Here is a 231037-nt window from a genome sequence, read left to right as displayed (position 1 = left end):
TTTGTAAACCAATTTTCATTTAGGAAAACATTACAACATACGATTTTCAATTTGATCTCCTAGTATTCTTTTTGTCCTGCTATTACAGGGGTCAAAACACAACTGGAGATTGGCAAATACTGCGAAAAAGTGAGCTTGCTTTAACAGTACTCAAGACTTTTGTATTTGTTTCCAGACAGTTTTGTCTTGCCGCTTTCCTTTTTTTTTTCTCTCTATACAAAGCTGTGCATGTCAAACTGCAATACTAATACACTCGAGTGGGTGCATGCTTGTGCCAAGATCATCATGGGGAAGATCTGACCACTTCCCCCTTCCCATTTCTGCGTTATCTCCTCAGCCGCTCCTGGAGTAAACCCAATACCCAGCTGACCGGGAGACAGGAGCAATATAATGAGTGATGAATAGCAAAGTCATTTTAATGTTAAAACCAATGCCTTTCTGCAAGAGTGCAGAGCATAGCTGAAATACGTAATATCCCTAGTTTTCAAAAAAGCCTTGGTGACTTTTAGCCTCCATTAGCCTCCTCCACTGTCTCCGTTTTGCACCGGCTGGAGGGGAAGGGCGCCCGCGCCGCTCCTCGCCTCCGCCGTGAGTCAGCAGCGGCCCCATCTCCCGCCGCTGCATTAAATTAACATTTGTCACGAGCCAGGCCAGGCAAGAAGGGAGGGGAAAAACCCCGCGCTCCCCGCAGCTCCCGCACGATTTACGTGCCGGAGCCCTGCACGCCGCGCGCTGGGCAGCCGCCGGGCCCGGGAAAGGCGCCCTGGGTCCTCTCGGGCGTCTCCCTCCCGGCGGGTCTTGGAAACGCAGGGCGGCCGAGCAGACGCGCGTCTGCCGCAGCGCGGGAAGGACGCTGCTCCAGAGAGCGTCCTGCTCCCAATACTGTTACCGCGAGCCCTGCTCTCCCAGTAAATGGGGAGAAGTACGGCGCCGCCGTGCTGTTAGCGCCCTCTGCTCGGTCCTTTTTAGCTGTGCGGTGGTGGCTGGCGGCTCCCTGCGAGGAGGCGAAGGCAGCGCTGGCTCGTTGGCTTCGCTTCGCTCCCGTGGCGGGAAGCCAAGAGTGGGAAAAACAAGGCTGCATTCCCACCACTGGGACGTGGGGTTTTTTGCCTTTCTTTTTTTTGTCCCTCGGCACTGATAATTAATCTGGATGGAGTCAGCTGGACGCTCTTCAGTTCCAGCGAAAGCTGCCTCCACATGCAGGGTGCGGAGCGCGGAGCATTTTGGGCGGGCGGGCGTCCCCGCGGTGTGCCGGGAGAGCAAACCTCCGCCGAGCCGGCGCGCGAACCGCCGAGAGCGCGAGGCGCGGGGGCGCCCGCCTGTCGTTCCCGCGGCTCGCGCCCGATTTAACGCCGAGCCGCCCCGAAACACGGCCACAGCTCGGACCTCTCCTTGCAGAGCTGGCAGGCGGCCCAAGCGAGAGAGGAGGAAACGCCTCCTTGCCTCCGCTGGCCCAACATCCAGCGCCAAGACCCCGCCAGGACGGTCTCCGTCCCGCCAGCCGCCGGCGCGAGCCGGGGCGAAAGGCAAGGCGTGCGCACGGGAGAGGGAATAAATTTGGGCATTTCAGCTGCTCCATTACAATCAGCCGTCAAATATTCATGGCAATAGATAAAGGCAGAAAGGAGGAGCGGTCGCATTGCGCCCGGGCTGGAAGGGAAATAACTTTTTACGACCAGCCGATTAAGTCATAAATCCGCATACGCTCAGGATTTATTTAATTTGCTCGCCGGATGGAGGCAACCCCCGGCTGGAGGGGGGCCGCAGCGGCGAGCGAGGGGGCAGCTGCGGCGCAGGTAGAGGGGGGCCGGGCGGGAGCCGGGCGCTGCACGCGGGCCGTGGCGGGAGCGCAGACCCGGAGAGGAGGGGCAGACCTGCGCCTAGCCTTCGCGGGGCTTTTCCGCGCAAGGACTTTCCCTCAGCCGGGCCAATATTTGCATCACCCCCCTGAAACGTCCCGCGTTTTAAAGGTCAGGGCATATCTCTCCCGCACAGCGTATCCGGAGGGACTCGCCGGAGCCCGAAGCCCTTCAGCAGCTGCCAGCGCAGGCTCCCGGCCGCGCTGCACCGGCGAGGCCCAGGCTTCCTGCGCCGCAGCGAGAAGCGCCGGCGGGGATGGTCGGAGGCAGGCCACGGCGATTTCAGCTGCTGATCGAGTTTCCAGTCATAGGCTATTTCAATATTGAGATCCTCCATTTGTTCAGTTTTTAAAGGTGACCCGCAAAGGAAAATAAAAATTTGGGCAAACGCCCAGGTTTCGCTTCCCTGCGCTGAATAGAAGAAGACCTGAAAATATATTTTTTTATAAGGCTGCTTTTTTTATCGCCTTAGAAACGTGGACGCTTGCTTTGCTTGGGGCTGCTAGGAAGGCACCGCTTCGGGCGCAGCGGCGACTTCGGCAGGCTGTGCAGCGCCCCGCGCTCCTGTTTGCTTGGCTGTTAACACCCGTTTAGCTCCAGCGACCACCTGGCGCTGCGGATGAGAGAAGCCTTCGTTAAAGTGGCCGCTGGAACGAAGTGTGGGCAGCAGCAGCGTTTGCCCGGGTCTGTGTGCCTGTCGCTCCGGCGAGCGCCCCGCTGTCCCTCTCCTCCGCCTGTGTCTTGGGCAAAGAGCCCCCGGTCAGACCTCCGTCACCGCTGACCCTGCGCATGGGACGGTAAAAACCTTCAGGGAATTAATCAGTGCTAGAAATCCTTATGTTCGTGCCAAGCTGCCCCCACAGCCCTTGGCTCACCACAGCTTACAGCCATGGTCCTTCCCCCTGTTCGGACACAGAAACGCAGTTTATCTACATTTTTTACCTACATTTTATCCACAGCATCGCCCATGGGCTTGGCCCAGCCTGGGATCTGCCTTTTCTAGCCATCCACCAGCTGCACCAGCCCCCATCCCGGCTCGGGGCCTTTGGATGATGCCGAAATAAATAACAGCGGCTCTGGTAATAATAAATGATGTTAAGCTCCTATAAAAGGCACAGAGGAGTCGAGGCTGGTTTCACTGCCACAGGCTCCTTTCCCCGCCGGCTCCTGCATCTCAGCCCTGCAGGAGCCCCTGCAAAGTGCCAGTCACGTAGGGTCGCCGGAGCCCTCTCTAACCCCACCGTGTCTGTGACCCTGGAGCCTAGAGGACTCCAGCGCTCCGCTGGGTACCCTGGTTTCCCATAAATTGCTCCCTTTCCACCCTCGCCGGGGGATTCACGGTGCTGTTTTCCCGCAAGCGCAAACGTGCTGCGACCGGCCAGCAACGCCCTCCGCCTCCGGCGAGAGGAGAGCATCCCTGCTGCGCTCCCGGCAAAGCGGGCAGTCGCTCCCCACGGTCACTCTCCATGGTCACTCCCCACGGACACGTGGCTGCATCCGTGCGGGCACAGCACGGAGAGGCCGCGGGAGACACCCAGACCCAGACCCAGGCGGGGGCCTCCAGACACCGGGGAGGCCGACGTCCGCGGGAAAGGGCTGCCCTGCGTCTGGGGAGACTCAGCTCCCGTGTTTCCCCCTTCCCTGGAGGCCAGGCACGTCGTCCGTCTGTCTCCTCCGTGCCCCCGTCTCCCCGGCTGCGGTCCGGACCGCGGCACCCCCTCCTCCAGCACGTCGGTGTCTCAACAGCTGGTGAGATGCTTGGATACTATGGCAGCGGGGCCATACAAATGCTTAGGTCGAAACCACCCTTGGTTCTGGGTGTCTACAGCTCTGGTGCGACTGATAGGTTCTCACCAGACCAAAACCAGCTCGAGGCAGGCTCAGCCAGGTCCAGGCTCCCGCTGACCTCGGCTGGATTTGGACCGGGCCCTGGCTTTCGGAGGAGGAGAAGCCAAGGCTGTTTTTCAAGGGAGCTGCTTCTGCGCGCGGCTGTGAGGACAGGACAGGGCGCAGACCGGGGCCGCCCTGGCTGGGACCCTCCGGACACGGACGAGGGCTGGGAGCTCGCCCTGAGGCCCGCTCGCTTCAGCCTGCCCCGCCCGGCCAGCACGGCAGCCCCCTGCCACCGCCACTCCTGCGGCTCCCCACGCAGGATACGGACCCGGGACGCTCCCGGGCCTGAGAGCCATGACCGTTGCTTCCTCTGCCCGTCTTCTCAAGCAGCACCCTTCGTTCCCCCACACTTTGCTTTTCAGCAACGTTCCCTAAGAAAACAAAGTTACCGCCGCCAGGCTGGTGTCAGACCCAGAGACCTGAGGAAGAAGAGACGCCCTGGGAACAGCCCCGGCCGGCGTTCACACCGTACGAGACACCAGAGAATCCAACTGCAAGCCCCTGGGATCTTGCGCGGGTCCCTGGGGAAGCACCAAGTCGTCAGCCGCTAAGGCTGATCTGAAGGATCTCCCCGCACTGCTGGGCGTGAAGTGTCCCTCTTCTGCTGGGGATTTTTACTGCAGTGTCAGAGATAAGGTAAAGGACCGTGGAAAAAAAGCAGTTTCCTTCATTTTCCATCTTGTCTCAGGCGGCTCCCCGGGGGTGTGGAGTGACGCTGCCACCCTGAACGGCACGTGCTCAGCACCTGCGGGCAACGGCTCCCCGGTCCCTGCTGGGGCTCGCTCCCTTGTTTCTACAAAAGGGGCTGCTCCTTCCGGAGCTGGCTCCCTTCGGATGGCTTTTCCTGCTCCTCTGCACACACTGACTTTGTGATGCTCTTTTGAACCGCTTCGGTAGCATGAAGTTCATCGTGTATCGATATCATCAGGGCTTTGCTGCCTCGCAGCCCTGCTCTCTGTTTTCGTCCGTACTTGGCTTTCGTTTTGTTCTTGCTGGTCTCCTGCCCGCTCTGCTGTTTCCCTGTTGCCTGAAAGCACGCGCGCGGCCTCGGTGCTTTTGACCCGTGCTTCGCTTCGCTTCGCTTCGCTCGCTGTCGAGACGCCGCTGCCCCTGCGTTTTGCTGCGGCCCCGCTTTGCTATGGTGTCCCCTGAGCTTGTCCCCCTTTTCTTCAGCGGCTGCTATGCTCCTCCTGCCTCCGGCTGCCTCTTCTTGCTTTCAGCTTACGCGACCCTTGGCCTGGCTGGCATCTCCCAGGGGCTTGCGGAGCCGCTGCGCCGCGCTTTTCCTGTGCCGGGGCAAAGCAAGGAGTCTGGCTGCAGCCGCGGGTAGCAGCCCCGAGCCTTGCCCGCGGACAGGGCAGCGCTGGGGCGGTGATGAAAGCCAGCGGGGGACACCGCTGCACGTGTCCATGTGCCAACAGCACCGCTGGGGGACAGGCCACCAAGCCCAGGCAGAAGCAGCCTGCCGGAGCCGGCGGCGAAGACAGTCCTGATGAGGGAGGCCCTTCCCCTGAGCCAGAAACGCAGCACTACGCACCAGCTCCAGGGAGAAAGCAGCCACTTCTCCAAAAAGCGATCAACATTGCAATTTTGCTGCTACCTCACCACATCCTCTGGCAGCTTCTGCCGGGAGTGAAGCTGTTGGTGCGTCAACACCGCTCACGCTAGTCTCTCCTCAGCATCCCGCTGGCTCACCAGTAAATAAACGCGGCATCGGCACCACCAGCCCCCGTCTTTGTCCTCGTCCTTACTAGGAACATATGTCCCGCGCAGCTATCAGCTGCTGCGGCTCTTCCTCCGCCTCGCCGCCCTCGCCCTGCTGCGTTCCCGCAGGGCCTGGCCGCGCCGCCCGCTCCCCGCAGCGGTGTGCCTCGCTGCCTTTGCAAGCGCCCCGGCTCCGGCTCCGGGGCGGCAGGTTGCTGGGCACTACGGCAGTGTAATTAGCTGCTAATCATCCGCCTTTCTGGATTTGTTCAGCTCCACTAGGTCTCCCTGCTGCTCCCTTCCAGACGCTTTATTGTTACCCAGTTCCTTCCCATTCACCCTCTTGGGTCCCAGGGCTGCTCTTCGAAACCACCAAAGCTGCTGCTTCGGTCTTACAACGGTTTTCACAAAGGCTCTTCCTTACCCGGGGGATTTTGCTAGTGCCTCTGTCAAAACCGCCTTTGAAAGCCCTGCTACTCCTGCTCACTAATAATTTATTGCTTGGCTTCTGCTTGGCTTCCTACTGTTCTCCTGGCTCCACCACTCTCGCTCCTGGTTCACTCATCTTCTTCCTCGCGCAGGTTTTGGAGCAGGAACTGGTTAATATTTGATTTCTTCCCCTGAATACAGTGTCTGGGAGGCATCAGGGGATCAGCGGCGGCTGCCCGAGGAAGCAGCGCAAGTCCCCCTCGGAGCTATGCTCAGCCCTCGCAGATGTCCCGCTCTGCCCGGTCTCCTCTCTCCTCCCCACACCCATCCCCCGAAGATCTGCTTTCCCTGTTGATAATCCATTATCTACATTTAACGCCTCACTAACGTCCTTCCCTTTGTCTGGTGGTGAAACCCTGACCAGATGCGAAGCTTCTTCTGTTACTAATGGCAAATCCTTTTGCAATAGCTGGTTGGAAAATGGGGAGACTGTTTTCATGAAATAAAAATTGAAATATTGGGCTCATTTTCATTCCACAGGCCTCACAAAAGAACAGTTTTTATTTGGTGCTATTTCTATATTTTTTTTTCAGAAAAAATCTTTAAAACCTTGGTTCAGAAAATGTGTTTGTGTTTTCACATGTAGTTACTATTTCTCTCATTCTCTGTTTTGCCTCTGGGAAAAAAAAAAGGAAAAAGAGAGACAGCGGGAGAGGGAAGCAAAAACGCAAATGTTTTGTTAAGCGTTCAGATTTCAGAAGAAGACTACTTTAGACCCTTACATGTGTTTGAGCTATTGCCCTTCTCCAACACCTGGCCCGCTGACTTGCACATGCATGTCTATGCTGCACCTTGGCATTTTGATGTGGAGTTGACTGAAGAGGATTGCAACAGAGGTCCCGCAAAGTGGAGGTGGGAAGGAGAGGCTGAACAAGTCCTGGTGCTGACTGTGTCTCACAACCAGCAGGCACCCAACAAAACTATGTTGTGGGAGCTCTTGGGTTAATGGCAGGCAGCACTTCTTCATGCCACGCAGGTGTAGGTGGAGGAACCCGTTGCTGCAGGATGTGGGCAAGAGCAAAAACATGCATAGGTTCGAAAGAACGACGGATTTGCAGACGATAGACCCAGTAAAGGGTCCCTCCCTGGTCAGGACATGTCTCCCAGCTCAGGAATGCCCTAAGCGTCGACTGCTGGCGGCTGGAAGCATCACCCAGAAGAAGGCTCCCTCTCATCTCGCACTGTTTCATCAGCTTTCACCCTCAGCACTTGCCACTGGCTACTGTCACAGATGGGACACTGCACCGGAGCAACAGGGTTGTTTTAGTGCAGAAAGTCGATGTTAAAGTCTTATTATATTTATTGAGGTCACTAACAACATTTCCAGAAACAAGACTTCACTGTGTGCGTGCTGCGTGTTTCTGGGTGGATACGTAGGTGGGCTCCAGGAAGTGGGTGAACTGCAGCTCAGAAGCGGCTCTCAAATTAATCTTCAAACCACGTTTTCGTTACTTGGCATCATTTCCAGGGTTCTTCTGCAACCTTTGCAGCTGCTAAAACAAGGTATTATGTTGGCCCATGATGCCCTCCCCACAAAGGGACACCTCGGCCGTCTCGTTGTTAGAACCTAGCAGCCCCGACACCTTTACAACAGCAGCAGAGCTGCAGCACTGGGTGCAGACAAGCAACCGTGCCCCAAAAAGCCCTTGAAAGCTTACGGATGGCGTCATGTCATACTGGGCCAGTATCTGAACCGACAGCCTGACGAAACCCCAAGCTGCAGGGAATGCCAGCGACGCCTCAGCGTGCCGCCTCGTGCTGGCGAGCCACCACGGCTCTGTGGTCTTGCATCTGGGCCTCGTGGGCTGCGATGTGCGCACTCCCATCGCTGCCGGTTAGCCTATCTGCATTTTTCCTCCAGATGCAAACAGAGATATTTATGCAGCTAGTCAGAAATTCACTGGAAAATGCCAGCCCGGAATGTTTCAACTCCTGTTCAATGAACTGTTCCTGAACCCAGAAGGGGATCTGCTAGGACACGTCTGGGTTCCTGGTGGCTCTGCCCAGAGCCAGGACTCAAGGAGCCTCCCGGGCTTGCTCATGACATTCTTCCAGCTCAGGGGGAATTGCGCTAGCTTTTAAGTTATGGTCTAATTCAGAAGCCCTTGTGTTGTTAATTTCTGGATACAAGGACGTACCCTGTGACCCGGAAAGCCTGTACCCCGGCGGAGGTTTGCATTAAACCTTGTAGAAGTTCTTGCGCCCTGTCACTTGGGACGAAGGAGTGGATACGTTCATTCGGCACCCCAAACAGAAAACAATACATGGAATATTCGAGACACGGATATGCAAAGCAGCATGAACAGAAGCCAGAGCGTGCTGCCCGGGAGATTTCGCAGGAAGCGGTACACCGAAAGCACTGGAATTATGGCTGCTACGCTGTCCGGGGGGAAAGAGTGGGCGGGCGGAAAGGCTGCGAGAAGGCTGCGAGGGGAGCGCAAGAGGTGAGCGAGGTGCTGAGGAGAAGAAAAGGACAGAGAGGCTTGGAGCCACGTGCTAGCCAAAAGTCGGGAGCAAAGAAATTTTCCCCGCGTGGTTTTGCCGAGGCGCGAGGGGACGGTTCTTTGTAGATGAGCAGGCAGGCACCGAAGGCGCTCGCCTTCATCGTCTTTTTGTCTTTGCAGCGAAAGGAGCCCGCGGCCTCCAAACTCTTCTGCTCTGTGCTGCCACCAAGGGGAGGCGGCGACGCAAGGAGTGACCGACCCCATCGAGCCACGGTGCAGGCTACCGCACGCGATACCCTTCTCAGCTTGTGCGTGGTGCCCTGCTAAGCAGGCGCAGCGTAACTTCTGTGACCGGCGGAGGCCAGGCCGGGAGGGGCTGCAAACCGGGGGCTGTGAAAGGCAGGACATGCGTAAAATACCTAGCAGCGGGACACGGCTGACAGATAAATAAATAGGTCTTTTACAACGGCATATTCCTAGAGGAGCAGCAGGTCTTCCGTGATGCCAGGAGAGAGCTTATCCAGCCCGCCGCCTCTTTTGAGAAGATGTAGTTGCGAGTTCAAGAGATTTTGCCAGTCATTTTCTCTCGCTGCCTTTCAGCGTGGTGATGTCGCCACGCAGCCATCGGACAGCTCAGGGCCCGCAGGAGGAGTCTGCTTTGCTTCTGCTCCTGCCGCTGCTCCTCTTCTAAGTCCTGCTTCTTCCCCCTCGGCTTCTGGGTTTGCCAGCACGACGACTCGAAACGCACACTCCGTCCCCGAGGAAATCAGTGCACTTTCACGCGCTTCCCCTCTCAGCTTCATCGCAAACCCACACTTAGACACGAACTTTCCCGGGAGGACTCGCCGACCAACGACCCCGTCCCTATCTGGGTGACTGCCGTTTGCCTGTCAGCTTCGAAAGACGAGCTCATAATCTTGTTTCTGCCTTTTATCAACACAGCTATTGCTATAACTCCTACGAACCGAAAACCAGGGCAAAGCACAGCCTAAGGGAGCCCGCGGGAGCGCAAACGGCGCACGGAGATTTTTACCTGTAGGAATCCCGGCCCAGCTGAAGTTAACGGGATATTGGTGGCCGCCTTCAGCAGCAGCCGAGCGTCGCGCTGGGCCGTCAGGGCACGCGTCGGGGGCCGCGGGAAGGCACGCAGAGCGCTCCGCGTGCAGCAAACCCACCGCGCTCCAGCAGCTGCGCCGCTCCTGCGCCCTCCCGCCAAACCGCAGCGCGCGATGCAAAGAAACGGTTGCAGACGCACCCCAAAACGCCCTCCGCGGTCTGCGGAGAGCCCGAGGCTGCGCAGCGCCGGAGCTGGGGCTCTCCGTCCCGGCAGCGCCGCAGGACCGGGATGTCAGTGGGCGAGAAGGACGCGCGACGCTGTCCTTACGCCCTGAGGCTCCCTGCTCCTTGGTCCCGCAGTACCCCAAGCGCAAACTCTCCCGGCGGCGGCCAAACACCGCTTTGCATTACCACTCCTTGCCGGCGCAACCCTGAGCGGGGGGTGAGAGGCAGAGGAGAGGTAGCTGGGGGTCCTGCGAGGGTTTTGGGACCTACCCTGGGGCAGGGGGCGCGGAGGAGGCGGTGCGGGGCGTGAGCAGGGGACGTGCTCCGCTCCCCCTTTCTTCTCTCCTTCCCTTTTCTGCCGGCGGCGGCGTTTCCGTGCCGGCGGCGAGGCGGGCCGGGGGCTGGGGGCCGGGGGGGCGGCGCGCGCAGCCCGCTTCTCCTCAGCTGCACACCTACAATTTTCCCTTCCCGTCTCATTCCAATCTGGCTACTCCCACGTGAGTTACTAATATAGGACACGCAACGGGGCTTCTCCCCGCCTGGCCCAGCCTCATCTATTCGGCTAATTAGCTCGTTTTCGCTGGGGGGGGCACGGGAGGAGAAGGGCTGAAAGGGGAGGGGGCGGTGGGGGGGGCTGCCCGAAGTGCACCCTCCTGCTCCATCCCCCCCCCCCCCCCCCGGCCGCTGCACGTCGGTTCAAACCGCAGCACCCCGGGGTGTGTTTTTCCTGTCTCCAACGCACCAAATTTAGGGCCTCGTCACCCCGGGCGAGGGGGTGACTGAGCCACCGGCGTGGGAACCGGCTCTCCGACGGCAGCCGGAAAATCTGCAGCTGGACCCGCGCCGCGCGAGAACCTTTTACGAGTCCTTCGGCAGCGAATGAGTGGTTAATTACCATGTGCCACCGCTGTTAACCCCAGCAAATAAGTCCAATTATCGCAGATTAATGAAGAGAGCGCGGGCAGATCCGAAGCGCCTTCGCCGAGGGTCTTGCGGGGCCACGTTTCATTATCATGCTGCGCGCCGCCGTCCTGCCTCCCTCCGAACCTGCGTTGGGGCGATACTGCAGCGGGTCCCCGCGAAATTCGGCACCTGGGTGGCTGTGCTGGCAAAGGCGCAAAGTAAAGGCTCCTGCCGCCCCCAGACCTCGGCTCTCCCAGTGCATCCCATCGGCTTCAGCACGGCTCCACGCGCGGTACAGGGGCTGCTGCCGGCAAACGCTGCTTTTTCCTGTCGTTGGCTTAAAAATTAGAGGAATTCAGCAAAATGTAGTTTTCAAATAATATTTTCTATCTTTACTGTCTTTCAGCGTGGGTCTCTGTTCTCATTTTCTGATTTAGGGGAAGGTGAAACACCACTCACGCCTGCAATTTGTCCGGCCGTGCCGAGCCACCTGACTGCATGTATTTGATTGCAAATATCTGGCCGAACAGCCTGATTTGCAGATGCAAAGGTGCTGCAGGTGCCCACGGCAGCCTCGGGAAGGTGAGCACGCGTGAGCGCGCGACAGCAGCGCGTCCGTGGCCTCGCCACGGCAAGAGCGGGGGCTCATTTCTGGATTTTGAACCCGCAAACGGGTGCAGGGACGGCCCTAAAAGGCCTGCTTGCGCGCCAGGGCCAGCGCCTCGCGCGGTTTTATCAGGAGCCTGGTGATGCTTGGTTTGTGCCTCCCTCCGAGGCCCAGGTTCCTGGAGGCCAACAATCATATGAGATTCTCATGTCTACTCTGGGGAAAAACATAAGAAAAGCATGTAGCTAGCTCTCGCGGTCGCAGGGAAGAGCTCAAGTGAATCTCACTGCCTCAGAAAGTAGACAAAGGAAAAGAGACGACAGTTATTGATTTAAAAAACCCAACAACCCCCCATGCCATTTTAAGACAATCCCATGACTGCGAGGACGAGTCCTAACATCGGACTAAAAGGCAGAGGCCTGAGGTTGATCTGGGATGCATTCTCCAAGCGAGGAGCATTAATAAATTATAAGATTTTATGATCATGTCAGGAAAGCTTACCCTTCCAGCATTAAAATAAATAATGAAACATTCGTGAGCTCTTCTGGCTTATTTTCAGCACTTGCTGAGCGGCTGGTGCTTTGTTATGGTTGCTTATACAGCAATCGAAAGTATCCTTTCAGATTTGAACCAAGTATCCTAATAGGAAATATACAGTCCGTGCTTACCTTGAAGAGCATCGCTCCAACACACACAAGCTTTCTGGGCAAAGACACCTGCGCTACCAAATCGAAATGGCCTTTTTTCGTTACCCTGTCCGCATTTAGACAGTTTGTTAGCCCTGTCTTTCCAGACTGCCTCGCTCTGCAGACGGTAAGGATTTGCCAGCCTCCGCGGAAACGTCGGGGTGGCCTCAGCTGCGTCGGGTTCAAACGCTTCCCGTTGTCTCCCTGGTGGGGACTTTGCTGCCGGAGAGCACAAAGATCTCCCCTGCCTGGCTTTTCGCGGAGAGCGCTTCGATATTCTGCGGCGTGCAGGAAATCAACAGATGCAGAGGAAGCTGAATGGGCAAATGAATGTTAAAATAATTGGCGCCACCATTTCAGCCTTGATGAATATGTTGCTCAAATTACAGCTCTGCCTTGCAAACAAAACAAAACAAAAACCCCAATGAATGTGACATTAATTTAATAATAGTGAAACTTGTAAATAATGTAACACTCATTTAAATGGTTGCTCATGCAAGATCTCTGGAGAGGATTGCAAGGGACTGCATCATTTTGGGGACGGGATGACACATGTTCTGTAAAATGCAATGTTTTATTAATCGGGTCCCCGAAGACTTTGCTGGGCTGGTTTTACCAGGGGCAGAGAAGCACAGCCCTTCCAGGAGCTGACGCGTCCGGGAGTGACTGCACGCCGTTTCTGCATGGATCCGGGAGCAATCTCTGCAGGGAACATCGCTAGTCCAGGGGTTGTGGCAGGGGCGCTGTAGCTATTCTGTGAATAAATAGGGCATTTTTTCCCCCTGCTGCTATCAATGCAACCGTTCTCACAAGCCTTATTATACACACAGCTCTTAATATCCCATTTCTCGCCTCCTCCGCAGTGCACACAATTAAGGTAAAACCCTGCTATTTCATGTTTCCCAATATACCAACCGTGCTTTACTTGCTTAATATAAAACACATTTAACCTACCAAATACCCTCTCCCATTCACAACGATTATGGAATAACAGCAAAATTGCCTCCCTCTGTTGACTTAAGGAAATTATCTGTTGGCTTAAAGCGCTCTTCTAACTTCATGCATTGGCAAGCCGGTATGCAAAACGATGTCTTGCAAGGAAGTGTCCTTCCAGGCGCAAATACCATGGGCCTGTGCCGAAAGGCCAGCACTTAGATTATCTCCTCGAATCAATACCTGACAGCTGCTGGGGGCATCGGCAAGGCGCACGGCACCGGTGCCCTTAAACGTCCCGTCCTCCCCGGGCTAGCAGCTCGCCGGGGCCACGACCTTCCCCTCCTTTTTTCTTTTTCTTCCCTCTTTTTTTGTGTGTGTGTGTGTGTGTGCGTGTGTGTGTGTGTGTTGCACATTAAAAATAATTAATCAGAAGGGTGAGCAAGAGCAACTGAGGAAACCCAGCGGCCCGCCTCAAGCTCGCTCCGAGCCCCGCGCGCGGGCGCAAGCGGGCTTCTGCCGTTCCCCGGCCTCGGCGGTGCCCGCGGGGGAGCGGGAGGCGCGCGAGGCTGCCGGCCTCCCTCCCGCGCCTCCTCTGAAGCACGCCGTTATCCTTCACCCTCCGCCATGAGGCGCAGGGGAGCTCGCAGGAAAATCGGAAATGCCAGCTAGCAATTACCATCGAACCCGGAGAAAAGCAGCCCAGGGACGTTCGGTTCAACTCTTTGTCCCTTTCGTTGTTTTAAGTTGCTTTTTTTTTTCCTTGCTGCTGTAACAGCCTATTATCAGCATCTACAACTTCCTTTCACCAAGGACCTCTGGGTTTTTCCCTGTCTGCTTCCTCTGCTTTGTTTATTGACATATTCAATAATTCAGAGAAATCTTATTTTAAATGCGCAGGGCAGCACTCGCCCCCAGGTTCAAAAAACAAATCCTGTCACGTTCGCAAGCGACTGAACATGCAAGGCAGACATCAAACACATATATCCAAATATGCAGATTCACAGAATCAATAGATGCGGCGCATCCTTTATTCTCATTTTTCATCTGGAAATAAAAGCTCGCGGGTAACATCGTCACAATATCGCTGCATTGATTTCCTCGGGGTGAGGTGCATCCTCCAAAACCTGCCCCGCCAATAACCTTTACTCCCGCGGCGAAGGTCAGCTTGCCGGATTTGGACTACGACCCAAAAGCACCTCGCAGGAGAACCGCCGTGACGTGCAGGATCGGGCCCTTGGCCTCCGGGAACTGCTCCTTCCTCCCTCCTGCCCCGGAGTCACGCGAGTGCCGCCGCAGGGAGGCACCAGGGCGTGCGGCTTTCGCACACACTCGAGTCCCATCGCCTGCAAGCGCCTCCTCGGCCAAGGCCTCCGGGGGCCGCCCCGGCGGCACGCGCTGCCGAAGCCGGCGGGCTTACGCCCGGCATTCGTTTGCCCCACGGTCTGCGTTGATCCCGCGCAGCAACTCATTCCCCTCCAGTATGCCATCCGTAAGGGCACCCCTCCTTCCTAATAGCCCCGTGTATTTGTTTTTCACTGCGCCTGTCCCCTCCTGTCAGGTCACACAGCATCACAGCTGACCAGCTCTCTCTAGCCATCACCTGCCGCCTAATTGTCACGGTTTGCTTATAGCTAATCGAGAGAGAAACGTAAACGCGCCGGGACGACTAAGATATACACAGCTGGAGCCACCAGCAAGGGGAAAAGCGAGCGAGGACGGGGCGCGCGCGAGAGCAGCCTGGGCCGGCTCACAGCGCCCCGCCGACGGCCGTCTGCCTCCCGACGGTGCCGAAGGCAAAGCTGCAAGCCCCGGTCTGTGCCTCTGGGACTTTTCCCTGCATTATCATTTCCATCTCGTCGCTGTCAGTTATAAAATGAATGCGCACATCAATAGCGCGGTGGCAAGCAGCAGTCGGTTTTGAGGAGACGTTGGCATTGTCTTATAAATGTCAGCAGCGGCGCAGGGCTCAGTCACCTGCTACTGCTGCGGCTGCTTCCCTTTTATTAAAAATACATATTGACAATAAAAGCTCTGGCTGAAAGAGATGCGCCCTTCCCCCCGGAAGAGAGACCTTGCTCTGCTCTTCTCGGCAAATCTTTAAACGTGCGCCCTGCGAAGCGAACTTACGCATCGTCTCGCCTCCTGCAAATGTCACGGAGGTAGGCTTTTAAAGTCCAGGCAGCCAAGAGCGGGGCTCCGTGACGCACCGCAACGGCAGAGTCTGCGGGTGCCGCCGCCGCCGCCGCCGCCGCCGCCGCGGCAGCAGGTCTCGCGGCGCTCTGCGCGGCGGGTCGGCGGCGCCCGGGAGCGCGAGAGCGGGGCTGGCGGGAGCGGGAGGGCGCCCCGCCGCCGGTGCTCCCCGCCGCCGGTGCTCCCCGCCGCCGGTGCGCCCCGCCGCCCGCGCGCCCCCGGCCGTGCCCCCGGCCGCGCGCCCTGCCCTCCGCCTGCCCGGCACGCGCCTAGTCGCGCGGCGCTTTGTTCCCAGCACCTTTCTTGCAATTTAAAACGTTTTCCTAACTGTAAAGGAAAACGTTAACGGGAGGGCTGGATTTCGGCCACCAGCTTCCCGTTCCTTGTCGAAAAATAAAGGCTCTTTTCCCCTGGGTTTTGCTGTAGTGTCAGTTTAAATGATTTTTCCCCTTTTGGGAAGGGAGGTTACTTTTTAATTGAAAATGATTTTTAAATGTGGGAAACCGCTTCTTTTCTAAGTAATGATGTGGGAGAGAGAATAGCGTTTGGAAAGATGTCCCCCGAAAGCCGATGGGCTTTATTTCACCAGTCTCTACGTACAACCTCGGCATTTTAGCTTCTGTCTCTTCTTTACGTCTTTTGCTTTGCAAGGAGTCTTGGGGAAAGAACGCTAGCAGCGCTGTAGGAGAGACGCTTGCCGTGCCGAGCTCACCGTACAGGTCGGACTCTCACTGACATCACGGCCACGCGCTGGAGATGCTGTTAAACAGAATATGGTCTTGTCCTCAGTTTACGCCTCGGGCTCGGTCAAACAGAAAGCCGTGAGTCCAGACTCTTTCACAGAAACTCCCAAGAAAATACCCTGCTCAGAAACACAAAAATGCAACCGCCACAGCACACATGTCAATCACAGCGAATCGCAGACGTCGGCCATGTGCAAATTATCCCGCTGCAAGTCAAACTGTTTTACGGTTACGGGAGCATTTAATACACTACGAACAGTTTAAAGTTAGCATTTCGTATTCAGAGTGATTAATGGCACCATATTGTATTTCAATTACTACGAGATACTTCCCCGTAATAAACGATGGCAATAATATTCACATTAAGTCAATAAAAAGCATCTTCAAAGTGTGATATATAAGCGCCATTATCACAGCATAATTCGAAAGCATCAGACAACAAGTTAGCGACACTGGTAACAGCCTACTCCAGCCCGCAGAGGTAGATTTTTGTCCTGACATTCGGCGAGCCGGTTCCTCTCTTGCAGACTGCGTGCCCTCGTGCACACACGCCTTAAAACCTCAGCGACGAGGAAGCGAGGCGGGGTGTTGCCCTTCGGCTCGGGAAGCAGCAGGAAGCTCCCGCTGCTGCCAGGTGCGGCTTCACGAGCGCCACATCGGGGCCGATGAGACGGGGCGGCGAACGCCGACGTCCTGCAGCCATTTCCTACGCGCTACGGCTGGTAAGCGCGACACAACAGGTCACGCAGAAGCTTTCCGTCCTGCCTCTCTTCTTCCACGTGAAACCTCATTAACTGGAAAGGGAAATGATTTTTGCTCAGATTGTTTTAACCTTCTTGCCTGCTTTTTAATTGCTAGCGCTGGTTTAACTCAAGTGCCCGAGAGCATACCAAACCGGAAACACGACCGCTATCCCAGAGCCTCGCATCCCACAATATATTTGCTTTCCCCACAAGGAAGTGAAAAACTGAAAAAATTAATTAAAATTTTTGATTCAGAAACAAGAAAATATTTAATTTCAATAAACAGTGAACTGTTCTGTCTTGACATCTTAATTTCATTTTGTTTCATTTCACTATGATGAAAGACAGTTGGCTTAGGTGTCAAAACACAATAGCATATATGAAAAATGAAATATAATATTAAATACCATCTGGATAAGGACAATGATAAACTAACTATTATGACAGCGTATTTATAATTAGTAGAAAATGGAATAAAATGAGAAGTTGAAATAATAAACTATTTTTACATCATAGAAATGACAATTCTCTATCAAAACAACACATTTCAACATTATGGAAATAAAACAGAAAAGCCCAAATGATTCGCTCTGACTTTGCTGTTGAAAATACTGTTCAACTTGACACATTCCTGTGAAATGCCTGAATTTCAAAAAGCAGCATGTTCTGATGAAAATGCTGCTCAGCTGAAAACCTCTGCGAACGCTTCTGCTGAAGAACGTGGCCGAGAAGGGCTCTGGTCACATTTGGGCATCTCTGTGGATCTGGCCGAGGATTCAGGCTCCTTGCCCAAGACTCACATGGCGCCTCCAGTCAGTGGAGACGGGACTGGATAGTTCAGCTATTTCCAAGGTAAAAAATAAGTGGTTCATCTCCTCGCTCCACAAAAAGCATGGCTCAGCCTTCAGTGCCACCACCAAGAAGCAACAGGAAATACACCACTAATAGTGGCATCCTACAGAATGCTACAAGACCATTTAAAAACAATTTTTTTTTTCATTGCAGGTCAGCACGTGGACTGCAGGAGAGCGTGACAGTCTCCGAGCGAGCCATTATCTGTAGATCACCGACACAACGGACCATAAAGGCCTCTTCCGAGCTCTTGGAGTCAGTCGTTTCAACAAGCGTTCATCCTGCAATCAATGGCAAGACAAGTGGGAACGCGCTTTCCAGCCTCGCTGGGAGGACGCGGCCCCGGGGCGACCGCCCGCCGCGCCGGTCCGGAGGAAGGGGAGCCTCCTGTGCCGCCGCGATGGGCCTCGGCCGGAGGCGCATGAGGCGGCGGGGCACCGCAGAGCCGGTGCCTGGGCCGGCCAGCTCAAAACGCCGCTTTGGGAACGGCGAAGGGGCGAGGGAGTCTGGGCAAACCCCCCACCCGCATGGTGGAAAAGGAATGGGACTCGTTCGCACAGCTGGTCTCCCTTCGCCTGCCCTTCGCCAACAGCCCGTCCCACTGACGTTCCCACTGAACTTCTCCCAAGCCAGGAGGTTACCCAAGCGGAAAGGGAACGCAGCCTCGGGCTTGCTCGCACGAGGAAACAGCTTTGGCATAGTTAATCCGCAGCAGCTGGGAGCTGGGAAGCTGGTGAGGAGCCGTCCCTGGCGCCTGCAGCACAGGCCTTAGCTTATTTTGCAATAGCTTCCCTGCGTGGTCCGGCTCCAACTAGGTGAGCCCCGTCTCAGGCCACCGAGGCTGAAACCATGCCGCTCGGTGACTTTGGGTGGATTTCTTGCTTTCCCAGTTTCCAGAGTCCTAAGCAGAGGAACTTACATTAATGCTCTTTGTAAGGCACTGCTGAATAACATGCTTCCTTACAGTACACCAGCACAGTGACCACGCAACTAAAACTCTATATTAAAAACTGTCTCTATGCTTGACAGCAGCCATTTTTAAAATCCTAGACATTATGACCAGTGGCTTTTATTAAAACAAATGCTTAGACAACTTAGACCGAGCTAGAGACCCCAGAACTGCCTCCTGGCAAATCAAGATAACCTATATTACACCCACAGGTGATGTACTTTATACCTTGAGACATAAAAGCAAAGACTACGTATACATTTGGGAGTCTTTTCCAGCCTGCTGTTTAAGCATCTCTGAATTCAGACACTCTCCAGTGCACGAGTAACTGAGATCTATGTTAATCCTTTACAAACACATGGGGTGACTCCATGGGCTAAACAGAGGACCGTATTTTATGGAAAACCCTTCTATACCGGCTGCTCATCTTGGGCTTTTGAGAGATATTTACTCAGTCGGCTGCGCTCGGTGAATGCCACGCTCCCACCCAACCTGCGTCTCGGCCCCTCTGGCTAGGGGATTTCCAGCATGTCATTCACTGAGAATCAATCCACTGCAATAACATCAGTGTAATTTTATTAACTGTCTACTCTGCTCTGAAAGAGAAATACCAACAAGCCTGTATTTAACATTTCCTTTCCAAAGACTGCTTTATATTGTATTCCTAGATTTTTTTACCATGACCTAATATCGGGAAACCCCTGTTTGGAGACATTCTTTCCTCTCTGATATAAACAGCAACATCAGTGGATGGAAAATGTTTCACTAATGGATGTATAAATTAAAGGTGGTACTAGTATTTCTATGAATCACGGTAACTTTATCTTTGTCTGGAGTCCGGCAGAGTAATCCATGGGTGTGAGGAGATGATTAGATGCACAGTGTTAACAGGGATGCTCATTAGGCTTGGTTTGATTTTTGGAAATACTGTGCTGTATTCACAGCTCTCTTGCTTGACACAGGGTGTTTGTCCTTGGCTCCCTATGGATGGATGGATGATCAAGGCAGCAAAATCACCTTGCCCGATGCCAACTGTGACTGACAATCTTGACTTGCAAGCAGCGAGTTAAAAGAAAACAGCTCTGAGAATGAGTACCATTCCCTCCCTCGATGGTGGCCATCCTACAGGGGTTATGGAAACACTGACTTCGCATATCGCTTGTCCAAAGCAGAAACAAAACATGCATAAAAAATAAAGAGATCTGATGTACACTCTGTCCAAAGCCACTTTAAAGTGGAAATGATTGGTAGGAAACAAAGCAACCTCCAGAATTTATTAGTCATAATCCAATTAATTCTAATAATGCAAATTACTAATAATAGTATGTTGCACTCTTCCTCACAAATCAAACTTTACAAATGCAGCAAGCTTTGTAATGCTTACTGTACAGCTGAGAGATGGAGCTTGAAGCAGCAATAAAACACAAGCTGCCTGAGAGTCCCGGTCAAACCAGGCCATGCCCTGACCATACTGCTCCTTACTTTTTAATTTTCATATTATTCATTTTTTGAAACACATGTTCCTGTTTAAGTCAATGGGAAATTTGCCATTGACTTCAAAGTGAACTCGAGTGAGCTCCTGCAGTAGCTGATCTCCTTCAGGAGAATGAAAGCGCATCCCCGGTTTTGGTGTGGCACTGGTAATCTCGCCTGTTTATAAAGTCACAGTCACACTTAACACCACAAGTGCTGGGCAAAAGTTTCTGCAGGAATCACTGCAAAAACTCAGCATGGCAGCTGACCAAAAAATACCCGAATTCATGCAGAATTCAGTCAACAGAATCATAAAAACAATTAAAAATATATGCACGCATACGGTGGTTCAGCCCAGAAAGAGATGAGTCACCGTCTCTGACAGCTCTCACTGCGGCAGGACTACACGCTTGAAAAACGCGCGCGGGCAGAGACCCAGGCTGGGCACTCGGCCTCCCCGGCCACCTCTTGGCTAACCCGGCTTTGCGCAGGCCGGAGGAGCCGCAGGGTGGGAAGGTCACAGCTGGGGCCTGTTTCCGTCTACGCTAAACGCAGCGGGACTTTTCCTTCTGATCCTAACGGGGGCGGCTTATTGCCGCAGCAGAGCTGCTGTGGGAGCAGAGGTAAGGTGCCCTCGTGCGTCCCCGTCCCCCCCAGGGGAACGCCACACGAGCCCTCGCGACTTCCCCGTCGAAAACCCAGTGATGTCTGTCTGTGTCGCCATGGAGAAAAAGTGATGTCAGCGACTAAAGCAGCCGCGTGCTTGCCTGTTTCCCAGAACCTGCAAGAGTTTATGATGTGACACGTCTCCCTCTTCCTTTGTTCCTTCCAAGACGATGCCTCTCAGCGCTTTAACTCTTGATTTCAAAAACCAGGGTGAATCCACCACACAACGGGTATCTCCCTTTTGCTTGACAAAGCTCTGGCAGGAATGGTTACCCAGGCCATCTTTAACCCTTACCACCCATAAACTTGCTCGCAAGTCAGGGAATTGTAGAACAAGGCTCAGACCTTCTTGGCTACCACTTGTCACTTCTATTACCTCTGTGTTTCTTTCCATCAAAAGGAGCATCAGCCATGCTTGCCTTCTGGAGGTACTTACCTCCTCCTAAAGAGGCGGAAGGAGGCTGTGTTCGTGACCTCCATTTTATAAAATGATTTCCCCCACCCCTTGTAAAACAGTCTCATAACGTTCCCCGTGGCTTTAATAGTAATAAGCAATTACTCACTGGTGGCAGCAATTGCTACGGGTGGAAAGGGCAGGGATGACAAACTGCTGGCTGCCCTGCCGAGCATTGCCCCAGAGGAAATGACAGCTCAGCAGAGCTCTGTCAACTCACAAATCAGCTCGGGGAGCCAGCAGTTTTCTTCAGTCAAAAGCGTGCTTTAAGGGAGCAGGTACAATAGGTACAGTCTATACCTAGGCATTAGCTTGCGATTTGAGAGGATCCAGGATTTATTTTGGGCCCTGACTTGCTTTGCGACTTTGGGTGAAGCTTGGTCTCGCCTGCATTTAGCCAAAGGCTCTTGTGGCTGTCTGGTGCCCAGCTCTGCTGCCATCAGCGGGAGCCGAGACAGGCTGCTAACCACCAAGCCATGACTGCACAGGTACCTATGTGAGCACGTGATTCAGGCCCACCTCTCTGAGGTGAGGACAGCCTTTTCCTTATGCACCTAACGCAGTGGGACCCTCATTCCCAGGCGAGTCTCCTAAGCAGTACTGCTGCACTGCCCACAACAGCAGCACAGAAGGGTCTATAAAGTGGATGTACCAGGTGGAAGTCATGAGAGTCCGGCCTGAGCCAACATCCAAAGCTCAGAGATCTTCCTTGCAGTTCATTATTATTATTTGTACTGCAGAAGTACCTGAGAGCCTGCTAATATAATCAGAGACTGTTTATGTGAGGTGCCCAACACTGACAGAATAGCAATGACAACTGTCCTTGCAAAGAGCTTCAGAAACATGCAGATCCCTCTGGGTAGAAAGGAGGGTCTCTGCTTTGGGTTTGTGTGCACTGACCTTTCTTGTCCCCAGCATGGCTGGAAGCATGGTGGTACAGCCAGCAATTGAGAACAACTTCTGGTGCCAGGCTGCTCTTACATGATTTATAGATTTGTTGCAGGATCTGGAAAGCTAGGGGAGTGAGGGGAAGGGTCACACGAGCATGTGACCTTTTTGAGAGGAGGGACAGACTGGTGGTTAAAGGTTCAGGACCTGAAAGACAGAAGAGAGACAGGTTAGATCCAGATCTTTCACAAGCTCTCTGTGTGACCCAAAGGAAGTCACGCGAGTTCCTGGAGTCCCACGTTTCCTACTCTAACGAAGGGATCGCATCTGTCTGCTGCTGAAAGGTTTCACCCATCACCATACAGCGCTCTGTGTGTAACTACACTGCATGCTTTTATAGCACTGTTTTTACTAACACGGTTTACATCTTGCCCAGTGGCTCACTACCAACTTTCCCCCGGCCAGGGCCTCAGGCAGGGCAACCTTCTCCATAGCTCTATTTCTATTAGATGGAGTGTGGAGCTAGATCCCAGCCGATGTCAGTGCAATGCAACCAAAAGAGCATCCTATCAATGCAAAACAGGGAGACTTGGACCACAGGGCGAAGCACACCTGAAGCAGTATTCAGTGTGGGCTGAATGAGTGCATAAAACCAAAACCAGGTGAAATGCATAAGGGGACTGCTGGGCAGCGGGAATACCATTTTTGCGTTGTGGCAAAGGCAGCGGGAGAACAAGAGCGGGTCTCAGGCGTACTGAACAGTTAAGATTAGTAATTTTTCCACTGCTCCTCTGCAGGCAGAAAAACACAGCAAAGACGGGACCTGGGGACTGTTGCTATTGTATCATTTAATTCCAATCAGAGTAGGTTTAGGGAATAAAATGCAAAAGGAACCAAAAACATAGCTACCTCAGAGCTCCCTCTGGGACAGACCTGCAAGTCCCAATATTCTTGTTTTGAAAACTGGTAGACAGAGACAGATCCTAATGTGAACAGCCACAGTTGCATCATAACTGTGATTATAAAAAATAAGAAAACCCTAGAGCACATAAACAAACCACAACAGATGAAGACTCCTTCCCGAAAGCGAAAACTCAATCCTGTTAAGTGCTAAGCGTGCTGAATGCCTTTTCAGGACAGGGGGAGTCAAAAGACTTAGGCCAGAACCAGATTAGGGCTGTTCCGCTATTATTTCTAACCTTCCCTTGAAGCACTGGGCTTTGTTTTTTGTCTCAGCCCAGAGAACTGAGCTAGTCGGATGGTGTTTCCGCTTTGGGATGGCATGTCCTGCTTTCCCACCAAACATCATCTGTGTCTGGCCAGGGATCAGCTTGCAAAGTCCGCTGAGACTTTTGGATGCCCTAAGCTATGATTATGGGTTAAGCCCATTCATCCCTAATCCTGGAGGGTGCTCATTAGCTGCCCTGCAAATAAAGCCGTCGCGTTGTCCACAGGGCACTGATTTGAAAGGGGAGCCAAATGATGCCTGTTTTTAGGAAGGAGGGAAAGCATGGAAACCCGCTGTGCTACATTCTGGTCCCCTCTTCGGTTGCTGCAAATTCAGAGAGCTGCTAATGGCTTGCTAGAGGCCAGGAGACACTCATGTCCATGCTCGCCCCATGCAGAGATGCCCACTAGCCTGCATCGAAGCGTGCCCGAGGCAGAGCCAAGGGCAGGAGAGGTGGGAGCTCAGGGCGGTGCGGCAGTGCTTGGTGAGGGCTGTGAGTTACAGCAGTTCCTCCCACCTCCAGTCGATGTGAACAGCTGTGCTGCCTCCCCGGAGCCCCAGGGATGGGGAGGTGAGTGAAAACCACCTCTGCCCTGCATGCTCTTGGGATGCCGTTTCTGGGCTGCACCTGCTGGAAGATGAAGATGGGATCTCAGCCTTAGCTCTCTCTTAAATATTCCTGCTGAAATCTGCTTTCCTGGCAAAGCAGAACAGGGTCACAGCACCAAGTTTTCCACCTCGCTCTGATTTCCCTCTCTGCCTTCGCTGAGCAGCTGAGCAGGCTCTTTTCCTCTTCAGAGCACTACGGCAGAACAGCTGCGTATGCAGCGGGTCACAACATGTGCATGCGGATAGGGAAATCAGGGCCTGGCAAAGCCGTGCTTATGCAAAAGTGCAACTTGTTTGTTTTTCATCTCAGGCTGCTTCCCTGAGGGGCAACACCAAATCCTTTTAAGGAGGTCTTATTCCTGCCATTGAGCAAAGGGGCAGAATGAATCCTTCTGGAAAGCACCTTCCTTCACCTCCCCCATCAGGAAGCATGGATAGGGAAGGCTCCCTGCGCACCAAGAACATCTGCCTGGAAAGGAGCCATTTGAAAAGCGGGGGCAGCAAGGAAGAGCCAAAATGCACGGCAGAAACACACACATGCACTTGTGGGTATCCATGCAGCGTAAAGCCTGCTCCTGCTTCCCACTCAGCCCCTGTGGAGACAAGGCAGAGCGGAAGAAACACGCCGGAGAAGGGAAGGCGAAGCGGCAGTCTGTCGTGCCCTCAAAGCCCGGTCCACTCACGACGTGGGACACAACCCGTGCGTGTTGCTTCAGCGAAGTTGACTGTGCCATGGAGGAAGAGGAGCGTTTACTTAGCTGCTGGAGAAAAACAACTCTGCTTGTGGCTCGGAGAGCCCCGGAGCAAGCAGATTGCCAGTAGCCATAGCAACCAGCTCCGACTTGGAGGGGATCTCTCATGCGCAGAGAGGTGGCGGCTGATGGCACCGGCAGAGGCTGCGAGGCAGCGCAGCTGTGGCAAGCCGGGAGCCACTCTGCATGCGGGCCCGAACCCCAAGGGGGACAGCGCTACAGAGGGAAAAACATCCTGCCTCACCAAATAATAAAAACGAGGCTTCGCCCCGAAGAAAAAATGCCGCCAAAATGGAATAAAGCAACAGGTCGGAATTTGGATAGGCCACGGCCTGCTCCAACCGAAGAGCTCCGGACTCTGTTAGGGAAGGACGGCTATAACGGCTGGATGTTTCCCAGGGGAAGGCTGGGGAACTGCCAAGCCTGAGCTGGGGATGCAGAGACCTTCCTGCAGCAACGGAGCTGGGCCCTCGCCTGCCTCATCCCCAGGGGAACGGCGGGGAAACTGCCCCAACACAACCCATTACTCCAGGACTTGCCGCACTGGGGCATGGTACAAATACACTACAAAATCTGCTTTGAACTGTCTGCAACTCGTGCAGACAAGCCACAGAACTGGGAGAGACGTCAGGTGCAAGTGGTCATACAGGAGGCTGGTGGCAAAAACAGACCCAGCAGGATGTGTCCCCACGCTCTCTCCTGGAGTACTACCCAGGCTGTAAGTCACAGTGCTACTCAGCGCGTCCACACCAGCCCAAACCACTTGTGATCTGCTCAGAGCGAGGATGGCAGGATTGGCTGGTGGAGTCTCAAATGCTGGGAGAGCCGGGTGCCCAGGGAAAGCCGTGGGTGTGCTGGTCAGAGCGCAGCGGAAGAGCTCGGGGCAGCTCCCCTCTCGGTAAGCCCTGCCTCCTACCGCACGAGGAGGGCCCAGTCTTGTTAAAATAGCTACCCTGCAGAAAAGCCTTCAATTAAAAAGCAGAAGGTTAAAAATATGGGCCACCCAGGATTTCCCTGCCCTCAAAAACAAGGTTCCTCCTCGTGCCCTCACTGCCCTTCCCCAAGACAAGCTGCAGAAGGGAAGAGCTGGACTTCTGTTTCAGCCTCCCTCCTCCAGACCTGCTCCTGCCCTGCAGCATGGTCGCTCAGATCAGCCAGCGGTTTAGAGACTGCTTTAGGAAACTTGACACACTGAACTATCCTCCAGTTCACGGAAATGTTGCTCTGCGGGGGCGGGAGGAGGATGTGAAGCCCAGCAGCAGAGGCCTTTCTCTAGGAAACTGAGGACTGACAAGGAGGTGAGAGGTTGAGAGGGTGGGAGGTATCCGACTGGAGAGGAAACGGGGGACTTCCACAGCCCGGAGCGAGACGCTTGGTTCTGGGAAAGGAAGTTCTCTCCTTTATGGCTGCTTGATGTTTGTTGGGATTTTGGTAACATATGCAGCTGTTCTCATCAGATTTAGATGCGGACGTTGACATAGACACACGCACTCTTGTATCAGAAAGTGGTAACTCTGAACAGCTGGGTGGCTTTCAAACTTTCCCACTGCTCCTTTTGCAGTCTCTTCCAACCGTGCCACCTGGCTGTTAGCCACCACCAAAACGAGTTCTCCACTCCCCCAGTGACAGCTTTTGCACCCACTGCTGGAGAGGAGGCGGCTGCAAACCCAAGCACACTCCAGAAAGTTTCTCAGTGCTTTTCCTCCACTCCGCTCTTTGCAAGGCTTCATAATCAATGATAACTCCAACCCTACAAATGTACAAGCATCGCCTCTTCCTCTCCATGAGGGACTCCCTGACTGAAGAACCAATACCATTGAACATCCCTGTCACAGGTTACAAGTACAGGAAAATGGTAGTAACTCTCGATCTGAGATGGGGGAAAGGAAGGTATGCAGATGGCACAACAGCCCAAAGTCCCCTGCAAATCAGCATTCCCCACTGGGTCCCATTACACACCTCTCGCCATTGCTCCTGGTGGCAGTGGGGCTGGAGATATCACAAGGGAAGGCAACCAGAGCAATCAAAACTGTGATTCTGCCCACAGCAGTGGCTTGTTGAGATCCAGCCAAGTGCAGGGGGCCACTCTGAACTCTCAGCCTGGAGAGGATGGAAGAGGTTGTTGGCAGAGGTCTCATTGGCAGGCAATGAGAAATTCAAGCTCTTCTCAAGAAACCAGTGACCCAAAAAAAGTGACATCATCTCTCCTCTTTCTCTACAACAGCAAAAGGAACAAGGAAAATTTTTTTTTCACTAGGACTAACCACTCCCATTGCTCCTCAATGCCAAAAATACACCCCCTTCCCTTTTCCCAGCTGCCAAGACCCATCATCACTATTGCTAACCAGCTATCTCAACTCCCTGCATCCTCCTGACATTTCAGCAAGTCAGAGGAATGCTGGCTGGTTCAAGACTGGCTAAAAAATCCTTTTTCTGTCCAGACTATTCTCTTTACCCAGTACAAGACCAACGGGTGCTATAGCTGAAATGGCCATCTTTACTTCCTGCGGGACCAGCTCTCACCGTTTGCCTGGACTTTTGTGTACTCCTTTGTGCCCCTGAGCCTGGCTGTGTAGTGGAGGGTACTGCTGCTCCTTCACCATGTGCGATTGCATTGCTCTCTGTGATGGGTGGTACTGTTGGGCCAGAGCAAGCAAGTTGCTATCTGCTAAGAATAAGCCTGGAAAACTAAGAGCACATGGTAGAAATTGCCTGATCCCTTTATTATCTCTGAGTTAGCATAGGTATATGCTACATCAGATCCTGGGCCAACTGCATTATACTCAGTGTATGACTATGTTCATTTTTTGTCCAGACCTTTCCACTTCTGCCAAGCAATAACCCCATTCTGCTGTCTCAACTGACCTCCAAAGCAGAATATCCAAGACAATAAAAATGCAATGTCTGCCTGGAAACCACCTAGGCAAGCGGCCAGATCTGTAGCCCAGCTCTTCACCTCAAGGCTCAGAGCCAAAATCTTTCTCTCAGACCCAGCTCCTCCTGAAGCCAGCGATAGGAGCAGACCGGTATCTGCTCATCGCTATTTGGCCACCAGTTACTATGCAATCTGGGCACAGGCTGGGATCTTTGCTGGTGTAAAGCAGCTGAGCTCCACAGCTGAGAGTAACCTTTACCCTAAGGGTGGAAAAGGGGCTGTTCCTACAGCAAAAGCATTCAGCAGAAAACTCAAGACAAATAGATTTTTGATGATGCTAACCAGAAGTATGAAGTAGCAAGTAGTACCCTTTACCATGGCAGAGGGGACTCCTGGGCTTTAAATAGTAACTCATGATAGGCACAGAGCTTTGCTTTAAACCAAAGAATGAGCAACCTACATCTCATACAGGCCAGTTCTGCTCTTACAGTGTTAGAGGGGAGGCTTGGAGATCAGAGCACTTAACAACTTATTTATTAAGAAGGTAGTTGTGCTTAACAAGGCCAGAAGTGTAGTACCAATATATTTTTCAGCCATCAGGATTAGAAAATTTGGAGATAGAAATGGATGTTTGAATAGCTTGCACCATGAACCTCTACTGCTCTTGTCCTCGGTTTCCTTGCCTAGGTCTGAAGCAGCCTCTGCATATGCATATGGCCTTGTTCTGGTGAGCTCTTAAGGAGATGTGCTTATTGAAAGCTTTTTCTGAAACAGATACACAACCATCTTGGTATAGGTGCTGCGTTATGATTCCCAAATTCTGCTTCCTACCAGATCTGACCATCTTAGGTCTGATTCTCTCCTCTCCTGCCTTTAAGCTTTTACTTCCAAAGGTGCCCAGGAAATGTGTCATTTTGCCAACTTGAGGCATGCTTGGAATTGATAATGACCATCTGTAGGACCTCTCCAACAGTACTCACTGTGCTAAGCTTCCCTCTCATCTCCCTACTAATATATACATTTATGTGTGCATTTATATGAGAAAGAACAGCTTATTATTCACATCTGATTTTACACCTAACTTTTCTGCTAAGCCTGCTGTTAAAGGTGCCAGAGATGGTCTTGTCTGAGACAGCCTCCTGCTCTCAAGGTGAATGGTGAGAAACAGGCATCCTTTTCACATCCTTTTCAGAAGCAACTAACAGGAAAGAACCATCTTCAAGTGAGCTGCCCCAGACTGTGCTGATCTGTATCCTGAGAGTAGGAGGCTGAGCAACACTCCTGTAATGCAAGCACCGAAACAAAGAATGCCTCTGCAGAGGGGGGACCATTTATGAGAAAACTGCCTATATCCAATCTCTCCCAATCACTGCATTTCCTTCAGTTAACAACCTAATCTCCGCCCCCCCCTAGATTTTGACTCCCCAAACTAGGGTGCAGTGCCTATTCTGTTATATTCTAAAATTACAGCTGCCTTGCTTGCCAGCACTCAGCAGCTTGGGGCTCAGCGCAGCCGTTATCTGGGCAAACAGAGGTTTACTCTCAGAAGCTTTCTTTGAACATGGCTTTAAAATTGTTAACATGGATCTAGTTTTGGAAAAGGCAATTTGTCTTCATCACCAAGAAAGAAAGCATACCATGAACTAATTAACACTGATGAGTTGTGCTGCCTCATACTTTCACATCAATCTGAGTGGGACACCAGGGATGAGATGTGTGTGCGTGTGTGTGTGTTAGTGGCATTACACAGCTTTATGCCAGCTGAGACCTGGCCCAGGCATGCTCATCTGGTTGCAGAAGGAAGATAGTAGGTAAGTATAGATGTCTTAGCAACGCAAGGCAAGAGAAGCATAATGCAACTGCAGCAAAACCAGATGGCTTAACAACCCACGGCTGCATCTGTAGCAGGATCTGTTTACACAGACACCCGTTCCAACTCACAGCCGACAACCCACCATACAAGGGCACCGGGGGGACGTTCGTCCGGCAGCCTGGTGGCTGGGTATGGCCCTGGCAATGCAGCCGATGGGACTACGGAGCCCTCTGCATTTGAGAGCAACAAAGAGAACATATTTCTGCTATTACTGGAAAAACCCCCATCATCTTTAAATGAGCACACGCAGTTCTGCAATCTTTCCAAAAGCAGAAATGCAACCGTGCCCAGCGCCAGAGCAATTTTGGGGAAGCTTTGCACCACACTAACCATTTAAGGTCAAACAGCCCATTAGCCAACCCAAACTAGCACTCAAGAGGGCTCGGATCACAGCTAAGCCTGGTTAAACACCCTGATAGATGCCTATTGACTTAATAAGCATTTCTGGAGATAAGTTTGGTTTTATTAACACTTGGCACTGCTTGCTTCTCCACGGCTGTGTCACTCTGGTCTCCACACACAGCCAGCGCACACGTGGTCCTCACGCTGCCCGCTCCTGCTCAGGGTGTGCTCCTGCTCTGCCTCCCCACCACTGCCTCCTTCCACAAAATCACACCAGCTGCTCATCTTTTTTACTAGTCATCTACGAGATGTGAGTGCTCAGGGCCACGGGCAGACCGCAGTGCCCGTCCTCGCTTCCTCAGGGCCCCCGCTCAGCCCCAGGGCTCCCCCCGCCCCCTAAGGCGACCCAGCCTTCAAAGGGCAGCGTTTTTCCGCTGAAAACGGCAACCGCCGCGCCGGGCCGGCCCCGGGACACCTCGCTGCGCCACACGGAAGGCCGCGACGCCCCGCCCCGCGCTCTACCGCCGCCGCGCGCGCCGCCGCCCCCTTATATAGCGCCCTAAAAATAGCTCGCCGCGCGCCGCCTTGTAGGGCGGCGGGGAGGGGGGGCGGGAGCCGCGGCGCCGGCCAATCGGCGCCGCCGCCGCCGCCCGGCCCCGCCCCCCGCGGCCTGGGCGGCGCCGCCATTGGGCGGCAGTGACTTCAGGCGCGGCGCCCCCCCTCGCTTCCCCCCCGCCCCCCCCGCGCCGGCGTTTACCCTACATGGTCACGCGCTGCCTGAGTGGGCCGCGCGGCTGCGCGCGGGGGGAGGGGCGGCCGTGAGGCGGCGGCGGCGGCGGCCGTTGGGGGGGGGCGCGGGCTGGGTTTGCCGAGGTGGGGGGGAAAAAGAGGGGGGGAAAAACGTGGTCTCCCGAAAATAAAGCGTGGAGGGGGCGGGCGGGAGCGAGCGCGCATGGCTGCTGCGCGGGGCTGCGCGGCGGCGGCGGAGTCCGAGCCCGAGCCCCGGTGTGGCGGCCGCGGGGTGCACGGTGCGCGCTGGGCGCCTCTCGCCGTCCTCCTCGCCCCCGGCCGCCCCGGCCCCTCGCCTCCTTCCCTCCGCATCGATCCCCCCCCCCCCATCTCTCCTCCCTTTTTTTTTTTTTAAAGTGTGACTGAAACAAAACAAAGCAAAAGGGACGTTGGATCTATCATTGGTTGCTTTTCCTTTTTTTTTTTTTTTGATCAAAAACAACCCCCCCCACCAGAGCAAACAAACACACACAAAAGCAGAAAGAAAGGGTTTTGCTCAACAGCAGCATGGATGTCTTGGCTAGTTATAGTATATTCCAGGAACTCCAGCTTGTCCACGACACCGGCTACTTCTCAGCTTTGCCATCCTTGGAGGAAAACTGGCAGCAGGTGAATCATTTAAATTACTCCTGTAAATCTCTTAAGTGCAGACAGTCGATGCATTGGGGCTGCATTTCTGACTTTATTTTATTTTTGTTCTTTAATTCAGGGTTGGCTTTTTTTTTTCCGCGTGGGTAGACCTTTAAATCTCTATTTTTTTGCAATGACAAACCGAGCAGTCCATTCAAATCTGTCTGCCTTCAGTCCTTTCTAAGCACGCCCGGCAGCACCTGAGATCCGGTGAAATTCTTTAGGGTTTTGTTTTTATGATGACTACTATTTTTATTTTATTTTTCAGCTTAGATTTTTTTGTTGTTGTTGTTCTTTTAAACAAGGCTGATCACTTCCAGCCAGTGCTGACAACTGGCAGCTGGTGGAAACGGAATAGATCATTCTTATTTTCAGGTAATTAGTATATGTCAATAAAAATCCTAGCTTAATTCAGAGATGTGGGGTGGGCAGGTATGTGGAAGGAGTAGTGAAAGATCTCAGGATAAATTCTGTAACTAGGGAGGTGACTTTTTTTCTTTTCTTTTTTAGAAGGTGGGAGAAACACACACTTCTTGCTGTATCTTAAAACAATGACGCCTTAGGCTGGTTTCAGTGAACCAGTGCGTTTTGAGGCACCACAGGGTTAATATGCAGAAAGAATTAGGATATTTTTAAAGGGGGAAATCAAGTATTATGAATACATTAAAATAATGATTGGTGGCCTGAATAAATAATATCAAGGAGAAGAGTAGGTTATAGAGAAAGCAGTTGTATAAAATTAACTATGAACCCAAATGCATAGGACTGTAAATAGTTATCAGCTAGGATACTGGGGGAAAAGAAAAGGTAGGATACCTTATTATGGCAGAATATCATGAGATAGTCCCATTTCTTGATGTGTTTTTTTGGCAGAGGCAATACACCAGTCAAAATTCTGTAAACTAGTGTCTCTTTAAAAAAAAAAAAAAAATCTGCTCGTCTGTAAGAATAGTGGAGTGTGGCTGGAGTGACATGTGGTGCTAATGCAAGGCACGGACCCATGACAGTATCAGTTTAAGAATAATGAGCCACTGGATTTCATCTTGCAAGAATTCACATTTGTCTTGGCTAGCATAAGGGTAGAGTGCATTAGTTCCCCACTGAGTGACTGTTTGGGACATTCATTTAATTTTCCTTAGGAGTGGTGAGGGGTGAGAAATGTGGATGGCAGGACTTGAGAGTACTCGGGCTGTAGCAGTGACAGCCAGCTGGACTGTGGCTGACTCTTTAAAGGTTTACCCTAGTAAAATTGTTTTGTCTTCAGCTTTGTGTCTCTGTGTGTGTGTATGCACGCTTATGAGAGGTTTATTAACAGCCACATTCAGGATTTCATTTGCAAAATGACTGATCCAACTTTGCTTTATCCTCCAAGCGGGTGGGGATGCTTTTTGTTATTAATATTCAGCTTGCACATCCATGATGGTCACATCTGCTTTCCTTTTATATTTTTAACATGCTAATTAAACTGAAGAGGTTAATATAATTTCATTAAAAAAAAAAAACTACACATTTAATCCCATAGCATCGTTGTTGCTGAATCAGTTACAAATTAATAACAGTGCAGACAGTCCAAAGCGAGATAATCTGTTGACATAGCTAGCATGCTTTAGGCAGTACTGTATGTGATACTCTGTCTCCTGCTGCCTTCTTTTATGTGAGGAAGAGCAGCAGTTTGTTTTATACAGTACAGTGTATCTACCCAAGCCCACTGTTATTATTGGGAAATTTAAACTAACACTCTTCTGGTTACATCCCAGTAACTCTCCACATACATTTGAAAAGTTGAAAATAATTTATTACATTTCCCTTCAAATCCTCCAACCAGTGCATGATGTTTCATAATATATCCTGTATTTACATTTATTTTTTTTTCCCCTGTTGCTGCCTGGACTCTCCTTGCAAGCAGAGTGGGGGGGAGGGGGAAACTGCTGGAGCAGTAGTAGGAGCAGTTAGTGTTGACTGTACAGTATGTGCTGTCATACAGACTTGGCAGACCCACTGACACAGAGACCCCAATTTCATTCCTCTGAATCACTTTCAAATGTAGCCAGGTCTTAGGGATTCATTTACATTAGGCAAACAGTAGCAACTTTGAGACAAAGTGCGTGTGTGTGTTCCTAAAGGTGTCCCTTAAAACTGGCAGGCTGCAGCCAAGACTCCAGGGAAGACAGCTGACTGGGCACTGACTGATCCCTGCGGGAAGCCTCAGGATTGGGAAGCAGCAGCTTTAATTTTGAGTGAAAACACTTGAACCGTTCATCCCTCCGCTCTCATGAAGAGCTCTGGTGCAATATCTGTGCTCCATGGAGGCTCCAGAGTGGAGCTTCTCCCAGCAGCAAGGCGCAGCGCCTCTGGGAAATTACTTCAGAGTCTCTTGAAAGGGGAGAAGTCACTGTTTGGGTCAAGAACAGGCTTCCTTATCACTTTGCGAGCTCAAGTTGTTTTGTGATTAGCAGGCTACTACTAGTGCTTGATGTGGAGAGGTTAGTCTGTGCCAGTTCTTACTCCTGGAAATGGTGTCTACTGCTATACCATAAAGGTGCACTTGCCCCACTGAAAGCTTGACAGAGCCTTCGGGTGAAAGTGTCAACAGAGTCTGGTCTTCCTTTTTTCCTGAGTCTGGCCCGCTCTTTTGTGGGTGCTTGCTGAGGAATATAGAGCTGGGGCAGTTGCTCATGTTTCCGATTGTGAAACATTAGTCACTCACGGAGGGCACTGGCAGCAGAAGCAGGTTGCTAAATACTTACATGCAGTCAGCTGGTCTCTCCCCTTTTTTCCTTCCCACTGCAAGAGAAATGTGAGGAAGGTTGGTAGCTACTCTTTTGACACTTAGTGCTGGAGCTAAATGAGGGCAACCTGGCGATATGTATAACACAAACAGATTTTGGGTGGGAAGAGATTGTCATCTGCTTATGCAGTTTTCTTTTTCAGGAGGAAAAATACAAACAAAAAGCCCCTTACTCCACACCAAACATAGTTGAAATTGCAAAAGTGGAAATACCTGAAGTGGAAGCTGGAACTGAAACCATGCTGTGTTTGACACTATTTTAAAACACATGTTGATGGCAAAGGAGGGCTTGGATTTTAGGCAACAAAAGCTTAACTTTACTGTGTCAGCTTTGGGCATCCTGTTCTCCTTCAGGCAGAACACTTTTGAGGTCAGAAGGGTTTTTTCAGAGTGAGGAGGACAGGATCTCATGAGTAATTTGTAGCACAGCTTCATCAGGAGAGAGAGAACTTCCTTTATTCTTTTTCAGCGGCGCTGATCAACTGTGACACTAAGGGATATTAAAGAAGGTGGTGGGCTCTGTGCATTCAGAAATCAGGCCTTCGCTGTATGTCAGCAGGCTGGTAGCCTGGAATCCGTGTGTTTCTGTCTGGTGTTGGTTTCAGCCTTGCTCTGATTTGAACCATCCTTGTTGCTATCTGTTCCAGCGAGCTGACTCCACATTTCAGAACCGGTCGGGGGGGATTTCAGCACCTGCATCTTTGCTCTTGTGCAATGTGAGGATCTCTGGTCACATACGCTGTTGTTCAGGGATTGTCGTCTGATGTGGCATTTTTGAGATTGGAACCAGACTTCTGGGAGAGACAACAGGAGACCAAAGAGTGCCTTGTTACTCTGCAGAGGAAGGAAGTGGGTAGCAGGCTGTTTGCTGGGATGTAGTTGTAAGGAGTGTAGTTCATACGGTTGCACGTGGTCCCACTGTCGGGGTGCCAAGCTGCAAAGAGGGGGGAGACAGGGGGCGGGATTTGGGACGGGATTGACACTGAGCTCCAGTGTGTTCCTTGCACTGACCCTCGCTATATCATTTGAGCAGTCATTAAAAGATCAGTGTGCAGAAGGCATCTTCTGTAGTCAGATATGTCTCTTCACAGGCATAAGATTTCAAGCCATCCCTACTATCCTTCTCCTTAGGCCCCATGGAGAGCTTGGGACTCACCATCCCTGTGTGGAGAAGAAGGTCTGATCAGGAGACATCTTTGGGCTCTCTTCATTTCTGTGGGGGCCATCGGGCAGCCTTCAGCATGGTGATTCCTATAATGTCAGAGTACAGGAGTGCAAAGAGCAGGTAGACGCACAGGGTCACTGTGCATGTGGCTGATTCAGGAGATTTCTGAAATCAGCAGGGTTTAGGTGTCAAACCCGGGCTTAAAGACAGATCCTCTGAAAGACAGCCAGCCTTTCACATGTGTATCATTGGGCAGAACAGGACTTATTGGCTGGCAGAAATGGGAATAGCATTGTATTTTTTGTAAACCATTGCCTGGTAAGGTTTTCTCTTGCCTTGATTGACCCAGTTGCTGTTAGCTACAGCAAACTGTGGTCTTTCCAAGCAGGAGGGAGGCTGAAATTGCCTGTAAAGCACAGGATCAAGGAAACCTTTGTTTTGCTCTTGGCTCTGTGGCAGAGCCTTCTTTGCATATCTTTGAGCACACCTTCAAGCCTTAGGTTCCCCCTCTCTGAAATGTCTGACAGCAATAATGCTAAGGCATGGTCTTTGTGGGCCTGGGAGGCTGAACTGACCCATTCTGGCAAAGTGCTTTGAGATCTCTCTGCTGTGTGAGAGCAGAGTATCCCGAGGTGACTAATCTAGCAGAACTCTGTTTCATCTTAATTCTGACTTCTGTTTGGCAGACAGGGTCATTTTCAGGCCTATAGGAAAAATTTCCACGGCTACTGAAAAGGAATAAATCACACTGGAGAACATTCCTGCCTCCCCATCGTCTCCATTGTTCTAGTTTAATGGCATAGTTGGCCACTACATAAACTAAACCATCTCTTTTAATATTGCTATTTCATCTTGGTTCCAGTCACAGTGTAACACATTTCTTAAGTGCTTATAGTACATCATGCCTCTTGAGAATAACTTGCAGAAATGGTTGACTTCCAAGAACAGCCACATGTGTAATACAATGTATTTCAGACTCTGAGCTCAGGTCCATTTGTAGCTGCAGGTTCACTGCTTTCTTCAAGTGCTGAAAGCAAGCTCCTGTCACCTTATAGAAAGAAATGGAGAGAGAGGAAAGACAAACAAACCAAAACTGCTGTCTGTATTGTTTTCTGATTCCTTAATTACAGAATCTGCTGTTAGAAATGATTATTTCTTGGCGCTGTGAAAGTGTAGAGCCCTACAAAACACATTATAAATGTTAAATAGCTGATTTTATGTATGACTTAGAGCATGTGATTTTTTGAAAGGGGGTAGATGTCTTTAACTAATGCACAAACACAATGTGGGTACTAAATTAGAAAATATTTTCTCTTATTTTCTCTTATTTGGTGTGCTTTAACTGCCCTGCCCCCCCCCAAACCACCCATGTCTTTTTGTCCTATTAAATAGGCAACACATATATAAAAGCATACTGCATAAAAATCATGATATGTAGCTAGTTTGCAATGTGATACTTCCATGTGGAAATGCCAGGAGGTCTTCAGTTTCATACAGTAATTTCACACTTAGGCTTTTGAAGGTGGAGGCAAATGGTCTCTTCTGGATATTTTCAAATTCTTCGAAGCTTTGTCAAATGATTCTTCATGTCTCCATTCTGTATTAGGAACCATGTTACTGGGAAGTGAGAGGGAAGCTGCTTCTGTTTGAATCTGTAGCTGCATATGAACAACCTTGCTTGCAAGTGTCCATATAAAACAAAGAAATTTTGCTCGCTGGCTGAGCATCCTTGGTGCTCAGTATGCTAAGCAGTGGGGTAGTAGTACATCTCATCTCGTATCAAGTCTGTCACGTCCTGCAGAGGGAAGAAAAACTGTAAGCTTTTGATCACCACACTCAAAACCTTAGCAAAAGTTATTCACAGCTATTGTAATCGATGGGAGTTTTCCTCTTTGATGATGAAGCTGAATTCCAGAGAGTTAATAAAGATGTTTTTAAGTGTGGTGCTGAATCCCTCTTACTTTCCTTTCTGTTTCTCTGGACTCTCAACTGCCTCCTGCCCATTCTCTTATGTATGAATCTACAACACCCTCCCCATGTTCAAACTCCCAGCAATGCTCAAGAGCTGAGAGTGCCATTTCTGCGGCTCTTTGCAGGCTTAAGTCCCTGCCATAGTCCATCTCTGAATTTCCTCTCCCCACAGGTCCTCTTTGTACTATTGATAACAGCTTCTGTCTTCATCCAAATCAGTTTGGATTTGAATTTGCATGGGTCAATTGATTCTGTAACAAACAAGCAAAAAGACCTGCCAGGGAAAGAACCTCCCCTCCTCCCCAATTTTTCTGGGTGGAGAACAGGTTTGCAGTGTAGATGTTACAAAGGAGCATTCCCCAGCCTGATGCTGTTGCATTCAAGACCATCCCAGTTTTCTTCCCTTGGTTTCAGTCTTGTTAGGCGCTACACATGTTCTGCGTGTCTGAGTCTGGTGCTCTCTTGACTGGGTCTGCTTCCCAGCATTGCCACTTCGAGTTCAAAAATCACATGACTGGTTCCCAAAACACTGTAAGGTTGTCTTTAAAATCAAAGACTTTTTAAATTTAATGTTCTTTTCATTTTCGTTGCTTCTCAGCCATTGAAGATTTATTTTATTGTCTTTTTTGCTTAAAAAAAAAAAAAAGCTGGGTTTTCAGGCAGTTAGATGGTTGCAGGAGTATTAAGAAGATGCCAGCTATTGTGAGGGTTACGGCGTAAGCTTGCGAGCTGGCAGCACTGAGATAAAAGCACATGTCAGAGGGAGGCTGCATGTGGTCGTGTTAGCTGGGCTGCATTAGCTGTCGCTGGTCCAGCAGCAGCTGGGGAAGAAGGCTGCCTGGCTGTTCAGGTTGCTAGGCGGGTTGTGAGAGCACGGCTCAAATCTCATTTCCCTTCGTAGAACAAATTGCTTCAGTCTTTGTGCTCAAAGATAGTTAGGCATCTTGAATTTCACCAAAAAGCCAGACCTTTGCTTCTCAGTTCTTCAGTTATGAAATTATGATAGCAGCAACTTCTCCTTTTCTCATAGAGGTGCTGTGAGGAGAAGTATTAAAGATTTGAGGTGCTCAGGTACAGTGGTTGGAGGCAAGAGGAGACTGTTTAAGTATATGGGGAAACAGCCAGCACCCTCAAAAGCATGCTGTCACAAATCCCTGCCATTTTAGTCCGTTTATTTGCAGTGATATGTGCTGAAACTGCAGGACAGCTCCCCTCTCTGAGAACCCTCAGCTAGGTTTAGGATTGCCTGTGTTAAAAATAAAATAAAATAAAATAAAATGTCTGAAAGGTAAACTGAAATCCCCCTTCTCTGAAGTCTGTGTCACCTTTGAGACAACTTGCACATAGAACTGCTTTGACCCCACCTCTAGGTTTTTAAAAGAGGTGTCAAAGAGGAGTTGGGTGTAGGAAACTCAAGCATGAAGGCAGAAAATTTTTTGTTTAAAGGGTTTAATATATTAGCAAGCTGCTCTGTTGGTCTTAATGCTTTTAAAGCAGGTAGTCCTTCTCTCTCTGTTCATACACATGAAGGATCCTTTCTGATCCAGGGCATTTCCACTCAGTGTGTGCTCTGTGTATGCATTACATGTGCTATTGTTTAGAGAACTATTAAGATGCTTGTGGTAGAGTTTACAATGTGCACTAAAGAATCTGAGTCACTTACACACAGACTGCATATTAATGCTTGCTGAAGATCCAGCACTTAAGTGTCATAATGGTTTTGAACACGGTGCTTATAGACCATGTCTCACATTGCCTGCTCCTGTTAGTTATTTCCCAGCATTATGGATCTGACTACAAAGCCAGGCTTTAAATCATACATGGAGGTCAACAGCTCCTACTTTGCAAGGACTAGGAAAGTAGCCACTGACACAGGCAAGCTTGGGAGACGCTGTGATTGATGGGGAGGCATGCGAAGGAGAAGGACACTGGCTTGTGAGAAGCTCTTCTGAGACATTCCAATTAGTGTCCTGATTTACAAATCCTGCCCTTAAATCTGCAGCTTCTCAAAGTCAGTTTTAAAAGGACATTGGCATAAGGTTGACTTCTGACCATGATGGAGCTTTGTAAACAAACATGTTCTGACAGAAACTGCAATCAATGGAAGGATCTCCATCTATATAATTTAAAAAAACCCTGGAAGCGGGGTTTGTGTCTTTTGGACAGGATTGTCTTGCCCACCTGCTGTCTTTGCAGCTCTGACAAAGCAGTATTCTTCCATCCGAAGTAAAAGTGACTGGAAATCAAAGTGAAAATGACTGTTTGTTTGGATTGTGTGGTGAGGAGAAATGCATGCAGCATGACAAGTAAATTAGATTTAAAAATGCTTTCACTACTAATAGGCTAATATGCTGTTAGGCATTTGGTTTTAATCCTGATTCTTCAGTGGGCAAAGTTCATTTTCAAACATGAGGAAAGTTCTCGGGTTTGTAAACATTTGCAAGTTTGACCCCTTGCTGGCTTGTCTTGACTCCCAGCCCAGAAGGAGGGGCCAGCATCCCACTGAATTCCTTTGTGCTGGTGAGGGAAGTAGGGAATGGCCTTCAGCTGCCGGCCTTTATTTCCCACCAGGGCTGGAGGGAAAACAAAGGTTCCAGTGAGCAAAGGCCACAGTGAAAATTTTCAGCGAGTGGAAGAGTAGAAGGGGTGAGAGCTGCTCCCATCTGCTTGCTTTTTACACCCCAAATGGACATTGGCCACAGCACAGCACTCAGTTGGGAAGTTAGAGACCCCGGGTTCGAATCCTTTCTCTACTGATTTAAGTTTGCCCTTCCAGATTCCATCTTGCATATGTGAAACTTTTGTTGATGACATGGTGGATCTAAAACCAATCTATTCCACTGAAAAACTTTAGATTTAACAAAAATGTCTATTTTTTTTACTGGAGAATGTCTGGTAGAAATGTTTCAATCAGTTCTATTTTCTGGAGTTTTTACTGAGGGCCTGGCCCTGTTTTCAGTGCGAGATGCTTGGCTTGGCTAACACCTTCAGCCTTGTTGTACATTGTAGCCTTCTGTTTCAGGTCCTGAACATCTAAAACTTGGTTCATTTTTCCCAGCTAGTATCAATTTGGCTAGTAAAAGATATCTAAGATATCTTCACTCTGTGCAGCCTTTGACTCTCTCACATCTTTTGAGCACTGCAGCCACAACACTGCCATGATACTGCAGGCAATGTCTAATCGCTTCTGCTCCCTGACCTGGGAGCCTGCTCTCCCTCCCTGCACAAGTGGGTTGGTGTGTGAATGCGCGAGTGTGGTGCAGTCCCGCTTTTCCCTAGGCTCCCCCTCCGCGGGCACCGCTGTGTTAGCCTGGGGTCTGAGGTGCCTCACGTCCCAGGGCGCAGGGTGAGATGAGCGGCTCAGTGCTTTGTTCTTTTCTTGTGGTTGCACAGTGGTTTTAAAGAGTGCCAGCCCTGCAGAGCTTGCTGCCTCCAACAAACGGGTGAAAAGTACTTTGTAATCCTGGTTTGGGGTTTGTTGTTTTTTTTCTTTTCTTTCTTTTGGCCTTCCATGTCAGCCTGGAATATTTACACTGCTCTGAAGAAAACATTCCACTCATCTGCAAGCTACTAAAAGCTGCCGTGTGAGTAATAAAATATGGAAAAGGAAGGGAGAGGGGAGAAGAAAGATAGGAGCTGGTGGTTCATATGGAAAGCATCAGGCCAGAAGTGGCTTTGTTTCCGACACGTGGACAGTGGAGAGGCTGCATTTGCTGCTCAGTGGAAAATCTGTGCCAGTGAAAAGAAACCTCCTTCATTAGTGGCTAGCTCAGATGGGGAGGAACTTTGGTGTCCATTGCTTTTATTTTTAATTTTGTCTACATTTTAAAATAATACGGGAGAAGCAAAGGGCATTGGACTGGCTGACTGAGATTATGACCAGTTTCAACAAAATAGCTCTTTTCTCTCTGTCTCCATCTGATGCTTCTCTCCCAGTTCAATCCGGTTCTGTCACAGCTCTCCCCCAGCTATTCATAAACTATGTACCAGAACCTCAAAATAGCTGCGAAAATTTTTAAGTTGCTAAATACCAGGTTTTTTAACAAGGTGCATGTTCTTTTTGTTTGTTTTTGCATTTTGATCATTTGGGATAATGTAAAGTTGTGTTTGTAGGCTTTTCTATACAACTAGGGAAACCAGAAGCTTATTTTTGGTGTTGAGAAGAGTAGTTCTGATGCAACCAGGAGCCTCTGAGAATTGAGGCTTTAAGGAACCTGTGAAAGAGCAGGGGACTTGCAGTAAATAATGAGAATAAGGGGTGTTTCCTGTCTGATCGGACCGGGGGAAGGGAGCAGTAACAACAGTCAGAGGTCTCTGGTGTCTTGGAAGGAGAGCAAGGCTGCTCTAGGTGTTGAAATGAAGCAGTGAAATAGCTTGTAAGGTGCTTCTGTTTTAAGTTTGAGAATTTTAGGATAAGTGGATGTCACATGGTGTTGTACAAGCACAGTCTAGGGTAGTTTCCAACTGTACATCACAGGAAAACAGCACAGCATAATGTTCCTTTTCGGAACATCCCTTAGCTTTCCTGTGTTTTTAAAGCAAAAAGAGATTTTTCTATGCAGTGTTTGAAAAATAGAAGCGCCTGCTTTAATCTGGGAGGTTTTCTAGAGGGAATGTGCCTCTTAACCTTTGGTTGTCCAGTTAAGGTCAGGAGAAGCTTTGCTGTTACTTTCATTGAAGATAGCATGAAACCTTTTAGGCACAGGCTGAAGTCTCTTTGACTCCAGTGCTTTCTTGAATGAAGATGTTTTCTTGAATTAGTGCCTCAGTAATTATGGTATTTTGGGGTTAAACAAACCAGTTCGTATAGCGCAGCTCCCTTGCACAGCTCTGTTCGCATGCCTCCAGGACTGCTAGGGTCATTACACAGCAGTGTGTGCTAGTTCTGAGTCATCAGGATAACTCATGCTCTCTGTTCAGTCAGCCTTGATTTTCTACTTATTTAAGAGAATTTTGTGGTTTCCAAGAGTGATTCCTTTATTAATCTTTCTTCAATACTGGCAGGTGAGTTTTGGGGCACCCAGTTTAAATATTCTTTATTAAGTGTGCCTAACTTGTCTTGGGCTTTCTGAGTTTGGCTTGTTTTTTTAATACACGAAACAAGTCACAGTGTTCGAGGGAGAACAGAAGAATCCAAGTGCCAAGTTGCTTTCTAGTATGAAGGACTTAGTAAGTAGCTGGCGTCCCAACATAGTTTCTCAGTGCTGAGGAGAAGACCAGTAGGTGCATGTAGCCCTGCAAAGGCTGCGCTGGGATTTCGTTTTCTGGCATTAGAAATTCACAATGCAGTTCCTTTAAAAAAATGCTTTTGAGGGAGAACAAGGGAAGCAAGGTGTGGGAGGTGTTTTACTCTGAAATACCTTGTGCTTCCATGACTTTTAGAAAAGGCTGAATGCTCATCTTCCAAGACTTGAATGCCTGTTAAGTTGGACACGGAGTGGTTACCCTAAATTGAAGATTCCTCCTCACTGGGACTGTCTCACATAGATTACCTTCAAGCAGTGAAAGCTATACCAGCTGTAAGACCTTTAATTTAGTCTTTGGCTGTAAGGCCTTTTAACTCAGCAATTCAGAGTGTTTCATTTGAGCAAGCTACGTATCTCGTTGGACACTGCACTGTGATAAAAGATGGGAATTTCTGTCTCCTATTTCTGTATGTTTGATTGGAACAGATCAGGGAAATCTTTGACATTCAGTTCTCAACCACTTCTCCTCTTTGTAAATGGGAAGAATAGTACCCACTTCACGTTGGGGATTTCAGATCAGTTAGTCAGATCCTGGGCTGATGCAAACTGATGCAGATCTGCCGAAGTTACATTGGGTTACACTGATGTACACTGGCCCAGTGTCTACAAAGTCACTTGACACCTTTGAGGAGAATAGTCTATACAAATCCCAAATATTGTCAGGATGTGGAATAAATGTCGGGATGTGGGCAAAAAACAGCACATCCATTTTAATGATTTGATTAAAACAATATTGCTGTTCTATGGCTCTCATAATTGTACTTCCAGTGGTATCTGGGGGTGGAGATATTCTCAAGTGCCATAGTGAGAGAGTACATTTTTTAAATATTGTGCAGTAGGCCCCTAGGTTGTGCTCTAGCTATATTGGCTTATTTCTGTTTTATAGTGAGTGTGGCCTTTGGTGTCCTATAAATACCATTTCTCCCCCCACCTTCAGCTAATAAATAATGGAAACTATGCCAGAAAAAATTTTTCTTTCCGTGAATGGGTGAGAGGTCTTGAGCTGCCCTCTTTAACACAAAGAATGTATCATGGTTTCTTTGCTTTGTTTTTTCAAATGAAGAAAATATGGGGGTGGGAGGGGAAGAGAAGATTTTTCTAAACTCTAAATATGCTCTCCCCGACACTGCAAGGTAGGATGATATCTGGTGTGGGCACTGCTTCCCCCGTGACAGTATTATCCATCTGTAAAATGAAGACAGATGTTTCTGAACAGTCTCAGTGCATGGAAAGACTGAAGGATCCCATTCTGATTTACCCTCAGGCCTTTCATATCCAGCACTGGAAATCAACCTGAAAGTGGGTGTAAATGAGTGTTTAAAGGAACCTTTTATGTGATTCCATGGACTGTGTCATTCAGGGGTGAGACTGGGTGAGATTGTAATGGTCCTTTCTGGCCTTAAAATCTGCTTCCTTAAGTAAGTCCACTTCAAAGTCTTTTTGCTCTATTTTAATGATGCCAAAAAGCTGTAATGTAATTGTGTGTCGCATGTGATTGAAGGGCGTGTGCGCATGCACCTATGGACAGCCAGACATACACATTTCATTCCTAGAATCCATCATACATATATTGTGTTGGAAATGTGCCTCAAAGGAAAGGCCATGTTTCTGCATAGTGGAGGTGACGGAGGTTCAAGAGTAGTGTGCACATGATGAAAAGGCATTTTTGGTCACTGCTGGCAACAGTAAACTGTGCCTATAAGCAGATCTGGTCCGGAAACACACAGGTGCACAGAAATTAGTACTGAAAAAAATAGATCATCAAATTCTTCTTCCTCAGATTTCTTACTGTATGCTTTGCTGGTGCTTTCCAGTCTCATTTGAAATCCACCTAGTGTGTGGCCATGCTGCTTTCCTTGGAAGCATGCGCTATAATTCCCCTCCTCTAATTTAGAGAAGGAATATCTAAAGGACTATTCTCTCTTTCCCAATTGAATCAAATTCCTCACCCACCTCTCTCTCTTCTGCGTGAGTAAGTCCATAGATTTGTTGGGTTTACCCCACTCAGAGCTGTGTGGTCTGTGACTTTTTCCCACTCATTATCTATATTAACTCTTTCAAGGATTTTTAGCTAAATATGAAATGAGACCCCTGCTCATTGACTGGAGATTCTAATACTGGTTGTGGAACAGACATGATGAATAGTAATAAATACGCCTGTCCTTTGCAGTTTTGCTATGCTTTCCGTCTCTGCATTCCCTCCAATTTGCCTGTATATCAGGTACTAAGAATGTATCCCCTAAACCATATTGGTCTTCTCTGTTTTATCTTTTCTGACTTTTTCAGTCTTACTGGATCCCTGCTTTGTATTTAGTGTGCATGTTGTGTTGCTGTTTGTTCCATAAATGCATTAATTTGTCTTTTTCCAAATTCAGTCTCATGGACTTATTTCCTGCCCATGTGGGTTTCTTTATATACTGCCTCTCTTCGCTAGCATCACAAAAAACATTACCACTTCCTCCTTGAGCCCTTTTCCCTGCTTTTCTTCACAATGAAAGCTTTTTATCTGTTTCCTCAGTTTTCTGATTTGTTTTTATTAAGCATGTTTTTGTAGTTGGGGGCTGCAATTCACCCAAGTAACTGGAAACAAAAAAAATAATGCCAAGTTTTTGTTTGTTTGTTTAACAAAACAGATCAGACTTTAAATGAGTTGGAGTCAAAAGGTGCTGATGGTTGAACTTGATAGGAGCTGATTCTCAATGCTTGCTATTGACAGTGGGTAGTGGAATATCTCAGCACTTTAAAGAGCCTAAAAATACAAATTGCTGGTGATTGAAAATCATGTGTTTATAGTAGTAACTAGAAGAGTAGGGTCACTGCTATTGCAGTTTCTATGCCTTGTTTAGAAAACAGTATCCATATGCTGACAATTAGTTAAAGACCGTTGGTTTTCTTGTTCTTGTGGTTGATAGGTGTGAGGCGGGTATTTAACCTAGATCTTTTGGAAAGGCCCCTTGAATTTCTGTGCCAAGCCAGCACACCTCTACCCTTCAGCAAAGGGGGCTACTTTGATGTGAGCAGGCAGCAGGGTGGGCAGCCAGGTCCCACTGCCGTCCCTCCGGAAGGGGGCCCCTCCGCCACTCACAGCTCCAAACACCATCTCACGGTGTGGAAAGTCTGTGGTGGGTGGCCATGGTGACCTCAAGTAGGATGGCCCCAGAGCCCTGCTGCTCCAAGGGGCAGCGCGAGGGAGCACTCTGGCTGCTGTGACACCCCTGTGCTGACCCTGCAGTGAAGGAAGGACGCCGGTGCCAGCACTCAGGTGCCCTAGGAGCTGGGGGAGTTGGGAAGGCTGTCAGGAACATTAATCCTCCTGGCCATCAGTGTGGACTAGCCTTGCAAAGCCTGGAGGGAGGGATTCCTGGGCGCTGTTTGTGAGCCAAAACTGTCCCTGGCATTTTCATGCGCCGCGCTGCAAAGCCCCATATCCTGTAACATGCAGAGTCTGGAAAGGAGCCGTTTCCACCTCTCCCTGTGGCTGTCATTGCTGAGTCAGTGCTGGGCAGACAGTTCAGGCCTCATCCCAAGGCCACTGGAATCGATGGAAATAATTCCTCTGAATTTGAGTGGGTTCTGGACCGAGCCCAAGAAAGGCAGGACCAGTATGTCCAGGCCCCGTTGCCTTAAAGGAGGATCTGACACAGCTGCTAGTGTAAGGCAAAGGAGCCTGCATGAGTTCAGGGGCATGTACTGGCTGCTCTGAGGTGCAAGATACTTTTTGGTTTGCTTGGCTGCTAACCCCAGGCTGTGGGCCTTCTTGGTGTGTTTGCCCACTTGCTGCATTTAACTGTCTCCACTCCTTCGAGGCAGCTTGGGCTGCTTGCATGGGAGGTTTGCAAAGAAATATTTTCCTGGTGCTTCAGATGTGTACTGCTCTTTCCTTCCTGCACAGGAGAGAACGTGCTTACCCCATACAGTGTCTGTTGCACTTATAGCAAAACAGTGGGACCTCGCTCAGTAGTAATGAGCTGCACTTGAGGTTGAGGGCAGTGGAGCTATGCTCGTTTATGCTAGGCTCTGCTCTTATAGGAGCTGCTCAGAAAAACTGCACTCTTCTCCGCTCCATTCAGCAAGCTTTTAAGAGAGGTTGTCCTCCTTGAAGAGCGTCAACAAAATAGTATCACAGTCAAAGTTACTGCTCCACTGGCAAAAGAAATAAAATTATCCTATGGGATAGAAACCATGTTTTTAGAAGTGCATGTGCTCACTTAGTAACATGCAGGGATCAGGTGTTTAAAATGGAGTTCCTGGTCATGCATCTGCATTAGCAGTTTTATCAAACACAGATGCTTTCACGGAGTAGGGATGAACAGTGGAGAGTTCCTGCTGTGAGTATCTTTAAGGGGTGTCTGTGTGGAACGTGAGGATTGTAGAGAGCCCGGTCCTAAATAATGTATTGTTGCTAATGATCCTGCAGAATAGCATGTAAAAAGCCAAATGCTTTAATAGGAATTAAGGAATAAAAATGAAGAAAAGACCTGCTATAATGAGGCATCACATGACACTGTCCTTAGGACTTAATGGTGTGATTGCAGTGGTCCACGTCCTGGGTGTTTTCCTCCATTTAGTGACTTCCTGGAAGAGTTGAAAATGCAGGGAGATGCAGAAGATCCACATCCAGATGTTAATCAGTATGAAAATCCAAATTCAGAGGTGTAAAATATGAATAAGAAAATTACAGGAAAGCATTACAGTATGTGCATACCTGTATTTCAGTACCAGGGACCAACAGTGAGGAAGGACTTTCTCTTTTTTGCATTGTGCCAGTGAATTTGTGTCATCTGGTCCAGCAGTACCCTAATAAGCCAAAGACCTGTTACCTACAGTCTTGCAAGCAAACCCTCAGTTGCCTTTTTGGGGCTCAAATTTTCCAAGAGCAATGACAGAGTTGTCTCAGCAGAGGAAAAAACATACAGTTTCCTCCATGACCCAGAGTTTTAGAGCATTCAGTTGTCTGTCTGATTTGATAGTTGAGCTTTGAACAGATAGGATGCTTTTCAGTCGTTGCCCTCAGAGAGCAGGGGAGCTGTATCATATCCATTTTACAGGCTGGGAAATTGGGGCAACCGGGGGCTCTATTGTCATCGAGAGGAAGTTGAGAGTGGAGCTGGAGAAGGATACCAGTTCCCTGATCTCCATTTTAATTAAATTCTTTTTGCAATTGTCTTCCCTGGCAGTTTAGCTGGGGGAACGTGGTCTAGCAAAAGGATTTTGGCTGCAAACTTGACAGGAATATTTTTCTGGGCCAGATCCTTGCTTAGTGTAAATTAAGATAACTCTGCTAGCTACAATTACAGTAGTAGTGATTTACTCCTCCCTCTGAGAATCTGGACCTGCTTTAGAGACAGTGGGCAGTGTCGTATAATTTGTTCTTTTTAATTTTAGTCTGTCTAGACACTTTTACAGCACCCCTTTCTGGGAGAGTTTTGTGCCAGCAGCTCAGTAGTAGCACCACGCTTCTCTGGTGAGAGAAGCTTGCTAAACACAGCAGGGAGATGGCCTGGTGTGTGTTCAAACTCAGCATTTCCCCTTCCCTCTGCAGGATTTGGCTTTGGTAGTCTTCATGTTTTTGTGTTGGAGAGAGGGTGGAGGGGGTTCACAGCAGGATTTATTCTCTGTGGAGGGGACCCGAGTCTGTCATTTTTCTGGTTTTGACTATGTGTTGTCCAAGTTCAGTGCTGAAGAAAGATGGCTGGTGCGGATGCAGCATTTCTATGGTGGTTTCTTCCTAGCAATGGATGAAACACCTCTCTCTGTGGGTAGGAAGGTCTTTCTCCTGGTTTTAACGGCCATTTGCTGGTCTTGCTGTTTATTATTACTGCCAACCCTTCCTCCTGTGCTGTCAGTATTTACCATTAGCCCTTTAGCCTCTCTGTTTTGCTTTTTCCCACCCTGAGTCACCTGGGGTAGGTGTGGGGAGCTGCATGGCAGCTCTCTAGCCTTCTTCACACTCACTGTGCAGCACACATAGGACCTAGTTCTTGCAAAATCCCTAGACTTTGCTGGCCATGGTGAAGCAGATGCTTAGCTGGGATTGTTTTCCTTCCCCTTCCATTCTCTTGCCAATTCCTCAGTTGCTCACCAGGATTGTCTCTAAACTGTGTTTGCCAAAGCCAAACACAGAAACACCATGATTCTGACTGGGGCTTGGGAGCATTGGCAATATATACCCTTTTACTACCGTTACTGATGTTTAAGTCCAAATGCACTTGACTCATAACCCTTAGTCTTCATGGTTCATTTTACGATATTTGCTGTTCACAAAGTCCCACCTTTTGGAGTCATGTTGTTAACTACCTATATATGTGTCTGCACCCAGCCCACAAAAGGAAGGCTTTTTATGGCTTCAGAAAAAAGCTTGAAGATAGGGATCCTAAAGTCATTAGAAAACAAAATTTCTTCTTGAAACAAAAGCACACGCTATTTATGGGATCTCACCTGATTTCTGAGCTTTATCAATACTAATGAAGCAAGGCTTTGCCAAAAAAGCAGCTTGCATCGAAATGAGTAGCAGGTTCTTCATGCAAACTAACAGTTTTGAGGAAGACATTTTCCCCTGTGAACTGCTGTAGGAATTTGCTCCCCTTCCCCCATGCTCAGCAGAGGCAAGAACATATGGCTATGCTCTTGTAAGGTATTGTGGTGTTAATAATGCTGCTGTATTGATCTCCTTGGTCTTCTTGGTCACCAGGGACATCTGGGGGATTTGTTTTGATTCTTAACACCATACCTCCTTAAGTGCATTTTCCAATCCTTTCACTAGGTATAGGGTGTTCTGTGCTTTATATCGTAGCCTGCAGAAAGGATGCTTCCAAAAGATTTCTTGGTGTCCTACCATCCGCTGTGTCTCTCATTTCTGCTTTCACGGGTTCCACCTTACTCCCACTCAGAACTGGCCATGTGTCCGGTTTAAAAATGCTTTGCAACAAGCTAATTCTGTGCCCTTGGAGAACTCCTCAAGGAGCCTGTAAGCACTGTTGGCTGCTGGAATGTGGATAAACACGTAGTTACGGGAACAGGAGAGGTTTCCTCTTTGCTTAGAAAGCGAGCAAAACATTGGTAAGAACGGAGCATAGAAGGAAAACATGTGCAGGATGGTTTTGTTTCCACCCTCCCCCTCCAGGCTGATATTCATGACCTTGTTAAAAAGATCGGTGTGCTTCAGAGACTGCATGTGGTCATTTTTAAATGTAGGGAGAAACCAAATGTGGCTTTTATTTTTCCATCTGATAAATTGCCAATTGCAGGTTTTACTTACAGAACACTGAGTAGTCTGAGGAGAACACGATCACCTTGATATTATATTTATGAGTAAAAATGGCACGAGGCAAAGAAAGCTCTTAGCTCTCATGCAAAGAAGATTTTTAATGCAGTTTTTGCTTCCAGGAATGCACTGTTACTTGTGGTGGGAAAGGGACATGTTAGCACTTTTTGCAGAAGGCCTAAAGTGCCTGGAGGCACTCAGGGGCTTGCAGGGTCAGTTTGACTTCATGCTTCTTTGACAGATGTGGTGAGCTCAGTGCTGTGCAGTGATGGGACATCTGCAGAGCAGGGGATACCTGTAGTCTTGGCAGGGAAGGGTTAGAATCGTTTAAAATAAGGAAATCCCATGTGCAACTCCCATTGCGCCTTCCTCTGGCAATGGCGGGAGTATCTCCTCTGGGATGCTCATGCTGCGCTCCTGAGGGGAATCTACGCATTTACAAGTGCTGTGTTGGCCTCTGCTGGGTCTTAGGGTGGCATCAGAGTCACAAGTCATGCCCGAAAAGTTGTATCCTGAGCATGCAGGCTGCCAAGAGTGCCAGCACTAGCTAAAGCAGCAGGGCTCCTCCAGCTGTGTTCCCATCACTTCATGTTTTAAGTGTGTTTCTCTCCCATGCTGAATCTCGGTTCCTGGACTGCTGGGACTGATGCAGATCCCTCAGTCAGCCCCAGGCACGGCTAGGAATTTTGGCTCTCGCTTCAGCTCTGATATCATCATAACTGCTTGGGAAGCGGAGTCTGCTGGAGGCGAAGCAGCAGAGCGCTCCCAGGAATGTGCCCTGCGAAGCAGAGACTCTCAGCCTGTGGTCTCTTGTGCTGCTCCTCCTCTCCGAGCATAAAGGTTATCTTTGTATGTTTATAACCAAAATAAAATTGCAGCTCCTGAAAGCTATAATTTGCACTTGGGGGAACATAATGTTTGTGTTTAGCTATTGCAGGGATTGTACCAAAGCATAGTGACAGAGGTCTGAAAGTGTTTGGGATGACGATAGCTGGCAACAGACTCCGCCTTTGGGGGCTACTAAAAACATCTTTAGTTGAACAATATTGATGATAAACAAAATGACAGGAAAATGGAGGATTGATTGCACCATGAGGAAGAGAACCCCCGTTCTCCAGCATGAGAAGCTGTTCTTGCTCCAAGACAGCCCAGGTTCCTGCTCTTCCCCTTCCCACAAACCAAGCCAAGAGAGCCTCGCTGCAGTCTCCCAAGTTGTGACATTGGAGACTTCCATCCTGTCTCAGAAAGACAATAGAGGGAAGGAGTGGTATACAGCAAACCCACAAAAGCAGGCTTATCTCGGGAGATACTATATAGGCTTAAATAGATATGACAAAGGAAAATCAGGGAGAATAGGACACTCATGGTAAACTAACTAATTTTTTTTAACATCTGAGTTGGAAATATGCCAGATAACATGTCCGCTGTTCGGATTACAATGACTATAATATATATTTCCTCTTGCAACATATTTCCTCTTCCTCCTTGTTGGTAAATGGCTTTTGTTTGTTTCCTTTCTGGAGAGTAGTGAGGGATCCCAGCTCTCTGCAGTGCATGTTCAGTAGTGAGTTGGAGCTGTGTATGGTAGTTTAATTGGTAGGATTGTAGTACCTTGAGCATGACATCTTCCAAAGCCCAGCATCATCATTTGGGCCTTTTAATTCCTGAGAAAGATGTGTGCTGAGTTTCATTCAGTTTAGTCAGTGAGGATGCTTAAGGATGGGGCTGGAAAGCCAAAGGCTTCACTCAGGGCCTCTCAGCAATGTAGGTGCAGGCAGAATGGATGCTAAAAGCCTCGTGGTGTTGTCAGCAGAGACCTGCCTTTGGCTGGTGTTGTCTCCGCAAGGTGATTCTGGGTGTTGTGTTCAGTGGTGTACCTGGAAGTAATTTGGGAACCCTGCAAGGGAAGGGTACCAACAAAAACTTGAGGCAGAGTCTGGCTGTCTTGCACAGTGTTATCCAATATGTTTCTACAGATATTTTGCTAGGAGAAAGAGCAGATTTAAGAGAGAGGGCCATAAAAAGGGGCAGTGACTTGCCTTGGCAGCAAGGCTCCTGACAAAAACAAATGTTGCTGAGGAGATGCAGAGTGAAGAAACAAGGGAAGGAAAGGGTGCTAATAGGGGAAGAAAGGCTGAGAGGAAGAGCCTCTCTGAAGTCCTTGAGTCAGACAGGTTTCTGAGTGGGGCTCAAATAGGTTCCCTTCTGTCCTCCACCTCCTTTAGGAAGGGTAGAGTTTCTGCTGACTTCTGTTTCTTCTGATGCTTCGTCACAGTGCCCAGCTTCTGCTTCTCACTATCCTGTTCCCAGTAACAAAAGAGGCCCCTTTGGGCCTCTCTGCATTGTTGTCTCTGCAGACTTGGAGTCCACAGGTATCCATATGGGGCATCTCTGTGAAGGCCTATCGTGATATCGTGTAGTTAGCTCCTCTAACAAAAGGCAGAGTGTCTTGTGCACAGAAACATCTTGAATTGACCGTGGTGGCTGCTTGGATACTGGGAAGTCATTATATCTTCCAGGAATACCAAAACATTGCATTCCTCCTAGGCTCTTTTCTGGCTGTTCCTACTATTAATAACTTTGCCCTGAAATAGCCCTTTCATATTGCAGCATATTAAAATCCATAACAACTGGGTGGGTGTCCACAGTCAACAGACTCTGAGCGAGAGCCTCGGCTGTGTAAATTGGCTCACAGAGGTGTGCTGACTCTGAGCAGCTGGTGATCTGACCTGCTGAGCTTTTGCAAGTCAATAAATGGCAGGGCTCTTAATGGGATCTCCTGACTTCCCATCCCGCGCTGTCGCCATTAGCCGTACAGCCTGCTGGAAACCGCACTGGCACAGGAATGATCTCCTTCCTTTAATGAGGAATAAGCAGTGCCCAGTCCAGCTCTGACAGTGCACCTTGAGTTGCTAACGATATTCACAAAAGGCCCTGCAGATCTCCCTTTTGTTTGATCTAATGCATTTTGGAGATGCAGGTCTCTTCAGATCCCTGTGGGCAGCTGCCTCTGTTGCTGCTGAGTGGTTGGGCCAATGCTGGCAGGCACTTTACCAATGTGCTCCATAAATTACTTTAGAAGAAGGTCGTGCTGCTTTTATCAGGGTGCGTAGCAGCCCAAGTGCACCGCCTGTCGGATTTGAGGCTGGAAGAAAATCCCCTGATGGCTAGAATTTCGGAACAAATACCTTCTAGTGCAATGTTGAAAATAAAAGCAATGGAAAAACACCCTTCTTGGCTGTAAGGGAACCTCCTTTAGAAGGCACCTGCTTTTGAGTGAGAGGCCAGTTTAGCTGCAGTGGGATGCTTAAACAGAATCTTGTTGTTTTTGGTGGGCACAGATGATGAAAACCCTGGCCTAGAAGTGACACCAACCAGTTTCTGAAAACCTGCAAATAGACTGCTGGGTCCAAATTCAAAAAAAAAAAAAAAAAAAAGACAAATACAAGTACAAGGATGTCTGAAGGAGGAGTTGTTTTTAAGTTCTTTCTATTTTTCCATTTGGGTCACATCGTGCCTAATAAAGTAGACAAGATTTGTAGTATAAGATAACTGTCTCCAGCCATCAAAGAACATGTCAAATTCTGTTTCACGTAAGCCGCAGAGTTAAGTGGCACTAATCAAGAGCAGAATTTCGTGGAGTTTGAGTGCTGGCAAGGTCCTCAGCTGATGTAAACAGGAACAATGAAATCAGTGCTGCTCTGTGCTGACCTACCCCAGCTGAGAATCCGGTTGTGTTTCCGATCGCCTTGCTGCTAGTCTGAGTTTTTTTCTCGGTGTGAGTGATGGTGAAACTTGAGGCTGCTGGCTTCTCTTTTCTTTGCCCAGACTGGTGTATTTAGCACAGTATCACATGCATCTTCCTGCTCTTGTAAGATAGCAAATTACCCAAATGATTAAAAGAAAAGACAAAAAGGAGAGCATCAAATGGCTTTTTGTAAATGTGACTGGACAGTTCTTGTGCTCATATTAAAGTGTGAACTTCAGCCAAACAGTCCATTGCTCCCTGCGTGGCTTGAGGGAGACTTTGGCCCCTATATGTTTATTATGGTTTAGAAATGGTATAAATGCTCTTCTATTCTTTTTTTGTTCTGACCTTATTCTACAACTCTTTCCCCTCCTTCCTCCTGCTTCCTGTTTCCCAGACAGGTCCCCACCTCTTCTTCCGCGCAGCCAAAAATAATGCAAAAGGGAACATACAAAAGGTTTTCTGAGCCACCAGATGTGATAATGAATGGGCATCATGTACAGAGTAGATACAGTAGTCTCAGCACAAAAATGTTGCTCATGCGATGTTAAGATGAGGAATTGCATGTTTTTGGATTAGGAATGCAATGTAATGCATCCCCTTGTTTAATATGTTTTTAGGTCAGAGCAGAAGAGATGACTTACAGCCAAGAACTCTCATGAAATGTACCATATATTCTGGGTTTACTGATACGTCTCTTCTTTAGATTTGACTTAATAGGCTAATTGTGAAGAATTGCGCTTATGAATATGTCTTTGCATGAGGTTGTAAGAACAAAACTGGTGTATACATTTGTGTCAGCTGCTGAGGAGGAAATTTTAAGCTATCTCTGGATGTTAATGAAACATCTCTAAATAATACACTTCTTCATTTGTGATCCAGTCTGGAGTAGTTACAAGGAATCCAGTTCTGCTGCATAACCCCACTGCAGTACTTTGTAAGGATGAATCTTAATTGAGAATCGAGACCTAAAATATTGCTCTGCTTTGTGCATTTCACAGCCATCAGCATTTGCTTTTGCATATCCATTTCCTGTGAGAAGTTTACCACACTCTGGGGCATGCTTTGAACCTGGTCCTTTGATTTCAGTGGGAGCTAGAACTGGCAGTTGAAGAAGCTAATTGTCCCTTTTTGCTATTAATAATGCTAAATTAAAGCTGCTTCCAAACAGGACAGGAACAGGTTAAATACACACTTCATGAAGTCTGGAGAAAAGTTTGCAGTGAGGGCCAGTAGCCAGCTCACTCAGAGCCATCCAGGGTTGTTATACAAATAGATGATCTCTTCAAAAAGATTTTGAAACACGCTTATGTTATATTTATCATTTCTCAGGTGGTCATTGTATGGCTACTTGCAGTCTGTATTACGCGGCAGCAGAGCATACAGTATGTGTGCACTTATGGGTTTTATCATACGCTAGCACAATGGGCTGCCTTCACTTCTGAATTCATGGTTTGGCTATCCGTAATCCTCTGCTGACACTGATGGTATTTTTAGCTGTTGTGACTGGTTGCAAATATTTTTTCTGTCTTTATTAAACAGTCAAAACCAGCAAAAGCCGTCCGAAGCTCTGATTCAGAGTTTGCAGATTTCTTTCGTCCATTTTTTTAGCTAGATGCCTATTGAATTCAGCCATGCTTAGCTGCAGTCCTTTGTTCAATATCTCACAACCAGTGCACTGAAATTCTCTATGTACCAGCTCAAGTACAAGAGATTCTTAATGAACAAATTTGACCTGTCCATTTAAAAGAATATTCGTTAGGTAAGATGTATTTCATAATCATTAAGTTTGGGAACAAATCTTGATTTTGATTCCTTGGTTAGAGTTACGAATTCAGGCTGTTTGAGGCTCTTGCAATATTTCTTGGTTTACTAACCATTTCTCCTGGTGAAAATTGCCAGTTTGTGGCAAAACTGTTTTTTATCCTTTGAGCTTAATAGGCTGATAAAAGTCATTGCTAACCTTGGTTACATCATTCCCCATAGCAACAGGAAAATGTCTTGTGCATGTATGAAGGTAGTGATTCTGTTCTTTAAGTAAATCTACAGAACTTTTTAAATTAAAATGTGTCTTCACTGAATGTAATCTCAAGCAGATCTACAAAACCAGCAAGGTTTGAAGTTTCTGACTTCAGCATTTTTTATGTACTGAAGAAAAACTCTGTGAAGACCATCCAGGGAGTATGTCATCTTGGTTGTGATAAGAGAACGTTCTTCAGTAGTGCTTTTGTGTATGAATAATAGAGAATGGGCTGGTTTGGCTAAATACATTTCCTTAAAAGTTCATTCTCTGGGCTGAAACCAAGAAGGAAAAAATCAGCACAAGTTATTATATTGAAGAAATTTGCAAACAGAGACTTGGTCCTATGTAGCATATTCAACAGAAATCATCGAGTTAATAGACTTGCCCTTTCCACACTGTGCTGGTGGTGAGGCTCAGTCAGCCAGTGGTTTAGAGGACTAGCCTGATGGCTCAAGCATATGGCAAAGTTACCACAGGAAAACAAATCTCTGTATATCGGCTGATCTTTGCTGACCAAGTGTGCGCCTGCTTTCTGCGCATGGCAAAAGCCTGTTTGTTGAGCATACAGTTAGCTTGATTTGCTTAATATATACAGTGGACTAAGAACATGCGTGCAGATATTTGCCATGAGTTAGTTATCATTAAGTAGCTTATTGTTGTACCTGAAAAGTACTTTAACTCCCTTTTTTAAAGAACTGTGTACTTTGTAGGCAGGATGTATTGGCACACTACTAGGAGTTTTGTCTTAAATCCTTTGCAATAGAAATTTGCTATCACTTGAAACTTGTGCTTAATATTCATTCATTTCAGACTGCGGTTTGCCTGTGTTCCCAAGTGTGTTCTGCATAACTACTTATTTAATACTAAAATTCTGTTTATTTTATGCTGGCCCAAATGTTACACTTGTGATGTGCTGCAGATTTTTGACAACTAGCAACTGCCCAGTAAAGGTTGCCAAAAGGAAAAGCTGGAGGTTTTGGCAGCTGGGTGGGAACAGATGACAATCTTGGAATAGATGGGCAAGAGTATTGGGTTTTGTTGTTCAGGAAGTAATGAAGGCTTTTGGCAGTGGGAAAAAGATGCATCTTTCAAACCCTGTTTTGGGGTTAAGGACAAAAGTAGCATGACATTTCAAGGAAGGTGGGTGAGTTTTGAATTTCTTGTTCCTCATAATTTCTGAGTTGCCTTGTGATGGTTGGTTCAATATCTGCCTCTCGGATCAGAAATGCAAATGCCACCGTAGCTCAAAGCTTTTGCTGTTCTGCTAAACAACGAAATAGTGACAACCAGGCACTGAACCTGGAAACAACCTGTCATTGCTTGCTCTGAACTTGAGTGAACTGTGGCGATATTCACCTTAGATTTATTGTTTTGGGCTGCTTTCAGATTCAGGATGTTCTCTCCTTCTTGGTAATCTTGAGACTTACACAGTTATTTCATTTTAGAGATGAGGCCCCTTTTTACATGCAAATGGAAAACAGCAGGGTTATGATGGAGATTGGAATTTGACCTTAACTATTGCATGGGTAGTTCAGTTTTGCTCATATAAATTATGCTGCAAAGAAAATCCTTTCAAGTGTTGTAAATGAAGCTGGTAGATCAGACCTGCTTGTCAACCACATTCGACATTTTCATTCTCTGTCACAGCCTGATCTAAGTATCTAACTTCTTAATTAGGTTTTGGATAGCTTCCAAGATCAGTGCTTGATGTGCCATTATATCTGCAATAAAATGGCACTTAAAAGTAACTAGCACTTCCAGATAAGAACTTCCCATGGTCTGCTAGCAAAATTCAAAATCAAAATGTTATAAAATACTTCAGCATCAGTAAAACAGAGGAGTCCACTGAACATGTTGATTATGTGCCTTCCCTGACTTTCTGGCCTCAAATCATTATTAAGTGTTTGGGCTTTGATTTACCCTTGACAGAACTTTACTGTTGCCATGTTGTCCTCAGCTGTGCAAAACACTCAGGAGTTTCTGAATGCTGTAAAGACTCCACAGTATAGGCAGGTGCTTCTGAAGTGACCTCTAATTTTTCAAGAGCCTATATATATATGGGTCAAATTCTGATACACTACATGGCTATAAATCAAGACCAGTTCTTTTCAATTCGTTGGAGCAACTTCAGATTTATATCCTTGGAAGTGAGAGTTCATTTGGGATCATGAGTTGGAATTAGGTTTTCCAGAGCTGTCCAGACCTGAACCCAGACACTGAGCACATGCCCTCTTCAGAGACTGCTGGCCTATGGGCAGGGTCTTTCCCTGGTCATTCCCTCAAGTGCAGACAGAAAGCTCAGGTACCTCCACTGCCTTGAGACTTGGCACATAGATGACCACGGTGGTCCCATCTGGAGCTTTCCTGCTGGTTGTTCTCTGGAGGAGAGTGATGAAGGCAAACATCAACATCAGGAGCGCTGACTCCAGCTCCTTCATAGCTTGATTTTGAATGTTCTGGGTTGCACTTTAACCTGGACAGTTGACAAGCACCCAGAAACATTGGCTGTTCTGAGTCGAAGCCAAGTATCTGCAAGTCTAGGAGGGATTGTTTGGACTTTGTCTTATCGCTGTTGAAGCTAGTGATAAAACTGTCTTATTTCAGTGGCTCCAGAGTTAGGTGAGTGCTAAGCTCTGCCGGAAATGGTCCACGTGTCACATCTAATATCAGAGGCACACACTGTGTTTCTCTTGCATTGTATTTCATAGGGGTGAGCATATTCAAGGTGTTCGATAAATAATCTTTACTTTCGGTAAATGAGCTCCGGTGGTAAGAATACACGTAGATTAGAGGTCATATGTTTCTGAACTGGCAGACATACTGAACACTGAATTTCCCTGGATCAATGCTACTGCAACCTTTGAAAGTACTAACGGTAAGTGAGAAGTAGGTCCTTAGCAGGCGTGAAACAGCACTACAATGGCTGTCTTGTGCTGTCTGAAAGATCTGCTTTTGCCTGTTGAACTGTCATGGTGTGCAACTTCTGTGTATTCTGCTGCTATCCAGGCCCCAGAGGACTGAGGGGAATGAAGAGATATTATGAGTTACCTATATAGGGCAAGGTAACAAACAGACTTTCTTTCAGGTGATGAAAATGTACCTCTGTTGGGAAAGTGACCCTTCTTTTGCAATTGTATCCAAAAGTGAAAAATCAAGCTGAGGCCTTGCTGGGGATGTCCACCTGCCAGACTGCGGTCCTCTGCTAGCTGGCTTTCTGCAAGCACATGGAGTCTAGCAAGGTCACATCCTATTATTTGTCAGCCATGAATCATCATTTCTTTTAGCTGGCTAAATTGAAGAGCAAGGTGCAAAGAGAATGACCCTTGTTAATCAGGGCAGGCAGGTTAAAGCAGTGGGTCACTTTTTATCCCTAGTCTGAGAAAACAGCTTGACAGCAGTCAGCAGTCTTATGGATCTTCTCATTGTGTCCCTGAAGGGAGCCATCTTCCTCTTCCCATTACAATTTTTGAAGTCTTTATTGCTATAAATCATTCAGATGCTGTGTAAGAAAGTTTAATGCTTGTCAAGTTGCCTGCAATGTAGCAGCCTACAGAATAGTAAGGCATATGTCGCATATGACGTTTATTACATCCATTACCCAAATCTCCCCCTCTCTTGCGCGAATGTTTGAGGGGAAACTGGGCATCCAACAGGACTGGAGATCAGGACAAGAACAGTGCACTCCTGTCTTAGGTAACCTTGGACCATTTTCCTTCCAGTTTGGTAGTGAAGACAGAAGATCTGTGGAAGGTTCTCCAGAGTCTGAATCTACCAGTTTAGGTTCAAATCTCTGTGGATGGTTGTCACTATCCTACTGTTCCCACCCAAAATTGGTAGTTCTTGATGCACTTGCTGGCGAATGACTTGGTGGGAATGGAGACCAAAAAACTCTCCTGCCCCTCCTGATGGTCCACATGGCTGAAGTGGTGGTCTCGGCCTTGGTGGTCTCAGCCCAGCTGGTTTCTTCGGGTCAGGGCTCAAGACAAGGGGATGTGCTTAGCTGACTTAAAAATTAAAAGTCCTGCCAGGGCAGGGATGAAGGAAATGGGTGGATTTCAAAATCCTGCCTCGCCACTCCACGGATGACTTAGGCCAGAAAGAGGGGAAGGTTGTGTGAGGTATTTGGCATAAGCAGGGAAGTGCATATGGGGAGAGAAGCTTTGTTTCTGCATGCAATTGCCTGCTCTCGGCAAATGCAGCAGCAGGTAGGGCCCTGGCGGGGGGTAAAGGAAGGAGGGCTGTGGCCTTAACCCTTGTCAGGCTTCGTCTGCGATGCAGATTAGATGAGGCCTTTCCTGGCTCAGTGTTGCTAGGATTTTTTTGCCTATTGACTTGAGAGATTGAAGGGGGTGAAAGGGAGGGACTTCATTATATTGTTTCTTTTTCTTTGAGCTCTTTTTTTTCCCCTCTATGGGGAGATGGGCTTGATCTACTGGTTTTGGATTTCAGAGGCAGAAGGCAAGACATGACCAGCTGGTGTCTTGAAATGGCACAGGTGCAATGGCTGCGGGAGGGGGGAGCCAAGAATAATTACAGGTTTCTGAAGCATCAGGCTTTGCCTGAAAAGGGCTCATCGAGAAGCTGCTCTTTATGGAAAATTAATGGTGAAGCTGGAAAAACTGTCAGGCCTACTATTGTTGTCATAGGGGTAGTTATGCCTTAAAGGGGCAGCACGTCCTGCTTCCCTCTGTGGGCAATGAGGAGCTGTAACGCAACCTTTCTGATCTTAGAGCAATTGAAATTTCATGTGACTGTCATCAGTTTTAATGGCCTTGAGTCTCTGCCTTTCTCTCTCCTTTTTTTTTCCTTTTCTTTCCCCCTAATTTATGATTATGCTTGCTCTTTCGTTTGGAAGCCTTTATTTATTAGGCCCCTAAATCTGTTTCTCTCCCACTGGACGAAAGCTAAGTGAATTCAAAAGCCCAAATTAAATGATGTGGGGAATTCAAAAGCATCAGCCATTTTGGTGTGTGTGTTCCTGAAAGGCTGTGGGGTACCTTTGGAAAGCTGCCCCCAAAACCCGTTAGGATGCATTTGGGGAGAGACCAGATCCCCAGCTAAAGCCATTCTTCACAGTCCCAGAATTACACTTTAAACAGAGAATGGACTTTTTCTGTCTGTAAGAGCAGCCTTCCCTTGTTCCTATGTGCAGCCCCGGCTCAGTGGCCTTCCAGGGTGCTGGTACCAAGCTTTTCTGCAAGAGGAGTGTGAGCATGGTCCATAGGCACTGGTGCCCCTAGGGACAGCCCTGGTAGTGTCTGCTGCTTGGTCAGGAACCAGTTTGAACGGACCTTCATGGGAGAGGGGACTCTCAAATGGGGGCCGAAAGCCTTGTCCCCTGTCTCTCCCCCTTGAAGGAAGTCCTTGGCATTTGATTAAGTGCTGAGGCAGGGCAGCAATGCTGCCTCATGGACCCAGCAAGGTTAGGCAGCGTGAGATGCTGTGACAAGTTGCTTGAAAGCTTAAGGCTGATTCCCATTGTTTCGAGCTCTATCCAGAGAGCAGGAAGCAGGGAAACCTTGGGGCTGAACAGGGCGGATGTGCCAGGGGCCGAGCCGCATTGTTGCAGCAGGAAGTAGGAACCGTTCCAGAAAAACCCAGCTAAAGGAGAGCTGTGGGGGAAGGGGAGGACACAAATAAACAGCTTCTCAGGGCTCCTGAAACAGGGCTGTCGGTGAGAGAAATGCGCCAACAGCATCTGACAGGAATCTCAAAGTCTTTAGTGTTGCCTTGTACTGCATTAGTGTTCGCGGCATTACTCATGGATTTCACAATGGTAACGAGGTGGAGCAGGGGAATCCTCGTAATCTGACTTCAGCTTTTCTCAGCCACTCGCTACTGGAAATACTCCCTGGAAGAAAAAGGGATTAGCGGCTGGCTGCAGCCTCTTGGTTTCCTGGAGCAGTGCAGTGATGTAGGGTTAACCCACTGCCCTAGCAGTAAATACAACTCATCACCGACGTAGGTAAGGGAAAGGGAATCCCCTTGGTAGAGGCAGTAATCTGGGGCAGGGGACCAGTCTCTGCCCTGCCACAGACTGTCTCGCTGACCTTGGGGAAATCATTCAGCTTCCTTGGTGGTCAGCATGGACGATCGCACTCCCCTGCCTCACAGCAGCTTGGGAGGTTTTGGGTGGCACCAGGCATAACAATATGTTGTGGACCATCACGCTGGTTGAACATCAAGGGCAGCCCAGATGAGCACCACTGCTCATCTGTACAAAGATATAAGAGTCCAGGGGTTTTGTCAGTGTAGGTGTTGCTTGGGATGACAGTAATTCTTCAGGAGGTGACATCGGGCAATTTTAGAAGCAATGATGCTTTATACGCTTAGCCCTTCTCACTCTGCTTGGCAGGAACCAAACTCAGGAGCGCTACCACAACACGGTGGTGTCTGCAGGTGTGGCATGTCTTCCTTGGGTCCTTTCAGGACCAGAAGCTTACCTGGGTTAAAAAGCAGATAGGGGAAGGGGACAACATGGAGTTTTTAAACAATTCCCAGGCACTGCTGAGAGGGCACCTTGGCCCCCCTGTTTTCGGGAGTTGGACCATCCCTTGTTGAACGTCAGGAGCACAAAAACTTGACGACTTTGCCTCCCAAGTATTTGACAAAATCAGTCCTTCAGAAATCTCTTTTGTGATAAATAAAGCTCTGTTATTATATTTGGGGAAACTGAGCAGGGAGTGTGGTAATTTGCTTAAGGCAAGAATGCTAACTAGCAAGTGTCCTACCTCCAAGCCTGTGTGCAGACACATTATATATACGATATCATGCCTCTGAAAGTTATCCACACGCTAAACTATAGCACTGTTCTCTTGCGTATATTGCTGGTTTATTGCTTTCTGTCCAAGTCTATCTCTACAGCTCAGATCTGTAATCAGCGATTATTAAAAAAACAGATAACTGTCTGACAAATTCTTTTCTTAACTCTGAAAGTCATTCCACTATATTACATGTGAAAACAACAGTGTTCCTTCCTTGGTACGTTAAAAGTAATAATCTTGAGTTACTTTGTAGCTCCTAGACAGCTATGAATGGGACCTCTTTATCCTCCTATTGATGAGACCTTTGTACTCAGATGTCAGGAATCTGTCTCTCCTCCTGTCTTTGGTGATAACAAGTTTTTGTTTCTCGATCAGGTGCTTGACTTCCAGGTTGAGATGTAGTAGGGTGACCATAGGCTGCTTTGAAAATTTTGGTCTAAAATTCCCTTCCTTATCATCTCTAGAAGTGTTCTCTCAGGAGTAGTTTTTAGAGGTTTCTAAAAAATATTAGAACGTCTGTCTCTCCAAGTCCTGTAAAATCACAATGGTGGTACTAAACCAGCTAGCCTTTCAAGCAGCAAGAAATGAAAAATAGCACTAATAAACTCTGTTAAAAGCTCCTGAAACTACAGCTGTTTTCTATAAATAATAAAAGTTTATAATGTGGGTTTTGGAGAACATTGAGCAGTTTGATGGTGCCTGGAGGTTTTATTGGGGCTAGCTCAGGACACCTCATATAAGGTCCATTTAAGTAGGGGAGGCTCACCCCATCCTCCTGCTGATGATCATTGCTTCGGAGATGCAGGAACTCATTTTTAAGTGGCAGCCACCTTAACTGTGTCTTTACTTTTTAAAAAGCTGTGTGTGTGTGTTTGTGTGCAAGTCTAGTGTCCTGTATATAGGAAGACCCACTTGACCAGATGTGCCAAAACCCCTCTAAAAATGACAACAGAAACCTTTTTTCTGTCACATCTTCCCTTGTCTTAAGCCCTTTAAATAATCTGCGGTATCACTGGAGTTTTTCTCTCTCTCTTCTTTCTATCTTAAAATGATATAGTTCAGAATTGTGCCATTTTAAGAACAGATTGAGCCCCAGCCAACTACACTGAGTTAAATTTGGAGTGAAATTTAATGTTTGCGGAGAAAGAGGAAACAATTCTTTGGAGAGGCAACTTTTTATTTGTAGATGTCCAGGAGAGAGAGCAGTAAGAATCGTTTCATATGGAGGTGACTGTTGGCCAGATTACACTTACATTTGGAAGGGACCTGGTATCCATGGGACAACATGCAGACTTTCATGAAAAATTTAGTAGATGCTTTCCAGTTGTCATGTCTTCACTTTGACCACATATCCACTGCTGTATGCAGATACTCCCACACACTGCCTCTGAGCAGCTTCAAAGAAGTGCCAAATCCTCATATCTCCCAAAGAGAGACCATTTTATGAGAAGGTGCTGGTGTGCGTGAGTGCCATCTCTGGATGGCTCTGGACCACATTTGTTCTCCTGCTCTAGGTGAGAGCTACACTGCAATCTCTCTCTAACAGCGATTTCTTTCCCTCCTCTCTCCCTTCCCCCTCCTTCTGCAGACATGCCTCGAGTTGGAACGATACCTTCAGACAGAACCACGGAAGATCTCTGAGAGCTTTGGTGAGGATTTGGACTGCTTCCTTCATGCTTCCTCAGCTCCAGATGCAGAGGACAGTATCCGACGGCTGGACCCCATCCTCTTGCCACTGGAAACAAGTATGTGTGACAAAAACGCCAACATGGACATTATCCTCTCACGGGACAAACTGCTGTCTGAGACATGCCTCAGCTTGCAGTCCACCAGCTCTTCCACAGAAGGCTACACAGCCGTCAACCAGGCCCAACTCAATGCAGTAACCTCATTAACACCCCCTTCGTCTCCGGAGCTCAGCCGCCACCTCGTAAAAACCTCACAAACTCTCTCAGCGGTGGACGGCACGGTGACGTTGAAATTGGTGGCCAAGAAGGCTTCACTCAGCTCCATGAAAGTGGGTGTGGCAGCAGCGACTGCGGGGACGATAAAGAGTGGGCAAAGTGACAGTGAACAAGGAGGGACAGGGGCGGAGGCGTCCCCAGAAAACAAGAAGAGGGTTCATCGCTGTCAATTTAATGGGTGCCGGAAGGTTTATACAAAGAGCTCCCACTTAAAGGCTCACCAGAGGACTCATACAGGTACTTGTGTAGGATGCTTCTCTCTTCTTGTCCTCCTGCCAGCTATAACAGTAACCATCTCCTTTTATTCTCATTTAGAACAGAAAAAAATCTCTTCTGAAAGTCCAAGCTTGTATCTGTGAAACAGGGCAATGGAAAAATATGGCAGGCCACCGATTGTACCCGTTTCAAGAGAACAGGGGAATTAACTATCTACAATTAACCTGTTGTGGTTTCATATCTTATGGGGCTTGATGCAGAGTAATTTCAGGATACCTAAGGGATTTAGGTATACCATTCACATTAAAACTGTGGTCATGCCAGTTTGGGTTTTGGGTACTCAGTTCCCTAAGACAACCTTAAAAATGTTAATTTTCGTCATATTAATAGTTTGAAACAGAAAATACCGTGAGTAGGTTTTTTGTTGCCTTTCGTATGGGGGAAGAGAAAACATGTATTTCAGATCTGAGATCTGTGGTATAGGAAGAACGTGTGGGTGAGAGCACGTGTGTAGATGCAGACATATGTATGTATACAGACACATGTACCCTTGAGATCTTGCTATTTTGGGCTACTCTGGTGATAAAATACAGTGAGAACAAACTCAGGAATGACACGGAATCTGTCTAGTATAGGTAGAGAGGGAATAGAAGGCATGGAAAAATATTGGGCTTTTTGGGGGGGTAATGTTTGCTAATGTTGCATATAAGCTTCACTGTGTGAGCTTCTTGAAGCATACCAAATTGGCTTAGATTTGGCTGTTCAAAATCTCCAATCTCCTGTCATTTGTTCATCGTCCCCAGTAGCTTTTCGGTTGGTATTCATTGGCAGTAATAGCTGTGCAGTTGACTAGCGTCGCTGCTTTGTTCTAAGCTTCACATGTGAGGAGAGATGATAAATTCCCATTAGCACTATCTTATCATGTGATTATTTTTGTTTCCAGAGGGATTGCTGTAATCAGTTTTCTCAATTTTACTGTAAAATGTGTGGTCTCTTATGATAACTGCACATTTAATTCATGATCTTATCATGCAGGCAGATTCCTAGAAGCGAGGTTGTTCTTGCAAGGTAGAAAATAACATGTTGGACCAGTGCAGTAAATCAAATGAATGTGTGGGTTGTTAAGAGAGCTGCATCCATCATATGCTAGGCAACACTGTAAAAGTTACATGGTCTGAAGCATAAATCGTATTAAGATGTAAAAGGCATTGGTTTTGATCTTTCAATATGGGCTTCCTAGAGTTTTTACTGGGGATAGTCAGCTTGCCAGTAGTGACCTCACTTGTGATCCGGTGATTTGGAAGCCAATGGAAGTAGTGCAGTCATTTTAAAATCTGCAACAATGTGGTCAGGAGGAGATGCCTTGTACTGCCACTGCCATTTTGAGGCTTGTCTGCAGCAGAGCAGGCCTCCCTCGCTGTGGCTCTCCGGGGAGACATCCCAGACGAGGCCTTCCAGAGGGCGAAAGGGCTGCTGTGGAGGCACAAATGGAGCAGTGTTGTTGTTGACACGATGGCCTTGTCTGTTCAGACCTGACCCCTGTGCTCCTTCTCAAGCTGGAAATGGTGAGTCTCACGAGCCTGTTCCTGAATTTAGCCAAGAATGTGATATGTTTGCCTAGAAAAGGGGAACTTGTGGAATTTTTATATTTTTGTCACCCAGTAGGTGGGTATGGGAACAAGGAGTCCTGGGAGAGCACTTGCAGAAATAACTGCTCTTTCAAAACCTCCAACCTTTTGAGTTAAAATCTTGCAAGATTTTGCATGCTTTTGAATCCCAGCCTTAGGTCTGGTTGAACTTTGTATCTGAACTCAAAACCTTTCCGGTAGGTAACATCAACATATCAAAACCTGTGCATTTCTTACATTTTACCATTAATACATGATGAGAAGTGTTTCTCACTGTGGTCCTGTGATGCCTTTATTGAATGGCCTTAGACTGTACATGCTGCCGTTGATGTGCATGTGTCTGCCCACCCGCAGCAATGCTCCACATGGTGAGAAAGGCAGGTCCACCTTTACCGGCAGGTAGGGGAGCCCTCTGTCAGGTGATGAGGCTGCAGCTGCCCACGTGCAGTGCCCACACCGCTGACTCCCACCCCCTCACGTAGTGGCTTCAGCTACCGCTCTGAGCTTGCCAGTTAAAGCTTCCGTCGTTTAACCGTCCCGCAAACTAGCTGCATAGAAAGCATGGCTTCATTTTGCGACACAGATTGGACAGAGCCTTGCTGCTAGAACAAAGCTGAGCCTTCTTTAATGCAGAGCCAGGGAGTAGGTAGGCACCTAGCTCCCATTTTTTTCAGTGGGAAGCAGATTGCCTAAATGTCTTCGAACATCTACATCTTGGGAGCAATCTGAGTCATTGGTGGGCAGGGGTATGATAGGATCATCTGACTAACTTATCTGGGTCCACAGCACAAAGTGATTTAGACCCCTTCATCCTGTGTAAGTGCTCTGTTCCCTTCCCTTAAAAATCACTGGCCGTTGGATGCCTTATAAATCACAGCTGGTACAATCAAAACATTAAATCCATTCACTCTGACCCATACAGTGGAGTTTCCCTGCAGGGAACCCCGGGCTTCCTGTAGAAGAGAAGGACAGAGAGGAGTAACTCTGGAAATTTGGGACTGAATTGTAAATGGCAGGGCTGCCTCCTTCCCTGCGCACACCTTCAGGGCTAGGGACAGGAAGCCCTTTTCTCTGTCAGTGCTTTGTTTTTTCATGCAGCTGGCTCAGAGCTGCCGTTCGCTGAAAGTGCTGTGGGTTGTGAATGCACCTAGCAGTGCCAATGGCTAGTAGCCACTTGGCTTAGGCAGTGGCTGAACCAGAGGGTCTGAAACGATTGCGAGATATTTTCCTTTGGCTGGTAGCTTGTTAGTATGTCATGCAAGAGCAGTCTGCCAGTGCGGGCTCTGTGTAAGGGGGTGTGATTGCCCTGACAGACAAAGAGCTCTCAGTGTGGGGTTCGCAGGCAGGGAGGCAGATGCAGGCTGGTCACCCAACTTGCATGTGCAAAGTCTGCTTGCGGGATCAAAGGGATTAACTGCCTTGCATGAAAACAAGAAAGCCATGGAGTGGGGAGCTGGAGGGTAGCAGGCGGCGGAGGGAGGTTGCATTCCTTTTATTGGTATGTAACGCTGACCAGACACTGGCTGGCGTGCCTCCCTGCATGATGAGCCGGGCCGGGCTGCAGGCAACACGGAGTGAGAGCAGCTCGCTACATTGGTGCTCGTCTTCTCTCAGGGCTTCGCTTTGCTGGGGAGCCCAGAGGCAGTCAGACCCCATGTCGCACTTGGTGCTGCACGAGGTTCCCTTGTTATTTGCCCGCGTCTCATCCATGAGGGAATGAGGACACTACTGTAAGGCCCATCAGAACGGTTGAATTGGTTATGAAACCATGTTCTGGATGACCTTTGGAGAGGGAAAAACAATTATCTGTGTGGGAGAGAATTTAATCTGTAAGGGAAAGGGAAAAACATGGGCCGGATGGAAAGGGAAATGAAAATATTTTACTGAATTCAGAGTAAGCGGGGGCATCTAAAGTGAAGGGTGTGTAAATGAGCTAAGAGCAATGTTGGGACTGACTGTCAGTCAGAAAAGCAAAGAAGCCATGCGGGGGAGAAATAGAGGCTGTGCCTGTAAACAGGAAGAAAAGGTGAGCTGTAGGTTTGGAAAGACCATGCTGCTAATGTGGGAGTGAGGTGAAAAAAATTTAAAGAAGGAGCCACGAGGACTGGCACTGTAATCCAGCCCTAACACATTCTCTTGCACTTATTCACAGAGCAGACATCAGTGCAAACAACGACAATTTGTCTCTTTTGAGAGACAGAAATTTTAGTCCAGTCTTCACACATGCCTGGAGATGAATTGCCAATGTAATGGAGAGTGGAGAGGGAAGGAATTAGAATGAGCCAAAAAAAATGTATAGTCATCAGTACTTCCTAAATTAGAAAACAGGATATTGCTGCCAAGTGTCTGTCTACAAATAAGTCTTCAGAGTGAGCTGGCCTATGACCCGTGGAAAGGTTGGTCCTGGAGAAGTTGCTGTGTCCCCAAGATCAAAGACCTCTGGGAGAGATTTCTATCTCCCAACAAAGCCGGTCATATCGGCCTTCTTTGCACTAATGTAGAGGGCAAGGTATAAGACGGCGTGGGTGCTTTCTGGCCAGAAATAAAGCATCACATATAAACTTCCCAGGAAATACTTAAGATGGGGATAATGATAAAAAAGTGACCTTCAGAGGGTTCTGCTGAGGTTTGCATTTTGTGAGGATCTGAAGGCTTTGATTTTTTTTTTCTATTTCCTTCCAAAAAGAGGATCCAATACAAGCTTAGCTCAAGTCCAAGAAATAGCAATTGGTCATTGCACATTTATATTTATCTGCATAAAGCATAGAACAACTGGGAGGTACCCATGCAAATAGATGTTAGGAGTCTCCATGCTATCTTAAGAATATGCAGGTTTAAGTGGAGTCTGTTTGCCATTGTCAGGACATCTTATTTTAAATTACATAGTTCTTTGATCCGAAGTGCTGGGTGAGAATAACAAAACCAAATAAATCCTCCCCGCAGGAAAACAAATTGCTACGTTTGCAAGGAAAAGGCTAGGGAGACACAAGAGTCTCAGAAACTGCGTTAAGGAATATGAAGGTTTTTGAGGCAGGATTTAAAATGGCAGAGAAGAAAAGTTTTCCTGAAGCGTTGGGGCTAGAAGAGGAAAAGTCCAGAATTTGGAAATGGTAGGAAAAGAACGAATTGAGGCAAGAAGGCTGGGTGATAAATAAAGGTGAATAATATGAAATAAAGAATAATAGAGAAAAGAAAGACTACTTGAGTCAGTAATAATACAGGAATGGGAAGCTGCATTTCTGTATTGTGTTAACGCGTTAGCACCAGGGAACAGAAAGCCAAGGAAGAGAAAGAAAATGCAAATAGCCAAGTAAAGCACCAGTTCAACAGGATGCAAGATTTTGCATAATGGGTTAGGGAAAAGCATTGGGAAGAGCAGTGCAGGTAGCACAGGAGAAATGAAAGCCCAAGGCCCAGGATTTTTACTGCACAAGAAGAGAGACCCACAGCTTCCTACAGAACGCCCAGCCTTCTGTGCAGAGCTGGAGCCCTGTAAGGGGGCACTGGCTCAGGGGACACGGAGGGTGCTAAAGCTCCCGTGGCAGCAGCTGAAGCAAGGCTGAATTTGCTGCTGGAAACAAGAGCAAGGGAACTGAAGAAAAAGGGGTATGTGAGGAAGGCCTTTATTCATGGTTGTGTTTATTTTGGGGTACAGTTGCATTGCCAAATTGGAAAGATGTGTTTTGCTGTTTTTTCTTTTTTTTTTTAAGTTATTTGAATAAGAGCATAAATAGAATTTATCGAAGCTGATTAAAATGAGCCTAGCCTGATCATGAGCTCTTTAAAGCTTTATCTTTTTGAAGGCATTGAACCATTTGGCAGGTTTGGAGGGGAGTGTTGTGATTTCAGTGCGGAGGGCCAGAGCCTCACTTCGTTATTACAGCGAGAGCCCAGGCTGAGGAAACGAGCCCTGTGAATGTCCCAGATGGAAGGAGGATGGACCCTGCCAAAAGCAGCCCTCGCCATCCAAAACACCAGTGTTGTTCAGCCATTGCTTAGTTGCCAATACCTGAATTCTCAGTCCTGTGTTTCTGCTCCATCATTTGCCAAATCAACAGCACAGGGAGGGAGACAATCTTACTGTTTTGGTTTGAAAATGTAAATAGGTATTGTTTGTTTGTTTGTTTGTTTGCTGCGCGAGATGGTTTTTGGCAAAAGGTTCTGGGTTGGGAGAGCTAGCAAGTGATGTTTGCTGTCTGTTCAGCAGCTGCAGGAGGGAGAGCGCGGGCGCCTCCAAGTGTTATGGCAGACTGCCTTGGTGAGCCACAGAGAGGCCATCACTGGTTTGTCATCCATCATTTTCTTTATATCCCTCCATCCCTGAGCCTCTGTGAGGCACCTGGCAAAAGGGGAAATAATATGGATCACAGAGTATGGCCTCAAAGAGAAAATGCTCAAGCTGTCTCCTGTCGGCTCCCCTCTGTGTTGCTGCTGTCCTGGCTGGATTAGAAGGGGTGGGTTAGCAACGAGAAGCGGGGTATTTATTTTCCATTTGTTCAAGGCACTAACACCTCTGAAATACCTGAAGTCACACACAAGCCTGAATCATTGTGTCTTACAGATGTGGGGGAGACAGGGAGCTTCTTGTACACTGTTGGGCAGTTCACTGCCCAACTAAAATCTGGCCCAGGAAGATCATTCACCATGAGCTTCGGGGCGGTGAGCCAGGGAGAGCCTGGCTTCTGCAGTCCCTGCCCCAGTGATGTGTAACACTCCTGTGGCCCTTTCTGCGGGTGCAGACACTGACCTAAATTTCCCTGCCATTTTCCAGTCGCACTGTGCTTACTTAAACCCTTCCTGAGGTTTCAGTGCGTTCCTGATCATGAGACGGTGTTGCATATTGTCGGGAAGCATCATAAATGCAGCTGCATGTTGGCTTGGGTGAATCACCTGCTTTGGGTCCACAGGGCTGCTCCTCAGGAGGGAGAGGAGGGGACTAGGCCTGCTAGGCGAGAGGCTCCACGGAAAGATCTCGCAGAGATGCAGGGTCTTTCTCCCTGTCACCCTGAGGAGCTGTTGTCCTCTCCCGTCCGTGAGAGCTCACTGCGCAGGACTCACTTCCCTCAGTTCTTGCGGTACGTGTCTGTGGCTCGCAGCCATGTGAAAATGTTGGCTTGTTGGACCATGAAGATAGGTTAGCCCCACGACAGAGAGAGGAGGGAGCAGTTATGGGCTCAGCCAGATAGTTTTGGGTTTGGCAAAGGAAGAACTGGTATGAATAGTGAAGCTGAAGTCAGGGTTGGAAACAGCATTGCAGATGGAGTATGCAGGGCCTGAGCACGTGTGTTCTCGGGTCCAGAGGCGCTGTCTGGAGAGGTCATTTAAAAGCAAGCGTGCCCTGAGGCGCAGGCTTAGGCTGAGGTCTGAAGCTTGCTGGAAGAGAAGATCCAGAGCAGATTTGGAGAGCTGAGGCTGTCTGAGCAGGAAAAGCCAAGTGCGCTGCAGCTCATCTTATCAGCAGGTATCACATTAGGCTCTTCTTAAGCACAACGGGGGTGTTGTGGGTGTTCGAGTCTGGGCTACATCTGGGCAAGCAGCCAGGTACCTGGATGGAAAGTGTGGGGGTCAAGTTTACTCCCCATGCAGAGCCTGCTTTTCACAGCCCATGTGGGACATGGTCCTGCGTACCTACATACTGACAGCAGCAATTGCAAGCAGGGCAGATGAACTGTAAGGCTTCATTTAAACCGATCTAAATATTGCTGAGGCGTCCAAGCTTATACCAAAAGTAGTGGAGTCCCAAATAAAACCACTTTCTTTGCTTGGCTGGTAGATGGTGTCCATGGTATAGCTGAGACCAGCTACAAGGAGGAGGTCAGTCAGACATGCCCTTGCAGTAGGAAAAATGGCTGGAAAAGTTATTTAAAGATAGGTAAAGGACAAGCATATGACGCAGAGAATGTAGGGTGGATTCGTTTCTCTCTGACTGGCTAGAGTTTAGGAGAAAGTGTATTTGTCTTCAGAAAACTTTTGTCTGACACCACTCTCAAAAGCCAGTTGGTTAACAAATGTCAAGCAGTAAGTGGTAATGTACTGTTGGAGATTGTAGATTGAATATGAGACAAGGACTCTCAAGTGAGGAGAGCTTTAAAGACTAGCTCAGCCATTTGGAAAGAGGAGAACAAAATACTGCATGGGACCTGCCTTGTCCCCAGGTCTCTAAGAGTGTCCAAAACCTTTGTGTCACAGGGAAATCAAAACCACTGTTCGTGGGTCAGCTTTATACGTTATAAGAAGCCCACAGCAATAAATGGCTTAATGAGAATTAAAAGCCTTTAAAAAATTGCAGGCTGGTTCTCAGTCTTAGCAGTCCCCATTTGCAGGTGGGTGCACAAGTGTCCCCGTGGGCAGGTTCGCTCCCAGCTGGGCGCCCGGCCTCTGCAACCCGCCACTGAAAGCTGGGGCCGAAAAAACTGAAAGCTGAAAAAACATTTGCGGGCTAAGCTAACAGTGAAGAGCTTGTGTTTCAAGATAAAAGCTGATCCCCAGCTGAGCTGTGAAAGAAAGGTGTCCTCATTGTGTAACCGTGCACATTCAGAGCTTTAACGGGGATTTGTTCCTTGTTCCTGCGCATCTGCACTCTTACCACTGGCAGAGGCAACCGAATAGATTAGCTGGACAATTCTGCACTGTCATTCTCGTTTTCTGATGACGGTAAATGATCATTAGTGCGCTAGAAGCTTGTATTAGTTCTTTGAAATTAATGATTTTATGGAATTTATAAAAATACAGGCATGCGTATCTGCCTATGCTTTTGTTCAATATGTAAATATTTGGAACCACGGTATGTTTAATTTTGCATAAACATTCCTTTGGCCCTCTGCTTGTTTGTCACCTGTGACTTTGCAAAACTTTTCCTTCTTCAGGTTGAAGTTTTCCACATTTGGTCTTTTTCCAGTGTGGTTGCTGTTTGTTACTTTAGAAGTTTGAGGGGAAATATTTGTGTTTTAGGAGAAGAATATGGCATGTGTGTTGGGGAGGGGCAGGCAGGAAAAGAACTTTCCTCAGTGTAAGAAGTTGAGCCGGAAACTTGGCATATTTAGTGGAAAATAGCCTTTGAGTAGAAGATTTTTATCTGTGAATACCTGAGTGAAAATTAACTTGAACGGACTGGTATGCTCTATTGTACACTGACATACCACATGTGAGTGTGGTATAGCTGATATCATTTTATCATTAATTCTCTGCAAAATCCAAGGAATCCCAAATGTGATTCTTTTCCTGGACTTCATTTATCTTTAGATGTGTATTCAGAAATGTGTTTCACAGAGAAAACGTATTTAAAAAAATTCTTCTTTTTCATGAAGATGCAATGTCGCCTAACAAGGGAAGTTCAGGTACATTTGTATCTCGCTTTAGCTGGATTCGTCTGGTAGAATGAATGACGGCAGTGATACCTGACCAGCTGTTTGCATCTCCATTAGAGTTAAGGAAAGGTGTCGTCTGCATCTTCTCCATAATCCAGATGAAGAAACTTCCTAGCCAGTAGAATTAATCATCTTTACTCTCTGCCTAGGAGAGGGCTCCTCAGTTTGCCAGGGTTTGTCCCCACTCAGTATTTTTCAAGCCCAGCCACATTGCTTCCTCCTCCCGCTTCCAGTCAAATTCGGTATCTGAAGGAACGAAAGCATCCTGGGTCTTTTTCTTCTTTCCTGTCGTCGTTGTTGACCAGACTGGGAAACGGAAAAGATTTTTTTTTTTAATTTTTTTCTTATGCTTTATTGCTGTGTTATCCCTGCCAATCTACATTCCTTGTTCTCTGTCATCTTTCTCCTGTTTTTCAGTGGCAAAAGGGAGAAAATGAAGTGATAGGTATATAGTGAAGAACATCCACCCTGCAACAGTTTAAATAAGTGGAAACATTCACTAGCAAAGATATGGAAGAAAAAGAATTAAAAACGTTAACATTTGGGAAAGGGTCTGTTCCTCTTCATCTTTTCACATCAGTTGTAGTCACTGCTAAAACAGCCTTTATATTTTGCCCGTGATTTTTCAGGGACCCTAGGCCTAAATCGTAGGTGCCCAGAGAAGGGGTCTTTGAGGCGCTGCTCTGGAGTATGTACGCGTGCGCCGTGTCCCCTGAAAGGCTGTCTGCGTTGCTCACCGTCCAGGATAATTTACAAAAAAGCGAAGGGGAAAAATCGATTGGGGGTGCTGGAAAAATCCGACCCTGGGAACTGCTGGATTTTTCTCTCGTTCGCTCTCTGTCTGAGCCGCCGCTGCCTTGCCTCGCGTCTCCGAGCTCGGCTCAGCTGAACGCCCAGCTAAAAGCCCTGATTAGACGAGGGTTTTTTGAAGGTTCTTGCTGCTCCTCTGGGGCCCGAAGCAACGGCAGCTCGCGGCAGCGGAGGGCTGGTAATTAGGGCGAGCGGCGGAGCCTGGCCTGGCGGGGGAGCCGTCTGCGGCGAGCGGGGGAAGAGCGCAGCAGCCAGGCCGGCGCGGCCGTTGCTAGGAGACCCGCGGCCGAAACGCAGCGCGCTACAGCCGGGCACCAGCCCGGCCCGCTGCGCAGCTGCTTCCCGCGCCGTCGTCGCCAAGCAACTCCGCCGCTTTCTTCTTTCTCCCCCCCCCCCCCTTCCTGGAGGCTTAATTGGGTAGTTTTGGTGCTGGTGGCGCTGGCGGGCGCCCGCCGGGGCCGCGGCTCTGCCGCTCTCCCCGGGGCGCGGGGCCGCGCTGCGATTAACGGGGCGGAGGCGAGGCGCGGGCGGCGCGGGGCGGCCGGCCGGCACCTGGGCCCCCGCAGCCCGCGGCGCCCTCGCCTCAGCCGCGCCGCGCCGCTCCGCGCCGGCGGCGGGTCCGGGAGGGGGGCGGCGCTCAGCGGCCTGTGCCGCTCGCGAGGGGAGTCTCGCGCAGAAGTGGGGCGCGGTGCCGCCCGGGGTGCTCGGCGCTGGGCGCGCCAGGCGGCGGCGGCGGCGGGCGTTGGACGCGCCTCTCAAGCGGGGCGGAAAATGGAATATTTCTCTCTCTTCGAACGCCGCTGCGTGCTTTGCCTTCCTCTGCTTCTCAGCCAGGCAAGGGGGCCTTATCGATGTGTGTCGTGTGCTTGCGCGTGTGGAAGAAATAAGGCTGAAAAAATGCATTTCATGCCCTGAACGACTACATGCCGAAGACTGCCGCTGGCTTGGAAGACAGGCTTTGGCGAGGCCCTGAGGGACTAACCCGCAGCTTGAAGTTTGTAGAAAGACTGATTGGACGTTGGATCAGGTTCTTCACCTCTTTTCCTCCACCGCTAATACAGACATGATTAGAGCCATCTCTCTGTAAGGGCACTTCTGACCTTTTTGGATGAGAGGAGCTATACATCGTCCGTGGCAATGTACTGCTTTTACACTTGATCATCCCTGCGGGTCTAAAAATAGGCACAACCTTCTCACACTGTGTATTTCACAAGCCTGCCACATTCCTCTCCTGCCCCGCACTGTCTCCTGCAAGTTTTTCTCTTGTGCTTTGTCACCCTTTCAAAGGCTTTTTCGTCTTTCCAGCAGGTGGCAAGACTGTGAATAAAATGCCTTTTTTTCTTTTTTTTTTGCTTTTTTGGGTGAAAAGCATTGGTGATGCATTTAAGCACTGTCTGCTCCCTCCCCCCCCCGCGTTCCTTTGTAATAATAAAAGATAATAATTATGCTTTCTATTTCTCCAACAAAAATCAATTAGGAGTATATTGAGGAATGAAAGGCTCATAAAAGTATCTGAAATTGATTTTTATAATTAGTTTTACTGGTTGATGGGTTGCACACATATATGCTTAGATGGCAGCATTGACCTCTAGAGGTTGTACGTATTAAACAGCCTGTTCTTCCTTTTTGCTAAAGGAATGAAGTTATTATTAATCTTAAAAAGAGGATGATGATGTTGTTCACTGAACTGCAGCTGCTCGCTAGCCTTCCTGTAGCCTTACCAGGGAGGCAGCCATGCGAGCCGTGCGATGGCGACCTGCTGAGTTTCGCGTGCAAGTGAGGATGCTTAACAAGCAGCAGATCTTGGGCCGCTCCTCATCTGTGTCTCGTATTTGATGGAGCGTGCACAGATAATGAGAGAGGGTAGGCAGGGGTGGTAAGGACACCCGTTCGGTTAGGAAATTTTATTTTTTCGGGAGTTCTTAAAACTGAATTTTCTTCTGCAACGTGCTTCTATTAAATATCAAATAGCAGTTTTCATAGAGAAAGCAGAGTGACCAGTAACATTTTCTGTTGTGCCGTGTGATGTGTGCTGATATTCAGCTAATTAGAAGAATTATGGCTCGGCTTCATTGGTATGCCATGTATGTAGCTCGTAAAGCTCTGGGGGACCCTTGGAGATGAAGAGTGCTACATAAATATAAAATATTGTTAATGTGATGTTCCACATTAGGCTTCCCATTGTGCTGCGGCAGCCTTTTGTAATAAATGGCAAAGCGAATGCACGCGCCTGCCTGGCTTTTCTCTGCAAGGCCATCTGGGGGCCGCTTCCTGCCGAAGCCCGGCAGCCTCCGGCATTTCCCAGCGACGTCCTGTTGCACTAAGAGCGTCCCGGGGGGCCCCGGCCTCCGGGGGACGGACGCCTCGGGTTGTCCCCGCAGCCACGCTGCTGCTCTGCACGGCGGCGCCTTCCCACCCAGCAGCCCGGGAGCAGCAGCTCCCCAAAGGATTTCTCAGACAGGGTGTCGAGGAGAGTTATTAAAACACGCTCTTAAAAAGCCAGCGGGACTATTTGGTTCTTCATACATTTCATTGCACGACTCAGGCCCCCAGAGCTTTCTTATGGGAGAAATCCAGGAGAGAAATTTGGCATTTAATTCCTTTTTCAGTTGGAAGTTACAGTCCGTGTTTGTCAGGTTCTCCAAGAACACCAGTACTGGAGCGAGCATATCTAAAGCTGTCTTTCAGTATGTATTTTTAGACATTGAGGCTTTTAGAACTAGTTTTGTTTTGAATAATGTTTTAATCACAGATTTTAAAAATGGAAGGAAATGTTTTGTGGGTTTTTTTCATAAAACATTTTTTTGGGCCCTGAAACTATATGTAAATAACTCACCGCAGATTAGAACACATCATGATTTTTAAGAGGATGTTTATGTAGTTTTTCAAAGACAAACTTTTGCATGCTGTTTTTGTGTAGTTGCATACGTGATATGCAAGCTATTAAAGCTATTAAAGTGTAATATAACTAATTTTTATTTTAATGGCCTTCAAAATGTGCATACAGGCAGGATTTGTTTTTGTTCCTCACTTTCTTAAGCTTTTTTGGCCAAATCAGTCATGCTGACAAAGAGGTTCTTGACTATACCACATTTTAGCTCTGAGGGATACTGGCAAGGTTTTTGACTGGGATTCTCCACTGAACTTTATAGGGATGCTCTGTCTTTTTGAAGTTCATTGCAGGACTGGAGTCTTAAACTCTGTGCTTGTTTTCCTAAGCACACTGTAATCAACATGTGTTTGTGCTGTGGTGCTTAAGGTGGGATGCAGGGGAGGGCAAGGGAAATAGATACGCATGTTTATTTACTTTAATTCTGTAAAGATAAAGGGTGAAGCTCAAGCCTTAATGGGCATTTTGCCAGTGACTTCAATGCAGCCAGGATTTCACCCAGCAGCATTGCCAATTTGTTTGATCTTATCATGCAGATCCCCAAATCTGAAGGGTTTTCTTCTTAAAGTCCCCACTCTTGAAATCCAAGGAACAGAGAACAAACTCCCTTCTGTTTTCTTTTTTAATAGATGTTTTTAATTTGCAGGACTGCAAAGAGAAGTTTAAAATCATGACCTTAGGTTATCTCCAAAACAAAAGCCAAGTGATCTCTAAATATTATTGTTTTTTACTTTAAAATCTCATTATTTTTATGGGAGACTGAACTCATGACTTTTTAACCCTTGGGCTTGGCAATAAATACTGCAATTACAAGATGTATAAAATCCTTGCCTTCCTCCATTGTGTGCTCTAGTCTTGTGATGATGTCCGTGTCCTTAGCTGATCTCTGTTCTGTAGCTCTGTGTCCTGTAAGCATATTTCTACTAATCAGTCTCTATTGAAACTGCTGGAAGAACCGTGACATGTCGGTAGCAAATGCCATCTTACTCCTGTAAACAACTCCAAAACTCCGCAAAACAAATACCCCTTGGACCTAGATGGTGCTGGGGGCGTGAAGGTGGGGAGGACAGGGGTCTCTGGATGTTGAGGAGAAGCGAGGACATCCCCACTGAGGTGCTTTGTGAGGGAATACCTATTGTGAAGGCCTATATAGGGTTTACAGCCTGAGTGGGTGGGAGAGGAAACACAATGGTCTCCTCTTCGTGCCCAGAGCACCAAGATGCAGATGCCTGCGGCTGAGCTGCTTGCCTAGACGCCCCGTACGATCAATGGAGAGAAATTCACCTCGGATTTCGGTCTAACTGGGGTCCGATACTTCACACTCTAAACGTGCCTTTGTCCTTTCATTAGCTTTAAAAGGAGTCATAGGTGACCATATCAGATGAAGGTTTTCAGTATCTAGAGCTGCATGAGGTGAACCTCACCAGGCCTGTCTGAGGCTGAAAAATGAACTCAGAAGTCCCAAGGACCAGTGCAGAGTCTTCATCACAAAACCAGCCTGGCTCTATACATCATGTTTTATGGGGACCCTGGTATGTGTTTACCACAGTAGTGTTGCTGGGATTGTGTGCTTGGCTCTTTCATGTTTTCAAATGATACATTTTTGGCTTCATTTATTTATTTTTATAACTAAGTGCCTAATATTTAGAGTTTTGCATTTGTCTTAGTCACCAAAGGAACAGTGACCTGATTTCAGGGATACCAAGGTCTCATAGATTTTTGCTGTGACTCTCATAAATTTTGGCTTCAGTATTGCATATTTCCCATCAGTTTGCAAAGTTCTTTGTCCTCCAGTTACCAGACCAGACCAGGCTGGATTAAATGAAGAGGGACGGAGGGCCAGACTGTACCAAAGTGAGCAGCGGGGGCACTTTTTAGAAGGAGAGCTAGACTGTATGAGTTGCCATACATAGAAGTGGAAGAGAGAGCCTCTTCCCCAAACAGCCCAGTCTCAGGGTATGTAAATACGCTCTAGGAAGATGAAAAAATAAAAATGGGTGGCAGGACAGAGAAACAATAAAGAGAGGCTGCTTTACAGAAGTAGGCAGTCACGCGGGACTGAAAACCCTGAAGCTTATTGGAAGGGCTGATAGCTTTTCCGTACCACTAACTTTTCTGACGATAAGGTCCTTCTAGATCAGTAGTTTTCAGCATGGTGCTCTGTTGATTTGCAGGCATGCAAAGCTACTTCCAAGGGGTCCTCAAAAGACATCTAAGGATGTGTTCACATGAGTGTTTCCCGTGGATGCTCTCCACGTGCACACCTAGCACGCTCCAACTATAAACAAGCATTCAGGCCACAGCACCAGGCGGCAGCTAGTCTGAAGTTGGGTCCCGAGCACCCACTGTTTCAACCTACCCCTCACCTCTCCTGCTCTGCACTGCTCGCTACATGAGCACCTGCAGCCTAAGGAAAGCAAACCCTGGTCGGCAGGTTTGAAATCACTAGAGAAGGGTCTCCACCTCCCAGGGAAAAAATCAGAAAAACCTGAAAGCCACTATTCTGGGTCAATTCTAGAAGATTTTCCATAACCAAATGGTATGCTAACATTAGTGCTCATCTCAGAAAATTGCGTAACTTGATGCTTAAATGTGTGCCCGCACTGCTGGCTGCCTGCCCTTCCCGGGTGCATTAGTAGATGTGTGAAAACTAAACAGGTCCATGTTGTGGGGCATGTTCTGAACTGAAGCAACTGAGCATTTAACATCTGCCTATCTGGATAGCAGCTTCTTTCTAGCTGTGCATTTGGATCCTCTGTTGAGTGCCTTGTAAAATGCGGGTCATAGATTTGTTCAAGCACTACAGAGATTTTTGTGGTGTTGAATAAAGGTGACTTAAGGAGTAGAGCCCCCTTCCTGGGAGTGACTCACAGGCACAAGTTTTAAGTGCAGTTATTAATTTTGCAGAATTAGAGCCTGAAAAAAAGTCGGTGTGGCACAGCTCTGTGATGTTCCTATTTTTAATTGAATTTTGAAGCTTATAATTAATTTGTTAAAAAGGGGGAAATCCTGGCCCTGTAGAAGTGAATGGGAGTTCTGCCATTGCCTTCAGCAGAGGAGGATTTCACCATCCATCCTTTTATTCTCGCTAATCCTCTACAACAACAGAAGAGCAGCCTGGCACACGGAAATGATCCTTCCCGTTTCTCCTGCCTGCCATTGCCAGTAGAGGACCCTCCCCGCTTTTCCGTTCCCACTCTTCCTACATGCATACACCTTAGCAAAATATGCTTTCATTTTATCCACGCTAAGATGAAAGCAGCCATTAAAGGAGCAGTTTGTTCTTAGGCTTTATGTGCAGAGATACAGAAGTGTCTCTCTTTACACCCTCTCTTGTTTCTGAGCGGCTGCAGGAGAGCAGGAAACTTGACCTCTTGGAGGTCTCTGGGCCAAGAACCTGTCTGACATGGCTTTAAGGGTCACGGTGCTGCTTGGCCCCGCTGCTCGGGCATGCAGAGCACTCTATGCCGGCGTGCTGTCTGGGAGCACGAAGAGGCCCTGCCTGACGTTTGGTGGAGCGTGGCTTCGCTCACGGAGGAGAAGCATCAGAAAACAAAACTTGGCTCAGGGCTGTTCAGAGCCAAACGGAGATCACTCGCAAGAGGAGCCCTGGGAGCAAATAACAGAGATGCGTGGCATCCCGTGGCTTTACCAGTAATCACGCTTGGCATTTCTGTCTCTCATAACCTATATATAGCACTGTACATTTGCAAAGCTTTTGACAAATGTTAACAAGCCAAACCATGCTTCAGTCCTAAAAGCCCTTGGTTCCTCAGAAAGACTGTGATGTTTGTCTTCACCCTTCGGCTCCGCAGGCAACTGCATCCTTCAGACTGGCGGTACCTGCCAGTTCTGGCTGAGCACTGGTCTCTCGCGTTTGCTTTACAATGCGTGTAGCCCACAGAAGCTACACGGCAGTTCATCTGCCTTGCTGTCTCTGCTCTAAGGTAGGCACTAGAGAGCGTCGGAGAACCGAGGAAGCTGAATTATCCTCGAGGTTTCTTTGTTGACAGCTTTTAAAAATATTTGATGAACTATTCACACAGAACCGCTGCATCATCACAGACAAGACCAGGGCTGGGAAAATCCTTTTTCCCTGACAAGAGGAGAGCAAATGTAATATGCCAGGTAGTATGTCAAGGCTTGTGTGGGGGTGAGCACTGAAACAACTGCAAGCCTGGTTTTTGGGGCCAGCGCTGATGGCGGTGTTTGAGCCACAGTTGAGGAACGAGCACAGAAAGAGAACACCAGCGCTTGGCTCACTAACAAAAAGCTTCTTGCTTTTTTTCTGAAAAATCTTTTTTTTTTTTTTTTTTTTTTAAAAGCAGTCCGCAGAGATGACCAGGCAGGCACAATCTAATTGGGGTGGTGTTTTTATTGGCTCAGTCCCTGGTCTTGCTGGGCATGTCCCCAGGGTGGATTGCAGCACACGATAGAGACATCCAGGCTGGCCTTCTGCATTCAGGGACTGAGGGACAAATCAATATTTTGGCACAGACTTGCCTGCTGCTGTCTTCTCTTCATTGCTTCACCCCAATGAATCCTGTAATTTAGTTATTGAGCCAAACAAACTTCACAGAGGCTGAAAGGCTAAAATGGCTTAACTCCAGTTAATATTGCAGCCCGCTTTGCATGGTGCAACAGAGCTGTGTGGGCAGTCAGGCATCTGCAGAAATGAACTTGCCAGGGAATAGCTTTTCTCGTGTATTTTGATGCAGTTCTTGAGCCCTCTTCGTTTCTCTTGCTCTTTTGGCCTCTCCAATTTGTCACCCTGAAATACATAGGTCTCCCATAATCAAATCTCTCTCCTTTGCCTGCTGAATAGACACGTTAAATATAGAAATCTGCCTCTCTGCACTGAGGGATTTCAGTCTACTTTAGCCAAGTGATTGTTTCACGTGACTTTGGCATAGAGAGGTCATATGGATTGCAACTTCAGTATGGTCAGTGATGGTTTTTATAAGATCACCTTCTTAGCAATGTTAAGAACAAGTAAATAAGTAATAATCCCATCTTTGTTTATAATTCCCGGCTTAGAAGCTTGGTAGTGAAAGTGTCTTTTTGTCAGCATTTTCCCTCAACCCTCTCCTCATCTAGTGCATCCATACTGTGCTCACTGCATGGGGAATACTGACATCGATTTTATATAGGAGAAGCAGCCCTGGAGCATTTCTTATGGGGGGAGATGATGTTCCACCATGGCAGACTTTGATCCGCAGGGACCGGTTTGTGTTAGAAAGTAGGTAACTGTGAACACAGCAGACCAGAATCTCTCCTGACTCCTGACTGCACCATTTCACTGCCTTCAGCAGTATGGTTAATAGTTTGGGGAAGAATAACAACTGATAACGGTGGAGTGCAAAAAGCCTGAAGGACCAGCTGATTTCAAGAAAAAACATTTCTCCCCTTACACTCACTATCTTGGCATATCATTTCTTGAACCAAAGAGCAGTTTTTATTCTGGGAAGCAACTAAAGGAGGTGCAGTTCTAGAGGGCAGTGGACATGAAGCCTTGGTGGGAACCGATGTGAGCGTGACCACGCTGCGGTAAAAGGCAGCGTGGGAAAAGCACACAGTGCGGTGGTGTTGCTTGCTCTGGGGTAGTGCAGGGGCAGCTGTGTGCCCGGCTCGCCCCTGCAGTGTGTCCGTGCATCGAGCAGCCGCTCCCGAGCACCCCAGTAACTTAGCTGGCGAGGGCAGTGCTGGCCCAACGGCTGACGGACAGTCAGCTTTCAGCAGCGCAAGAGGAGAAGCACTTGGGAACTTTTTACAGGTTTCTTTGAAGAGTATTCGACTGGCTTCATTAGAAATGGGAAACATTCCTTTTGCCAAGATGGTGCATGAATTTAAACAACTATGAAGTTGGGACTGGATCTGTCCCAGTGCAATGCGTCACAAGCCCTGAAGGGAGTCACTGGCCATGGATTGTGTGACTGAGGGTGGGCTAACCTGCGCAAGCAGGATGGAGAGGAGGGGGGAGGACGCAGAGCTTGAACATGTAGTGCTCTGTAACCCTGCTGCCACGCTGACTGTTCTCTCCTCCCCTCCGCAGGTGAGAAGCCTTACAAGTGTTCGTGGGAAGGGTGCGAGTGGCGTTTTGCACGGAGCGACGAGCTCACGAGGCATTACAGAAAGCACACGGGTGCAAAGCCCTTTAAATGCAACCATTGTGACAGGTAATGCAGCCTCCTAACATGGTGTTCAAGCAGAATGCAGTTGTTGGGCACGGCATGGAGCTGCCGGCTCCCTGAGACAAGAGGCCTGTCCCCTTGCCGAAGGGGCTCCTTCTGTCCCCACATGAAACTGGAGAGGGTCAACAAAAGACAGCAAACAGCTTCATTTGCAAAAGCCCAGGCATGATTTAGGCACATCTGACAATTCAACTTTGTGGGGTTGTTTTATGTAGGATCAGGGATCTCTGCGCATTCCTACTAATGAATGAGTCTTCTCCAGCTTTAAATCTCACCCTCAACATTTCTTTGATGTGGGAAATACTCTGCACCTTTATTTTGTGTGGGCTCAGATTTTAAAGCATGATAGATGCCCAGAGCAGGGCTTCCTGAAGAGCCTGTCATGCAACAGTCCTCCTTTGGGCACTCAGAAATGAGGGACTTGGAGAAGCTGGGCACCCAGCAGCTCTCAGTGAGAGCAATGGGAGCTGCTGCTCGCTGCCAATACCTTTTTGCAGCCCTCACCACTTTATCTAGCTGCTGAATTAATGATGAGCTTGTCTGAAAAAATCTGGTCATCCTTGCTGGGTGCTGAGCATTTTTGAAAGCTGGGCTCTTTGAATTTAGAAACAAAAACAAAAGAAAACCCTCCTCCCATCCCCAATCCCAAATGATAATAGGTTAGGGTGGAGCAAAAGCAATTACCCCTGTAATGACTCTTGACAGCGCTGACAGGCTCGAACAATGAGCACTTTTCCCCCTCACACCCCCCCAACTGGAGACTGGCAGTGCCCTGGGTGAAACCTGGATCCAGGATTGAGTAATCAAATAATGTGCTTGCATCTGAACATGTTATCCAGCTAATCCTATTTATATATATTTTTAAAAGAGGCTTAAGAAAATTACCCATTTTTTAATGCAGCACTAAGGTTCTCTGCTCTGATAAGAAAACGTTTTGTAACACAATAAAGGCTCTAGGAAGCCGCTGGGTACACCAGAACGGCAGAGGACCTGCGTGGAAAGAGGATGTATGGGACATAAACAAGGGACCCCATCCTTTTATGGGAAGGAAATTCGATCATTTTCGCATCCTGTCTTTCCCAGAGCTTCATCTCCTTGAGCTCTCTTCTCCCCTTGTCTCCCCTCTTCCTGTCCCCCTTCCCCCGCTGAAGGCTTCCTCTTGAATTATCTTTTGTTTTATCCCTGGATTATCTTTTGTTTGCTCAGAATGAGGGACAGGATAAACCAAGTAGAGACCTCTGGAGTTCTGCTTTTATATAGGCACCTCTTTGAAGGAGAACATTTGCATTCTCGTTTTAAATGTAAGGCGTTGCCTTTCTCCCTTCTGTCCTCCAAAGAATGAACTAACCACCCCTAGGCGCCTCCCCCCCCCCCCCCCGACACACACGAGCAATGCAAAGCCCCCGGGTTTCTGTGTCAGGACAGACAGCATTTTTAGCAGAGATTTAAATAAATACAGTCAATGTTTTTAACTCCTCAGTCTCTTTCAGTCCTTTGTTAAGTATTCATTCTCCCGCTACATGTTATGCCTTCCTAGCTAGGCTTTTTCGGTGTCAGCCAGCTCCTCAGTCACTGCAGTAGAGGGAGATTCCTTCAACCATCTAACACATTTTCTGCTCTTCAGCAGAAATATGTGGGTGAATGAAAAAATATTTATTGATAAGTCAGGAGTGCTGGGGTTGTGCACTGTTAAATTCCATGCACAGTCCATCTGTGTGTGGTGGTAGGAGTCAGATTTGTTTCTACTCACCCGGTCAGTTGTTGCAAGCTAGTAGAGTGACTGTGCCTGTTTTTTGGGGGTTTTTTTGGCCCACACTGCCATACCGCTATTTTTCCTTCTTTTCTCATTCACAGTTATTTCTACTACCTCCTGTTGCAGATGTCACTTCAGGCAAGCACTGAAACATGTGCCTAAGTGCGTCCCTACCCAGGAAAGCATTTAAGCAGACATTTAATGTTAAAGACACTCCTTCCTGAGTCAGGGTCCCAGCTGGAAAACAGTTTCTTCATATCTGCTACCCTTTTCTGCGCCTGCCATTAGTGACAGGAGTTGTGGTTGCTCTCTCAGACATCCTGGCTTGCTGAACATTAAGGAGCCTTTAGGAGCTGCTTTTAGCAATGCTGACATAGCACTGAATGGATGCATATTTTTGTTCAGCAGAGAAGGCCATACCTCGGCAATCAGAATGTGAAAGTGGTGATAAAAATAGTAGAAAAGGGATTGCTGTGCACACGGCGTGGGTGCGGTTCCCTTCCGGTCAGTTTTCAGGTGGGGTTGTGTCTTTAACCTTCTGGCCAGCATCAGAAGGATATTCATGTCCTCTGCATGCAGGACAATTTTAAAATGAAATAAGAAGACTTGATTATATTCTTCTCCTGCTCTCCCAGCCCTATCGCAGCCCAACACCATGCAGCCCACAGATCGCATTGTTAGTTATTGTTGGCAAACTACCACTGGTTTGAGTAGCACCGTATGTACTGCAAATGGTGTGTGGTTTGGAGGCAGCAGGAGAGAAAGGAGAATGAGCTAAAGTGGTGCAGAAAGCAGTGTACAGTCCCTAGTGCCTTGCGGACACCAGGAATATGCTGGTTATTAGCATTCGCCAGGAGTTGTGCTCTTCAGAAACCCAGGGTAAGGTTATGTTCCTCACACGCTGCCAGCCCTCAGCACACCGAGGGGAAGAGGATGACAGGGCAGCAGCACTCACTTGTCCTGTGTAAGTGTGTATTTAGCAGATAGCAGCTTAGTGCCAGACTATTGGAGTATATATTCCAATATAAGTGCACATGCTTGGGGTCCTTTGACAGCAAGCTAAGAGCATGCTTAGCTGGAATGCACAAACCCCACTGTGGAGAATGCAGAGCTGGTAAGAAAGATGGCTGAGTGCTGTATTCTCCTCCCATCAGAGCTACCTTCCTTCTTTCTCCTGCAGAGGCTTCGGTGCTGAGCAGTACTGTGTTGCTAAGGAAATAGAGCAAAAGGAGAGAGGAAGGAGTCCTGTTTGGGAGCAGGGAATGTATGCATTGCTGCATGACTTTCAGAATTAGGGTACCTTAATCTAGCATAAACTGTCCTTCCTGGGAAGAGCTGGATTGGGGGAGGGATGATGGGGAAGACTGTGATGGGCCCCCATACAACATACAGAGCTGGCCGGGAACTGGAAGAGGTGTAGAGCCGGAGGTGTGGAGCATGGTCTTGTTTCACAGGCAAAACTAAGGACCAGCAAGCTGCTTAATTTGTGGAGAAGGGAGTTTCTCTTGTCATCTTTGCCTTCAGAGCCTTCTCCACTGCTGACTTGAGTTCCAGAAGGGAAGAATGTGTCCACTGATCAACAGCTTTTTTTATCAGCATGATTTAGCTGCAACATTTGGTAGGGACTTTCTGGCTGTTGAAAATAAATGTCCACGTCCAGCAGCCTTACCAATAGATGGAACTAACCAAATTAGTCCACAGGAAAACTTGAAGAATTAGTAATGTACCATTTCGTTAGCAATCAAAATATACTGGAGCTGAAAACTATACTAGATACTAATAGTCCCTATTTTTAACAGATCTTGCTGTGCTGTGACTCAGCATACTTTTTCCTGGGTTGCATTTGTAACAGAGATGATCAGAGAGGAAAAGCCTTGCTTGGGTGGTGGTCTTAAGACTAGTCCTAGACTAAAATGCCAGCTGGTGCATGTCTTTTTGGCAGCCACTCAAGCTGTTGTTTTGTTTTGGCAGCCCTCACAGCCAGAGCATGCTGCTTTCTCAGTTTAGACTGACGAGAGAGATGTTGGTCCAAGGATGCATTTTGGCACCCTAGGGCTAGAAAATTCTAGCTGTGCTGAGCCTGCTGCACTGAAAGCCAAGCGCTCATTGTCAGCTTCTCATTTGTCTCGTGACGCTTCGGCTGGGAGCTTGGAGGAATGCAGCCTCCATCCCATTCGCAAGAGTTTCTTTTTTATTTTTGCCACTCTGCCTTATACAAAGGTATTGACCACCTCCTAAGCTGCTACAAATCAATAGAGAACTGCTGACTTGGATAGAGCTGTCCGCATCCACAGCAGCTGAGTATTTTGCTTTTCTTGTCAAAGTTGCCTTCTTAGGAGGTTTCTTTGTCTTAAAAATATATATTTTGATCACTCATCTCTGCATATAGATGCAGATAGTGTGCCTGTGCCAGAGGGACAGACAAGGTCCCTTAACAATTTAAAATCTTTTCATTTTTATAGTTCTTCTCTTTCTCAGCCTTTCTCTGCTTATGGTGGTTATCCTCTGGATGTTTGCCATTAGATTGAGTGTACTTCCTTCTTTTTTTTACTTAGTAGTTGAATTAATTTTTTTTACCTACTTTCTGAAAAATACAAAATACTCAACTACTGCTTTTTTGGAAGTATATTCAGTGCATGTATGAGGTATCCAGATTCTCACAAGAAGCTGTTAGTTTTTTTTTCTAACGTGCATTGGTGGCTCTTTTGTACTCTAAATATGTGGGGCAGCGAAATGACATTCCAAGCAAGACAGTTCTGGAAGTAGCTTGTCATGATGCCCTCAGAGCCTAAAAAAACAGTTTACTCAAAAGCCACAGATATGTGTCTTTTTGTGTGATATTTATAATAGATGTTTTTTGCTATTACTAAAAGTAAGTGAGCCAATGTCTTATGGGTTAGGGAGGAAAGAATGCAAGCCAAGGTTTGCAGGGAACTTGGAAGCCTCCTTTTTTGAGGGCTCAGCTTGAACTATCTAATAGAGGCTTGGCTTTTCAGAGTGTCTGAGTACTGCCTCGGTGACGGTCGGGCCCCATTTTAGGGCTCTGAGGTAGGCAGCCAGAACCGCTGCCCGCTTGCCCTGCAGTTTGCTCTAGGGCGCTGTGTGTCTCTGATGACATTATGATAGTGGCTGTGAAATGAGTTGTTGCTTCCAATCCCATTTCTAATGGGCATGAAGTTGAAAGAATATTCTTGCTTCCTGACAGTTTTGGTAAAATGGAGTATATATTGAAAAGCACTTGAAAAAGGAAAAGAAAAGCACTTGTCCTGCTTAGAACTTACTCCTCTCATCACACTGACACTGCCTTGGTGGTGTAAAGTGCTGAAGCTTGGGCTGCTGTGCCTAATGTTGTGAGTGCCTACAGCATGTCTACTACGTTGGAGTTGTTCTTGAACAGTAATTCCTAATTAAATCTTTGTGGGGTTGTTGTTCTCCTGGAATAAGTATGTTTTATTCTGGGTATTTTAACCCACTTCCCAAGTGGGTTAAATTATTCCAGAAGACAGCCATAAGCCTTTAGAGAGGGAGTTAATCAAGAATAGATGTTGCATTTGAAATTCATACCCTACTTTATCCTGAATTAACTGCATATTTAGACCAGCCCTAAAATTCAACAGATGTTTTCATTCTCCAGGGTTGCCATTCTAAGTCCATCTCATCAGCATCTATCTACATTTTTAGAATGTCAAAATATTATGTTTTGTAATGAGATGGAGAAGAAATGGCTTTGTAGATAAAAACCAGAAGCTGAAAATCAAAATCCTGGGGTATATTTATGGTTTTACCAGACTTCTTGTGTGATCTGCAGCAATTTCCTTGCCTTTTCCATGTCTCAGTTTTCACACTTAGAAAATAGGGACAATACCTTATCTCCTCTCAACATTATTCAGGGAGATAACGTTCATCAACATCCACATATTACCACTGAGATTCTCAGCAGAGATATGTAACCTGATAGATTTTCAGCCCCCAGACTCTGAACCAGCTTTCCTTCCAATCTGGATTTAGAAATGGGAATTCAGCTTTCAAATCTGACTTCTTTCTTTGGTGCCTCTTTCAGGTCCTGGGTACTTTAAAAAGCTGGTGTTTTTTTAAGCTGTCACTGCTGAGCACTTAAGTAAAAATGACTTATTATGTTTTACTTTGTTTTATTTATATATATATATATATATATATTTATTTATTTATTTATATATGTATATATTTGTATTTATAGACATACACACACAAACACACACTTACACTAAATATTTGATTTTATTACTGTGGGTGCATGAGTGAGCGCCCTTCCCTGATGTTTGACTCAGTGAAAGAAGAGGGAGGGAGAGGAACAGCGAAAGAAGAATAGTTTATTTACTGATACAGCTGCTGAAGAGCCATAGTAGTTGGCCATCTAGGGTCACAGAGGTGAACCATGCATGGTTTGGTAGCCAGGTACATGGATAATCTAAAGAACAGCTCTAAACTTGGATAAATATTTCCTCCTGTATGTAAGGGGGGAGGAGCAGGAACCCTGTTTTTGCCAAATCCCGTATTTATTTCATTTCCCACTTGGTTTATTTTGCAGATGTTTTTCCAGGTCTGATCACCTCGCCCTCCACATGAAGAGACACATCTAAACATCAGTCAGCTTGGCATGGATGTCATCTGAGCTAAGTGTTACGAGATGAGAGTGGAACTCAAGTTATAACCCGCTGCCTTGCAGGAGAAGAGAACTAGTTCACATGTAATCCTCTGTACAGAGACCACACGCTCACACTGTCATGCACCCAATTATACTTCAATACATACATCTGTTCTTTATGCCTTGCCCCAGCTGGATGGGAGAAGATGCAGGCGAGGAAATGGGATAGAGGTGAAGTCAGTAAGAAGGAACAATTGCTTACAGTACTTCATCTCTCATGGATTTGTTTCCTGGTTTTTGCCAATGGAAATCAAAGAAAATGGAGGAGGCTTCCCTGCAGGTGGACGGCAGTAGGAGGGGCTTATTTAACTTGCTTCTCAGTGCAACTCAATAGGAGAATATGTCGTCTTGAAGTTGCATATTTGTAGCACTAACTTTTCTTTTTAAATAGATGGGGGGAAAACAATGACCTAGAAAACCAAATCCCAGTTTGGTAGCCAAAATTAACCTCTTGGTTCATTTGTTCTTTGTCTGAGAATTCCTAATGTTCAATGCGTCAGACTTTTCACAGACGCTTTCACCTGTCTTGGTTTTGGTTCTTCTTCCGAGAACTGAGCTATTAAGATCCTTTTAAGTCAATACCAGTGGCCTTAATGGCAGTAGACTGTGGAGTGACACTTGTGACACAAACATCCTCTTTTTGGCCTGAGTTTATGTAGACTTCACGGAGGACTATATTTTTCTTGGTTGTTTTATTTTAATTTTTGTTTTGGCTATTGCACAACATATGCACTAGAGACTCTGGAAGCTGCTGGCGTGATGGCTAAGTGGCCAAGGGATAAACCCCTGAGAAACAGCACCTAATATCTCTATAGGCATCACCTTATTGCCGTAGCTAGGACTTCTTGTTTATTTGTTGAACAAAAACTTTAAAAGCTTATTTGGAAGCTTAAACATTTTTTTTCTCTTTTCTCCACGAACAAGTGATCTTCAGAACTCCTTGTCTTCACCTGGATATCGGTCTGGGACTGGCCACACAGGCATGACTACAGGATTCCTTCCACATCATGTGAGCATGTTAGCCGCAACCCACAGTGACTTATTGATGAATTATGTTGCTTGTTCTTGCTGTTCTTCTATTAACCAGTTTAAAACATTAGACTTTTGTTTGTGTAAAAAGTACCTGCAGACATTTTAATTTAAACCTAATGTTTGTTGAGCATCTTACTCACATAAAAGCCAAAAACTCCAGTCCCTGAGTGGGAAAGGGAGAACCTCTTCCAAGTACAATGGCTTCATTCAGCATTAGTCTTTTAAAGAAATTATTAAAGTCCTCCTTTTCCATTCATCAAGTTGATGCTGTAGCCCACTCCTGTATGAAAAAATGTAACAAAGTGTGAATAGTGAATGAAGGGTTGGATTTTACACACAGCAGTGAGGCTTTTCCAATTGATTGGTCTAAAGTATTACTAACCTAGAGGTCCATTTTGGCCTACTGTGTGAACCATCAAGGAGAAGTGGAGGTCTCATGCTCACCTTTCAGCCCTATTGATAATTGGATATTTTTGGCTCAAAGTGTATTAAAGTCTTCATTTCAAAAGAAAAACAAAAAAATGTATCTTGCCATAACTTGCATTTGAAACTGTTTGGCACTGGCCCTGACTCCAAAGACTGCATTTAAGACCATAAAAATGGTCTATGCAAGCAGGCAGGGTGATCATTAGGTTGTATATTTTGTATATTCTGGGACCATCCCTACAAAATGTGTCTAGAAATGAAACAAAATGGCGCGTGGTCCACAAATGGTTGCTGCTCTTTTATACTGTACTAGCCAACTGCCCTTCTTTGACTGTTTTGACTCATTGACTGTTATATATTTCCCTTAATTTATGTTTTGGGAGGTAAAACTGTACTCTTGGGGAAAAAAAAACCAACAAGAAACTCGATAGATGTTTAAGAGCTGTCACCAGGATCCTTGGCACTTGAATTCTCAGCTTTTTTGCAACCTTTGGTTCCAGTGAGAGATTGCATTTACTTGAAAGATGCTGTTTTTCCTCACAGTTTTCACAAAACACTGTGACTGTCAACTGAACATTTTGGGGACAGGGGGGAATATAATGTCTGGCCCATATGGCATGAAATATGGACCAAAATCTAACCATCTCTTAGGGGCAATGATGTACCATTCATGATAAAAGTAAGAGAGAGAGAGAAAAGAAGGAAGGGAGGAAGGAAGGGAGGAAAGAAGGAAGGAAAGAAATTGAATTTATTCCAAAGATTTAAAACTGACCCTACTCTATATATATATATATATATATATATATATATATAAATATTACGGAGCACTGCTTGCTGACAATCTTGTAGTTCTCTACTTCTGTATTTGCATACTTTTTATGGCCATTCCATCCAGCTGTTTCACTGGGACTGAGGACCCTAGAATCCAACTTGTGTTGGAATATATAGAGCATCCTGCCAGATGTCTAATGGGAACTGAAACCTCAGCCGTGTGAAACCGTAGAGCATCCAGTCAGTGCATTAGTTTAAAAAAAAGGATAAAGAATCTTAGAATGTCATTACTGTAGCATATTAAAGTATGTGCTCTCAAGCCCACCACTGCAATATTCATTAGCTGTGAACCTGCATACATATCCTCTGTTGACCTCTGAACACACCTGCCTTTAGGTATCAATAGCCTACAAAATGTAATTATTAAGTGACAGTTTAAGTACCAGCCTCTGTATAAGAAGGCAAAAAAATCAAGCAAGACTGTTTATTTACTTCCTGTTGTCATTTGTCGTCTTGTAACATCTCATTTAAATATGGCAGAACAAGGGCCCCATGGAAAAAAACACACTGAAATATCTCATTATTTTTTTTGTTTCTAGAGATAGGCCTGCATCTAAATCCTGATCCAAATAGCCAAAAAACATAGAGAAAATGGGGATTAGAGTCTTAACCAGAATCCAGAGTTCTCAGGCCCTATCTCTAGCAGGTCTTGAACTTTGAAGCCAAATTTGGCGCTTTGGGACCATCTCTTCTGTTTTTAAAGGGAGATATTTTTCACTTGCATATGCTGTGCACTCAGTCAGTCTCTGGACTTCAGGTTTTGTGTGCTCGTATGCAAGTGTCTCAGAACCATAGCTAGTATTTTGTAGAAGGAGTTTCCATTTTGGAAGGGCGTAATTAGTGACACATTACAGGAGTCTGTTTTTACAATGAGAAAATTTGTTTCTTTGCAGATGTTTCAAATTGTGCACTTAAAACTTGAGTAATCTGTAGTAGCTAGATCCTTCTTGGGCTTGTGTCTCCTTGCTAAATTTGTACAGAGATCTTCCATTTCTTAGCCATGAGTAGAAACAGACTAAGGAGGAAAGGCTAATCCTGCTTGTCAGGTTGCTTTGGAATCAAAAACATGAATAGTTGACTTGTTAAAAGTTGAGGGAAGCAAGTTATCCAGCAGTTTTCAGAGAGCTCTAGAAAGGAAAAGCTTTGCCTTATTTCCTTCATACTGGATTTATATCTATTTGCAGAACAGAAGCCATTATAAAAATGCCAGATTCTGTTTTCCAATGCCATGGAACTATAGGATGAGAAAAAAATGAACAAAATACAATACCTAAATGAAAACAACAAAGGCAAATGTGGATTTTTGTGAATAGTTAAAATGTATTTTGGAACAGAGCAGTCAATCATAGAATCATGCAGGCAGAAGACCTCCAGAGGCCATATGAGCCAACCTCCTGCTCTGAGCAGGTCCAACTAGAGCTAGTTGCTCAGGGCCGTGTCCAGTCAAGTTCTGAATATCCCCAAGGGTGGAAATTCTACAACCTCTTTGTGCAACCTGGTCCAATATTTGACCACTCTTGTGGTAAAATTCTTTTTTTCCATATGTCAAGTCAGGATTTCCCATGTTCCAACTTGTGTTCATTGCCTCTCATCCTTCCGCTGTGCACGGAGAAGTGTTTGGCTCTGTCTTTTCTACTTCTCCCATTAGGCAATTGTAGACAGCAGTAAGATCTCCCCTTACGCTTCTCCAAGGCTGAACAAACCCGTATTTCTCAGCCTGTCCTTGTCCATCATGTGCTCCAGCCCCCTGACCCTCTTGGTGGCCCGCCTCTGGACTCGCTACAGTATCTCAATAACTTTCCTGTAATGGGGAGTCCAGAACTGGACAGAGTATTCCAGATCAAGATATACTTTATGTATTATGATGTTGATATAACTTATTTATTCTGGATTTTTCCCCTAATTCTATAATGAGATTCTACTTTGAAAACTGACATGAAAAATCTTCTAGGAAGCTACAATATCAAGCATTTTAAAATTGGATTTGCTGAATTTATGTATAAAAATATGCCTATAGAACTATGATTTCTATACATCCAGCCTGGGGTCTGGCAGGCAAGTTTCTATTTTTTCCAACATAATCATTACTGTTTTACCTTAAACTAAAAAATGTATTGTTTCACTCATATCAAATATGGAAAAACATGATGCTGTATTTTAGTCACCTTTCAGAACAGAACGACACTTCAGTGCATCTTTGCTCTGCTTTTTTCCGTTATGAGAAAAAGAGCAACCAAAAGCATTACACATATTTTATAAAGACTATTCTAACAGAAAAAGAGATTCCAGAGTCCAGAGTATTTTTCATTATCCCAGAGTCGCTCTCCTTCAGTAGTCAGTACTCAATCTAGAAAATTATATCACCCAGACAGACTCAGCAAATGAACAAAGATAATTCCCTGTCAAATTCCAGGACTGAAATCCCAGATTCATTGAACATCTTGGACAGGGCTCTGAGCTCTGATCTAACTGAACTGCTTAAAGCAGAGGGTGGAGTAGGTGACCTCCAGAGGTACTTTCCAACATAAATTTTTCCATGATTCCGTGATTCTTATCAGAGCTCTCACTGATTGAATGTGTGCTGGTTCTGGTCTTCCCAGTCTTGTTCTGGCAGAGTAGAGTGTTGGATCAGTCTGTAGGGTTTCTCTCAAATGCTGATAGTTTCATCCTTGTTAAACTTTGTAAGGCTTCCTCATGAGGGAAAGGTAGAGAGGAGGAAATCTTGAAAAGAAAAAACTTCCAGCGAATCAGTGTGAAGTGGTATCATACCATGAGTTATGTCACTGCTTCAGGGACCAACCAAATATTTTGAAAACAAATTTGCTAGCCTGGAAGATCAAAGTGATATCTGACAAATGGTTTCCAGTACCTGAAATCTGAGCCAACATAGCTCTCTATGGAGGTGAACATTAAAATCTTATTTTTCATTCTCATTTGTCTCAGACTTTTTAGAATTGGATTTACTCTTTTTTTAGACTAGGACATTTTTACTTAAATACCTGGAAAGCACTGACAAAACACGGTTGGGGAAAAAGAATTTGAATGTAAGAGGACACTCTAGACCCTTGTTTTTGGAACTGTTAACTTCAGGAATAAAAAAGAAAAAATCACTGAGTGTATGACTAAAATGGAATTGGTGAAAATGATGGCTACAGTAACTTGAGTATATCTTATCTATGACCCTTTTGATATTTACCAAATCAGGCTTTCTCCCTCATTTGTACCTGGCCCCAGACAATTTGGGCTTTTTAGCCATCTCTACCACAAAGGTTGCTCCTCCTATTTAATGTACTTTGTTTATTTACATACAGAAGAGTTCATAATTGGTGCTTCTGACAAAACCAATGAAAATCAAACTTATTTAAGTGTTTCCTTTCTCTCCCTGCTCCCTTTATGTGTGTCAAAGTATTCAAATTTAAAAAATAAAAAAGAGTAAAATTTTATAAATAATTTAATGTCTCCAGGCCACCACCCAGTGGCTCAAGGGCTTTTATTCTTGATTTCAGTCAGGACTTAGCACATCCTGCCATTCCATCCGGTAAGACTGTTTCTAAGCTTTCATATTCCTGGGTGACCCCAACACTCTCTTAAAGTACCTTTTGCTGATTTCTGGTAGAAATGCAGTTACGAAAATGCCCACATACCAAGAACAAAAGCAAACGACATTTGACAATGATTCTCTTTAGCTTTGGCTTGAAAAATGTAAATGATTTCCTCCCAAGGTTTTACAGCTACTCATTGACAAGTCTTGCCTGTCTCTCAATAGCATTAAATCTACCCCTTCTTGAATGATCGTTTCCAGATCAAGCTTCAGTAGTCTTCTTCCTTGTGCCACATTTGTGTCTCTTTTTATTAATATTTAGGGACAATTGCTGTAGTCTTGCCTCCTCCACAACTCTACATTGGCTTCAGTGGCAAGATTTAGCATTGTAAGAAGTGTAGGATCTGGCCCACCAGGTACTAAGATCTCTCTTGTAAAGCTGAGATTTTCCTCCTTCCTTAGAGGAAGTCCAAGACATACTTGTACTATATAAGTTATATATATAATGATATAGTTGTATATATAAATTATATACATAAAACTTAAAATTGTGGAGATGGGGGGTAGGCTGCCTTTATCACCTTAAGAATGGTTTTCCCTACCTGAAAGCTTTCAAATGCAGGTGTCATTTTTCAAACAGGGTTTTATAGTTTTCCTTAATGCTTGTTAATAGCGTTTTTGGTGTAATAGTTAAAGTTGGAACTCTTCACAATTTTCAAAATGAAAGCTCTGATTATTTTTTTTAAGTGCTTTGGTCCTAACTTCTATATACTGCCAGAAAACAGGTTCTACACCCTGTCTCTGTGTGGGTGTGGATGTACAACAAAATACCATATATACCTACACAGAAGAGGGAACTGAGCTACTGTCTCTCAGTGTGTAGTAGCCAACCGTGCCTATTGCTTTGATTTAGGGAGGGCAGTTACAGTTGCCACTGCATTTTAGGAATCATGTCAGCTTCTGTAGGAAAGTTTTCAACACTGCTGGGAAATATATGTTGTTGTGTACCGTGCATGAGTAGGCTGCAAATTTGGGGGTTGGGAGGGGAGATGAGAAGGGAGGGGGAAGAGGGCTTACCATGTACACGCTAAAAGTGAACTAGGATGGACAGAAAGGTGACAACTTCAGCCTTCATCTTTGGGCTCTCGGGGAAACTAAAAGCTAACACACAGTCCCTAAGCGGCCTGATGGCTGAAGGGCTGATCTTCAGTTTATATTTTACAATATACATTCTGCCATCTCTCTGCATTTTAGCACCCAGGCCTGTCAGATTCTGAAGTAGATCAAAACACTGGTTTAAACACTACTTTGTTCCCAAGGCCCTGTCTCTACCTGGGAAGTTGCCCTGTGTTCCAGTATCTGTCTAGTTAAAATCCCCTTGTGGATGCTGCAAGTATTTGCTTGCCTGGACTGTGTTTGCATTGGTATGCTATGCGGTTAAGATAAAGTGTAAGAAATGGTTAAACCAATTAAGATATCTCTACAGGAAGGTTCTTGCTCCAATTTAACTACATGGTTTTGAAATCATTGCATATGAATCATGACAGCTTTTCTCTTAGAAACAAGGCCTTAGTTTATCATGTCTACTATTCAATTGAAATAATAATAATTTAGGCTAAGATTTTTTTCTTGCTTCGCAAAGTGGCCTGTTTTCTTTCATGTCATTTAAAATCTTTCTTGCTCTCTACTAACATCAAGTTTTTGGTTTGGGGATTTTTTTAGCAACAACAAAAAAGTATGAATGCTCCCTATTTAAAAAAACAAACAACATTGCTTGAAGGACTTTCATTTTGCACTATAATTTTTCTTTTGCCAGATGTGTCTGACAAGTGCATTTTGGAGATGCCCTCGGTCACATTCTCTCAGGCCTACTCTGGTATTTCTAATATATCACAGAAGTACCCAATCTTGTAGCCCTCAGTTCTGCCTTTTTTTGACATTTTATTTTTTTTAAGCTTTTTATATATATATATAAATATATATATATAAATATATTACTTTGTCAGTTTTTTTGCTGTACAAAAAGTCTTAAGATTTAAAAATATTATTTGTATTATATGATGGTGGTATGTTAATGTTACAAAATTATTAATGAAGAAAAAATTTATTTTTGTTACTGGTCTGTTTCATAATTCTTTTTTAAATTGGTATATTGTAAGATATCTATGCAAAAATGTTATGTGACGCATTTTTATTTAAGAATGTAATATGTGTAATAAACAGTAGAATGTGTTTGGCCCGACAGTGTTTAGTGTGCCTTGTATATTATTTCTCTGTGAAAACTTCTATGAGCAGTGACATTGCTTTTGAATATCAGTTAAGGCTATGGTTCTGTAAACACTTATTCACCTAAAATCTATAACTTCTAATTAATCTTTAGCTTATCGGAATCATATTTGGGGATTTAAATAATTTCTTTTTTTAAATGTATTTTATAACAGCTCAGGTGTTGTTTATACTTATGCTATAACACATGTCGCTTTTGGAAAAGGTGCTCAAGAAAGAAGTTCTTGAAACTAGTCAGATTTTCATCTGGTTTGTAACATTGCTTCTGTTGAAGTCAATGACTTTTGTTATTTGTCAGTCTACACTGGTTGAAGATTTCACCCGGTATCATTTTCATAAAAAATACAGAGAGCACTTGCATTGCATTTTCTATGCCTAGCTATCAAAACATTTGTCAGTCAGTGGTCAAAACAGGACTAGACTTTGAGGCTCCTGAGCACTAGTGCTGCACTCCAGTCTGTGCATCACGCTGTCTCTCAGGAGTTGAGCGCAGCATTGTTCACTTGCCCCCACCTCAGTCATTTAGTCTCCCTCCTTAATGTCTGCAAAGCTGCAAGCACAATTTAATCCACCTGGATGCTCAAGTACTAAAAATATATTTAGACAGTAAAAACAGTCATCCTGAGCACAATTACTTTGCAGTGTCATGGCATAAAATGAAGGGACTGACTTTTTCAAGTCTGGCCTGTATTGCTTTAGGTTTTTGCTGTCTTGTGCTCACACACTGCAGCGACTTAAATGGGCACTGCATATGAACATCTCCTGGGGCTCCTCTGGTGCAAACTTGCTAGCTTTTATTTCTGGGGCAATATGCATCCCTGGTGGAAGACCTACTGGGACTACTAATGTCAGACAGATAGAGCATAGAAATCCCGACCTAACGTCTGCATCTAAAAGTCAGGTGACTATTCTAACCTAGTCATTTATACCCCCTCTGTAGTTAATGAAGAGAGAGAGACATGTCCAGAAGTGATTCACTCCAGGGGATGAGGTGAATGCAAAGGGAGCTGAGGTGACGTCAAGCAATTCTGGAAAGCCACATGGTAAGTTGGAAGATAAAAGTTCCAGTGATGCACATGGCCACTCTGATTACTCAGGTTGTACCAGATGTTTGACGATGGATGTAATATGTACCATTGGTGTGTATGTTATTAATAACCCTTGAGCACTGGAAAAGAGCTCAGCACAGGCAGAAGTTTGGGGCTTGTGATCCAAATGGTCAAAATTTCACAGTGCTCTGGCTGGTTCAATGTAGCAGTGATATCTTGGTGTCACTCATGGAGCGCGAGTGAGGCAAGCAGGCAGTCATAAGTTTTTGGCATCCTACCATAAAAATACATTGCAGAAAAAAATGGTCTCTGTTTTTGTACATGAAAATACCCATACAATAATATAATAATTAGAGCTATATATAACTAGAACTATGTAAGAATTCTTTCTAGAAATAGAATTTTATTTTTATAGCTTTTTTCTTACAAAGACAAGGTCAAAATTCCTTTATTTTCTCTCTTCCTTGAAAAACTCTGGAAGCTTTTAGCATCTCACCTACCTTTAGCCTTCTGATAGATATATGTCTAGTCTAAGATATTTCTAGCCTAAATTAGTCATCTGCACACTATTTATGAGAGAGACTTCCAGAGAGCTCTGGAACAGCCTTTATGAAGGAAAATTTGGGGCAGCACAGCTGGTTGTTTGGCCTTGCCTGTATTCAACCTGCATGAATTGGAGAGAGGAGTATCCATTACAGGCAAACCTATGAATAGTTTGTTCTCTGGGAACGTTCAGAAAAATCCAATTCTTTACTATCACACACATGCTCCTAGAAGCAGCTAGGTTATTAGCCTGCAGGAATAGCTGTCAGACACTTCCCTGGGCTGGAGGCCAGGGAAAGGAGATACTGTGAAAAAACACCTTCCTTCTGAAATTGTTCAAGTAGCACAGTTACAAACCTTGGACAACTCCCACCGTCAGAGGGCTGAGTTCTCTAAGGAAAGAAAAGAAGAATCCATCACGTCTGTGGTTAGGGCTGTTACCCATGACTTTTCAGACGTAGTTCCTCCCCTTCAGATGCACTGACGCTGGAGCAGAGAGCAGTGGCAAGCCCAGGGCTGAGGCGCTTGCCCCTTTGTCAGGCTGAGGGAGGCTAGGGAGGCTGAACGAGCTCAGCCGCTTTCTAGATACGGCTGCAATGCAGGGCTATTGGGTGGGCAGCATAATGTAACAGAGCAGGTTGCTGGCTGCACTGGTTTACTCAAGTATCTTCTCTTCCAAGCTACTTCAGGAAAAGCAAGGGGAGGCAGCTGAAAAAAAAAGACTTGCTTGCTATGAAACTGTTACAAGTGTAGATTTTTCTCCCCCTCCCCCACCCTTTTTGGCTTTATCTCATCTTTTCCTAGCGGGAATAAATGAGAAAAAAAAAAAGTGAATGAAAGTGAGGGTTTTCCACCAGAATTAGTCAATTTTAATATTTTTTACAAATATTTATAATACTTCTGGGTTTAATTTTTTTAAAGATACCAATCAGTTTTGATATGAAACAAAGAGTTGTCCTTGAGCAGTTTTTGACCACCTTGCCTGAAGTCTTTCCAGAGGCCCAGTCACAAGCCATGTCTGATGACTGAAAGCTTGTATGCAGCATTGCTTACTTTTGCAGTCTTGAGAGCTGACTCGGATTATTGGAACTATCACTGCTCGGGGCCTTCTGTGCCAAAGGCTTGCCCGTTGCCTTCAGTTTTCTGGCTATCTCTTGTCTGAAACCATAAAGGAGACATCCTTTTTTCAGAGAGCCTTTCCCATATATTCCTCCACAGGGTTTCAGATTCATCATATGCTTCTGTTCCAGCTGGTTAATGTTCAGTGGTGGACAGGCAGTAAAACTAAGCAAGATGAAGCTGTGGTGTAACTAATTAGTCTTGTCTGAGTTTAAAATTCTTCAGGGCTGTGGAAGCTTTTCCAAACTCAGTCAAATTTACCTACATCTGCTGGATTTCCCCAGGATTTTTTTAGGGGAGGGTTGGGGGGGGGCACAAACTAACAAAAAGCATCCCGAACCTGTGGAGCGGGATGGATGTGCCTCAAATGCAGCCTGAGTTCCCCAAAGAGTATGGAGTGGGGACTGTGAGTCCGAGTCTCAATCCAGGCAAATGCCTTTGCTCCAAGGCCCATATCGAAAATGTCTGATTTACTGAAGTAATCGGCAGGCACTCTTCCCCTCAGGACCCGGTCTAACTGACGTTAGCAAAGAGAGAATCAGTTTGACCCTAGATCCAGTACTAATCCCATGTGCGGAGAGATGTGCGAGTAAGCGACACCATTTAAAAAGTATTTCTGGATATTCAGGAAGGATCTTTGAGAATGGGAACTTTCCTACCCTTCAACAAAAACCTCTTATCCTTTTGGCAGAAAGCCGCAAAATAAATACAAGTACCAGTACATGTTCCTGAAATTCAGTGAAGACAACCTTGGCCTTCTGAGGTGAGTGTTTTGGTTCCTAATATATAAATTTCTTTCCACCTCTTTCCTGTGACCCTGAAACACCGTGGTTCTGCTGGTAGTGCAGCAGGAGATATGCTAGAACTAAGCTGGTTTGGAAAAGGAAGGATAAAACAGCACCTGTAATCAGAATGATACCTAATGCTGTGGGAAATGATAAGAGCTGCTAAAATATCACTTAAATACAGTTCACAAGCTGTGGCAGAGAGTGGAAGATTTCAGTTTCAGGCCTTTTACTTTTCCCATGTGAAGTCACATGAGTAGCTCCAGGACATCACCACAAACTCCCTGACATCCCAGGTAAACATCATTATTAATAAACCTTAACTGTTTCCGTTTGGCTTTTCGTTTCTGAAGCTTATCTCCCAAATGTTTCCCTCAGTCCTCGCAGCCCACCCTGAACCTGCTCAATTCTCTCTTCTTTCAGGTTTTTATTCTGCCAGATGACAGGCTTCCCCCTTAGCCCCAAACCATCGTCTGCACTTTATATGTGACTGATTAAATCTTCTGTTTTCTTCATTGTGAAGGCTTTTACAGGAATGAGATATAGAAAGTTAAAATGATCAGTGCTCAGAGACCTAAAAAGTAAAATTGTGGCTGGGTCGCTCTACACCTCAGAGAAAATAACAGCGTCCTGGTGAGTCAACAGTAAGACACCCAAGTAACAGATGTATTTATCGACTATAGGAAGACAGTTTTAGTTGCTTTGATCCAAAAATGAAATGGAGGCGTATCTTCAGTGTGCACGCGTGCTCTACCTGGGAGCCATAATTAATGTGAGCTCTTCTGTACATCTAATTAGACATAATTAAAAGACGTTTCCCCCATCTTTACAAACCATTTATTCATGTGGTCGTCACCAGCACTGTGACAGACAGACTGTATCCTCACAGCTGCCCTGGGACGCAAGCATCACTCCTGTTTTATATGTGGGGAGAAGCAGTCACAGTAAGCATCTCAGCATCTGCCTGTCCCAGGGGACAGACGGACGCACAGGCAGAGCCGGGGAGGAGCGTCACAGCCTGAGCTGCAAGCCTGCACCATTCGCCCTGCTTTACACGGTGTTTCTGCCCACAAAACAGCTCGGGAGAGCTCCGCGTAACGAGGGAATCCTCCTGTTGCTCGGAGAGCACCACAGCCCTAAAAAAAAGCTAACTGATGACTTTCTCCTCAAGCCAAATCTTCCTCTCCGCCAAGCGAATACATTCACAGTTTTTGTTGTGAACCGTGGGGATCTTTTCTGCACCCTGCCCCCCACCACAGCCGAGTTTCCTGCAATTCGTGGAGAGCTCAGGCTGGAAGCGGGGCTAGGAAGCCAAGCAGTGATTACGGGAGGGCCAATTTCCTCTCTCCTTCCCTGCTGCTGGCAGGGCGCTTGCCTGTTCCTGTGCCATGCTGGCGCTGAGCCCCCCAGCCCGCGTGCGGCGCCATGTGGCGGCCCCTGGTGCCACGCGGCTCGTGTGGGGACAAAACCCGCTTTCCCCCGGTGCAGGCGGCCGCTCAACATGACTCCGGCGAAAGGCGAGGGCTGCCCTCAAGGCACCGCGCCGTGAGCCGTGCCCGAAGGTGCGGTGCTTCAAATGGCCGCCGAGGCGCGGACGCTACAAAATGGCGGTAGCCGCCACGCTGGGCTGGGCCAGGCCGGCTGCCGCTGGTGCCGGGCGGTGCTGGCAGCGGAGGTAAGCGCAGCGGGCAGCCCAGCGAGGTGGCCGCAGGCCAAGCAATTTTATTGTCCACAGACTAAAGCAACCCCTTGGTAGCTGCTGCCCGGCAGGTTTAAGGAGGGTGGTTTTCCCTTTGGCGTTAGTGGGAGCTACACCATGCACATACCCCTGATTAATCAGAAATCGCTGGCGGCAAGTCCTCGTGTCAGAGGGTTTTGACACTCGGCGTCCAGCCTTCAGAAGGGCTCCATTTCCACACGGAAAGGGAAGTGTGTGGAAGCTGCTTGAACAGGTGGAAAGAAGGCAACACCCCTGAGAAAATTCCCTATATGTTTGTGTCAAAACAGTTCTGTTATTTCAATAGAGCAATATACACTCAGGTTTAAATGACCTCTTGGTTTATTTTTTTGCAGAAGAGAACAGGATGAAGAGAGCATTAGAGACAAAGCACACCAAGAAAACCTCGGCTCAAGTTTAGGTTTAAATGTGGCAAGATGTTAGTGGAGCTGTGTGGTGAGGAACTGCGCCAGGACTCCCAGGTGCCAGATTGCACCTGTACCGCTGCAGACCTTTTAGGTAAATTTAACCAAATGTCATCACCTTGTAGTGGCTCTCCGTGCTCCTGTGCAGTGGACGTACATCATGCCCGTGAAATTCGCTACCTCCATGGCTCTGGTAACCACACAACAAGCTGTTCATGTCTGCATGAGGCATTTTACCTCAGTGATTCTCCTGTGAAAGGTTGATTTCCTCTTTCCATGAGGAAAATAGAGATGGCCCGCTTAATCGAAGCTCAAAGATTGGGGTAAGCAGTGGGGAGTGAGTTTTTCCTGGCAATAGCCAGGCCCAAGGAGGACAGTCTGAACTGTCATTTGTTATTACTGGATTCTGGGCTAAATACCAATTCTAGGAATTACAGCCTAGTCTGCAGAGGGCTTGGGCTGACTTTGATGCCAAGTTGGGAAAGGCATCTCCTTCATCAAATCCAAATACACATAAGTGTAGCCGTTGGTTACTGTACCCTTTGTTATAAATATAGCAACCAATTTTCTTTAAGGCAGGGGGTGACTTCATTATTGTGTGTTGGTTTTTTTGAAAAGAATGTGTAAACAGTTTCAGAAAATCCATAGTTCCATTGGAGGGATATGACCCACAAACAGCTCCATAATTTTTATTTGATTACAGTGCCAATTATCTTACAATGAGATGGCACTGAAAACAAGAATACAATGCCAAAATCGCTTTCAGCTCATGTTGCTTTTGGTTTTGCTTTGTTTGGGGAAAAATTTGTAGCTGGTGAAAATGCTAGATAAATCAAGAAAGTTTATGATTCTGCACAAGCCACGTACCTCATGTCTGACTCAGAAGGCCTATTTAGATTGAAGGACTAACACAGTCATTGCACCACATAAATTCAAGGCTTACTGGCGGTAATTGCTTTTACCTGTGCCAAACATCACCAGCTGTGGAGGTGGATACACATCCATTAAAAAAGAGGCTAGCATCCATTTTACATGCTGGGCAACTGTCGTAATGAACAGGTAGTCACTAGCAACATGATCGTGCTTTGCATGTTGCCCCACATACGTGAATGTGTATGTATATACATGTGTATAAATGCATGTATTTAGGGACATCCAAGTTCTTATTTCCCTCCTGGCCTTACTGGCAGCATCATAGCACAATCTTTGGGAGCCTTCTCCTACCCCACCCCATATTGAGGTGATGTGAGAGGAAAAGAGGAATAAAGGTATTCTTTTGGGTACAATACTAGTGTGGTGTTGAGAAGCTCTGCCTGCCAAGCTAGATACTCCTGTGCAACTATAAACCTGTCACCAAGGTCCAAATCCACAGGTGGAATTCAATGCCTAAATACCTTTGAGGTTCCCCTAAAATAGCAATGAAAGCACTTCTGTACCTGACAGGGGTACAGTGAGGATACACGTGTTAATAGGGATGAGATATTGTCAGATTCGGAAGGGATAAAGGTCCCAGAATGACTTCCCCAGTCTCACCTCTCTCTTACCCTGCTTATAACACTGTGTCATTCCTGGTCGATACCAACTTTGATTAAGTCGCATGCTGATAAGCACCAGCTTTTCCTCAGCTGACTGCCAAACCATGAAATGATAGCTTCAGTGGCAACATCGTGATATTCAAACACAGTAGGTGAAATACTGCTTTCCCATGGTACTTCTCCTTCCATGCCTCACATTCTCTCTTGTTTAATAGTTGTCACTGTGCATCACACAGTGGTTTTGTGTGTACTCTGGAAAAGGCCAGACATGCTCTTGTGAACTGGGTGAATTCTCCGTCTCAGCAGGACTTGTTTCTTTTCACATAAAGATGTGTAAATATAAGGGACCATGTGCATTTGAACTGCAGCTAAGGCTGTGCTGATGTGTGCTGTGTGATATTGATAATACATTTTGTGATACCAGTGCACCTTTGCTTTCTCATCTAGAAACTGGAAGCAATACTAGGAACTACTTATTAGGGTGTCTGTGAAGATCAAATGTTTTGAAGAGGCTATGTAATTGCTAAGAATAATTAATATTTGCTTGGTAGTAAACAGATTTTTTGTTGTCTTCCTGCCTGAATCTTTATTGACATAAGAGACAAAAAAATTGTAACATGATTCTGTAAGAACCTGAGACCAGAACTAATACACCACGACCCTTTCAGGTGAAATAGAAGATACATATGGAAAAGGCTGTATGTTATACATCCTTGGGAGTGTTTGAGAGCATCAGTGCATACTCCTGTCTTTCCTTTTCTTGGAGCAATGTAGGTTACAAGTGTTAAAGTTCATGGTCCATAGATATATAGGAGAAGAGAAAGGAAATTAGGGTATTTAGGCAGCAATTCTTTGATCTAGTGATTTTGGGAAGAGAGAGGAAAAAGCTCAATTAAAATACCTCTGAGCAGATAGATTTTTATGGCTTGCTCTTCAGGGGTCAATACAGAAAAAAAAGTCCTTCTTCTGTAGAGTTTTCTGTAGCCTGGTATCTGATCTGAAACCCTTTAAAGCTACTAGGCAGATTTGCAACTTTAACAGAGTTTAGACTGAGCCCTCAATTCTCAGATCTGAATACGGAAATTTTCTTGATTCATGCCAACCTTTTTTATTTTGTCATAAAATGAAATAGATTTAAAAAAACACCAATGAAAAGTGTTAAAGGACAGCCAATCTGATTGTGATATTTCTGTCGGCAGCCATTCTTTTGGTCCTGAAAGGAGCAGACTGCTGCCATGGTTCTGCTCTTCCACGTGGTTCTGATTTTAATAAGAACAGGAGGAGGCAAATGGAGAGAGCAACATTTTCTGCAGGGGACCATTCCATGCCTCAGCATTAATAATGTAGCAAATTAACAATCTCCTTTAAGTACTGCTCCTTTGTATGATGACAGCCCAGTGTGTCATATTTCCTACAAAACCATAGTTTATGACTAATACTCTCATCAGATGCTACACATACATTCATGTCACAGGTTTCCAAATGTCAGTAACAATTAAGATATTTTCCAAGCTTTACACAGCCTTTTTTTTTTTCTTTTTGTCTCTTGTTTTTAAAAAATTTCATTATCGCTCTACCTCAAGCACTTCTTTTCTCATCTTGTGGGTCACTAACCCCCCCACCAGTCAAGCTGTGTGAAATCTTTCTGGCAAGACCTAAAACCATGTGATATCCTCCTGGATTCGTGTTTCTTGTGGAATCTCAAGCTGAGAGAGGCCTCGGGATAGAGCGCTAACTGACAGGGGAACTGCAAGGCAGTTGGGATTGTGTAGGCGTTCAGAACTGAGCGACCAGGTCTGCTCAATATGTTTTTAATGAAACTAATAAATACAGCCATTGAATGAATAGAGCTGATTGACATGGGGAGTTCCCAGTTCCTCCCTCCATCTGCAGCCTTTTCAGTAGCAGAACAGAATAAAGAAATTTAAAAGGAAGCTGGCATGTACATTTTCAATGAAATATTATGCAAAATTTCAAGCAGAATGCTGGGTAGAAGAAAAATTGTTCTTTTTCTACACAAAGCCTAACCTGGTTTTCCATATTTTTTCCACAGAATAGAATCAAACCCTCTCTCACAGTTTCCAGTAAGCCAATAGGAACATCAGTAATGGAATAGTTGAAAAAAATTCAAAGTATAAATTGTTTTTCATTATCATTGTCATAACAGGGGAAAAATGCTGGGAAAAATCAGCTGTCTCACTGCTTAAAAAAAAAAAAGAAAAAAATAGAAGTGAGCTCTGAAATGTCTTGATGATAAAGAGGGAGCATTTCCAAGGGAAATCTAATTATGGAAAGGGGTTTGCAGCCACACAGCTGTGACCTCGTGATACCACGTAGTATCGGGCAGCACATTGTCTCATGCTGGGCAGAAGGTGGGCAGTCAAGTCTTCTGGTAAAACAGTGCCTGCATTTCCACATCTTTTTCCGCCTTAAGTGCTAGCCAGTACAATGTTGACTGTGTATCCAGTACTAAAAGATGGAAACAAGAACGACAGATGACCTTGAGGATAACTGCTCTGAATCACAGCGGTATATTCTGAAGTAGGGAGCCAGGCAGAGGAATTGTTTAAAAATAGGTGCATAGCCAAAAATAAATGCTATAAATGTCTGTATACCACAAGCTTAAAAATAATAACAGGTGAAAGCAGAGTGTATGGCAGTGGAAGAAGAACTTGATGTAATGGGTGTTTCTGAAGAATGAGGGAATGACAAAAATCAATAGGATATTGCAATATTTGCTATAAGCTCTAAAGCAAGGAGAGGTTAGGTCACAGAGGGGAGGAAGGGAACTCTACAGCTGTAAAACCCCACTGGACCTACATAGATAAGATTTTAGTAGGTGAAGAAAATCAGATAGTAAAATACTTATCTGTTACTAGTTAGGGAGTAAATAAAAGTGACGGCAGCACAACTCTGAGCAACCTCCTCTGAGGAAGAAGCATTCCAAAGGGTAGCTTGCCAATACTAAAATTTGTAAAGGAGGCATTTTCTTATAAAAATACAAAATCAAACAAAGAAGCTAGTCAGTGAGCCACAGAACTGCAAATGAGGCTATTCATAGCTTTAGGCTGAGCAAAAAGGTTTTTTCTAAGGAACACATGATGATCACAGACCACATAAAGTAGATTTTAAACACTAGATTATCTAATGCCTGCATTTATACCTTCCCAACTTACACTCCAACATTACACCAAAAAGTTGTCAAAGGTATTCTTCCTCTTCCTATTCCTCTTTATAAGTCTCTCGCTCAAAACTGTTGTTATTGGAACATATCCAGCTGTTTTCTTGCTGCTGTGGATATGTGCAAAAGATTCCCACACCACTGTACAGGCGATAGCCCAGAATCCTTCAAAGCCTCCCTGAGCTGCTTGACCTTGTACCCTGCACAGAGTTATGCTGAAATCAAGGAATATAATTAAAGTCATGGGGGCTACTCCACAGAGGTTTAGGTCAAACATATGCACAAGTCATTGTAGGGGCAGAGCTTCCAAATCCCATGCAAAAGTAAAAAAGAAAAAAGAAAAAAGTGTATTTATAATTGCAACAGAAAGATTATTTGTATTACGAAAATAATTGAGCCAAAGCCCGACTCGCACTGGCAAGAGAGGTGTGATTGAGTGATACCATTTTAGAAGTATTTTTAGATATTCAAGAAGGATCTTTGAGAACAGGAACTTTCCTACCCTTCAACAAAAGCCTCTTATCCTTCTCTGTATTCCATAACTAGATAAGTCTTGCCAGCTCTATACTGGAACGCACAAATAACCAAATTAAACTGAAGTAGTTCAGAACACACATTTTCTGTAGCTCTCACTTCCCATCCTTGGTCCTAAGTAAATAGGTGCATTGTGTGTGACGGACCAAGCGGGCAGCAAAGCTGAGCTCTGACAGGCCAGATAGAAAAGCAGGTTCCAGGGTCAAATTCATTGGTACCAATGGAAGTTTTGCCTTAATAGTGAAAGTGGGTCAAAGTCCCCTCTTGGTTAATCTGTTGTGAATGTTTGTGCTATTTATAGAATATTCTAGGTGGATGATTTTTTAAAAAGTGCGGAATAAGGTAGTCAGGAAACAGAAACAGTAGCAACACCCCTGCCCCCCAAACTCTTATTTCTTTTCTTTGTTCTAGGGAACCATCTCTTTAATCAGGCAGTTTTAATCAGATAAGAAGTGTTTTTTGCAGATACAGGCAATTAGTACATTGGATGTCTCAAGACTGGCTATCGAGTGATATTGTTCAGGTTTCACGCCTGCTATGGGTTATCAAGCTAGAAACCTTATGATAGAATGAATCTTCATGAGTAACCCTTGTTTATAGGTGTGTGAGATTATTTTAAAGAAAGTGATTAGGCTCCTTTGAGGTATTTCAAGTGAAATACATCCAAACCTGAGATTCTCCAGTTCATGAATCACATTTCCAGAATTGTGGTCCCTGGAATTCAGATCTAAAATCACCAGTTCTTCCACCAACCCTAGGGCTTGGTCATGTTTCTGTGAAAATCAAAATGAAATTTTGCGTTGGCTTTACAGACAACACATGCAGGTTCTAAATGTCTAATTGAAACATGAAACTTCTTTATTAAGTATTTTAAAACTATTGGCAGTATTTTTTCTGTATTTGCCACATGTGGGAACATTTTGTAGCATGGTCATAAACACACATACACACGCACACAAAATTAAGCTGGTGTTCAAAAAATGCTCAGAAGACTTAGGAAGGATAAAGTTTTCCATGGCAGTTTTCTTTCTTCTTCGTTTTGTTTTGTTTTACTTGCTATTTATGAGGCTCCTTGATGCTAATTTATAGCTTTCAAAAACATAACTAGTTTATTTACAGAAGACAAACATTAATAAAAAGCCAGGTTCAGTCTTATGTATACTTAGCCCTCAGGCTTCCAGTGAAATTGAAATGATTCAGAAATACAAATTCCTCTTAAAAAGTTGGGAATGTGGTGCTATTTTTAAAACCTATTCCCCCATATTATTATTGAAATAAATTGCCTCCTACAGTCCCTCACCCACCTACCGTATTTAGGAAAGAGAAAAACTTTGCAAAGATGCATTGCATGTGACAGGGGAAAAAAAAAAAGAAAGAAAGAAAGAGAGAGAGAAAGACTTCCCCCAACCCCCAGAACTGCAGGAGAGAAGAGAGCTCACAGTTCAGGAAAGACTTCCTATTTTCAAAGAGATCTTTAATCGTGTGCTTAAAGGTAAGCACACACTTATGTGCTTTGCAAAATTAGGATATAGGAGGAAATTATATGCTGAATAGAACATCCTGATTTTATTTCATAAAATGTCTTCTTTTATTTAAGATCTTGTCTGTTCTCTCTGACAGGAGAATTGATAATCACAGGACAAAAACAGCCTAGGCTTTGGAGGAGCTGATTGCCAGCAGGTCAGTTGAACCATATCCTGAACAGGGGACTAGTTGTTGGAGTTCTGCAGTTGTTAAGCGATCTGTTGGGGAAGACCATGAGAGCTAGCATTTATATTTCTGATTTTACAAGCACAGTGGCATAAATTAGGAAGAAATCCTCGTTCTTTACATTCATCCTCACTTGCAAGTATCTGGGTGCTAAGAAAAAATGATTAATGAACAAGTTCTTTATATTCTGGCATCTTTGTATTGCCTTGAGTAAAAGGGCCTTCATGTTGGAATCAAGAACAAAGTGCATTAAATTATCAAGAGGTATAAATAGCTTTCCTATAAATGAGAATCTGACCCCAAATATTAGGAACTCCAGAGTTCAAGAATAGCGTGTTTAAAAAATAAAGGGTAAGAGGACCTTAATTTCAGGCATGTAATTGCTTCACAGACATTCATCATTCAAAAACAAAAGGCAAAAAGCTTATTAGGGATAGTGTGATACATTAAGACATTTACCCCCAGGAAAATCAGGAGTAGTTCTCCTGAAATCAACAGATTGATGTAAAGTGAGCCTTAGGGCAAGACAGGACTCAAAGATAACATTTGCTCAAGTTACCTCCCTTGCTATTGGAAGCATTGTCAGCTGCAGCACAGGAGGATAAAGGCTGAAAGAAAGAATGCTTGAGAACTAATTAACAAGTTACCAGCTGAGTGGCTTTCATTATTGTGAAATGTAAATGCTTTTGTTGATTAAATCTGGACCATTAGCTCTGCTCTGTGATAGAGGAAGTTTCATCAGAAGTGAAAAAAGATGAATCAAGGAGCTTTGTGTTGTAGTGATGGCCACTAAAATAGCTGATCCATTGGGGAATGTCCCAAGAATGTCCAGAGAGCTAAAAACATGAGCTGTTATATTTGAACCTATACTCTGCAATTGGAGCTGTGAGAGATTCTCACCCTTTTAGGATTATGCAGAAAGGAAAAGGATTATACAGTTTAACGACAAGACATATTCCTGTTCAACGGGGTCTTGGTAGTGTTTCATATAAATATAAATTCTAGTGCAGGACAGGCAAAAATCTCTTCTCAGATACTGATGTCGATTTTTTGGTCCACTGTTACATGTAGAGTTCCTGTTCATGAAACCAAATTTCTGCACATGTAAAAAGAAATGCATTTTAGATTTAGATGCTTTCCCAGTTGGCTTGCACAAGAATAATCACCTAACTTAAACACCTCTTGAAAGGTGTATTTTTGTATATACAAGGCCAAATTCTATCCTGATTATAGGACGGGATGAAGCAAAAACACTGAAAGTTACAGAAAAACAACTATTGTAATAGAGCTCTCCTTTCAAAATTTCTGGTCCTATGGTATGGATCTCTAGATGTGAAATAGATGGTCAACCTCCAACCAATGTCTTGACCAATGCCGGGGACCAAGACCATAGCATTTGTTTTTTGCAAAACACTTTATTTCTGTCTTTCTTCCAAGTACAGTAGGAGACCCCCCCCCCAGGCATTTCACTACCAGAAACCGTAGTGATCTTCTGTCTACCTGGGGACAGTTTTATATAAAATGCAATTACATATATGTTGACTGACCAAGTGATCAACAGGATCATCTGAAATATTATTCTGTAGCCATGCATCCCAGTTAGCCTGTCAAAAATAATTGTGTGTACTATAAATTTCACATAAATCCTGAGCAGTACTTTTCATTAAGTTTGGGGTCAGGGCTTTGGGTAAGTTGATCAAACTTGCAGTCATGGGGATATTTTCAGCTCCACTGTGCTGATTATTGCTCAAGCTCTTGGACTACAGAGAAAATCTATGTGGTATTTGAAAAGACAAGCCCCTGGAAGAATTGGACAGCTTCATTATATATTGGCTAGAGCTGAAAATAATTTCTCCTTCTTGGTTAACAAGAAACCTCCATCTACTGTTCTTCTCATTCAGTCCAGGCATGCAGTCAGGCTTCATTTTACCCATTCAAGAAATATGACCTTCACTTCTTGCATAAAAACATAGTATATGTTTATGATTTACTGATTTGTTTGTGTTACAGTAGCACCAAGAAGAACTAATTAGGGGCAGAGTGCCAATTATGCCAAGTGTTGCATGAACATATAAAGGAAAATCTCTGTAATAAAGGTGTTGCCTTCTTGTTGAAGACAAAGCATCAGAAGTGAGGATAGAAGGAGCTGGGGAGATAGGGGAACACATGGTTATATAGACAAGCAGTGGAAATGCAAAATTGGTGAAAATTCAGACTTCTCACTTTTTTCTGAACCTAAGGCCCTGGTAAGGTGATAGCAATCAGGTAAGTAGAAATCGTGTTCCTTTGAAATACCTTAATACCTTGGCTTTTGGCTTTATCAACTAACTTGCAGTTGTTTTCATTGGGGGGGGGGAGTGAAAAAAATGCAGACTGAGCATACCAGATGCTTTCCATGTGTGTTTAATACAACACTACTAGAGCATTATCCCAAATGACTTATACCCTCTCAAACAATGATAGCTCTAGGAAAAAGCAAATATTGACACTCCAATAATGTTTGCCCAGCAATCAGTGAGCAGTATACAGCACTCAGGGCATCTTTGTTACAGGAATCAATTAGGAAAATGGAGAATTGAGGTCCTCCAATTAGAAATATATAATAAATGCTGACTTTACTGAAAAAGTCCACTCTGCATATCTTTCTGAAGCCATACATTTATCTGCTTCTCAGTCAGTACCACTTAAACCTGTCACTCCAGCTGACCCCCCAGTATCTGTACCTTCCATTTTGATGTTATTTCCCTCATCTGAAAATAGCATTGTCACACTGTATGCATGCAGCATCCACCTAGTCTGCTGTCCTGCCTCCAGAAATGATCGGCACCAGCTTTGCCAGAGGAAGTAACCCTGAAGCTGAGAAGATATTGAAAATCCACCCCAAGGGAATGTTTCCTCCTATTCCCATTAACTGCATTGTGTCCTTGAAATAGACTTCATATACTTTGATTAGATGACAGCTATTTTCCTCCTGCAAACTCTTATTTCCTTCTCTTGGCTTGACTAATGCTAAGATTAGCCTTTCCGTGGACCAAAACACTGACATTTGAAAATAAAGGGCTAGGGTCTTGGCTTAATTCTCCTCAGCCATTTCACACCACCAGCAAGGCAAAGAAGTCGCTTGCTCCCCTTCACATAGTGAAGACTGGAACTCCCAGCTCTTCTGTGTTGCCAGAGCACTCAAAGTAATTAGAGGAGATCAGTTACTCTAACCCCAAATGTTTGGTGAATAAAAGCCAGTTCCAGTTTTCATTTATGTGATGCGTGGGATAGAACTTCTTACAGATGGGATTCACAGTCTGCTCTCAGCAACTCCATCAGGAAGAGATTTTTAGTCCGTTTTCTTGTACACTGTTTTCTGATTCTCTTAGTATTCACAAATGTCTCAACATCTAGCATTTTTTCCATTATAGCCTCTATAATTTGTCACTGCTTCTCCCAGGACAAATATTTGCTGTGGAAAGATGAATCTGGTTGGCTTGTTTTTAAGACCATAGCTTTTTCTTTTCTTTCTTTTCTGATAACATCATTGTTGGTTTTGGCAGCTGAGTCACAAGAACATGTTACACAAAGGGTATTTACAGTATAATGAGGTTCAATGGAGTTGAAAGATAAAGTTCATTAGCCTCACATTTAAGACTATTAGAGCAGAGAGGCTGTAGTGAAGCATTGTGTTTGTCATTTGCACAGTGCTTCTAAAAAGCAAATAGCATAGATTCTCTGCACACTTACTGGCTTCCTTTCTAACCTCCCAGCTGATTTTCATTTGCAACAGAGTTCAGTTTTGCAGAATGGAGATTGATGGAATCATTCAGCACAGTGTCAGCAAGTGTATGTAACCTCTGCTCTGACCATCACCAAAGTTACCAGGAGAATGAATCAGAAAAGATTTGCGCAAAAGACAGTGTTGGTACTGTAGTGACCATGCAGTTGCTAAGGATGTGATTAGCACTCCGATTTCAGGAAGGGGAGAGTTAATTGCTATGTCCTCATTCCATTTCTCTGGGGGAATACCTGTTTGCTGATTATACAAGACCAAAAAAACCCGCCTCTTGATTTTTACATCTGAAGCCAGCACCTGTTTGATCCTGAACATCTCTATTATGAAACTAGAATATGTAACTTTTATTCACTGAGTGCAACACATGCAATTGTAACAGTCTCCTATTTTAATTTTTTTTTGCTACATTTCCCTCTCTCATACACAGTGTACACTTACTTGGTCACTTACCTCTGGAAGTTTGAGAGCTATTTTTTTTCTGTAAGTCCAAAATCCAGCTATTAGGCTGAAGAAGGCTCAGGGAAATGAACTGAAATGTCTAGTGAGAAGAAAAATGGCACTGTAAAGATGAGATTAAAAAAAAAAAAAAAAAGCCCAGGGTAATAGAGATTGATCACTCAATCTGTCCATGGCCTCAAATAAAACTGATTGAATTTAACATGTTAGGTTACAGTTAAGGAGCTGAGTTGTTTCAGTGGGTATAATATAGTTTCAGATTATCATGGGGAGCCATTTATTTATTTTTGCATTTGTGAGTCACTTAGTCCCTTTATGTGAGTGAAAATACATTTATTTTCCCACTCCCTGCTGTTGTGTGTTCTATTAATATCACACTAGTTGAAATAGATGGGCACACTAGAAACTATTTGGTGTTGAATTTGTTTTTCAGATTTCTCTTTTTCTTCTTTTTCTTCTTGAGGCAGCTATTTTTATAAACCAATTCAAAAGCCCACAGGCACTTCTAATACAAGCTTAGTTCTCCTCCATTTTTAAAAAGACTGGACTTAACCCTACAGTAAGAAGCCACAGGGATACAAGAGCCTATGTAAGGTCTGTGATGTCTTTTATGCCATTCAGGCAATGTGGAGATGACACTGTATTTCCCCAGCTTTCCCAGATAAAGCATTGGGCACTCAGAAATAGCCCCCATTCAGGCTCTTTCTTTTTGATTAAAAAACAAAGAGAAAAACTAGAAACCATCAAACAAGAAGCTAAAGTGAATAGAAAGGGAATGCTGCTGTGAGATATACTGATCCTTGCAGCTTACCAACAACCACAATTACCAGCTCCTTCCCTCACCACAGACACTCCTGCTAGCTACTACCACAGGTTTTGCTGCCCCTTTCCTCATAGCAGCAGCTGCAGCTAATAGTACACAGGTAAATTTGGCCCTTTTTATTCTCCCCATAACCTTGTGGAGTTGTTTCTCTTTGCCCTGTGGTTCCTATGGCTCCATTTGGATTTTAGTAAAGCATAGGGTCTCCAAGCAGGGATCTGGTGAATTCCATGCTTTGCACTGTATATACAGACCATGACACTGGGTAGTTTATTATCAAAAGAGATGAGACACAAGAGGTTTACAAAGCAAAGCAGTGGGGAGAAAAGGGATGTGAAGTGTTCTCAGCTGGGCTAGCAGGGGGAGTGGCAGAAGAGGGCTTAAGTTCAGGAGCCTGAGCCCAGAGACCTGAGTTACAAATCTGGCTGTGCTGTTCTTGTTTGTGTTGAAATCAAGGAGGATTAGAGTGCCTGTACTTGATGGAGGTAAGTGGATTGTACTGGGGACTCCAGGCAGCTGTCTGTGGGCTCCTGAACTCCTACTGGGTGAATTGTATGATTGCTGCTGTCTGTAGCAGAGGCAGGAGAGCACCCAAAGTGAAGTTCTTTTCACACCCTCAGCCAGCATGACCCAATGGCTCTGCCTGTGGCTCAAGTGTCCTGGCTCAGCTCTTGCTTTCCTCCATCTGTCTCCCCATTATGCATCATTTTATCCTCATGCTGGGTACTGTCTAGGTGGTAAGGTATCTGTACTGCAAAAGAGGCACTGTCTTTGTGTTAAATGTCGCTATTGTGCCTTGTCCAACACGGCCCTGACCTCTTGGTAGTGCTCTTAAGAGTTACAGCAATATAAATTAATACATAAATCCTCCCACCATAGCAATAAAGGAAGGGTGGGATGGTCATGACCCCAAGATACATATTCCCATCCTCCCTGGGAGTCTTCAACCCCAGGTTGTCACTCCATGATGGAACACATATTACCATCTTTAAAATGTAACCTTACAAGCTTTCTTCTTGTGGGAAAGTGCCTCTGCCTCTTTGTTCTTTCTTTCTTGATCATATATTTTGGTTGACATACAGCTCACCTTGTGTCCTCCTCTCTGTCGGTGGAAGGGGAATAATTTTGAAAGGGCGTTAATAATCTGTCATTTAGTACACACTTCAACTAGATCAATAAAAGTGTCAGCTGTTCTAAAGATACCATTGGACAGTAAGCAGATGTTATATAAAGGTATCCAGCAATAAAGGGCTACCTAGATGGATCTCCTGGCCTAAGCCAACAGATAAGCAGCCACAAACAGGCTTCCTGGAGAGGGGAACTAAAAAGACCAACAGCAGGTAGCAATAGAGATAGGAATAATAGATTGGAGGAGAGAGCAGGAAATTAAATATTTGTGTCATTCTTACTTTCCTTAAAGTCCAAGGGAGATTAGTCAATGTCTAGAAATGAGAGCAAGATCAAGACATGAGAACCTACCCCTCACTGCCTACAACTTCCATTGAATACGCTGGTATTATCTACTTTCTCAGGTGCTTTATTCAGACTAGGAAACAAGGCTGGTAAAACATTTCGTACATCTTCCCCAGGAATGTGGCTTCCACATCTGAGTGTTTTTGATCTAAGACAGGATTTTTTTTTTCTTTGCTGTTACTAGCAAAACCAGTGTTATCATCTTATGAGTCATCTTGTATAGTAGCCATTTTTGAATGTACTCTGCTTTTGCATGCTGTATGTCTTTTAATAAGTCTTTTAAAAAGTTCTCCGGCCCCTCAGACTCCAATTCATGACACATCTCTTTTTAAATACATGGGCCAGAAATTGGCACATTCATCATGTGAACCACAGGGGTTTAATGTTGAGTTCTTAAACCATTGGCTGAAATCCTAGAAATAAGCATGGGAATTCTCAAGAGGGATGAAGACTAAAGAGCTTCAACACCACATTGAGAGATGATGTATTTGGTTCTTTTGAGAAACCAGCATATAACAAGAGACAGGGCTCGTAATGCAGGACTCATTTTCTAGTCTGCATAAAGAGTGTTTCTTTACTAGTCTCAGGATTTTACACTGGTTTCTCTTTAGAGTGGTATCCATGCATTAGAACACTGGACCAGGGTCCAGGAATTTTCAGTACCTCTTATTATTGCCCATTTTCTTGGCTGTAGTTTCACCATCTGTAAGACAGAGGATGGGGAGTAAAGACAAAAATGTAAAGGGAAAAGAGGAAATAATGGTGACTGTGTTTATGAAGCAGATTGAGACCTCCTGAGGAAAATGGGACAGAAGAGCTAGGGTTTACTCTGAGGCACTATATTCATGCTGAACTAGACTGTGTGCAAATACACTTGGCAGGACCTCCCTGGGAAAAAGAATTCCTGAATTTGTTCCTATTTTTACACAGGGTTGTAAGTATAATTATTCTCGGACTGTGTACAGTCCTAACGTAAATGGCAGGGAGTGGGGAAATTGCTGCTGTGTGCCATGACTCTTTCATGGAACCAACCCTCTGTCCCATAAATCATTGCCCAGTTACATTGTTCTGCTGCAGAAATTTCTGCCCTGAAAATGTAAAATATAAATCCACGCTACCTGGCTTTTGGAGAGCAAACAGTGGCTGTGCCTGGAAAATTACTTTCCTGGCATCTCTGTACTAACAAAGCCTGTTCCTTCTGTGAGGGCAGATCCCAGGAGGCAAGAGCATTCAGCATTTTGTGACTTGGCATCACACTGGCAGGACTGGGCCTTGGGTTTTTCTATGACAAACAATTTCCTAAGCAACAAAACGTGTAGGAAGAAAAATAGCAACTAGGCTAATAACAAAATTAGGGGAAATCCCAGCCTGAGTCATTGTAGGAAAGGGAATTTTTAGTCCCCTTGAGTCTTGTGACACTTACTCAACAGAAAATTTGTTCAAGACTATCATCCTGTCACCTGCTGGAGATGTGAGGTATGTTTTTACATAGGTCTTCCTAATTGCAGAGCAAAACTCCCTCCTTGCCTCACCTTCTGCTTGCTTTTAACAAAGTGGTATTTTAACAATTGAAGAGTGAGACAGTCCTCTTTTTAGCAGCAGCTAAATTTATAGAGAAACTAGATTTAACTCCCAGATTGGCTTTAAGCTGGAAGAACTCCTGCTATTTCTACAGGCTTGCTCCTGCTTTTCAAGCCAGAAATGAGAACAGAATCTGACTCTTTAGTCACTTCCATGAGGACAACACCTGTTTGACTTATACTCCCTCGTTTCTGTTCCTTGGCCTCATCTGAGATCTCTTCTCCTACACGAAGGACATGGCTCTTTAGGGCTGATGCTTGCTTTATGCCTAAGCCTTTGTACTGGTGTTTTAAGCATACTCCTACAAAACAAAAAGTTGTTCAAGTGTGTTTCTAGAGAGTGACTAATTCTGAGCTAGCTCTTCCATAGGAAGCTATACTGAAATAAGAAGGTGTTGAGGTTTTTCCAATGTAGCAAAGGATCAGTCAAGGAATTCTCGGAACAACCTTTGACTGAGCTCAGGTACATCGAAAAATATACACCAATTTATGTAGATGCAGTTCTTGCTCTGACTAACCAACCTGCAGATTCCTCCTCAATTTGCTAGGGCTTTCAGCATTTATATTACTTTAATTAACATGCTGTTTAAATTAAATGTTGATATTGGCTCTTATTGTGGATGACTACGTATTACATGGCTTCTCAGCATCTGAGCTTTTTTTCTCATCATCCAAACTGAGTCAACTATGTCTAATAATTCTAATAATTTTCACAGAAAACAATAATACAACCAAGCAGCATAATTAGTGAAATCTAGCTTCCTCTGGAATTGTGTTGCTGCCCACACACAGTCTAAAACCCTCTTCTCAATTTTCATCATAAATACACCAACAAAACACCCTCAGTTTCCTCTGCCCTCCTATTAGAGAGTCCCGCTGCCCTGTTTCAAAGAAGACATAATTAGTGACCTCATGGCTCATCCCTTTCCCTCTTGAAGACAATAATGTGGGGCTTCTGTACTCCACACAGCCACTTTTTTTGCAAAGTGTGTAGGAACTTCTTACTTCTGAGACCACTTTAACATGGGCAATTTGGCTGAAGCTGGCCAGTAGGTTTGAGAGTTAATAAGGACAGGCTGAGAGGCAGACTCTTAGTCCTTATTTCCATAGGAAAAGAGGATAAAAATACAACATGGTTAGAGCCAAAGTCTTTATGTCTATGGATCTGAATTTTTTGGAGGCCCTTTATCCCCCATGCCTGCTGATTTTTGTTGAGAAGTTGCATTATAACTATACACTCCAGCATATAGTGTATTCCCCAATCATTACAGTGTGCCATCATTCATAGAACACAATAGAAATGTTTTAGGATAATAGTTTATTTATCAAGTTGGTTATGAAAGGCCAGGAACTGCATTTAACCTAGAGAGCAATTCCCTTCTTTAAACTGCTTGGAAACTTTCAGGGGCACTGTCTGAGTCCTGCTTCCCCTCCCTCGCTGTTTCCTCTCTTCTAAATTGGCACATGTTGCCAACGGTGCCTGCTGTCCAAGGAGTAGATGGCTTGGCTTCCTGTGGGTTGTCAGCATAGCTCTTCTGAGCAGCTAGGGATTTGTTGCTGAATGAAAGAGGTCTCTCTCGGGCATCTTTCAAGTGAATGGTCTCCACAGAATTCCCAACCCGAGTTGCTGTGAGAAACTGGGTAAAAAGGTTCTAGAAATCAAGGTCCAGTCTCAAGCATGTTACAATTTACAGGGTCAGATCCAGCATTGCTAAGGGCAAAAGAAGTTTTATTGTGGACTTCAGTGAGTGCAGGATTAAGCCCATTGCCACCTAACTACCACAGTGACAGAAACCTTAGAAATTTCAGAGGCATTGCTGACATGCTGGACTAATTTCAAGCTTCAATGTGGTCTGTATGGCAAGTTTAACATTGCCTTTTAAATACAGTCAGCAGTCTTTTCTACTAAAAATACATTAGACATAATATATATGTATTTATCGATATTGATATATCTTTACATCTTGGAGGTACATTGTGATTTTGCAAATTGTCTTCCTTTCCATATCACTTAAAAGTGACTCCTCAACAAAGAGGATGATTTCCCTTTAAGCAGCTTTTGTTTCCACTCTTGTGTTTGGAAAATGCTGCTATTTAGTGAAGAGCCCTCTGAGACACTCAGGCTTTCTGTGAGGTCAGAACTCCTCACTGGCTTGCTGCAGTCTATTTCTGGCACATCATCATATTAATGTTCCTGGTGGGTTTCTCTGAAGTTTCTGTGTGTCTTGAAGCTGAGGAGGAAATGGAGTCGGTAATTTTATGAAGCACTGGAGCACCATGTCAACAATTGTTTTCAGTCCTTTAAGTAAAACCTGCTGCACCTTATGGAGAATTCTAAGGTCTCTGCCAAAAAAAGTGCCCTTTAAGCAGCGTGTATTTCACTAGAGTGCCTGTTAAAGATGCTTGCAAGTGCTTGTCATGGTTTTTCTCTGTAATAGCAAAATGAGAAATCCACGCTACGTTACTAAAAATACTATGTAAGAGAAATATGACAGACAAAACATATAGCATTCTAGAGCTAATCAATGTTTTTAAAGCAGACCTGTGCTTAGAAACAGTTTCTATTCCTTTGAAGCCATTTTTCATTGTAAAGCTCTGTGGCTCAGCTTGTATGGTATAGTCTAGTGAGTAAGTCACCAGACTGAGACCCAACAGATCTGGGTCCATTCTGTGCTCTACTCCTCATCTTGATAGGTGCCCTCGTGGAAGTTGTTTTTCTTTCCCTTCAGTTCCCATGTGTTTGCTGACTAGTTTCTCTTGCTATTAAAAGTGAGACTTTCAATAGCCATGTGTTGACCTCACTCAAAGTGGCACCAGCTGAGGTGCATAAAAGATAATACTTTTGCTGTTCAAGAACATTAAACTCTAGAAAAGTTCTGCTGCAGATGTCATTGTATTTGATTGTACAGGTAGGTGAAATAGTCTCTGTCCCAGAAAGTTTACAGTCTAGGAAAGTGCCATTTTAGCCTATTTGGAGAGTAAATGGCTTATTCTTTCAGACATCTGGCCATTTTTGCATCAACATAGTGCATCTGAGAGGACCTTCACCTGGCAGAGCACTGAAGAATAGCATAGCTGGAACAGTGGGACTGACCAGCCTAATCTGGGTGTTCCTGAGCATGGAGTAGAGGCAGAGTGAGAGCAAGCTTTGTCTCAGGACCTAACTTAAGCAACAGAACTCAGCTGGAGTTTCTGATTTTCCCTGGAAGACAGTCAAAAGAGTTCAATCTTCTGCCGATATAAAGAAGACATACAATAGATATGGCATCAGGTTCCTGTGACCTGAACAAAACCAGGTATATATTGCATGCTCATCTTACAGCTGGAAAAATGCTTCAGGACCATCTTATCCATACAGTTTAAAGAAAGAGACAGCTTCTGAAACTTGCTCTTTTCCAGGCCCTGTGGCATGAGGGGCCCAAGATAGATAATTAATGGATAAAGCCAGTGGCTGTCAAGCCATTAACTCTGGATCCTTGAGAATCCATGGGATCCAAAGAAGTAACTAAGAAAAGTAAGCCTATTGCTAAAGACATGTTTTTGTTAAACAAAAAAGTATAAATTTATGTGTGTGTGTGTACACACACACACACATATATGTATATGTGTATTTCCTGTGCTGCACATAGTCACACACATTGGAAAAGGATAAAAACTGAAGCTACAAGTACAGCTCCAGTTTGAGGAGGGACATGGAAGAGGAGAGTTTGAGACTTTAATGACTCAACTAGACAATCACCCAGAAATGTACCCCAGAGAGCAATCCTAGGAGACAGATAGTCTTTCTTTGGCCTTTTTTGTCATTTCTGACTACTTTGATTCTGCACATTTCCATGTCCTTTAAATAGAGCAGGGTTCCTATCAATCTCTTGATCTGTTCTCCTGGCACACACAATGACAGTCCTCTGTGCAGATGGAGCCAGGGGAATTTTACTGCCTTTTTTTTTTCTCAAACATGTTCAAACTGTGTTTGGATTCACTTTTTTTCCACCCCCATCATTCTGCTATCTCTTCCCATTTCTTTGCTGCTTGTATTTCATGGCTTTTCTCCCCCTTCTAAGATATATGCTTTATTTTATAACATTTCTCATGCACTAAAACAAGTGCTAAGTCAAGCAGTTACCAGAGCTGGAGGATCTAACCTTCCTCCAATCAGCACAACCATCATGTAATAGCCATCGTGTTAACTTTAAGTATAGATTATTATTACTGAGCTTGTATTTTCTTGGCTGTTTGCCCAGCATGTCCTTGATAACTCAGGGTCACAAAAATGAGTAATACTCTGTTCCTACTCAATAAGACACAGGATCAGCATGATTAAAATGGCCTTAGCATTCAAGAATCCTTTACATTTGGCACTCCAAATTAAATTAAAAAATGGTTTAGATTGCTTTCCATGAATAATTGCTATTAACCCTTATTCCCCTTCTTGCCCCTTCCCAAGACTATTATTGATTGCTGGTTGCTCAGATGCTAAGAATATCCTTGGGTAATGTTTTAGGGATTTAAGGCACTAACAAGAGTTTATCAAATTAATGGGATTCTGTAGGTAGCAGGCAAAAGACAATTGGATAGATTTCTCCATGCACAAGTCGCTTGATACCTGCCTCTGAGATGGGAGCAATGCCAAGTAATGCATTTTGTCTGCTGCACTCTTGTGCAATCATTTTTCCCATAGAATTATATTCTTCTGGTGTGGGAGGGTTTGGTACCTCTGAGAATGACCCTTTTATAATCATTCCTAGTGAACTGACACAGAATTGGCTTTCCCAGATTTCTACCTCTAGGTAATGATCCCTTTAAGCCTGTTCAAAATCATACCCTAATTGGTTCAGGTCAATGTCACAGGTAATTGGTGAAGCAAACAACAGGAAATTTGGAGACAATTCCAATATCACACGTGTTTGGCCACAAGGGATACTGCTTATGCCAAGCAAGATCTATTTTTCAAGCAGAAGCTGAAGTATAAAACCCCTCAAAACTGAACAAAAGAAATCCTTTTCTTTTGTTTCTCACTGAGATAGATGTGGAAAAACAATGCAAAACTGCAAACATATGCAGAAATAGTGACTGAAATAAAAAGGGACAATTTGGAGCAAAGCTACATGGCCTTTCTCATAGATCCAAGTGCCCCTGTTTTGTGTTTAGAGGGTAGGAACACAGACATTAAATACAGAATTACCTTTTTGTGTTTGAGGATGGCATTGGATAGGGGGTCCCTGTTAAACTCAGCTGGGCCAATACTGACCTACCCTGGCACTAGTAGTAAAGCACCATAAAAGCCTGTACTGCTGTCTAAGGATGGAAACTTCTGTTATGTGAGTCTGGCAAATAGACATTTACACTTAATTATCACAGAGTGTGCTGCCTAAGGTGTGTTCCTTGCTGCCTGGATATGCTTGTGCTCAGTATCTCCCTCATTAGTTCTAGTCCTTCTTCCACCCTTTGCCTCACTAGTCAGAGCTAAATAACATCCATTTTTAATCCTTTTTCCCCTCAACCCTCTCCCAAGTAAAGCTGTATGGGTGTTTGAGAACAGGAAGAGCTTGCATTTGCAAAACAAGCTCTGTCTTTTTTAGACACTCATGCAGAAGAAACTGAAGCTAGGAAAGAGACTTTAAGAATCATCTGTGACCTACCTGTTTCCTCTTTCCCACTGGTAAAGCTGGCATTATTTACATCTTCCTCAGCCCAATAAATTTCCATCATCTTCCCAAATGTTCTGCCTCATCTAGGGACTTTTCCATTACAGTCAGTATTATGCAACCCTAATAGCTCTCCCAAGATCACATTGCCTTCATTTGAGTTATTGTCCCACAGCAGAGGGCAGCTGTGATGGGATGCATCTTGCAGTCAATATACTAAGGAGAATTAAAAGGTGCGAGCATGACACTGCATTTGCTCTTTCTGCTTGCTAGTGGATGCCTTGTGAATAGCACAATCATATTGTTTGCCAACTTTCAGAAGAGAAGCTGGTTTTATGGATGCCTACCATGCACATAAACAGACACCATGAGATTTGGCAGACAGAAGCGAGTGATGACAGGTTGTCATCAAATTATTCTTTTATATTTTATACCAACAAGGAAGGAGGATACAGGAAATTTGTTGGAAGGAGGATACAGGAAATATTAAATGCATCTTAGATAAGATTTTCATTAAAAGTGCCTGAATTTGATAATTCTAATGCACAATCACATCCTCCGTTTCTTTGTCTTTATCATTGGTCCCCTCTCACCTTAATGGCAGTGAAAATAAAGCAGCCTTGGCTAGCTGTTTATGTAGAAGGAAATCATGAGCACAGCATGTCCTGTCAAAGCAATAGGCTCTGTTGTCTTTTTTGTGTATGGTATAATTGGACATCCCACCTAGTCAAGAAAACTCATCCCTGGATGAAGCCAAATGAAAATGCAGGGAATGAGACAAAAGCTTTCTAGGACCATGAATACCTTCAGGATCTAAGCTGAGGGAACCCAAAACTGGCTCAGGACACTTTGGTTTCCATTCAGAGCTTGGCATTTTTGTCTGAAGTAGATCACAGTCTACTTTGGAAAAGGGGAGTTTTGTCTAGAGGGATTTGAGACACAAATGGCTTTATCTTCTGCTGCCGTAAATCAATACATTTCCATCTATGATAATGTCTGGAACACACTGGGACTGTCTTTCTGTGTTTCTGTGTAGGTTTGTACCAGCTGAGATTGGTTCCAGTTTTTATATGCAGTCCAAGGTGCTCAAATTTGACTTTCATTCAGGCTCAGTCTCGGTTTTTCACTTGCAATAGAACCTGCACAAAGGAATAATGTCTGGGTGGCGTTTTGGAGCATAAGTAATTTATCAGGAAATAGCAACTTGCATCCCAAATGCTTTCCCAGAAAGGTCAACTGACAGAGATGTTTTCCACACTCCCCTCAAAACTGTAGTTTTTGGATCTTCTCTCATGTGATGCTCCAAGAAATGAGGCTACACATTGTGTTATTCATTTAATACTATAGTTCCCTGGTGACATCTTCACATTCCTTAATGAGGGCAGCGTTGCTAACTTGTTAGGAGCCTGAGGACTCTCTCAAATTAACATAGCATGGAGGAGAAATTAACAGAGAGGAGCTCCTTGCATAAAATGGAATGAGATCACTTGATGGCCCTTTCTACAGTCTTTATTTCTGCATTAAAGAAGAAATGGTATCAAGGATAATATAGCACACTGTTACTCAAAACTGGGATGCCCTTGTTTTTACTCAATAACCTGAATGACCAAAAGTAATTAATCCTTTGCAATACTAATTATATAACTTGAACAAGCATGACTTGGGTGTTTAACTGTGAGGAAGAAAGGGCAGGGACATGTGTCTCGGTAAAATTATTGGGGAGAAACATCAATGAATAAAAAATCTTTTAGTGGGGTGTGTTTACCCATGAGTAAATCAAAAGTCACACTGTTGTTTGAGTAGGATAATGCTGTGCTTCTATTAACATGAAAGAAGTCAGAACATGGCTTTTTCCCTACTTCATCATAAAGCCAAACCTGGCAGGAGTCAAAGAGAAAGCAACAAAGGAATACAGGAGAGACAAAGCCAGACAATGGAATCATAAAGTAAAGGGAGTTTCAGTAGAGACATTCGTAGCGTGTTTTTCTTTAAAATTTTCCTCTGCAAAATATGATTGACAAAGTAGACCCTCTGTGCAGTCATTTGTGAAACATATGCAACTGTTCTACAAGCCCAGAAGATACAGAGAAGTAAAAAAATTGTGTGTGTGAACTGTAGACCTCTTGGAACATTCATGAAGACCAATTCCCTGCAGCCTTGGCTTTTTGGGGGGTTGTGGCTTGCTCATGCAATAACAGTTCCTAAAATGGGCTGTAAACAGTCATTGCAGGAAGTCTGTTCTGGGGGGTAAGAGATTGCTTCCACACAACCTTCATTTGTGGCTTTACTGTGCAAAGCAGGTGAGTCATTGCTGACAGATACCAGGAGCTATAAACCCAAGGACGATCACTGTGCTGACAGCAGCAGACATTCTCCTAAATAATGATTATTGCCAAATATTTCCTTTTTTTCTGGCAAAGCTTTCCTCTTCCCTTTTACAATTCTTAAATGCTGGAAATGCTGGAGGCAAAAACTTCCCTCATCCACTTGCCTAGGTGCAATGTGCAGGGGCCTTATCCCCTGCCTGCTGGTGGTTATTACAACAAATGGAGATAATGAGCAACTAAGCCAGTCCACAGAAACCTGCTAATTAAACTTGGGACACACCTGGTTGCATCTTGTAGCTGCAAATGATTTCATCAAAATATACCCAGGGTCAGCAAAACCAAACTCCCCTCCTCTTTCTAGCTCTAGACGTCCAAGCTGCTCACCATCTCTGAATCTGGTAAGAGGCCCTGCCCAGCAGAGTTTCTGTAGGGTTGCAGTCATGGGCAAGTTTTGGGAAATGCTTGGGTGGCAGCCCCTGCGGTTGGCTTTGGCAAGGTGAGTGTGTGGGCATCACACCTTAGCAGGCACTGCCATCTGCTGCTGGTGGCCCCCCTGGCTGCTCCGGGACCTTTGCCGCTGCCTCTTGCCAGCAAAAAGCTATGACTTGCTCATGGTCAGACCCTGTTTGCTTAAAGCCAGATCACAAAGATGGGCCAGATGGGCCTCTCCTGTCTCTTACGCTTCCAAAGGCACACCGTACAAATGAAATTTAAAGGCTTACAAGTCACATCCTAAACCAAACATAAGTTTGGGGAGCGATGCTCCTGTGGGAAGAAGTGCTAATTAGTGGCGCCTTCTGCTACCGAGCCCAGCGACAGACGGGCTTACTGTAAATGAGTGGTTGGTCTGCAAGGACTATGCTCTGGGGAACCTGCAGGAGTTAGACAGATTTAGCTACACCAATTGGTAATAATCTGTGGACAACAAACACAGAGCTAAGATTTGGCAATTGACAGTACAGGCAAAATGACAGTAAGACGTGCTTTAGAAAAATGGTTGTAAAGGTGTGTTTGTTTTTTTTTAAATTGTCATGGTAAAATGATGTGTAGCCTTCTCTCAGCAGTACAGGAAGGCAATTGGACAAAAGAACTTTTCCAGGTTCTGCCACAGACTCTCTAAGATCTTAGTCTAGTTTCTGAGTCTCTCTCTGAATCTTAACTTGAAGATAATAATATTTTGGTCTTCTCCATGTCCTTTATCTTTGTGTTTTCTGACAAAAGCTTTTGATCTGCATTTGTTCATCACTAGCCTTCAAACAGTCAGGAAAAAAAAGTGCATTCTCTTCCCCAAAGCCAGAAATACTTTGTCGAAAATCTCCAGTCGGAACACTTTCAGTTTTCAAGTGGAAACTTGAAATTTACTAAGGGAAAACAGATAGTTTATATGCAATCTTTTTCTTTGTTTTTTTTTTTTTTCCCTGGAAACTTCAAATGGGATCCCGGGCAGATTGCTGCAGGCTGCAGACCCTCCCCAGTGATGGAGAGCTGCTGAACCAGGCCCCAGGCCTTCTTCAGATTTACCCCCAAGGCATTAAGGTGGAGACTCCACTGTGTGGTTTGTAAGAAAGGAACTCCTCTGTAAATAGACTTTCTGTAATTACCATCTTTAATGAAATTACTTAGGACTCGACTTCAGGAAAATATTTGTAGCCACCAGTCACATAGTTGTGGAGGGAAATTACTGCTGCAGATTGAGAATGCAATGAAATCACTCTCTGGTCTGCATTGTGAGACAGGAATAGCACTTCATCTGCGCCTTCCTCTTCTCTTTCCCTCTTGTATCTATGAAGCATCTGGGCAGTTTCTATCTTCACTTATTTGAGTGTATTTAAATGACAGGGTCACACCTTTTGTCTGTCCCTGTATGCTCCCACTGGGTCAGTTCTTCAGCTTGTTTCTGGCCACTCTTGGTGGTTACCTTCCACCAAGTTTGAGGCTTTGTATTTTCTGGTAAATTCCCATGTCCCAGTTTTGGGCAGGAAGATGAATATCAAGGAAGCTGTCCAATTTTCTAGAGTGGGATTTGGGGATATTTAAGTCTAATGCAAGCAAGACCCAGGTGTCAGTGTGGTCAGGCAGTGGGGAGAATTGTGCTGGGGCAGGACTGCTGCTGGCAGAAGTGTTGTATAGGCCCAGGTGAGCACCTGAAAACATGCTGAAGACTAGGGAGTCATACTGCTTTCTCTGCATGCATATTCAAGCTGACTTCTCACAGAGCCAGCAAGTAAAGCTTGGGAAACTGCCACAATGCTTCATCTTGTCCTCCTTCCCTAAAACACAATTTTCAAAAATGCAAGTGGATGCCTTGTATTTTCTGCATTTTTTTTCAGCCTTTATTGAAATAATTGACATTTAGTTCATCTGCTAGTGTAATTTTGTCTTTCCGAAGGGACCCTCATATGGGAGTCTCCTGCTGGATTCTCTAAGACACGTTTAAAAAACAGTCCATGTAAATACAACACTCAGGCAAAGGCTCAGGCCCAGGCTACCAGAGGTCAGTATCACACCTCCACTTGGGAAGTACTTCTGATCAACATAGTCTATGATAGCTGTCACAGCCAACATTGTCTCTTCACATGTGGGCTGGATCTGATCTGGGGGTAGAACAAATCCATGAGTTCCCTTGTCTCGCAGCTCAAATGTGTAGGAGAAAGGGATGCCTATCATGTGAGTCCAGTCCCGTGAGGAGCCTGAGTTGCTGTCTGCAAATTTAAAAATAGAGGGGAGATAAACTTATTAGGCAGTGCTCTTTGAAAATACTTCTTGCTATAGTTAATAGAAGATTTCCCAGAATCCCTGAACTAAGCAGCAATCATATATCACTGTTGGAGAGAGCAGAATTTCTAGGTGCTGTGATTCTTAATTATACTAAAAGTCTTGCATAGAATTTCCTAAGTGAAACGATTGTCCATAAGATGCTATTGTACAATAGCAGGAGATGAGTTCCAGGGATTCTGTGCTTTTAGCATTTTGCCGTGATTACTGTTGGATACAAGATGGATTGGCCATTTGTTTGCTCTCATACATCGCTTCCTACATTGACACTGTTTGGAATTTCTTTGTGTATTTGCTTTTTAGCAAAATTTTGTTCTGTAACCTGAAAAAATTCTGGTTACTCCCTGTATCACTGCTCTTCTGCCTCATGAATCTTTTTCTTACCCATTGAATATAATTACAAACTGTGGCAAAATACACACAGTCATAGGCATGGACATGTTACCTTATACTTGCACTGTGCTTGCTGTTAATGCAGTGACTCGTGAGACTCTGGGACTGGCACAGACAGACATTGTGAGTATGTGAAACCGCATGGGTGCTGGAACCAACTACTTAGTATTATGAGTGACTAGCACAACTTACTGCTTCCTGGGAAAAGGTTGTTTTTACCAGGCAGTCTCGAGGGCCCTCTAGTCCTCTACCTTCAGACTGTCAACAAATATCAGCTGTGATGGTGCTTTCCTGATGTAGCTATCCAGTTTGCTAGGAATGAGGCTGAAACCAACATATTTCACACAGAATTGCAAGCAGCTGCTATGTGATAATGTCTGATGGAGTAACTATAGACCTGATTGGGATTTTAATTTTTGCTCGACTCCAGTGAAGACAAATAGGAGTTTTGCTGCTGACTTCAGCAGGGTCAGGATGATCTATCACCAATCTTGTTCTGTCCCCTGTGATGTATCTGTGAGGAATTCATGTAAGAACTGGCTTCTGATCAATGCTTCCTTCCTTCCTGCAGTCAGCTTTATAACATACAGTGTTATCTTGTATTCCAATGACTGCTACTTAGATGTTGCACTGAACCAGCCCATTAAATGTTACTCAAAGAGGAAAATCAGCAAAACAGTACTTATTGATACCTATGACACAAGAATGACTGTCTCCTTTGAAAAACAGTGATCAAAGGGGAAAAAAAAAACTTACATAAAATTAAAGAGGTTGCTCCTACTTGATAACTGGTCCCATACTTTCCCATCAGGGCAGTAGCTGCTTTCCCTGCAACTTGCATCTGTAAGTTCGAAATAGGAACAGCATTTTCATTAGTACCAGTAAATTTGGCAATTATTTCGAGTGGGCCAAAATTTTCATCTCTTTCAGCTTTGAGTTTACATATGGTTGGCTTCAAGTTTCAATATTATTAATTCAGGCTTTTCCTTGTTTTTTTTTTTTAATGCAAATTATGTTAAAATTCAAAAATGACTCTGCTATTAGGTAGAGAAGGTATTTGTTTTGTTGTAGAGGGCTATATTTTGGAGAATTATGGTCTATGTTCTATAGCATACTGGTCTCCAGGGAGTTCAGAGAGATATAGCAGCGTGATTGATCTCTTATACTTTTTCTATTACCATAGGTTCTGTGTGGCACCATCTTTAGAAACTGAGCCATAGACAGATTAAATGACTTCCCCAGCGTTTTATATGACCCCAAGTCTGTCATGCTCTTGACTAGTGCTCCAGGCACTGCAAGGTTCACAAATACTCATTTTAATGAACTCAATTTAAAACATTCACAAGCTGAGAGGGAGAAGTAACCAAAAAGTAGGTGCCTACTTTGTTCCCATTCTCCTTGTGGACATGTTTGGAATACCCCTTCTGGACACTGTGACAACTCTGTGTATATAATATACCTGCATCCAAAAGTGCAAACGCATTGTCGCATACAGCAATTGATTGCAAGCACAACTTGGTGCTTTTCTCTACTCATCTTGCACTGCAGTAATCCTATCTGTAATAATCCATTTTTCCTAATTTAAGATGAAGAATTAGGATTAACTTCTGAGGTAAATAGACTTTGCAGATACTGCACATAAAACAGGCAACCCAGAAAGATGAGGTGACTACAGCCCTACATTAGTTAAATGAGCATGCTAAAGCTCAGGAAACCTGCCTCAAAGGAAGCTTCCTTTGAAGAAAAGTTACTTGCTACTTCTTTTCCTTGGTACTTCACCTTTCCTCCATACAAACACTAAGTCAGTGTCCCAAGAGATTCTATTTAAAGAAAATGAAAGTAGCATTAAATAGAAGCCAAGAGCTCTGATATATTATTGTATAGCCATGAGAGGAGTTGTAAACCCAGAGAAGATATTTAAGATATATGGAGCAAATGCAGACATTAAACTCTGCACAGGATGGTTCCAACTTTCCTGACTGAAGAGAGGAGAGGAGCCAATGTCAGTTCGTAACCTGTCCTCCCTGTGAGGGAAACATGAGGACTGGCTGTGACTCTGCGTGCTAAGTCCCTGGATAAGCCCAGCTCCTCTGAGGGAAAGGCAACAGGGCAAACAGAGGTGCCACAGGCTGCCAGCTGTGCAGGCCTGTTCTCTACCAGTGTGGAAGGGGAGTATTTTGCCCTACCAGTTCTTCGTTGTTACTTGGAGGTTTGGTTGTGGACCCATATGGAGTGAGGATGTACTGTCCATAGGAATGAATTGTTAAATAGCACAAAATGTCCTCCTTCTTCCTTTCGATAAACTGAGCCACAGCTCTTGTCTCAGGCTCTGATTCTGGTCCAGATCCACAGAAGATATCACTGCTGCAATTATAAGAAACACCAATACCTGGAGAGGAATATAAAAAGTGAATGAAAGGAGAGAAATATATAAACCCCAGTTCAGGGGGAAAAGGGAAGTTTACCTTAGAGCGTTAAGGTATGTGTGTATGTGGGCAGGGAGGCTTGTCAGCTCAGAGGGACTTTAACACTTTTCACTGTTGGTAGCAACTAAAATTTGCTACAAGACTGAAATATTTAACAGATTTGCAAGCTGGCTGGAACAAAAGCGCTCTGACACCACCACAGTGCACCACCTGCCAGGGAACTTCTGGAAGCTCCTTGAAATTCATGGCAAACACAAATACTGGCTGTTAAGTGACCAACTCTTAACATTGCTGCCTACAGCTGATGCTTGCTTCTGCGGTGGATTAGAGGTATGGTTATACAAGCAGCAGTCTTCTGTTTGCAAAAATAAATGCTGGCTGAAAGCCAGTGACTTAAAATTTCTACAAACCAGGTTTTTATTTTTACATGTGTCTTGATGACACCAAAATGAGTATTCCTTTCTTAAAGGAGATCATCTTATTCCAAAGACTAGTTATTATTCTTGCTTTATATTTTTGTAGGAGGTCTGAAGTACTCAGAACTTACTGCCCCAGGACGAATTGAAGTTCCGGTTCAGATCTGTCCCGTAGCAGGTGCCATTCATATGTGGAGAACGGTTTTTCCTCCACAAACGTTCCTAAACAGAAATAACTTCAGTTACAATCAATGTGTAAAGGCTCCTGTATTTCAGACCTCTGCATTCTGGGTAGCTCTTGCATTATAGTGGACTCTGAGTGCAAGGGGGATAAAGCTTAATGACAGAACATCTCATTATCTACTACAGCCAGGCTGATGTCTTCCACAAGCCTGCATGCACCTTGAAATGAGCTTCCTGAGCTTTAGAAAAAACATCTCATTTCCTTAGTACTCATCTGTTTCTATGCAGTGTTGCACTCCTAAGAAAGTCTTGGCACTGTGAGAGATACCCTCCGTGTCCAGGAGAGGTTATAGTCAAGCACATGTTCATTTCAGATTTGAGAACATGAATGCTTTTTTGTCAGCCAGTCTTGCCACTGCTTCTTGCTTCCCTGCTGTACCAGAAGTCACAGCATTGCCTGTGTGAGTGTCTTGGCTGAATTGCCTGTGCACCCCAGTGCAATGCATGGCACACTCCACACCTGCTGGGGAGCGAGCTGGGATCCACATGGTGGGAGGCTTAGTCTGTTGGGCCATGCTAAGGTCCTGCATTGAAAGATGTTTCTTCTGGGCTCAGGAGCTCAGAAACCTAATGGCATTATCCTCCATATCAGAAAAGGATGATTATCTGGAAGGGCACAACAATTTCAAAGCCAGATAGTCCAGTAGTCAACTAACTCTCCTCCTGCCTCTTCTCCTAAAGGTGGGTCCCATCAGCCAACTCAGCTCTTATGAAGCATAACTGACTCCTCAAGGCATGCCTAACTGTCATCCAGTACCAAAACCAACAGATCCTGTGACTTTTCCCTTATTTCTTCCTAAGGCTCATGACGTTTGCTAGTTTTTAGCTCCGTGGTCTCAAGTGACTGCTGATTTACCAGAAGAAACAAAACCCCTCTGCCATGAGAGAATTTGTGCAAGTAATGATTCTGCCACTGTTTTCTGTTTAACTGTAATTGCTATGACTATATCAAAAGTTAACAGAAACATGCTGTGCACATTTACCTTCCAGTCCAGTTCCTGGATTTTCACTACTTACTTTTTCCCAGGAATAGATGTAACCATCAACACTGAGGACTGGCAAGATGTACAGGTCCAAATTCTGAAGAAATCTGATTATCTTTGGGTCAGATTTGTAATTTTGTAGAATCTGAAAAGGAAAAAAATACAAAGGACTGAAGAGAGAATCTAGTGGTAATCACTGGCAAGAACCAGTTTAGAACTGTCAAAGCTCATTCACTCCTCACTACGATATCCAAGATCTACTTGATCTCCATGTATATTGAGATATCTACCTTTGCTGTTTATGGACTGACAATATATCCAGTTGTAGTGCACTTCATATTGCTACAGTCTTGCAGGGATGAAAGCTTCATGGATACCATAGGCACTGTAGGCCAGAAACTTCCAGTGCATGAGGAACCTTGCTATACCGTATCTTAGAGTCCTTTCATCCCAAGGGAACTGTGACTTTGTGATGCAGAGAGGCCTGGTCCAAAAGCCACTGTGGCAAATGGAGAGGCTGCCATCGAGTTCAGTGGCTTTGGAACCTGTTCAGATGGAGGACACAATGTGCTAACAAATATCATCGTATATCTCATCTCAAACTGTGGTTTGATCTTGTGTCTCTGCAAATATCTGTGCTATGTATTAATTTTGAAAGTCACCTTTTTACAGAAAAAGCATAATACTTGCTACCAAGGTACAGAAGAGAACTGAACTATCGAAAGTAATCTGTGGTTTTTATTACTTAACTGGAAAAGTGAGGACTCACTTCTTTCACAAACCACTGGCAGAAGGCTGGAGAGATCCATTCTCTGGCATGAATCCCACAGTCCATCCAAATGATCTTTTTGGTTTTATTTGACGGTTGACTGATCTGAGAGAGTGCAAAAATGATGATTTGGAAAACTGTTATGTTACAATAAAATAGCTCAGCTTATTACAGGAAGAAAAAGATGTTCCTTGATATACTGCTGAGCCATCTGAGATAATTATTATTACAGAGTTCATTAGGACAGGCTTTCCTTCATAATAACCCAATCTCTGTAGTATCTCAGGGCAAGAATCTTAAAGTCTCTGTTGAACAAGAGTGACAATAAAACAGTTTCTTCTTCATTTATAGTAGTCATTCAGAGGACTGATTGTTCATATTTTGAGATTCTTTTTTTAGAAGGGGAAGCACAAAAGGCAGGAAATCTAATATTACTCAGTGATAGGAACATATTAGACAATAACCAACTTAATCATTAAGACTATTGTTTTTACTGGGGCTTCCAATAAAAAATGTAATGGAATAGTCATAGTAGAAAGGTTGTATGATCTGAAGAATAAAACAACAAAACAAAACCTAACCCTTTATCCTCGCGCACAGCTGTCACCAAGCTAGTTTTAGCTTGGTTTGTATTTTGAAACTGCATTTCAGTCAAATTTGTTGTTTTCACCACATAAGAGCAATAGCATGAGTACGGTGATAGTGTATGTGAAAGGTGACAAATCTAACAGCACTGTAGAGGAGTAGACCCATCTCCTGTTATTTCAGTGACTGTGGACTTGGCACTGTCATAGGAAAGATCTGAATCCTGTCTTCTCCCATGTACTGTTTTATAAAGATACCCTTTATTTATTTTTAAAAAGTTCCTCTCTTACCTGCAGATAATACATAGTTCGATTCTCACTTGTCTTTCCCAGGTAGTGCTGAGTCACCAGCTCACTGTTGCTCTCCTTTACGTGAGTCATCCATTGATAAATCTGAAATAGTCACAGAAAATTCTTGGTGCTAAGGGGCAGTTTCCATCTCTCTCCCACCTACTTTTCCAGATTAAAGTGTTTTCTGTTGCTTAGACAAGCAATGTTTTTTCTCAGAGCATATTTCAGTCTGTGGTATCACTTAACATTGATGGAAGGCCTTTCAGTTGCCTTTGAGCAAACAAACAATCATCCCTCACAGCACTGGATGCTAAAAGATAACGTCCCTGCAATACAGCACTGAGTCTCTATTTTGAATCTCATTCAACGTGCTCATCCCATTGGGAATTTTTCTGTTGATTTCACCAGCCATGGGACTGCACCGTCAAATCTACAAAACAGTGTTACAGTCTCTTCCACATCACTATTGATTTTCCATGTCGGAGTTCAGCAGCAGTCATACACGATGGGCAGCTCAAACACAAAATTTATTAGGGTTGACTCCTCTCTCCCTCTTGTCATGTGGCTAGAAGAATCCATAGCGCTGAGCCTTTGTCCAGGCTCACCCACTGGTCTGTGAAACACAGCACCAAGAAGTCCTCACTCCCCACCCTTATGACATTATTCTATTTGAAAGTATCAACAATTGTCCTTGAATTACTCCTTCCTCCTGGTCTCCCAGTGTTCATCTCTGCTTCCTCTCTGGGATGCCAGAGACAGCAATGGTCATTGCACTTCACAATTCACGGTCAAGTCAACTGGGCCAAGATTCTAGTAAAGTAAGGACCAGTCCTTCAGAAAACACCCTTGAAGGCAGAAAGAGCTCCACTGACTTCGGTAGAGCTTTCTGCAAAAACAGTTGCTTCCTGTGGTGCTTATAAAATAGCAGCAACAAAGAAAGTGAACAGACTTGGGTTCCTCTTTACCTCTTCCATTGGGTGATATTGGGTGTAAATGTAGCCTTCTGGCACCTGCCTGTGGCTGCTGCCCACCCTTGGAATGCTCTGATCCACAAGTGCCTGCACATCATGTATTAGGACTCTTGAGGAGAGGGGAAGGGGGGAGATAGGAAAGAAAACACTCAACTATTATGGTGGATACACTGCTTCCAACAATAAATCAAAGGCTTTAGCCCCTTCTGTTGTGAACTGCCTCACCTGTCTTGCTTTTCCATCCACTAGACACAGCAAATTCATCACCATCAACATACTTTCTAATTACTGAGATTTTCATTGGGTTTTAGTAATAATTATAGTAATGATTTTATCACAATTTTTTTTAACAGTAAAAATTTTCAACAAAAACAAGATATCTTTTCCTTCACCAATTCTGCTGCTCGTCAAAACTCTAAAATTCCACCTTTTGGGGGAAAGGAGGGAAAAGTGAAAATTTTAAGATTAGTTTTCATTTTATTTCATGGAGAAATTTTCAATTTGTGAAGACTTCGCAAAGGTATTTATTGCAATTTGGCAAAAAGTCAGAACAAAAAGCTCTTTTCTTAAAAAAACTCTTCTTGTTTTTTAACTACAAATTAACTCAGAAACTAGCATAGTATTGGCCTGATTCCATCATCAAGGGAGTCAGTAAAACATTTTCCTTGGCTCCAGAGGACTTTGGATCATGCGCTGTGCTTTCTCACTGAAAACAGCCCCTTGTAATACTGTTATAAATCTGTGCTCATTGTAATACTTGTGATAAGACAACTGCAAAGGTAGCTTAAACATTGTTGATTTCGAACCCTCTAAGTGCTAATAGGCTATTCTGCTGACACTGGCACTGATCGGCATTTCTGGAAGCTGCACATATAACTTTTAAGGGTGGTTACAGCTGAGTTTCACTTTGAACTTTCATGTTTATTCAAATCTGAGCTTCAGACTAAAATTTAGGCAGTGCAAATGCCCATGATCTGAAACCACAGACACAAAAAGCCTTATCAGAGCTCTGGAGAACTGAAATCGCAGAGTTTGACACAGCCAGAATATTGATGTCCTGATTATAATTTGTCATTTGTGTCTCTATCAGTACACACCTAACTGTCACATTACCTTCCTTGCATGTCAACTGCCTTCTAAAAGGTGACTCCTGCTTTGAATCTGTTATAAGAAATTTAACTATAACATTGTTTTCCTCCTCTTCTCCACCCTCCTGCAATACAAAGCCAAAATTTCAGCTTCACTTTGAAATAAGCCACCTTTCTTTTCTGGACCGTACACAATGTGGACACAGTTCTGGCACCAATCCAAGAGAAAAAACTAAGCTTCTAATTTCAATTTAGACTTAAAATTTCCACTAGAATCAATTGAAACCATTAGAACATGAAAAGCCTTGATATAAATAAGAGATTAAATATCTTGTGGAATGTGGTCTGAGTCCTGAATATCTAAACCCGACACTAGATCATTTGTATTGGCTTCTACCTCATCTCTCTGCATCGCTAGTTGTCAGGGCATCACACTCACTAAAAATAATTTGTCAGGCAGGATGTCAAGATCAACTTTAACTCTAAACAGCTTCAAAGTGGCCCGATCCTGCTTTAGCTTATCTTTGATTACTAAATGTCACTGTATGTCCATAGACCATTTCTCCTCAGCACTGGATGACTACAGAATTGTTTACAAGTCAGTTCTGCATGGGAGTCTGACTTGTGAGAAATAGATCTTTGCCCAGTTATTTAATCCCATTTGGCTTTATGAACACTCTTTGTATCTGAAGCTTCCACAGTGAATTAGGTCTGGTTGGAAGCAGAAACATGGTGGGTGTCAAAGATGTGACCTGGATAGGCGTGCTAAAGCATCGTGGGGCTTTCTGCAGCAAGTGGCTCTCACTGGCGTTTACGAGGGGGCTGCTACTAGGTCCTCTGCCTCAGACTGGGCTGTCTCTCTTTGGCTCGATGGCGGTAGGCAATTCTCACCAGCCTGACCACAGGGGCAGGGGTGAGGACATTAGGGAAACTGCAGTTTTGAAGAAACCGTCTGGAAATTCACTTTGAAAGGGCTCTTCTCCATACCAGAGGAGCAACAAAAGACAGGGAGGGAAATGGAGAGCAACAGAGGCTCTGCTTCTTTTCAGTGACATTGACCAAACCTTCAAATTAGGGAGGACCCTTTGTCCTGGTATTCTTACTTTACAGGAGCAAAGCATGCTCCTTTAAGGGGCAGATGTACCAAGCTTGGCTTCCTGGCTTGACTAGAGAATTGAGTCATATATCTCAGAGCCATCCTCTGCCACTGAGGAGGCAGCTGTAGGAAAAAAGACAGATTGGGCATCCCAGCTCCAAATTCACAGCCCAGGCTAGCTGGAAGGTGAATAAACAGGGCATAGGGGATGTGCCTTTAAAACTCAGAGGTAGACATAGCATCTGTGCACTGGGCCAAGTGGAGCTGGGGACAAAGGTTGGGTCCTATTGCCAGTATTTGCTGACTGTTCATTAGAAAGGGCTTAGTCCTTCTGTGATAGGAGGGAAGATTGTTAGAGCCAGACTTTCCTATCAGGAAATTAGAGGTCATACTCATAGGAGATCAGATGCTGATCTAAGCTGTCTTTCACTTCCTGCACCAGAGGTGCTGTGACCCTCATGTGCAGGTCTTCTCCAGTCCAGATGTCTTCAGGCAGCAAGGGCTTCCACAGATCCAGCTGGGCAGAGGAGAAGAAAGAAATGCAAAAATCAAGCTCTGTTTTCAGAATGAAAAAATACATTTAAGATAGAGTAGCTGCAGATCAATACATGGAAGAAGTGTTTCTTCAAATTCTCCCCTAACTAGTCCCCAGCCATCTGTTCATAGAGCACGCAGCACAGGCTTAGTGTTTCCGTTGACTCAGGCACCACTGACAGGGAGCAGTGCCTTCTCAGAGCCACGCAAGGAAACTAACTTCTCTCTGTAAATTCCTTCAGCTAGCGAAAGGACAATTCAACCCTAAATTAAGAGAGAGAGAAAAAAAGAAACTTTCTCAAGCTAACTTTTACTTTCATTTCTGTCCAAAGTTACACGCAAATCTATTTTACAGACCAAGACCCCTCTCTGATTTTTGTGCACACATGGTTATTCTTACTTACCAGCAAAGTGTTGCAAAGATGCTGAAGATGTTGGACTTGCTGAAGTGTTTTTGGCACAATATGCAAAACCTGATCCCTGGAAATTCAGTGGAGAAACAAGATCAGTTTTAATATCTGCTAAAGTCTCCATGATTTCCATAAGTCAAGAGGAGATATTTTGTTATGCAGAAGGAAGAAAGAGCACATAACTGAGTGCTGTTCGAACAAAAGCATGTCCGAGGGATGAATTCCTGGATTGCTTTAGCTACATGTAGGGCTAAGTGATGTGAGTTTTCTGTTGCTAGGGCATTAGATTAGCTCTGCTTGCTTGCCAGTGGCTGTCCTTTATTCATCATACCAGCTTCACTGAATCCAACTGCTTGCATGAGCCCTGGTGTATGTGCTTCTGTGTTTGCAGGATTTGGGGCAAAACAAGATCATTAATAATACATAATGAACTATTTACTTGATCAGATACCACTTTTTTCTTCCTTCTGTTCAGGAATTATTTCAGATAGGATTCATGTTTTATTGATCTACTTCATAATGCAAAAAAGTTAGATAGCCATGATATACAAACATTGCTAAGAGAGTGAGATGCTCAAACTGCTTGCCATGAGACTAACCAATTTATTCAACAAATAGTGAATAGAGTGGGCTTCAAAATCACGTATTCTTACTCTCTTAGCAGGAAAGAACAAGTTCTGATACAGGACGTATGATAATTTTATATTTTTTAAAAAAGACACATGGATTCAGTGTCTGAGTATATATTTTCATTAGTCACCATGAAACTATCATTTTTTGCAGGCTTAATCTGAAAAAAACTATTGCAAGTTTACAGAGATTAAAATGGTTGGAAATGCAGAAAAAGCAAATCTGTAAATTCTATTTTGAAAAAAACCTTCAAAATTCTTTTTCTATTTTTTTTTTCTCCAGTGTTCATTGAGATCACCTTTCCAGGCCTGGTAGAAAGTGTGACATTTCTAATGAGTTTCATAATAAGGAGCAGATTTTGATGACTACATTACATCACTCAAGGTGAGATGGCAGTTATCCACTACTGATGTGATGAAATGAGGAACCTGAGAAATGTTTTTATTCGTTAGTAACCAATTACCACTGCTTCATAGTCTCCTTCAATGGGCTTTGGAACCGTTACAGGGCGTGTACAAAAACAGAGAACATTTTACATTTATAGATTCTGTAACAGAAACTCTTATTGCAAAAACCTTGCGTGGTGAATCACTATGGTCATCAATATAATATGCTCTCATCATCTGAACTGCAACTGCTACCATTTGTGATTCCGTACACAAATGTACAATTATCAGCTTAATATACATGCAAATAGAATTCACTATTCATTCACATTATCAACTGAAATATAGGGGGATCTTTTTTTTTTAAACATCTCTCTCTTGAATATATCACCTTTGCTGATAGACTAGCATAGAACTTAATAGTTAAAATGGGCTGTATGCTATTGGTTCAGGAGATGCTGTTAGTATATAGCACCCTTAACTATGGGGCAAAATGATTGCATTTGCATTGCTAACAATTTGGTACAACAGCCATGATATCTTTGCAATAGAACCTCGTAGATGCAGGATAAACATCTCTGCTAGGAGAATAAACATCTCAGCTGCAGTTCAGAGTTTATTTTCTCTAAATGCCTGGGCTTGCTTTGCTCTTTGTCTATCAGGAAGGGAAACAATATCCTGTAATATCTTTCTATCCTCATTGACATTATGTCTTAATTACACCAAATGAAAGAAATGCCAGACAGTCAGATTGCTGCCAGATGGCCAGCTCTTATTTACTGATAAACCTTTTACAATAGCCAGTGTGGAGACAGATCATTTTTAATAGTACACTAAGATTAGAAAGCACACACTCGTTTATGATTATGGACTAGGATTCTCAGTGCAGAAGTGCAAAGTCAGCCCATGTGACCATGTAAGAACAACAATTTTATAATACTACAGTTAAGCTTTTTAACCAAATTAAAGGACTTTTCTCAGCACAAGCTGCATTTCTTTGGATGCTCATAGCCTCTGATCTTTAATTTAGGCTGTTGCACAGAGCAAATGACAAAAAAATGTTAGCCCCGATGGCCTTTACCGGTTGCTTCATCTTTGTGCAAGTGCTGCCAACTCAAAATCACACTTATCATGCTATTAAGGGTGCTCTTAAATTATAGGCGGGTGGCAGGTTCAGTTCTGGACAGCAATTAGAAACCAAGATGAACACTGCATTACTAAAGGTTCCTTGAATTCTACCCAGTGAAATCAACAGGCTTTGAGTGAGTCAATAATACAAATATAAATATTATCCAAGGGAAATAATATATTGTAAAGGAAGAAGTGGTGACTGTATATGCTCTGCCAGGAGAGGTGTAGGACAGGTAGACTAGGAAGGAACTTATTGCAGTAAGTGTTGCTTCATTTTCCTCCCCTTTCTAAAACTATATCCATGGGATATAGTTACTCTAGAAACATTTAGCACTGGGTTACCTTTTCTGTTTATTTTAGAAAATTCCATTTATAATGTTATATGTGGACAGTCAGGTTGCTCACCACATTTGTGCCCCTCCTGCAAATCCCAACTGCTGTAAATGCACAGAATGACATCTCATTTCTTGTAAAGTTTAGGGTGAGTGAAACAAAATAGTGCAGATAGGCAAACAGCACAATTTTATAACACTCAGTTTCTTAAGAAACAGAACTGAGAATGAAGAATACAGCAAAACTAGCCAACTCATACTTTTTCAAAACCACTTGTCAGAAATAAAAACATGATAATCTCATTCCCTAAAAACCTTTGCTTGAAGATTGTCTGGATCAATTTCATTATCATATTTTTAGGTTTTGCCAAGTTTTTTTTCCCCAGATTTTGTCAGTTATTTTTATTACATGATTTTTTTTTAGTTGAGGTTTTTTTTGCTTCCTGCCCATATTTCTTCTCTATCTCTTTTTGTTGTTGTCACAGATTTCCAACAGGAGTTCAGCATTTGTGCTGCTTTTGACACTATTATTTTCACACAACCTCTTTTATTAATGGATCTGCCTTTGTTCAAACATTTTTCCCCTCAATATATTCAGAAAAGGCATTTTATTCCCAGAGCATCTGATTTCAAAAGTTCATTATGAAAGAGGCTAAGCTAAATGATTTTCAGCTAATGGAAGTAGAGCACCCGGAGGTACATTTGAGGGGCATTCTGTGTCTCCTGAGGCTGCACCCATATCTTTGTTGGCTGGTATTGATTCACTCTTCTTCATTTCCTATCATTATATTTTCTTTCCAAATCTTATAAAGCTTACAGCTTAGTAACCCTCTCTCTAGGTTTTCATTTCAGAATTGTTATTATTCTTTTACACAGTTCCTGGGAATGTCACTGCATGCACAATTCTTCAATACTTGGTTCACACTCACCCGTCATATCGCAATTTCAAGCTGAGTATTCCAGAAACATGAATCCCTAGAGAAAAGATAATCCCAAGAAAAAGCTGCATCTTTGTGCAAAGAACCCTGTCCCAACAGTGCAGGACTAAAGGGGATGAGGATAGAATCAAATATCCGTCAGATCTGTACTGAACACTTGATTTGTGCAAATATAATATATAACCAGACTTATTATGGAAGGAAACCTGCCCTTGTTGAATCATTAATTTCTCTTTACACTTTGAAATACAGTTCCACTCTGAAATATAGTTCCACTTTTTCTTAATTCTCTAAGCTCTCTATTCCATACCTCCAAATGCACACACATACATACAGCATCCTTTTCACTGAAGCACTCCTTTTAAGAAGGAAGAAGATTTTTCTGTATGCCACTTTCAAATCCTTGGAAATGTTACATGACAAAATCCATAAACATTGGAGAAAATGTTACCTGAAAACTCCATGGCAACTAGTGAGGATTAGTTTATAAAAATTGCAGGGATAGGAAGACCAAGAGAACTCTGGTAACACAAGCTCCATCCTTGCTCTCTTCTCTCCTGTACACATGTCATGGTGGAGTGCTTTTTTGACCTCCTAAACAGCAATTCTGTCACTCAGCTAGCTAGAGAAAAATAAGATATGAAAGAAACAACCAAGGTTTCTTTAAAAGGGAATGATGGAGACATCATAGCCTCGTCTAAACCACATTTAGTTGGACCAGATCAATCTCTGGCCACAGACTATCAGCTTTACACTGCCATAAAAAGAAGTGTTTTTGTTATACTCAAAATGATGGGCTGGTTAGTGTCTGAAATCTTTCATTTCTCATTTAGTTCATATATCAAGAGTAAACAGTTGAATTCCTGTCTTAATAGACTACAGTTAGATGTATAGCACCATTCTTCAGAAAGAAATTGTTTCACTCAGCTTCTCTCTTGGATTAAAGCCATTCCATTGTCATTTAATGCAGCAAACTGCAGGGATTTGGGGTGAAGAGAGTGAAGGAAGTCAGTTTGTTTGTTTACACATGCAATGAATGTTAACTGTAATCATGGTATCTCTGTAAATCCTTCTCAGCAAAGTATGGAGTTGTCTTACATTACTACCAATCTGTCCTGGTATAAAAGACAACCAGTGTAGCTCAAGTGTCTGTTATCACAGAACCAGGCTGCGTGCAGGAGAAGAGTATGTTCTTCTTCATAAATAAGACCGGACCCTTCCCATCTTTATTGCCACGCACTATAACCTGCTCAACAGCCTGATCCTGAGTGTGATGAGTATTTCCCTCCATGCAAATATCCAACCCACAGTGACTTCAAGAAGAGCTGGAGGAAGTCCACCTTACAGGATCAGAGGCAACTCTATTTGTAGAGGAAATAAAAAAAACAAACTCATGTTAGAAGACCATATTCCATATTAATGAGATAACCTTACCTTTTACTTCCCTTTTCTTCAACACTGCTATGAGGTGAACTAATGTTTTCAGGTGTCTTTTCTGTAGTGTTGTTTATGCCCTTTTATCACAGTTGACTTTGAACTGGGGTTCAAGCCCCTGGCAGGGACTCAGAATCTAAAGACAAAAAAAATAGAGGCACAGAGGAAGAAACCAAAAGGCTACATCTTTTTCTTTTCTCTTGTTAAAAAAATACACACAAATGAAGCAAATCATGATATGAGCTAGAATTCAACGCCAGCCCAAAGCTTACGCCTCCACCCTGAAAGTGAAAGCTATTTATTCTGTGGTGAAAGCAGTACTCCTATGATGCCAAATAGTTATCAAGATAGATAGGGTCATTTTGCTTAATGGACTTAGGATTCAGAAGAAATGACAGTTGCTTGCTTGGTCTTTGATTCAAATTCCTTTGAAGTCTCACTGATTTTAATGGGCTTTAGATGAAAGTCCTGTACAAATAATCACAAGCATTTCTAACTGATTTAGAAAATGGACTAATCTGGGGACTTTGGCACAAGATTTGTTCATAAAAGAGGATACTTAAGTATGTACTTAACGTTCAGCTTGCAAGCAGCACTGCTGAATTCAGAATAAAAGCCTTTAGAGACGTTATCCTACAACCAATGCAAAAGTATCTTAGGACAGACAGCTAACTTTAACAAGCGTGTTGCCCTCTTGGGCATAAATAATGCCTCTCTTAGTAATAAAATCTGTTCTTTAGTCAGGTTCTCACTAGCAGCTGCTTATCTTTCTAGCAAATGTGGAAGGCAGATTTATTCATTTATTACCTCCTTGAAAACTGTGTGCAAAAAAGCATGGGATATTCTTGGGAGAGAAAAGGTCGTAAACATATGGCACAAATATGTCATATGAAACCATGTGGTGTCCTTTCTTCCAGAGCAGTTTACTTTGCAGTTCTTCTATATGTTCTTCTTAAAGCTTCAAAGTGTTTTTTCAGCATCAGTTTAACCTCTCAACTGCTCTGTGAGACAAGCAAATATTATTTCCGGTACTTTAAGGAAAATGGGGAAAAAAGTGACTCCCCCAAGGTGACACAGGAATATTGCTGCAGAGCCAGGAATAGAACTCAGATATCCTGACTCCCTGTCTGGTGCTTCCTTAAATATATGACCATCTGCTCTCCTGCTGGAAGTATAGATACTATATGCTGACTTCAACAAGCTGGCTGCTAAGCCTGTTAGTTTATCCTCTTTTTATCCCATACTGATATCATCTCAAGCTAAGCTTTTGGCCTGGAGTCAAAGTGATTTCCAGTATTTGAATGATTCGACCTGCTTGTTATTGTTTTAACCTTGCACCACACATATGCTCAGCTATTTGTGACTTATCTGCAAACAGGATGTGTAGCAACAGCCTCAGACTAGAAGTATTTTGTTTTAAGATTCCATACTGAAACATACCACACGTTTTAAACAGCTAACATATAGCAGCGAGTTTGATCCTGGGAGCTGCCTGCACCCAGACTTCCTATAGAGCTGCATGCAACTTTCAAGGGCAAAGAGATTATTAAAAAGACAAAAAAGTTATACACATCTTTCTCTCCACAAACATCAGTTCACCATGTCAAGCTTCCCCAGTTCCACGGCTAAATCCCTGTACTGAATCCATCTGAACGAAAAATCACACTAGAGCGCAGCTAACAGAGGCAGCGAACAGACGCAGCAGTTTGCGCAGCAGTGGTTGGGCTCTGACTAGAACTTGAGGATCTTGTGGAAGTTGTGGGCTTTCTGAGGACCCCCGAGGACCTAGAAGGTGATCGCTGTGAACAGGAAAGGGGAAGCTAGGCAAGGACAACTGCAGGAGGCCTTGACTTCTCCTGGGAAAAGCTCGTGGGAAAAGCTCCAGCTAGGAGTGGCTGCTGCTAACGAGCTCTCTGGGTTGCCCCTGACCAGAGGGGGTTGGGGCCTTTGATCCCAGTGGCCCTTGATTGGGCGGTCAAGCACCCTGTGAGTCAGTGCTAGGGAGAGGCCTATATAAGAGCCAGGCCTAGAGCGCAGCTCCCAGAGCGCAGCTAACAGAGGCAGCGAACAGACGCAGCAGTTTGCGCAACAGAGGCAGCGAACAGACGCAGCAGTTTGCGCAACAGAGGCAGCGAACAGACGCAGCAGTTTGCGCAGCAGTTCGCGCAGAAGGGCGCGCGAAGGGACGTGCGAAGGGACCTTCATTTCTGTTCCCTGTGGTGTACACTTCCTCAAGTATGGTCGTGACACGCCGCACAGCGCGTTCCCCAGCGGCTGCTGGAGTTGCTGCGTCAGAGGCTTGGACCCAGACTGACCCTCTGACAGTAGATGCAGCTCTACAGGTCTCAGGCTGCAGGGAGTGCTTGGGGCCTCTCCAGGAGGCCTGGGCTGGCAGCCAGCTCTCCTGCAGGAGGTGTGCTGCTGTTGATGAGTTGTGTCGTCAGGTAAGGGAGTTACGGGAGGAGGTCAGTAGGCTGCGCAGCATCCGAGAAGCAGAGCAAGAGATAGACAGGGTATTCTCGGAGACTGTACAGCTCCAGGAGTCCCAACCCCCTGCAGCAGTGGAGTTGCCAGAGGGCTCTGTGCCGTGTGAAACGGTACATCATAACATCACAGAAGAAGGCTGGAAACTGGTCACTGCTCGTGGGAGGAGAAAGGCTCCTACTCCTCCTGAAGACCTGAAGCTGAAGAACAGGTTTAGTGCCCTCCAGGATGAGGAGGAGATGGGCATGGCTGCCAGGGAAGTAACCGGGACAACAGACCCTGTGCCCTGCCGGAACACCCGGAAAAAGCGGCGGGTGATTGTTGTGGGGGACTCCCTGCTACAGGGGACGGAGGCATCTATCTGCAGACCTGACCTCTTGTCTAGAGAGGTTTGTGGCCTGCCGGGGGCTCGTGTGAGAGATGTCATGCAAAGACTGCCAAGGCTTGTCCACGCTTCGGACTATTACCCACTGCTGCTCTTCCATGTGGGCGCCAATGACACCAAGGGCAAACTGGAGACCATCAAGCAGGATTTCAGAGCTCTGGGGATGGTGGTCAAGGGTCTGGGAGCCCAGGTCATCTTCTCCTCAATCCTGCCAGTGAGGGGGATGGATGAGAGGAGGAGGAGACGGACTTTCCAGGTTAACGACTGGCTGCGCCGCTGGTGTTGGCAACAGGGTTTTGGTTTCTACGACCATGGGACCCTGTTTGAAGATCGACAACTGATGGCGAGAGATGGGATCCACCTCACGAGGCGGGGCACGCAGGTCTTTGCCAACAGGTTGGCCAACCTGGTAAGGAGGGCTTTAAACTAGGAAAGATGGGGGAAGGGGAGAGTTATAGTGCCAGGGTAGTTGGCAAAAGACTGCTCAAGTCAGGATGCCTCCAACAGGTGAATGCAGCCAGGGAAGTGCGCATGGGATGTGGCTATGGAGGACCCTCTTTTATCCCTCCTGGGAAACCTGCATGCTCGATCACCTCCCTGAAATGCCTGTACACCAATGCACGCAGCTTGGGGAACAAACAGGAAGAACTAGAGATATCTGTGCGGTCGCAGGGCCATGATCTCATTGCCATTACGGAGACATGGTGGGATAGCTCGCATGACTGGAGTGCTGTCATGGATGGCTACGTGCTTTTTAGGAAAGACAGGCCAGGAAAGCGAGGTGGTGGAGTTGCTCTTTATGTGAGAGAGCAACTGGAATGTATTGAGCTGTGCCTAGGGGTGGATGAAGAGCGAGTCGAGAGCTTATGGGTAAGGATCAAAGGGCAGGCTAATAGAGGTGACACTGTTGTGGGTGTTTACTACAGGCCACCTGATCAGGATGAGGAAGTTGATGAGGCCTTCTACAGACAGCTGGAAGTAGCCTCACGATCCCAGGCCCTGGTTCTCATGGGGGACTTCAACCACCCCGATATCTGCTGGAAAGACAACACAGCTAGGTACAAACAGTCCTGGAGATTCCTGCAGAGCATTGGTGACAACTTCTTGACACAGGTGGTGGAGGAGCCAACAAGGAGAGGTGTGCTGCTGGACCTCGTACTAACAAACAAAGAAGGACTGGTGGAAGATGTGAAGGTTGGGGGCTGCCTTGGCTGCAGTGACCATGAGATGGTGGAGTTCAGGATCCTGCGAGGAGGCAGCAGGGCACCAAGTAGGATCGCAACCCTGGACTTCAGGAGAGCAAACTTTGTGCTCTTCAGGGACCTACTTGGAGGAATCCCATGGGTGAGGGCCCTGGAAGGAAGGAGTGTTCAAGAGAGTTGGTTAATATTCAAACATCACTTCCTCCAGGCTCAAGAGCGGTGCATCCCTATGAGTAGGAAGTCAAGCAAAGGAGGTAGGAGACCTGCATGGATGAGCAAGGAGCTCCTGGCAAAACTCAACCAGAAGAAGGAAGTCTACAGAAAGTGGAAAGGGGGACAGGCCACTTGGGATGAATATAGGAATGTTGTCAGAATATGCAGGGATGCGACGAGGAAGGCTAAGGCCCGTTTGGAATTAAATCTGGCTAGAGATGTCAAGGACAACAAGAAGGGCTTCTTCAAATACATCAGCAGCAAGAGGAAGACTAGGGAAAATGTGGGCCCTTTGCTGAATGGGGTGGGTGCCCTGGTGACGAAGGATGCGGAGAAGGCAGAATTACTGAATGCCTTCTTTGCTTCAGTCTTTACTGGTCAGGCCAGCCCTCAGGAACCCCAGACCCTGGAGGCAAGAGAGAAAGTCTGGAGAGAGGAAGACTTTCCCTTGGTGGAGGAGGAGTGGGTTAGAGATCATTTAAGCAAACTTGACACCCACAAATCCATGGGCCCTGATGGGATGCACCCACGAGTGCTGAGGGAGCTGGCGGACATTATTGCTAAGCCACTCTCCATCATCTTTGAAAGGTCATGGAGAACAGGAGAGGTGCCCGAGGACTGGAAGAAAGCCAATGTCACCCCAGTCTTTAAAAAGGGCAAGAAGGAGGACCCAGGGAACTACAGGCCAGTCAGCCTCACCTCCATCCCTGGAAAGGTGATGGAGCAGCTCATCCTGGAAGCCATCTCCACGCATGTGGAGGAAAAGAAGGTGATCAGGAGTAGTCAGCATGGCTTCACCAAGGGGAAATCATGCCTAACCAATCTGATAGCCTTCTATGATGGAATGACTGGCTGGGTAGATGAGGGGAGAGCAGTGGATGTTGTCTACCTAGACTTCAGCAAGGCTTTTGACACTGTCTCCCATAGCATCCTCATAGACAAGCTCAGGAAGTGTGGGTTAGATGAGTGGACAGTGAGGTGGATTGAGACCTGGCTGAATGGCAGAGCTCAGAGAGTTGTGCTCAGTGGCACAGAGTCTAGTTGGAGGCCTGTAGCTAGCGGTGTCCCCCAGGGGTCAGTCCTGGGTCCAGTCTTGTTCAACTTCTTCATCAATGACCTGGATGAAGGCACAGAGTGCACCCTCAGCAAGTTTGCTGACGATACAAAACTGGGAGGAGTGGCCGATACGCCAGAGGGCTGTGCTGCCATTCAAAGAGACTTGGACAGGCTGGAGAGGTGGGCAGAGAGGAACCTCATGAAATTCAACAAAGGGAAGTGCAGGGTCCTGCACCTGGGGAGGAATAACCCCATGCAGCAGTACAGGTTGGGGGTTGACCTGCTGGAAAGCAGCTCTGCTGAGAAGGACCTGGGAGTGCTGGTGGACACCAAGTTAAGTATGAGGCAGCAATGTGCCCTTGTGGCCAAGAAGGCCAATGGTATCCTGGGCTGCATCAGAAAGAGTGTTGCCAGCAGGTCGAGGGAGGTGATTCTCCCCCTCTACTCAGCCCTGGTGAGGCCACATCTAGAGTACTGCGTCCAGTTCTGGGCTCCCCAGTACAAGAGGGATGTGGCACTACTGGAGCAAGTCCAGCGAAGGGCCACAAAGATGATTAGGGGACTGGAGCATCTCTCTTATGAGGAAAGGCTGCGAGAGCTGGGCCTGTTTAGCTTGGAGAAGAGAAGGCTGAGAGGAGATCTTATCAATGTGTACAAGTATCTGAAGGGAGGGTGTCGAGAGGATGGGGCCAGACTCTTTTCAGTGGTGCCGAGCGACAGGACGCGAGGCAATGGGCACAAACTGAAACACAGACACTTCCATCTTAACATGAGGAAAAACTTTTTCACTGTGAGGGTGACAGAGCACTGGAACAGGTTGCCCCGAGAGGTGGTGGAGTCTCCTTCTCTGGAGATATTCAAAATGCGCCTGGATGCAATCCTGTGCAATATGCTCTAGGTGACCCTGCTTGAGCAGGGGGGTTGGACTAGATGATCTCCAGAGGTCCCTTCCAACCTCAGTGATTCTGTGATTCTGTGATTCTGTGAACTACATGGAAGTCAACATAACCAACATTTTTTTTAAATCATCACCTTAACTCTGACAAAGTCATCCTCCAGTGAATCTCCTTCTCTCATTGCTGCAGAAAGCTCATGCTATGTATCCAAGCCAGATTCATCACTCAGTAAGGTCAGTACAGTAGTATGCTGACTAATGTGCCTGAAATCCTAGTCTTTTGCTCCTCTGAAGAAGGGTGCTGGGTAATTCGGCTGTTCTGATAAAATATCCTCTGGGTATCACTTCAGCTTTGCTTGGAGGAAGCACACAATGAATTGACAGTTCTGTTTCCCATTGGCTTGTCATAGGAGATAGCTAACTCTACAGGTATTGTCTTTTTCTATGAGCATTATAGGAGGTTTCTCAGTCTTTTTTTGTGCAATATTCCAAATATTCCAATTCATTATACAACATTAAGTGTATAGTCTTAATTCTGTACCACACATCTTCAGCAATATGTTGTGTTGTCTGAAATTTGAATTATAGTTCCTCTCACTATGCCAAGTCTTCAGCTTTTACAGTTTTGTTAGAGAAAGGTCTTTCTGAAATTCTCTGGATTCCACTGTGACTTGACAGTGCTAACAGTTCTCAGGCTTCATTTGCTGCAGCCACAGTCCTGAATGGGAATATACTGGAAGCTGCGCTAAGTTAAGACAGCTCTCTTCCAGAGACAATTTGCTGAGTTTTCCTCTCTCTGTCTTTCTCAGGAATTATACCGAAAACACCCCATTAACCTTGCATGTGGTTACATTTGGGGTTTAAAAAATAATCTTAAAACAGAGAGAATTCCAGCCAACATACACTAGATTAGAATAATATTACTGCAGATCTTAAAAATCAGTGCCACTAAGCCAACCTTAAGTGTCTTGTGGATCAACAAGTGACATAGGACACTTAAGCTTCAGCTTAGTGGAACTAATTTGAAGACTGGTGAATGATCTAATAATTTCAAAAGATACACATTTACAGACACTTTCAAAGATTTCTCCATAGTTTTTACATCACTTATGCACACGCATATGCACACATTTTGAGCCAAAACTGGAAATCTCAATGTGCTGTGTCAGTGTAGGAAATAACACCTGCCTTTTCTCCATGTCCTGTGATGCAATTTTTGGACAGCTTTGTTTTCTCAGAGCAGCTTCAGGTACCCACTCAGTAAGCAGTTGCTTAGGGAAGTGGGCTGAAGCAGGTTGGCAAAATCCGTATTGATTTAATAAGACTGGCAGAGCAGCTCACTCAAACACCATTTTCCTTAACCAGGACAAGAGGATGTTACTAGTGAATTGCTGTTCCTTAATTTTTCCTAATTGTTTCCTTAACAGGTGGCCTGGATGGTTATTTTGCCTTCATCTTTCAGACAGCAAAATGCCACTGCTAAGGAAGCTTGAGCTGGCCCTCTGACATACAATCTGAATTCAAGATATTCACAGCCTGTTACTCAGAGGTAACAAACACCGTTGGTCCAGTTCTAGGAGTTGAGGGTGACTGTCTTTTGCAAGAGTTGTGCACAAAATCCTACAGTCCTTAAGTAAGCACAGTTCCTATGGGAGATTTGTCTGCATAAGGATTGTGCAATTTAAATTAAAAAAAAAACCTAGCAGTATATCTCAGGTGCAGATGTACATGATTGAACCTGAAGTCCATGCATGCAAGCTGGCTACAAAATATTGCCCTTGTAGTTTGATCAAAAGGAAGATTCAATTTGATGACAGTTTTTAATGTGCCTGAAATTGATGCCAGAAAGAGCACTCACATTCTTCTCCAGACCTGAGAACTTTCACTCATAAGAATAGCTTCTGGTGTCATGATTAGAATTTACAGTTTCAAAGGTGTTTCTCTGGGGGGGAAAAATTTTCAGAAGTATTTGATCCTATATTGAGGTTCTGAGTAGGCAAGAAATAGGCAGGAATCCCTGATTTTATAAAGAAACAAAACTTCTTGTAAATCTTTTGCTGTCAAAACTTCAATGTATTTTGTTTTAATTAGGCTTTTTTAAAGCAACTTTTTTAAGAAGGTGTCACATAACATTAAAAGCCTATTTTACTAATATTTTTAAATAAAATAATTACCTGTGTAAGTAAATAAACCAGTATTATTTTATTGCTACTAGCAGAACTGTAGAAGACAGCACATAACCCTCTATTATTGCTTAATGATTAAAAAACAAGCTTACGGCACTGCATTCTAGAATAACCAAATTATTTTTAATGAGTTCTATTACAAGCAGTAAAATACTTTATGAACTATTTAAACATGGCATAAATGATTAGATGCTAATATGCTTGCATACAATTTTTAGACCCAAACTATATATATTATAGTCACTTTAAGTTAGGTAATTACCTTTTGCAGCTATGAAACATTTTCATACTAACCTTTGGCCTCAGTTCTATCAACAATGTTATGCATACCTAGCTTTCTGTCTCATACCAACACCACTGAGCATAACAATATTGCTTGCATGCATGCAGTTAAGTATGTATGTAAGTCTATGCAAGGTGAGTAGCACTGCAGACCCCTCAACCTGCATGAGGATCTGATAAATCTGATTGTGACGGCCCTGAGGAATCATGTTGATAATTAATGGAAGCAATAATACCTGAGAGAAGATCCCAAAACAGATCTAAGATCTTGTCTGAGTCAGACAAGTTCATTCTACATAACTTTTATTTATTGGAATTTCCAATGTATTTTTGCAAATGAGCCTTAAAAATGTATAAACCAGGTTTGAAGTATGTGACGTGAGTCTGGGTGTAAAATGTGGTAGAAGCAGCTTGTATTTTGGTGTCTGATTTTGTAAAAAATTGTTGTTGTTGCTAATAATATCTGAGGAAAGGCACTGGGGAGTGATCTGGGTAGTAAAGCTTCAAAATGCTTATTGTGACAGATCTAGGTAGGCTTGTGGTAAGGCTGCTGACAGGGTCTGCACTGAAGAGTTCTGGCTGCAAGGTTTGGGGTTCATCAGGGAGAGTGAACTTTCTCTTTTGTAATTAGCCAAGATTTTCTCCAAACTCATGACTGAAGTATGTTACTACTGTTTGCACAAGGAGTGGATGTGAAAACGTCAGCCAGGTCTGCCTGGAAGAGCTTACAAATCTAAGCAACTCGGCATGGGAACATCCCCCCTGGACAGACAGGGGAGGCAGGCTCTGGGCTGCACTGAGGCTGCCTCTCTGCTACAAAGCAAGGCGTTCCTTTGAGTAAGGACACAGCCAAGATGTATGCAAGCACCAGGACTCGGGGTGCACCGTGAGACCTCCTAAGTGACTTGCCCATGGGCAGACAGATAAGTGGTGGCAAGCAGGTAGGTGAACTCAGATTCCCCATGAGGGAATCTGATCAGCTTTAGTGCCAGATCATCTTATCCTCTGTTCAGCAGGAAGAGGAACAATGTTCCTGATACTGTAATGGTTGTTCTTCTCTTTTCTTTTGCTGGCAAATACTGAGTTGTTTGATTTAGCAAATAAATGTCTTTTTTTTCTTTTTTTTTAATATTTGAATATCAAACCTACCCTCAGCAATGGCAAGTTCTCTTTTCATTCTGCATCTGCAGGAATCAAGCCAACCTTCGTCCACGTCAATACCACCTTTTTGGGGGAGTGTAGTTTCAGAGGAAAAAGAGGTACTGTACTGAGAATGACTTCTCTGTGCTGACATCAGTGAAGTATTCATCATTTTGTACTGTTTGTTGAGCATAGGCTGGTACAGGGCAAATCTCCAAACACGCATGCACATACATACTTTTTTGTGTGCTTAACCTTCCAGATCTCCATTCTTTTCCAGACATTTATATAGAATTGACCCAGGCTGAAGTTTCATTTAGAAGATAGTGCATCCCTGTGACAAATCTTTCATCAGCAAAATGGAGCATGTTCTAAGTCAACAGAAGCAAATGCATTGGTATTCTTCACCCTCTTATTGCCTCATATGCCACAGTGTACATGTGGATTAGGTTGCCCTTGTACTTCCCAGAGAGTTCCCCATATCAAGGCACTGTCTGTTGTTCCACTAAAGCTGATTTCTAGCTGCTGAGCCAGCACAAAAGGCAAGCCACAACCCATTATTAGTCTTTAATATGTATATTAAAAAAGACTAAATAATCTTCTATTACCTGAATGAAATTACTTCAAATGTGGGCTCCATTCTTGGTCTCCCCTCCTTCCCCAACTGTTGTGTGCAAAAATGTCTGAACATACAAATATATAATCTCCTCCATGTCAAGCCATTGTATAGTTCCCAAATCTCATCTTACCTGTATCAGTACAAATCAGATTTCAGTGACAATTCTCCCTATTTACACCAGGCTCTGTACAGTCAGAGCCAGGTCCACCAGCTGTTCTCTACGGCAGAAAGAGAAAACTAGGCTTGCATAACAATTCAAAGTTTCGCCTTTGAAGATCTAGAGCCAGAACCTCATCTGGTGTATATTGATGTAGTGCTCTGACTTTAATTTAAACCAGCTGATGAGCTACTCCCCCTTTCCCTGCACTTGCCATATACTCCCCACTGTTCTAAAGGGTGGTCAAGTGCAGATGACATCTTGTGGGTAGAGGAAACTGTACCATGAAAATCAAACCAGCAAATACAGAAAATTTAGCAAGTGTCCTTTGTGGATTGAACTGTTGAGAGTAAATCTTGGTACATACTCATAAATGACAAAGAGTGTTTGGTAAATTGCCTCTGTCCGGAGGCACAGATAGATAGAATCCTATAAGTATAGTAGCGAAAAGTGAAAAGAAATTCTCCTGTTTATCAAAATTTGCATCTTGCTACATAAAGCAAGAACATATCTGGCTTTTGATGGGTGCCATGGCAACAATATTACTAGAGTATTGCATGGGAGCATTTTCAGAGCCAGGAAACAGGATGAAATGAGAAGCTCACTGGTTATCTGTGGACAGAAGGGCTTTTGCTGCAGACCCAAAGACAGATTCTCCTTCTTGTTCCCAGTCAGTTATTTACAGTTGCCACCACGTTCATACTTTCACCTTATACTGCTGTTGTCCAGAGCTGGTGAAAAAAAGGTGAGAACTGCTACTATTAAAAGGATAGAACTTAAACCTGGCTCAGACATTCATAATATTTGCATCATTTAAAAGAGATGAACAATACAGAAACACTAAAACAACTATGGTTATTAATGAAGAACAGAAAAACAGGATTACGTGCTCAGCAAAACCTATGCTTAAAAATCATATTTGCTTGAAAGGTATGCATGTGGAGATCAACAGATAACAATCATATTCCACTGCTAGTTTTTACTGGCTCTGCTTTTGTTCTGAGATAACTAATTTCAGCACACTTGGCCTGGGAGTGAATACTCCACCTTTGTTGTGATCAGCAGAACACCTGCAATTCTCCTTGATTTATTGAATTATTGAATACTGTAGTGCCAGCAAAGTGGAAGTGAAACTGATACCTCATTCAAGCAAGCTTATTTGCTCTGAGATTTGTGTGGAGAAGGGACAGCTTAGCATTAATAAATGGTAATATAAAGTATTATCTATTGCAACGGCCAAGAACAAAACTAGCATTAGAGGGAAGTTTTAGTAATAGTTCTGGATATTACAATTTTCTTCTCTTTAGCTATTGCCCAGTGCCACTTTAGGCCTCTGCATATAGAGCATTATTAAACCCCTTGTCTATGCAGAAATACAGTCACATTACCTGAAAAGCAGACTTTCCTTCCCCAATTCCAAGGACTGGTTTATTTAGAGGTTGATTTATTAACAATAATCAAACTTTTGTAATGTACTCCTAGTCCCCCTTTCCTAGTCACTTTTGAACCTGTTGGCCAATCTGAGAGCAAGGCAGAAGTTTAAAGACAGTTCCTGGGTGTTTCTTGAGAATGAGTGGCTGGGTGGATGAGATATATATGATACTCTTGAGGAAAAGATTGGAGTTAAGGCTCAAACATGTTTTTAGACATAAGCAAATCCAAGCAGGAGAGAACTGCAGGTCATCAGGGTTCACAAAGCCTGCTGCTTGTGGAAATGATTTGTTTTTCCAAGCCCTCAATGTTCCCATTATGCATTACTTCACAGACCTTGTTTCATTTTTGCTCAGATGGCACTAGTTTATTTTCTGTTCACACAAGAGCCTTCTTGACCCTTGCAGCACCCATCTTCTGCCTTCCTGTTTCTCAATCTCATTTTAGATTTGTTCATACATCCTGCAATGTTTAACATCATCCTTGGGCCAGTTAAGTTTGTTATATAATTACATTTGTAAAGCCTTCTCACAATGTTTTCTTATTGATTTTGTGATGCATAACAATGACCTGAGCTTGTCACCCCTTTTGTGTGTGGATATCCTTCAGATGAGCAGGAGAATTCAAAAGGTGAATAGTATATGGATTATTCTCACGGGAAAAAATACCAAATAAGCCAGTTCCATCATTGCATTTTATTGTTTTTTAACAAGAAAACATTTATGAATCAAAAAATGTCCAACTGTAGCATGTAAAAAAACGAGTCATAAAAGACAGTATGTGTTTCTTTGCGATTAGCAGGACAGATGGTTAAGTTTAATGATTTGTATGAATGATCTGTATGTGTCTTTTTTTCAGAATTCCTTGTGGCCCAGGAATAAAATATGCTGCCCTCATACAAGGATCTGGCCAAATATATAGTTGCTCTATGCAGCTGAGTCTGCTGTCTTTAAGTCATAGCTACATAATTACATCTAAGCCCTATATTTGCTTTCTCTTCTTTAACCAGCCTTCAATTCATTGAAGATCCTCTCATCCCTCAGCAATTTAGTTTACTTAATAAATGATCTATTTTCACTTTATGTCCTGGTGAGAACCTTGGCCTTGCTACAGATTGGATACACTCGTGAAATTCCTTTAGTGAGTCAAACACCACAGCAAATGTCTGGGTGCCAGCCGCTAACAAGATACAGCCACAGATTGTATGAGTCATATCCAGCCTCCAGATTCCCCCTCCCTTGTTCAGGAAAAGTTTCTAGCCACTGCGCTGACAAAGCGTTCCAAGCGTGAACAGAGGGCAGAAACTTAACACACGGCCCTGAGTCTGCAGGCAGACTGCAAACAGGTATAGAAAGGTGCAGCTCGCATCCCCTGTTAGCCTCCCTGGCAGGTAGGCTAAAAACATCTGTTTAGTGTCTGTTTCACTCAAAGATTGGAGATTTTGCAGAAGTAAAGATTCAAGAAACTCACAGCTCTGAAGTCTCACTGGCAGCAGCAACATACTGCTTGGAACTATTAATCAGTGTAGGTAAGACAAAGTAACACCTTAAGTTACTGAGATAGCATAAAGCAAGATATTTTAATAAGCAAGGTGATAATTATGGCAGACTACTTCATTTCCATACTGCTTGTACAAGTTTTCATCTACTAGTAAGGTGTTTTTAAAAGGAAAGAAAAAATTTACTTAATATAGTGACCACAGAAGTGCTATACCATTGTGGGACCACTGGTGGCTAATTCTGTCCAGAGTGCTGGCACACAAGAGAACTGTGTGCTTCCTTACCTGGTCTTTTGTCCCTGAAGAGAGGGAGCTACATACCTGGTTCAGACAACCTGACTGAAAAAGTTGAGGCAGAGGAAGCTGCTCCTCAGCCCAGGTGAGAGCTGCAGCTGAACTGCAGAAGCTTGGTCTGCAGGGCTTCAGCTTTAAAAACAGCACCAAATCCTATCTCAAAGACAGCTCTGCGTACCTCCCAACTCTCCAGCACAGATGAACTGAGTATTTCATATCTCCTCCAGGGTGGGCTGCAAACACAAGTCAGCCAGCCAGCTCAGAACATCAGAATTGTTCTCATCAGCCTGCTTTTCAGGTGAATTTGTAGACAATACTTTTCTTGCAGTAGTAGACCCACAAAGAGGACACGACCTCCACGTTAAGTCAGGCACCACTCTGGTCTGGTTGTTAAGTTTTACAATTGCATCAAATCTATTTTTCTGTGCTTGCTGAATTTCAGACAGACTGAAATGCTGAACAGCTCTCTTTGTGCTTGTTGATGCCAGACCTGCTATGATAATGCTTTAGTAGCACAATTTCCTTCATAAATATGCACTGTATTCAATCTGCATGTTCTACAAGGGGTTGGGCAGTGAATTTTTTTAAACACATTGTTTCTTTCCACCTTAATCTTTTTATCTCATCATTGCAATACCTTATCCATGTGTCCATGCTACTTCGGAAAGACAAAGAACATAGTTCTTGTAGCTTGTCAAGTGAAGCAAGGGCACCACCATTAGGTAACACACAGTCACTGTAAAAAGTTGCTTTTTCCCTTCACGCCGACTTTGCTGTGGTTATGGTACAGCAAAATTGTGATTGAAGCTCTGATTATAACACAGAAACAAGCAGGCTCTTGTTTGCAAATGTGTGCAAGGCTGAGCATTCCAATGCTCTAAGTACTCCAGTAAATCCAGTACAACAAACGGATTATCAAGAACAGAAAAGATATACCCGCTCTCTCTTCTCCTTCAGCTTAAAGGCTCAACACTGGTCTGAACTTTTAGGCCTCAGCCAACATTATCGGTTCCACAATGCCATTACTTCACCTTCCACTACACGACAGACTAGTGCAGGTGCATCACAACACATAGTGAACAAACTCGGGTACTGCAACATCTCTAATATTCGTTGTGGAGACTAATATCAGAAACAGAGACCGAGAGTCAGTTTATAAAGATACGCTAGGCCTGTATTCTTGTAGCTACGAGTCTCAAAATCTATTATAGGAGGAATGGAAAAGATTCAAAAGAAAAAGCTTACAACTAAAGGAACCGTTCTTGTCCCAGATTTGATTTCTTCAGAAACTTTTCACATAACTTTGGAATTTTTAATATATGTTAGGATATGCAAATTATTTACTGCTTTTCTGTCTAGAATTCTTCACAGAGACCAATGCAGGGGGAGACAGGGGCAGGATGTGTGGGGAATCCTAGTGCATTTGTAGGCCAGGTTACAGCAGCACTTGAAACGGTCACTTCCGTTCCCTGACCCCGCTCAAGAAAAGAGAAGTTTCACTTGGGGCATGGGGGAAGAGAAGATACTATAAAACTAAGCAATTTCAACAGTGATAGATGTGAGGAAGCAAGTAATTACTTCCATCACTAAAGAAAACCCCCACTATCAGCAGACATTGTTGACTTTACAAACTTTCCTCAATCTGTGATACTTTGAGGTATGCAGTTGTGCATAAAGCTGCTTAAATTTTCCATTAAAAACTTATGTGAAATAAACAGGAAAAAAAAAAAATCAAAAGACTCAAAATTGTCAGTTTATTTTAATTATGATTCTGAGCATTCACTTCAGAAAAAGGGAAAGCATTTCTTGAATAAATTTTTCCCTTCAAAAACTCAACTGCATCTTCATTTGTCATTTCCTGAAACTTCTTGTTCATGACCTGGAGGAAAGGAAAAGGAGAGGGTACATTAGTTCTGCTGCCTTTAGCAAACCGCCCTGTCCCATATACCAAGCATTCAGTGATGGGAAGGCCATGGCAAATTGCTGCATCTTGAAAACAAGCTGATTCAGATCATTTATTCTGTACAAAAGAGGGAAATAAGCCAGTCTCATAGGTCTTAGGTACAAAGCAATTCAGTGACCTGTGATTTTGTTTTGCTGAACTATGTGTTTCTTTTTTTTAAATATCACTGATAATGATAAGTTGTAGCTTGTCTTCTGGAGTTCCTCTGTTCTTTATGACAGAATACTCCATTGTGACACCACCACCACCACCTTGTATGACGAGATGATCTACAAGTAATCAACCACTCTGGAGTAAGCTCACCATTCCCTACAGGGCCTATTCTTCTACTGCACAAGCATACTCGTCACCACACTGATTAGCAGGATCTAAACAGAGAGAATAACAGGACTCTTCTTACCACAATCACATGATAGCCCAGTTTATTTAGATGCCGCTTCTTCATTGCCAGCTTCCCTTGGGGGTGTGTCGTACCCAGGCAGAAAGCAGAGAGAGGAACAAAGAGAAAAGCCAACCTACAACCAAGAGGAGTAGGGAAAACTTCATTGTACAAATGCAGAATAAGCATTTTCAAGATTTAATGGTTCAGAGACGTTTTTTAATACTGCAGAACATATCTGTCTTACTAGTGGGCAAAAATACAATGCAAAAATTACTTTATTCTTTTCCTTCTCCAAATAATTTAGCATCTCTCTTCTTCTATGAGCTTCACGTAAGTACAAGCATCTACCCAAACAACTCTTGTGGCAGAATTAAATCCTTAGACCTCCAGTTCTCCCATAATGAGAATGAAATAGATCTTTCAAAATTGTACATAATTTTGACAGCTTGCACATTTACTTTAAGCCTTTGCTAACATTCAGAATCTGATATTTCCTGCCATAAAAACCTACTTGGAAGGGTGAGGAAAGCTTAATGCCTTGGTAGCCTGACAGTGAGTCTCTGTTACACAAGTCACTAGCTCTCCGATTTCCAGGAAACAAACTATACAAAATACATTGCTGCTTGTGTGATCCAGCACACAAACATAAGCATTATACAGTCCTAGTTAAGTCTTACTTGGATGACACATGTCCCACTTCAGTTACTGAGAGGCCATTTTTCTGCACAAGATTAATTTAATCACCAAAAATGTGGACATGATGAGGCTTTTCATTCAAATCATATTTCAGCAGCAGAATTCACTGCCACAACCTACCACTGAGATGCAAATTTTGAAGACTTAAGAGAACAACTGAATGTTGACTGGACACACAAAAATGCTTGGAATTTTAAAATTATAATATAACAATGTTTTGGAAGAGATCTTAATTATACTTCAAAATCTGTATCCATTACAAGAGGTTGAGATTATCCCTACGATGAGGTTTCCTGTCTCCTTGTCTGAAGCGTAAGTTCTAGACTCTGTTAGAAGAAGGTAGTGAGCTAGATGAGTTATTGCTCTGAACTGGCATGGGAAATTTTTTATGTTTCTGTGACCACAAACAACAAGTCAGTTATCTACTGTGTTTCTGTAAATCAATGAACCAAAGAAACAACTAGATGGAATACATATAAATAAAACTAGCCTGCTAGAGAAAATATGCAATCAAAAAAAGACACCTTTCAACACTTGTGTCAGTATGATCATCTGTTGCAGTTACTGGGAGCACTTTCTTTCTCTCTGAATCCATTCTGATTTCAAAATCTGAAAACAAAACAATAAAATATTAAACAGTGCGAGAGGTTACAACTAATATTCTATTCAGCTAATTTGAAAAAGTCAGTAGACATTGTCACCGCTGTGTTTCTAATTCTTATTTTCTAAAAATTTACCTATTACTGATGGCTTTTCCTTTCCCGCAACCAATATAAATAGCTATAGCTTGCGCATCTCTAGAAAAAGAATTTTTTTTAAACTGTAGATATAAAAAGTTTATAAGAATGAAATCATAGTTTAAAGAAACAAGTCTTGACCTTAGTCTATCATACCTATTCAGGTTTTCCTGTAAACTGATCCCTAATTTTAAAACTATTAAGAAGAAAGTTACTGTAAGTATCCTAAAAAATACTGGTAAGCTGGGTGGCTGGCAAAAGAATATTAAAAAAAGCAAATGTTGTGAAATTATCACCTATCAAAAAAGATCATATCCCATTTTATAAATTAAATGGGAATTCAAACCTTATCCAGAGTTTTAGAGGAAAAACAAGTCAGAGACAAAAAGAAGGTGGCTGTTGGTTTTTGCTTTTGATGTGATTTAGTACTAAGAGGGCAACTCTCTAAAATGGTTGGCCATACTGAATTCATGTACAATTACACAATCTATTCTCTGATGCTTTCCTCAAAAGTTCAAAGCAGTTCTGTGAAGAAGCACATCATAATGTTTTAGTAAATTGCTTAAATACTTTAACAGAAGCATCCTAGAAAACAGATTCACCAATCAAGCACTTCATTTGCTGCAGATAGTGTCTTCAGAGTTTTACATTTTTAATCACCCGTACCCTATGCACATTTGTTGCCATCTTATTATTTTAGGAATTATAGATCTACATTCAAAGGAGTATGACAGTAATTTGGCTTCATACCAATATGGTATTTATGTGGCAGCTGAACATTTTGCCGAAACATGTTCTCATCTCCCAGAAGTTCTAGAAGGGCCTTGTGAGCCTTTCTGAGATTAAGAGATACTAATGAGGAGAAATCCTCAGCCAGCCCAAATGCAGGCTTTGTGAAGGAAGGGCTATCAAGTTCCACACATGCTTTCACACACTGAAGCATCCTTTCCTTCTGTTCTTTGTAAGGATCACCTGAAAAAGAATACAAAAAAAAATTAAATCCAATGTACTATCTCACAGAATTCTTCATTTTATTATCATTTGCAGTCTGTTCCTGCACAGCAAATTAATTTCAATATAAGAATCAAAACACTTTTTTAAAACAGAATAACTTCAATATATTTTTAAATACATCCCATTGATTCACTAATTAAAATTTCAAAGTTTATAGCTGAAACCTGTCCATTTATCCAGTCTTTCCCCTCTACTGTACACAGCTCTGTACATGCTATCAGTTATTACAGAAAACTTCAGGAGAACATTGAATGAGAAAGCAAATGTAATGTTCTTTATAAAATCCAGACAAATAAAAGGCTATTTTTGAAACAAAGAAGATATATCACAGTTTGGCCAGAATTTTGAAATTGTGCTTTAAGAGTGCTAAACTGCCCAAACTCTAAGCCGGCAGAGCTTTCAGGTTCAGTCAAAGCAGGCTCAACAGTAAGACACAGGGTCTTACTCTACACTGAATTTCTCCTCTGCTAAACTATGCTGTTGACTGTAGGTAATTATAATGCAGAAACCAAATTCCTCTACAAACTATTCCGAGTTCCTCATTGTAACTCAAAGTAGTCAAAGAAACTTCTATCCATGACTTACAAGTATTAAAGTTCATTTACAAAGTTTAGACTTCCTGCGTTTTTTAAAAATGCCCGAACATGTCAGAACACTTAAAAAATGCCTGCACGTTGAAGACGAAACCCCTGGCTCTCACCCATTTCAAATATTACTTCAAATCTCACATTTACTCATCTCCATGTGCAAACCTACTATTTAAAATGTGGCCACCTCGTGGCCCAAGACAACAAGCTTGATGACCAGCACAGAATCAGAGAATATACTGTATCACTTAGATCGCCAAAGTTAGCTTTTTCTTGAGGACTTCACATTTAATATTAATCATGTTTGCCTTCTTTAATTTGTAAACTTTAACACAGTAACAACAAATTTTGAATGGAGGTAGACTATCCCTTTTAAAAAAAGAACATGACACAGTAAGGCCTGACCTGATTGTAGAAGTTCATCAAGGTTGTCCTTTTGTAGCAGCTGATCAAGTGCAAGATGAGGAAGATATCCTAAAATGCAAAGTGAATACACTGCTTTCAGCAGTTCCGTGTTGGAAATATGGGGGAGGTACTTATTCAAGCAGCTATGAAGAGTCTCAAAAAACCTTTCCAAAAGAAGAAGAAAAATAACAAATACACAAATAAGAACTATAGAAAATATGGATTTCAAACCAAAATACAAGCTAGAAATCCTCTTCATCTTGATTAATCACATGCTGTGTAATCCAACATTAACAGACTTAGTAGTCTGGTCAGTCTAGGACCAAGGTGGTCTGCATTTGCAATTATACTGAGAAAAATTCCTATGTAGAAAAGATTACTAACAGACACAGCAAGTTTACTTTACAGATTAATAAAATAGGACTGTGACTTCTTTCAAAAGTGAAATCAAATATCAGTTGCCATTCCAAATATGACCCTATAAAGATTATTTAACAGATTAGCAGGCTTTCTAAACCAAAACCTACAGATGCTTTTGGCCTCTGGAAATATAGTTGAGTCGTGAATAAACTCGGAGAATAATCAAAAGATATTTCAAGTTCAGGAATTCAGGGTCTTCTGTCACCTTCTCAGCAAAAATATCCATCAGTTCACTAGGCTGAAAGCCAAGCATCTCGAAGGCCGAGAGAAAAAGGATAATCTAAAACAAAAGAAACTTTTTTAAAGTCAAGAAATAAAGTCAATAAAATGGATCATAATGGACATTTTTAAAGGAAACAAACTTTCAAATTGTAACATCCCTTTTATTTCCTATTTCTATAAGTCAATAAATAGAAGAGCATTTTGAAATGTAACTCTGTCAACTTCAGAGTGTTATTTCTAAAAATCTGCTCGAAGATGAAAGATAGCATGAAGAAAGATAAAATGGAAACCACCAGAAATTACCTATTCTACTGGTACAGGTATAAATCATTCGGTCTCCACCTCACCTGTCTTTTGTCCCAAAGGCAGACAGTGGAAGTCACATAGTTTGCTACTGCTGAAAACAATTTTACATTACGGTACTGGAGATTGTGACAAGCTTCCAGAATAAGAATTAACTGCCGAAATGGAGCATCATGGATATTCTCTGTAACAGAGGAGCAAAAAAGGACAGATGATACAAAGCAATGGGAGCTGTATATTGGAGACACAGTGGGGATAGTGAGGCAAAGGGAAGGAGGAGGAAAAAAAATTAAGCAGGTAAGGAACAGCAGAATAAGACTAGCTAAACTGACCTAAAATTGAACCAAACAGGAGGAAGGAAAGTCTTAACCTGGTTAGAGTGAAGGAGCTGAGCGGTGAAGAAACCAAACTGAGCCAGGACCAGGGCTAGAGGGGACAAATCAACAGAAGAAGCAAGCAGAAGAGTGTGTTACCTAGAACATCTCCTGTTCCAGCATTCCTGATTCTCACCACTCCCCTGCTCTCAGCACAGAAGCCCCCAGGCTAGCCCTAGTAGCAGTGGTGGAGCCTCTGGGCTGCCCATCAGAGCACTTTTGCCATGTCAGCTGAGGGAGTAACCAAGAAGTGGATCTAAAGCTGCTGATTAATCAGATGTTGGCACATCAGGAAATTTATATATTTCAGGTTTTATTTACAAAACTGCAAGAAACCATGAGTCTATATGCACGAATCTATGTTTAAAAAACCACAAAGGCTGTCAAGCACAGAAACATTAGTGTATGCCAAACTGGAAAATGTGGAACCCTAACTTAACCTGCTGGCACATTAGCGTTATGACACAGCCTGAGTACAAGATCACAACAGATTTCTGCACAGGAGTGCTGCTTCATTCAGCACAGAAGACGGACCTACTCCTGAGAAGAAAAAGATTAAGTACCTAAGAACAATGCTCTCTCTTGAACATCCTGCTTTGTTTGCTGCCATGAGTGGCACACATGTCATAAGAGACAGTGACTGCAAAAAGAGACAAGAGTATCATTAAAGTAGTAGGAACAGCACCCATCAAAACAAGATTTTATCTTTTCCTCTGTCAGATGACTCAAAGGGATAGCAGGAAAATAACTGAGTTTAACTCCTCTGAGTTGTGCTCACTAATTTTCCAGGCTCAGCATGAAACACTGTTACCTAATTTGTTGAAGTGCTGGGTGCTGAAGCTGCAATTGAAGCAAATGGGAGGTGTGCATCAAATAAAGGTATTTTTAATGCTAGGTATCGTTAAAGAAAACGGGCCAAAGGAATCCAAAATTAATGGACACTTGAACCTGAATCTCTCTCTTCTGCATAACTAGTATATGAATGTCGCCACTGGGTCATTTCCTGGCTGCTGCAAAAACAAACTCAGTAAGTACTTATGAAGTAGTCATTTATTACAATTAAGGTCAGGCCCCCAAATATGGGAGAGGGGGCTAACCAAAGCACTTTTCTGAGGGCCTGAACAACAGCACGGGACCTGAAAAACTTGCTGGAGAACTCCTTTGCCCCATGGGCCCCAAATCATGCCCCTCTCTTCTCTCCCTATTCTATCTCCGGCCTCTGATGAAATAAATCTTTCTGCCCTCAGAGCTCAGTTTGCACTATGTGCCGTACATAAATCCTGAGAACACACACTACAAAATGCAGAGAAAAAGTATTGAGTAGCTGCTCACTCAATGCATGCCATCTAACCTGTGTGCTGAGTGAGGCACAAATTCTATGCGAGAAGCCAGTATATGTAATTAAACACTGTGTCCTAACACATATGAACAACCAGGACAAATTAAGATGTACAAGCAGTCCAAACATTCATGTTCCTAATTTTTAAGAACATTGTTTTGCTATCTTACTGATTTTTACACAAACATTCAGATGTATTCAAAGCGTGAATCAATACATACTGACCAAATATGCTTTGGAGATGTATTATAAACGTATGGAAAAAGGTGAAAGCATTAGCCTTCATTTATTTTTTTTCTGGGCTGCAGTGTGAAATCAATTATTAAGCAGCATTCAATAATGAAATTCAGTTAATCAGGGAAACATTATGTTCCCTTTTGTTTATCACCTAAACACACTAGACCATCAATCCGTCTTACAAGGTGTCCATTTCCAATTCAGATTTGTTTTAAAAGCTTATCCGAAATCTACTTTCTGTTGCTCGCATTCAGTTCTTTTTGCTAAATTTTGCATACAGAGAAAATGCAAAGAGAAATATATAATTGAGGAAGATGTTAAGAAGGACAGAGACCACAAGAACTATTTGCTTTCATTATACATCAGTAATTTTCTTTGTTCCCCCTTGTCAAATGGCTCCACATTACTAAAATATCCTGTAAAACAAAGATGTTTCCTGAGTTTTAAAGGAAATCAGAAAAGGGAGATGGGACAATAATTAGGAAGATTTTGGTATAAGGAGGGGGAAATTTAATAAACCTATTTTTTCTTACCCAGAATCTTTTCACTGCAGGCATTCAGGATTGGAACGGAACAATAATTCATTGCAACAAGAGCCAAAAACACACGGTGAGCATTCGGGAAAGTCAGATGGTCTATCTCTTTCAAAACAGCCATCTAAAGTGAATTAGAGTTTATTAAATCCTTCATTCTTCAGCTGTATTATCATTGCTTTATGGTAAAGGAATTTACACCAAAACTTTCCCAAATTCCTTAGGCTGCTGAGATTCATATGAAAGAAAAAGTAGTAACAAGCAGCAAAAGCATAAAGTAACTTTTTTCAATTACTTAATACACAATTAGAGCTGATAGTTTTCTAGAGCTGTCAAGCAATTTGCCTTTATATGGATTTTTTAAAAGAAAAAAGTCTTTATAAAAGCTTATTTCCAAATACTGTGAATACGTATCTTCTACCAACTACGGTATTAAAAGGGTAGCAGAAATACAGTTGGCACAGCAGACATTTAATACTACTGCAATTACTGTTTTGGATGTGTGTGAAAGCTGTAAGCCTTCAGAGTGATCCAATAGCACATTCAGTGGCATATCTTTAATACATAGACACAGCTACAAATGGGGACTGAGGAACAAGAGAACAGGAGGTCAGCTCTGATGCTGCACAATAGACTTCACTTATAGAAGCAGCAGTTGGATAGATATAAATGACAACAAAAATGAGACTATGAGATTTAGCTTTACTGGCTTTTAAAATAAAATATTCTTATAGCATGCATACTAAACAACAAATATAAAATGTCTACAATAGCAAATGCACTAGACAGTATTAAAAAAAATAGCGTTCTGTAGTCTCACAAGGTATTATAAAAGCTCCCTTCAGTTAACAAGTGGAAAGGTTGCTTTCCACACTCCACTACATCTTGTGCCAGATTCTCACCATCTTGTTCTAAAAAGTGGTACCTTGTCCAAGATTTTTTGATTTACTTAAATCGGAAGTAAATCAAACCCTTCACCCTCCATTGCTCTATTCTTGCATGAGAAGCCCAGTTTCCTATCAGTGCTATGTTCCTTCACTTCCTTGTGAATGCTATTAACCCTGACCTTAGAGCCCTTCAGCTGTGTGATGAAAACACTGGCAGGCAGAGTTTGAAAGAAGCTTGCAAAAAGTGTCTTTAATCAGGGGACAAAACCTGACATGGCCTGCCATATAACCACAGCCTGCTCCCAACCACTGTGTTTCCTGGAGGAACCCCTGTGTCTCTTAGATAAAGACAAGGATAAAGCCACGAGCTAGGTGAGTTCTTCTGGCATCTCACTCCCAGCTCTCTCTAACCTCATAGCGTCATGGGACATGGCCCCATGACAGAACAGTGTTCTGGTCTTCCAACCACAGGTCAGACAAGGGAAGCAGGGAACACAGCCTGAAAGTGCTTCCACAGAATATAACGTGGCCAACCCAAACAAGAGGTGAGAGCATTACTATTTTGTTGTTTCAATTCCTTTTGTACACAATTCCATTGCTTTCTGCCCCTTCACGGTTTGATGTTCCCAGCCTCCAAATTTAATTCTCTCTTGCAGATATAGCTGGAGTATGATTCATACAGCAAATCCAGTTAACCTTTATATTATATTTTCTCTTTGTCTGGAAAGAACCATGCACAGTTTATAAATAATGCAAGAGCACAGGTTTTTTGGAAGTAATAGTGATGAAACGAAATTTACCAACAAAAATTATGAAATTTACCTCTAGTTTCTTTTTCAAGAAGACTGGAGCATCTTTTCCCAGGCATCTCATCAGGTTTTGCAGTATAAAGATGTCTCTGATATCTGGGATTCGCTGCTCTACTAGTAATCTGTTAAAGAAAAACACAAGGCCTTCAGTTAGAGTGAATACCTGTTTAATAGAGGTTCTCTTATTTCAGCAGACACAGATATGTACCCCGATTCTCCCTCACCGATACACCCCAAAATAAAGCTGTAATTTATCCTGCTCCTTTCCACCCCCTCTTTTTTGCAAGGCTGGCACAGTTCATGATGTAGCTGCAGCACAGATGTTTACTCAGAAGGGAATAATTATAATGATATAAATATATGACTTCTTAATGCCATCCTGATACAGGAGTGTTGTCCCTCTTACATTCTGAATAGCAGAGGCACCTGCCCAGACTGCACCATGTGATGCGCAGACATTAAATGCTGCAAGCCTCATGGAATTAACATATTTCTGCAGAAAAAATTGCAGATTTTTATCACCAAATCATCTACATGGAGACAAGTTCTGAAACAGCCAGAAAACTCAGGGATGGACCTCGATAACAACCTGAAGCAGATGAGGAAAAAAACCCAACAAGTAGTGCTGTGGGCTGCAGGAGCAGAAGGGGGTATCACAACACAGAGGCACCATAAGCACCAGATCAAGGAGTCCTTCTTTCCCAGCAGCTCCTTTTCTGGCTCAGCAGGAAAGACTGTAATTGTTATCCCTGAATCACCCTTAAAAATACCTCCACAGCAACAAAAACATGAAGTGTTACTTTTGTCACTTTCTAAGACAGTGAACTGCTCTGAAATTCATCACTGCAGGTGCTGCTTCCTGCAAATGGGCAGGAGCTCTGGACATCAATACAGAGAAAGAGCTGTAGGTGGATCACCTGCTTTGCCCCAACCTACAAGAACTGTGTACCTGAGCTTCTAGGAGAACCTGCTTTTTGTGGCTAACATAGCCACCTTCTCAAAGCTGAGCCTGGCACAGGACCAAAAGTACAAAGCCATGGCATGTTTTGCGAGAGCTTCAGTAAAAACAATCTCATGGGGGTGGGCAGATTGGCTACCCACATAACTCTCATCTGCCTAAAAAAACCCAAAACATTACAGCCAAAGAAGTTATTCTGCTAAAGCAGTAGATAGAAGGCCTTGCTGGGTGCACAGATATAGTTAAAATTTGTTTTCCTCTTAATTTTTCCTTACTCAGTTCAACAGAAATAGTCCCTGGCTGTTAAACAACATTCTTCATCAGGAGAACTCAGAATGCTTCACAAAGTTAGCCTCACTACCTCCTTTTACACATGAAAAAAACAGAGGTGTAGATAGGTAAAGTGACTTGACCAACATCACAAAAAATACACAGTGGTGGAGCTGCAGTCAGAATACGTGTCTCCTGCAGAGCAGTCTAGCATCTTATGCCATCAGAAGCCTTTCTGCTTGAGACTGCAAAAACAATGCCAAAAATCAGTCTTGTACAGCTGTTATCTCATGGTAATCATCTGAGTCCTAAAACTGCAGTATCTTTTATGCATAGACTCTCCCTCCACGATTTCTAAGAGACATAAAATCAAACAACATTTAAATATAAAGAACAAGTGAAAGATGTATTTTTCTCACCGTAATCCAGCTTGAAGAGCGCTCACATTCTTGTCTTTATCCAATCCTGCTAAAGTACTTGCCAAAACTGAGACACATCGGTTATCGAGTTGATTGAGCTTCTCCTATTGGAGAGTTTTCACAATGTTAGATTACTTCAGGCCAGTAAAAACTTCAAAAAAGAAAAACTGACCACTTTTAATCTCTACCTGCAACACTATCTTTCCTCCCAAAAGTCAATTGATCAACTTTAGTTCTTTTTTGACCTACAAGACCTCACACCAGTCAAATTTAATTGATTTGAAAAGGGTAATGTTCTTTGAGACTTCTACCTTCTGTTAAGTCTTTCTGAAATCAGTCAGTGGTTTCAAAAATGAAGGAAACTAGACGCACTCATCAAGTGAGTAAGCCCTGTTTTCCTGGAATGCCAGACTAAACCAGGGACATAAGCAAACTCTCACTAATGTTGTATAGCGTGCCAGAATTAGCCATGAGGTTCCAGGCCAGTCTTTAGGAAAAGAAGGATTTTGATACTTACTTGGCATACCCTCAGCAAGGTCTGGACTAGGAGAGTGTTCTGAGGAATGCCTACGTTCACCACAGCATGCAGGCTGAACACCAAGTCCCCCCGCGTCATCCGCCTGGAGTCCTGCAGCAGCCGCCGGCAAAGCTGAACAAACGCTGGGTGCTCAAAGATCAGCCGCTTCTCGTAACGCTGCTGGTCTTCAGACAGGTTTTTGAGGAGTCGCCATACTGTAGTTAAACAATTGGTGAAATGCTTGGTGGAAATGGCAGACTCTGAAGCCAAGTCCAGCACATCGCATGGACAGGTGCACTTCTGGAGGCTGTGAAAGAACTGTTCGGTGTGATCTGCTCCTTGCTTCGCCTCCACGTTCCCAGAATCATCCTCCAACTTTTGAAGTTTCAAGGAGCTCTGGGAAGCCTGCTCACTCACCCAAGCCTCTGTGCTCTTCTCCATTTGTATTTTAGCACCTGTGCTAAAAACATCTGTCTTTTGAGATAGAGATCGAAGAAAGGGTTCATGTAGACAACGAAAAATATTTAAAAAATTTTTCCTGAAGTTCGCATTTTCCACGGGATCCTTGTATCTGCCAGTCCCTAAAGTGTGTGCTCTCACTGTAGTTGAAGAGCTGGGTGCCAGCAGAGAATTGCACCTATGCATGCATCTCACTGTCTTTAATAAATAACTTATTTTATTATTCATTTTTGCTAATATCTCATTAACGGGTTTCAAATACCAGCTTGGAACAACATATCCGATGAAATTCTACCAGTGGAAACAGCCCTGGAGAAACAGCGTAAGCTCATTTATCTGTAAAGCCAATTGAGAAGCAGAGATTAGTTAGCAGACTTTCTATGCCTAAAGTGAAGTGCCAAATCTACACATTTCTTTTACAGAAAAAAAAAGAAGAGATGTGGAAAACACATGAAGTGGCCGCTCCCGCTGGACTACGGGCCCTCTCAGAACGACGCGGTGGAGGGGACTTACAGGGGATACAGCCCTCCCAATGGGTGCGCACCAGCTCCTGACGGCCGGAGCCGCCGCCGCTGCCCCCCGCTCCGCGGCCGTTACCTCGCACGCGGCGGCGCCGCACCGCCGCCATGACACCGCCGCCCTGGCCACGCGCTCTCGGCGGGCCTCGCGAGAGGGACGGCGCGGGCCGAGGGACAAACCGCCGTGGCGCGCGGCGCGTTGCCGGGCAACGCCGCGACCGTTGGAGGGTGCCGCGGGCATGGCCAGGGTGGTGCTGGCAGGTGAGGGACCGCCGGGGCCCCCGCGGCCGTTGGGACCGGAGCGGCTACGCGGCTGCCGGCGGCGGCAGCGGCAGCTCGCCTGCGCTCGTTGCAGCCTCTCGTCTTTGCAGGCTTTGTAGCTTTGGCGTTATTAGTATTTTTACTCTCTTTAGAGGTGTGTCTGTGTGCCGCGCTGCCTCAGCCGTTTCTGAGTCAGCATTGTCCCCCTTTCTCACTCTCCCTGCCATTTTCTCTCCGGGGTGGCTTCCTCAGCCCCTTAAGCGTCGGCTGAAGTACTTTTTCTGAATGGGCTGCATCGCCTACGAAGTTATCTTTTTCGGCTGGCTAATATGCTTGTCCTGCCACTTTCTGGGAACTCAGGGGATACTGGTTACATAAGACTCTCTTTGAATTGGAACAGTTCAAAAATTTGGATTTTGGATTGGAACAATTTTTTTTTTTTTTTAATTGGAACAATTCAAAAACTCTTGGTCTATTAAGCCATTATCAGTCAATGTCACAAAATCTTCCGTTTGCCCATGTTCTTGATGTGTTCACAGGTAGGGCAAATTGCCCGTACTATGCCAAAGCAGAACTCCTGGCTGACTATCTCCAGGCTAATTTGCCGGACTTCAGGGTTCACAAGATCACTAAGCACCCTGACAAATGGGAGGTAAGGGATTGTTAGTCAAGTCATTAGCAGATATCCCAGTGCTTCACAAAGTAAGGAATGTGCTTCTTATGTCTCTTCTTTTCCTGTATTTGCATTTTGCTGTGTGGGTAGAAGTGCTGGAGCTTTGGCTATGAGAGACAGCTTGAAGAAAGGTTGAATGTTGTGAGAGACTGGCATTCTCATGAGTCTTACTGCAGAACACGGACACAAAATGAGGGCCAGGCTGAAGCTGTGTTTTGTTGGTTAAAAAGTTGAAGAAGTTTATTTTTTTCTTATTATGTATAAGTGGCTGCTTGATCTTCTGCTTGCTGAAATTTTGGAAAATTGTGAATGTGTATGCCTTCATAGTCATTAATTGTCAAGAGAATTTCTGGCTTTGAATTACAATGGAAGTATAAAATTAAATCTCACATTTTCACTTACTGTGTGGATGGGTCTTTGAGCACTTTGCTGTATACCAAATTGCTCGTTCTACTTGAAGGCCATTTTACATATTGCCATATCTACACGGTAGTCCCTGTAAAGAACTGGGAAAAAAATCCAGTATTACTTCATGAGATAGATAGTACTGTCGTGCTTTTTACACCTAACACCTTGCTTGACACCTCAGCCAAGTAACTTGAAGAGCTCTAATGCTAAGTGAATAGCAATTACTTCTGCAGCCTACTTACCTTCTGCAGCTAAATAGAAATCATCATGTTACTCATTGCTTCAAAGTATTCCTTTCTTCAGTACCACTAAGACAACTGAGAAAAATTAGGGAAGTAAAACCAAGAAGAAGATAGTAAAACCTTTTGCTCTTCTGTTGAGGTATCACCATGACTTGGTTTGTGTCATTCTTCCATTTTGAAAACACTGGTATGTTGGTAAGCTGTGAAACATCTTGTAATTATGTACTGAGAGGAAATAATATAATAAAAATGTTCATAGCTGTAGTATTTAAGTGTTATCAAATGTGGAAAAAGTGTTAAAACCTTTTTCGGGTGTTTACAATAGGAATGGCTTCATGACATCTGTGAAAGGAATGGATGGGAACACAAATGCTCTCCAATCATTTGGAGAGAACTGTTGGATCGTGGAGGGAAGGGCCTGCTTCTGGGAGGCATTAATGATTTTCTGGAATATGCTCAGGTAAAGAGCTGCTTTTAATACTGTAAACCCATATTTTACTTTTTTTTTTTTAATAACATTCTTGTTCTTTATTCCTCCTTCAAGTGTAAGATGAAAGTGACCTTTCTAGTGTTATGTTTTTGTGTTTGAGCTGTCATTTGATTAGAGATCACCCTTTTTGCTCTTAGCACTATTATGGCATCACCTCAACAATGCTGAGTGAGGAGATGTTAGACATTGCTGAGGAGAACCTACAAGCTCACATTGAAATTGAAAAAGAAGAGGAAGAGATTAAAAGTCTTATCAACCCTTTGCAGATATGGATCACCAGGTGAGAGTAAAGAGAATGTCTATACAAAATTTCACTCAGCTTCAAAAAAATGCATTTCTTCTCATCACGTCTAACAGAGCTAATAACTGACAGGTTATACATGAACCCCTGTAATTTGCTGAATTGAATAATGTTCTGTACCCCTCCATATAAGCACTCAGGATATAATCCAGAAAGTATTTCTACTTTCATTGTGTTTTGCATCAAATTAAGTGAAGGATGCAAAGAGGCAAATTTGGGGGTAGCAAGTATTTATGAAATAATCTAAGAATTTTGTAATACAGAATGTTTTTGGAAATACTTAAATAAGTAAACACTACTTTGCAGTTCTGTCTTCAGAAGTTTCTGCATTTCTGTTAGTATTTGCCATTAATACTTAAACACCTAAAAAAAATTTATGGTTCTTTAAAGATACTAAGTTTTAACTGACAGTATCCCCTGAAATGTATAGGATGGAAAAAACATTAAATGAAAGAAGACCCCACTTTTAATTTTTAAACTTAAAATTGGAAGAAAGAGCAAGAAATGAACCAAACTAGTGTACTGTTTAAACATTAATCAACTACAAAAACAAGTTCTTCTTTAATTTGTGTAATGCTTCTGATCAGGCAGTGTTTGTTGATTAACTGTATTTTTTCTGTATCTTTCTCTCATCAGTGCATCAGCTCCAACCTGCTATCATCTGATCCCTCTATTGGCAAATGGAGAAGTGTTTGGGATGACCACAGAAATCAGTATCCATTTACTTGACACCGACCAGTTTACAGAAGTTCTTTGCGGTATTGTGATGGAAGCTGAAGACATGGCATTCCCGCTCCTCCGTAGTATTTCAAAGCACACTGAAATAGAAGAGGCTTTTCTTCAAGCTGATGTTATCATTGTTCTTGATGATATCCTCTTCAAACCTGAAGTCCCACTCCTTGAGGACTGCATCAGAGAAGTGAGCGAGGTCTGTCGAGTGTATGCTCACCTCATTGAGAAGAATGCCAAGAGTGGGGTCAGAGTCATTTCAGCAGGAAAAACCTTCGTAAACCTTAAGGCAATGATGATTATGACATATGGCCCATCCATTAAACCTGAAAATATCATTGCCCTTGCAACATTCTGGGAAAGTGCAGCTAAAGCCACGCTGGCCAGGAAACTGAATATAAATGCAGCAGGTGAATATTTGTGGCGTCTAGTAGCATTTGGGGACTTCAGTGGATAGAGGTCTTCTAGAGCGTGTTTTTCATAGCAGAACATAGTTGGTGTACGTGCAAAAATGCAAACACAGCAGCACACTCCCTGAATTTCATGGCTGTGTGGAACACCAGGGGTGCCACTAGCAGGTGCTGCCATTCTCTGTGCCTACAGCTGTGTGGATCTGTGCATGATCCCATGAATGTCAGTTATCTCGCTGACTGTTGCACGCGGCCCTACAATTCTGGCATGCATATCATGCTGGAAGTGCACTAAGCAGGACTAAGCTGCATTGTGAATCAGGAACTAGGACTTCAAGGTTGCATTTGCCCTGTGCAAATATTGTTACGTCGGAGACACCCAAGCTAGCTGTGAATAAACCAGTATAGAGACATGACAGCATACTGCTGTGCAAATAATAAATTGAGAGTATAGTAGAACTGTGTTGCAGTGTTATTCCTGAGTTAATTAGCTTGCTTTCTCAGGAAGGCCAAGGGTTGTAGCTTCGTTATATTCACACAGTTCTCCAACACCCTGTTTTGTGTCACCATTCTCTCTGTGTTGCAGGGATAGGAACTGATCATCAATAACAAGTCTAGATATTTTGGGGCCTAATAAAATAGAAAAATAACTTTTTAGTTAATAGGCTGAATAGCACGTCAGCAGATTATTTGAGAAATTCATTTTGCACCAAAGCAGTTAGTTTTTTGTGTTTTTTCTTTTTTTAATAGTTTTCTGCAGATCACTATTAGGCAGTCTATATTTGCATGAGCAGGGCTTTAAAAAGAACGTTGCCATATGTTTGCAGTATGATTTGTTTTGTTTTCAAACAGCTAAATATTTACTAGGTTTTCTCTAATATATACAATAACATCTTATAAGTTAAAGTTTCTTTTTCAGCTTATAATGAGGTTTCATGTAGTGTTATGGAAACAGAGGTTAGCTGCAGTTTTCGGATGAAATGATCTCTGTGATCAAAGCAGGACATTGAATCAGAGAATAATTCATGTTCAAAGGGTCTTCTGGAGATCATCTACTCCAACCTGTAGTGTGAAAGCATTTGTCTTTCCCTTCATTAATCTGTGTATTTTCCTCTCTTACAGGAGTTAAAGATGTGATTATTTGGGGCAATGTTACTGGCTGGAGCTACATTGATTTCTCACATGCAAAAGTTTGTGGATATGACAGTGCTATTTGGGGTCCACCTGGTTTTTCACGTCCTTTGTGCAATGTGATTTATGATGGGTACGGTACAGAATTGTTTTTCAAAGTAAAACTAACCAACTTATATTAATCTCTCTATCTCTGAACCCTTTAACAAACAGAGAGAAAGATTTTGTTTTCAAGATCTGTCTTTACTGACAGATCTTTTACTGTATGTAAAAGAAATACTCAAGCTGAAGTACTCAGTCCCCAAAAGAAGTTGAGTAGTTGCTAGTGCTATACATAGTTCTAACTCCCCTGCCAACTTTGGTTATAGTTGTGTTTTCCTACATGTTAGGTGTGTTTCTTTTCTATCGTATCAAGAGCAGCCCATAAAAAGTGGTGAAAGGCCAGCTAGTGACTTAGTTTCCTCATACACATAAGACATCTTTGAAATAACACTAAACGTATATCTGCTTCTTAAAAGTACCTGAACCACATTGAAAATATGGCCTGAAGGGGCTAATGCTGTCAATTTCCCAAAACAAAGGAGCTGCTAACACCTGTAAAAAAGGACGCTTGGCAGCTAGATAGTTTCTTGCCAAAAGGGAAATAGCAGAGAAAGGATAGTTGTAGTGAGGAGGCAATAGATGTGACATGCACTCAGGTCTGGCTGTATGTGGAGCTCCTGCTCTGGGCTGAACCTTCCAGCTTTTACTGAGCTACTGAAAGAGGACATTTTGATAGGCAGGTTTTCGGGCCACAAACACTTAATTTGTTCTATATTTCTACTGTGGCTAGCACAATGAGATTCTGGTCTGTGGCTGAGTCCTTACATTAGACAATAATACTTATAAATAACAATAATAAAAGCTATGACTTGACTAAGCAACCTGACTTTCATAGGTAAGGATGCTTGTCATTACCTCTTGAGTGACTTTTAGCTGGACCATATGTTTTTTTTCCCTTTAAGTACCTTGCCTTAAGCACCCAAGTTCTAATAAGTTTTAACTATTATCTTCCCTTGGTTTTAGTTCTTACTTCCTCTAGAAAACTACTCTTCCTGCAGTTATCTTTATGTTTTTTTTTCTTTTTCCTTTTTTGATGGTAACAGCCAGATATGTTCAGAATTTCTATCTGTGCAGAGTTCATTGAGTTCCCGGGAGTATCACTGTGTAGGAATGTCACCTGCTCATGCAGTAGCTACTGTACTCAGATACTGGTATCATGGCTCTCCTCCTGGGGAGATTGTTTCTGTGGGAATACTTACTGAAGGTAAATCTATTTTTACTTGACATGTTCTCTGAAGACATCTCTTTACCATATAGCCTTCCTCAGTAGCTGTAATGCTTTTTATTTTTTATCAAGCTTTTTAATTTAATCATAAATTGAAAATCAAGTGATACAATGAGAGACTGAGAGTTTGTTTCAGCATAAGAGCTTCCAACTCTAAGCAACTGCGCTATCGAGAGCTTATGATTTGGTATTCACTTCTTACAGGCATCTTTTAGATTAATGTTGTCTTTTTGCAAATTGTCTTTTAGTTTAAATGCTTTTCTTGGAGTATGTGTTTTGCACAAGGACTGTTTATAATTCTTAGTACCTAAGCTATAAAAGCATGTTGTTCTTGTGTAGTTATGTGAACTGATAAATGGAACGTTTCACAACAGCCATTTAGCCCTTGCATGAAATAAGAGTTTTAAGATTTCCCCTTTTTAAGATATAAAATTGTTACATGTGCATCAAACTAAAATCCAAAGTCACAGTAAAAGGGAGGCCCTTTAGTCTTTGAATTGTACATTGAGAAAGGCAGTCTCTGTTTATGCTAAGGTTTTACACAGTTGGAGATTTCTGTAAGACTTAATCTTGACACTGGTAAGGATGTGGGTTTTAATCAGAAATCATGTGTTTGGGGTAATTTTTCTCTCTTCTTCAGGTCAGTTTTGCATTCCTGAAGGGATTATCTTTTCTATGCCAGTAAGGTTCCAGAATGGTAGTTGGGAAGTCATGACAGACTTAGAAGTTAATGAAACAACTCAAGAAATTCTGGGACTCTTAACTCATGATCTAATACAGGTGATGCTCTCTTGTATCTAATAATATGCCTACCCTGCCACCTATGGGTACAGTATATCATAATATAACTTTGGATACTGAGACCCTTACTTCAAATATTAGTCATCTACAAATTGCACACACATGTTTACTTATGTAAAACCTCGTATTTATCAGTGTGAGGTAGTATTTATATGTGGAAATGATCAGGCAACTGTTCCATTACTCGAAAAGGAGATGATAAAATAAGTTTACTTATGTAAATGTAGGATTTGCCAGCCCCATGTTCCATGGGCTTTGTGCAGAACAGAGATATTAGCTTTAATTTAATGTTACTACATTCTGTGCTGTTGATCTTGACTTTGCTAGTGTTATATTCAGAGTAGTTCCACGTCATGAGCCAGATCTGTTGAGATCCTTGTGGCTGTGACTATGCACAAATAAAGAAGGCCAGATTTCTATATAATTTGGTTTTTATTTTGTTTTGTTTTGTTCTTAGAAAATACAAGATCAGCAAGCAGTAATTTCATCATTAAATTCTTTTTACCTCACTGAATATCAAGAAGTTAATTTGGCTAAATATTAGTATCCAAAAAAGACTGATCCCAAACTGCATTCCAGCATCAATCAGATATTTGTGATCTTCAGTCATAATAATAGTATAGTTTTTACTTGAACATATTTTAAGTTTGTGATAGAAATTGAAGGGGGTGAAAATAATGGGTGATAATAAAACTATCTTTTTCATTCAGGAAAAGCTCGTTGCACTAAAGAAAATAAAAGAAATGCGTCCGTATAGAGATGGTAAGATCACTAGTAAAAATATTTGCTTCAAGGTGGTGTTGTCTCTTTCTAACAAGTAACTATTACTGGAAAAGTGCTTTCACCGTACATCCTACTATATGTTTTTGGAGCTATTCTTTACTATTATAAATCTAGAAATAATGGGTTGAATTTCTAAGAGGAAAAAAATACTGTAAATTGGAGATTAAACTTCTCATTTTTCTGTTTATTACAGTATCCACCCATTCATTCAATATCTTTAGTCTGTAAACCAGACAAAAGAAGAAAAGGCTGAGACACCCAGAGAGCTTAGGCTAAAAAAAATGATGTCGCTGCTTACTGCAGAGAAGGCTGTCTCAATAAGTGGCAGCCATGTCTGCCACTTCTTCCAATTACAGTAAATGAAAGATCTTTCAGAGATCCCTACTTTCTAAATTATTGACCCATTTTCCTTTGCTTGTTAATGACACACACAGAGTTTCTCATGACTTAATTTTGGGAAAAAAAAAATGACAAATTTCAATTAAAAATCTATAGAATAACTCCAGTATCCCTTTCTAATATGAGGAGCTTGTGAGAAGGCTGCAGGCTGCTATCGGCTAACTACTTAGTTGTGGCCTACTCTTGCAACATTAGTATTGAGTGCCACATTATGCAGGTATTACCTGAATACCCTGCTTATCTTCTTGCATGTTTGAATATTTTAGGAGGTAGACAAAAATATGGACTGTTTTTGCTTTTTATTTTTAACAGACCTGGAAACCTTGCCTACTGGTCTACAAGTTGGCTGCAGGAGAAAATACTGAAAATTCTCATATGGTAGACTAAAAAATCCTATTATTTTTAAATATAAATAGAACCTTTTAAAACAATGTTTCTGTTGTTCAAAAGAGCAAACTATAAACATTGGCTAAACATTGTCATTGCATTTAAAGTATCTTCCTTTTCCAAAACCTAGATCTCTTGAGGCAGAAGAATATTTCAAAACCAGTGTAAATATAGCATCCTTAGCCTGGAAACCAAGGCAAAACTCCCACTGACTTCAGCGAGTCTAGGATTTTGTTTGTGGCCAATGACATTTCTTCAGACCAACAGACTGTTTCAAAATCACCTCTCAATGTCCAGAACATTAAGACAATATTGAGCAAGTTTGTCACAGATAAAGAATAGTAATTTCATAACTCCACATTCCTGCCTCATATGGTAGTCATAGATGTAATGAAACAGTTTTTGTATAAGAATGTACATTCTTAGGCAAAATTTATTTTTAAAACAAAAATTAAATTGCATGCATCTCCTTAGTGACAAGACCATTTTTGTCTCATGACTTTATTTCATGGATTTCATAGAGACTACTCATATTTTAAGTTGAACATACGATTAATCAAGTCCTTGCTTAAATGAGGTTGTTAAGAAACTACAGACCTTTTTATACACTTGGAACTACAACTATTTATGAAATGTCATATTAGGATCTACTTGCCTATATTTAGTGTCTTAAAAGATGGAGACTGTGTTAAATTAAATATCATTCTGCTTGCTTGTTTTTATCAGATGTGAAAGTTTAAAGCAAAATAAATAGTCTTCTGTTCTTTGACTCGGATAAATTCTGTTGGAATACATTCATTATTTCTGTTCAAGTGGAGGTTCAGACTCTTAACAGGGGTAGAATTCATCTTATGTGAGGAAACCAAGAGGGATTTTTGTTCCTTGCCAGCCAATATGAATAGAAGGAGAAGGGGAGGTTGGTTGGTCTTTGAAAAAGGCGCTCAGAAGGCTTGGGTATCACCAGGGAGTTAGAGGAAAGGGTGCAATTTCTTGTATGAAATGTGCATGGGAGGAGAAGCGTGTACAGGAACTGAGATTTCACTGGTACAGGTATCCTCATGGAAGAGTTCAGATGGGAGTTGTAGAGGCAGGTGTTGTAAAAGGTCTTGAAGAAAATGGTAAGGAATCATTTATTTTATGAGGACATGTTGTTAAGGGAATTAGTTTCTGGCAGTGTATGCACAGAAAATTGGCTGAGTCTTTAAAGAGCATCTGGAGGCAGGTGTCTCAGGAGAGCATAGAAAAGAAGGATGCTACCAGTAGTCTTTGCAAGCGTTAGCTGGTTTGTCCCATGACTCATTCTTCTCCAAGATGTGAGGGGAAATGATAACTTCTTCAGTGTGTATTTACATTTTTTTTTCCTACATGGAATATGATTTGGCAGTCTTTTACTATTTGTATTCTTTTATTCTACATGTAGAGATTGTAGTTCAAACTCACTGTGCAGATCAAGCACCAGCATTACACAACTGTTAATGAGAAAGAAATGAACTGTTTCTGCAACATATAAGCAGGCCTACAGGGCTTCTGAGTCACTACCTGAGAATAGCGGTCAAAGAACTTCTTCTCAGATGTTTGGAGGAGAAAGACAAAACAAATATCCGTGGCGTGGATGTCTCTTATATCCTAAATTACTCTAATTAGGTTAGGCTAGTGGCCTGCAGGGAAATCCAGATCTTTCCTCATGGAGACATAACAGCATGGAAACTAAAATTTGTTTCCCTAGCTTTTGCTTAGGAGAAAAAAAAGAATATGTTATCGTATTTTAGCTTTCCTATTATTTTTTATTCTAAGTTGGTTATAACTGCCTCTTTGTAACACAATGATAGACTTAGTCATGTATTGACAATTTTTTTTTTTTTTTTAAGTAGTAAGTAGTTTCCAGTATGCATTTTCTCACAAGTTATTGAGTAATGCTGTGTATGCAGGATATTCAGAGCATTGGTGAATTCTACTACCTGGGTGCTAGAGTAACTGGAAAAAAAATTATTAAAAATGTCCTTACAATAAATGGATTGATCTTGTAAATGTTGCATGTATTCTACATAAACTCTGGTGTTTGGATCCACCACAGAGCATGTAAGTTTTCTGGTTGGTCTGAACAGTTCTTATTCTAGGACATTACCACTAGGGCTTCCTGTTATCCCTCTGTGTGTTGTTGCACTAACTGTTACAACGCACTGTGTTCTTGCAGTAGTGTGCCTGTCTTCCACCTCCTTTTCAGTCTCTATAGCAACACTGTTTCTCAGCAACTGGGAGATGCTTAGTAATGCCCCTCAATTTAGAAATATTGCACTCAAACCATAAGAAAAAAATGGCTTTGAAACAAAGATCAAAGAAGTTTTATCTTTAATAATTCAGAATATTTATTACTAATTAATTAGTGTTCTCTGTTTTGACTGCTGAGACAATTACCTGATACTTTGATCTGGGCCTTTGCCAGGCATTTGTTGTGAGCAGCATTCAGTTAAAAGCAAAAGCTTTAGAACTGTGTGTTGAAGTCAACTTTTAAGTGCTATAAAACTACTGGACTTCTCTGACAGTATCTTCTAACTTCTGGGCCTTTAGTAGGTAGCTGAGAGAAAGGTAAGCACTGTTACTGTACTTGAGAAAAATTATAACTTCATTCTTTGAACACAACATAGAATGTTTTCAGCCTTCTTAGAAAACAAAAATAATTGCAGATTATTCTATTTTATGCATATTTAACGTGCTGGTCATATGTTCTCTGACGGATTTCAAAAGAAGAAAGGACTCTGATCAAATCAGTTGATTTGTTGAGGGATTTCTGCCTTATGTGATCATGATTTATCTTTCTCTAACTTAATTATGTATCATGTTTTAAGATGTATTTTATTTGCTAAAGTACATTTTCTGAAATCCTGTATATGCAAACAAGCTGTGTATAAGTAATCAAATCCTATCACTTTTCTTGCTAATTCCAGTAGGATTCAAGGATAAGGCTACTCTTGTTCTGCACATATTGTTACTTGTGTTAATGGGATATGGGTTTATAATTGTAAAATGGCTTTCCTGTACATTTGTAATTAATTTTATAATTCTTTTTTGCTTTGTGGAAGCCTTTTTAATAGTAATAAAGGGCATATGACACTCTGCAACTCAAGTAGTGTATCACTGAGCAATATAGTTCAAATGTGATACTTTGTTAGACAGATGCTGCTTCTACATTCATATTCTGTTTGTTATAGAGGAGATGTACTAACACTGGAGTAGATCCTGCTCATTTCACCCAAGGGCTCCTGCTGCAGTCAAGATCCAGATTCTCAATAGGATTTTATATGTAAATATGTAGACTGCACATAATGTTAATAATGCCTTTCATAACTTTTTGAAGACAGGTTTCATGGATATAACACACCTGATGTGATGACCTTGCACAGTGACAACCAGTTCAGTAAAACATGTAAGCCCATACTTAACTTTGAAACCATGAACACCCTAGTACAAGAGTATAGTGTATTTATCCATATGGATGACTTAAAGGATATTGGTTAAACATTGCACTGTGATGACTAGAGAGCTTGTCATCTTACAGGATCAAGTGCTAATAGATTATGAATGCTGTATAACTCAGTGAAGTCAGTGGATCTGTTCTTATTTGAGTGAGCAAATTTGAGTTCTAATTTTAAGTGAGTTTGAATTGTGTATTTTTATATTCATCCTCTTGAATTGTGTATTTTTATATTTATTCTCTTGCTTTATGTTATGTACATTTGGTGGAGAAAAAAGAAGGAAAAGATTCACATAATAAGCTATGTATTTGTAAATCTATCTTTTAGCAAATATATAGGCTTTGGGTTGCTACATGTGGCTTTCACTAAACACTTAGGTTTAATTCACTGCTTAGAATCTTCTGATTTCATTGATTTACCTACATTGATTTTTCACTCAAGTTGTGCAGAGTCATATACTGCTGCATTCGTTTTAGGAATAATTGTATAAGCATGTGTATGTAAATGTTAGGCAGAACTGCAGTCTTGCAGAACCCAAAGTTGGATGTGAGCTCTAAACTTTAGTAAGAAAGAAAATAGAATAGTGAGGAAGCAGCATAGTGGTATTTCTTTCAAAGAAAGACTTCAATAAGAATTGTGGCATTGTAGTCTATAATGAAGAAGTAATAAAAGCAAATCTGTATCCCATTATTTTAAATATTTATAGATTATTAAGAGACTGAAACGCAAAATTGCAGCTTTCACCACTTAAAATGGTGAGCAACACATCTGATAGACTCAATAATTATAGATCATTCAATATTTATGCATCATAATTGGCCAGTGTCCTGTCATGTTCATGACAAATGATCAATCACTCTGACTGGAAAATGTAACAAAATTAAAGTTTGGATAAGTTCAGCTTTAATGTCAAATTTATTATTTATATTTTAGACAGTTTCCAACTATTTAACATTTATTTATTCTACCAAACTTCCATTTTTTTTCCACTATAAGCCATATATATGGCCTTTGGAGCATCATGTAACTTAGCAGATCAATTATACCTAGGGTTTTTCAACTTTAAATGAAATATAGCTACTATACTGAATTTATATTTATGTTTTTATATTTAAAAAGATCATGTAATTTAGCGGATTAATGACATATAAGTCTTGAGGCAAGGCTTTAAGTTTCCATTATTATCAGTGATACAATGACCTCTGCTTTCAGGCATGTGTGAAGAGTTAAATTCATGGTTTTGCTTCCTTTTCCCCTTCATTCTTAGCTCAAAAAAAAGTAATCTTAGCTCAGCTGAAAACCTTACTTCAATTTCAAAATTTGAGAAAATAGGGTTGCAAGCAATTGCAGTCAGTGATTCTTGGGAAGGGGCTGGTAGAAAGGTGTGCTCTCTCTCTCCTGGAATTATACACTATGGAATGTGTGGTAATCCTGTATGTGCACAATGGATTATTGAATAGTGAACGATCCCATTTCCTGTGCTTCAAGTTGTCTTGGGTCTGATTTCCCCCTTAAACAATTTTGCAGCTTCTAGAGTTACTTCTATGTTATCCTGAGTAGAAAGGACTACCAGATCCTTTGCAAGCAGTTTTCTCAAGTTTCTCTGTACATGGTAGCAAAACTACTATGTTATTTTATGTAATTTCTGTTTAATTTCATCTTTGAAATGCATCCAGTAAATTGTTCAGATTAAAAGGTTTAATTTGAATGGTTCTGCATGTCTCTGTCTAGAAACTGTGGTTTTACACTTTGGTTTGTTTCATTATAGAATGCCTAATACCATCTGTCCATTTCAAATGGATCCAGACCTGCAGGGTAAGGATTTTTTTGTCAATTTTCTCAAGAGGCATTTCTGTGTCTATTTGGACACAAACTAATGAGTTGTAATGAAGTCATGCCACTTTTAGAATCTGTGTTGTAACACACAAATGCCAAATTACATAGCTGTGCTGTTTTAGCCTTACAGTACTACCTGTATTTCTGTGTCTGTCCTGGCATCTTTCTTGCCATTCTCACCTTAGCTCATGGAATGGCCATGCATGCAGGGGCTGTGTCCACTGACTTACAATATATGATAAGGGTTTTTTTCATTTATTTTAACATAGATATACAGGATGACCATATGCTCCCTTTTTGAGTGTTAAATCTGAGGGTAAATGTCATCTGTTACATAACAAATAGCTCAAAATGCAGAACTAGTAGGCAGCCAGCTGGAAGATTTCAGGAAACGGTGCTCTTTTCTACACCTGAAAGAATTCCTTTGTCCGTTTCTGAACAAAGGACATTTACGAGTCTTGAGGTGAAATTTGTCTGCTGCAGAATGGTTATATGCTGGTGTTCTGTCCAAGGGGCAATCTTCATCTCTGTCAGAAATGAAAGGTTTTAGTTGTGGTGTGGCCTCAAATATCCTCTCATAAATAATAATCCTAAAATATTTTTGTATTTAATTTGGGCTTTTTTTCTGTGTGCGCTATTTACCTGTGTGTTTTTGCAGGTTAATTCTGGAATTATTGCTCAACAGACACAGAATGTCCTACTTTGAGGCCACAGATTGTCTATAAGGACAGATTCAAATAAAAAATGTAGTAAAAACAAATGACTAGCAGATGGGTATTAAAACAGATTCCCTCTGCTTAGAAAGGATCTTGCCCATGAAAGGTGTTTGAGTTGGATCATCTGTATGTTTCTAACATTTGCATTCCTTCTTAGAGAAAGAAAATAAACATTTGGGACTTAATCCATAGCCTGTTGAAAACAATGAGAATCCTTCCATTACCTTCAAAATAGCTTTTGATCAGGTCACTGAAGAAAGAGGACTGATGATACTACATGGAAGTCAAAATTCATTTTTCACATTTCATGACATACTGTACTACATCTCCAAATAATATCACAAAACATAATCTGACAAGAGCAACGCTAGACAGATGGTATAGCGGATACAGGCATACTTCTATATCCTAGGCAGCATCTGGGAACCAGCAGAGCTCATAATTTGCGAACTATTAACGTTAGTTTGGTACATTTGTGGGGAACCATTGCACATAGATTGGCCTGATTCCAGAGTAAACAAGTGGAGAGTTTTGTGCGTTATTGCTATTCAATTATGCATATTTGCTGTTTATCTTTGTCCTTCATCAACTGTGAGTAACTCTTCCTCTTTGAACTACAGGGATAGAGAGTCCCTGAGGACAGGAGGATAAGTAATAAATTCCATGCTAGTTTCTAAAGCTGTTGTGATCAAGCCTCTTTTATCATGAAGTTCTAGGTATGTGTGTAAAGCATCAGGTATAGGTCAAGTTCTGAAGCCCGTACTCACATCCCACTCGGAAAAACATCATTTAGTGATGTGAAAGGGATGAGCTGAAGTCATGTAATGACATGGGATTCAGTCAAGCAGTTTGAGTAGGATTACTAAGCAGAGATGTCAAAAGCCAGTTCCTCTGTTAAATTACTTATCTTCTGAGAGAGCCCCAGATGTTGATCCTGACGAAAAATTTGTTTAATGTTTGAAACAATATGCTTCCAAAACAATAACCCTGCTGTGTGGACTGACAAACTGTCCGTTGTATAAGAGCATCTCTATTCTGATCAAGAGCATTTTGCTTCAAGAAATACTATTTCACTGTGACTTTAGCTAAAAGTATGCATAGTGGATATCCTTTTTTCTGCTCTGTGGATACAGTTGATTCCCTAAGAAGCAGATGTGCTGTGTATACTAAATACTATTTTTATGATTCACAGTGTGGCCAGTCATAGGAGGACCATTTTCCCGCCAGAACTTTTGTGGGGGAGGGAAAGAAAGTATTTTCATTTTAATCAAAAATTTTCTACAAAGTATTGTGGGTTTTGGTTAAGACTAATTTTGGGTATTTCAGGTTTTGATTAAACAATGTGATTTTCAGTTTTTTATTGGAAGGAACCATTCTGTTGTAATGTGTGTTTGTTTTCTTTTACAGAGGCTTTCAATGATGTTCGGAGCTCTGTCTACAGAACAGCCCTAAAACTATGCTCAGTGCAGAGTCTGTGCCAGTGTTAGTAGATAGAGTCCTGTGCTTTGTCAGGGAAAAGAATTTGTAAAAATGCTATGCTGCTGTCACCATGGGTTTTGATGAATTCTGCTCTCTCATTTTATACCTGCGAATCTTAGAGAATATTACAAACATTTAAGAGCCAGATAGTACTTCCTATACAAAAATTTTTTTCCCCCTTTTGAATGTCAGTAGAAATACATTAGTAAAATTCTAAAGGCATGGGGGATTTGAATTACTATTACAATCTGCAACATTGCTATGTAGACATCACCAGCAATTATGAAACTATATATTGTTCTTCTCATTTAATGTCAAAATTTCATGGGTTTCTTAGTGATTGATTTATCGGATATAGACATGGACATCAAAAATGCATAGGATAGACATTATTAATGCTATAAATATTAATGAGAACAAAATAAAATACAAGAGACCGGAAAACCCCTGGCTAGTGCTTATTCCCCTTGGTTTTGAAGTGAACGAGATTTCTGTGCAAGTAGAGTTATGGAACAAAGTCCTGGACACTTAGCTTGCTTTGCAATTACTGTATGTAAATTCCATCTTGAGCTAAATTGCATGGAAATCGCCTTGAATTTTCCGCTTGAAGCAGTCTGTTGCTGAAAATGCACCATCGTTGCAAGTGAGCTCTTCAGGGTAGCATAGAAAAGATGACTAGATTGTTGGCCATGGCCATGTTTATTAGTTTGGGCACACTGTTGTGTGACTATATTTAATCTGATTTCGCACTCTATCTAGTAAATCTGCCTGGTGCTATGTGTCACAGCATGGAAGTGTCAAGTCATGCAGGCACTGTTTTTTCATTAGCTCTGTTGCAGAGTCCTTCATGCCCCTTCTTAGCTTTTGTAGCATCTACCCAGTTACTCTCTTCCTCCTTGAACACTGGTGCCCAGAGTTGCGTGCAGGATTCCAGATGGAGTATCAACCATGTCTCGCACTGATACTTTCCCATCTCTACTGGAAAGACCTTACATAGTATTCTAGGTTCTCCTCTGCTTCTTTAGCAGCTGTATTGTATTGACGGTGGTGAGAATGAATACATGCATATATGCCAGTGTTTCTCTTCTGATGTTACTTCTAATTGATCATGTCTCTGTTGTACTGGATGGGTCCTTTAAAAAGTCCTGGCTTCCCTCAGGATATTAGGATATAGTGGATATCAGTCATCCCTTCCCTCAGGATATTAGCTATACCTTGGCACATTTTATAATACAGCCTGCTTGCCCCTTTCTTGGCCAAAGCACCTCCCTTCTCTTTGTGCATGAAAAGAAAGCCTACATCTAAGCACAAATTGACTCCTGCATCCCAGGTGAGCTTTATTTTGAAGTACCAATGATGCATCATAGTTTTGTATTATATCTCTATACAAAGAGATTTGACTAGAAAAGTCCTCTTAAAAAAATCCTCACTCCTCCTTACTAGAAAACTATAATTTGGATGCAGTTATTCTATTTTCCTTCCCTTCCTAACTGCCCCTAAATCACATCCAGGGAATCTTAGTTGAGGTTTTCCATCTTTCCAGCTTCACAAGTTCAGCTAAATCCATAAACCCACCAAGACCTTTCCCAGTTTATTTCCTTTTTATGTTGCATACTGTTTTAGACTTCATTTTGCAGTCTTGTTTTAACTAGGCACTTTTAATTTAAAAAGTTCAGCTTCCATTCATGAGAAGACAGGAATCCTCATTCATTTCTCCCTTTATTTTCCTACAGTGGATCTAATTGATACTTCCTTGATTCAGCACATCCTATCAAGTGAACAGAGCTATGGGGAAAAGCAGATTTCTCTGAAAGTGTGGCAGCTCTCCGAGATGCTGAAGGAGCTGTTCCAAAGGGTGAGATTAGAAAAACCAGGCCAGGTAGATCCAAGAGCTGCCGAGTTCACACTGAGCCTGCTAGCTGCCATGTATGACAGGTGAGAGGAGGCACATGAGTAAATCCAGCACCTAGTACTGCTAGAGCAATTCCATTTCTATTATTCTAAAGCTGTTTCTGTAACAAACTGTCCCAAGTTGCAGATATTTTGCTAAAAATTACTCATGGTGGGAGTAGTTCAGCCATAGGAAGATGAGGCACAGAGCTTTACTAACAGTGTAATGTTTCCAAAATTATCTGAAAGTCCAGACCTGTACTAACCAGCCTATATTAACTTTTTCTGCGAACAACTTTGTACAGAGAGTGGTTCTTCTTTTGATTGCCAAGATATTTTGTTATACTCATGAAAATCCATATTTGCCTTTGAATGAGAGTATCCATGCATAGGTCAAGAAATTGCCAGTCACTTTTTACTATTTGTTATTCTTCAGCTTAAAAAGTTTATCAACCAATTATGAAACAAAAATATTGTCTCATAACTAAGCTGGTCAGCTAGCCCCTGTGAATAGCTAATAGCTTTTGGGAATAATAAGGAAGCAGCTTGCAAACTGTATTTTTCTCACATACTGTTTGTGACTAATGAATTAATTCACCAAAGGCAGGATTGTTTCATGAATATATCAGATTTGAAAGGAAAAGTCTAAGTTCACTGTTGAATTTATTCACCACAAATGAAATTCATTCCCTTCTGCATCACAGCAAAGCTTTTTAATAAGAATGTGAGTGAGATGTAAGTGGTCCATAGGACTTTTTCTTGAATTATTGTTAATTAGTAGTATGATCACTACTGTTAAGATCCCATATTATGAATTTTTTGTACTTACAAAAATCAATTAAGACTAGGTATAAAGCAGTGTATTTTGAAACAGCTAGAAATATGAAGAGCATTTAATAATTTGTGTGCTCTGAATACCACCATAAGGAAACTATTTAGGAGAATCTTCTTAACAGGATTATCTTGGTCTTTTTTTTCTTTTCCTAAAACAGCCTATCATTTTCTTCTTGCTGTAATTTCTTTTTTAATTTTTTTCCCCACAAATTTCTTGCTATATATACAGGATAGAAAAAGCTTCTTCTAATTTTCTTCTGATCATTTTTTTTCCCTGGAGTGCTGTTCTCCACTGTCAATAACGGAAAATTTTTCATGGCAAAAACACATAAGGACTTTTTAATATTCATATAGTAGTTTACTTATATGCCTACAGAAACCATATAAGAGTTTTTGATTGTACACTATATGAGATTTGAGAGTAACTGTCACAGGTTTGATTTTTGTATGTTCCCTTAAACAGTCTGGTGAATATGCTGTGTATATTTTCTTTCTTTTCAGCAAGTTTTTAGTCTTATTTAGCTTTATTTTTAGTAGTACAATGCTGAAGTATACAAAATAAGGCAAAATTTTTCTATGAAAGTTCTGGAAAGAACATGGGCTAAATGTATATTTTCAAAATGTATAAACTTTTGACCAACAAATCCCCATAGCCTATACCTTAGAGCGTATACTTACAGCTTTCTGCAGTGTGCTCTGTATCAATGAAGTATATCTAGAGACTCTTGAAGACAATTTTATGTAATGATATTTTAAAGTACAATACTGCCTTGCAAAAGCAATATCTTAAAAATAACATTCCAAGATTTCATGGGTTATGGCTTCCAATTCACATCTGTTTTGTCTTCAGACAAAGCCTGTGTTGCAAACACGGGTTCTAAATTAAGCTAGATTCTTTATGATTTGTGTTTCTTAACAGTTAAAACTAAAGTCCTGCTCCTGTATGTGTCCTTATGGCTAAACTGAGTTGCAGTGAAATTAAAGGGACTTGGCCCAAGAGGAGTTCAGTGCAGGCCTGGCACCCCAGTGAAGCTTTCTGATCATATAGTATATAAACCAGCTTGTAATTCTGCTTTCTCTTCTATATTTGGAAAGGCTTTCCACAAATAAAAAGCAGGACATATTTTAGGATATGTATTATAAATGTAAAGCTAAATTTTACTTGGAATGTGAGGTCTTTTGAGGAGATGCTGTCTTTTTGTTTTATGATTGCATGATATCTTGACCAGTTAATACTGAAATTGTGTTCAGTGACAAAGGGTCCCAGACATAAAAGTCAACATCACTAAAATGCTGCACCAGTTACATACATATAAAAGGACATGAATTTTGAAGCTGTCTTTCAACATAATATTTTTTTTCTTTTGAAGCTTCAGTTTTCACATTCTTGGTGAATGTAATTTAACTTACTTTATTTTCCTAGATCTGGAACAGGTTACATCAAAACTAGATCTGCTGCAGCTGCCCTAATTGCCCTTTCAGGAGACAGTCTACTTGCGAAATACAGAGGTGGGAAAGATACAATTTTATACACTGCCTAAAATGCTGAATGTTGAAAAAAAAATCTCCATTGTAATTTTTCAACATTAAAAGAGAATACCATTCTGGCATACAAAAAGTAAATTAAATTGACTACTGTAGGGAAAGGTGATGCAGAAGCATACTGTTTTATCAATGTCCATAGCAATCTTTGCATAAACAAAGTCTCAGAACAAGTCATAGTAAAGTTTAAGCTAAGTAGAGCTTAAAAATGAAGACCAAGTTCTGCTTGCCTAGCAGAAAAGGACAGAAAATCCCAAATTTTAAATTCTACTAGAGCAGGAAACAACTTTATATGTTTGATCCAAGAAGCTTTTAGAGCCCTTTTACTTCAGACAAAAATGCTTAAAGAGCTAAGTATGAAGGTCACTCAATGGAATGGGCAGCACAAAGATTTCTGCATGATTTAAACTCTTAGAATGGAGAACAAATGGATCACAAATGGCATATTGGCTTCATATTGTCCCATTGCACACTGTGTATTTCCTTCCAAATCACCTGGAATTAACGACTCACAATTTAAATATGGTAGCAGAACCACTGTTTCTTACAGCCATGAAAATGAGCTTGGTGTCTCCTTCATCCTTACCTGTCTTAACTGCCAGGGATAAGGAACTGCTATCACTTCCTTGCTTTCCTCCTTTTTCCCTTGCCTATGGGAAGAAAGAATTGTCACAGCAGTCACTGAGTGCCTGTTAAATACACAACTATAGGAGAACTTTCTTGAGAGAGGCTTATTTGGTAGGCAGCAATTGTCATGCAGATAGTTTGAGAATAAGTAGGAAGAAGATTCTTCAGGCTCTGCTGGGATTCCAGTTTCTTTCCTCTGGTTGTTTTCAGCTTTCTTTCAGTTTTATGCTGTCCATGATGGGAAGAAGGCCTTGATTACCCGTAGTGCCCTGAGAAGCCTACTAACAGACTTGAATCAGGTAATGCTACTGCAGTGCTGTTAGACAACAGGTCTCATAGGGAGAATCCTAATCTAGGAGGAAAATGTACAGGTTGCTATATTTTGTGTTTGACTGCATTATGGGACTGAAGTCAGTAGGGCTCTGTGTGGACACAGGGACCTACCATGCAGAGCTAGGCGTGTGCTCTAGGTAAAAGGATCAATTTCTATAGCTTTTCTCAGTCAAAATAACCACTGGCATCCGTGCCTCTGTGCCTTCATTTTGCCTGAGCTTACAGATCCTGGTAACAGTTGCATGCAACTGTCACTAAAGCAACTCCAAACTTCAGATGTCTGTACTTACTAGAATAGTAGACTTGCTTGCACTTGCAGGATAATGCCTTAGCATACTGGTATTTCCAGCTGACCTGGTGCTGAAAACAGGGTCTGAAAAATCACCCCTGGCACTCAATCCCACTGTCTTTTGGTATTCTGGTATGACAGCATACTATGTTGATTTATTACAATAAATGAGCTGGAAGCAAATCATTCTGACACATACTGAAATTGAAATATGAAATTGCACACTGATGGTATGAATTTGCACACATTTTCTTCAGTACCTTATGTAAAATGGCTTTTCTATAGATGCTTCGCCATCTATGTGCTGTCACCTTCTCAACAGAGCATGGTGGGAACATCTGTTTTTTATTGAGATGTTTCTGAGACTTTCTTCTCACTGCAGATCCCAGCCATTGTGGGAGAAAGCTGTGCTCTGTCTTGTGTGGAAATTGCTACTCAAAGTTGTTTCCGTGGGGTGAGTAAAATTCAGATGTCCTGAAAGTGACTTTGAATGTTTCTGGTTGATTAAAAATGCAAGTATATCAGAATATTAACATCCACCATTATCTACTTTTAAGGGAGAGGACTGTTTGTCAGTTCCACAGTATAGGAGAATTGATACCTATAGAAATGATGCTCAGTAAGATACTACTGGAGACATTTATTCCAAAACTTTTGGAAGCCAGTAACATTTTACATGAATGTAAAAACCTCTGATACTAGATTGGGGTCTGCTAGCATAGTTTTTGTTAGGAGTTCTAGATGAGGCACCAGCTCTTTTCAAGTAAATGCCTGAAATTGAGATGGATGTTCTTTCCAGGTTCTGAATTCTGCAATTGTTGAAGAAAAATTCCTGTCTTGGCTGAGATCAGAGCCTGCGCTTCTCCTGTGGCTCCCTGCATGTTACAGATTATCTGCCACAAAAATGGTTTCTCACCAGGTTAGATGTAGAGTCTGCAAGAATTTCCCCATTACAGGACTCAGGTGCGTCAGTAATTACTGTAATCTATAAAATACACATAAATAGTTCTTACCGTCATTTGCATATGCTATAGGCCCTAACTGATGTGTTAAGCAACAAACATGGGAATAATCTAATTCAACCAATCAAACGGGGAAAGAGAGGATCATCACAGGCTGGTGCTCAAGCCTGCATCCTGTTTCTATTTAGTTCACTATCACAGACATGATTATGGAGACTCACTGAAAGTCAGCTGGCAGTTCAGCGGTAGAACCAGAAATTGAACCTCTGCTTTGTCCCATCATCAGGCATAATAACTGGTTAGTTCACTTATCCACCTTACCACCTTATCCACTTAAGTAAAAACGCCTCGTGGTATAAAAGAGTGCTATCCATTACCCAGGGACCAGAATGCACAGGACATAATATTTTACTGTTATCTTCTTCTCACCAATAGCAAACTTGGATTTTTATTTTTTTGCAAAGTTGCAAATCCCACATCAATAATGTAATGATATTACAGTTCCATGTGAGTAGCAATTAGAGATAAGCTGGTATATAAGAAAGCTACGAAGATGTAACTGCATTCTCAAAAATGCTACTAGAACACCTGTTTCTTCATTGGACCAAATTTCAGTGCAGCAAATAAATAATTTAAAAGTCATGAGTGGGTTCTGGGGATTAGTCCATTGTCACTAGGACAAAATAACTCTTACATTTAGGGAATGCTGGGAAAGTCATTATTCTAACAAAGGTACATCTCTGCATTCCAGAACCCACGGATCTGGAATTCCAGTAATAGAGCTCGCTTGCACCAACTTCTCAGTAGTGGAAAAGTAACTTAATCCTTTTATTTTCCTGCACAGGTGTCGCTGTCTGAAGTGCTTGAATTTTGACCTTTGCCAGGGCTGCTTTTTCACTGGCCGTCTCAACAAACCACATAAGAGGTCACATCCTGTTGTGGAACACTGTGTGCAGGTACAGTCCCATTGTGCCGATTCATTTCCCTGTTCAGATTCTTCATGTGGGCAGTTAGGCAATAGGCTCATGAACTATATTGATTATGAAATTATGTTTATATCAGGCATCATGTCCATGAGACATTGGAATTATTCATCTGGGAACAGTTAATCAGGATAAGGAAAAAAAGGGGCATCTAAATTTAGAATGGATGTTTTGTTCTGAAATAACTGAATAGAGCCATGAAATGTCATAGAGAAAATCCCATCTTCTCCCCAGGGAGCTGTGTAGCAGATTCGCAATTTGTAGATTATCCTTAAACCTGTGAAAAGATCCCTTGGGGTGTCCCAGTGCTCCTCCTTCCCAGTCCCAACATGTCCTCATTCAGAAGTTAATTCAGCCTGAAGTTGCACTATTTCCTGCATGAAACTTCCTTTTTTCCAGACCTTTTCAACCTTACTGTAAACCTTATGTACCCATTTGACTCTATCAGTTAGGGACACGGCATGAAGAGCCAGCGTGGGCCCCTACTAAGCTCACCTACTTGGGCTCCATTACAGGGGCAGCTTGTGCTTTTTTCACACTAGTGGTGAAGATCAACACTGGAAATCTGTGTTTGGAAGATCAGCTCCTCCTCTGAGCAGGAGATTTCAGATCCTGTACCAGCAGCAGACAGCTTTTTTGTGGACCTATATAATATCATCTTCTTCAGTTTCACTGAATGAGCTGAAAAGCATCCATAAAGGTTTTCCTAGTAAGCTGTGCTTTATGGCCTCCTTCCTGGAACTATATGCTAGAACAGAACGATAATCGTATAGCCAGTGTCTGCACTGAAACTGAAGAATGTTAGACTGCTTCTGCAATCATCCTTTTTCTGGGGGAACATAAAACTATAGCCACTTACTTCATCGCTCTCTTTCTGAAAAGCAAACCTATTGTTAATACTATGGGAAATTATATCTGGATGGTCAATATTTGCATTAAAAATAACAGACACATTCATTCCTCCAAAGATCCTTTCGCATCCTCCATCTCTGAGAAAGCAGAAGAATCAAATGGCAATTGTTGTCCTCATGTAGAGATTTGTAATAGAAACATTAAAGTCAGTGTGAATGGAGAATGAATGGGAATGCATGGATGTGGAAGCACCAGAAGGAATGGCAGGAGGGTTAGTAAAAATGCAGTTGGTGATACAACCTAGATCAGCTGGTCAGTAATATCACTGTACTTCCACACACAGCTTCTCAGGACACCCAGATCAGAAAAACAAAAGGCAGCTTGAAACAAAGGACAAACTGCCATCTGAAGCTAATAAGAGATGATGAAGGGAAGGTAAAGAGCAAGACCTGTAGCCGTAAGACACCCAGATAAGGAGACAGAAGACAGTGAGTAAATCCTAATGATTTACAGAACAGGGCCTGGATGGAGAGACAAAAGATCATAGTCACTGTCAGCTCCTAAAGGAGCTAAAGGCACATCCAAAAACCAGCATGTGGTGACCAAATTAAGAAGAACACAGGAGGATTAAGGAGGACTAGATACTTGGCATCTCTTGTCTTCCATGTCACGGTCAGTGATCCTGGCCAGACCACGTGTGTCAAAGCTTAGTGCATGAGTGCTGGAGAAACCACCCAGACACGTCTATGTTAGTGCTTGTGAATGAGTTAGTGTGAGTAAATGAAATCAGTCTTCTTTTAAAATAAAATCCCCTCCCCCATCTGTACTGTCTGACATTGAGCTTTGCTACATTGTTGCTGCAATACTGCAGCTAGACTCAGGCTTCCTTTATGAAGTCCTACTGTAACACTAATCATGTAAACTGTACTTGCATGGCCAAAATCTATACCAAAGCTAAAAAGAGAAGCTGCTCTCTGCTGTAGATATCATTTCTACATCCTTTGTGTGAGACACAAAAGAATTGGTAGTTAACCAGTTTTCTCATACCTTCCATTCTAAGTAGGTGCTTGTCTAGGTAAGTCTTCACATTTTCTTTACCAAGGAGTGGGCAGCTGAGTGGGGATGGTATTTGAAATGTCAGCACTGTTTTTCTTTACTGTGCTGACACCTTGTGGTAATGTTATTACCATGCTGAGAAATTACAAGGATGCGTGCTGCATGTTTGCTTTGTGTTTTCCTGTTCAATCTGTCAGGGCTCCCCCATGTTCTGCACCTGGCAGAATATGTCTCACTGCCTGCATTTCCTGGCACGGAAGGGGTCTGTGTATCATTGTCCAACTTAGCTCCCAGCAGCCATGAGCCTCTTCAGCTGTCAAACGGTGGATCTTTGCTTTCTCCTGTTTTCGTCTTTGCCTTGGACTGTATCCACTTGTTTCTTACTGCTTCTGGGCAGCACTTGTTTGAAAATTCAGTCCTTTCTTGGTTGTCCATCATTCCAATAGATGTCAGCAAAGGCGAATGCAAAGCTCTTTCTCCGCACTATCAGGAACAACCTATTTCAAGAGCGCTGCAGAAGAAAGGAGGCTCAGAGAAGGAGGGCTCTCGAGATAATGGAGAAAAGGCACTTCCCTACTCAAAAAAACCCTCTGTGAGTTTGTTTCCAGTGAATTTTTACTCTCTGAATAGGATGTGTAGGCTGTAAGATATTGCTTGATGGTGTCTTTTGAGAAAGTGACTTTGTTATGACAGACACCATGTTGTGATTTTTCTATAAAATATGAAAGTATAAATGGTAAGTTGCTGCACAGTGTTCTGTAACTTAACTATGATTACCATGCTGGCAACCTAATGACCAATTGTCTTGTAAAATATAACATGCGTATGTCTTCCTTCCCTCTTTCCTAGTGTCATCTCTCTTTCTCCATGCCATTTCTTATCATGTTCAGTCTAGGGTCAAGCACTGCAAATATGTAGTACCTGACCCTGAACAACTGCATGGTTTTTTAACACTTCCTCTCTGTCAAAATCATTGGAAATTAACTCTCTGAATACTTCTTGCATGTTGGCCCATAGTGCATTCTTTGAGACTCATTCTCCTAAGTCCCCCTGAATGTCAGTCCTGTGGGATTGCTCACAACAGCGAGTAGCTGATCTCTTACATCACCATTCCAGTTCCTTCAGATCAGTTCTGATTTGCTTGCTTTTAGTTAATGTGTAAATGCATTACTGTATTTCCACTGACCATACTGGTTAATAAAGAACTGTATGGAAGTCTTGCTATGATTTTCTCTATAGTTGCTCCTTTCTTGCTTTGAGCTTTTGGTTGATATTTATGTGTAAAAACTGAAGAGAGTGATTATATGAGATAAGCACCACATATTTATGAAGGGTGAAATTCCATAGTAATTGTATAAAGGTCTAGCAGATCTCTTTCATCCTACATGTGTTCTCCATTTGAGACTTCAATGAAATTGAAATGGGGAAAAATAGTCACTCTTCTCCAAAGGAATGAATTTCATCCTTTTTGTCCTCATGAGAAAGGGGAGAAAAATCTGTTTGTAAAACTTGATCGTGCTACACTGATAGGTAAAGTTTTTGCTATTAGAAACCAGATTTTATATACAGTAAGGCCAATAGATGATAGTTACAGTGATTCTCACAGAGAATATTATTTCAGTTTTTGTTCTTTAGAACGCAGTAAAATGCTAAACATTTTTCATTGTTCATTTTTCCTCAGTCATATTCAGTAACAAAAATCCTTTCTTAATTCTCAGTATCATTTAATCCTGTCAATAATCAAGGTTTTTCTGTAACTCTGTGGGTTTTTCCTTACCAGTTATTTGTTCAGCAGTCAGTGAGATAAAGCAGAATTTGGGGTTGCCATTCTAGGTGTCACTGTGTGACTTGTAGGTGTCTCAGCCTTTCCTAGCATAAAATGGCCTGAACAGCAGGATTTCTGGTCCTTCTCTATCTTTTTGTAGTTGGTGTTCCCAGTATATTTAGTCCTTACCTAGTACTGGCTAAAGGAATTGAAAAGAAGCAGCAAATTGCACTGATGCTTAATGGGAGGAAAGAAGAATTTGCTGCTGAAGTGCTGTTGAAAGAGTAGAATTCATTCCAAGGAATTTCATTCTTGCAACCAAAACAGCCAGTGGGCATGGATAAATCATGGTTCTTGCTTAGTCAATGGCATAGTTGTCTGTCTGTGCATTAATTTTATCTTGATCATTCTGGGTACCAAAACTGTGTAAGGCCTAATCCATTCTCTACTCATTAATTTTTTGTTGGTATTACAGTGCCCCTGCAGAGCTCAGTGCATTACCACAGTCTGGCCCTGAAAACCTGCCTTTCCCAGTGGACAGACCTGTCCTGGAGTCACTCAGGGTCATATCTGAAAACAGAACAGTAACGCAGCAGAATGAGAATAATGGCAAAACACCTGAGCAAGGCAAGACAGCAGTTCAGGTGAGCCAAACATGAAGCTGTAATAAATAGTGCTAAAGCTTGAGGAAGACCTACCAACTTAACTGTTTGATTGCCTTCTGAATACCAATGAAGAAGAAATTTAATGCACAGCTTCAACTTTCTGTTATTTTCTCACTTATGAAAAAAAACCTGTTAATCTGAAAACTTGGTGAAGCAAAAGTGTGATACCTTTCCAAGGTTAGTGACTAACTGCTTGACTTCTGTGAATTTCTGAAGCGTACGTAAGAATATTTGCTCTGTTACTTTTTTTTTTTAATTTGCCTTCAAGTAGCATATTGAAGACCAGCTAATACTGGAGCCCTCTCTCCATTCCAACAGTAACAAAATGCCACCTCATCCTCCTTTTGCAAGCAAATGTCAAGGGAGGACATTTGATTCTCATTAAACTTAGGCCATTTCTATCACCATGGCAATATCAAGAGAACAGAATGGACCCTTTTTAAGGATGAACCCAGAGTAGTGTCCACTCCAACTAAAATAGATCATGTGTAAATCTCTCTTGTCAATCCAGTTCCAGGTTCTCTGTACAGAAACAGTGGACTGGGAAGGACAGTGTAAATAAAAATAAGTACATAACAGTTTTGTTTCTGTATTTACTTGAGAGGTTGGTAGTTCTCCGCACGTACTCAGAATATAGGAAACACTGGGTTGTCTTAAAACCAGTTTGTGTCATACACTCATCCTGTTCTTTCCAGAAGCCATGGGTGAAGTAAGTGAGAGTTAGCCTGTGTGTGACAGCCTTTGGCTGTCACTCCTGTGCTGCTCTTTGGAAGATCTGTCTTTTAGAACTTGCTGCCTGACACGATCTATAGTGCCAGCCAGCATATATATCTGCAGGAGCAGCTGTGCACAGGCATTATTTAAGTCAGAAGAATGTAATTTTGATGTCTTGGACTTGTCATTTCAGAAGATGGTGAGACAGGACTTTGCATCCCTGCTGTGGGATTCTGTCACACTCATTGTTGCCTTGTTCAGTTTCTCTCTGGACTGGGAATTCTTTATGAGCTGTTTTACACTTCTTTCCAACATGTTATAATGCAGATTTCAATCTGGCTTAAAAAGATGTAGACCGGAATTGCAACTCTAGGTAGCTTTTCAGAGAATCCATGAGCTTGAAGGCCCTGGGAACCCGGCTCTTAGTCTCACAATTTCCTGGCAGCCCTGATTCCAGCCCAGCTTACACCATGCCTCTATAGCAGCTTACCTGGAAGGTATTTGTCTCCCTGACTTCTGGGACTACTGTCCCCTGCATGACCCAGAGACTCCTCCTTCCATCCAAAGACCAGGAGTTTCTCTTCTCCCTTCTTCATCCAGTCTGTCTCCATCCATCTCCCTGTCCCAGAGCAGTTGTGTGACTTGGAAGAGACTGTTCCCAAATTGGAATCTTCCCTTTTGCAGAAATTCCAGGAAATGAGTTTTTGTTCTGATTGAAAACAAAACAAAACCTCAAACACTTAGAATTTGCCATAGGTCAAAGAATTTGTCCCATGGAAGAAATTTTCCAGTTAGAAATATTTTTTGTATCAGTTGATTGCAATCAGTTAGCTGGAAGAAGTTAACTAGTAAAAAATTGTAAAACAGACCGTGTGTCAAAATTTCCATGCTTACTTATAGCAAAATTTGCATAAAAAATGAAATGTGGTTGCTGATAAAATTATAAACAGGTGTTTTTCTCTCTTTCCTTATAGACAATAGCCTCTTCTGAGGCAGATGTGTTAAAAATGCATGAATCCATCAAAAGTATCCACAATGACACCAGGTAGGTAAATGCAGTAATACAGTGACTGAAGGCTGATGGGCAATGCTGTGCCAGTTAAGGGTTAGAAGAAAAATCATTTCTCCTTACTTTAGAGATTTTGAGATTAAAAAAAAAAATCCTATCAATTCAGGGTGAATGATAAAACTTAACAACAAAAATTGCAAATTAAGATAATTGGAAAAAACAATTTCAAGCCAAGCAAAACATTTCATTTTGCTTTCATCAGCTCTTCACTATTATAAATTAGTTCACATTTCTAAAAGTCATTTTTAATGGAAAGAATGATCTTTCTCATAGAAATATCAAAACAGGATATTTTCCCACATTTTTCTCTGAATAAAAAGTTAATCAAAGCCAACTTCTTAATTTACTTGTAGTGTTTAAATCAAGGCAGGATATCTTTCTAAAAAATATGCTGTAATTCAAATAGAGTTCCATGTAGTAACTATTGGGAAAAATTTCATGACTCAGATTATCATGGAAGTCCCTTTTGGTGTTCTAAGCTTTGACATGATTGAATATTCATTCCTAAACTATAATTTTTTTATGTGTGTGATATGGGTTTTGCTGTGACCTTGCTCACCTTTTCCTTTCACCTTTGCTCTTTCCCCTCCCTCATTTCTGTAGTTGTATATGAATGTGCTGTAGATATAATCATGTTTGTGACCACTGAAACCAATGGAATTAAAACAGCGCATAGAATTTGATCCTGAATTTACTCTCTTTATTTCCTTCAGTGTGTTGAGTTCCCTCTGTTCTTGTTTTGTTTCATTCTAATAAATCAATGTACAACTGCTATTGTACTGCTGTGCTGAAGGGCACTCCAAGACAAGCAAAGCATTTGCAGTTTCACTGTAAGTCTGTGTCCTTACCTCACTCTCTGTTCTCACATGGGAAAATTTTGAGATGGCAAACGTCCTCAGCTTTCACTGAAATTAGGAATAGTTGAGAGGATAGCTGGGTGTATGAATCACATTACTCAAGGGAAGCTCTTTGTTGTTATTTGTGGACCAGCTTACAGAAGTTATGTACCTGTTCACAGGACTGGGCTCTGAGATGATTGAAGGTAGTCAACACTTCACAGTAAAGGCCTATTAAATGCTGTTAAAAGGGACTACTGTAATACTAGTTTTAATTTCAAATGTTCTGAGGGACTGTCTGTTCAGCCAAGTCTTGCATAATTCCACTGAAGATAATGGGACTTTTCGCCTGTGTGAGCCAATGCATACCCAAAAGAAAGAGAATCAGCTGAACTTCTGGATGTAACTAAACAAGGCAGATAACTATTCTGGCTGTGTGATATGCAACAGTTGATTTATTGCTGCAGCATTAACCAGCTTTTATATGTCTCCACCTCAGTAGTGGGGAGAACAAAACTGTACTTCTACCCTGACTTCTTAGTCAGATCCTGCCTCTAGACCAGAGCTATGGGCGGTATTTTGGCATGCTCTGCTCTGAGCAGGTAATTTCTGAATCTCCTTTGGTGTGTGTGGGAGGGTGGCACTTCTCCTTGTAAAAAATCTCATTATCTTTTCAAGGACAGTGGCCTATGCAGGAACTATCTGTATTGTCAAACAAGCTGCACAAAAGGTCTGGAGCAAGAAGGAAATCAGTCAGAGAGGGAGAGAGGCTGTCATTATTCCTTTGCTGCCCAGGGAAAGACGGTGGGAATCTCCTGCAGGTCAGGGTTTGCCATAAGTAGTTTGCTTCTAGATGGAGAGGCTGCCCTAATGTCTGTCCCTGTTGCAGCTGCCTTTGTGGAAAGTGGCAAAAACCCAAGATGAAAGGGTCAGTCTTGACCCCACTTCTGCTCAGCAATCATCTTTCCTCATCTGGAACGTGTACAAGTATCTGAAGGGAGGGTGTCGAGAGGATGGGACCAGACTCTTTTCAGTGGTGCCGAGCGACAGGACGCGAGGCAATGGGCACAAACTGAAACACAGACACTTCCATCTGAACATGAGGAACACTCCTGTTCTTGATAATTCTGGTCTAAGACCAGCTCCTGAAATACTGGCCTCTAACCCTAGAGCTATCTCCTGAACTGACAGATAGGAGAAAGTTTGTACTACAGTATTTGCACTTTTCCGGGTTTGGGTGTGTGCGTGTGTGTGGGTAGGTGTGTAATGGGTTATTTGATCTAGTAAAATCCCCACCCTCCTGTGTTCCTGGCAGGTACATGAAGAAGCAATTCAACAAATTGAAAGACAAAGTACAGTTCCTTCACAACTGCCAGGAAGATAAAAGCTGCAAAATAGAAGCAAAGCTCCAAAGCCTGATAGCAAGCCATGAAAACCTGAAAATGAAGCTGCAGCAAGTGAAGCAAGAAGTAAAGGTATAGTGATAAATGTACCAAGAATCTTCACGGTTATGGGAAGTTACCAAGCATTAACTGTTCCTTTTCTTGTTGACCAGTATTCTTAATTTTATTTTGTGCACTCTCTGCTTGTCTGCTCAATCCACCTATTGTTTTTTTTCTTCAAAGACAGTATAGGCTCTCCATGGCAGGGATTTTCTTTTCATTCTGTATATATTCAGCACCTAGCACAGATATCAATGTCTGGGATGTTTAGATACTACTGCAATGAAAATAAGAATGAGAGGGGATTCCAATAGGAGTGAGAAAACGTTTTCCAACAGAATCGTTAGATACTTCATTGCAGTCTTTAGAGAAGAATCCTGTGTTGTCATGGGATAAACAAAATACTCTTTTGTCATTCCTAATTGCTGTCTTGCACAGGAATGTGATTTAGACCTCTTGTGAAAAATATTTTATTTGTATTCAATTATATTAACTCTTTAAAGTGTCTCTGAGATTCTGAAAGGTCCTGTTTTACAGGGAAGGCATGCACCTTCCTGTATGCCTTCTGGCACCTGCAGTGTTTTTGTGTATCCTCTTCTGCCATGCTGCTTTTTAGAGTGGTTTTCAAGGACTGTCAAACATATGGAAATGCCAGACAAGTCACTAGTGCACACTTGGTCAGCTGTATATCACATGCACAGAGGAGTCCAATATGACCTGGCATGTCATACCCTTCTGTGTGTGTGCTGTGACACTGGCCTGTCCACAACATGTGAGATTGGCTGCACACATACAGATAAGTGTCCAGTGCATGCACGGTCAGTTCAGTGCATCCCAGTTATGCCACACTCGGCATTCATGCAGTTTATGGTGTTTACCATCATAGCTCTGTCTGGAAAATCCCAAGCACAAATGTGGTACCAACAACAAACCTGTTTTTGGAATTTCGAATGTTAACATATATGAGGTGTTTGATATGGGCCACACTGTACAATATACATATATTTTTTTCCTTAGTTAAATTTTCTGAAAATTTTTTCTAAAATAATTTAATATTGGAACATTATTATTCCCACGTTTCAGTGACATTAAAGAGTATAATGTCTTCAGATTGGAAATGTGGAAAAAGTGGCCACATAGATTTCTCCAAACTCAGACACAGGGTTTTATGTTATTGCAGGGAATTATCTTATTTGTGAAAAGAATGGTTTGGTACACTAGAAATTAAAAAAAAAAAAAATCTGACCCAAAATTATTTTCCCATCTTTTTTAATACTACCAGCAAACCAAAATATAAATTATTTTCACAACCTAGTTTCTGTTTTTGTCTATTGTAGGCGATATTACAGTCATCAGACCATTCATCATTTGTACTGTGTCAAAATACGATGCCAAGAAATGAGCATGCCTTGCTGGAAAGAAGAATGCAGGATGAATTAAATCCTGCCCTAATAAAGCCTATTTCCAGAAAATGTACAGACTGGAAATCTTTGAATCCCCCCAACTCCGCAAATAAAATGCAGGTTTTACAGGCTCCAGAGGCTATTGCTGCAGCGAACTTTATGTTCTCAGAAGATCCACTGGAGTTAGTGTCCTTGCAAAGTGACAGACCTTTTATGGGACAGTATAAAAAAGCAAAAGAGAATCAAACACATCTGCCCCAAATGACAGAAAACTCCCTCAGTGGAATCATGAGGAATACAGCTCTTGTTCCCACGGCAGTACAGATACCACCTCATGAGAAAGAAGTCAGCGAGGAAGCAGAACTGCAGCAGCTAGTGATGAAACTGAGGGATGCGTTGTCTCTCCAAGCCCGACCAGGTAAAAGTTCTCCAAATTAACTAGACACTGTCTTCTCACCTTCATCCAGTTTACTCCATAATAGCGTACTCGGCTTGTAATCAGTTAGCCCTCAGAGGAAAGTCAGAATCTTGCCTTTGCCATTGTAGAATTACTTCAGCACCACATTGCTGTAAGGTGGAGTTTAGTCCCTAATGCTTGAGTAATTTGAAGCAGGATAAGACAAAGCTCTTAACAGAAAGTCAGTCTCCGCAGTCAATTAAGGAACAAACTCATGCTGGTAAAGGCACCAGAGATCTTTTCTGTTGCCACCTCTATGACATTGTAGCTATGGCTCTAGTCCCAGACAGACTCCCAGCAGTACAAAATAGCTTTGTAATCAATGGTCTTACTACAGCAGAGCTTTATTCAGTGCTCAGGATGCCTCACTTTTGATAATGAGGATGTAATGAAGAGAGGTGACAGACAAAGCTGCTGTTTCTATATAGCTATCTTAAATTGGAGTTTTATAAAGAGTTTTTCAGAGCTCCCACGGAATCCAAATGCTCTGAGAGACCTAAAATCTGTTCTCTGTTTCAGCTCAAGAGTCTGCTTTGAAGCAGCAGTTCTTCTCTACAGCTGAAGATGTTTGCAGATCCTTCTCTGACCTCATCAACCAAATAACTTTGCCAGTTTGGAAGTGATGGAAACTAGCATTCACCTTACAGCTTCACAGAAATATTGAAGGTAATTGAAGCCATGTCACTCTAAAGTGTCTCAGATATTTCACTGTAATAACATAGCATAACAGAGTTCTGCCTTTACTGACTTCACCAGGGCCTCTAAACTGATGTTAGAGAAGGATGTCCCTTTCTACTGGTGGTTTCCAGCTCATTTGCAGAAGATGGAGGGCCATCTGATAAAATTCAGCATGTCCTCACTAATGCTACACTGGTTTACACAACTTCCTGTCCTGTACTTTCTTCTCACTGCTTTATAACTGATAATGCTTTGTGTTTCAGGAACATCTGTTTTTTACATAAGAGATAGCTTGAGTCAACTAGTGTCAGTGATATATCATCTGTCATATCATTGTTTCGCAGACTGAATGGAAGGAATAAATTCTGAACTGTCAGCCTTCTCAATACTTAAGTATTCACATTTTTGCAAACAGTTGAATTCATATTTAAAGGAAAAGATGTTCTGAACAGATAAAGGAATTTGATTGCTTTAGAAGGGCCCTTCATTATTGCTTAATATATATGTAAGTACAGAATTTATAATACAAATGTAATGTTACTTGCAGCATCTAAAATATTGGAAAAGTATTTCTTTTTCTTTGATTGCTAGCACTGTGTTTTCTAAAACTCTTAGAGTATTAAAAATACTTATCAAGCCTATATACTCACACACAGGCATATATATGCATGTAAGTAAGCACAAACTGTGTGGAAGTTTGTAAATCGATGATTGGCTTTAGCTAACAGATGCACTTGTTGAAGTCAATTGCAAAGCTTCTATTAGGCATCACCAGAGAAGCAGTCTGGGATTTGAAGAGAAAGGAAAATACCAGACAAAAGCACCATCATATATGGCTTTGATCCATCCCTATTACAGCCTAGCTTCATTTCTTATGATAATGGGTACGTGAAGGCCTTAGAGGGAATTTTGCTCATTCTTAGAAGAAAAATAATAGGTGCTCATTGCTTTCCTTGTATTACTTCCTGTTGGCTGCATGTTTCTTACAACGGTGCCACTTCAGTGATTTCAGTGAGATGCATTGGTATAACATGTGATGATAGAGAGGATCATTGAATGTGCGTTGTTTTAATGATAGCAGTTCTGAAGATTGAGGTAATGGGTGAAGACAGGGTATGTTAATGATAATTAATGATGTTATTACAAGAGGTTGTACTATTTTGGGTTGTTAATTATTTGTTAAATAACAACATGAACTAATAGCAAACTTACTGATTCCTTAGCAGTGCAGATGATTGCCCAGTTCTCTCTCTTTAGCTGTTGATACACCATGGTTTGAGTTCTTTCCTAGGAATTGTGCTGTATCTCTTGTTGATGACAGCAGCAAGACAGACATTTATTCTGATAGTGCACAAAAGTGTTTTAAAGATCTGAGAAATATAAATGATTCAGTACCACTTCAGAGAGTAAAATTATAGGTCCAGCTACTTGTTGTCACTGTTCTGGAGGAGGTATACAAAAAACAGTGAATGAATATGTGGATGTGGGCTCAAAAGCAGTCATGGTTCAAGAGCAATTTACATACTCTTAAGTGTTTTAGTTGAAGTCACTGGAACATAGCAGCTTACTAAGAAAGAAAAGACTCCTAATGGTTACAGGAATTTGTTTGTGACTACTAAGAAAAAAAATCAATTTGGGTGAAAGCAAATTATTTTGGAAGCTCTGAGAGAAAAGTCAGGTAAATTACATATGCTAAAACTTAGCTTCATATATAATCAAACAGGGTTAGGCTGATGTGATTGAAAAGGCCAATGAAAATATAGTGTTTAAGAAAAGCTACTCAGCAAAACACTCAATTTTCCACCTAGAGTTTCCTGGTTTTGTATTTTTTAGAATGAATTATAATCACTGAGATAAATGGACTGTCTGACTTGTATTAAAATGACTAGAAAATCTGTTTTCTTCTGGTAGCACCTCAGCCACCTCCTTGAAAGACCTTACACTGTGGTGGTGATGATAATGAACATTCCTGGTTCTTTCTGCTACTTTTGGTTACAGGAAGCCTTAATTATGCATAATGCAAATATTCAAGAATTACAAACCACAGATAATGGTATGGAACTGGAAGTTAACAAACAATTTGCAAAGGCAAGGTGTAAAGGGTGAAAAATAAAGAAAGTAACTGAAGGAGGAGGACCCCAGAAAACACTTAGCGATGAGGTCACTAGAACATGGATGCATCTGTATTCTGACTTAAACAGGATATAGTGTGAGACAGAAACTTAGTAGCTTTTGTGATATAACAGTGCCAAGAGATACAAAGAACAGGCCAAGGAACATAACTACTGATATTGAGAAGATACCCATCAGCTTCTGATGAGGCTTTAAATACCCTTCAGAGTCAGTGCAACTGAATTAAAATTGGTCATAAACAGCAACAGCTGAAAAATACTGGTTTGGTCAGGTGCAATAGGGGGACAGGTCTGGAATGCAAATCATTACAAATGGGTATCACTGAACCTCTTAGCATTTAGCTCTTACTTCATGGCAGGAGATAAAGACTCAAGGAAGTGTTTTCCATGCTGTTAGGCAGCTGTTTAGCTGCCAATTCCCTATAAGATGAAAGGAACAAAATCCCAAGCCCTTTATTTTGTTGTTACTCAGTCCAGCTCACAGTGAAGCAATCTCAGTCAGGCATGAGGTAGTTTGACAGAGAAAAAGGTACCTAGGGCTTGCATTGCCAGCTTTCCTCTGGGTGACTCCTCATGTGTCATGTTTATATTTACCCCACTGAAGTATCATGAACAGTTCTGTAGGAGGTGAGAGGAAAAAGTTATGATTTTTTTTTCCTCCTCTATGTTACTCTAACAAAAATATAGTCCAAGATACCTCCAAGTGTTACAGTTCTGAGGGATGCTCTGAATTTAAATAATCTGAAGTAATTGGAGTCATTTTCAAGGGGGGTGTGGTAGAAATGCTAGTAAATTGTGCAGAGTAATTTGTTGTTTGATCAGATATATTCATTATTGTGACATTAATGCTTTCTGCTTCTGGGCTGCAATGATTTGTGATCATAAGCCTAGTTAATTACTAAGAAAACCCAAGCATTTTTTTACTTAGAGTCCCCTGCTCATTAAACTTAGGATTTAATAAGATGGTAAGCATTACTACAGCCTCTTTTAAAAATGGAAATGTTGACCACATGGATTTGCGCAACCTCAGACAGGAAGTTTTATTTTATCACAAGGATTAAGGAAACAAGGACTCAACAAGGCCAAGGATGTAAAGCGTTTCCTGAACAGCCACCTTCATCACAGGTTTCTGACTTGCAATGCTGGAAGAAAATGGAAGATCACATAGCAAATTAGTGGGAGAGTCAGAGCCTCCTCTCTGTCAAATGTCCCCATGCCTTTGGGCTTGTGCCTCTTTGATCATTTAAGATGTCCCCACCTGGAGCACATGCTCATTCTGTCCTTTTCCTGTCACACTCAGACTGAGGAACAGTAAGCCACAGTAGCTGCAAACACACCCCTGGTTCTTACCTCAAGATCTGCAATGAAGATCACAGGGGAGAGGGATAGGAGGCAATGCCTTGTCTATAATCACGGGCCCATTTTGAATTATTCCTTTGAGAATGTACAGCAAACCTACTCACATTCCATATTCACAGCACTTTCTTTTTCTTAACACAGCCAACCTCAAAGGCCCAAATTTATAGTGAGTGAATGAATAGCAAACATCAGCATCATCCAGTTCTGTTTTCCTGTCAAACTGTCAAGACCTGGAAAAAAGCAAGCAAGACCTAAGCTATAAAATAGAATTGAGCTCTGAGCCCATCAGAGGGAAGAAAATACGTGAGGTAGGAGTTCCTTTAGGAATTTTATTAATTGCAAGTTTATATTTAATTGCATCTCCTTTTTATTTCAGCACAATTAATAACACATTGTCATCTTTACAGCAGCAGTTTCCAACTGTTCTCCATAGTGTGACCTCATATTAGAGACTAAGTTGTTTTCTCAAACCTTCCTCCACATACTAATCCTTCCCTCCCCATTTCCTCAAAGGCCAAATGATGCTACAGCCTGTTAATTAAGAAACTTGCTGAGGCAGGGCACTATTGTGAATTTGTCTAAGATAAACATCAGCTTGGTCAGCAGTGGTATTTCACTGTCTCTGTTGTTATATGTGAGGAGGAAGAAGGATGCCAGCAGTCCTTTCCTAGAGAATCCTGTTGTTACGGTAGGAACGTGTCTAGATTGAAAGCACTAGCCTATTCCCAAAAGGCCCTATGAAAGAGCAGCTAAAACAAAAAGTACCTGTTCAGATCGTTTCTCTGGTTTTACATTCTCTTGAGTTTGAGAAAGATGAGGACAGGTAACATCTGCTCTACAGCAGTACCAATCCCACATGGCTGAGGCATGCAGCCCCTACCATACTCTGTTGCTGGTGTTAATAGCGGTAGGGACTGTGGGTGAAGATTGTGTCTCTTGTGTTAATACAAAGCTGGGCATAATGGGGCTTTTAGATATATTAACTTAGGTAATGAACAACAGTAGTACAAGAGAGAGCAGATCTGTTGTAACAATGCCCTTGCCTGTCTCCCACGCGGTAACAGAGCACTCTGGTAAGCTGTGGCAGAGGCAGCTGGGGAGACAGGGTGCTGAGTACGCTAAACTACGTGCTCCCTGAGCTCGTGCTGCTTTAGCGTTTCCCCCCTCTCTTGAGCGTTTGAATGAGTGCTTAACTTTAAGCACAAATTCAGCGCCACTGAAGTTGATAGGCCTCTGAATTTTGCTGTCTGCTTCCATAAGATCAGCATTTCACACCGTGGGACTATGTTTAAACTTTGTTTCATTCAGGCCCACTAACTACTTCAAGATTTTATTTACACATTTTGCTACTTAAGCCTATTTCCGCAAGTTGCTGAACACCCAAAGTGTGCAAATGAGCAAATGAGTTTTTCTTCAGGCATTTTGCAAAAAACAAATATTGCCATATGCTCAGGGAAAGACACTGTGAATGAGCAACTAAATGTATTTACCCCGAACAGCTGAGTTTTGTAGTTGCTTTCATCCAGTCAGGCAGTGGTAATATTTCATTTCATCAAAGCATCAAGTATCAATTGCCCAAAGTTACGTTGCTGAATTAATACCAAATTGCCTGTTAGAGTTATCAGTAAAAGTCAGAGGGAACTGATTTGGCTACAGAGAGTTTGCAAACCATAAAAGAAGCAAATTCAAGTTATGCCAAGAGGATTCTTTTAATTAACAACTCTAAGTGACAATATGTAACAGTTTAACATTTTTCAGAACTAAAAATTTTGGGGAAATATTAACTTTGCTGCAAGTTGGCATAAAAATGTCATGTGAAAGCAAACAGGAGAGGGTCTGGTAACACCTGTTAATTTTTTTTTTTCTGGAAAACTGAAAACATTTTTTGAAGATATTTTTAATATAAAAATATGTACTACTTTTCTTTGGTAGAATGATGTCTTCCAGCAATAGTTGCTTTGTACAAACATACACCTGTACATAAAATAAAACATCACCATCTCAACTCTAATCCTGTCCTGGAGTCAGTGAAGGTTTTTGGCAACTTCCTGATTGGCTTGTCTGTATCTTATTGAACGATCAGTTGTTTCTATTTCAGCACCCAAAATACAATGAGTTTTAGTAGCTCACATGCAGTATAAAAAGCTCACATACATACACATTAAAGTGGCCAACTGCTTATAAATCATGCAGTTTATTAAAGAGACTGAATTCATAGGCAATTAAAAAAAATTCACAGATCCAAGAAGCCAAAGTTAATCAGAGACACAGTGCTCATAGTTACAGGCTTTCTTCCACCATGTAAAGTAACATCCATGAGGATTAAAATGCAAAAACTGAACAAATAGTTTTAAAAAAAAGTACAGATAAAGATCTTAGTCTAAATGTGTTATTTCCTCTTTTTGCCTAGCTCCTCAGTGACTCTTCCAAGTAACGTAGATCTACTCTTTTGCACGTAGACACTTATTAAATCTTCAAACACATCTTTCTTCTTCAGAACTGGCATCCTCTGAATATGAGAAAATATCCCTGAAAAGTGACATGAAAATATATAAAGTTATCAATTTCCAAACAACAAAGAGCAGCTGAGTGCTCAGCTTGCCACATCTGTATTTCCTCCATTTTTAGCTGCTACTGTCCCAATTTTATCAGCAGCAACTAATTGTCATTGCCCCAAAATCTCTTGTTTTGGTGATAGCCATATCCCTCTGTTTGCAAGTTGCCCTTCATTGACAAGTTACTTTGAACTTTTCCCCCCAGCATGGACCTTTTCCATCAGTGTTCATATAAAAGTTTCCTATTTGTAGTGAGCAAAGTCAGAGCACCCAACTATCAGAGTCATGTCCTGGTCTTACCAACTCACTAACTTGCCATCAACCTCCTTGCACAGTAGATGAGATTTATCATAAAAGTTAGTGGCACATTTGAAGAATGATAGGATATTTTCTATGCAATGATCTCCAAAAGCCTGTTGATTGGCTTTATTTCTTTCAATCACATTTGTTTTCTGAAAAAGTAACTGTTTAACACAATACCTGCTCACATGCATAATACAGCAGCCTTTGTCCCACTGCCCTGGCTGGCACCCTGCAGCCCCAGCAGAGTCAGGACAGCAAGTTGGGCCATGTGTGAGGGTTGATCTGAGCCCAACTGCCTGCACCTGTGAGGGGAGGTGTGCACAGCTGTGGCCACTCTGAGGGACCTGGCAGTAGAGGAGCCTGTGGGACCAGGAGAAAAAAGGTAGAGAAAAAGTAGGGCGGGGGGAGGGGGGTTGGTGTTTGTATTCTCCAAATGTTTATAGTGAAGTGCTACATGACTGCTGAGGAGGGTTTATTCTGTACAGCTGATCTTCAGGAAGATTTGTGGTGAGTACAAAAGCTTTATTTGCTTTTGTTTGCTTCATTTTTCCTTGTGATTTTCAAGTCCTTGTTTTGACTTTATGAGAGTTGTAATTGCTCTAGCACATCTAACTCCAGTGTTGTATTGTGAAAAATGCTTTTGTGAAAACTGCTTTTTCATAGCATTTGGATTTTGTTAAGGGAAGGGAATGTGTAGCTAAAGATACCTTGGCCAGATAATTCTAAAGGCTCTCCTCATCTGCCCTTTTGCACTCAGTCTGGAGCTGACTAGCACTTCTCTGCAGGATGTCTGGAGATATCAAGTTGTAATGCTGTCGGATTAAATGGGACTCCAGTGGATGGAGCCTGGGTGTTTTTCAGATAATTCATAATTAGCAGTGATTTTTCAGTTTTGATTTTTGTTAAGGTTTTTATGGATTGTGATAGAGCCTGAAGAGTATCTTCAGACCTTTTGGTAACCTCAAGGAGGAGTCTAGCAGGACTAGAGTGATTCAGAAAACAGCGTTTGGTGCTGTAAGTCTGGACTGGACTATTTCTACCACTGTCTTGGTAAACTTGGTCTCTTGGTCCTGTTTCCCAGATGAACAGAGTCTGAGAAACTGTGAAGGTGCCTGTTAGGTGTGATAGTGTGGTTCTGTTCAGCAACATCTGAAAGGTTTACCAAGGACTTCACTAGGTTTTTTGACTTAGAATTTTTTGTTTGTTTTTCCTAGAAAAGCGCAGTTCCTGATACTCTATTTTTACGATGGCCTCATGTGGTTAACCCTTTCATTCTGAAATCTGATGCTATAATAATAACACCTTAGCAGCAGTATTTCTGCGCTAAGTTCAGATCTCTGTCTTGCTTTTTCATTTCAATGATATGTTTAAGGTACTACTGTGAATACAGCTTACAAGTTGCTCTTGATTTACAATACTGTTTACCATTTAAAAAAAAAAAAAAGGTAAGATTAAATTGGTGCAAGTATTTGGGAGGAATAAAAACCAATAAGTTCAGTGTAGATCAACAAAGATGTTCTCAACAGATACAAAAGTAAGAGTATAAGACAAAAAAAATCTAGCATTAATGTTTGACTTTTAAAACAGCCTGCTGAAAGCTATTCATATCTGCCCATGTAGATACGGAATGAAGTACACAAGGTCATTCAAATGCTAGCAGTGCTGCTCTTTGGGCTGAGAAAACAGGCTTGTACATCTTCTTATGCATAAGCGGTAATTCAGTTCCTCATCGTTTGCTAGTGTGAGATTTCTATCTGCAATTATTAACAATTGATTTTTCGGTTTTCAGTGACTAAACAAGGCAGTAGGGTCAGGAGTTACGAAGATTAGAACAACCAGCTTTGTTAAGAAACTGGAAGGCTTGGATGAGAGGTTAGATAGCTTGTTCAAAAAATGAAATTTAGGCTGTCACTGCTGTAAGCTGCCTGCTACTAACTGGTGTTAATCAATTGTACAGAGAAACCAGATGAACTGATTACAATTCACAAAACAGAGAGGCAAAAGAATAAGGAAGGGTGGGGAAAATCCTTGTTTCTCTTAAAGTGTGCATACTAAGTAGTGTCTTAAAATCTCTCTGTATGGGAGTAAACAGTTATTCACAAAACATGTAATTTGTTTCTTCAAAATACATCAGGCTTACCCTTAATCAGTGTCTTGGACAAAAGCTGTTTATTTAAGAAAAACAGAGTGTGACATAGATATGAAAAGCCAAATGTAAACAAAAGGCTTAGGGGGAATTTAGGCAATGACATTCAAAGCTGCAGTCTTGAAAACAGTAATTAATCTGGTGCTTTAGCCTTGTGGGCATGTCAGGTTTTGATACTACTACTGCCCCAGGTGTCTAAAGCTGCACTCTGCTTATGCTCAAAAGTGCAGCAGTCTTGCCAGGACTGAGTAATTTGGTGCCTTTGTGATGCCCAAGGCCACTTGGGAACCAGAAGGGGGTTCTGGGCTGTCTTCTGTCAGCATGGCTCAACATAGCAGAGATCTTCTCGGAGCTGTGTGGTTAGCTCAGACTTTTTGAAGGGCAGGATATGGTCTACTGTTTGCTTTTAAAATGCAGGTAGTGGTGACTTGGTTCACAGTTTAGAAACTGGACTTGCGTTTGGGAGTTGCTCTTCCTCCTGACTTTGAGAGGGTTGACTCAAACGCATAACTCTCACCTCCCAGCTTGCCAGCTAGGACACTCTATAAGGCTCTATAATGGGGGTAAGGACCTCTCTATCCTTCCTATTGAACCCTATCTTTCAGCGCACAATTCAAGGTTTGTGAGACCGGGACTGTGAAGGCATATAGCTGTCCCCAGAGTGGAAGAATCGTGAGTACAAGTCCCTTCTTCAGAGACACCCTAATGGGTAGCCACCCATGGAGGTTCTTCATTATTCCATGCACAGTGCTCCCTAACAGCCTAATGACTAAGACACTGACCTAGGAAGTAGAGATAGAAGTCTGAATCCTTTTGGGTGGAAAAGCAGTTCTGCATCCTCCCTGTGGGTCTTACATGTTAAACTGCTTGTGGAAGCAGCAGCACTTCTTCCCCTCCATCAAAAAATAGCACCTTCCCCTTTCTGGAGGAGGATATTCCCAGTGGAAGGATGTTTCTGCTGGTAGCGGGACCAGAACTGAAGCCTTGGAGGGGAGTGAGACTTAGGAAAAGCTATGCGGGATCTTCCTTCTGAGAGTGGGAAGGCTGAGTGTCATGCTACCGTTTGCAGATCCTGTTGTGAGGTGTCAGTTCTCACCCTACTGTGAGGCACTTACTTTAAGCCTGTGGATTCTGCTCTGGGGATGGGAACCTGGAGACTAGGAATTGCTGCATTTAGTGTCATAGCTCCTATTCTTCCTCCCAGAGCTGAAGCTGTGTCTGAAATCCTGCACACTCCTGAGTCCTAGATTTGTTTCCATTGTCTGTTGGACCTAGTTACCAGTATGGAAATAGGAAGAAATATCTAGCAGTTGACTACTAGATGGAAGTAAATGTATCCTTATCATCCTGCTGCAAGATTGCTGTTCTTCTCAGCAGCACCAGTATGACTGTTCGTGGGGTAACGCACCCATCAGAATGAGAAATGCTGACCTAGCCTAGCTAGAAATGCTAGCACAATAGTGGTAAAATGTTGGTATATCAGAACATCTTTTTATGTTCAGTTACTGTGCTGCCTTTTTTTTGTTTGAATCCTCCTGTCTTTCACTGTCTATCCCTGCCCTCCACCCTCCCCCACCCCTGCCAAATTTGAAACTTAAAAGCTATCACTGGAGTTCAGGTAATTTGGAGGTCAAATTCTTGCTGAGATCATTTTGAACATAAACATAGTTCTCTACCAGATGGGTTTTTTTTGTGCAGCCCTGTCAATTGCTTCTGTGCTATTAACACATGGCAAAATAAGCTTGTATCCCTTTTTTTCCCTACTAGCCTCTAGTTACTGCCTAAGAGATCTGTATTAAAGGAGTGGTAACCTTGGTTTCTCCATGTGAATTGAGAATGTAGAGTAGTGATTTTCTGTTCAGCTTCTGCTAGCTGCCTTCTCCCTAGGCCATGGGTTCTGGAGAGCACGCAGTCCACATAGATATCCCAGAAGAGCTGAGCCAGGTCCCAGAACAGAGCCCCGTGTTTCAAGTTCTCTGATGATTTCAGGAAAATCATAAAGTCCCAAAAGCCACTGACAGAGTCAGAAATGCGAGGCTTCCTCATTTCCAGCAAGACAGATGAGGAGGATTCCCAACACTGGGGGTCTGCTCGCCCAAGAGCCAGTGGATCAATTTGGCTATGGCAGAGGAAAGGTGTCATGCAGAACGCTCCCATGATCAGCAGAGAGCAAGTGAGTCTCATGTTGCAGTGGATTCTTCCTCTGCTCCCAAGATCCATTGTGTCACTGAAATGTCACAGAAACAAAGGAAACTGGAGAAACTTCTGGCTATTGTATGAAGGAATTAAAATCTTGCTATTTCACATCACATAGAAGGTACTTTATGTAGTCATAATTCTTCCTCAGGTCTTTAAAATGTGTGTGCAGTCTTTTGCATGTATGAGTATAAATACAGTAGAGTTGCATTACTCTGTGCAGTGGAAGCATATGTTAAAATTGTTAATTATCCTTAAATCTGTATGATGAACTCTTATCTGGAACTTCTTCATATTGAAAGCCTTTGTCTTTATTGAAAAAGGTTAGAGATCTGCAAATAAAAATCCACTCTTTTACAGAGAATTTAAACTTTCTGACCATCTTGCTTTCCTCAGTAAAATTTTGTGAACCCTTTAAAATAATCTGCAGACTCCCAGTGATCTGTGGGCAGCAGGTGGGAAACTATTTCTTGTAACTGTTTTAATGAATTAATGGTAAGTTGCAAAACCATCCTTTGAACAGGACTATGATACCTGTTAAAATGCAGAACAGTTCTGAAATGATGATACAGCAAAGCCACAGCACGATAGCTTGTATTGCACAGCATGCATGCACGCATGTATATAAACTTGAATTGTTCTGGTAATGTAATGTACAGATGCTTGTCGCAGATCACTGTAAGGATTGTCTGTTAGAATTGTGAAACTTGGTAACTAGCAGCTACAGGGGGGAAAACCTAAGAGTGATAACCTTTTAGGAACAGCAAGGTCCAGTCATCTCCATCAAACTTCATTTAATTTCTAATACGCATTTCTAATGTGTATGAGAGGTAACAGGTTTGGGTTCTGTGGCAATTGGTAACATCTGAGATCATTTTGGGGGCAAATAAGTGTTAACAAGTGTGCTGAATCTTTGAGTGTTTTGGCTTTCTTTTTTCTTTTTTTTTTAACTAGATCTCTCAATCAGCTTAACTTAATCAGCAGCTGGGTTTTTGTGTAGACAGCCTCTTCTGTGAGTGCTCAGCAGAAGCAATGCCCCTCTGCTGTGCAAAGGAAAACATAGGAGGCAGGATAACTCTGTACGGACAGATTGCATGTGAAAGGCAGCCCAGTCCTGGGCTATTCTCCCCGCACCAGTGTGCGAGGGGGGAGAGGGTTGGGCCCTTTGTGAACTGTATTTCCCCTGCGGAGCTAAAGGAGACTCTTCAGAAATTTCAGTCCTGGCAGTGATATTACTGCCTCCCCCCTGTCTGGCTACTTGATGGGGTTCTGGGAAAACTTTGGAGGTATTTAGACTTCAGAGAACTAACTCTCCAACTGTTTACAGTCATTTTTAAACTGAGTTAGGATCCTGTGAGCAGACTTGGCTTGACAGGTCTTGGATCTGACCCCTGCATTTAATCAATAGAAGAGGGATAGCACAGTCTTCCTGTACTGCTATGCCTAGGGCTGTCACCTATGACAGCAGTGGTAGGAGCCCTGTTACACTGCTGCTTACTTTAACAAAATGGGGCTGTCCTTATGCCTGTGGCCAAGATCTCTAGAAGCACCTTGCTGTGTGCCCTGCTGCTCGAGGCAGGTTTTGATGGCTCTCAAAGGCGAAACTGTAGAAGTCTTGTGAGTCGCTACTCCATTCTTACTGGTTTGTGCACAAAAGCCCTTCCACGGGATAGCAGACACCCATGCATGGTATGCTGTGCAACATGCACGTAGATATACGCTTACTGTAACATTTCAAGGGACATTGTTAACTTCGTATTTAGCAAGCTCAAAAGTTACTTTGAAATCTCTTCTTGTGGTATAGTTGCCTTGTTCCTCTGACAAGATTTGGATTTAGTTACACTCCTTATTTTCAAAAGTCTTTTTTTCTTTTACTGGTTTTGAAAACAATTTAGCAATCGTAGATATGACCATGGGGAAAAAAAAAAAAAAAAAGGATAGTTCAAACTGAGGCGTGATACTAAAATTGTCTTTTAAAGATGATGCTGTCACTTGGGCAGGGGGCAATCTGGTTTGCATTGGTTAACGATTGGGTTGGTTACTTTGCTTTTCCCCCCCACCCCGGGGAAACTTTCTAAGTTACAAAATTGGATAAAACAAGGGTGAGGGGTTCTGGATTTGTCAGAGGTGTGAACAAAGGGACGGTCGGGCAGGGCGGGCGTCTGCGGGTCTGCGGCATTTAGTGTGGTGTGGGTCCGGACCAGTAGCCGGGAGCACTAGCCCGTATGATCTGGTTGAAGTGAGGGAGCATTCTGCTGTTAGTCTGCTGCAAACCTCGGGATTTTTTAGATGGCTGAGGAGAGTTGAGGGGATGCTCAGGGCTCTGACTTCCCCCTACCACCACCACTATTTAAACACACACACACACGGAATGTACAGTGCTTTGCAACAAAAAAAAGTTCATTAGCTGACTTGTCACCGTTTGCATGGCTGGAGCTAAGAATTACGGCTGTTCTCAATCCTAGAGCTTAGGTGCTGACCGCGGTGGCGAGCGGCGTTTGCGAGCCGCCCGGAGCTGCGCGCGGCTCTGCCCGGGGCTCCCGTCCCGTCCCGGGCTCCCGTCCCGTCCCGTCCCGTCCCCCCGGCGCCGCCCGTCCTTACCTCGGCGCTCCGGCGGCAGGGCGGGCAGGGCGCTCTCCGCGCCCGGCGCCGCCGCGCTCCTTAAGAAGCCGGAGCGAGCAGCCCCGCTTAGTTTTTACGTCAGGGCGCGGGGAGAAGCCCCCACCCGCTCCCGGGCACCGGGCGCTCCCTCCCCTCCGGCGAGAAGCGCGGCTCCTGCCCCGCGTTGGTCCCTCTGCTCTGCACCCCGACTCGGGGAGCCCCTGACTGCCCCCCGCCCGCCTCCCCCCGAGGGGCCCTGCTGCAAGGGGGCTCTGCTTGTCTGCCCGGCCTGTCCTCCTTTCTGTACAGCCCGTGGCACCGGCTCCTGGGGGCTAGACTGGGAGAGGTGTTGCCTCTGGCCAAGGGAAGCTGTGCTCAGGGGCTGTCAGTAGAAGAGGAACAGCCCCTGCCTTGCAGTTGGCAAAGCTGCAGCCTCCTCTCACCTTCTCTCCTAGTGATGCTGCCCTGGGGGCCAAGGGTAAAGACCAGGTCCCCACACTGGAGCCCAAGGTGTCCAGGCCTGCCTCTGGCATCTTGCTTGCTGTGCCAGGCTGCCAGAGGGGCTCCCCAGAGTGGGAGTCTGCCTGGCCCAAAGAGGGGTGTTTGCTGGCCAGGGCTCAGCCCACACAACAGCAAGCTGGTGCAGCTCTCCTGGTAACTGAAGCAGAGTCCTAAAGAAGAACCCAGTAAAGGAATTATTGCAGTGACGGAGCTGAGCTGCTCACTGCAGCTCAATTCACACAGCTCTGGGTAAAAGAGAGCTGCCCTGGGGGACTGTGTTCCCTCCTGAAGGAGAGGGCCCTGAGTGTATTTTTCCCCCCTAGAAAAATAACTATAGTGTGGTATATTATTGCTGCATATCCTCCTTGTAAGGCTCTTGGCTGTTTCCCCTCTCCCCTGTCACGTGCTTGGAATGGCTGTAAAACCTGAAACATGCTGGGAATAGGCCAGGCAAGGAAACAGGTGGTGGACATTGGTGAAAGGGCCATCACTTGGTGCGTGCAGGGTAGGAAGGAAAGCCTGTGCTCTACTGTGCGAATGACAACTCTGCTCGTGTTCACTATGTCTGTTGTAGTCACCCCTTCATATCCATCTGCACTGCAATAAACTGTTTATCCCAAAAAGCTGGTGCTGGGGCTCCAGGAACAGGCCACTAAACAGTGTCCAGCATAACTTTCTTAACACTGCTATTTGAAGCAACAGGGTGGGAGAGACTATTCTCTTTCATAATTCTGGGTAGTCTACAGGTCATATCATGCAGTACTCTGACCATCTGAAGTCAGTGGAGCTGTACCAGCTCAAACCATCTAGGAACTAGCCTGCGTTTTTTGCGGGGGAAGGGGATAGGAGGGGAGGCAAGGTTCAAGACTGTTTCACTGACAGCTCCCTTCAGTATTTGCACTTAGAAACCTAATCTTTTCTCTGAAGTAACTGTGCTTCAGTTGCACCAGGATAATCCTTGTTGAAGTGAGCAGAGCTACTCCACTTTACACCAGCTGGAAAGTTGGCCTGAAACACTGGTTTTCTTTTAGTCATCTGCATCTTTATAATTTAAATCTTTCTGTGCGTCCAGTCCATGTAAATGGAGAAGCATGTTCCTTTCCTAGCCCATAATCTTTCAATGTGTCCACAACAACATAGACTGCACTGTTCTTTTCTTCTGACACTTTATTTCTTATTCTTAATTAGTAAATCAAGTCAAAGTGTATTTTGCATAAGTAATGTTACTTTATGACAAAAGTAAAAGGAACCTTTTTGGGGGTGGGGGAACATCTGACTAGAGTCAATGTAGATAATTATATTGTAGGACTCGTGCAGATTTGCAGATGTTCCATTTATTCCTTAAGAAATGTGGCACTGAGAATGGTAAGCACTGACTGCCAAAAGGGACTTTGGAAAGAAATGAAGAATTTAATACCCTGCAGCAAGCCCTTGAAACATGGCAGGGGAAAGCCTGTTGTCCTGAATAGGAAATCCAGCATTTCTTCTCTGTGCTATCAAATACAGGCTATTCCATGAGACTTCCTTCTCCCAGGTTCTAGGACTAAGATGGTCCTCAAGCTTCTCCCTGTTTTTTTTTTTGTCAGCTGTGTCAGTTTCTTGCACTTTATGGAGCCACCTTGGTGAGTAGGAAGGCTGAATAACCAGTGTGCTTCTCCCAGCCTCTGTTTTGGGTTGAATGGGGTGGTAGAGAAGGAAAAAGTGTGGCCATAAGAGATCAGTGTCATGGTGTAACCTGAAGGCAGCTCCTAGGTAGAAAAGACTCTGAGGCTGCTTGTGTTTGTTGCTGCTCTGGGCACAGGAGGCCACAACAGAGCAGGACTATAGCACCATGGTGGTGGCTGTTCCTGCCATTGCTCCGTCTGTGGTGAAGTGCTCTAAGGACTCTGCCCTGTACTGCTAAGTGTAGAGGAGAAAGGCTGAAACTGGAAAGGAAAAGGTGGAATGTTTCTTGTGAACTGATATATTTCTGCCAAGCTGGAACCTTTCTGAATTCATTGTAAGAAGCGAGTTTATTTAATTGAGTCCCTTCTGGGGAGCACTTTATCTCGTCTTGGATCAAGAAAAACATTGGTTTCATTCCACTCAGAATCATTCTGGTAGACCCAAGGGTGCTGAACCAGGGGATCTAACAGAAATAAGAGTTGCTGCTCAAGGGAAATACTGCTACAGATAACATACTGTGCTCCATAAATACTTCCTGAGCCTGCTATGCTCTGGTCCCTCTGAACCAGAGCACTCATACTCTATTTCTGGGAAAGAGGTTTCTGTTAATTGGATTCATCACCTCAACCTCCTTGCAGAGAAGAAATGTAGAAGGGTTGGCCGTCTCATTCAATTCTGTGTACTCTTTCTTGATAGAGCTTTCTGTGCCCTTTTTAGGCTATGAATAAACTTTCTTTCATTGTGCTGCATGATGTATTCCCCTGACAGCCAGTGTTCACATCTTCAATGGGTTTACCATATCTTATGAATGGATTTAATTCAGGTGGGCTGTAGATCATATCCAGAGTCGCTTGCAAAAGGAGAATTTTGTGAAGGAAAGTTTATTCTTGATCTCATAACTAAGAGTTGTTTCAGATCATGAAGCACTACAGTAATGGCATATCTTTACCAGAAGAATGTCAATTTAAAACCTAAACATGTTAAAATGAGCTGGTTGTAGGAGTGGGGCTGGGAAGAGAAAAGTAGGAGAGCACCTCATTGATACTGGTGTTCTGAAGACTGTAAAGGCACAAACAGCTATGTGCAGAGTTGTTCCCTTCCTGTGGTTTGTTCCTGGAGAACCCGCTGATGTAGTTTAGCGTTAGCAGTTACTAGGCTATGGCTTATGGTTGCTTGAGCAATGTAAGCCCTTACAAATTTAAAAAATTAAGTTCAACACTGAGAGGCAGCAATGTAGGATAGTGTTCGCAATGTATTGCTTGTCTTTACCTTCATAAGCAGCAATACCTGAACCCAACATAAAGCTTTGTGAAACCATCTGAATGATGACAGAAACATATTTAAGCCTCAATCCAAAAAAAGTTTTTAAGAAATATTATTAGCTGAAAACTTGTGTTTTGCTGAATAGAATTCCAAATTTTCGCAGCTTTGTGTGAAATCACAGAATCACAGAATGGTTGAGGTTGGAAGGGACCTCTGGAGATCATCTAGTCCAACCCCCCTGCTCAAGCAGGGTCACCTAGAGCACCTTGCACAGGATCGCGTCCAGGCAGATTTTGAAAATCTCTAGAGAAGGAGACTCCACAACCTCTCTGGGCAACCTGTTCCAGTGCTCTGTCACCCTCACTGTGAAGAAGTTTTTTCTCATGTTCAGATGGAATTGTCTGTGTTTCAGTTTGTGCCCGTTGCCTTGCGTCCTATCGCTGGGCACCACTGAAAAAAGTCTGGCCCCATCCTCTTGACACCCTCCCTTCAGATACTTATACACATTGATAAGATCTCCTCTCAGCCTTCTCTTCTCCAAGCTAAACAGGCCCAGCTCTCTCAGCCTTTCCTCATAAGAGAGATGCTCCAGTCCCTTAATCATCTTTGTAGCCCTTTGCTGGACTCGCTCCAGTAGTGCCACATCCCTCTTGTACTGGGGAGCCCAGAACTGGACGCAGTACTCCAGATGTGGCCTCACCAGGGCTGAGTAGAGGGGGAGAATCACCTCCCTCGACCTGCTGGCGACACTCTTCCTGATGCACCCTGGCATACCATTGGCCTTCTTGGCCACAAGGGCACATTGCTGGCTCATGCTTAACTTGGTGTCCACCAGCACTCCCAGGTCCTTCTCTGTAGAGCTGCTTTCCAGCAGGTCAACCCCCAACCTGCACTGGTGCAGGGGGTTATTCCTCCCCAGGTGCAGGACCCTGCACTTCCCTCTGTTGAACTTCATGAGGTTCCTCTCCGCCCAGCTCTCCAGCCTGTCCAGGTCTCTCTGAATGGCAGCACAGCCCTCTGGCGTATCAGCCACTCCTCCCAGTTTTGTATCGTCAGCAAACTTGCTGAGGGTGCACTCTGCCCCTTCATCCAGGTCACTGATGAGCAAGTTGAACAATACTGGGCCCAGTATTGACCCGCTGGGGACACCGCTAGCTACAGGCCTCCAACTAGACTTTGTGCCACACTGATCACAACCCTCTGAGCTCTGCCATTCAGCCAGTTCTCAATCCACCTCACTGTCCACTCATCTAACCCACACTTCCTGAGCTTGTCTATGAGGATGTTATGGGAAACAGTGTCAAAAGCCTTGCTGAAGTCGAGGTAAACAACATCCACTGCTCTCCCCTCATCTACCCAGCCAGTCATTCCATCATAGAAGGCTATCAGATTGGTTAGGCATGATTTCCCCTTGGTGAAGCCATGCTGACTACTCCTGATCACTTTCTTTTCCTCCACATGCTTGGAGATGGCCTCCAGCATGAGCTGCTCCATCACCTTTCCAGGGAGCCAGCTGAGGCTGACTGGCCTGTAGTTCCCTGGGTCCTCCTTCTTGCCCTTTTTTGAAGACTGGGGTGACACTGGCTTTCTTCCAGTCCTCAGGCACCTCTCCTGTTCTCCATGACCTTTCAAAGATGATGGAGACTGGCTTAGCAATAACGTCCGCCAGTTCCCTCAGCACTCGTGGGTGCATCCCATCAGGGCCCATGGATTTGTGGGTGTCAAGTTTGCGGACTTGGCTGCAGACCAAGTCACAGCAAAGGCAAAACTTGTGATTCTCAGAGGGGAAAACCTCAAAAGTCAGTGAGCTGGTGTGTGTTTTTTGTTTTGATTGTTTGGATTTTTGCGTGGTTGTGTGGGTTTTTTTGTTTGTTTGTTTGTTTTTTTTGGGGGGGTTGCCTGTTTGTTCAGCAAAGTACATGGCAGAAAGTTGTTTTTCTTCCAAGTCCACAAAGGGAAAGCGGGCATCTAACTCTCACTTATACCTTTGCAAATTTTCTCTCAAGCAGGAGATTAAATTGTGCTTAAAATTGGCTCCCTGTCAAATATACCTAAGAGCTTCTTGGAAATGAAATACTCGTGCTTGATCCAAAGTCTGTTTGTGGATATTTTTTATTAATTTTTAAAATGATATTTAGGGCTTTGAGTCAGGACTCGGAGTTATACTACTGCCTAGTAAAGGATAATGCAAGCCCTTAATTGAATGCAGAACACTTTTTAAAATAGATACTCTGCTTTAAAACAAACAAAAAAGGTTAATTTCAGCTAAGAAGTCATGTAGGATTGTGATGAATCGATGTTCTGCAAGCAAAAAGAGGAGCAAAATTGAACAAATTTCTCACCAAGTGATTTGCTCCCCCCTTTGCTAGCCAAGATAGTTAGTGTAACTCTGAATAAATAGTCTGTATCAAAGTAATGATGTCATATCAAAACATGGTTTTCACATTGTTAATGTCAAATGTCTTCTAATTTTTTTTGCGTTTGCTTTCAAAAAATGTACAAATGTGCCTGACATACAAACACAGACAAACTCTTTAGAGAGGACTGTGCTCTCCCTGTCTGTTAGTTATCTCTGTGCAGTGAGATTGCTTGTGCTTGGGGCATATGAGTATTGCAAAGATATGTTGTCTTCCAGCCTGTTTAGCTGAGGAACTGAATGGGCCCTGTAACGTCTTGTTGAATTCTGTAGGTGTTTGTCCCATTAGGCATTGAATGCAGTAGGAAGTGTCTCAAGAAAATAGAAGTTAACATGTAATAATGTTGGGAAGATCATGTGTTTGTAGGTGACTGTCATATGAGGTCTAATTATGTCTCCATGGAGCAAATTTCCAAGCAGCCTGTGTTTCTGCCTCACTGTGGGTCAGCCTGTCACATACGGCAAATGCAGGGAGCAGCGCTTTGTGTTCCTGCGCTCAGCCTCCGCTCGTGGCCTCCTTCTGTTCTGGGGCTGTCTCTCTGAGCCTGCACTGCGGCACGTGAGTTCTCTGCTTGGCTTTCCCAGAGGTTCTTGAAAGCTGCTTGACCTGGCAGTAAACAGTTTTTGTGACTGGTGAGGATTTTTTTTTTTTTTTTTTTTTAAAGTATCGGCAAGTGTGGAGGGCGTTGCTGTAACTGGATTTGAGACTCTACCCTACTAAAGTCAGAAGCTAAATTCCCAGTGTGGGTTTTAATCCCTGAGCTAGGATTTTTATTGGAATGATTTAGAAATTGACTCCTGACTACTGGTGGGTGTACAGCAGCACTGGTCTGGGTTTTGTGGTTTCCTACACAGATTGCTCTGAGTTGCCTCTTCTTATCCTTGACTTTATAGTGCTTTCATTCTTGTTGCTCAGGTGGGCCATCTGGAGGCAGCTATCCTCTTCCAGCATTCCAGCCACTTTGGCAGATGACGCCAGGCGTTTGGTGCCTATGGAGCCCCCTGTGTCACATGGTCTTTATTTAAACCCATGAGCAGGGCTAGACCGAGAGACACTGGACACAGCTTTGTGGTTTTCCTCAGTGAAAGTGTCATATGAGCAGCAACGATAAAGCACTCTTGTCCTCCCTCTCGGCAGATGACATGGGCTAGCATCCCCCACCACTCTACTCTTAAACTATTCTCTTAATGTTGCGCTCTTAAGCGACTCCCTAGTTTCTCTTGGGACCTAAGTAGTGGGTCAAATTAGTAGCCACAAAGTGTCTGATGACCTCACACTGCTCTGAACATGGGTATATTTGATGCATTTTCCCAAGCAAAAATTGTGTTCCATTAGCCTTAAGTTTAAAGTGGCTTCATCATTGACTGATTTAAATTGATTTGTGAAAACGGTAATATTCCTTGTAACAAAAGTGTTTTAGCACAAGTTTTGAAAAGCCATTTGGAACGGGTATTTTACAAGTGCAGACTAAGTGATGCTGGTCAGGAAATTAGGATTTTTTATTTTTTTTCCAAAATGTAATTTGATGTGATATTATAGATGCAAATGACCTTTGTGAAGAATGTGACTAAGAACATCCTATATTTGTATCTAGATATACTGATACATTCCAGGAAAATCCTAAAAACTCTGACTAATGAATACATTAGCAATTAAATGTTTATGTCCTTTGGGCAGATTGTCTCACTTTAGCCATCCAGTGCAGTTTTTAGAGAGTTTTTGATTAATTTTAATGTAATCCATAACATGCATATCCAGATGACTCTTAGTTCCCGAATGAAGGAATGTCCTTGCCCTTTGGGTGCTGCACTGATATCTCCATGCTCAAAAATAAAATTACTAGTTCTTCCTGTTTTCTTCCCCCCACCACCCCAGCCCCCCAGTATTCACAGGCAATTAAAAAAAAACAAAACAAAACAAAAAACCTTCTTTCCTTCAGGCACTCCAGGCAGAAGTGAAAGTCACACTGGGTATGTCATGGGTAAAAGAGCAGTTGCGTGAAACATGCTTTCATAATAGCTGACATCAACATCTAAGTAGAAAGCAAACCCATTATGGGATTGCTTTCTCCTAGTGTGTTATAGCCAAATCTTCTGGGGAAAAAAAAAATGCATTCACAGTGTGTCCTTTCTTAAAGATGAGTAGGAGTGTAATGTAGTCTCTCTTAGCCCTGCCCTTTCAAGAAAGAGATATTTCTTTCCTGCAGCTCTTGAGGAGTAGAGGATGTTTGAGCACACGTGCCACTGTAGTGGGCCAGCTGGGAAAGCATGCCCACCCGCTGCCGTCCTGTGCACCTGGCAGCACGGGGCACTCCCTGGTCAGCAGGGGGATCGATGCGGGCAGCCCGATGGCTATGGGACACTGAGCTGGTCTCTGCAGGCTTAGTTCAATTCTGAAAGTCTGACCAGTTTGGGGGAACTAGTTTGCATGGAGAAGGGGCAAGGGGGGAGTAGGATAAATTATTTGGAACCAAGAAAGGTATCACAGGAGGTTCTGGAGAAGAATGAGGATATTCTGTCTCATGTGAGAGGGGTGGTCTTGTGGGATCTTAAGCTTTCCTTAGCTACACACTTATTCCCAGGTAGTCCAGCAAGCACTCTGTTTTACTGTATGTTCTGTTGTCAATCCTGGCCTAGTGTTCCTCTGCACCTATAAAGCAGTTGCACCTCCCTAAAGCAAAGAGACGTGATGCCTTATACATACACTAATGCTACTGCTATTGTTGGAGCAAGAAAGCTGTTTCCACACGTCTGACTAGAAATACTGATATGTTGTCATGCATAACCAACTGGCAGGGAAATTCACCTTATTGAATGTGGTGTGTTGCTTGGAGGAGAGGGGAAAAAACAAACAACCAGACTAGTGTAAGCTCTGTTACTCAGTGTACTTAGACTGGACAAAAAAAAGAGATAAATATTCATTAAGGAACAGTGTGAGCTAGCTGGCAGGTAGAACTTTTCTTGAACCCCTATTCTTTCACAAATATACCTTTTGAAACCCCCTCTCCAAGGGATGCTGCTAAGGTGATACTAGACTGGATCCTCTCTGGTAAGTTTATCTTTAAATCAGATTTTGGGCATCTGAAGTGACTTCAGTTTAACAAAGTCCTTTCTTTTCTGTTCTGTTCTTAATTAGGCATGCCTAAGAGGTAGCATATCTCATGAAGAACTGGACCTTACTGAATGTCTGTGTGTAGCGTTGTCATAACTGTATTAGACAACCATTAGCCTAAAATCAGAGCTCTCTGGGCCTGGTGCTAACAATCACTTCTTAGTGAAACAGTTCCTCTCCTGGAGATCTCCTTTTTAAGTAGAAAATACCCAGCCAAAAGAGAGAAGGGAATACAGGCAAAACTAAATGGGACTTGGATCTTTTGCCTACCTGTCCAGCACTCTGCTCCAACAGCGTGCAGTCAGGCTCCTGCTATGTAAGGGAATTGTTTCTTTCTTCCTGTGAAGGAAGCAGTTATGAATCTTGAGTTCAGAGCTGCCTCATTAAACAAAGGAGAACTTAGTATCTTTAATTTCCTGAAGCTTTTCAGTGAATGCCGGAAGATACTATAATAGTTCGAGTTTCTTGGAACTGCTTTCTCATTACACAGAAATCCTAGTCAAGCATGTATTGTCTGTATGCTATGTTTATTTTTAACAGTATCTATAAGAGTAACTTCATAATGGAGCAAGACTTGCAAAAGAACACAGAATTCAGATGTGCCTGAAAGGAAATAAGAGAGAAATGCCTGATTTCAAAACAACCAGGCTTGCTTGTACGCTCTGTCTGCATCCATTTGATTTCATTGTTGTGCCACCCTCACTTAGACTCGGGCATGTTGATAAGGGAATAGGTCTGGGGAGGAAATGAATGGTCAGAGTATGCCAAATGCCTGCATAAATATATGAATGGAGTACTGAGGCTTAGCCTGTCGTCCTTGTATTGTAAAGGTAACTTGAGCTTTCTCTGCAAAAGTGCTGACTGAGACTGCATGACACTACCGTGAACATTGGTACAATCTAGTTAGTGGTGTGTTTTGGAGCAGACTGGACTGCTGTGAACCATGTTTCAGGAAGATACCCTTGCGAGGAACATAAATATATCTCTGTTTACATAAGCTGAAGAACTGAGTGGAAGCATACTTTGTGCGACTGCAATAAAGACGATGTTCAGGCCTTGCAAAACTGAAGTCCTTTAGAAAGTCGGAGCATCCCTAACACTGCTGCCATGCAGCTTGGCACACTGATGGATAGAAAGCAGGGTAGGTGTTGTGCTGGCATGATCTTGGGTTTTTCCCTTTGCTGGACAGCAGGAGGTGCCACTCGGCACAGCTCCCATTACCTGTCAGGGCCCTTGGGACATTGGCCAAGGTGAGTCCAAGCTGTGGGATCACAGTAAAATTGGTTACTGCTGCTAGTGCAGTTTTGTCCCCCCCTGGGTGAAGGGCTCTTCCACCCTGGAGGGCCAGGAAGGAGAGTGTCAGTCACCCAGCGATTGCTGCTGGTCTCCTGCCTGTGCCCCTCTGCAGTAGCCTGGAGCAAGGGAGGTTCCTGAGCTCCCACCTATCCCAGGGAAGAAGGGAGGTGAGGGGCCATGTGCCATCGGGCAGCCTTGGCGCTGGCCCTTCTTCGACAGTGCCCTCACTGGATGGTCTTGCGCGAGGGCCGAGGGCTCGCCTTTGGCTCTGGCAGCTGCCTTGTAGCTGTGTGCCTGTTCCTCTGGATACTGCCATTGCTAGTCTCCAGCAGTGACCAGGAGCATGCTAGGAGACTTTTCCCCTGTGTGTTCTCCTACAGAGGAGTGGGGGGAGTTCTCTCTTGGATAAGAAGCAGTACCTGTAAAACAGGGGTGCTGAGTTACTTGGTTGTGCCTCAGCTCAGTGAGGAGTCCTGGTGCCCAACACTAGCAGCTGATCTGTTCAGTTTTCTGGAATACTAAATGTTCCTTTCTGGGAATAGAAAACTTGCATGTACTAATTAGGACTGTTTCGCTGTTTTGTGAATCCATAGCATCCTAGGTAATAGGTATATTGAAGAGTCTCCGCTAAAGAGTGGATACATGGTCAGTAGATATTTAAAACCTCAACCTTGACAAGCCAAAGACCAAATCTATGGAAAACCATCTTGAATTAATAAGGTGGGGGAGGGGGACAGGGCTTATTCTGTTCCAAGGCAAACTTATACCTCAAATTTATACCTCAGATCTAATATGTGTGAAGGCAAATGCTTAAGGATATGCCTCTCATTTTCATATAAACATGACTGTGCACAAAATACTTTCAAAGGAATCAAATGGGAAATGGAGTTGTCAGTTGTTGATCTGCCATTAGCTGTTCACAGTCAGTATGAAAGCAAGTCTAGCACAGCTGCCATAAAGTCACCATATTTCCAATTTCTCCTGCTTTCTCTTAAATTTAAAGCTATGCAGACAGTACTAGGTTCCAGGCAGCTAGGCACTTTTCATTCCTGGGAGGAAAGTGGTAGTCAGCTGGTGATAGGAAGCTATTCAGAGGTGCTTTTTACTTGTTTCATTATATAACTGGATGCTGTCCAGATTAGACTGCAGAGAAGCAACCCATGCTTATGTGTGGGAACTCTTCCTTGCTTTGGGAGAGGAGAAACTGGTGTAAAGGAACCACAGCATGGTGTAGGAAACTGAAATTACCAGTCTGTAATGCAAGCACAGTGAGCTATGCATGCATGCCTTGGTCCCCAGATAAAAGCAGAGCTTAAATAAGCTGCACCTCTGAGCTCCACTGTGTATCTGCAGGTTTTGAAACAATAGACAAAGCCATAGAGGCACTGCAAATAAAAATCTA

General features: G+C 43.4%; 6 protein-coding genes and 1 long non-coding RNA gene across 17 annotated transcripts; 4 read left to right on the top strand and 3 right to left on the bottom strand.

Annotated features, from left to right (window-relative positions):
* The first annotated feature begins 1160 nt into the window (after positions 1-1160).
* Positions 1161-2661, top strand: LOC136992306 (uncharacterized). The gene is made up of 3 exons (XR_010884491.1): positions 1161-1204; positions 1399-1526; positions 1996-2661. It is a non-coding gene; the product is annotated as an uncharacterized lncRNA (long non-coding RNA).
* A 27997-nt stretch (positions 2662-30658) lies between these two features.
* Positions 30659-153407, top strand: KLF7 (KLF transcription factor 7). 9 transcript variants are annotated; one of them, XM_067298807.1, is made up of 12 exons: positions 30659-30837; positions 63416-64028; positions 82755-82878; positions 89214-89610; positions 90255-90339; positions 98387-98489; positions 100849-100920; positions 103016-103178; positions 109955-110014; positions 140018-140119; positions 151619-151740; positions 153344-153407. In XM_067298807.1, the coding sequence occupies exons 1-4, from the start codon at positions 30736-30738 to the stop codon at positions 89263-89265; spliced, it is 891 nt and encodes a 296-aa protein (XP_067154908.1). In that variant the 5' UTR covers positions 30659-30735; the 3' UTR covers positions 89266-89610; positions 90255-90339; positions 98387-98489; positions 100849-100920; positions 103016-103178; positions 109955-110014; positions 140018-140119; positions 151619-151740; positions 153344-153407. The 9 variants fall into 9 exon arrangements, with proteins under 9 accessions (XP_067154908.1, XP_067154906.1, XP_067154907.1 ...); XM_067298805.1 differs by lacking the exon at positions 153344-153407 and having other exon boundaries at positions 151619-152326; XM_067298806.1 differs by lacking the exons at positions 109955-110014; positions 153344-153407 and having other exon boundaries at positions 151619-152326.
* CPO (carboxypeptidase O) lies at positions 128560-142593 on the bottom strand. Its single transcript, XM_013952141.2, has 11 exons — positions 142514-142593; positions 139100-139175; positions 138554-138678; positions 135972-136086; positions 135007-135108; positions 134132-134236; positions 133397-133507; positions 132268-132358; positions 131481-131683; positions 130051-130135; positions 128560-128828 (listed from the first exon to the last, which is right to left on the bottom strand). Exons 1-11 carry the CDS (start codon positions 142591-142593, stop codon positions 128560-128562), a joined length of 1362 nt encoding a protein of 453 aa, XP_013807595.2.
* Positions 153408-159538: 6131 nt separating the features above from the next.
* Positions 159539-171980, bottom strand: FASTKD2 (FAST kinase domains 2). 3 transcript variants are annotated; one of them, XM_067298804.1, is made up of 12 exons: positions 171927-171980; positions 170871-171665; positions 170354-170457; positions 168720-168828; positions 167011-167134; positions 164572-164711; positions 164110-164282; positions 163583-163746; positions 162327-162548; positions 161364-161448; positions 160162-160276; positions 159539-159677 (listed from the first exon to the last, which is right to left on the bottom strand). In XM_067298804.1, exons 2-12 carry the CDS (start codon positions 171555-171557, stop codon positions 159558-159560), a joined length of 2043 nt encoding a protein of 680 aa, XP_067154905.1. In that variant the 5' UTR covers positions 171558-171665; positions 171927-171980; the 3' UTR covers positions 159539-159557. The 3 variants fall into 3 exon arrangements, with proteins under 3 accessions (XP_067154905.1, XP_013807777.1, XP_013807776.1); XM_013952323.2 differs by lacking the exon at positions 171927-171980 and adding an exon at positions 171843-171877; XM_013952322.2 differs by lacking the exon at positions 171927-171980 and having other exon boundaries at positions 170871-171806.
* A 593-nt stretch (positions 171981-172573) lies between these two features.
* MDH1B (malate dehydrogenase 1B) lies at positions 172574-180910 on the top strand. The gene is made up of 9 exons (XM_013952190.1): positions 172574-172760; positions 173757-173891; positions 174059-174201; positions 174859-175361; positions 176484-176625; positions 177638-177798; positions 178460-178599; positions 179331-179382; positions 180115-180910. The coding sequence occupies exons 1-9, from the start codon at positions 172602-172604 to the stop codon at positions 180165-180167; spliced, it is 1488 nt and encodes a 495-aa protein (XP_013807644.1). The 5' UTR covers positions 172574-172601; the 3' UTR covers positions 180168-180910.
* A 4521-nt stretch (positions 180911-185431) lies between these two features.
* DYTN (dystrotelin) lies at positions 185432-206068 on the top strand. The gene is made up of 14 exons (XM_013952194.1): positions 185432-185477; positions 187622-187696; positions 189427-189628; positions 191841-191926; positions 192797-192885; positions 193591-193662; positions 194008-194171; positions 195015-195126; positions 197508-197653; positions 199302-199470; positions 201180-201250; positions 203426-203585; positions 204890-205373; positions 205932-206068. The coding sequence occupies exons 1-14, from the start codon at positions 185432-185434 to the stop codon at positions 206033-206035; spliced, it is 1980 nt and encodes a 659-aa protein (XP_013807648.1). The 3' UTR covers positions 206036-206068.
* A 5902-nt stretch (positions 206069-211970) lies between these two features.
* FAM237A (family with sequence similarity 237 member A) lies at positions 211971-216926 on the bottom strand. The gene is made up of 2 exons (XM_013952198.2): positions 216397-216926; positions 211971-212110 (listed from the first exon to the last, which is right to left on the bottom strand). Exons 1-2 carry the CDS (start codon positions 216803-216805, stop codon positions 211971-211973), a joined length of 549 nt encoding a protein of 182 aa, XP_013807652.1. The 5' UTR covers positions 216806-216926.
* Between the last annotated feature and the right edge of the window lie 14111 nt (positions 216927-231037).

This window comes from Apteryx mantelli, chromosome 6 (genome assembly GCF_036417845.1).
Source record: "Apteryx mantelli isolate bAptMan1 chromosome 6, bAptMan1.hap1, whole genome shotgun sequence".
Lineage (NCBI taxonomy): Eukaryota > Metazoa > Chordata > Aves > Apterygiformes > Apterygidae > Apteryx > Apteryx mantelli.
Note: the sequence above shows the minus strand (reverse complement) of the source record. Positions and strands in the feature narration are given on the sequence as shown.

What these genes read in the sequence shown, in the direction of transcription:
- CPO (XM_013952141.2), bottom strand. Translation starts at nt 142,593, where the DNA reads ATGCAGCTTTTTCTTGGGATTATCTTTTCTCTAGGGATTCATGTTTCT. An exon ending in AATATCACCCAATGGAAGAG is followed by an intron (nt 135,109 to 135,971) that starts GTAAAGAGGAAC and finishes TGACTATTTCAG; the next exon opens with ATTTATCAATGGATGACTCA. An exon ending in GCCAGTGGTTTGTGAAAGAA is followed by an intron (nt 133,508 to 134,131) that starts GTGAGTCCTCAC and finishes TTTCCTTTTCAG; the next exon opens with ATTCTACAAAATTACAAATC.
- FASTKD2 (XM_067298804.1), bottom strand. Translation starts at nt 171,557, where the DNA reads ATGAATAATAAAATAAGTTATTTATTAAAGACAGTGAGATGCATGCAT. An exon ending in GCTCTTCAAGCTGGATTACG is followed by an intron (nt 168,829 to 170,353) that starts GTGAGAAAAATA and finishes TTTCTTTAACAG; the next exon opens with ATTACTAGTAGAGCAGCGAA. An exon ending in GCCTTTGGGACAAAAGACAG is followed by an intron (nt 164,283 to 164,571) that starts GTGAGGTGGAGA and finishes CTTTTGTTTTAG; the next exon opens with ATTATCCTTTTTCTCTCGGC.
- FAM237A (XM_013952198.2), bottom strand. Translation starts at nt 216,805, where the DNA reads ATGGATCTTGGGAGCAGAGGAAGAATCCACTGCAACATGAGACTCACT. An exon ending in ATTCACATGGAGAAACCAAG is followed by an intron (nt 212,111 to 216,396) that starts GTTACCACTCCT and finishes GTCACTTTTCAG; the next exon opens with GGATATTTTCTCATATTCAG.
- DYTN (XM_013952194.1), top strand. Translation starts at nt 185,432, where the DNA reads ATGCCTAATACCATCTGTCCATTTCAAATGGATCCAGACCTGCAGG. An exon ending in AGTGCAGAGTCTGTGCCAGT is followed by an intron (nt 187,697 to 189,426) that starts GTTAGTAGATAG and finishes ATTTTCCTACAG; the next exon opens with TGGATCTAATTGATACTTCC. An exon ending in AGTATCCACAATGACACCAG is followed by an intron (nt 201,251 to 203,425) that starts GTAGGTAAATGC and finishes TGTTCCTGGCAG; the next exon opens with GTACATGAAGAAGCAATTCA.
- KLF7 (XM_067298807.1), top strand. Translation starts at nt 30,736, where the DNA reads ATGGATGTCTTGGCTAGTTATAGTATATTCCAGGAACTCCAGCTTGTC. An exon ending in TGGAGGAAAACTGGCAGCAG is followed by an intron (nt 30,838 to 63,415) that starts GTGAATCATTTA and finishes CTCCTTCTGCAG; the next exon opens with ACATGCCTCGAGTTGGAACG. An exon ending in TCACCAGAGGACTCATACAG is followed by an intron (nt 64,029 to 82,754) that starts GTACTTGTGTAG and finishes TCCCCTCCGCAG; the next exon opens with GTGAGAAGCCTTACAAGTGT.
- MDH1B (XM_013952190.1), top strand. Translation starts at nt 172,602, where the DNA reads ATGTCACAAAATCTTCCGTTTGCCCATGTTCTTGATGTGTTCACAGGT. An exon ending in TGTGGGAATACTTACTGAAG is followed by an intron (nt 177,799 to 178,459) that starts GTAAATCTATTT and finishes TCTCTTCTTCAG; the next exon opens with GTCAGTTTTGCATTCCTGAA. An exon ending in TAACTCATGATCTAATACAG is followed by an intron (nt 178,600 to 179,330) that starts GTGATGCTCTCT and finishes TTTTTCATTCAG; the next exon opens with GAAAAGCTCGTTGCACTAAA.